We start from the raw sequence: 243,894 nt of genomic DNA, 5'->3' as shown, positions 1-243,894 counted from the left end.
CTGTGCTGGTCAGGCAATGCACTAGCACGATGACTTTCCAAGCCAGGCAACATTTCTGCCACCTGCGCACGGTAAGCGGATCGGAGGGAGCACCGTGTGTGTGCCCACGTGCCCTCTCTGCTCTGGGCTCTCCTCAGAGGCTTCCAAAGTGCTGGGGTCAGCTCTGCATTTGTTCGCTCTCCACGCAAGGTCAGTCTTTTCCCCCGATAGGGACCCCAGTTAACTTGCTAGCCCCAGCCAAGCCCTTTTTTTGGAGGCAGTGTGCAGCTAATTACGGTTCCAGTTAGCTCAGCTGCTGTGAAGATGGGTGCCCACAACAGATATGCTGTGGGGTTCTCTGGTTCTGGCAAGTGCAACAAGCCACATTTTGGCTTTGAACAAATACTCTCATCAGGAGCAAACTGAGGAATGGTAACTTTTGGAGAGAGATTTTGTAGTAGGTCAGAGAGATGTGGGACAGGCTGTAGAGCACTGGACCACAGGGTTTCAGGGACAAAGGAAGTGTTTGGACAACAGGCTGCAAGCAGGGAGAGCCAGAGATGAGGCTGGGACCTGTAAAACAAGCTGGTCACCCAGGGCCAGAAAGATTGTCCTCCTTGGAGTTCAATAACACTATTAGTCACCATGAAAATATTGGAAAATGTAAACTCTGGGTGAACTTCTCATGGACTAGAAAGCTAAGCTGACTCCCAGAGCATCCCCTCTGAACTGGAGATGGGAACAGTATGCAACCGCAGGCTCTGAAGTCAGCGAACCACGTTCAATGACATGGCCCGAGCTCCTGTGTCCTCAGGAAGAGCCGGGGGGTTAGAGTTAACTGTCTCTAACCAGCGTTGCTGTGTTTTCCTTCGTCTCACCATAGAAGTCAGTGCGGCCACCTGCTGTGACTCTTCCTGGGACATCCTGTACTGTTTTTCCTTGCGGCAGAGAGAAGCTGTGAGAAGCACAAGCCTTGGAGGATCACAGTCTCAGAAGGCAACAGAGGAAGAGACCAGTCCATTATAACAATAGTTTAAATCTCAGGGCATTTTTTGAAGTATGATTTTGTGAGCCTTGCAATGGCGGTAGACTCACTGGCCCTGTTGCTTGTTTCCACGGTGGACCTTTCTGTAGATGGACACGGATATTTACAAACAGCTTATTTTCTCATTTCCAAATGCCATGTGTATGCCCCGACAGTACGGCAATGGCATTTGGGAGGCTGGTGCTGAGGCAGTCTGGCCGCTCTTTGGCAGAGCATCGGGTGGCTGGTTACGTGCTAAGAGACAAACCTCGTAAGCAAGGGCAGCCAGGGAGCAACAACCCCCACGTTAGATATTTCCTCTCAACTATTACCGGGTAATATTCCAAAATGCTGCAGACTGCACAATGGACAATTCACCACCGCTTTGGACAGTTCCCTGCTGAGCTGTGTATAAACTTGTCCCCGGCGTTACGATCCTGACAATACCGCTGTGATTCATGTGATGGCTGGTTGCGTTCCTTAAACACCCCAGCTGCTGCAGCACATGACTCTGTTACTCTTGCTATTTGGTTTTGTTGCCTTTTTTTTTTAAGGGTGAGTTTCCCTTCATAATGGACCATTGCAAGATAAGGATGGGCGTGGAAGCGGGCAGAAATGTGACCTGGTGATGTTAGCATCAGCAGACCTGCTGACTCACTGCCTTCTACAGTGGGTGTTTCACATTATTTAAGAGCTTCCCAAACCAGAATAGCCACACCGCTAATCACAGGAGAGCCTGTAATGGCCTTTGAGCCTAGTATTGCCCCAGGGGCCACACACTGGCAAAAAGGTAAAAGCTCGCCGTCTCTGTTGGACATGACAGGATCAATGCAGAGAATTTCCTTCGTGTGCCACAAGAGGTTCACTTGCATTTTCCCTAACAGAAATGTGCTCCCAGTGAGTCCAGAGGGAATGTGACTTACCTCCAAAGGAGAGGGCTGCGTTTAAAGAGATCTGGAAGACGTTGAACCCCACAATGGCACAGCAAAGCCACTGTGCCCGTTACAGCCTGAGGAGGAAGCAGACGCGTGTTGGTGAACTCACCCGGGCTGGTGTGGCCTGCCGGTGCCCTTTAGCAGGAAAATCACAAACCGGCCTCATTCCACAGAACCTTTGAGGGTCTTCTACTCTTCTGTGGATTCATGGAAATGTGTAATACCTTTTTTTTTTTTAATAAATTTTCTTGTTTCAGATTGTGATGATGACAGTCCAGAAGTTTGAACCTCTGTCTGGCTCCCGTAGTCCCCACTAGCTTTACTTTGACAATAGGTGCTCATTGGCTTTGACAAAAAGAGATGACTCTTGCTGTGGCACTTCCTAGTGTTTTGAAACCGGAAGGTGCTTTTCCGAGCACTTTGCCAGACAGAAGTCCTGCACCTGCCAAGGGAGTTAGAAGGAAGTTGAGCAGGCAGCTGGCTCGGCGGGCAGGCAGAAATGGAGTCAGAACTGGTACATTTCCAGTTAACATTTCAATATTTTCAACAGAAATCACTTTCAGTATATTTGTATTTTCAGCGGAAAGAAAAAAAGTTTATCTAGAAAACCTTTAACTGGCTGTGGTGGCAGGGATGCTGCCACTCTCTGGGCCATAGGTACCATAGGAAATATCTCCCTTGTCCTGAATCAGCTCTGAAAGAAGCTCTTGTACATTATCAGGAGGAGGACACACGGTTCCTTATACAGTCACTAAATTGCCCCTTCCAGACTTACTACACGTTGCACCATTGGCAGTGGTTTGGTCTGAACAATCTAATCATTAAAATGAGGTGTCTGGTATTTCTGGTGACTAAGAACTGAAGAAGAAAAGAGCTTTTCATTACCACTGCTCACAATGCCTTCCCCAATTTTTATTCATCTTGATAATCTCAGCCATTCTCTGCTCCCGGGCGAAAAAGAGTTGAGCGGGTCTGGTTGAAACCACACTCTTTCTGCCCAGACAAAGAGCTGCACCACATCATTACAGTGACGAGAATATTCAGGCTGGGGATACATCAAGGGCTGTGAGCCCATTCTTTCATGTGAAATGGAAGAGAGGTATTTCATTTCTTTGTATTCCTTTGAAAATGCCCACTGAGATGACACAGACACAAAGCAGACTCAGCCTACGCAACCCTGACTGACAAGCCCCCATGTGGGATAGGTAGTGAAAACTTCCTGCTCAGTGAAACCCAGATTATTTGAGAAGCATCTCCGGAAAGAAAATTGAATGCTGTGCCAGGCAGGAAAATCAAGATGTATGATTTATCGGTGTCTGGCCTGCCTCTCCAGTGCTCTTACCCCACCTTAATTCTTCCTTGTATGCTTTCTGTCTTAGGCTTGTAAGCCCAAGGTGTTGAGGGAGAAGAAGTCTGACTGAATGTTCATTTCCTGCAAGGGTTTCCTGTATGATGTAAGAACGAAAGTGGGAGCAGCAAACAGCTCCTCAAACATTAACTGTGTTGGGATGTTTGAGATTGTGTGAAGTAAATGGTACTCAGAGGCTCGAAGGAAAGTTTTTTTTCATTGGTAAGTTTAATCATTAGGGAATTATTTTTTTTAAGTTTTCCTTCTCCCCAGCTCTCATAGGAATTAGGTTAAGAAGAGGCCCAACAAGCTAAAAGGAAATGTCCCCTCTCTTCAAGTTTATTATTGAAATTGGCCAGATGTCATTTGTTTGTGACTAGAAAAGGGAAGTTATATTACAGAATGTGACACTTCAAACCCCATGGTAAAAACAAAAGTGAAAATGGAAAAGCATTCAGCTGCACTCATTTACATTTGCGATCCACAGCCTGGGGCCCTTCGACATGGAGATAAGAACTGAATTTCATCACATTTAGGTACATTGTGAGCATTGCATATCCTTGTACATTCAGTTGGATGTTGGTCAGATGAATCTGAAGCCAGCTGGGAGGGTGGGTGGCGGAGAGCTAGTGGAGGAAATGCTCTACATGATCTGGTTTGAAGTAATCTAATGTTAATGCTTTTTTCTTTCCCAGACCCAGCTGGAATGCCCTCTTGTACTTGCAGTCAGAGCTGTGAATCAGTGCCTTGTATGGGATATGAGATCTGCTAAGAAAAGTGATATGAAGTTCTTTAGCTATGAACTAATTATTCTGGCACTTGATTCTGAGCAATAATCAGAGTGAGGGAGGCAGAAACGCCATAGCTTGTAGGTATCCTACTAACTTGAGTAAAGAAGAGGCACCAGGCAAAAACTCTGCTACCATTCATGGATTTGTATTAACATTGAGGACCTTCTGCCTTTGCCAAAGAATGAGATGGCTTATACTACCCTGTAGTGCTTACACCAGCAAGGCTTCAACACGCCCACTTGAAATTACTTAAGCTGTTTTTCTTTTTCAAGGCACGTGAAAGAGATAAATCCACCAGTGAACACATAGGCTACAGCAGAAATTATATAAGCAGTATGACATCAGATTCAGGCTCCCTAGACCAAACCTGTTGCTATGAACTTCTTTGGTGAAAGAACATTCTGGAATAAAAGAGACATTCATGCTACAAGTATGATTCACCCTACCTTCCCCATAAGTCTGCCAACAGTCAGTCACAATTTCTATGCTGTGAATAGCCAAGGAGTATGAACAAGAGACAAGACCAGCAATTCCTGTCCCATAGGCTTCCAAACATGAGCAGAATGTCACGACTTCCAGCTATATCACCAAGTGCTGGTTGTATCCTGAAAAACAAACAAAAATCTCTGTGCTGTCACTCAAATTCTCTGCAAATTCTTTCTCACATATGGTCACTTTCTGTGCGTGTGCATGAGACCAGGTGTTACTTAAACAAATGCCACAGAAGTGCTGTCCAGAAGTATTTTTTTACTAGCCAGGAATTACTGCCCTTGAGTAATTACATCTTGAATCTAGGAGTTCTTAGACTGGGAAGGAGGTAAAAAGTGCTCAAGTTTCTTTGAGTAATATAATGAAAAGAATAAAATGAGATCTATTCCAGACATGCTGGCTATTCCTGTGTTAGTAAATTAAAGAGTATCAAAGAGCATTCCCAGGCACCAAAACCTATTTATGTTGTTAAATTGTTGTTGGGGTCTCTGGCACAGTTCTGGTTAATGCCAAGCAGCATTCTTCTAAAATCTTCCCAGTGTGTGTCAGGAGGTGGCACAGGCCATGGGCCAGATCCATTAGGTCGAGCGAATGTGCCTACCCCATGCTTTGGTGGACAACAAAGTTCAAGAGTATGGATGTACCTAGAACATGCATCTGGGTCTCAGGGTTGGCAGAGTTTGAGGTACTAGTATAGATATAGCTACTGGTGACAGAAAATGTGAAATGATTTTTGCTAATTCCACTCCCACTTCATTAGTCATACAACCAACATGTTTTGGAAGACTACAGGAGACATACTAGAAAACTACTGGAGACAAACTCCACACTTTCTGGGGAAAAAAACACGGAAGGGGGACAAAGAGCACGCCCAAGCACTCAACAGAGAAAGCAGCCTGCCTGGGACAGGCAAAGATTGCTCTGAGCCTGAGGGTCCCCAAGTATGCTTTCTCAGGTGCCACCACAGAGCAGCTGCTAGCTGTGTGCCAGGCCATGTAGAGGCAGAAGCATTCAGCTGTTCAGGCTGTGTTTGCATACCACTTTGAAGAGGTTTGACTATTGCTAGTGTCACCTGTGCCACAGGATGGGGCTCTTCCTGCTCCAAGGTAACTCTCCATAAAGAGAAGCTACCTGAGAGAAGAAGAGAGGATGACTCAGAAGGCCACCTAATGGGTACCTTTCTGGTCATACTGTCATCAAGAAATGGGATTTTATTGGGATGTCTGTAAGATCATCTTGGGTAGCAAGAAGAGAAAGGGTTGATAAGCCATCAGCAAAGGGATATACAGCACCATTCACAACCTGATTAATGGGATGTGCTTTGAGAAAGAAACAATTGTACATTCTCAAGGAGATCTGCAAAGTAGCAGTGAAGGAGCTGGGTGCTCGCCTCAGTATCAGAGTGAACAATGCTGCCTGGGCTAAAGGAACAAGGCATGCTCCTTACCATATCCATGTGTGATTGTCCAGGCACTGCAACAGGGTTGAAGAGTAACTCAAAGAGCTGTACAAAGTAATCACCTGTGTAGTCAATACCTACCTACTCGCAGCAATCAGAGGACTACGGAGAGTCAATGTGGATGCAAACTAAACAGGTTTTCATTAGAATAAAACTAGGGTGGGATCATTCAAAACCTCTGGAACAACACGACACCTGTTAGTTACACTGAATGCTGTTACTGCCTCTGTGAGATACAACTATTGGCTCTGTCTCGTGTGTGTCAGCATTATCCATCCCAGCTGGTCGAAATATTCTGGATTGCTTCACAGATTTGGTACAGATAGGCTGTCTCTGAGTCAGTGAACTGCCAGGTCACAGTGAAAACATGCTTTTCCTCTGTGCTGTCTTTCTTCACTAGTAATAGCCTAATTGCCTTGGAATTTGACATATACAGGTTATGAGTGATTTTGTACATTTTAATCTGATCAATTGCTCACAGTAATTTATCATTTTTCAAAAGTGAAGAAATAAAGGTATTTCAAAATGGAAGTCCAATTCCTAAGTCTTCCGTTTAGGCTGCACAAACTATAGGAACTAAACCCTTGCCTTAAATGTGCAATCACAGAACAAATATGAGTGGTGGACCCGACACAAATCGGAGCAGACTTGATCTAGTTTGAGCATTGAAAGAATTTTTTTTTCATTTGCCATGCAGCCTAAGGTCAGACTGTCCCAACTGCAGACAATACAAAACCCTGCTATATACGAGGGGTAAAACTTTGATAGGCTCATTTGGCTTGTTTTGCTATAATAACAATACTAAACAAATGTCTGACACAGGACGCAGAGGGCATCATCCAGCAGGCAATCCGCAGGACCAGCTCCAATTGTGGTGCAGAGTTCAACTCCCCTCCCTTCCCAAGCGTGATTTACGCCTAGATGGAGCAAATCTTTGATATCCTTGTGTGGAGCAGTCATCAGTCTTAACTGGCCAGGACAATGACGAAAGGTAAACAAAGTGAGTGAGAAGAAGCCATTTCAGTTGGAAAGAGGATCTCAGAGATTTGTGTTCCTGGCATATTCCTATATTCAGTGGGGCTTTCCAGCATAAATTAGCAATGGACCAATTTATATGTGCTCAGTGGTTTGGGCTCACAGACCGAGATCAGCCAGAGGATTCCAAGAACATTCCTAGAGGAGCAGTATTTGCCCTGGAACTGGACGCCGTCGTCCAGAAATACACCAGATGAAGAAGCAGCTGCTAGAAAGGAGGCAGAAAGCTGGCTGCCATGAACCCTGTACGTACTGCTTTGTGTCTAATATCCATGAGGAAAGGGGGATTCTGTTCTGGCTCACGGATTTACTAAATAGCAAGGACAGATGATGAGTTTATGCTGCAAAATAAGGTACACTGACATAATACGGGTGAAATGTCAACCATGTGGAAAAAAATCAGTGACACAAAGGCGTGCTATGAGTACAAGGCTGGACATGGCAGAAGGAACATCATCAGTGTCTTCTAGCACAGGACATGAAAGGAAGGGGTCAAGCCTGGAAATGAGGATCAAGTCTATCAGTGAAGAGCCCTTGAGATTGAATGACAGAAGACAGGAAAGGCATATGGCTATACTGATCCAGGTCAAACATAACTAATGTTAAGATTATGAAACAGAGAGTCCAAACCTGGAGTAGCCTGTAGCCCATCTAACAAAGAGCGTGATGAGGGAGTATGGGCTCATTTGCGCAGCAGTTTTGAAAATGGGACAAAGTGGGCATCTGAGTTAGTGCAGTCAGCACCTGGCTATTTGTGTAACAAGGCTGTGGGAGAAGGAGCAGCACAAGGTGAGTTCAGAAATACTACTGCAGAGATGCTTCGGTGGGTGCATAGAGCCAGCCCAGCTCCTGTCCTGGTACAATATTGCCAGCTGGGTTGGGACCCTCTTGAGCCTCTGTGTAGGGGTATCCCTGCTGTTGTTCCCTTCAGTCTGGGGACATGATGTAGTGACACCTGGCCTAGCTCTAAAGGCAGCCAGCTCAGGCTCAGCAGGACGCATCTGTTCGCGCTCTATACTACACAAAAACAGCTAACCCATTTTCAGGCCCAGGCTCACTTTGGCCACCGCAGCGGCCTCCTGATATCACTAATGTAGGATTATCCACTGATGATGGAGAAGACCTGAGTGAAGTGGGTCTTATTACAGCTGGATAACTATGGGTAATGCAGTTGAATATATGTTTATGCCCCAAAAAGTGATTACACAAGAATTAAGCTGATTATTACTTGAAGACCTCTACATGCCCGTTGTAAAGCCAGTTGGGATTTAGAGCAAGTCTCGCTCATGTTTAATTTCCTAAACAGCACAAAGCTATTAGAGCCAAAATAGTGAAGGATCAGCCATGAATATGCATATAACTGAGGAAGTTGTGATGTACCTGCAACAAGGATGTATTCTGATGAACTTGGAACATGTGTCATGTAGCCGCTAATCACAGCTGTGTCAGAGAGGTGCTGACTGCTGGCAGTGGATGTTCAGGCTTGTCATGTTCCCTTTTCTGAAGCATAATACAAGCAGCCTCGTTGGGTGGCGGATTAGTCTTGAAGACTTACGTTACCTCTCAGCCAGGGTGTAGAACTCCATGAGTCCTTATTCTCCTTAGCACATCTATTAAGTTAAATATTTGGGATGATCATCTTTGTGAATTCATAGGAAACTGCTGCTAGTATATGAGCTTGTCATCATAGCTTGTCGTTGTCTAAATGTAAAACCACTTAGAGACAGCAATGGCCAGGAAGAAAGTTTTGTTTCACAGTGGTCACAATTGTCTAAGCATGAAAAGGTGCAAGAAGGGTTTGCTTAGATGGTTTCTAAACAAACATGCAAATGAGATAAGGTCTGGAAAATATAAGCCATGACGATAAATTTTTCAGAATTACATGCACAGGTTATAATGGAAAATGTGTGGCTCCTTTGGCTCAGAAACCTGGGTGCAATTTAGAGAAACACCAGAGTTTGTGTTGCTTCCTGCTGAATGAGGTGGGGGTCCCACTTCCCTGAAGCATTTTGGAAATCTCTACTCCTTCTCTTCATGATCTGTAATGCAACATGTCTGTGTGGGCTTGAAATACTTTCTAACAAGGCCATTCTTACAAGTAGCCTCACTGAAGAGATCTGACCACGTTGCTGAACATGTGTTTACCCAGGCTGGTTCAATAAGGCAAGACGCTGTTAAATTCTGACACTGTCAAACAACACATTGAATTTTCTTCAGTGGTCTTGAATCTCTGCGATTACATCTTTAACACATCAATAACTTAGCCCCTGGTTAGCAAGGATCACTGAAGCATGACTAATCAGCAGATGAAAGTGTCTTTGTGGGGATTAGCTTTAATGAAAAGAAAAGGGATAGTTATTTTGGTAGTTTGAAATCTTCCATAAATCAAAGCGAATACTGACAAAGCAGGTTCATACGGTAAGAATGAAGCTATTGTGAATAAAATTAAGGAACAGCTACTTTTATATAAATCACAGGCCAGGACAGCATTTGTAAGAGAGTTCATGGGAACAAGATCATTTAACTTCTTCAGGTGTAAATAAGTGATATTTAGCTAATGTTAAAACATTCCTAAAGAAAAACAGATGGATGAGGGTCCTTAGTAGGGAGTTTCTTTTTTTGGTTTTCATTTTCATTTCTTTTTTTGCATGCAAAGAATACCCAGCTAGTTTATCTTGGCCACTTTGTTCTGTGCAGGGACAAACAGCCAACATATAACTTGTTTTTTAACACTGCCAGAGAGGAGGTCATAGCCAGAGAAACTTTAGTCTGGATCACTGATAGCATCTGTTTCTGGCTGGTGTAAATTAGAAAGTTTCTTGGTCTTCTATAATGTGGCTTGGAGGATCTCACGGGGGCCATGGGGATAGTGGCAAATAGAAAGAAATGCAAACTCCACACCTTCTGGGGAGTATTCATGTTCAGCTCCTGAACTTTAGACCTCCTATATACTCCTGTGCGATTAATGTATAAGTAATCACCCCTTGAGCTCCTCCGGGCAGTGACTCAGAGCACCCACGCTGAAAGCTTAACCCTCTCTGATGACTGTATGGGAAGCCTAAAGTTAGATTGTATGTGTTGTTGCACCTAACAGCTCCCTTCCCTTTATGTTCTCCTGTTGGTTTATGCTGTGCCTTCTCCATTGCTCTATTGCAACTTTTAAATTTAATCCTTGTGGATGTGAGAATGAACCCCAAACTCATAACTGTAATGTCGGAGTGGGTGTGTCTGACTTAACTGAACACCCTTTCAGGTAGCTTCAGGCAAATGGAAAAACCACTCAGACCCAGGTTCCCCTGTTTTCAGCTATGCTTTCCTCAGGTACTGCTGTCATATGTAGATTTTGAAAAAAAGCTATTAAAACACTTGGTCTGCACATTGCAGGAACTCTTGCTAAATGGCTCGTTGGAAATCACAAATGCTTGCTCATCACTCTAAAGACATGTGGCATTAAAAGTAAGGCTCTACTTAGAAATATCAACTTACGGTACTGCTCAGTTACCATATTGGAGGGCTTCGCATGCTCTGGAGTCTTTCAGTTTGGGGCATTTTTTTTCTTGTATGCTCTCTTTTTCTTGTGCTCTCACAGCACAAGCTTTCAAGGGATTCCTAAGTGAGTGACAGAGCTCTGCTGAAGAGTTTGTGAATTAAGGTCTTACTCTGATCTTTTTCGAATGCAACTTGTTTTCATATTTTTAAGACAATTTCCACATTAACTGAGGCTAACAATTAAATATTTAATATGGATCACTATTCTAACCATTGCCAATTTTTCCTTCTTCCTATACAAATGTGCTTTCTATTCAAAGTCAGTCGGAATGTGTACATGTCTGTGTGTGTGCGCACATATGTATTTGGGTTTTAAAATCATAGTTCAGTTATTGCAAGTTTTCTAGGGAAATCGAAGCAAATGACTGTGTGGTTACATAGCGACAAGAGTAGGATTAAAAAATAATTTTCATGGAAGAATTTACCATACTGCCTGGTATAATTACTCTTCCACTACGTAGTTTTTAGGATCATGGTGAAAAAATAAAAACCCCCAGACCAACAAACCTCTGTAATTCATGATGTTTACATGATTCATAATTTACAATGGGAAGGAAAAAGAACGTTATGTGAAAAAATGCTATGCACATTTTTGCACAACATTCTACTGATATATGAATCATGCTTGTCTTTGGTTAACTCAAGGGAAATAATCCCAGTAATGTACGTAAGGCAGTCATGCCCACATGTCTGGGGTTTTTTATATCCAGATTTCAGTGGAAAGAGAGATACTTTTTAAACAGATGGCAAACAAGCCCCTTTCCCCCAACTACTTAGCGAATCTAATAACATAGCTAATTATAGGACTGTATATGTTAATCCATTCATGTGCTTGCTCCATATATTTAATGTCACAAGTCAAAGGGTTCTACGGAATTGCTGGGCAATGGCAGCTAAATTACATGCAGACAATATTGCCTCTTTAAGTATACTTTTGAGACCAAATCTCTTGGGACTTCTGTTGACAATTCAGTACAAAAGTTAATGTAAAATTCTGTAGCTGCAGTCTGACAGTGACGTTAGGAGAAGCTGAAATGCGCTCAGAAGCTGCATCTGCCTGGTCTAAGGTGATGTCCCATGTAATATTTATTCTCAAGGGTCAGAAGGAAGAAGGTGAGGACACTCATTCCCTGTGAATTTTGCCCTTGGCTGCTGGCGGTGTCATGGGGCTGTGGCACTCCCAGGGCTGTTGGCAGGAATGCCACAGCCATCTGCTGAGTTGGAAGTGCCATTCCCTTCCTCACTCAGAGCTACTGCATCTCTTTTAATCTTTCTGGTCCCTCCACTCCACTAAAGAGGACCTGGTCACAATTGATGAAATACTAGACAGGGTCAGCATTGATTCAAACATGTCAAGCATCTACATATTACTGAGATCTGCCTGTTGAGGGTCAGTGAGGACTAGGAGCCACCACTTAGACCTATGAAGCATCAGCCCTACCTTTTTAAGTAGGAGAGAGCGTGAGTGCTTCCTGGTGGTGCATCTAATGTTATTTTGCATGCGTTACAGCTGAAGTATGTGTGACGCCATTCATGCTGGAGGTCAGAAGCAACTTTGAAAACATGCCTCTATGAGGGGAGAGGCATTTTAATTATCTGTGAGAACAATAGCTCGTTTCGCTGTGACTGGCAGTCTGGAGTACCTTGTACCAATAAAAGCCTGATCACAAGTGTCAGATGCACTGAGTAAATATATATGGAGTTCGTACATCAAAAACTGTCTGTACAGTAAGGAAAATAAGCTCAGAAACCAGACCATCTCTTGCTTAGTTTTATATTTGTCATATGTAAAAGATTTGTCAGTCAGGAAGATCTGGCTTTTTACATCATCAGTTCTTTTTATGTAGAATTCAAAGCATATTAGTAATAAAGTATAAAAATTCAGGTTAAAAAATGTGAAACTTGTAAGAGAAAACAGTAATGCTGTCTGGAACAGGTTAAACACCAAAAAGGGCAGAGAAAATTCAGAGTATCCAAGTTCCATAATCTGTGGATCTGCCTACACGTATCTGTTTGCTTCAAGTGCTCTTTGTGATCTGTCAGAATTATTTAAAAACTTTTAAAAATGTATGGAAACGAATTTAGTCACGTATCACAGACTACCTCAGGAAAGAAAAGAGTCTCACAAATCACAGAGGGATTAAGCTGGGGGGGATTCAGAAAAGTGAGGGTTGGTGACGTCTGTTTCTGTGCAAGTGCCATCCTCACCCTCCAAGTGTAGGGGCGAGGTGTCTCTCGGTTCACTTAACTATTGTGGCACCCATTTGGTTCCCACAAAATGCTGAAAACAAAATATTCGTGCTGCAGAAAGTGGCTGAAAGCTAATCTCCCCTGCTAATTTCTGTCATTTTGTTACTTTCATAATTAAAATTATTTTCTCCCTGATTTGAACTCTTGGAGCTGTCAGAAAAGCAAAACTCCAGTGAAATTAGAGGCTCTTACACTACCCCCCACAAAGGCAGGGTTTTTCTCCAGCCACTTGGTCCATTCACACAGCCCTTGGTGGGGTGGAGGTGCTGATGCTCTGGTCTGCTGCTCGCCCCATTTCTGCTGCAGGCTTGTGCAGACCGACAGTCCCACATTTCTATGCAAAAGTATTCACGTGAAAAAAACCTCCCAGGAAAGATTTTCACTGAGACCAGGCAAGCGACTCAGCCCTCTCTGCTACCACTGGCTTCCTCTGGGGCCTCATCCCAACCTCATAGCTAGCCTGTGCCTTTACTCTGAAGGCAGCACCCCTTCCCCATGGATGGATCTCTGAAGTGCCTTGCAATCCTGGAACAACCTGCCCCCCAAATCCTATATTCTTCCTAAAGTCTGCTTTTAAAAACAGAGCATGCCCTGGCTGCGTCTCACTGGGCAGAGGGCCTACTGCCTGTCTTCCTTGATGTCTCTCTTACTACTTGTTTCAGCTGGTTGTTTTCTCAGTATTTAAAGGCTCTGTTGTGTTCCACACTTTCAATTAAGGAGGAAAAAATGCTCTCTGTGTTGTAAGAGTGAAACTGGCAGTTGTGTGCTTTGGTTTGTAGCATAAACAGTTGCACAAGGATTCATTGGCAACCTTCCCTTCACTAAGGAGGCTATCAGCTAAATGTCACAGATGTGTCTGGGTCTTGCCAAGAGCTGGAAATGTACTGGGAAACTTCTGAAAATGCCCTCAATTAAAAAACAAAAGCACTCAAGGATGTAGTGTACACGTGCTAGCTGCAGCAGAGGATGGAGACTCTGCGAGCATATGGTCAGCATCTCTTCTTGCGCATTCCTCCTTACCTCTGGAGTCCTCTTCTTCACGTAATGGGCTGTGCCTCTCCCCCCGCTTGAAGCAACTCTTCCTCCTCAGCAGCTCAGTTCTTCCGTGTGGCCTATAAAGCTGAGCTTTTCCTTCTTGGTAACAGGATCACAAATAACATAAAACATTAAAAACGCCCTAACCCCTTGACACCTTTGTTATAACCAAAGCAACAGCATGATCTTATTGCTGGAACACTTGCCCTCCCTTCCCTCATCACCCGTGATCACTTCATGGTTTAACTACAGCCTAATCCTGCAAACGCTTCCTACCCAGCAGAGCACTTACCAGTGCCTAAGTAGCCCACTGACATCAGTGGATTATTCCAGGTAGTACGTCCTAGGAAAGCTAAAGAGGTGTTTGTACCACTGGGCCATTTGGTTTGCAAGCTCTTGGGGGATATTATCTTTTGTCTATAAAGAATCATGCACACGCACAGTGCTGTATAAATAATTAATAATAACAGAACTCACATCAAACTAGCACATGTGGGAATTTGGACCACTGGCTTTCCTGGCTGCTAGAAGAAAAATCACAATTGTGGAGTTTTGAGAAAGCCTCCTGATAGCATATCTGTGTTTGTGGAGTCCACCTCACTTTGGGAAAGTGTTTTCTCTTCCTCTGCACCAGAGGAAACATTGAAGGACCTTCACCTGGCAAGAAATGCACAGGAAGCATATTTTAAGTTCATCCAAAATCTGAAGAATATCTCCCAAAGGTAAATTAAAGCTCTTATCACCCTGTCTAACCTTTAATTGCATAACACAGCAGGTCTGGATTTTATCAAACTATTGACTCTTTTTGTGTTAAGATTTCTTTGGATTTCAGCAATGTTGCTCAAATTGTTCCTTGGTGAAGGCCGTAAGCGATAAAATAAAACTGCTAGTTTTATTTCCAGTGCACTCACACTTCTTGTTCTCAAATTTTGCTGTAGTCTTTTCTCTCCGAAATATGACAGAATGAATCTGAATGGATCCAAGTTATCAAACAAAAACAAAATATTGAACCAGGGAATGCAAATATGCAAGCAAAAACAGACCTGAGAGGCCACAGAAGTTTGGAGCTCTATGCGATGCTATAATACAACTTCTAGATTAAAGAGAAAAGCAAAAGACTCCCCTTTTTAAATATGATTAAGAAGGAAAATAAACATAAGGTATTTGTTAGAAGATAGTTCCATCTTGACTTCAGATGCAATAGATGGTTTCTGAGTCCGAAAATCCATGAGAATGAGCCTTTCTGTAAAGATACTGAGTACGTCATGGTCATACATTTCTCAGGCTTACATCACATGTTGCTCAGAGGGAAGGTCATCACTCAAGTGCAGTAGTCATGAAGGAAGGTAGTTTCCTTCTCAGTAAGAAGACTTCTGTTTCCTTATGGGGAGGGTGGCATATGTACATCATATTCAACTGCTGTACTTTCCACATGCTTTTGCAGACCAGACTGAATTGTAAGATACACAGGGCGAGATTACTATGAATTTTTGTTGCACTGACAATGTCTTTGATTAGCAGGTAGAATATACTTTTCCACCTTCAAAGAATGCTTTAGCCACCAAAACATGGAAGTCACTGGGCTACTTTCCATCTCAATGGAAACCATTCAATTTTGTACAGATTAATTTAATATTGAGTGGTTCAGAGAGTACAAAAGTGAACATGAACAACTGCCTCTTGATTAGCTAATAGTGCTATTTCGCTATTTTAAGGAAAAAAGTCGGAACACCAGGCTCCTCCTATCCTTCTCTGCAAGTACCGTAAGCGCCAGGTAATGGGAATACTTTTCCTTTCTCACTCATTTAGTGAATGCTGAATAGATCTGTCCAAAGTGAAGAGGACCAGCTGGAGAGATGGATGACACCCTGCTTCAGCAGAGACTACAGCCTGGCAGCTCATGGCATTCTCCAAAGCAAGGTGGAGAGGAAGAAATTAATCTCCAGTCTTAGCTGCTGAGTAAAAAGCAGATTTTTGTGGGCAGGAATTCGTCCTTCACTTTTTGTATCTTGTATCTTGTATCTTGTATCTTGTATCTTGTATCTTGTATTCTTTGTATCTTGCCCAAACTGGTAAGAGTCCCTGAGCATCTGCAGGATAGGGTATCCTCTCCTTGGGAGAAAGGGAGCATCCAGCTTCGGAGTCCCAGAGTGTCTGGAGTAGGAAATAGTTCATGTGGCTAAGATCAAAGTGCTTGTGAACATGGCCAGAAATGGAGATTTACAGGGGCAATCTTCTGCTTTGAGAATTCGGCTGTCTGTGGACTTTAAGACATTTTGTGTTAAGATCTGGGGTGCACAGAGATTTTTCCATACCTAGTTTGTTCCCAAGTAAGGCACTTAAACATTTCTGTATCTAGAATGTAGGTGCTCCTTAAAATAGCATTCTGTTTTCAAATTGGCAGATAGATCATTTGTATACATATATTTAAATACACACAGACACACACACACACACAAATAGGTGTAGTTTGAATCTATTCACACACACAGAATCACTCAAGTATATATATATCATATTTAAGCATAGTATGCATATATAATGATACATAAAATTAAATTATTTATTTGGGAAGGGTTTCTTAGAGTTTTTTTGGTAAACCAAAATTTAGAAGAAAATAGCAAAAAGAAATCATGGAAGCTGTTAAGTCTCTGATTTCTCATAAACTTTTGTTTCATGAAAATGTCTTCACAATCTTTTTGAAATCTGTGTGGAAAATTTTGCATCAGCTCTTGTGCATATGCATCAGTTAGGAGTACAACTGATGCAGAGGGAAGGGACAGAAGTCTCCTGCACTTACCTTCAGATGTCTTCAAAATCTGTTGCAAAATTTTGTACATGAGGGTGTCAAGGCCTTGACAGTGTCCTTCCTCCTCAATAAGCCACTTACTTTTGTAGGTCTTCAGAACAGGCTGATAGATATGCTGGTATTTCAAAATCAGTTTCAAAATTACTCCAAAGGTGATATTGAAGATAATTGTGCCCAGGTGGGATGAGATTTTCAGAAGACATCAGAAAATCTCGTCCTTTCTGGTATATTTTAACTAGGTCAGTGCTATTAACATTCTGGCCCTGGGTTATTTTGTCTATGAGTTAGAAGAAACATTGAAATAGTAGCAACATCTTTCTCTGAACTGTGTTGATCACATGCAACAAATATTTCACAATAATAAGAGTAGCTTTGTTGAAGTGAGCTGCATAAATTGATTGCACAGCCTTAGGTCTAGTGACTTTTCTTTTGTAAGGAACTATTTCTTTTCTGTGTTTATTTAATATTTTACTCCTACGATGTATTGTACATGGGAGTTGTAGTCTCTGCTTACTAGATACCTACCTATAGTATTTCTAGTGCATCTGTAAACAATTCCCTACTTTACGAGTTATCATTGGAGTTGAACTTTCAATCACTGATAACCCTAGTGATATGACAACTGGGGATTTGATTAATAAGGCTGTGTGTAAAAGCTGGTTGGAGTATAGTTACTGTGCTGCACTCTGGACTGGTACACCTTCCTCGACAAGAAAAAATTTCTGCACCTCTCTTACTTCCTATTTTCTTTCCGTATAGGAGGAAGTCAAGTTTGGGGTGCAATAAATTGTCATTTTATGATAATAAAAGGCAAGAAAGTTTAGTTTAAGTACTTGGGTTATCACACTTATATTTGATCTACGTGGCTTGGGGGTACAATATTGGATTAAATTCAGGTTCTATTGAAGTCAATGGACAAACATCTACTGTCTTCAGCAAAGCCTGGATGGAGCTCAGTTGTTCAGTTTCAAAAAAATCACGTATATTTTAGGCAATAGGTGGTTCAATTTTTGCACCACAGACGGATGTCACATTTTGATTTCTTTTTCCCTACCATATTTAAATATGTCTTCTTTGCTTTGAACCACATATGAAGACCTCCTATCTTTAAACCTAAATAAATTAAAAAACCACAAATCTATTTCCAGCCCAGTTCAACTACAGTGAACTGGGGGCAGGGCAGGGGGTAGAAACGGGCCATTTTAAGGCAGGGAATTTGACTTTGTTATTATTGCCCTTGAACATTTTTAACAGGTACCAGTGGCTTATAAAAAAGAAAATCTATGCTGCACATATAATCACAAACAAAAATAAATAAGCAGGCTTAGGTGATCTGTTTTAATGCACAAAGATATTTTTAATATATTGTAGTGAGAGGCATAAACTGTTTTATCCAGGTTAATTTTCCTCTCATTTATTGTGTGCTGTCAGATAAAACTTCATGGGTACCCAGGCTCCCCTAGATCCTGATTATCATAAATAAAGGAAAGTTTGGTCCTTAAATAGGTTACATTTTCAGGTTAGCAACCACTCTGTTTTGTTTTCCCTCTTCTCATAAAACAATTATTGAGGTCTATTTAATTAAGAACAGATTAGAAACATTTTCATTGTTGTTTTTTAAATTTCCTTTGTACTGAAGTGCTACAGAGTTAAAACACCAAGCACAAAAGTGCACAGCCAACCATGACTAACTGCATAAAGCAAATAACAAGCTGTATGATCAAAAACGAAAGCCAGTGCCATTCATGTGGAATAATAGAAATCATACCACCAAAACACTTCGTACACGTCTCATTTACCGACCTACACACTTGCTCTGCTCATATCACGCCTCAGGAATGCAGTTACAAACAGAAAGGGATCTGCATGAGAGGTAAATACCCAGAGGGGAAGCCACATTTCCCTGTGCTTCATCCTGATGGTACCTAACCCCTTCAGCCTGAGGTTCATTGGCTGTGGGAAGGGAAAGGCAGAGCAAGCTGTTACTCAGAACATGCTTCTCTCCTTCCAGCTCTTCTGGAGATGTCCTCAGGGAGCTATGCCAAATATATGTGCCGAACACTGTTGCTCAATGCAAATAACTTGCCATGTTTGAGCCCAAAGTCTGGTGAAGGACAGTCACTATCCGTTCCCGCCAATCACAGAACGATGTCCCTCCAAAGCACAGAAAATCATCATGCAATGTTGTATTCAGGGCTCTGACGTTGTCCCTGTCTTCATCATCATTAAAAAGAACCTCCCACCCTCTGCTGATTTTTCTCAGAGGTTGCAAAGGCCATTCTTATTTGAGCAAAGAAAACCTTACCTGCTTATGGGTGCAACTGAGAGCGGGGAAATGCTGGATGTTTCTGGGAGAGGACAAAGAGATTTTACCAAGCGTATTTTTTTTACATAGTGTTTTGAAACAAACAAACAAACAAAAAACCAACCCTCTGCCTATTAACTGGAAAACAAACCCAGCTTAAAATTTCTGCTCAACTCTCGCTGCAGGAAATGGGAAACTTTCTGCTGTTTCATGGGGAATGGGAGCAGTCCAGGGAGATGAGAACAATAAGCAGCCACCCATCAATAAAATGCATGTAGTAAAGTACTGTCAGAGAGACCAAAGGCTTTGCATACACTTTAGGAAGGATTTGATTTCATTGTCACTTCAGGCCAAGGAGGAGGAGATTCTATATTCCTGCAGTCATTCATCCCAACTACTCCCCTACTGATTTTCAAAATCTGTTGTGGCTCAGCCCTTTCCTCATGCTTGTGACGGGAGAGATGGCAGAAGGAACAAGAACTCCTGAGGTTTCTCTCTACTTGTTATCCAAAGACCCTTTAAAAATGCTGCTGTCAAGCACTAAATCTTTTAAATCCTATGGCTATGACTTCCATCAGGGGAAATTATATGCCGACATAATTCTCTCTTGAATTTAGTGAGGACTCTAGCTGAGGGGTAAATTCAGCTCCACTGTAAATGGAAGGTGAATGCTGGGATGGCTGGGGACTGAAATCTGCACCCTCGTCTCCAGCTCTATGGCCCCGATGCTGCTGCGTTTTGCATATGTTGGAAGCAGCACATCTGTCCCTTTGGAAATCCGTGCTACATGCGTCAATGAGAGAACAAAAACTTACAGTGTGTTGAGTTGTTGACAGGCCAGTGTGCAACTGGAGATGATAATTCAGATACAAAATTAACCATGTGAATTCTCGTCCTTTGAGGAGTATCAGATACCCCCATTCACTCAGTGATGAGCCTTTTCCTGTGCAAATTCTTAGTTCACTGACCCTCAGAAGGTGTTGAGAAGATTTTCTGAGAGGATACCTGAGGGTCCTAATTTCTCTTTAGCATAATTCCTCCCGATTAATGTGTTATAGGTCCAGAATTGATGACAATTTGGGTTCTGAGTCTTTAAAGCGTTGAACACAGTGTTCACCACAGTGCCCTCAGTAGTCTACTAGACAGGCAGATTGCCTGTCCTAAGCCTTGTTACTTATTCCTGCCTTATTCCTGAGCACCTCAGATCCACCTCTGTAAAATATGGCATTTGCTCATCTTTGAAAATGCTCCAAGATCCAGGATGAGAGGTGTGGGATGTGTGCTAAACAAGGAACTAAACCGTTCTCGGTGCTTTGCAAACAGAAGTTTGACAAAGTCTCTGTCTCAGAGAAGGTATAATCTAAAAAATAAATTAAAAAAAAATATTAACTGCTGTCAGAAAAGTAAACCCAACCCTTTTAGAACTAATAATGACATTCAAACATAATAATATTCTTCCAGTGTCCATCATTAGCCAATTATTAAGCAAAACAAAATATAAAGTTTGCTCTGTTCCACATGCCCCTATTTACAAACTCTTATCTAATTTTAGAAAGCAAAATTAGAACAAAAATCAGGTTACTGAAGGAAAATAAAGTGGGTTTTAGATCATTTGACTTAAGCTCTCCTCAGCAGTTTTCAGATGCTGCCAGCTCAGCAGCTAAGAGGAACAGCTGTGAACCAACAAGACTGAAGATCAGAGACAAGTCAACTGGTGCTGCAACATCTCTGGTGCAAGAATTTTCCTTAGGCTCTCAGGAGGTTGCTAGTGATAATGCCAAACTACATTTAAAGTGCATTTCTGTGTGTGTCTGTGAATATTGCAGGATTTTCTTTGAGAAACTTCTCATGCTTGATATGCATGTGGACAGACTGAAACCTCTTCATTGAGACAGGAGCATTGGAGTGCCCTAGTGACACCAAAATGACATCACGGAGTTCAGGTGCAGTATCTTGATGAGCTCCATACTGAGGTCTCTCTGATCCTATCCGTACCTGTAGGGAGCAGGAACTCTTTCTTCAGATTTATGCCAGGAAAAGCTCTTGTCTTAGCCTTTACTAGAGCCTCTTCGGTGAGGCTTTTAACCTGTGGCTTGAGAGGTGCTTTAAAACTCCCATCTGTGTGCACTTTACCTCAGGCTGCACAGAACTTTCTCATCTGTGATTACAACAATTATTAGTCAACCCCGCATTTGCAAAATAGTTAGAAATCCTGCTACTATATGACACTCCTCCCACAATCTGCTCCATGTTTCTGTAGTTTTGAGAAAAAAGAGTGAGCCCTCCAACTCAGTTATTTGCCTTGGTTTTTGTCAGAGTCAGAATCAGCATACTTCTGACCAGCAAGACGACCTGAGATGATAACAGTTTCATAGAGATGATTTTTCTTTACTGTTGTCTTGATTGGAGGGGCTGAATGAGCCATGTTGGGCCTAGACAGCTGGTTGCATGCATTTGGTTGCAATTTGCTCATTTAAGAGCAGGGTGAGCATCACTTTGCTGTTCTCCACATGCACTGGAGCAAGCCTGGCACTCAAGGCAGAGGCCACCTGCAACCAAGTAACTAATCTGAAGTTTACTGGGCACATTTTTGTGGCTGTGCCTAGAGAATGGCACCAAGTATCAAGCTGTACCTTGAGCTTCTGAGCAACTCAGTACAAACGGTTTCTCTGTAGTGCCAAGACAGGGAACACACCATGAAGGTTCTGTTAATGCCAGGGAGACCATACTGCCAGTCTCCTTGTCACGTTCTCCCCAGCAAGATCAGCCTCTTGCCCTTTGGACAGAGTTGTCAAGGAATGGATTTGCCTCTTCCTTTTGTTCTTGTTCTCTTTGGGAGGGGACAGTAATGCCATTTGTATTCTGCATACTGGCAGGTACTGCTAAAGCACAGACTGAGCCTGTTTTTGAGCTCTCTGAACTGGCTGCTGAGGTGAAGGAGCAGTAGAATTTCTGCTCTGGTTGCCAATTAGGCAGGTAACATATCCCTGAGAAAGACGGTGTGCAAGACCTAATTATTTTTTTATGCTGCTGCCTGAATAACTTGAGTCTGCCAGGTGCCAAATGCCTCTGGAAATCTCCCAGTTCTATGGGAACTGAAAGGTTCAGCTTGTTCCTGACTCTTCTATGCACTCAGAGCCTAGAAAACGGCAAACTTTTAGCACAAAGGCTCCTCATCTGCTGGTGGGAGAGTGAATCCTACCCATGAGAAACACGAAGTAGAAAAAAGGACTCCACATTTTTAGTGACCACTGATTCTGTAAGAACATGATGCATGCTACCCTGAAAGCCTGTCCCAGAGGCAAATCAATACCACTGTACCTTGCACCATTTCCTTACATTGCCGTTCGTCTGCTTTCCTGCACGAGTCACTTGGGTTGTGATCCCTGGTTTACATGCTTCTAAAATCTTGTGCAATGTTGTCGTGACTGTTATGCAGTTGGTAGAAGCTTTACGTGTTCATTGCATTAAGTTTACATAAAATAAAATATCTGTATTTTGCATAAATAAATGACTTAAATGCCAGGATGACTGGTCTGACACAGTAGGTTTGTAGAAGGTGGTGGCATGGGGAAAGGTAGGTTGAACCCTGGCTTTGGCATGGTAGCCAGTTTTTCGTTAGTTTGTAATTTTTTTTTAACTTCATTCGCTTAGTTGTCTACCTGTGAATGATAAAGAAAGAGACGACACTGTCATTGTACACATGAACTGATGTGGTTTTACTGCATTTGGCCACACACTTGAAAGAAATATGCTGGTACAGAGCAGCCACAGATCTTATCTCTGCTGCCACTCCTTTCACAAAAGAATGATCCTTACATCAACATTTTTCCATCCTTGGCTTGATAACGTTACAGTCCTACCTTTTGCTCTTGGTCCAAATGCAGAGGTTAAAAACACTCAGTTGATGCAAACGGTGGGTTGATACAACACACAGAATGGGGTGTAGATGTGCTTCACACAACAGAGAGCAGAATTGAAGGGGAAAATGTTGCTTGGAGGCAAGACGCCTCTTTAATTGATTATGGCAAGGAAAATCAAATACCATATCTGTTTTTTTCCTGGAGTATATCGAGACTGATCATAACTAACATCTGTTCATGTTAAGCAAATACTTGTCATGATTTAAACTTCTGTTTGCATACAACTCTGAGTAGTGCATCTTAAAGTCATACATATTCATATAGAATGAAGAATGCATAATGTCTGCATAAAAAGATAAGCTGTATGACTATATATGAAGACAACAACTACAATTCTCACAGCACTGTCATTGGTTAATTTTAAAATATTCAAGCATTATTTAAAAAACCGTAAGCTGAACTTAAAACTACACTATGAAAAAGTTGTATAACTGAACCAATGCTGACTTGTTTTCCTCAATATTAATCAATTGTAAAGTTTCCCTTTTTTTTTTCTAACACTTTTTGTTAATTAGTTGTTATTTTAACCTCCAGTAACATGATCAGACTTCTTCTGCCTCTGGGCAATTGAGTTATGCTCTGATCTCGAGTTCTAAGGGAAATGTTCAATTTTATTTTTTTCCACAGTTGAATAAACAGTACCATGTATACTATCTCTTGTGTTAGAATAGTGTTGTCTTCACATAAGACTCAAATAATGGTATTAGTCATTCATTTCCTTGTACACATACACCCTATTGCGTGTTGACAGGTTTATAAGGATGCAGTGGCAGCCGTGGGTGCTGGGAAGCTCCTAGACGACAGCCTTTGAATCCTTGCAGTCCTGAGCAATGGTGCCTGAGTTAGTCTGTTTATTGTCTGCTTTTTCTCCCAGATGCTTGACTTGTCTGAAAGATTAATACATTAACAAGAGTGGTAAGGTCCAGGGTTGCACATCTTTAAGACATGTTTATTAGCAGATGGCACATGAAATTCAAAGGTCACTGTGGAAGGTAACATTTTAAAGTGAAACAACAATATTTATGTTCAAATACTATGCTGATGAGATCATATGGAAAAATGTTTCTGATTAAATTAGTTTATAAATAGCCACAATATATCTATTGAAAATTCCAAATGCCACTTTTAGTCTTCTTTCTTTTCTTCTATTACTTCCTAATTTATTTAGTAACACAAGACTACCTTCTTACGTAAACAGACTAACAGCTGGAAAAAAAAATCTATACTGGACAGACAATCCCACTTTCTTAAATAATTGAAAATCCAGTGTGAAACCTGGTTCTATTGGCTACTACTTCAAACTAATAGTCCATATAAGAGTTTTTTACAACCTGGAAGAAATTTTAACTTTTAAATTCTCCAGGGTAAAATTCATCTTGCAGACATACGGACTTATTGGCAGATAGCTATCCTTATTTACAGGCAATATCATGTGCTACAACACATTTGACAAAAATCATGTTATGCTACTTACACAGAATCCATACAATGAAAAGAAAATCCTTTTCTTCAGGATTTCCATAGGAAGACTGACTGTCTTATAGCTCATTAGTAAACATTATCAGTAACGCTAAACCTGAAATCTTGTTTATCCTCTCAAATTGTCATAAACTGTATGTAAATTCCAGAGGAAATAGTTTTGCACAGGTTTAAAAGGGCAACTAAGCTCCTAATTAACATTTCTTATCTACCATGCCACACAGGCATTAAAATGCAGAGGATTTAAATGGTACTTACTTTTCATGTGATCCGTTTTCAACTTTCATAGCCCCTTCCACTGGATCCAGTCCTTGTTCTGAAAACTGTTTCAAGGCACTTAACGCTGCCTAAAGAAAAAATGAGTTGTCAAAAAACCCACTGACACAACTGTATTAACACCAAAAGAAGGAAGGTGTGTATTTTGATATTCTAGATTTAAATAATTTCCTGTATATTGAAGACATTTAGGCTACAGAGCTAACAGAGTGGGTACATAACAGCTCCATGATAAACAGCTGGGCTTGTGCATGGGTTTGAGGATATCTTCTTCCTGGGTATACGAACGACTTCCATTTGTGTTAATGCAAGCTTCATCACCTACATGAAGAATGTGATATCCTTTTAAGATTCTTGTCTCTCTGGCCTGTAAATTCTCTCCAGCTTCCCCATGTGCTTTCCTAGAGCCCACGCTTTCCAGAGCTCCTATGGACAAACTCATCTTGTAGATGATTGCAGAAGGTGTGAGCAATGGGAAGAGGGTCAGCAGGACACTACCAACACTCCAAGGCTGGATCTCAAACAACGCAGCAGATTGATGTCTTATACATAGGTAGTGAAGTGTGCTAAACAGGGTGAGCCAATATGGGATTATTATGAAGAATCAGCAATAGAAGAACGATCAATTTTCAGCTGGCATTTTTCTGCGCAAGTGCATTCTTTATTGACCAGCTTCTCTTTCATCTTCATAAGTCCTGCTTTAGGACTCAAAATTGTTCTTCTCTCTCCCCTAACTGCTTTGGTAAAAGACAAATGATTTTTTGTAATTAATTTAGCAAAGGTCAGTTATGAAACTCTTAGACACCATGTGGCTGACTGTGAAAACACAGCCAGCGCAATAAAACAGTTGAGGTCAGTTCTATCTTGATGGTGAAATGTAGAGCAGAACTGAAAAACGCATTTTTCTCTTTAATCACTCCCATCTAAGATGCATTCAGAACTTATGACAGGGGAAAAAAAAGTAACTTTTCACAGACACTGCCACCTAAGGTAACATTTCAAACACTGGAACTGACTGCAGGCCCTATGGCACTGTTCTTCACAGTGAGGCAACAACTGCTGTTTAGAAAATTGGAAGTTGCTCTCTTCTTAATTGTTGGGACAGAAAGAATCCATGTCTCTATCTTCGTTTCCCATTCCTCTCAGAGAGCAGGGAACAGGAGCTGCCATAGTAATGAAGTACAAGATTTGCTTTTGTACTAATTCTTTGCCTGGATTCTCTCAACAGCTCCTTCCCTTGAAAGGTATGTTTATGTAAGTTAAATATTATTAGACAATGTGTATTTTGGTGAGATGAGTAACAGCACAAAAATTGCCAGGCTGCTCTAAAGTAAAAGACCATGTATCCCAGGTTTGTCTATAGTAATGACTAGCTGCTAAAGCTTCAGAAGGCTCTACAAGGTACTCCCACCCATAATGCATGAAGGTGGAATCTTTCTAGTCTGTGAAGTTATATGGTTTTTGCCCTAGCAAACAAATAAAAAGCTAAACATTTTATAAAGTGTCTTGGTAAACCTCAGATTGTCACCATTACTTACCCATTCACTTTTTACCTTTACCATGTGTTCTGAGCCCCATGTATCTGACAGCTAACCTGCTCTCTGCTTGCTCTTTCTTCTCATCCATTGACATAATTTTCCCCTTCATCTTAAAATCTCTGCTGCCTGTGTCTTTCTTTTTATCCTTTTTCCATGCTATGGCTAAGGCCTGAGCCTCAGCTTCACCTCAGTAACAACTTTTCCCATTACAGGATCTTTCACTTTTATCACCCATTGAGTTCCCCAGTGAATGAATTCTCTCTTTCCTCATTTCTTCTGGTTTTCTTGACATTTTGATATATTGACATTTTTTATTAGACAGCTCTTTCTCTACCACCTCATAGTGTCCCTTGTAGTTTTAGATGTGCATTCTAAACTCTATAAGCTCTAATCACCATCTGCCTTTCCATCCTCAGTCTTGACTGCACAGCAAAATCACTGTTTGTTCAACCCAAATAATTTCTCCCAGTGGCAACAAGGGTTTTCAGCTACTCTTCTCTGAACTTCTCTGTTCCAGTAACCCGACACATTTCTTCGTCCCAATTTCTCTCTTCTCCTCCTCTCCCTGGGGTCCTTTTCATCACAATGCAAGTACTACTCATGTGAGGAAAGTGATTTGGGCTTCTGTGCTTCCTTGCACAGGACTTCTCTGTTGTACTTTAATTGGTCGTGGGTTAGCGACTATGACAACCAAACAATTCAGTGGGTAGGGGCTGGCACACAAGAATCTCCTGTCTTCTCATATTCATTTTTCCTGATGCACATTAGCAAAACAATCAGGATCGCCTTTCTTCTTATGTATGGTAATCCAAAAACCATTACCAGGTAGCACTGCAAGGAGAGAAGGAAGCTGAGACATCTGCTCCTCCTATACAGTTTAACTGCTACCTCATCTGTTTTTGAACCCACCTTGTTTACTTTTTTATATCCATTCTTAGCTTCTGGGTCTGACGTGTGAGTTGTAAACTTGTGGAAGAACTATTTCTTCAGGTTATTTGTTTGCACAGTGGCTTGGGCAAAAAGGCCCCGATCATAGTTGGTAAGAAGAAGAGTCAAGTAATGTTTCATTCAAGATTAGATCACAGGTTGATCACATGATATACAGAACAGTCTGATATTGATCAGTGGTCACTGAAATCCCCAAATCATCAACAGATTAATTAGATCAACCCAAACTTCCTAATTCCTTTCTAGAATTGCTCTGAATATGAGTACATCTGTTACTTACTACTGTTTTACTGATAGAACTGGCTTTTGCAAGGCATACCACATACATTACAGAACATCTTTCAGGATTGCTTTCTAGAAAAACTGCTTTGGAATTTCCTGGAGGAATATTAGCCACTATCTCAATAGAAACAGACCTCGAGGGCATCTCTTCTCCTCTAACAGCAAGGGAGGAAGTCCTACAATATAAAATAATGAACTCTGCCTGTAAGCACAGATTGTTACTATATGGGTATCAAGGAAGTAAATATGGACCAGTTAGATGAAAAATATAAAATGAAGGTATGATTCAAGGTGTTTAACAGTAAGCATGTTTAATATCAACACAACATCCAAATCCTAATGCTTGTAACATGGTGCAGTTTCATTTCTCCATCTCACCCTTCTTCAAGCCGTGCCCTTCCCAAACTGAAATGTGATATAAAGGAGAAGATCTCAGATCTATTGTATTTCTGAAACCAAATATCAGAGGGAGGTAGCAGCAGGAAAGCAGTCCTGTACCTGTATCCTTGATCTTCCAAGTAGAGGTGTCAGGGTGTTTGTGTGAGCACTGTCGAAGAGCCAGCGCTTTGCGCTGTCTGTCCCTCATCACTAGGCTTCTCACCTTTGCTGCTCTGGAAGCCAAGGATCTCTTCAAAAGCTCGTGCTTCTCGCTACTGAGTCCCCACTCCCCACGTCTTCTGCCTCAGTCCCACATCTTTCCCAAGCCACTCCAGTGCCCCTGGTCTTCCCCTCCCTACTATCCACCCCAGAGCTCTGACTTCTTTTGCAGCAGGAGAGATCACCTCTGCTTCTTCACAAATCTCCCCCCACCCAGCCCCCTACTTTTTCCTGCTCCTAAATGCTCTCTCACTCAGGACCTCTCGCTGTTCTCAGCTCCCAGAGCTAAACTTTCCTTCCCCAAGTCCTGTCAACCTCCTACACCTCACAGTCCCTCTTTATCTTCCAGTTTCCTAACATGTTCCAGGTTTATATGAGATCCGATTTCTTTTTCATGGAACCATGTCTCTCTCTCCATAAGATACCTGTGGGGGAAGCCTAACTACTTATATCCCAACTTTTGCAACAACATTTGAATTTTGGTAAAGTTTCTTTCCTTTTTAAAATGTCCATTCATGGAATGTGAGTGAAGGGCAGTAGACGAATGGTAGAGACCGCCTTGCAGTGTCTTAAAAACTCCTCCTTTTCTTTCTCCCATAGCCTGCTTATATTTGGAAGGATCAGCAAAGCTGAGAGAAGCTGGTAAGTAAACAATACTTGGGACCTTAATAGATGTCCTTAATGTTTCTCCTCTCCCCTTTGCGCCCCTAGACAGACATGAAGATGCTGGATTCAGGAAGGAAGCTGGTAGCTGAGAGGCTGTGACCTGAATAGTCAGCAGAGTGGCATAGAGACCAAGTAATCTGCAGTGAAGAAGAGTTACAAGCAGACACCGGGCTAATTTAATCCATGATTCAATTCTATTAGTCCCAACAGATTTACACAACTTGGCTTAAATATAACTTGTGAATGGCAGATAACTTAGGTTAAATGAAAAGGAAAGAAAAGAATGGAACATTTGACAGTGAATCTGGTGAACAATTTCCTCTTTTAAAGGCTCAACACTTCCTTCCATTGATATTTTTCTTACAATAGAGCATCTGCACAGATATAGAGAAATTTTTCTCTCCCCCAGAAGATTTTACAACTGTTTTGTGAGTGAAGCCCCATAGGTTACAGAACAGATGTCCTTACACATTTCTTGTATCACTTGTTTTCTGTGTAGCTACAACAGTGCCAAAAATACGATGCCAACAGGATGCAGCGCACTGCTAACTGTTTGTCTTGGCTGCCATTTCCATTATTAGTATGTGTGTGTATCAGGATGGGGATGGATGTTTCCAGTCATTTTTTAGCTTTCCTCAAGTCAATTGGCAATTAGTAAATAGCATTGAAACTTGTGAATATTCTTCCTGTTTCTCACTCTGGGGATTATGCGTCTTATAATGACAATCTAGTAACATTAGATCATTCTTTTAGCAAGAACAGCAGACAGGCACTACACTAGCCCATGTGCATTTAAGACCACATCCTCACGATAAAATTTTCACATGTTTGTTTTAGCACAATATGTGGTTTGTGTTTTTCCTCTTAAATCTATATTACATTTCAGATTATTCCATGAAGCTGAAAATTGTAAAAGTTTGTTGTTCTCTGTGGCCCTTCCAGTTGACTTTACTGAGAAGGTCTGAGACAATTCTAATAAACACATTGCTTGATACTGTTAGTTTACTGGTGATATGTCTTCTAACATCAGTTTTCTAAGTACATAAAAAACATATTCAGCTTGGCCTTAAGCAGTGTTTTCAGAAGACATAAAATTATGGGCAGAAATAGTTATGCTGCAAAACTGAATTAAGTCAGCATCCAGAGTAGGTCATGAAGGACAAGATTTTACTGTCTCTAGTAGCTGGGTCTTAGTTCAAGGCTGAGTTTGCAAAGTCAAATGACTCATTGTGGTCATACCACCAGTAGCCACATGCCGTATATGTGAATAAGTCTCAGGCTGTGCCCAAGTTTAGGCTTGAGAAAATGCTTGCGTGCCAGGTTAAAATGATAGCCAGATATAACTCTAGTCCAATTTCACTTGCAAGCCAGAAGCCTAGACAACAGCAGAGTTAATGCATGAACAAAACTGGTAGCAAGTATATTTACAAACAATCAATGTTCATTGGTTTTCTAAGCCAAGAGAAAAAATGCCCCCCAAAACAGGGAGATTCTTCCCCTCTCCCTGACAACTGAGGCCTCAAAAGGCAATATCATCTGTGCAATAACATCACAGCAAAGCTGTCTGCATCAGTAATGAGATGCACTTCATGACTTTTTAATATGTGGATTTAAATTTCACTTTTAAAGGTTATTGAAAAAACCCCAACAATATCACAGCTGTAGAGGTGAGTTTGAGGACTTAGTGTCCCAAAGCTGAGCAAGAATTTAAATTTGTATGTATTCAAAATTATTGTTCTGGTGATTGTTTTTGCTTTCTCTTGATGAAGAAATTTTTGACCAAGCTTCCACCTGGCTTTAACTTGTCCACACCCAAAATTGCATGTATACAGAAATGCACAAAGGGAAGATATATTTGCTTGTGTCGATTTAGATACATACAACAAAGTAGCTAAAATTTGACTCCTTAACATATCCATTTAATTCTCTGGGATTTAACAGGTTGGCTACATACAAGCTAAACAAAAACTGGGTGATGGGTATTGCAAACAAATAAATCCCTTTTCCCCACAGCTTGTGTTGTAAATGAACTTACTGTATTGCAAGCAATAACTTCTGCGAGGCATTTTTGCCACTTTCCTCACAATGAGCCGTTCTCCCCAGTTGATTAGATTTCATGTGAACCAATGTTAACATCTGTTTAGAAATTAAATTCAGAAAGGCTCTTCACACTGCACAATGTAAACCTTAATTAAATGACTTCAAGCCCTTTCTTCACACAGTTTATGATATGCATGAAAAGCACAGGGTTATAATCTGATTAACTCATGTAGTTTACATGGAAACAGCATTTTCCAAACTGATTAATCTCTGCACAAAGGCATAGTCACCTGATAGGCACTATGATTAAGGCTACTGATTGCACCTGTCAAGAGAAGGAGCTTGGAGGATAGAAAGAGTCCACTATCTTCAAACAAAGAATGCTGATTCACAGATGTAGCTTAGACCAAGTCCTGTGTAGTAGTTAATGCTACCCCCAGGCAACTCATGCAGCCAGAATTTAAATGACACACAATCCACATACAGCCTGACCTTGCCAGCTTTCTGGGTGTAATCCTAACGTAAGGATTAACTGTTCTTGAACAATTTTTCCAATATATTAAGCAAAGCTTCTATCAACAACAGCATGCATGTCACCTTCTTCCACCTAGTTTTATCAGACACGTGTATTCATTCCTCCATGCCTCTCAATATTCCAAGAAGTGGATGGAGCGAAAGACACTATTCAACATGGAATTTTATTTCTGTAGGTTTTCATCTTCAACAACCTACTTAAGTAGACCACTTGAGTTAACAGTAGAGAGAGTCAATTAGGCATGGCTTATTTTTGCATGTGAAACACCACAGTAGAAATCTGACCACCATTCTTGGGACTATGCAATAATTCCAGGAGTAACAAATGGCAAAGTATTCTCTCAAAGTCCAAGAAAGAGCCACATGATCATCTGGGGTGAAACAGTTCTATTGCTTTAATGGTGATATACAAAATTTTCTAGTCACAAAGAGAAAAAACCATGCCGAAAAGCACCTAATTTTTAAAATAATTAAAGGGTATGCTTTTGTATGAAGAGTATTTGATAAATAATACTGAAAGTCAAACTTAATGAATTTAATACTAATGTAAGAGATTAATCCAGCACAGAGAGGCTAGTCTGGTTGCCAAGTTTAGGTTGGGTTCTTACTTGTGGATGGGAATAAGAGGGGAAAGGTTTGCTAAAAGATTTGTACAGGACTCAGACTGTACGGGACTCAGACTGTACGGGGCTGTTCTTAAATCTGTATCTTCTCAGACTTCTCCCTCTTCACATATTCTCAACCAAAAGGAGCAACGTTTTCAAGTGCTACCAAAATGCTAACTGTTGCCTCTGTGGCAATCTATGCTGGAAATCAGTAAGTTGGCACTTCTTCATAAGCATCTCAAAAGTGCTTTCAGGTTTGATACCAGTGTCTACTGAGGTGTGTCTGTGTCTTCTAATGGTGAAGTGAGGTGTGAAAGTTCGGCCTCAGTATCAGCAGTTAAAATAAATCCTAATCAAGCCTCTTTTGTCAGATAATTCCAGCACCTTTTCAGTGTATATTCTTCAGTCCTAGTCTAGAAATCTGGAAGTTCTTTTAAAGTAAATTTATTTCTAAATTCAAAACTTCATATTTCTCTTCAATTATTACAATTGAAAGAACAAAGACAGAAAGAATCATGCATCATCACAGCTTATTTATGAACATGAAAAAAAATGTTCTAAAATTAAATTTCCAAGTGTTTACACTACATATATACAACCAAATTTCACCAGACAACAATTAATCTTAAATTAATCTTGCTTATAATTTTGTATTCTCAGACAAAAGCTACTTAAACACTAACTTGCAGAAGAAAGCAAACATCCAAGTAATATAGGTGCTTTTAATAATTAGAGACTTCCAAATGAGAGCATTTAGATGGCCAATTATTATATGGGTAGGTAGAGGTTTAAATCATGCAATTGAGGCAACACTCAAGCATGGTTGAGAACCTGCAGACAAAAATTACAGCAGATTTTAAGAAACATGGCTTTAAACCTAAAACTGAAAACAGCAGAAATGTATATCCTCAGGCAAAATCCTGCACCAGCAGGGAAGAAAGGCCATGAATCACTGTCTCTTTCATCACTGATGGCTGGAAAGTATCCTTGTCAGCTGTGTTCTCAGAACAATTTGGTTTATTTAATTATTTATTTATAGGCATTTCTCCACATCACTGCCATAGATTTGTGAGTCCACCATCATTAACCCTATCTCTACTGCAGGAGATTTTGACTTCCTGATTTTAAATAAGTGGATTGAGGTTCTCAGCTGTGTAAGAGTTCACAGTGACTTTTAAAATATCCTGCAAGAGACAATCCTCTTCATCTGTCTGACCTCTGCAGTTCCATCTTGTTTTTAACATCCTTCACTACATAGCTAGTAGTACATAAATGAGGCAAAGACCATGTCATTCTCCACCAGGGAATGGGCCCTGACCCATATCAGCAGTGTAGATGTAGCCAGAACTGTTTTAACAAAATGAATGAGCTCTAAACTTTAAATAAGATATAGGCATGTATTCTGTTCTAAGTGGTTTTCTTAGGTAACTGCTTGTGCAGAGTGGGCAAAAAATTGGATAGTAAAAGATGTTTATGAATTCTCAAAGATCCACACCAAAATTAGTATACAACAAAGTACAAACTATCAAGAATTACTCAATGCTTACTTCAACGCGGTTACTCTTCCACTTAGTAAACTGAACTTGTAAAACACACTCACTAGTGTTTAAATACTTTTTACTTCTCCTTGCAAATATCCTCTTCTTCATGAGACAAAATGGCACTAAGGACCAGAGGTAGTTTTATTATTCCTGTTTTTAAAGAGAAGGAAACTGAAGTGAAGAGACAGTACATGAGCACTTAAAGCGCTGGCCCAAGGTCAGGCAATAAAAGTAAGAATCAGTTTTACTAGTTTACATGCATTTTATCATAGCCCAAGATAGACAGAAAGAGATTCTGAAAAAAAGGTATTTAATGACAGAAAATAAAAGAACAGTCTACACTGCAGCCACAATTTTAATTCAAATGCCTCATTCCTGTCACTATCACCCAGCAAGCTATAATCTTCCCATTAATGCTAAACTTTCCATGACAGTGGAGAAAAAAGCCCCCTTTTAGGAGTAGAGGACAGGTGAGAGCCTCTAATAAATTTGTTTTGCTGAAATACTCTGAAGAGTACTTTTTTCCCCCCAATTTTTACAAATTTTTTTTTCTTTAAAGCTTGACATGTGTCTCTTTCCAAAGACCATACACTTTGCTTTAGACATGGGAGTAATTTCCTAAATATCAGATTCCTCGGCTTTAGCAATTTTAAAATGAAAGAATGTTTGTTCTCTCATACCAAGACCATTACCTTAGATTTTAAGTGCATGTCAGTCTAAACATGACTAGAAACTTTGGTTTGAAGACAAAAGCAATAGATTACGCTTAATGCAAAGGACTGCCCATTGGCTTCTCCAAGCAGCACATTGTAGTTGGAACAATAGGGGAGTTTAGGGCTGTAGCTTCTTGCATTACAACATCTGTAATGAAGCCCAGGTACTAAACTGTATCGTATCTCTGCTTCTGTGTAACTCTACTCCTGTGGCCCCCATATTGGCATTTGGAGAAGGATACTTCCACCCTCAGAGCCCTAATGACCAATCCCCCTCTTCATTCTCCAAGTCTCATTTTACAAGCATGTATGTACATCCAACAAAGTACCAAATCTAGATTGACAGCTAAAAGCATTATATTTAGCATATATGGCATGTAATTAGAAATTTGAGTGTTTCCAAAAGGCAAAAGTTTTTGATTCTGATCTCAGAGTCTTTTTACACTGCATTAACTGGTATTTTTCTCCTAATTGAAGTTGATTTAAGTGAGATCGGAGTCAGGCCCAAGAGCTACAGGCCGAAGTTCTCAGTGAAGTAGTTTGTAATGTAATTTCGTCCTTGCTAACTGTTGATGGCTTGTCCTCATCCCATTTTAACCTACAACCATCAGCTCCTTTAATGGAAGTGTCTATAAAGATCTTCTCTAAAATATGCTTTTCCAGCACACTTAATGTCTTTTAATGTCTTTCCAATTAAATCCAGATGTGAAAAGCTTAAGGAACAGTTCTCAGGACTGAAAAAGATGACATAAATCTTGCAGCTGACAGAGATCCCACTGAGCTCAGTTGGGGAAACTCACAGAGGACTTCTTGTGGGCCAGAAAAGCTGCTGGGTATAAAGGCAGATGTGTATACTCCTATTAAAAAAATTTAAATAAAAACTGACTCCTACAATGAGGTATCCACAATTATCAGGGACATTACTAACTCAATCCCTCAATGTGCTGAGCACATCCTGTGCAGTACAGATTTCCCTCATCTTTTCGGGAAGTTTATCAGAGTTGAAGAGGGTCACATCTGTTTGGGAAAGAGCCCTTCACCTTTCAGGATTGCAGCTCTTAAACCAGTGTAGGGACTGATTCTGGAAAACACTGTCTGTCTTGGTCTCATACTGCTATCAACAAGCAGATAATGTACTCGGCAAAGCAAGACTCTGAATTTCTGCCCTCACTCCTTTACCTCCTCCATAATCAGGTTAGCAGATTAAATTGTGGTTTCATTACAGAAGAGTCCCCAAATGTGCTATTAATTATAAATTCTTACCAATCTGGTGGGAAACTGGGCATTCCTAGTAGCTGACTACCACTGCTGGGTAAATGCTGTTTGTGCAGCTGTCAATTTGGGGTTTGTTTTGCTGTAATCACTTGTACACTCTCAGGATTTTTTTTATTTTTTATTTTAACAACAGTAGGTCATCTTATTTTGCCCCTCCTGAACTATAAATATGGGGTCAGCTCAAGCCACATCTTTCAGAGGGACAGGAAATCCCCCCCCCCCCCCCCAGCTTGTATTAAAGAAAGTCTCTAGAAAACTGCCCAGTGCTAACAGCTTTAATACTTTCCTACCCTCCTGTTACTTACTTACTTATTTTTGAAATTGGTAAATTATCCAGACAGATCAGTGATTTTTAAAGAGCAACATCCTCATGAGGCACCAGAAAGAAAAAAAGGAAAAATGTTCCAGGATAGAAGAAAAACCCATTTCTAACTGAAGATTAAGTTTGAGTCCACGTTCATTACTGACAGGAACTTCAGCAGAGACATTTTGGATAATATTACTTAATTTCATCGCATTTTTCTAATGCCCATAGAAAGATTTTATTACAGTTTGGTGTCATGAGTGAGTGTATGGAAACATGAAACTAGATACCTGAATTAAAGGACAGTCTTACATACTCAAGTACAACAATAAGAGATCAAATATGGGATCTGGACAATAGCACAGACCTAACACTGAAAGGGGTAGGCTCCTAAACACATGCACAAGAGCTCTTCAAGATAAAATTCCTCCAGTTCTCAACTTGCTTTATTTTCCACAATGGCCAGCACTTTTCAGTCTATCACTCCTGCAAGGTCGAAGGCTGGATCTGACTCCCACCAAAATCAGTGCTTCATGACCATCACTCAGGAGACACAAGGAATGCCCTTCCCTTGGAATGAGCCGCTGCCTCCACGAGGATCCCACTCTTGGCTAGCTCAGGGAATGAGCTCAAATCTCCTGTGCTTTGCTGCCAGGGACCACCAGGCCAGCTCTGATTTATAGCTTTTTCTTTGCAGTTTTATGACACAAGAATGTTCACTTGTAATTACAACAGCATTTTGTTGGCTCCCTGCCTTTACTTGGGTATGCACAACACCATATCCTTCATTCCAGCCTTTTTATGTCAAGACTCAAAATTTGAGAAGGAAAGTTCATCAGAAGTATTATAAAGATGCTGCAGATCTTGCTACTCCTCAAAGAGAGGACTTGTACATATTTGCTAGGGGACACATGTGACCAGCTGGATGGGACACTGAACCTGGAGTCAGGAGGAGAGCTGGTCAAAATTCTTTCTCAGAAAAACACTAAATCAAGAAACAAACCTTTTTATGAGAATATGTCAGCTCTGAGAAAAGCTTTTCTAGGCCCAGGATAGACTCTCCAGTCAAAATATCACAGACAAGTGCCATATGTAACCACTGGGCTAATGACTATGCTTGGTGTGGCACATTCATATACTTGTTGGTTCTTCTGAGTGAAAAAATTTCAAGAGATCTCTAGTTCATTTCAAAGTGAATGAAAATACTTGAACTCTTGATGTGTTGTGTGGGATAAAAAAATCTGTTCCATTCAAAAGGCAGTGACTCTGCCACTAATCTGCTGCGTGACCTTGGAGAACCACTTTAGCTTGGTATTCTTCAGACATATACTTAGCTCCTGACTTTGAAATCATCAAGCAGTACATTTCCATCACCTGTGCTGTAAATTTGATTTTGTCATTTTCAGTAGAGGCATACACTTCTTTAGAGGAAATTCCAGGTATTTTAGATACCATTTAATAGTTAACTGTCAAACAATTTCCAGGTCTTTTAAACAAAGAATACTTCTGTGCTAGCTTAATTTATAGAGCCATATATGTCCCATTTAAAGTGGCTGTGATTAAGAAGTAACACTAAGCTTAGATTTTTCTACTAAATGAGAAAAATTTAAAGCCAATAAACTGTATCTAGGATTTTAGCTGGGAGATGAAATAAAGGGCACATTTGTTCCTGGTCACTGAATTTTTAACCTGGGTCTGTTGCTCCTGCTGTTAAGCTCCTGTACATTTCTTACTAGCCCGTAGCATCCAGCAATCCCAGCTCTCAGTGTCTGGAATTTGAGGTGAATTGCAAAATTAAACCACTTTTTGGGGAGAGGTAGTGTATGGCGCGTGCCACATATTCTGACAGAAGGTGGCAGCCGAAGAGGTTAATTTTTAAAAAGGGGACTTCTTCCACAGATTTTTTAAAATTTTAGATTAGATATATAAATTCCAACTTACCATTTGGATCTGAGAATTCTGACAATATCTGGAAAACCTGGAAGATGCTGCTGAATCTGGTGGATAAAATGCAAGCTGTACTTTGTTTAGCCCCTTAGTACAGGAGAGGAGAGGTTGAGCCTTATGCTTGGACTCAGCTTTCTATCTCAGGTATGAGAATAACTTCAAGTGCCCCAAAGCTTGCCTTTATTATACAGCAAGGAGGAAAGAAAAAAACCTAGTTTTCTAGCAACAAAACAAAGCTATACTATTTCTGTCCTCCCATCCCTTTTCAAGCTTATATTCATATTTTTAATAATATTGGTTTTAAGTAAAATATTTTAACCTGCCTTTTTGCAATACAGGAGCAGTATCATGACTTCATTGCTTCTACTTTTACCTCAAAATCCTGTGAGGGTATTTGGGTATTTCCTAAAGGTAAAACAAAAAACTACTCTGCCTCCAGTGACTCATCACTCCAGTGATCAAGTTAAATGACAGCATTGCAGAAAATTCTCGTAATACATATTTTTCCCCTGCCTAGTCCAGTGCTGCTATTTTACACACAAATTCACAAATTCAACCATTTCTTTACCAAATGCATCTTGAGGTGAAGGATTAGTCTTAAAATCAGTACCAGCTACCTTCTTCTTCACTTTTGTGAAGTGGCAGATGTACTATTTTTTGGATTATTTTATATTTTCTACTGCTTGCAACTCCCCTTTTTAATGGAAAGGCCAAATCTACCCTCAGATTCAGCTTCTACTGCTGTTTGTATGCTGATTTAAGTAGGAACCATCTGTGTGCACCTGGATTTGCTCTACAGTCATTAAAGTCATTACAGTCATGTTGCTACTGCAACACAGGTAGGAAGATAAAAGGGTACTAACGATGTGGGACAGATCAGGCACTTCCAGTCATCTCCATGAATGCTGTCCTACATGCTTTTCTGGTAAGAATGGTATACATCGGGTACTACGTCGCTCAAAAAGTGCTTCAAGAGAGACATTAACAAGCAGGAACCAGATTTCCTCAAGAACTCTGACTTCTTAAATTTAGGAACCTCTCCAACTGGCAGTTCAGCAATGCAGATTAGACACTCCTTGACTCTGATTAACTGAGCTCTGCAACTATGGACCTGCTTTTCTTCCATTTACAGTTACAGTCAAAAATATAGATATATGTCCAACAACTTTACTGAACAGCTGGCTTTTAGTCTGGAAGATCTGCTAACGGCTATTTTATCATTTCATCCTAGCATCTATTATTAAAATCCATTAACCATAGCTGTCAAAAAGAGCTTATTCAAAATCTTGCTAGTTACAAAATAACCTGTCAGGGTTAGATTCAATAAAGAATTCAGGTGCTTACAAATTAGGCACTGGAAGAGTGAAGTTTTAAATAGCATGTCCCTGGAATAAAATCAAAGGTCTGAAGTTAAGTACTCAGTTTCTTTATTCGGTGTTAAGAGGAGAGCCAGTTTTCTCTGAAGAACGACCCGAGAAAGCTACATGCTGAGTATGGAGCTACCTGCAGGCAATGAGGTACTCTAAGCCCAGAGGTGAACTACTGCTCCTCTCTGGAGATCAGCTGCAAAGCCAGGACCACACGCAGAGGGCCTGGCAGCTTGGTCAGCTAGTGTCTACAGATGCACAATCCCCTCCTTAAGACAGCTGGCTCTTCCAGCTCTTCAACAGGCCTGAGCAGAGCTCATTGTTTTCACTGAGAAGAGGACCACTAGGGAAGCGGGTGAGACTCCCCTTTTTGTCAATGGCAGAGATGTGAGAACACTTGTCCAGAGTACAAGAGAGAGATACAAATTTTAGATTTCTTAGCTTTAGGTCAACAAACCACACATCCCACCTCCTAGGTGACAATCTAGCCTCCAAGATCAGTGACAGGGAAGATTCAGCTGTTGCAGGAAAAGTAACTCAACATTCATGGGTCAAAGAAAAGATAGTGCAAGGAAGAACCTGACTCCATTGGCTAATGATCACAGCAGTTACTGAGCTATCCTGAGAATCACCCCATGCTCCCTAGAGAATTTGTGTTCTTTATCTAATTGATACTTTAACACCAAGTTCAGAAGTGATGAAAGCAGGAAATGCAATTCAGTACTTCTGCATTTCAGTGGCTTCTTTAACCAGTAGGATGCAATAATATTCCTTCTCATGCTTTCTCTCTGCAATCCTGACTATTTAAAATTTTTGTTATACAGTGTGTCTGGTTATCTAGGAAGGTAGATAAATAGCTGTACTTGCATTTAGACAGTCTCCTGTGATATGTCATTATGAATACCTTAAGGCTGTGGAAGGAACAGAGTCCGGGTTCACGTTTCCTAAGTCTATGTTACTGTGTAAAGCATAGAAATCACTAGCCACTGCTCCAACCACAGCTAAGAAAAGCCTTCAGGATGCTGTTTTATCTAAGATTTTTCCATGTGAGGCATGTTAACTAATATACAGCTCTATCTTAATAAAAGATTTTATTAAGATAAATAATAATACTCCTTCACTACTCAAGCTCTCTTTATGCAAATGACTCCAATAAAAGCCTGCTCATGTATGCAAACTCTATGAGAGGGTTTCCAGGATCAGGCCACAAGCAGTTTTACTCTGCCATGATAGAGTAAAATTAAGTTACTTAAAATCAACACACTCACAATATAAAAGTAGAAATACTAATGTAACTTAAATGGCAGTAGAGACTAAAACATTATGCCCAGTCTCAGTTAGCTCTAAGAATTTAATACTTTTAGCTGTCACATAAACAATACAGTCATAGCATGAAGGAAACACTAGCTTTTTAAGGCTGATACCAGAAGCAGGGAAAATAATACACTCATAACCATGCATATTATACAGTAATATTTTTCAAGCACAAATCAGACCTAACTGAAACCATGCTTGAGATAACTGTCATGCTATCAAGTTACAATAAAGAGAAGAGGAGATCAGACTTATTCTTTCCTTCACAATGAAATCAGTATAAACAAATCATACAATGTTTGGACACCAAACTCCTGAAACAAAGAAACCTAGAAAATTTCTTAAAACCACCCACAGACTCCGCATGCTGGTCTGTGATTATACAACTGGAGAAGATCATCCAAACTGCGATGTAAACCAATGTCAGTCTGCAAATGATAGTATTACAATGGTTCTAACAAAAAATAAAGCAAGTCCCTGGAAGAGCCATCAGTAAGGAATACTTTCATGTTTACCTAACCATTTTCCCCATAAATGAGGAATACTTTTTTTAAAACTTAGAGAAAGAAGACAACTTAATCTCCATGCTGAGGATAATAGCTCTCTTGCGTGTCTTTACTAAACTGCAACACACATCCAGCTAAACAAAAATGAGCCTGGGACCAACAGTAAAAGAGGTTTCCTAAAGCACCCCAGTGCCTACTGCATTTCAACCTGCTCCACTATGAAACTCATTTTGATCTCATTATTTGTTATGTGGGAATATTCACTCTCATTTTTAGAAATATATATCTCTTTCTCCTATGGACGACACACAAAAATAGAAGATCAAATGCTGAAAACCTTTCAGTTCTTTCAGGAAAATACAGTGTTTCTGTAGACCAGATTTCTACCTCAAAACTGTAGTTTTTCTCCTTGCCTGGCAGCCAGAAGCAAATTATTCTAGATCTGAAAAAACATGTGCCTGTCTAGAAGAGACGTGAAAGAGTATGGCCAGTTCTCTGTCTATAGATATCGCCTTGAAAGTGTAAACCTCCGTGTACTTCTTAGGTGAGGCTTCACGAGATGCAAGACACAAAATATTAAGGATGCTAAAGCAGTGGACTAACCCAATTGCCCTGAAGGTGGGGTCTATGATCTATCCATTTTTTGGCCTGTTTCTACTCAATTTAAGATCCTATAGGGCTGAAAAATGTTTTACTCAAATAAGAAGTTAATGATATGATACAAGCACATTCCCTTTTGCAAATGCTGTGAAAAGCAGTGGCATTTCTTTCCTTCTAGCTATGCCATAGAGGAATTTGATCATTCAAACATGTATTTACTAAAGAAACTTCATTAAAATCAACCACCCCTGCAAATCGGTTAATAATTTATACTTCCCTAACGTTAATCTCATTCTTGTCTTTAAGCCACAATTGACTGAACTGTAACTTGGTATCAACAATGAGTATTAGTCATACAAAAGAAAACAAAAGAAGCAGTAATGAACTGACAAAGCTTGTTAGTCTTCTCCAGTAAGGGTGCAACAATTAACAATACAGTGAATGAATATCAATCATTCAAATGCAGTAAAAAAATCTCTCTATATAAATAAAAGATATGAAGAATGGTAGCTGACAAAAACTCAACAATCTTGGAGAAAAAAAAATCTAATCATTATTACACTTAAGAGACTGTGAAAGAACACTTTATTAAGAAGATGGCAAAAAAAATTTGTACTAAAATGAATAAACTGTCATTTTTAAGAAAGTATCTTCTGCAGTATTTACACAATGCTTATTCCCTCATATAGTCATATATGCTTCTTATATTGCTATATTGCTAGCATTCAATCTTTTCTAGGTCTTACAATATCGTCCTTGGCTAAAAGCTGTGCTACAGGCATAAGTGTTACCAGCAGTCGCACGTTGAGTTAACAACACATTTGTACATGAACAGTCCTTTTCAGGAAACATGAAAAAAAACATTTCTAGCTGTTCTTTGTGATCACTAGCTCTCCTGTGTTTTAACTATTGCAGTGATTTCATCAAAGCTGGTCATATAAGAAGAGCTAAAGTAAAATAATTTTCCCCAATATTTTGATATGATTTTCAATATGTAATTTTAAATTATAATATTTATAATTGAATATAAATTATTATTAATTCTAAAGGCAAAACACAAAAGTTTAAAAAAAATGTATTTTTTAAGTTGCATGTTCAATCAAAATGTAATTCCCACCCTTCACTGGGGTAGGGGCAGGAAGGAGTTTTCAATAAATTGTCAGAATTGTATGCTGATATTTTTTGTATCGCAGTTATAAGTTCACAATGTACACTACATATTTTAATAATATTAGCTTACTTTGCTAATAATTTCTAAAAAGAGCTAACCCCTCCTTATAACAGCTGCAGTGGCCCAGAAGTCACAAAAGCAGAATGCCTTTGCTATGCAGGGGAGGGGCAGGCCTTCCCTTTGGGCAGGCATGTGGAGGTCCCAGCCAGCGCCAGCCTTTCGCAAGCAAAAACACATCGTGCCCGATGGGGCTTGGCCACGGGAGAGGGCAGGAGCATGTGCAGAACTGGTTTAATGAATAGAATATGAAATTAATTTATTTGTTGCTGTACAGATGGTAAAGGACTTTCAGACCTGGCTTGCTGAGTGGGAAACAGCAGCTCCAGCCCCATGCCTCAGTCTCCCTGTTGCATCACAGTGCAACTGCCCAGTTTTTCTGATTTGGCAACAGGATCAAGCTCTAGCCTTGAAGAAATTACTGCATAAAAAATACGGTGTGCACATGCCGAATAACAACTTACCAAGTTGTCAGAGTTGATTGTTTCTGATGAACAGCAAAGTTTGGCAGGCAGAGGAGCTGCCCGTGCTGTTTGGCTTGTGGGAAGATACCATTTTCTATTGTTGTCTCTACAAAGCTCTTAATACACTCTTAGACTGAAAAGAGCAAGCAACAAAAGCACTGACTTCTGGAAAACAGCAAAGCTTTTTCCTTGTAAAGCATTGTGGAAGGCCCTACCTGGTAGTGGTAGAAACTCCAGCCCTCCCCTTTCCCAGGGAAGCGGCAGCACAGAGCTCGTATCCTCCTCCCAAGATTATTATTCTCTCTGTCCTTCATTCATGTTTTTCACCAGTTCCTCTCACCAGTGAAAAATCAGTCATCATGCTCATTTCACTGTTATGCTGTTTCAATCTGCAGGTTGCATTGGCTGACAGGGTAGATGCTATCCCTGGGCATCCAAAGAGCTAAGCATGGGGTCTAATGGAAATGGAAGAAACAGGTTTTTGCCTCTAACATCCCGTAACAAGAAAAGGGTAAGCAGAGGGTGAGGTGAGGCTTGAGACCGGACAGAAACTGATCTGTGATCCTCATCATGCAAATGAAGGACTTAGTCATGCAGTTTTCTCTTTGGAGAACGCTACCAGGCGGGAGTAACTTGACAGCTGTGCTCTCATAATAGCCAGTTTAGATTCCTATATACTCTTCAGTCCTGTATATTGTTTTATTACTTTGCATTTAGATCTAGAAGACTCCATGCACCTGCACCACACAGCATTAAACCCTATATCTACTAAATCTGCCAACGCAGAAGCCAATTCAGCCGGTGGAATTATTTGATGTGGTCACACACTACAAAGTGGGTTGAAAGCACAAACTTCTCTCAAGCCCACCACTGCGGAAACAACTGTAGCATTTTACTGATGTGGGAAGGACCCAAGTGAGAAAGGGCAATTTGCAGCACGCTTGAAAAATAAGTTATTTTTGAAACAAAGAAACAAAGTTCCTTTGTTCAGTTTTAACATGTTTCTTGACTTGTATTACCCACTTCTCCCTTTCCCATTCCCAAGGAAGGTTCCATTAATCATCCCTCTAATGGAAACACTTGTGTCTGATCACTGAGCAGTGGACACAGGCATAGTCTTGGGCATGCACTGAACAAGAAGCCCAAGGGAAGCCTAGCTGAAAAGTTTGGGAAAGCAAGGATGCCTTTTTAAAATAAACTTTGGAGAGGTCAGCAGGACAGCAAGGGGTCAGCACCAGGCAGCCAGTGGGTGGATGGCACAGGAGAAAGACAACAACACTTGTCATTAATTATATCTGTTGGAATGCTACACATTTTCCCCCCCAAGTGGTAGTACTCCAGACATCCAAGCACAATCTCTCCCACGTCCTACTCGACCCCAGGCAGGGCACATGCCAAGAAGCTTTCATACACTAGAAGCCAAGAAGTAGCTAATACAAGTGGAGGTTAAAGAATTTAAATTGTCCCTCCACTTTGAAACATTTTTTTCTCTAGTTTAAAGCCATCCTCTCATAACTGTCTCTTCTACCAGTGAAATACAAATTCTCTTAGAGCTAAATATGGCTAGATTTCTGTGCCCAGCCTCAAGCTAACAGCACTCTGACTTTCTTTGCAAAGGAGTAACTACTGGGAACTGGACTGCTCGGAACAAGAACTCCACTTCTAAAATTGATCCTGCAAGATCCTAATACCATGTACCACTTACCCAGGTCTAGATGTATCTGATCTGCAAAGGTGTTTTCTCCTATAAACATTTTTTGCAAAAGGTCTGCAAACACTGGAGTGCATCACTACAGGTGATGCTCTTTCAAAACTTTGAACTATCCCTATTTATAAAGCTAATTTTTTTATAGCCAATAGTATCTTTTATTTTAATAAAATCCCCAATAAATCATTGATCGGATAAGAAATGGCAGGCTAATAATTCATGGATGGATCCATTCTCGCTTAACCCTGAGCACACCAAGGACATAGCCAAAGTTCATTGTCTATTGTGAGCAGGAGACAGGTATCTCTGGAGCATGATTTATCCTGTCCTAAATAAACAGGTGGGAGGAATCAATCTCTGGAAATGCTTCTCTCTGTACTTTCACTATAGAGAAACCCATAAAACTAGCCCAACCTAGAAGCGTTATAGGTGTCTGAAAGGTATGCAAGATGTTTTAGTGACTATATAGTTTATGAGGAAGCTTTGGGTAGTAGAACTGTACAGTAGTTATAAATTATAGTAGTTATAAATCAGGGAATGATATTACCTGTCCATGTTGTGAAAATTTCTGCCCATTTCTGCAGAGTGGCCTGAGATGTCTTAAAATCAGCTTGTGGGGTTCTTTAGTGTATATGGAACAAAAAAGCAGAATTCAGGGGGGGATCATGCCAGAGAAAAGCAGGGCGTCCCCTGTACACTGCAGAACCTTGTTTTTCACTAATGGAACTAGACAGAGATAACAACTTGAGCAAGATCAATCTGGATATGCTAAGCCTTGCTAATGGGTGCTGATTATTAAGTGGGGAAGAAAAGAAAAGCCTGCGCTGGGGCCGCTGAAAAACATTGCACTACTCTGTGGCTTAAGGAGAAATTCCCCTACAATGCAGGGAAACCCCCTACCCTAAATCCATCTCTTTAAGATTGCAGTACAAAATAATATATCTTTTTGTAGAGAACAAGGAGATCTTTAGAAAGAGAGAACTCCTCCAGTAGATAAAAAAACAGACCGTTGCTGTGTTTTCATTCGAATGATGCATCCAACAGGGAATACTCAGACTGAGTGTTTCTGTCTGCCAGTTCAAGATCCAAGATGGGCTTTGAACCCACAGCTTCAGAGCCCAAGTTAAGTCACCAAATGTTTTTGAGAGCTTTTATTTAACTTTTTTTCTGTAGTTTTCAACCTTTCATACACTCATTAAACATGGGCAAAAATAGGCTCACTCTGCAAACAGAAAAATATTGTGGAAGGAAACATGCGCTGTGGTAAGGCACAGTATCCACAGGAAAGTATTAATCATTTTTTTACTGAAAAAAAGGAAAAACTACCCAATGCTGAAAAAGTAGTAGCACTGTAAACTTTTAGATGGATAAAGAATTCCAGAGTGACCCACAGTGTTTGGCACTCAGAGGTCTGTTCTTCAATCCCCGCATTGAACAAGAGAGGTAAGAATAGAGACTAAGTTACACATAAGAATTGAAAAAGCAACCTTCCTGCCTTCCTCTCAGAAAAAAAACAGCAAACAAGCCAAATAATGAGCCTGGCTGTGTTGATTTAAGCCATTTGCAAAACTGCAGTTCCGAGTTGTGCTTGTATTAACCAGAGACCGGATGCCAGGCTTCCTTTCCTATTTTGAGAAATTCATCATAGCTAGAAATTGCTTCTACAGGAGATGGAGAGACAGGCCGAAGACACAACACGAACACAATGAATTCACTACTCAAAACCCCAAAGAGAAGTGAAAAAGAGACCTGATCAAATCATCAGTTTCAAAAAGAAGCACCCTCAGGTAGCAGAATTCATTCCTCAAATTTTATCCGAGACCTCATTATGAAAGCAACTTGGCACCACACCCCAGTACACTTCCTTTGATTTACCTCCTCTCCTTCTCTGAAGATGTGCATTGATTTTCCTGGTCTGTGCTACTTGGACTAGTGATGAAAGTTACAGATTAGTGAGATTTCTATTCCATAGTTATAAACCACATACAGGCATGAATTCATAAAGCCAGAAGGGAATCTGAGTTGGTCTAGTCTATCCTCCTGTATGTCCTACTACGATAGTGCTGTCCTTGCGTGTTGACCAGAGAAATCCTATCCTACTCCACAGAATGTCAGAGACATTTAGCAGCTTCTTTCCATGGGTAAGCGTTTTTCTTCTCAGAACTCATTCTTTGTCATCTGAATTTGCATACCTTCAGATTTTTGCTATTGGTTCTTATTATGTCCTTCTCAGCTAGATCAGAGTCACTTAGGAAGCAAATTGTTTTCTTCATAAGTACTTTGACAGAGTCAAGTCAGCTCCCAGTTTTTTCCTTTAGACATCACACCAAACAAGCTTTCAAGTTTCTTGCCAGAAGGCATCTCCCCCCACTTCCTCCAGCAAATACTTTTTTTGTGGCTGCTTTCAGAACTTACCTCAGTGTTTCCATATCCCTTTAAAAATGCTGACATGAGGAATAGATGAATTCTTCCAGCATCAGCTTGACCAATGACCAATGCCATATACAAGTATATACCTTGTAATTCATACTTACTATTATCTGTGACATTTGTGGTCAAGTACTGTAATGGGAACTCTTATTCAGTTGCCCATCTTATATGACCCCTGATCAGTTACTTACTTTCAAGCTAAAATTCTCCGTTCTGTCAGTATGGCTTTGATCTCTTGTTCCTTGATAAAAAATTTTGCATTTAGCTGTGTCAGGGTGGACTTTGTTGAATCAGCTAGGCTTACTGCATTGTATTCTACAACTTACCACTCTGCTCGTCTTTGTGCTATCAGCAAACATTATCGAGAGACAATTTTATGCTTATTTCCAGACCACTGATGAACATACTGCATATAACCCAAGACTGAAAATTAAAACTTAATTTTGAAGTGTTTATTTCTGTATAGTACAGAGAAAAAGCAATAGAGTCTTGTGTGCTGGAACAGGTTTCTCAGGATAACTCAGGAAATGCTGTATATATATTATAAAAATAAAAGGTCAGGTCATACTTTCTGCCCTAGTCTCCAGTTTTGTGTAAATTAATGATAGGATTAAAATGGGGATATTTATATGTGCCAAGAAGACACTGCAGGTCAAGCTATCTGATTTCTGTGCAGATTAGGTACGTGGACCCTCCTTTTTGAGCCTAGTACATGGCATGCTCAAAATCCATGGCCTTCTCACACTTCTTTGGCAGATTAGGCTTAAGGAATACATATGAGATCAAAGTCTTGAAGTCTATATATTAGCCTGCTGCATTCTCAACAGAGCTAACAAAGGAGAAAAGAAAAAAAAGGGATAGCTAGCCCACAACTCTCTTATAATATGAGAATAACGTTGAATATAGCCAGCAATGTAAACTATCAAACTTGAAGCTGGGAGCTTTCAGTACTATACACCTTGTTAACACAGAATACTATATTCTGCTGAAAGGAAATGTTTGAAAGTGTCCAAAGAGATCTTACCTAGTTCTGGTGGGCTGACTCTGGTTGGCAGCTAAGCCCCAATCCAGCCACTTGCTCACTCCCCCCCAGCAGGATGGGGGAGAGAATTGGAACGGCAAAAGTGAGAAAAACTTATGGGTTGATAAAGACAGTTTAATAAGTGAAGAAAAAGGAAATAAAACCAATTGACGCAAAGGCAATCACTCACCACCTCCCACCAGCAGACTGATGCTCAGCCACTCTCAAAGTGATGGTTACCTTGGAAAAACTCCCCCCCTGCTTTATTGCTGAACATGATGTTATACAACATGGAATACCTCCTTGGCCAGTTAGGGTCAGCTGTCCCAGCTGTGTCCCTCCCCAGCTTCTTGCCCACCCCAGCCTGCTTGCATTGGGACACAGTGAGAAACAGAGAAGGCCTTGACCTTGTGCAAGCACTATTCAGCAACAGCTAAGACAGTGGTGTGTTATCAACACTGTTTTTGTCACAAATCTAAACTGTAGCATCATACAGGCTGCTATGAAGAAAATTAACTCCCTCCCAGCCAGACCCAGTATACTACTGGGCAACAATGGAGCGATAACAGGTACTGAATGCGGATTATGAAAGCAAGTGGTCAGATTGCTAACAGCTCTGCTCTAGCCCAAGTGGGTGTTTATCTTACTTGGCTACAGAGTACATAAAGTCATAAACAGCTGTATATCCTGAATTCAACAGCCTGAAACTGTAGATTGTTATAACTAACAGAGCAATAAATGCCCACCTCTTCTAAACAATACTGTGTTTCTTTCAAGAAAATAAAAGATATCTGTATAATAAATGATAGGGCTCTTTCCACATGAGAAAAACAAAGGCTTTCTTAAAACATGAGTTGTGCTTCACTGAACTTGTACTGCTTTTTTTATAAGTAGGTTTTTATATGAAGCCGATTTGTCTTTATTGCCTTGCAGTCTTAAACTTTATGCTCTGCTTGCTTCAGTATTTGAAAACCAATTATTTCAAAGTATTAATGTTATGAAGAGTTAATTGCACAGATTACCCTGAAAAAGATTGTTCAAAACATTCAAACTGTTTGAAATTATTTAGGGTGGCCTTACTTAGATGTAAAAACAATGACTATCCTTACATCTTACTCTTTTATTAGCTTACCAGCTCATCTTAATTCTCAAAACTCACGCACTTATATACTACTCACTGTGTAGTTGCAGCCTGCACTGTTTCAATGACAGGATATTAAATACCCTGCACTCTGTTTCAATTTAACGTAGAAAGGAATCTAGGTCTGTTGCATCCAGAAATGGAATTAAGTTATCAGAGAATATTGATTGCAACATTGAGAAATGTTGTGGCTTTGATGAAAATTTTAATTGTGAAATAAAGTTAAAATAACTTTATTTATTATTTATTAATAATCTATTAATTTCAAATAGAGTATTAGAAATATGAGGCAAAGTTCTGAAAATTCAGGTTTCTGCATCATCCTCACTCAACTGTGATGTTATTGCTGGCCAAAACCACTTGGTTCTGTTCCCATAGCTTAGCTAAAAGTTTATTTGTTGATATATGATCCCAGAAAAATCATTCTCTGAGTTGGGATAGGAAAACAGCTTAGACATCCAGCCCTTCCTCTGGAAAGGTTTTCTAAAAGCTCCATTGCTTTGGTCAGACTTTTGTGTCTGGGCTCATAATCTTGGAAGAGCAAAGCCATGAATCCCCCAAAGTTATTATTTTATATAAAGTGACCTGTTCTCAGGCTGTTATTCCAACCAGAGAGGCTGGCAAGAGAGATGGGGGTTATACCTACCTATAGTATAATGGGCTCTTCCCACTAAGCTCCTGAAAGATGAAACACTGTGGATTTTCTATCTTATAAATATCCAATTTAAGAAGAAAAAAGGATCAGGTAATCCATGAATTTAAGTGATGCTGGGATCCCATTATAAGCAGAAACCTTTGGACCTTTCTAAATTTTACATTCCATCGCCTGAAGCATTTTCTTGAATTATTTCTTGCAGAGTTCAGTGTGTTGAACAATGGGATTTGAAGTTTGGAGGAGGAAGATTTGGATACACTGGAATTATCTGAGACGTGAACATCAGGTGGGAGAACAGCCATGGTCCATAGACTTCCAGCAGTCTTCAGGGCCAGACCCCAGCATATTTCATTCACCTTGGTGACTACCCCCAGGGTCTGCATTGAAGCAGTTCCCGTGGTGCATACACTGAACACTGCAGGAGCAGTTACCCACTGCCTGCTCCGGGAGCCTCGCTGCAATGCCTCCTCCAACTCATGCTCTTGGATTATGTCCGAGGAAAGTCAGGGTGGAGAGAAGGCAGGAAGGAGGGCTGCTGGGCACCTGCTTCTTGTCCCTGTATGGGCTGGGAGATAGCCAGAGTGTATATCAATCAGCCTCAGGAGCTCAAAAGTGATTTTCTAAATAGTGAGCTCAAATATTTTTGCCAGTAGTTGTATCAAATAGATCAGAAAGTTGGAGAAAGTAGGTGGTAGGTCATCTTATTAATCTAACCATACAGATATTGAAAATTACATTATTCTGAATTTTGCTCTTTTCTAGACCTGCCAGAAACAGGATGTCCTGAATCCAAGGTTTCCACACATGAAAAAACATCAAATCACATTACAAATATTCAGGCAAATGAGCTCTGTCTTATGACAAGTCATATTCAATTCTCATTATTATCTATCAACAGTTTCCATCCTCAATGAAAAATTTTTAATTCCTTGTTAAGTTTGAAGGAAGTACACAGGATGGTTTTGAAAAGTGACCTTGTGTTCTTCCATTTAATATTAAATCTGGTTTTCTTTTTTTTTTTCCATGAGGAAAGAAACACCGCTTCTTTACATTCCCTTGAAATATTTTTTTCTCACTAGTTCTGATGAAAGTTCGCTACTTCTGATGAAGGAGGAAGTGGAGATGCCAACATTTGATGCTGATTCAGAGGCACCCACCACATGTTGAAAAAGCTGCTGCCTAAAAGGGATTATGTGTTCCTTGAGCTATTATACGCTTAAGAAGAGATGAATAAACTTCCAAATTCCAAAATGATTAAAAAAATAGAAATACTCCCACAGAAAAGAAAAAAAAGAGAACCAAAAAGAAAGTTGATGAAATGGAACCAATTCATGCCAAATTTTGCCAACACATTTTATATGAATAAGATGTCAGATGTCCTGGAGTTATTTATACAACTAGTCTACAAACAAGAACTGTCAGTACCAGAAAAAATGGGTTTCATCTGCTTATTTTTCAGTTCCAGAACATTTGCAAACCTGTAGCAAAGAATAATCCAAAACGACTGTCATGTTCAGATTATACAACGAAGAATCAGAAGACTACTTTGTTCTGCCATAATTTAGAGCAGCATTGAGGCTGATTGAGTCATGCTAGAGGCTGTACAGACCATACATGATGTACAGTCTTCTTTGACCTCATCTTCTAGATCCTAGTTCAGAGGGTGAAAAACATCTGAAAGGAGACTAGCTTTTCAGAGCTTTCTTAGTCAGATATGGTCTATTACATAGACGTGATGGTCGCTTTTTGCTGAGGCTAATTTCGTTGCCACCATTCTCAATCACCTCTTTGAAATACATTTAATAGCTTCAGGTCACTATTCAGTTTTTGATAAGTGTAAATTATTATGTCCTCCTTGCTTTGAAAGGTTCAGACAAAGAGAAAATAAAAGTTAGGCCCTTAACTTCACTAGTCTTTGGCATTTATCAGAGGATTTTTTTTAATCAACAAAGAACCATAGTGGCTGAAAATCTGAATGTAACAATCCAGGAATTACTGAACCAAACTATTTCATAATATATTGCAGTTCAGTTTCAGTACAACCCTAAGCTTTATTGCATTCTTCTCTTTAGAAGCAAATCTGCCTTAGGCATACTATTTTTGACAGTCTAGAGTACATCCTCCATAAACCTAAATTCATATGGTAAGCTCTTATTCTTAAATCCAATTTTATCCTTATTTTGGGGGAAAAACTAAAGATAAGGATCAGTTTCTACACTTTCCCTTAGCTGCTTCAGAAAAAGGAATGCAAACTGACAAAGCTTCTTTTTTCTACTTATTATTCTAATTACTTATCTGCAGTTTGGATCATGATTGCTTCTATTTATACTGGGAGCCTACACATGGCACTATTTCTGCATGACTGCTTGTCGAACAGACACCTCAAACAACGATAAACAGCTCCCTTTTATAATTAGAAATTCAGAATTTTTCAGGGGAAACAAGTGAAACATTTTTTAGATAGAAGGTGACTGAGCTGCGAATTGGAGCTGTATACCTCAGATTTAGTAACACAGACAGCTAGAGGTAAAACGAAGTCCTAAAATAAAGATAAGGGCTCACAGTACATGAAGTAAACTTTTAGTAATAAAGCATATTTACACATATGAAATATTCAGAGGTTTTAACATGTTACGCAGTATGCAGCTATACTCCTTAGACATACTTTAAAAGTACCTCCAATGATCCTGTTCTGACTAAAAGGTTACCCACAAATAGCCTGAAACAAATGGGGTTTTTTACTAGGGAGAACAACAAAATTGTATATTGGTAGCTCTGCTTCTGTTTTGAAGCATCATAAGAAAGAGGATGAATGTGAAATACCAGCTTTCCTTTACAAACAAACCAACATTTTAGGTCTTGCTATAAAGCCTTTACACACGGTACAGTTAGGAAAACAAAACCTGCACATCATTGTATGTTAGGAAATGATGCAGTTAAGTTGAAGTGACAGTCAAGTTTGTATCTGAAAATTAGGGCAGCTAATGGGGAGCATTGACACAAACTGTTTTTAGCCTCCGTGTAAGAACTTGACGTGCCAGTGACATGCCCTACAGGTCTGACTCACAGGCTGCTCTGCGTGACAAACTTCCTCCTTCACACACTGTGGAGCAAAGTAGCACTAAGGAATTACTTGAGAGAAAGTTTGTCAACCCCTACAAATTTTGGCAGAAAGAAAGGCACAAACGATTTTAAGAGAGCACTACTTGATTTCCTTCCAAGGAAGCTAACGTAATGCAGTCCACTTGTTAAGAGCCTGCTGTGGCGAGGTGTTGAGAGCACTCCAGTTCAATGGGCTGCAGTCAGCGTGGGATGCTGAGCACATTTCAAGTTGCGCCCCAAATCATGCAAGCATCCAATATGCTCACAACAGTTCTAGCAGTCATCCCGAAGATTTGCACATAACCCACGGCCACACAAAAAGAAGGTTGGAGCATATGGCAAGATTTTTAATTGCTCCGAAAGACATCAGAGAACTTTATATGCAACTGCAAAATATTACAGATCCAAATGCCTCAAAGCTGTCTGTAAAATATCACTGTCATGCTGTGGGACTGATTCTGCTGTCATTCTCCTCTGCTTCAGTAACCCTCTGCTGAGAATCTGAGAGTGCATTGGCCCCACAACTCTTCATACAACAGCATTTATTGAAAAATACCAGCAGAGAAAACATGGAGCTGTAGTTAGAAGATGCTGATGTAAGTGTAACTCCTTCAGACACTAACGAAGGTATATGTATACAATTACAATATTGTGCAGGTTCGGATCTGTCCTGTCATCTACCCAGTCTATCTGCTCCAGCTTAGCAGTTTCAGTAAGGTGAGCATGCTCCTGAGCAGGTGACGTGACGTCTGTGAAATTCCCCTCTTGTCCCCAGCCCCTTCCTCCCCCATTCATCCTGCCTGAACAACCAGCCCTGAATATGCTTTCTAATCCTAGAAGCTCCTTCTAGGACTAACTTACTTCCAGTTTTGGTCAGACAACTGCTTTATCTTAGCCTATACTCAGGGCTCAGAGTCACACCCACTTTGACTGACAGCAAGAAGCAAATTGCATTACCCAGTTAATCTTTGAGATTGTCACAACGATTCATGGTGTGGCATGTTGGCAGTGTGGTTAAACTCAGCCCTTCTGCTCCAAAAGCAAATGTCCCTTACACTTTAGATAAAAGAAAGCTTTTGCTAAACCCTTACTACAGCAATGGTTATACAGATACTTCTTTTTGCCAATATCTGCTTAAGCAGTTCTTCTCTGCTTCTTTTCTCTTCACTCCCCCATCACCATTCCAGCCCTTGTGTTGCTTCATTAATTATGGTGCTACAACTGTCTATCAGGAGATCTCAGTGACCTGCCTACAATTAATTTGCCATGAAAAAAAGAAGTTATATTTAATGGCAGTCCATTTTGTCATCTCATTCATCCTACAGGCCTGAAGCGTTGCACCAAGACAAGGGGTGGCACGTCAGGTGTACACGTTAGTGTCACCACTAACAGATGGTCTGTGCAACCATGCCGAGATACATTCTATGGAAATTACATGTATAGGATTAATTCTGTTTAATCTCTATCCTGTGCAGGTTGTAATTTTTTATAGCCTTTTATCGATTCTTCGTAAAACGTTTCTGAAATGCAACTTCTCTCAGTTGGTGGTTTGACGATACACAGACTTTGGCAGTAATACCAACTATAGAGTAAGAAGGGCTGATTCAGCATCCCTCTTAGCCTGAGATTTCGCACTTCTTATAAGTGCCTATGCACTAAATGACAGAAGCTAGGATGTGCAGATGAAGAAAGTCTTGTAATAAAATATTATGGTGCTTGGAAGCATGCTCTTCTACTCTGAATACCTAGATCTAGTGGAAGGTATCCCTGCCCATGGCAGGGGGGTTGGAACTAGATGATCTTTAAGGTCCCTTCCAACCCAAACCATTCTATGATTCTATGATGATTCTATGAATATAGACACAGGAACAAAAACAACAAAAAAGAATTAGAGTAAATGGGGGGGGGGGGGGGGGAGGGGGGAAGATTTTATCCCCTCAGATTATTTCTCTCTGTCACCTTGTCCACATCACAGCCTCAGCTGGGGGTGTGCTCTTCCCCTCCCACTGAGACTGCAGCACTGTGCAGGCAACAGCTTAAGGTTCCCAGCAAGAGAAGAGACAGCTGCCTGACTCTGTAGGTGGTCATCCGGGAGAAGACAGACCTGGATTTCATTTTCTACTATTAAGATTGGTTGTCTATTTTATCTAAAGTTTTATTTTCTAAATATATGAACAGTTTTAGGTAATTTTAAGGTATAACAGTAAGGTGTATTTGGAATTAAGCTACCATTAATATGATAGGAGCCTAATTGTTTATAGGGTGAGGTACAGACCCATAGCTCTTGCATCTTACGGTTAATCAGAACATTGGAGGGTTTATTAGCACCTATTTTTAAGTAGTTAACTCTTTGACTGGCTATAACTCTAAAGACCTGTTAAAAGTCAAAAGATCCAATGAATTTAATCCCAGTCTTTGAGGACTCCACAGAATGTGTCAGGAACTTGGGCCATCCGTGGGTAACACTCTGCATAGCCAGTGCTACCTCTATGGACATCCAGCAATGAGCTTGATGGATATAACCTGAGAGGTCATCGAGGGCCTGAGCAGACCTAAGTGTGATAGGGGGAGCTATTTGTTTAGCTTTTGTAGCCTGCATCTAGGTTTAGCAATACACTGACCACCCCAGTTAGCAGCTTACAGCAGTGCCAGTGGACTTGAGGCTAAGTGCTTCTTCACTGGTGACATGTTTTCTCTTGAACAAGCTCCGTCAAGTCAGTTTTTCTTTTTAATTCTTCTAATCGAAGATTTGGGGCTAAACAACTGCCATTATAAATGGGATGAAACTGTAACTTCTCTGTTATAGAATCCAGACCCTCAAAGTTTAGATGGTAATTCCAGGTTGTTTTCTTATCCAGTATTGCTTATTCACCTGTTACCAGCCCCACAATGTTTTCATTCAACAGAGAAAAATTTGCTTGATTCCTACCTCTCAACAAACAGAAATTAACTGGCTTGCTTGCAACCATGCATGAAGACATTAGACCCAGCTGCTGTATATCTACAGAAGGCCTCAAGTTAAGATTAAAGCGGTGTACGGTGCCAAGTAAATTGACCTAACCAGCAGTTTTCTCTGGAAAGAATACTGAACAGAATTGTAATATACCTCCTCTAATTTTCTTGCGTCAGCACTAAGGATAACATTAGTTATTTGCTTCACATCATTTACAAGGGAAAAAAAAAGTGTGCATGGGAAAGTGTAGCAAGGAGCTGAAGTGGTAAGAGAAAAGACTGGTGAAAGGCAGGTTTGCAGGAAGGAATCTGGGACAGAAATAGTGAAGGGCATTAAACCCTTTCCTTTGGCATTCGCTTTCTCCAGGGCTACACCACACAGTAACACTCACGCTTAAAGAGAATAGCCTGCACAAAGCAGTTCAGAACAGGCTCCTGCTTCGCTTGCATGACCTTACCCTGGCAGAGGGCTTGCATGGGGTGTGGATTTCACGCCGCTGCCCCGTGCAAGCACAGCACTGCCAGCAGAAAGCCCCCATATCCCACCCATGTCCTCACCCGCCACCCTGAGGCCAGGTTTCCACGCGGTCCCTGCTCCGGCAGCTTGCATGGCACTGCCAGCAGAGATTACTAATTATGGCAGTGTGGGTCTGTAGTGCTGACACATGCCTACCCAGACTGAAACTTGCAGCTTCCTTCACAGGGGCCTCCTACAGACATCACATTTGAACAGCTGTCACTCACCCGTGCCCTGGGCCAGATTTATGCAGGTGACCTGCAAGTGAAATATTTTCCCCTACTAATCCCTAGTAGCCATCGAGGGCTCTCTTTAACAACATAAGATGTCACTATGTCAAACAAAAATGGTACTAATTTCTGGTTATGAGGCAAAAGTTAAATTTTGTTTCCTAATAATTATTTATATCAAAGAAGAAGAAGCCCAAATCAGTGACCCGTCCTTTACCTTCAGTTTTCTTTGAGCCCTCTGTTCCTTGGGACAGCAATAGCCATGGGAATCACAGCTCTTTAGGGCCCAGCAGCTCCACAGCCCAGCAAATCTGCTGTCTCACTTTGCCTGTGGTTATGCTCTAGTGAACAAAGAGCAGCAAGAAAGCTGAGCATTGAATGGCCAAGGGGACCGGGGACCAAAAAACATTTCACCTCCCTGCTTTGGAGGAGTGATAACAGGACAGGCAAAATCTGCCTGCTAAATATGGTCTGGATATGGCATCATCAGTGAGGACTTCTTAACGAATACTGAAGTCACTTGTAAGGCAGAAAATCAAACCAAAACATGAGCTTGGAAGTGAATTAACATTTAGATATTCATAGCCCAGTTGATATGTCAAAGCATGTACTTGCTCCCTCTGCCAATAAAATTGTAAGGATCTAGATACTTGGGATTACATACAAGAGAGAAATCTTAATTAATTCAATATGGCACCTTTATGTTGCTTATTTTATATGACTACTCAAATACAGGTATTTTAAAAATATAAATGTATTCCTTCTGTGGGGAGACAAAAATATGGCTATTGTCCCTCTGTTGAAAAAACAGCTTATGTGGCAATTTTTAGCTAGATTTGGTTTAAAAATGAACCATGCAGATAGAAAAAATACATCTTTTTCTAAAGAGAGGCTTTCAAGGAGCCTTATGAAAATTAACTATGCATTGGAGCCAAATATTTTACAAAAAGAACTTGGAAACAAAATACTAGTATTCTTTCTTGGATTACTCTCAAACAGGCTTCTGACTATCATAGTATGCAGCACGTGCATGATATGGACAATTGCCTTGGGACTGAGAAATCAGTTCTGCAAAGCACTAAAAACGTTGATGATCAGCACTTTGTGGGATACCGCCGATACTCTTTCTGGGACCAGTTAGCTGCTGAGACACCCAAACTGACTCAGTGCTACTGATACATTTCAAATGTTAAACATGATCTGCAGATCTGAATACTACTTTATTAAATGATGGTTCCTTCAAGCATCTACAGATAAATCCTTTTAAATCCCTCCCGCAACAGACCTATGTTTGTAAGTATACAAAAAATTCTTCAAGAAAAGCTGTGGATTAACTTTGTAGGTCAAGGTATACACGTCATGCAAAACTGTGTTTTGCTGGAGACGGTTAAATCTATTGTTTGGGAATGGATTAATTAATTTTATAGAGAAAATACTTAGGAAAAAATAACCAGGTAGATGTTTGTAGCTTAAGAAGATCTAATGGTAAACAAAGCATCTATTTCATAAGCCATATATGGACTACAGCCATTTTACAATGTCTTAGATTGTTTAATTATTCAGAACAACTTAATCACCAGTTTTTCCTATTCAGCTGCACTACTTCTGAAACAAACTAATACTTACAGATTAAAGCGGTGTTCCAGATGAGTAACTAGAGTCCAAAAACTTTATGGTGCAGATTTAGAAAAGGATTAGCAAGAGTAGCTGTGTCAGTGCTGGTTGACTTTCAAATACCTGCCTGTGGCTTGATTTTTCAGAAAACATTTGCTCGGCCCTGAAAAATCAGTTTCTCTGATGACTTGTTTTTAGACCAAAGCATCTCCAGTCACAGGTCACTTGAAAATCTATTCTTTCTTCCTACTAACACTTTTTGATAACTACACTTTTTACACTTCTAACCACCAGTAGTGAAACAGCGAAGAGAGAGTTTCTAAAACTGAATCTTGTCAGCAAATAAATCATTGGTATGCCACTTAAATAGCTTCACTCTTGGCATGCTAAATTTTCATGCTCTGATAAGATTTTGGCATGATCCTTTAATTATTCTTGCAAAGAACACAAATAATTAAATCATGAGGCATTCAGTTTTCTTGGTATTGTTCCCAATCAAAGGCAATATGACTATATGCAAAACATCACTACTGCTATGACAATGTAAATAAGGCCATAAAACCCTAATAGAGAGATAAAAAGTAAACCACCACAGTGTATGAACTCTGCAGAAACTAAGTGGTCAGCTTCGTCACCCCCTGAAAATATGGAAAAATAAAAACTGCTTTAAAATGCCTATATAAAGGCTGAAGAAGTAAGTGGCTTTCCTTACAGAGTTTCTCAAACTCTATTCCACAGCACAATTGGCTTTGTGTGTGTTTGGGGAAAAGGGGTCCAAAAGCTTCGTGAATTATTCAAGAAATCTAGAAGTATTACAGAGGACGTGTCCCAGAACACTTTGTCCCTGGCTCAGAGCCTCTGCTCAGCAGCACAGACTAAAGGAAAGCATATTCTGAGGCTTTATAGTTGGTGCCTACTGGTAACTATTTTCTTTGCACAGATCTCCAGCACCCGCTCACTTTCTTCCCCTAAGTGCCAGTGTAGGTGCAGAGGAGCGGTCTTCTTCGCACTCCTTCTCTTTCGCCATGCTCTCTCTTTCCAATCTGATCTCCCTGGCCACATGGATTAGGCAGAAAAGGCAAACGTGCCAGGCCACAAACTGCTTTGTTCCTGCCTGTAAGTGGAACGCACACATGGAAAATTCTGGGTTATGACTGAAAGTCACAACCTACCTGTCACTCTGATACCATTGTATAAATTCTGAACAGGGACTATGGTACATAAACAGATATAAATGCTTAGTGTGTCCTCAGAGCCAGCTGTGGGCAGCCCCTTTTTCAGCTACAAACTTATCTGAATTATGTGTCTGAGATAACTAACTCTATCTGCTGCCATGCTATCTATCTGTTGCCAAGACAGCCACAGCCTGTTGAAAGGAACTGAGAACTAGGGCTAACAACCTAATATACAAGTATAGCCTATTTCATAGAGATTCAAGCGCTTGATTAGACACAGTCCATATTACTGTAAAACTGAAGACTGAAAAATATCACAGAGGGATTGGCTATGAGACTGCCAATGCAACCTTGGTATGGTCCTTCATGTGTGTGCAGTATGGCACAATCTTTAAATACATGCTCATTCCATTCCTGTCCATTGTCACTCACAAGACAGGCATATTCAAAAGAGCAGCTCTTTTCCAAACTTGTCCCATCACAAACCCAAAGTTTCGTGATAAAGAAAGTGGCAAATTGAAAGGATGCTCTGGTATAAGGGAAAACAGCAGAGCCCACTAAGTAGAGCACTGTACCAGGGTTTGTAGTTCCAGGTTTGCCACCAGGTTTGCTGCTTTTTAGCAAGGTGCTGAGCATCCTCACGCCCCATTTCCCTATCTGTAACATAAGCAGAATGATATCAACTTTCTTGGTAAAGTATTTGAGATATGCCAGTGAAAAGTGCTATGCAATAAGCGGGTCTCTCTTTTGAGAGACAGGAGTTACGCACCTCATAGAGCCCTCCCTTGTCAGTGGAAAGACTGAAAAAACTTTTCAGTTTAAACAAATCTAAACATTCCTAGTCCTTGGATCGCACCTGGAACTATTTATTACCAAGATCTGATCCTGTGATGGGATTAGTTCAGCCTCAGTGTTACAGTAACTCCACTGTGGTTTCACTCTTGTAACAGGGAATAAAAATACATACTTCTGGAGTTATGTTTCATATTAGATGGTGAGCATATTTGTATGAGCCCTCATTTTCCCATTCAGCTTCAGAGGATCCCATTACAGAGTTTTGTATGGTTATTTTCTACTTCTGCATTGGGTCAAACTTTCCCCAGGGTACACTTCTAATTCATGGTCTTCTACATTATTATTACCCTTTTGACCTAAATGATTAGCCAAAGTTTGAGGCCCTGAGGGCTGTTTCTATTAGGAGGAGAAAATTATGAAGTCAAGCATCATTTAGGCATATCTAGTTAAAAAAACACCTCCAAAGTCACCCGCCCCCAACTTCACTCTTGTTTCCTTGAATGCAGGAGACAGATACACAACAACAAAAAAATCTCTGCCATCCCTTCTTGAAGCCTTTTCAGCCAGCACTCAGACCTTTGTAGGACTGTCATAGTTCTCATCTAATTCTTTTTTTCATCTTCTTTCCCCCCTTTGAGTCTTTTGCTACACTTTTTCTTCTGCTTTATCTGTTTTTCCTTCTTTTCCTTCTGTCATTCTCTTTCAGACATACCCAAATTCCATAGAGATTAATTTAATATCTAGTCATACTCTTCTTCCATGTAGTTCAAATGCCTGAGTGTCCCCCACATATGCTTTTGTTTCAGGAGGTGACATATGCCTGAGATTAGGGTGGAGGCTGCTATTTTTTGAACTGCTGCTAGCACGAACTTACCTGTTTCTTAAAGGAGGAATGTAACATTCACCAAGTTCTGCAGTATTTCACCCAAAGACACATGCCAAAAGTCTGCATTTTTGGAATGCTGTGCAGACTCTTCTCATTTGCCTACGTACCCCACTCAGCTGGCTCCAGAGTCTGCAGCCAAACCAACACTTCTGCTGGTTGTGCCAGTGGTGTGAGTGAAGGAAGCAGTCCTGTCCTCCCCCAGCCTCATCTCCCTCACTGCTTGCAGGATAAACAGCTGCAATAGCTCAAAGGAAAGCATGGTAGAGGGTCAGGAATGAGAAGCCAAGAGTGGGGGGAAGGCAGGACGACGCTTTTGGCATTGGTGTCAGCACACCTGGCTTGAAGTATTCATCAAACTAGCCTCATCCCTTGAAATCTCCCTGAGCACTGTGCAAGCAGAAATGCTTGTAGACGCCAGTAGCTGCCAGTTCTAATTTGAGAATTTGGATGGAAACTATCCACATTCTATATCACTATATGGAAAAGCGGTGAATTTTTAAATTATGACATTATGAGCATAAAGGGCCTCAATGCTTTCTACCCAATGTATTTAAACATCTATGCAAATGAATTAGAGAACATAACAGGAAACTTGCTCATGATGATCTCTACCTTGATCCTGCACCAACACAAGCAGGTTTTGGTATTTCATAGCCTTAGTAGCTGGAACCCTTAAAAATTTTAAGAATATGAGAATCTCCAAAAGACTGCTATGACAGAGGAGTACAATTTAAAGAGTGATTTGCCCTATGATAACGGTGGCATTTGTGGCAAAGCACCCTTGTGCCTACATCCCCATCTCCTAGCCCATCTGATCACAGTGCTTTCCTCACAATGGGAGTCCAACTATTATCTTCAAAGGGGAAAACCCTGTGTGAGTAAGCTGTAAAAATAGATAGAGAGAAGCACATCAGAGAATACCCTGCTATTACTTCCTCTTGCAGATGAATATTTTCAAATAAATCTCCAGCATCGGTTCTTGAGGCAATACATGCAGCATTCTCTAAACTACTTAAGCAGTTGTGCTATACCTATAACCCCAGTCTGTAACACAAATATTAAAGTGGAAAAAGTGTGCATAAAATCTATATTACCACATTAATCTTAAAAGGACATTTGGCTAATATAAAATTCAGCATCATCTTCATTGATGGTTCAGGGAAATAAAGTTGTAATAAATTGCTGCAAGGCAAAGTACTAATGATTGAATGAGGCTATGCAATTAAGATGTAACTTTTTAAATCACCTTTGAGGTTAAACGTGGAAGAATTATGAGCAAAAGGGCAATTAAATGCCAGACTTTTCAATCTAAGGTCTCCTCATCAAAGATTCAGTTACCTAAATTGTTTTTCACTATTTCAGAGGAAGAGCTGGGTGTAACAATATTTCATCCCCCACAAGAGGAAGTAAAGAATACTCTTTCAAACAAAAGCATTACCAGGCTATCAAAATCTGTACAAAGAAAAATAAACTAATCAAGATTGATCTACTAGGGCTCTCAAGTTCCCAAATTCCTAAATGTTAACATTAGGTTATAAAAGGGAAAAGAAGTGTAAAATGTAGCCATTATCATCTTCATATCACAACCTTGAGTAATATATATCTTACTGAAATGTGAGTTGCATGAGCAGTGCGCTTGATATTTCTGTAATCTGTAACTTTTTATATAAATTTGCATGCTGTGTTTAAAAATACTGTCCTTCTGAAATCTTGTAAAATTTGTTTTTGAGGAGAAACATGGATTCACTTATGCTCTGATCCTGCCGACCCTTACGTATCTGACTGACTTTAGTGTATATAACGACTCTATTGAGTAAAGCTATTCAAATATAAGTGTTTTCAAGATTGTGAAGCCAATTTAAGCTTTCTTCAGGGGACACATGAAAAATCTAATACTTGCTGACTGAAAAATTAAACTACTTGCAAGCTACAGTTGTGCATGAAAATTATAAAAATATGCTTCCCATAGTAGTTAAAATAGTAACCATTTTTCTACATTTCCTTTCTCTTTCCAAGTGACAATGTGCTAGTACATTGGTATAAATCGATGGCAGAATTTTGTATTGTCATATCATATTCCATCCAAAGTTTCCAAGGCATGTTAAGATGCAGCAATTTAATAGCCTCACTTGTTTTGCGCCCCTATTTCTAGCAGAAAAAAATGGGGAAAAAGAAATATAAGGAAAAAGGAATATAAGAAAACAGGTTACACGCCCAAGATCAGTAATATTTCAATGACTGACCTGTAAGATTAAGACTACTATATATCTGCATCATATAAACAAATAAAGGCCACATGCAATTGTCCCTTGGGCAGAATGAAGAAGGCAGAAAAGAAAGAAAGAAAGAAGCACATTTGACAGATGCTAGTCACATCACTTACTGCATGTCTCGAAAGACCTTAGAAGGCATATCTATTCCAAAATAACTAAATAAATTCAAAATTCACACCAGTTTGTTGCAAGAGCTCACAGTTTTTATTTTAAACTAGGAATGTGCTATTTTGTTTTAACTTAAAATAGCCATGCACAACCCTCCTTTGAAGAAATACCACACTGAAAAATGTTCCCTTAAGATACACAAGACAAAACTGATTCTCTTACTGATTGAAGTTAAACCAAAGTATCTCTAATTAAAAACTTTTAGTTCCAGAGTGGATAAAAGAAGAGTTTAGGAAGATGGGAGAAAAAGAAGTATATTAAAATGTGGTGCTTTTTACCTTGTGCAAAGTGTATATCTTTATCTGCTCTTCATTTATACCATTAACCCTGTAGCAACTGTTGCAACGGTACTGTATGACTTTAATTGTACATCAGTTTAAAACAAATAATGTTACTTACTGCTTCCATTTGCATCAGAATAAAAATTCAGTTCTCTTATTTTCAAAAAACTTACAAGCCTCCTCACAGAGCTGTTTGCAATGGCCTTTCCAACTTAACATTTCTGAGATACGTAGGCAGCTTTACTGACACATGGCAAAGAGTGAAAATTACTTGAGTATTCAGCATCATAAAACTCAGTCACTGATATAAAAGCTGAAAATGTGCATACCAGCTTTTTATTGTGCGTTTACAGCCCAATTGAAGTTTATGAATAAAGTTTCATTAAGAGTTGAATTATTACATATTGGGTACGCTGGCATTATATTAGCACTAAACTAAAAAACAGTCAACTGCATTTCTACTTGCTGTATGTATTTGAGCTTCTCTACGTACATCTGTATTTTTTAAAAATTCTTCCTGCTTCTGCAACAACCTTCTGCTAATTTTCTTCAATTTTCTGCTTCACTAACTTAAAAGTCATTTCCTTAAGAAAACAGATGACAGACAACCTGAGTGACTGATTATATTGTGCCATCACTTTGTTTTTTCTCTGAGGCCTTGGTTTAAGAGGATGGATGTTAGTGTAAATGACAGAAAGGGGAGCTTCGCATAGGATTTCACTTCTGTTCAAAGACAAGCTAATGCAACCTCGCTGAGGTGCAATCAACTTGACAAATGGATGCTGTGCAGCCCTGTGCCTCCCACTGAAACCCGAGAGTCTGATTTACACAATATTCCCCCTGTAAACGGAGGGAAGCCCAAATTCCAATCAGACTTAACGCTGCTCGGCTGTATAATGGGTTGATCTGATAATTCCTCCCATATAATGAAATCTGATAATAGTGGGAAAAAAAATACATCAGAGGGAATGGAATACATTAATGAACTTGTAAAAATACACTTAAGTCTTAACAGATTTAATAAACAGAGGAGGGATGGCTGAAACTGGGAGTCTTCATATGTGGTCAGCAGTTCTCGGTTTAACAATGAAGCTGACTGAAAATACAGAGTTTCTATTTACAATTGACTACATTCACCACACCTTTTTTCAGATGGCCAGGAAAAGAAAAAAAAAAGCATTTAAATATCAAAGTAAGCTTTGTAATATGTTTACATGTCTTGCCTTGTTCTGTTTCCCCTTCAAACTAAACTAATTCTATGATACAAGCTGTTTTCTCAGGGAAATGTGAGTCAGATAGAAATGTTTTCCTACCCGAGAAACAGCGTTTCACTTACTAACTGGAAAAAATAGGAAACATTTGCTTTTAGACTTTTAAGATTTTTTTGGAATTGAAAAACAAAGACAATTGCATTACAAAACGCTTTTCACACAAGTTCGACAGCTGGCACAAAAATTAACCAAATGTTTACACTGGAAAAATGTCACAGAAATGTCTATTAAAATCAGTATTTTTTGTGTATCATAATAAACTACTCCCATTGCCATTGTTCTCTACAAATAAACATTTTGCCTTAGCAGCTACAATTGCGACCAGAAGCTGTTCTCACACATATACGAGTTGAGTAGTGCAGGATTTTTAGGGTTTTATTTACTTTGCTGTTGTCACAAATAAAAGAAAAAAAAGAAAAAAACTTATGCAAACATTTCATGCTGAAGTGAATGGATTTCAACAGCTGCTGATTTGGTGACATCGAGAACCCCAGTGGAGACGTCCTGCTGAATTAACGTCTTGGAAATGTTAAAAAGAAACTTCAAACAGCCCTTGTTTAGCAGGCGGTCGAGGCTCGCTCTCGGTGGGGATCATGTGAAGACTAGCAGAGCAGTCACTCAGTCATGAATCAGACTTGTCAATAGTTGCCTATTTTCTCAACAGGTGTCTCAATCACATGCCATAATCCTTCCCCCCATAGGCTTCTGTTTAACAGAAATCGCTATCGCACAGGACGCTGGTTTTGCTTATATGAGACATATATCAATTTCTTAATAACCAGCTCCCTCCTACAGTCTCTACTGAACTTTATATTTGGTATAAACATGTCTCTCTCGCCTATGTGAGCTAGCAGGGAAAGTATGAGAACTGTAACACAGGAGCAAGGAAGCATTTAATCCTTTGTTATTGCTGCAGATAAGCACAGCAAACACCGAACGATCATCCGCTGTTTTGTCAGATAATTATGAAATGCTATTATATGAGGTACCTTTTGTGAATCACTATGCAGTAATCACTTGGTACTCAGACAGAAAAAGGTATCACTGACCTATAAGATGTTACTGTAAATAAAAATGTAGGGAAATATTTCATATTGACTAAATAAAATAAAAAGTTTAAATTAAAAACCCAGGAAGCCACTTTCAAAAAGATTTTTTTTTTATAACTACCTTTCAATCATGAGCTTTTACAGTATTTTTTGTAATGAAATTATTTTTGTTAAGTTTTGAAATCCTCATTTCTTTTGTATGACTCATACTTACATGTAACTACAAAAGTAAATTAAGTCCTATGGGTCACAGCTGTCAGAATCCTGAAGAAATACAAGTATTCACAGAAAATTTTAAATTACGTACTGTTTTTACCCTATAAAAAAGTGTTTATGCTTACAGCTATGCTCTTTGAGCCACATCAGTATTAAGCAATGCAACAAAAAGATTTTTTTTTCTTGGCTTTTCTGTCAAAAAGCAACAAAGCAGTAAATATTCTACAACTCTTACTGAACTTGCACAAATTATATCATTTATGATGTGAATTAGAACCAACTTTGTGTCACCAAACTACTCTGGGCTTCCTGTTGTTACCTTTGTTTTCCAATTTCACCTATTATATGTACACAAAATACTGATGATCTGAAGTAATCTTTTGTATTTTCAGGTCAGTCTCTTCCTGTATCAGTGGAAGAAGTAAGTTTGTAAAAAAATGTGGGCAGGTTAGTAGCAGTGTGCTTCGCTTTTATAGTAGCAGCTCCTGTAGAAACTATGGCTTCTGCCTGACTCACAAATTAAACATAAAAGGAGATTTACCAAAAAATACCAAACCTTTATGCAATGTTTTGAGATCATAAGCCCCCTCATATCAGACTTTATAAAAAAGTTCCTTAAGGAAGGTAAACTCTCCAAATGTAGCATACAATTTAATAATTTCCAAATACCTTTGAAATTCATGTCAAATGAAGTTAGACAGTAAAACTGGTGCAGTTTGATCATTCCAGCTGTATGTCAAAATTCTTCCATGTTGTTGGATAACATAAAAGTGCAGGACCAGTTCCTGTCACCCTCAATTTGAAAACTTTTGATATACTACCTCTGAGCATGGAGTTGTTTAAATACTATCTCTAACATCAGTAAACTGCATGTACCACCTGCACCATGACTTGAATTACTGAAACACAACACTACACAATTAAAGAGATCATCTCAGATTTCAGCAGAAAAAACATTGTACCGAAGAAATTTATATCAAAAGAAAATATTTTAAATATATTTCAAATGTGAAATATAATTTGATTGTGTATCTGATGTATACACAGATTATTAATGTATACAGGATACACCATAGTGACAAGTTGTTTTAAGTATGTTGATAGATGCATATAGTCTGGGCCAGAGCTTGAAAATGCTATGTAACTGAGTGACTTTACGTACAAGTAATCCCTGTGAATTAATTTTAACTACTTGCATAAGTGCTTTGTAATTTGACATATAAGTTTTTGTCATTTCTGTAAGAATGAACATAAAATATATACATTAATTCCTATGTTGTACAGACAGCATGTCAGTATATTTTTTTTTGCTCTGAGGCGATTTGTAAGAATTTTGTTCCTACTCATAGACTTAATTTTATTTTATTCAACATTGTATAACTGGATTAATCAATTGGTTTCAACAGGACTGCTCAGATGTACGCTGCTTCCTGTGCATTTGTAGACAGAAGACTTGCATTTTTTAAGGTTTATTTTCTCTGTAATTTCTGACACTATGTAAGGCTATTATGCAGAGAATACACCAGATGATTATTTAGAGAATACAAATACATCCTCAGCAAATGCAACCTTTAATGACATTTACTTACGAAACTTGCCGGGCACTGATTGATTGATTCTGAATGGGAGCCCAGCCTCATACAGACCACATTCATCAAAAGCATCCTAATCATACCAGCATATTCACATTTTGAACTTTACTCCCAGTATGCAAGGAGCGCAACTCATATGAAATAATAAAATTTAGGGGAAACTGAATCTTGTTTTCTATATGTAAAGATCTAGTTTCAACACAGATAATGCATTCTTACTGCATTCTCTGCTTTCTCTCCAGCAAAGAGCAAGAACTAATAAAAAACCAGCTATTTTGGAGCAAACCCCTAATGTTGACATGTAATCGTTGTAAAAATGGAACTTTCAACAGGTAATCTGCAATGATGCAAGTTCCATCTCATTCAGATGTAGCTCATTTATTCCAGAAAAAAGGACAAAATAGAACAAACTACACTAGCAAAAGTAATGCAAAGGCTACAACAGCAAACCCTTAGACACGTAGTCAGAATGATGTCAAGAAACAGGAAACTGTTGTTACCAGTAGAGATAGAATTGATATTCTAGAACTGGACCATGCTTAGCTCTAAGGTCCAAAGTTTAAAAGGTATATTGACAGATTAGATGGTTCTGAAAAAGAGTTAGAAGAATAAGGTGAGTATGCAAAATCTTCCCTGTATTTCAAGACTAAAGAAGCTCATGCTATTCTGCTTATGAGAACGTGGGTAACCTAACAGTGGACCTGCAGTACCTACAATGAGAGAGATTTGCAGGGAGATGTTTCAAAAAGTAACAGATAAAGACAAAAACAAGATCTTGTAAAAGGCAGAGGAAGATTAGACAAGAAGAAAGGCACACAGCATCTCTCAGACTACAATAAGACTGCTATTGAGCCTTTTCTTTCTTCTGCCAGACAAGGCATGTAATGAAAACTTCAGCTGTAAACGCTGAAACATTGTCTTTAGCAAGTTTCCAGTGCCAATGCTCTACACCGGTGTACTCGTACTGTCCATTTCAAGACCTGAAAGGACTTTTCTGACTTCTTCGTATAATAGAAACCAAAGCATGTCACCTGGTTATACCACTCTTAGGTGGCAACTTGGCTTGCTTACCTTCTAATTTCTACTTGAAATGGAGAACATGGTCAGGAACACAGAAGTACATAACATACACCCTAGAGTTTTGTTGCTTCTGATAAAGACCATCCCTGTCAAAATTGCACTCCTGCTCAAATAATCAGTCAAATACCAGTCTTTGATACTCTGGGCTGCTGCTCTCTCAATTATGAAATGATATGTGATCTGGAATGAGGTTTTAGAAGGGAGGTCTAGGAGAGACATAAGAGGCATTACCCAAAAGGAAATCTATGAGACACTGGCTCTTCAAGATACAATCCAGCACACGTATCTGTTCTCAGGACAAGGGCTGTGAATTGCTGTGATTCCAACAACGAGCCTTTATTTTTCTATACTTCCCTCCACCTCTTTTTCTAAAACCACAAACAAAATTTTCCCCTTCAGTCACTTTTGGTCAGCAGGAGGCAATGGGCATGCAAGTACCAGCTACAATCACTTGTAAAAGAAAACAGAAAGAGCAAAAGGGAGTTCAAAATACAAATTATTCATTCTACTTTAAAAATTGTGATATGGCTGGAAACTCCAGCTTTCATGCAGTTTGGATGTCAAAAACTAACTGTAGGAACATCAGTTCTCTAGTATGACTGTGTTCAGAGATGCCATGTTTTACTCTTACGCACTTAGACAAGATCTCAGCCAAAACAAAGATGGGATACTAAACTCAGGCAATGTAGCTACGTTTGGCATTTCAACTCATATCAACCTCCATTCACATCTGTTGAACTTGTGTTTCTGACTGTCTGTGCATTTGCACAGACCGATCATCAGGTAATCTAATGGGACGACTCATATGCAGACCTACATGAGTATGAAAATATTTATAGGATCAGGACATTTGGCCAGAATTTCTTAATGAACTAGCAGTATGGATACTCATAATGGGTAAAGCTCCTGTAAAAGATAAAGCATGCATCTGTTTAAAAGTTGTGGGTGCTCTTTGTTTCTGAATACTGTAGTTTAAGGTATCTCAAATCAGAAGTGCAGAATTAGAGGGTGTATTTGAAATGTAGCCTTTAATTTATATCTCGAGGCTTTAATTTGTACTTGAATCACAGTCCATATTATTTTTGAAGCTTCATGATTAACCTTTAACTGTACTAAAACTGTTCAGATATCATGAGTGCTACTATCCTGTTACACATGGCACTGTCCTTAGGCTGCTGATGGAACACATCTTTCCTAAATATCTCAGCAAGTGATAACCTTTGAAACCACTTCTGGCGGGCTGTTACATCAAACTGTTTCATACCTTTTCATGCTGTCTTTCATTAAAAATGTCTTTCAAGCAAATAAGAATATATTCCCTTTTTTTTAATCTTACACTTCACTTTAAAATGCTACACGTTTTTATTTAATCAAAACAGTCTTCAGTACCTTTTAATCATTTAGCTTTTTTGTCTAAAGTTAAAGGTTTATTGAAAATAGCCACTTCTTATCGCTTTTCTCACTGTTCAGTCATGATCAGAAACAAGATGTTCCTTAAGATATTTCATAATTTCATCAAATTCTATACTTCCTGTTTTTCCAACTGGTTTCAGTACTGTTCTCTTCATTCCACTGCTTATTTTGTCACATTTCCCAAGTCTTACTATAACTCAGTGCTTGTTATATGTATGTTCTAGAGGCTATTTAGATATGAAGCCCTCCTGGCTTGTTATCCTAAAAGGCCTATTTTGTATACAGAAAATAATCTGCTTCTGAAGTTAACACTTAGCTTGCTACTATTCCTTTCAGTGACATTCATTGATATAAAGTGTAACTGTGACAATTTTATTTGGTCATTGGCTTAATGCAAGTTATTTTGGTTTTTGACAGGTAAATAAAATCCTGCTGTTTTCTCATGACTTGCCAACACTGTTAAGATAGGAAGATGTATGGCTAAACATATTAAAACACAGATTCTTAAGGCAGATGCAGTATGACCTAAAAAGTGTATTAAAGCACTCATTTCTCTAGTTGAAGAACTAAGACATATTGCCCTTAAAAGGGGTGTGTTCAGGGGCAAGTGTGGAAACTCATTGCCATGCTGCTCAGCTGACTCTTCAAGAAGCTCCTTTGCTGCTAAAAATGTATTCATGAACTTCCCTCAACAGTAAAAGTTGCTTTCACAGAGCAGCTCCAGCTGTATTAAAGCCATCAGCTTTTGCTTTTATTTTTCACATTTCATTACGTCTGTTAAAATATTTGTTAAACAGCAAAACTGAGAATCGAAACTGCAAAGTTTCTTTAAAATCCCAAATAGTGTTCTTTACCGAATGTTGGTCTTGTATCACTTAACCCTCAGAAACACTCTGACCTGAAGAGAGACACAAAGCCATCAGAAATAAGAAGGATGCAGCCAAAATGTTTATTTTTCAGTACACTATACATACTTCTACTCCGATTGAAAGTCACAGCAAAACAGAGCCTTTGAGAAATGAGGATGAATTTTGACTCTTTCCATTTACATTTGTCTCAGGTGTTACCTTTTCTAAATGTAAAATTATTCATTTAAAAGTATAACTTTCCCTTTTAAATAAAAATATATATTGTCCCAAACACAATTTCCTTACACTCTACTAAACACAGACAGGGATGGCTAGAGGCTACAAATCTTTAGGTTCTCCACTGATGCATTAACTAAACAAAAAAGACAACCTTACTTGTTTCAGAAAGCTTTATTAGAATAGGAATCTTTGAAGACAAACACAAAAGATTCTAATATGTTTAGATTTTCTAATGTAAACAACTAATTTAATGCATCACTAGCAATATACAATAGTCGCCATCTTGCAACATGAATGCAAGTAAGAAACTGATGTAATCTGTGAGATATTTCAAAATAATTAATTTGAGAATAAAAAAAGAACTTTTATTGTGTAAACTCTCCCTGTTTGCCTTTTTTAAAAGGATCAGAAAACTGCAGCAGTTGAAACTTGCTAAATGAAGATAACAAGCAATCTTTTGAACTGGCCTCTAAATTAAGAACATGTAATTGCCTGAGAAAGGGTACTTGATCAAGAGGGTTTTAAGTGTTACTTATCAGGAGAGTTCCAAAAAAACGCCACAAGATCCAGTTTATTTAAATGAGGGTCAAAGAACTTTCAAATTTTTGCAAATTTTGCAAATGTCTAAATTGTGTATTTGCCAGCATGTCAGACTTCTTCTGTGCTAATATTTTTGTTCTGTAAGGGCAAACAGGGCTTTAAGCATTTTTGGGTCAAGCCAATGTTTGATTCCTCCATTTAATTTCTTTAACTCCCTCTCAAACCCATATCTCCTTGCTTAACCATTTTGCAGCTTAGAAAATTATATCTGATATTCCTTTCTGATTTTTTTCCTTTCTATTATTTTCCTCACAAGCACTGACAGACACATGAGGACAAAAAAAAGCTCTATACACTGATCTCTGTTTATTTTTTATTTAATTTGAAAGAACGATCCTGTTTTCTGGCACACTCCAAAATCAAGCCCCAGGTCCTGCAGTATTATCTGCATTGATGAACTGAGGCACCCTGGGAAGCCCCTCTCACATGAACAAAGCTTCGTGTACGTCCAGCTGTCCCCTAAATGACTGACAGGGTATTATTGTACCACTTTGCATAAATGACAATGGGGTGTTGAATCAAATATGACAACATAGAAATCTCCTCAATTCATAATTTCATACAGCATGCTGTGCTAGAAAAAATTATCCCAATTATTCAAAACAATGTTAAATTATGAAATATTTAAGGAGTAGCCAAATAGGACTGAGCTGTTGAACAGCCTGATGTTTTGAAGTAATGGCTAAACAGGCTTTTTTATGATCTCACAAACCAGCTAAAACCTTTAAGTTACTGGGATGAGCCTTGTAGCCAGTATCAGTAAAAGTGTGCTTTTCATGTAAATAGTTGTGGCATGATGTGTACAGGGACTGGGACTGCTCAGAGCCCCACTGCTATCAGCACACAGAGAATCCAGCCTTCAGCACTTGTCTTAATTTATCAAGCTGCCAATATAAGAGATTCAGCAACAGTAGAGGTATAAATGCATGCCAAGATGTCCTTTATGAACGCATGCCATGTAACCAAGTTTTAAAAATCCTGAAGCAAATGTAAAGCTTTTTTACAGAGATCTGGAGAGCTGAATGCTGAAGAAGCAAAGCTTTCATTTTCTCTGCAGGTTATGCTTAGAGGAACTACACAAGGGAGGAAGAAGGAGACTTTCCGGGTACTGCTGAGGAGCACAGTGACTCCAGCTGAACATGTCTTACTACCTTAAATTGCCTTTGTAGCCTGACCTAGCAGTCCCTGCTTGGGGTCCATGTGGCAACTTCCAACCATGAGGAGCACATGGCTGAGAGGTTTGAACAATGCCGCCACCAGCTGGATATGCACCGGTGGCAGGGATGGGCTTGGCCGTAGAGCAAGGTAAGCATATTCTTCCTGAAAAATATATAGACATTGGAAAAAGCAGTTTTGTATTGGCTAAATCTGCCCCCGGACTTGGGACAGGTATTCTTCAGTTTCAACTGCAAATAACTTCAGAAACTTTGAAGTTATCTGTTATAGGTTGCTTAGCTTAGGCCATTTGTAGTGAAAACCAAAGGGCAAGATTCACTTGATGGTCGATACTGGACTGTGGAAAATCCTCCTTGACTCCCAGGAGGATCTGAATCCTTCTTTTCACCTTTCAGAACAGCGCCCTAACTGCTGTCTTGTGAGGTATTACAAAATGAGAGTTCCCCCAAACTTTTCTGCTCAGGCAGCAATACTGAGCACGCTTTTTAAACAGTGAGTCAAAGAAGGTGACTACTCTGTGGTTCTCTCTTTGTGTCCCTGTGGCTACCCAGCCATGCTGCTCTGTAGCATGAGGAGGGTTCCTACAGAGGATTCACGCTCCTGCAGGAACAGGCAAAGAATAAAATTTACATCTTCTGCATCTTGCGTAAGTGCATGAACCGCTGAGCTTGTAGGTAAAACAATTCCCACCAGTTTTGTGAATCTCAGCCATTTTCCTAGTTTCACTACAAATGCCCAAGTACAGAATGAATTATTTTTTTTGGCTAGAAGCATTTTTTTCTTTATTTTGGACCAATTTGAACTGTTTTTTTGAGGGGATGAAGGATGAGAGAGGAGATTTTGGACTGTAAAATCAATTATTTGTACAGCCGTAAGGATCTGTGGAAAACTAGGTCTCACAGTCTCTCTAATGATGGGAAAGAGAAAGAATGAATATGAAGAAATACGTATAAAATTTAAAGTTTAACTTGAGTTCACTGTTTTGGTTTTGTTTGATACCTCCATTTTAGTGTTTATTATCTCAAGTCCTGAATCCCTGAGAGAGTGAATTACTTGGAAGCAGTCTTACATTTAGCCTATGTGAAGGATCTTGCTGGAATGAAGCATTAGTATTGGAACACAGACAGTCTGTAAGGGCTACGAAATGGAGGACACAAGTACATACGGAGCTTCTGGGAATGCAAGAACTCCTGTATCAAGTGAAGATATTGCACATTTGATGCCTTGAAGAGAAGGTTTGTTGGTGACTCTTTCCGGTCTCAAACAGTGGGATGTTCTGACTCGATGATCTGTGAAACCCAGCATGACTACAAAAACCTGGATGTGAAATGAATTTGGGAGACAAGAGAGGGACTCGGATGCTATGTTAAATGAGTTATAGGAAAAGAATATAAACATCTTTTTCCCTGGAGACGTCCAACACTTTCCATCAGGGCACCAATGGCAATCATATAAAAAAGGAAAGTGAAATCATTTTCTCAGGTAAACCATTAGTGATCAAGCTAGGGTAAGTCTTCAGTTCTTTCTTGATGGGGTATTTAAAAAACCGTCCAAGGAAGAAAGTGGGATGTTGTTGCACCATGGATGTGTAGGAACTGAGTTTAATCTTAGTGCTCCTAAACATAGCTCCACAACTTCCTAATGCTCAGCAGAGATCCAGACCTTTAATGTACCAATCTGTGTTACAGGTAGCATAGCTAAGAGGGTAACTGAACTTTAAATTGTACAGGAACTTGCCACAATCTGCATGCATGCATGACTACTTTTATACTCTTTCCATTACTTAACAAAACTATTCCTTTGTTTTCCCGGTAATCCTACCTCTGCCCAGAATAGAAACAAGTTGGCCTACAACAGACTGAGAAAAGTGCTTCAGCACTAAAAACATGGCCAAACTACATGCAGATGAGTGTGTAAGTTATGTAGACACAACAGATGACAGGAGTTTGCTGTGGGAATGTGGTGCTGGAGGAGAGTCCAAGTTTACAGAAGGGTTTAGACTAGCTCACCACCAGGGCTGGGTATGTTGTGTAGACCTATCTCAAAAAGAAGGGAAAGTTGTTTAAACTCTGAGCAGATAGTCAGAGGAAAATTGTACCAATTTGATGAAACTAAAGTGGTGACACAGAGGAGTGCTCAGTTTTGTTATCCCAATGTATTTCACAGTACATAAGCTTGGCTATTCCTCTGTAATTGCTTATAAACCCCAACTTCCTTCATTTTCCTTTAAGTCTATTGTCGGAACATTTATTATGAGATCCTGGCTTCTTGAAATGAATCCTTGAAGTGAAGGGGTATAGGATGTCAAATTTAGTTTCTACTTGCATTATGTAGATGCAGGGGTTGTATGATGATTATGTAAACAAAAAAACTATGAAACTTCATTTGTACTAGGTGAATCCATAATGCCAGCCATGTGATGTTATTTCAAGAGAAGTGGAAAAATTAGGTGGCAAACACAATTTCGGCAAAAGCACAGTTCTTCAGATGCAACATGTGCAAATCATTATTTTGTCTTGCAGAATGGTTAAGGAAATGTATTTTGAAATGGCAATTATAGAATTAGTGTGTTAAGCAACTTCATTGAATGACAAGTGATTAAACACATATCAACAAAGAGACATAGCATTATTTTGATTAGTGTGTGGAAAATGCCACAGAATAACTCTGGCAAGTACAGGGTGGGCAACAAAGTTGAGTGTATGTTTTGCTAATACCTTTCTCTGTCTAAAATGGAGGTGCCTACAAAATAGGGAACTGGGTTTTGGTTGATTGTTAGTTTTAATTCATAAAGTTTGAAAGGCTTTACCAGTCCTAGAAACTAAAATGAACATAGCTACTAAATTGAAAATCATCATCATCATCAGGGGTCAAGATGAAAAATGCAGATCCTTGTCAATCCCAACTGCAAGACAAGCTACTAGGCGGGGTCTCCTTCTACTTCATTTTTGCCTCCATCTCTGTCACCAACTTTTGTCTAGTAGGTGTATGTCTATCCATTTTTAACTGTTGAGTAGGAGAAGAACCTACCTCTGTTGTCTTCCCTCTGTTTTTTCCTGCCAGGGAAAAAGCTGTTAGATTTCTTGATACTGCAAGTGGGCTGAATCTCCTGCTGCAGTGTGACAAGGCAGAAAACTAACTGACACTTTTAGCTTTTCCAAAGTTCTCCAATACCTTTCCCTTTTAAGCTTCTTCCCCTCCCTAACAGCCACAGCAGCAAGAAAATTCAAGATTTTTACATTTCACGATTGGCCAGCTGAGCCTAAAGTAACACCAAAACAAACCAAACCAGAAACAGATTGCAAACTAAGGATAGCCAACAGCTGGCTCATGGTCCATGGAAGGCTGGCTCATTGCATGTTGTTAATGCCTGTCTTTTCAATTCCACATGCTACGCTACACCAAAAGCCTGCTAAGGTATTTTAATGCAAGCAACTACGAACAGTGCAGTTCCAAAGCAGCTATATTTCTCTAGGTCAGGGCTGCTATGATCCTGTTATTCCTCCGTCCTTCTGTATGCATTCCTGTTCTCTTCTTTCTGCCAGATCATGCTACTGCACAGTGAACAGGTTTAAGGGTACTAAACAAGACAAACATCTCTACAAGAAAACCACTTTTCTGTACAGTTAATTTTTGCCTCATCCTCTTCAAGTGACATTTTACAAGGTGAGTAAGCTGATCTAATAGCTTGCTGCTGTGGAAGGGGATGGCTCCCCCTCCTCTTCTCTTCGCTGGGCAGTCCTGATGTCTCCCTTGTTTCAGCTCTGGTACTCATCTAAGCCCCAGTGGGCCAGTTCAACTCACTTAGCTGGCTAAAAACTTGAGTTAGTTTCTGCCAGCTCAGTAGTTTAAGAAGCAGCCAGGATTGGAGATGAAGTCAATGGGAAGGAACAACCAAGTGTTGTGGTTTAGCCCCAGCCAGCAACTAAGCACCACACAGCCGCTTGCTCATCCCCTTCCCCCAGTGGGATGGGGGAGAGAATCCAAAGAGTAAAAGTGAGAACACTTGTGGGTTGAGATAACAACAGTTTAATAATTGAAATAAAATATAATAATAATAATAATGAATGAAAAGGAAAATAATAAAAAGAGAGAGAAATAAAACCCAAGAAAGACAAGTGATGCAAATGAAAAACAATTGCTCACCACCAACCGACTGATGCCCAGCCTGTCCCCAAGCAGCGGCTGCACCCTGACCAGCTTCCCCCCAGTTTATATACTGAGGATGACGTCATATGGTATGGAATAGTCCTTTGGTCAGTTTGGGTCAGCTGTCCTGGCTGTGCCCCCTCCCAGTTTCTTGTGCATCTCCAGCCTTCTCATTGGCAGGCCAGTATGAGAAGCTGGAAAGTCCTTGACTGCTTAGCAACAACTAAAACATTAGTGTGTTATCAACATTATTCTCATCCTAAATCCAAACCACAACATTATACCAGATACTAGAAAGAAAAGTAACTCTATCCCTGCCAAAACCAGGACACCAAGGTAGAGTCTCCCACCTTGAAGATATTCAAAAGCTGCCTGGACATAGTCCTGGGCAACAGGCTCTAGGTGGCCCTGCTTGAGCAGAGGCGTCGGACCAGATGACCTCCAGAGGTCCCTTCCCTCCTCAACCATTCTGTGATCCTGTGAACCTCACCAATCTTATGAAACCTCACCTATAGTTGTCACCAGGATATTTCACCTTTTTTTTTTTCCAACAGAGAAGGAAACAGTCCCCAAAACATACATGGTCTTTGTCATTATTTACATGCCAAGCATGTAAGATACCCAGAGACTGCAACAGTAGCATTTCATATCCTGCTGACATTACTGTGTAAACAAACATGCATACACAGAGCACTGAAAAATCCTATTCTGCATCTTCAGCAAGAGGCAGTCACATTGGGAAGCTACTTGGGAAGCCCTGAATGAGAGCACTGAAAGAGTCTGGCAGGGAGATAGCCGTGCCTTGGTTTACATTCTGTTCCCATTCCACAGTGAATTAGTAACTCACTTTTTGAAAATGAAAGATTACACATCCTGAACAAATACAAACGTTTGATCTCAGGCTCATCAAGGAAAACTTCAGCAGCTGCCAGGGAAAAGCAAATGTTCTGTCACGTACATCCAGATTGAGATAATGCGAAACAGAAGATGAAGACTACAGAGAGAATGTATTAATGCTTCCACACAGTCGTGGGGAGCACAGCAGATGAGGAAAAAGTACCAAACAGCAGAAAACAACCTAGTGAGCCTAACTAAAACCTGATGGGATGACTCCTGACTGCAATATCAACCTAAGCGGTGCAACTTTCCCCACACAACAAGAGCAGAGTGAAGCGTGGTGCTATATAGCAAAAGCAGTTTATATTTCTGTCCCATGTGAACTGTCTCTTTTGGAGCACAGAGCGTTCAGCTGTGACCATGCCTCACCCTGAAAGGTACAGAGTTGTCAAGGAGAAGGCAGCAGCCGGCCAGATCACCCTGGCAGGAGAAGGAGACCTAGTCGTGTGAGATGTTTTTACAAGACGAGGTAGGAGTCCTGATGCTGAAAGGGCTGTGAAGAAATCACCAAGCTTTGGGAAAACTGCTAGATTTTTATTCAGTCAAACTGACATTTTCTCACTTTATTGAAGAACCCACCCCAAAGAAATGAGACCTGCATTTTCAGTAAATCAAGTAGAAATAAGCTGACAAGTGAAGCACATAACACCAGCCAAAAAAAAAGGAATACATGTATTTTTTAAAGAAAATCCTAACATTTTCTCATTTTTTGGCTATGTCCAGGACACAAACACCCAATGTGAAGTAAATCTGAACATCTAGAAAATACTAATTTTGCCTTTGAACAAAATTAATTTTAAGCAGGAATTAATGTAGTGTCCAGTAAATATTTTTTTTTCTGATGTAGAAAGGTATCTTAACAAAAAACCCAATCTCATTCATGGTTTTTTGGTTACAGCATTGGGCAAATGCTCATCCTCTGCATACTCACTGACTGCACCATTAGTTTTTTGGGCTTTTGTTTTTCTTACAGAGTCCTCCCTGCTGGACTCTCTTATCAAGTCTATCTCATCAGCAGCTCTTCCACTTCTACAATTTCTTATTCTCTTTCCAGCTGTTTTTATACTTGAAAATAAAAGTGGTAATAGTGGTAGATTATATATAACATCATTACACAATTGTTATCTGTCTTAGAAAGGTATTCTATTTTATGCATTGTAAAGTGTAGAAGAGTTCTAAAAAACGTGGTCTAATATACAACACAAATATAATGGATGGGATTAAGAAAGCATGGACTAAAAATATAAGTGTAAAAGATTCATTGTCATCATTTTAAACACACACCTCATTGGGACTATTGGGTGAAGTAAACAGCAGAAGTGAGTAATGAACAAATGGGCAGTATTGCTGGCTCCAAAAAACACGCATATGTTAAAACCTCCAAAATCATCAAAAAGTATTAAAGTAATGAGACTTTAAGAAAATGCACTGGTCTTTGATCTGTCTCCTAAAATTTAAGTAGAGAATTGGTCAGCCCTCAATGAACATCAAATTACTGGAGGTTAAAAATTCAGTTGTACAAGCAGAGTACTCCATGGCAAGCATTCAAAAATCTCAAAATGGGCCCATTCTGTTCTTCCTCACCACCAAGACTGACTTGAAAATAATTTTATTAAAAAATGAATGTTCATACTTTCAATTTTCCTGCTGTTCAGCAAGCCTTAAGAATGCACCCAAGATGTTTTTTCCAGGTTTTTCTTCACAGGTATGACAACCACAGCGGTATGATACCCCTGAAGCAGAGCTCTACAGTCACTTAGAGCTGAAGCATTCAGAAAAACAGCAATTATTACAAAGCCACTAAAGATGTTTCCAAAATACACATGCAAACATGGAAGCTGAGTTTGACACTGGCTTGTTCAAGATGTAGCAGAAGTAGTCACTTCTTAGATCGAAACTATGTCACAGGCCATCTTATATGACACAGACTGTCAAGTTTAACCTCGCTACCATTATAGTGAGCTCAATAAGTTGTGTTAAGTGAAGTACATCTCTTAGCAACTCAATGGCATCGACTAGAAGTCTTTAGGGGAAACAGAAATCTCTATTTCCTTCAATAATTTGCTCCGATAGCATTACATCTTCTAACTAAATGTTCTTGGTATGTTTGTGCTCAAGAATTCAAAGAGCTCTTCATATAATCCCGTTTGCTAAAGCTGAAAGGTATTCATTTGCATCGGTAACAAGCAATTCAGTGTTCAATACTTTGAGAAGCTAAGCAGGCAGAACTTTCTAAGACTTTCAGACTAAGCAGTAGAGAAGATGTCTTTGTTCATTTTGGTGGGGTTTTTGAGCACCCTTTTCCACTTAGCTCTAACTTCCTCTCTTTATCCCATTTCCGTGGCCTTTAGACATTCACTGCCCCATTTCCCTGCACTTTCTTAGTTTTCTACTCCATTCCACCTATTTTTGCTTTTTTTCTCCACCTATTTTTTGCCTCCTATCTATCTTTAAATTTTTCCTTTTTCTGTCTCCCACCCCTCATACCTTGAATTTTCCTAGTGACACAAATAGAACGACTACCTGGACTTCCTTTCTGTTTCTTTATATTACCCACATTCAATTCCTTCCTGAGCTTCACCCTGTATGCCTAAAGTCATACTAAGTCCTGAAAATAGGTTGTCTCCAGTCCCACAGCAAGGTAGAAAATACCAGGATTCATTACCATTAAGGACAAACTCAGGTTTGCTTGAAAAAGCCACTCAGAAGTGGTGGCCATTTTAACTAAAAGCTGCTTGTAGCTGAATTCTACTGAAAAAAAACAAAGAATAGTGGCCATTAAGGAAAGAGAAATTTATAGTTATAGCCAGATACCGGGAAACAGAAAATTGAAAAAGAAATAATTCAGGAAAAAATATTCTAAAACCCATTAAATTTCTACTAAAGAGGTTGGCATACCTGAATGCAAAACCCAACAAAACATGTGGCAGGTTAGACTGCAGTGGTACTTTAGGAACATTTCCCTTTTTTACTGTTTGCCAAAAGAAAAATGAAAGACCAGCAATTGCTTCCACAATACTGCTTCATGACCAAATGAGATATGCCTTGTTAATCAGATATTTGAAATACACACTAATTAGTGTACCAGTATGAAATGTTTATTTTAATCTGAAATTGCTCAAATGAAGTATGCGGGGAAAAAATTTAAACTCATTAAAATCACAAGGTAAACCAATCTAAAGAATGAAAACTCCCTACAGAGTATAGGAAAAGAGCAAGTGACTTGAAAAACTGCTGTGTCAAGTCTTGGCATATTTGAAAAAGCAAGATAATATACTTATGTAGGATTGTAACCACACTGGTATCTGCTGGGTAACAAATCTCCCACTGGATATGAGTAGAGAGATACATTACAAAAGACAAGTCCAATCTAAAAGGTAGACTATACTGTTGGAGATGCCATTGGGAACCTATTTTTCTTTTTTTTTTTTTTTCATTTCTGTATCTTTTTTTGATCAAGGTATGTGGTCAGCTGTGGTTCTTCTGCCACAATACAGTGACAAATCTGGGATGCAGCTTTTTTATTAGATATTCTCACACAACAGATTCCACCACTTTCCCAGAAAGAAACCATTCCAGAGTCTCATTCAGACAGTTTCCCATGAAAAAAAAATAGGAATTATAAAATCTATATTTTAGAATGAACATGAGAAAAATTATCTTCATAAACACAGATGTAGACAGATCCTGAAGTCAAACTATGTCAGGCCTCATAACTGACACAAATCAACATGCCTCCATTGAAATCACAGGCTTTTGGGTGACTAGTCCATCCTAATTACCATACAATACAAAAGAAATGATTTAAAAGTAACAGATGACATAAGTTAAAGAAGAGTTTCTAGAATTTAAGTTTTATAGCATATGGGTATCTTGCACTTATTTCATTTGAAACTTTAAAATGTGGATAATTCAGCTTAACAAAGGTACAGTAGTTCTGTCTCCTATTTTTATAGGAAGAATAACAGTATCGAATATACCTGCTGTGAGGGAAATTGTAGAAAAACAAGCAAAATCATACTAATCACATAGGAACACGAAAGAAAAGGGGAATTTTTTTTTTAGTTAGTCCATTAAGAGTTCTAATTTTGTCATTAATTAATTAATTCCGGTGCCTGACAAACACTTGATGTGCTTTCTGTTTGTTTGCTAATGATTCAGTTTTCTCTATTTAGGTGATGGCAAATAATGCTTCAATCCAGCCCTGCCACCCCCTTATCAAACACAAGCAGTCAGTAGCATCTCTCTTCATCCAGAAAGTGGAAGTCCTTTGATATTTAGGAAGAGGATGAGCAGAAATTTGTGAATCCTGTCCAGTATGTGGATCTATTTTGTGACCCACTGGTTGGCACTTGGCTTTTAGATGATTATTTTCTTTTGCTTTGAGCTCAGATGAAATCTTTGCACAAGTGATGTGGGTTCAGTATGCAACAACCACTCCATCATGCAATGACAAAACATTTTTCTCTCCTTTTTAAGAACCCTGTGGAAAATTATGTAACTAAACCCAATGATGAACATTTTTTAAACTTCAAATCGAAGCAAGATTAGGAAATTCTAGCTACATAATGGCCCAAGCAAACTTAATTCTACCCATTTGTGCAATTGCTATGATACAATCTTTATCTATGTGATTTTATGCATTTTTTTTTCCTCCCAGAAGAATGTCCTGTTTGGAGCACTGAATGGGTACACTTGGGATCAAACTAATGCTGCACATAATCTGGAATTTCCGAATTTCTAGGTACTTGATTTTGCAGGCTCAATAACACTTTTTCATTTAGATGTCTTAAATATATAATTATTCAGATGGCTTAAATGTGCTTTTTGCTTACAAAGTCTTTTTTCTGTTTACATATCATACTCTAGCCTAAATAAATGCTAAGACAAAGGCCAAGCTGGCTGGTAGCCCAGAATGTAGCTGTTACCAAATTGACAGGGACCACCTTAAATTCATTGAAATGTCTAAATATTGTATTTGAGTTATAACTAAATTTTAAAAGGCGATCTTTACTGAAAGAAAAACGGACCGACTTTAGAACAGCATAAACAAGTTGCTGGATGAAATGAGAATTGAATGGATTACGTCTGTCGAAGTATGTTCTGACTTACCACAGCTCTCCATTACTGTAAAACACCAAACACTTCGGGACAGGAAGTATCCTCATGTTACCATGTAAATAACTAATGGGCTTAAGTTATGTTAACAACTAACTTAGAAACTTCCAATAAAAAAAACCACCAACCAAAAATATCACTAAGACTGCCTGAACCATTTTCCCAAAAGTAACTAATTCTGATAATTTTTAAGGTGACTTTTCCTTTTTCCTTAGAGACTCTTAAATAGAGTCTGATAAAATGTATGGTAAATGTGAACACAGTACAATTTAAAGGTGGCCTGCGAAGGCGAATAAAAATGGTACTTTTTCCAATCTACTGAAGATCTGCAAGGTGCAAGGTTTGGTTTAAAGTTTTCTTCTACTTGTTTCCTTTCTGCTTTTAAAACTTTTGGAGTATCCAAGTCTTGTCTTGCTTTTATACATGAGTGTTGGAGGACAAGAAGACTAGAATGGAAGTCCCCCTCAGTTCCCATCTGGAGCAGCAGGGTGATGAGTGATTAACATTGAGATTTCCGCCCCCTCCCCCCCCCCCCCCCCCCGGCTTGTTGCCAGAAGCTCCAATTAAACATTTTAAGAAATGTTAATGTTAAGAAAAATGGGAGTTTTACACAGCCTGATTAAAAATCCCTTTCCCCTCTCAAATGCCAGTTTCTTGTGACAGGTGATGGCTAGAGATGATGGCTTCATCTCTCTGCTCTTCCAGCTATCCATAATCTTCTAGTAAAAATAGGACAGACAAGACCTGATACGACAGGTTAACGGTTGGACTCAATGATCTTAAGGGTCTTTTCCAACCTTAACGATTCTATGATTCTATGATTCTATACATAAAATTAAACAAAACCTTTGCAGAAACCTTACATCTGACTTTAAAACCAAAGCAAGCTCTTCAAGCTTTCCTAATATGTCTTAAAAATACATAAAAGGCAACATAGTTTTGTCTCCTTTTTGGGTCACTCTTTAGATCTAATCAGGATTTTACTATGGCAAGATAGGCAAATCCCACTGACAAGAACATGCCATACGAAAATCGCAAGATGTGTCAAAATTTAAAATTTACTAATGCTGACATTCTAGCCTTACTAGATATTAATAAAATTACAAGAGTGTGGGGTGAAGGTATTATACCTGGTCATGGCTGGCTTCAATGGAGCTTCCGATACCTTGGAAAGTCATCTGCACAGGAGACAGTGTCAAACAGGTCATACATTCTTTGCCATTTTGTCTATCACTGTAGTGTACCTATAACAGAATAACATACGTAATCTGCTAAACACCAGGTTTGTACAAGGGAGTCATGCTAAAATATTGTCCCTTTTCAACAAGTTTGTAAGAAGAATTCCAAACATTTATATTGAATTCATCTTTAATATCAAACAAGGAGTGGGTAAAATATTCTAGGTAGTCACATACTGAACTGGGGCCAAGTTTTCTGTGATATGCCTGTTGGATAGTTTTTAAAGTGCTGTGTTCTTCCATTTCTGAGACATTTGAAACTGAATTCAAGATGTTGTATCTACACAATTATAAGAATTGAGTTTCAAATTATAGTTTCCAGCCTAGATGTCATTTTTAACAGCATTTTGTAGCTTAGTTATAAAACATCCATGTAAATCATTATACCTCCAAAAACTTGGCAATAATAATTTTAGGTTTTCAATTGTAATGCTAAAATCCACTAACTTTTTGACATGGCTACATAATGTTGCGTATTTGAATTTGATTTTGTAATTAAATCAAAATGACAGATAAAATGGAGAAGAATTCACAGTCTTCTTGAGATGTCTAGGCTATCCTTTTCTAAGAGTAACTCATTCCCTACTGATGTCAAGAAGGGCATGTTGAACCTGAATCTTGCATGAAATACAGAGGAAGATAGTGCTTCTACTTGAATTATTCTCCTTGTCTTCAAGTTCCCTTCAGATAGTTCTTAAATCCCCTAAAGAAAGGATAGAATTTAATACGTTGAGACAAAATTAAGTTAAATGTTGCCAGTGTTCCATTATTAAGAACAGGTTGCCACTCATGCTAAATTGTTGAAATATTACAGTTCTCTGCGTAGCTCCTGGCTTCTAAACAGGCAGATCAAGCACTTTGTTCTACAGGAGAGGTGGAATTTAGTTTATGGTGGTAATTTACATTGGCTATGTGACCCCTGTCAGAAATGGAAAGAGAGATCAGCTCTGCTGGAGACAGACCTTTTATGTTAGTATCTATTTACAGCTGTACAGCTCTCAGGCAAAAGTTACATGATAAAGCCTCATCTTGACATTTAGGCTACAAAATTAAACTTTATTATTTCTGAAGACAACTAGTAACCATATTAGAGTTATTCCTGTGGAAATGATTTAGTGACGTACATGATACTTAATTGTACACCATGCGTATTAAATCCCCTGTGCCTAACTCTTTTTTGCCACAGGTGCAAATTGGGAAAGCTTCAGCTGAAGCAAAACCAGTGCAAAACTGTCTGAGTGAGAGGAAAACCAAGTCAGTGCTATATTTCAGAATTACTTTACTGACAACACATCAAAACAGTTTTGCTGTGGCCAAAAGTAAGATACAGAAAGCAAAATTCTTGTACTGTGTATAGAAATATTGGTTTCACTCAGCCCTTCTTAAAGCTTTCTGGATTATGCCTGTCTCTCTTCCTCTCTCAACCCCCACAATATGTGCCTACTAAATTGCTCGTGGCTCTTTGCCAGAAAAGCCATACTACTTACTTAGAAACCACAAGAGGCCCCTTCACATATACAATGGTTTAACTTTGATTAATCGAAAGAGGTATGAAGGTATGAAATTTGGCTTGCAAATATAAACTGAAGTTCTTTAAATGTCAGGGACTACTGTTATGACAAGGACTTATCAAGCTTCCACAACTGTGGTATCTGGATGCAAGCTAAATATTCTGCTGAGTATGTGTTGTGGGAATGTGATGTGGAGAAATGGGGCAGAAAAGCTCAAGAGGATGATTCTGTAGTGCAAATATGACATAGCAAAAGGAGCAAAATCTGGTGACCAAGAAAAGTACGTGTCTTAGAGCACATATGGAGAAATGGAAAAATGGCACTTTCTGAACTGCATAGCATGTTTGTAGGCTTATTTTTAATGAGAATAATACGAATAACATTACACTTCACTAATGTCCACTGGAATAAAGCAAGGTTAACAAGCTGAAAGAACAGGAGATATCCAGAGGAAAAATTATGATTGGTATTACATGACACTATTATCTTCAATAGCAGATTTGATCCACACTCCCTTTAGAGTCTCACATTGAAATTGCAATAAATTCAGAATTTTGGTATCTTTCTAGGCTTCACTTTCCTGAAGGAATTTCATGATGCACTTTTGGCCTTATCTGAATGTATCAAGGCCATTATTTTGTAATTTCTTAGACAAGAGTCCTCTAATTATCTCTTGCCCTGTTGAAGCTCTTCAGTTGAAAGAAAATAAACACTTTCTATGTTAATTATATGAATAGTGATATAAAAAACAGAAGACTGGACTTTGAATGGAGACAGAATAAAACTTCGTCTTTTCATCAAATCTCTCTAGTCTATAGATTTGGGCAGGCAGCAGAAACATTCAGATTTCTTCTACATTTGGCACACGTATGTGCAGTTTCCCCGTAATCCTGTTTTGTTATTTATCAGTCCAGCTGCTACATTCTCAAACTCTCCTTTTTATTCCTTTCTTCTTCAGATTTGATCTATGATGCAAAGTTTGGGATTTTTGTCAACCAAGAGCGCTAGGTATTTACCTGTCTGAACAGAATGTCCAAAATAGGCACTCAGAAAGAAATGGTAGTAGTTGAATAGTTATCAAATAGTCTGAATAGCAGCAGATGCTTCTAGATTATCAGCCAGCAGTATGTTGCAAATATTTCAGTTTCCATGTCTGTGCTATTATGACGAAGCATGGGAGAAACACGTACGTCTATAACTGGTTTAAGAACATCATTATCATCTAAGGCAGGGGAACACGAAGGCATAGCAAATACTTGATTCAGTATCTGCGATGAAGGTGTGGCAACTGAAGGCTGGCCAAGTGCTCCAATGGTGATTACGTGGCCATTATTGAGATTCACGACAACAATAATACTTTTATAAGTTCCTCAGTGCCTTAAGAGTCAAGAGTGCTAAACTACAGCTCATCTTGGCAATAACTCTGTTAGGCAGGTAAGGACACTTTGTGGACAGACATTAAATGACTCATCCAAATGCACTGGCCACTGGCAGGAGTGAATGGGACTATAACCCATCATTAAGGCCTCTGGCCTAACCACAAATGGTCATTTTCCCTTTCCATATATTATGGAGGTAAAAATCAAAGAGTTATGAAAATAATTACTATCTATGTCCAGGACCTAATTTTCAGCCTTCAATTTTTTGTAATTAAGGGACACTTACAAATTAGCTCAGTGCATTTTAAGGATTAAACAGCAATGACATTTCACTCATTAAAATTCTGAATGTTTTATTTGGATAACATATAAGCAGAGATTTTATAGAACAGCATTAGGATCTGGTTAGAAAATAATGGCCAACATACAGGTGTCTGTAGTAAGGGTTGTGCAAGTTTCTGAGTAAAATGCAAGACTCCAGTCTCAGACTATTATAAGTGATATACACGTAATTCTCCTCCAAGGTATGTCTACACAGCACAAAGCAGTGCCACAACAACAAGATCCTGGCAATAACTCTAAATGAGCCTGCTCATTTATCAGAAAAAGCATACAGCACTGCTAGCTTTTCTCCTGGATAACTACATACGTGGAGTACCTGAGATAAATCGTGTATAACCAGCTCAGGAATCCCAAACACAGCACTCCGTTGTGCTGCGTGGGCAGGGCACAAAACCTCCATGTGTAAAACACAAAGTGCATCCCGGGCATCAAAATAACAAAACAAATTCTAGAAGTAATTTTTTCCACAAGCACATGCCATGGATTTACTCATACATGTATGCTTTCATGCTTGATATTCTCAGGGGATGCAACTGTATATCCTTTTCAGAGATTACTTCAGTCAGGAACAAGCTGCATGGTATGAGTATGTACAGAGGGGTACTACTAACTGGCATATGTATATAGAAATGTATGCGAAGGTCTGAAACCATTTGACAACTATGTTGAAATTTGGCCCTTGTTTTTAATATTTTAAATTACTGAAGAGATGCAAATATTTTGATGGACATTTATAGCTTCACATAAAGGAAGATATAAGATGAACGTTTACAATGTTACAACTGAATGTGGAATGGCATAGCCAAAATTCTCAACCTTATATGTTATTTTATAAAGGAAAAACTAAATTACGCTGCATAAAACTGCCTAAGAAAATACTTTTAAGGTTACTTCTGTCATAATGCTGCTCCAAAAGCATGAAATTTCCCATTTCGTTCATATTTATATAAAGATGTCTCTTGAATCTAGCTTTACTGTAATACCCTTCCCTATGTGCAAGTGTTCTGATAGAAACTGTAAAAATATTGCAGGATTTGTCTTGCAATAAGCCACTTTAACACACTGAATCAATACGCAATTTCAGATAATGGCTATAGTTAATCTGCATAAATTATTCTGTAAATACAATGTCCTAACTTCAAGCACAGGGTTGTCTGCTGGTCTTCAGTGGGCACTTCTGCATTTGAACATCCATCCTTTTGGATGAACAAGGGCTATGGTTTACTGACTTACAACTGAGGAAGGTGAAAGACCTGTTATATTACTGCATAGTAGTTAAGTTTAACTATAACAAACTAAACTACTGTTAAAAATGACCTAACTGTGCATTAACAAGAGACTGAGGGGAGCAAAAATAAAGGCTACCATTTTCACACACTGCTCCTTAGATGTTCACAGTTTGAAACACAACTTCTGTCTGGCCAAACACTTTCTATCTTGAACATTTATTAACTTAAAAAAATAATATGAATTACTGAAAGAAAGAAGTCATCTGTGACATTGGAGTTCATGTTTCCAAACAAAAACTACTCTGAGTCAAAGCATCAGCAGGAGTCTTAGAATGCTAGACAGAAATAAACTAGGTAATAAAATGCCATTATGTTCAGCAATGCACAAATCTTCTAGATTGACAAGCCTGGACTACTTTGTTAGAACAAAGGATGGTATTCCTTTAAATCTGCCCCTTAAAGGGAAAGCACCCAATTTAGTCCTGATTTACAGAATAATTTCCAAGATTTTACATAGGTTGCTCTGGATTTACAGCAACAAGCAAACCAGAATGGGCTCAAAAATCAGATGTTAAAATAGTAATTTGACTTGGACAAGAGTGTCATGAAATATTTTTCTTCCTTTAGCTTCCTGGTGAAATGCTTGTCTTTTCCATATTGGTCTTTTATTTTCCTCTTTCTGTTGCTCATCTACTGTTAGTCATGTCATCTAGAAAAAAAAATAAAACAATCCTGTTTGTTTGAGCTCAGACTCTGTTTCATGCATATTTATTGGTAAAGAAACAGTCCTGGCGCGAAAGTAAATTAAATATACTTGCTTATTTCAAGCGTTTCCTCAAAGCCAATATTAGGAGCTTTCACAGTAGTATTCTAGGACTTGAAAGTGTGAATCTTTGTATTAGCCACAGAGCTTTCCTAACAAATAATAGATTAGTCTCTTCAGACATGGAGCAGTATGAGCAAGATTCTGAATACCACTTTGCATTCTTACTACCTGCTTTACAATTCCATATATTTTATTTGTGAGAGTAGAACAGGAATACAGCAAAAAATAAACAAAAAAAAATTGGGGAAAAAATCCTGTTGTATGAACAAAGTCTTTTACGACAAGTTGAAGCATAGATACAAAAAACAAGATCGAGATGAAAACAATTGTCCCAGATGAAAAAACAAGACATACAATAAAAAAATTTCAAAAAATCAGAAAAAAAAGCGTTGAATCAAACTGTTTCCTGCAATGCTGGAGTTCCTTGATGTAGTGCGATTACTAAATATAGTATTTTACTAATCTCAGCAAGGAGCTGGCTAACTGCATGCCCGTCAGATGTGTTTAATGGTCACCCCCTGTGGAACAAATCTAAGGAGTGCATGAAAAACACCCACATTTAAAAAAGCCCCCTTGCTAGATCATTAAGGAAAGATAAAGGCCTGTACATTCGGATGTGATATATAACACAATCATTGTGTCAAGAAAACATATGTTTGATTAGCGCGCCTCAGGTTCATTAATCGCTGTGTCTGCTTCACAGCAGTGGGCAAAGTTTCTACCGTAGCTACTGCACGGAAGGGTAAAGACACTCGGTAGCTTAAAGACTGACAGTTCAGCAGTAAATCTTGAGCTAGTCCAACATGCTCCTCTCTTACAGAGTTTGAATAGCAGCTGTATTGTAGTCTTAAATCTTCATTAAAATACAGTCCTAGGGTTTAGACTAAGATATAAGCCATTACTGTACCATAAATAGGTAACAACAAGACGACTAAAGGCATTGTCACAGGTTACTGTGGTAGTATTGTACACTGCTGACTATAGTAAGGCAGACACTTGACATCTGTAAAAACATGTGGAATACAAATAATAGAAAAACTTACTTGATACAGTTCCCAAAGAGAATATATAAAATATCTGCTAAACGCAAAACAAGTTTATCATCTCAGCCAAAGAAACTTGTACATCCTTTTTTCATGCTATTTAGATATCCTCTGAATTCAGAGCTCCTGTTCCAGTGATGCAGGAGATCTGGAAAGTTTGGCCATATATTATGCTCAGTCAAGCAAGGGAGACCCAGCTCCATCCTACCTCTGGGATGTGATGTTTGGTTCTAATCAAGAAAAAATTAGCTAACACCACTGCTGTCACAGCAGCATACAGTAAGATGCTTACTGTTAACCTTCCATCTGTTAAACCTTAACCCAGGTACGTATTTATAAAGACAGTGTTCCTGTGGAGCACATGCAAAGCGAGCAACCATATTTTCAATGGCTGGCATTCAAGGGAGCAGAGAGACCTGTTTGTCTGATAAGGAAGCTGAAATCAGGAGATGGGACATGGCTTTCTATAAAAAATCAAACTTAAGTTGCAGGGTACCTTGCTGCCCTGTTCACTCCCTCTGTTCTATAACTATGTATTATTTTGTAGACATAGTAAAGAGTAGTTTACCTACAGTGATCTAAAACACTGAATACAATCTTCCCTCCAAAAAATGAATAAGAAAATCATGATAAAAATGATAAATTAATTATTCAGAAAGTAAAACACTGCAAAGCACTACAAAATAATGTAAGTTATACCTGACATGGTTTCTGCAGAAACAACTTGTCTGCCTCTGATCCATTCACCCATAATTATTCAGGTAAATACTGTATTTTCAGGGAGAGGAGTTGGAATTAATTTTATAATTCACAATCAAAGGAAATATGAAAAACTGGTAACCCTGGAATCTCCTGTTTTCATCACATGACCTAAAAAAGGGAGGGAGGTGAGGGAGCTTGTGTTCTGCTAATAAAGTACACAGAGGATGAGCATGGTACGGAGCATTCGTGGAGGAGCCTGTGTCTCAGGTGTCATCCTGAACAACTGACTAAAGGGAGAGAGGAACCTGGTTAATTAGCAGAGAGAAAATAGTTCGGGTTTAAAACCACTTTCTAGCAAAAGCATCAATGGAAATATGTTTTCATGTACACGCTTTTTCATTATGAAAGTTGTCACTGGAGTGAAGAGTGAAGCAAGTATTAACTATTTTCTGTTTGCAAACTGCCTGTGAAAGCCCCAGACGCTGCATTAATGAAGAGGGAACAGGATCACTGTGAAATCGCGAGTACAAAAGCGGCTGCCTGAGTTTGCTGAAAAGTCTGATGCTGATACAGACGCTGGCTTTGTGCACTAACCTAGATATAGGGCAGTGTGCGGAAAGAACCACCCTTCTTTAATTAAAACAAGAAACAATCATTTCACTTCTGAAAATTATCCTGCTTCATTGTGCTCCCAATTCTGAATGAGACTGAAGGAGATGACAGCCAAAAAAAACCTCTGAGAGCCTTGGCTTCAAGTCACAGTGAGAGGAATAAACTGTAACTCATCTCTTTTCTCCTTCTTCACCTTTTCTTGTCGCTTCTCTTTTTAAGGGTTTTTGCTTGAGAGCTGAGTTCTCTTATTACAATTAAAGCTAAACCCCAGTCTGCTATGAATTCACCATCTCACCTTCGCATTTTTGCCAGCTGAAACTTCCAGTCTTTCAAAGTTTTGGCTGTATTCCAAGCAAAGGTCCGTAGCTAAGTTATCAAGTCACGTTAGGATTTACTTAGAAAGATTTTGGCAGGGAACACGGCCCAGCGCATTTAGTGCTGGCTGCAGTATTTTGAGAGATCCTGACAGCTTTTAAACTTTCTCATACGTAAACCCCCTAAATTCTAAAATTGGTTATGAAAATATTATTCACATTTTTTCCATGGACCAAGTTACGTGCAGGGATATGTGGGAGGATTTTAATGGTTATTTGCAAGACGCCACGGAGAAAAGCTAAAATGTTACCAAGGTGACATCCACACCACACCTGGGGACCCACACAACGCCATTAGCCAGTTATTCTCCATTGACCTTCTTTCCCTTTAGAAACTAAAACAAAAAAGGAGCACCTGGCTATTTCTGGAGGCAAGAAGAGCAAAACTTCAGCAGCACTTGAATAAAGGGCTTTCTTCCTTGCAAGAGGGAGAGAGGTAACGACGGCCAGAATAGAAGAAAGCTAGTTTGGACAGTTTTTTGGCCAGAAGCCAGGTAGTTGGAGATCTCGTGTCAGAAAATTTACTGCCCCTTGTAGCTAGATTTGCATTTGTTTTCCTAATTCTGCATGCTCTTAAATTAATTCAGAAACATTCTTCCTGCAGCAAATATTACCTCCTGCGGTATGCTCTATGAATGAATATGCTAGGTTTCCAAACTTACATATCTTTCCTTATAGAAACTGATATGAGAGTGATTCATACGGTTACTTTTTTGCAGAATGACTACCACTATTTTGACTTCCTTTGAGGTCAAAAATAGGGTAATATGGACTAGATGGTCTATAGTCAGCAGAAACATTTCTGAAATAAAAGGAAACTAATAAAACCACTTCTTGTAGATCTACTCTGGGTCACTGCCATCAGCTGTGGTACTGCCTACCTTCTCTCTGAAGTTAGTTGATTAAAAAACCTTATAAACCAGAATGCAATGAAGTCCAGGTGCTTTGATTTTTACACGAAGCTTTCTCAAGAACAATTCTTGCTATCAGCTTGTTCTGTTTTCTCTCTCCCTCTATTTCACATTCCCAACCTGTTTTCTTACTTTTGGCTAGTCATGTATAAATTAGCGTTTAGAGACCCTGAAGCCCTTACCTACATTATATAGCCATTTGATTTCAAGTTGATTTTCAGTGTAGTAGGACACCTGCAAGTTTCTGAGAGCCAAGCAAGGACTCTCAGTTAACAGGTTGCCTGGTGTTGTGCATATCACAGATGCCACTAACATTATCAATAAAATCCTGACTGATCCGCTGCCTTGCTTGGAGGAAACTTCTTTCCCTCTTAATATGTGTTACCTTTACAACAAAAATAGCAGCTGTCAAATAAAAGGGGAAGTTTTGTAGCAAATAACCTGATACAAAAGTGTAAGTTTTCTTCAGAGCACAAAGGCAGTAAGTTCACACAGATAAAAGGAGTTCTCCTATTTCCTGACTTCTGCCCAGTGGTACACAACTGTAAAGATGCCAGTGAAGTGTAGAAAGCTGTACTGGTTTTAGCTGGAATGGAGCTAATTTTCTTCATAGCAGCTTGCACGGTGCTATGTTTTGGATTTTTGATCAAAACAGTGCTGTTAAGCAGTGCTCACACAGCATCAAGGCCTTTTTTGCTTCTCACACTGCCCCACCAAGCAAGAAGCTGGGAGAGGATACTGCTGGGACAGCTGACTCCAACTGACCAAAGGGATATCCCACACCATATGACATCATGCTCAGCAATAAAAGCTGGGGGAAGATGGAGGAAGGGGGAGGTTTGGAGTTACGGCTTTTGTCTTCCCAGGTAACCACTATGTGTGATGAAGCCCTGCTTTCCTGGAGATGGTTGCACACCTGCCTGCTGATGGGAAGGAGAGAACGAATTCCTTGTTTTGCTTTGCTTGCACATGCAGCTTTGTTTTACCTTTTAAACTGTCTTTATCTCAGCCCAAGAGTTTTCTCACTTTTACCCTTCCTCTTCTCTCCTCCATCCCACTGGGCAGGGGGAGTGAGCGGCTGGGTGGGGCTGAGATGCCTGCCAGGGATAACCCGTAACAGTCCTTTCTGGCACTCGATGTGGGATATGAGGGGTTCAAGATAACGACAGATTCGATCAGAGTATGCTAGACCAAATTCATAGCTGTTTAGCTACTAATTGGCAGGGTCCTGTGCTTGCCATGGGGCTTGCTTGCTTTGCTGTATATTAGAGTCTGGTACTTGTTAGTAGCTGCTTTTTGCTTCTGCTGTTTCCTGTACTCCTTATCATCCTGTTCTGCTCTGCCTGGGAACATACTGGTAACAGCAATGGGCTGGCAGATGGGCAGGGCATTGCTGCTGCTCCTGTGCTGCTGTACTGGGCTAGCTGGAACTCAAGTCTAGGGGACTGTGACCGTGGATAAGTCCACGCTGGAGCAGGCACATCCAGAAGCATATGCAGCTGTGGAGTAGTACAGGTACACCCCTGAAGGAACTGTGGCCCGTGGGTAAGGTCACACTGGAGCAGGTACAGCCCTAAGGCACAGTGGCCCGTGAATAAGCCCATGCTGGAGAAGGGGCAAGGGGAGGAGTTCATTGTCATGAATGGCCTAGTCCAAAGGGACAAGGAGAGGAGATTGTAATGGATATACCTCTTAATTCTTGTAACCCATGATTTGAGCTGCATTTTACAGGAAGTAATATAAGCGGGAACCACATAAACCAATGGAGGACAAGTCTCACAAGAAGTAATGAAAGTGCAGCAATGACCCAACATGAGCTGACTTTGGTGCCAAATAACTCCACAGAACATACCACCTCTCCTGTCCTGAGCAGCTACCATAACAGATGGAGCCCAAGTCATGGAATAAATTAACTCAAGGGACATTTGTGGACTTTTTAAAGGGGTGACCCACAGACTAAGGGAACGAGATCTGTGTATTGTATCAGAGGATGGGAAGGGGGGTGGTGGTTAATGAGGATCTATTGGATACTGTGGGACCTGAGCATGATGTAAATGTTATGGAATAAGGGGTGGAGAATATACTGGTTTTGGCTGGGATGGAGTTAATTTTCTTCAGAGCAGCTTGTATGGTGCTATGTTTTGGATTTGTGACCAAACCAGCATTGTTAGCACACCCATGTTTTAGCTATTGCTGAGCAGTGCTTACACAGAGTCAAGGCCTTTTCTGCTTCTCACACCGCCCCAACAGTGAGCAGGCTGGGAGTGGGCAAGAAGTTGGGAGGGGACACAGCCGGGACAGCTGACCCCAACTGACCAAAGGGCTATTCCATACCATATGATGTCATGCTCAGCATATAAAGCTGGGGGAAGAAGAAGGAAAGGAGGGATGTTCAGAGTTATGGTGTCTGTCTTCCCAAGTAACCACTATGCGTGATGAAGCCCTGCTTTCCTGGAGATGGCTGAACACCTGCCTGATGATGGGAAGCAGTGAATGAATCCCTTATTTTGCTTTGTTTGCACATGCAGCTTTTGTCTTTATCTCAACCCACAAGTTTTCTCACTCGTGCCCTTCTGATCCTTTCCCACATCCCACTAGGGGGAAGTGACTGAGCAGCTGTGTGGGGCTTAAGCTGCCCACCGGGGTTAACCCACAACAAAAGTCTGTAGTAATTTGAACATCAGGCAATAGTTTGGTAATTGGCAAAAGTGGAAACTTCACATTAAAAAAAAAAAGTATCCAGTAGAGACAGAAACTGAGATAATGAGGACGTTGTCAACCATTTCTACAGGTGTTTATACTCCCTGTGGGTAAGAGACAAACATTGCTGTTGACATTATTGTACTGGCCGCTGAGCATGGCATAGTACAAACACACGGGAAGATAATCCCTTTTGTTATAATTTCAAAAGCTTCCTTTAATTGTTGTTCATTTTTTCTAATTCAAATGCGTGATGAGACTTTTGTACTCCCCAGAACTAGCCCATTTGCTGGGATTCCAGTCCCAAGCTGACAGTGGCCACAAACTTTTCTGCAGCCGACATGTTCAAGGACAGAACAGTATCATCTGCGTTTACATTCTAGTTTTTAGCACTTGCTACACTCTCCCTCATTGGCTTTAGCTTGAGAGTTGCTAAAACATACCTTTTGATTCATTCATCTGCAGGGAACTTTGAAAATGCACTCTCTGACAACTAACACTATAATTGCAACCATATTCATTATAACAGATTCAGTACATAGAACCCGTCCCCCCCAACCACAGTAAAATTTTACTCTTTTTTTTTTTCCTCAAAAGTGATTTGGGGAATCTGAGGAAAATCACATCAGCCATTCATGACTCATGAGAGATGGTTTGGGTTTTGTCCAGTTTACTACAGCTCAGCTCCATTTCACCCCTAAATAAATGATCACTTGAACACAATCACCACAAAACGGTTCAACTTCTAACTACAACTTTTGTAGTGTAGGCTCAGTAGATAACTACTGAGGAAGAGTGGAGGTGAATGACGTAGTGGGGGGGCCACTTTACTCAAAGCAGTGAGCCACAAGAAAGGCTGAAAGAAGCAAAGAGAAGTTGCTGCTTTCTATCCTGAGAGAGGAATGGAAATGAAAACAACAACAAAATGCAGATCGTCTGTTTTAAAAACTGGAACAGGACATTTGGGATGGGAAGGTAGTCTACAGTCCATCAGAGACCCAGACACAGGAAATGCCCACTGATTTTCTGGGAAACCACGGACACTTCATTTCAACGTTCTGCTTCAAAGCCCTCTGTTGAAGCTTTCACCTCCATCACAGCATTCTTGTTAGTCTATTTTCATTTCTTCCCATCGGCCTCCTCAGCAGGGAGATTCTGCTGAGAATGAGATGCAATACTAAGCATTTCTCAGAATGCTTTCACCTTACTTCTACACACCAGAACAATACAAAAGTCTCATAAATCCCTTTACTGAAGTGATTTGAATCTGGAGTCAATGGGGAATGCGTGAGGTTTTCTTCCTGATGGTTTTTCTCCCTAACCTTCCAATCCATACCAATGAATTCTTGCAATTTTCAAAGCTAATTCAGAGATTTGTTTTCTGCAAGAGCTCAAGAGACTGGCAAATGTCTTGCTGTAGCCTTCTTCTCCTTCTTATTTATCATGGCTTTTTTTGTGAATGTGACAAGTTTATGGAAAATTTTGAAGTGCAGTCCTGTTGCCCAAATCCATAACTGGTAGGTCACTCTGTTGCCTTCAGAGATACAACAATTTGTACAAGTAAACGATCTGGCCTTAGTTTTCCAGTCCTAAGTCATACCGAAGATCATCAAAAGAAATATCCTGGTGTGCTGGCAAAGACCGATGAAACTTCAACTGAAAAAAGTCCTGTTTGCTGTGGGAAGAAAAAAAGATAGACTGAAAAGGGACAAGATGTTGTTTTACTGAGGTAAAAACCAGCTTCAGAGGTAAGGAAGAAGAAGGGAAATAGCTAATGTCAAGACTCCCAGGGAGCTCTTGCAAATTAAGTATGCATATTTCACTGGGTCATGTAATGAACAAGAACTAATGAAAGGAAAGCTGCTTCCATCTAGTGAAGTTCAATGAATTTTAATTTAACTAAGTAAGCAACATTTCTTAATTGTCACCTGCTTTGGAAAAGAACTTTTGAATTGAAATTGTTATTTCAGCCATCATGAATGAGTCAGCATACTTGGACACAAAATGTTAATAAAGGAAGATAAAGGCAATTGCATCAAATTTCAAGATGCGAAAGTTGTGATGATAATAGTTCATATTTCAATTATTTTCTTCAGGCTTAACCCTGAATCCTTCACTCATTCCTTCTGTATTAAAAATTTCCACTGAACTCAAATCCAATCTTCATAACTGTGTCTAGGAGATTTGCTGGAGAAAGGGTTTCAGGCCCAAACTCTTCATCGTTAAAAAGACCAAGAACTCTTTAACTATCACGAACACTGTCAACAAGTTCTGACAGTTAATTTAATATTGGTCAAAGAGAAAGAGATCTCAGATAGATAAAAGCAGGTTTGGGATTCACAAACCTTCACAAACTCAGGCAGGACAGATGTGAAGGTCACCCACTGTTCTTTACTTGGGAAGCCAGGCACCAGTTCTGTGGTGCTGCACTCGTTAGCAGCCACAGCTAAATCTGGGAGAAACCAGGGAATGGTCACAGCACGGCCTAAGCTATGACTGACGGCTGTTTCACATACTATGTTGAGTCTGAAGAAGCCAGACTTGCCCCTTTTTGCTCTTCCTGTCAGTGACTACATCCTTCAGCGAAAGCGGTGAGCAGACACCGACAAAAGTACCCTTATCAATCACACCAGAATGACAACCCACAGCACGTGAGGACATCTGCATCAGACAACACAGTACAGGGCAGAAGTCTCAAAGGTATGACTGACTTCAGGCAATGAGTTCACAGTGTGGGGCAACAGCCCAAATTTGCAAAACACTATGTGCCCAGGCTTACAAGTTAACTGGAAGACAGGTACCTAATCTGCACAGGTGTTTATGAAAACTCCAAGAAGCATCTACCTTTTTAGATGATTTTACACCTCTAAATGACTTGCTATTAGGATCCATAGTGCCTGTGATATTTTCAAAGTTGTATTTCGCTGCTTTTTAAAGTTTGACCTGATCCAAGAAATTTGCAATTACATACAGATCAGACCAAAACTATGGCTCTTTCCTTGAAATTCAGTGAGGGTTGAATTTCCCTGAAATTTTCCTCACATACGTATCTCAGTAGTGAGATCCAAGCACACCTAGACTGATTTCCAAATCCAACCTCCAACAAAGCAAAATAAGCGTTTGTTTTGTTTAAAGCCGCTGTAGGGAAAAGTTTGAGCGCAGCATCAACCCTCATACAAAGTGCAGAAATTTAGCTTAGGCCCACCTCTGCCGACAATTCAAAACCACGCGCTGAAACGTAGTGGCCATGAGTAAACCTGACTCTAGAGCATCCAGCAGGACTTCTCCCGTGTGTGCCATCTACTCAGAAACGTATGCCTTCGCTACTGGTTGGGGAAATGAGAAACATTTATAAATGCCCAACAATAAAACATTTAAATCTATCAATGTATAAAATGGAACAGTTAGCCATTAAACAAATGCAGAGGGGGGAAAAAAAAAGATATAAATTCCGTAACCATTGCAATCAAAGGAATACATAGAAACTATATCCTGTGTGAGGTTTTATTATGAGGCCGCTATGGAGAAAAAGTTAAGATCTCTAAGTCCTGCCAATGCAGCAAGCCAAGTACGGCTGCAGCCACACACTGGGACTGACTGTGGGCACTCAATCATGGCTTTTTAAATTTTACAATCTTTGCTTCATGGAAACTCCCAGGGGAATTTCCTGCTGGACTACCTGTAACTTGTGTTTTGTCTCAGTAAAAACTGGAGGCTCAAATTATTCATGTGTAAACAGCTTCTCTAAATGTTTCCATTTAAACAAACTCTGAATAATTTACTGCACTTAAACGGTCAGCAAAAATAACTGTGATTTTCCTAATCGAGTTACAAAACAATGGCCAAAATACCACATGGTCACTTAAAAATAACAATGTTACCAAAGCTGAATTTTCCCTTAAACAATCTCCAGGCAAAGTCTGCAAAACAATTAACTGGTAGATCGTATTCATAAATATGAAGCAAGCACTAAAAATGCTTTATTCAGAGTCTGTAAAGGCTTGCTTGAAGTATTTGTGTTTAATTATCACTGGTAATTTGAAGCCTCAGCCTTGAAAGTATCCAAGCTAAACACCTGTTTTTCAGTGACACTGAGCTGCTGCTTATCAATTACAAATATCTTTAGAATAATAAGCCATAAAACATAAAAATGTAATTTTTTAGTACTTTTCCATACATTGGTCCCAATAACTCTTAATATTAAGGGCTTACAATAGAACATGGCTGAGATCATATACAAACAGTTTAGAAGAATTTAAATTAAATAACCACATTTTAAAGACATGTCCCCTGCAGCTAAAGAAGTTCAAAAAAACCATTCAAATAAGCAAATAACATTTTTTTACATTTACAAATGAAACATCATATGAGTATTTATTGATTTTTTTAAAAATTCAAAAATACATTGTAACACAACAGAATGTATACGTTCTTCAATGAAAGACAAAACTATGGTTATCATCCGGACCAGAATACAAATACATGCTAACAATTTAAAAATCATTTTGGGTCATTCAGGAAACATGAAACAAGCTAGCTGTTTGCAAATGCAGTAGTTTTCTACTTAGTAAATATGCCTGAGAAAGTTAACCTGTAAAGAAATCGGCTTTTAAACACAAAGAGCTTTCTAGGCTGAAATGGTGAAGAGACCTGTGATATGCACCTGACAGGCCACTGAGCCATTTCCCACAGAGATTCTGTTCACTGCTCCACCTCGGCTCAGCCATCCAGCGGTGGCAGAGTTTCACGTCAATACCAGGCTTATTCAAGCGAGGTGTTAAAAAGCATGCTAAGATGATGTAAAACCATCAGTTACATACATAGCGGATAGATGTTAATAATTGAGATTCTCTACCAAACTCATTGGTTTGTATCAGGGCCAAGTAAAAAGTAGTAGTCTAGTTTATGGATGAAACGGATTATATTTTTTGGCTCAAGTTAAGACCCTTCAAAAACAATTTCTACACAAGCATCTAGAATCAAAGCATGAAAAAAAACAGGACAGACACAACTAATCATTTTACAGTAACCACATACTGTAGGCAAGTAGGAATCAAAACAGTAACATAAATTGTGCACCGGTTCTATGAAAATAAAGTGTTACTAGTAGACACAAGCAACCTGACAAGATGTGAAAGCAAGCAGTGAAAACTTCACGGATTGAATTTCTTTTCATCGGAATTCATCTGTTTCTACTGGAGGCAGGTGACAAATGGAACTCAGGAAAACTGAATTCCTGTTAGCAGCTTAACTCTACTACGGTGAGGCTTAGGCTTTTACCGTTTCTTGCATTAAGAGACATTCAAACTAATGAATCAAAAATGACATTTTAAAAATGAAGACCAAAAGAATGCTGAATGTACATTTTGGACAGAAACAGCGTTAGGTCAAATCCACAACTGGTGATATCTGATGTACGCAAATGTAATTTAACTATGCTGCTTATGCAACAGAGCATCTGACACTATTTCTCAAATTCTAGCAGCCTCTTTTAAATCGCTTCCAACAACGGCATACTTTGTAAATTTGATGAAAAAAATCATTATCAGGCATGCAAAAATTCTAACAGAAACCTCCCATTTCCAGAATTTAGTTACATGATCAACTTACATATGCTAGAACATATGAAACCAACTTTTCAAATGAAACAAATTCACAACTCTGAAAAGGTAAAAAAAAAAACCAAACAAACCAAAAACCTACATCAGGAAAAAGAATATTTCTACATAGCTAGTCCTATCCTCTGATGGTGCAACACAGTAAAATGAGCTACTATCCATACATGCATGTAATTTTGCATGTAATGGTGATCAGGAAGAGGCTTCCTTTTCCCATCTTCCACACTGCAGAAATGACTGGAGGTACTACAGAGGCTGTCACTGTCCTATGAAATGTAGGGTATTTGCCATTGCTGGATACAGGTCATCAGTGCTGAAGGACTCATGCACTGACCCAGCACAGTATGTCTTACATTCTCTAGTACTGACTGTGATGTCAAAAACATTCTGCGTTGCTCTGACACCAGGTCTGCTCCTAGGCTGCACCTTCTGACCAAAACGTTGTTCTACAGGTTACAACTAAGAGATGCAGGGTGGGAAGCAGAGTAACGGCTTTAACGACCTGGCCCAGAAGACAAACGCAAAGTTAAGGTGGTGCGTCAGTACCTTCTGGATCAGAGTCGAAGAGAGAAAACAATGCCAGAGCAGTATGTAACGCTTCTAATGCCAAGAGGTGAAGACTCTCAAAGAAGTGCACGTAAAATGCATAATTTAAGCCTGTAATTATTTAAGGAGAATAAACAAAGGAGAGAAAGATGGCCTGCAGTAAGGTGAATGAAAGGAAGGAACAAAAAGAGAAGGAGGGACATGTATATTGGTGCAGGGTTGTATCTCCTGGACCCAGAAAATGCCTTGGACACCAGCTAATTTTACAAGATAAGTTACATGCATGCCCGCATTCAAGAGGGCAAGAGTGAAACCTTGATGGCAATGCTATGATTCTGGCTGAAGAGCTTCATTTTCCCCCTCCCATACCTGAAAGCCTTGAATCCTTGCCAAATACTCCAGCTGTTTTGAAGGCTGCACTGCAGAACAGGGGGAAGCAGGAGATATTCCTTTTAGACCTATGGCTTCGGCAGTTGGAGACGTTCCATTCATGAGAAGTTCCCTGGCAATCGTAGCTGTGCTATTTGTTGTAGGAGATATGCTGAAGAAAGAGCTAGAAGTCTGGCTCATTTCTTTGGACGACAAATAGCTTACAGTGGTACCAGGGGCTGATTTGTTGCGGCTTGCTTCCATCTCTTGATAAACATCAGGAGAGAGATGGAGTATTCCCTTTGGTGCTGAAAGTAAAAGCAAAGATCATTCTCATTACTCCAGAATGGGTTTGACATGTAGACTATTTTCATTAACATACTGTGCAGTGGAAAACAAAGTAAGCATTCAAAAGCGGTATCTTTTTTTCCACAGTAACTGTAAATGAAATTGCATAATGTATTTAGAAACAAAGCAGATCTGAACTGCCCCTCTTCTTCCTCTTCCCCCACTCTTTTTAAGAAGGTACAAACCTGGACTTCAAAACCATGGCTAGCACAGAATACACAACATGAACAAATAAGGTTTGGAGATCTACAAACCACAAGGAACAGCTGCTACTTCAAAACAGTAGCACAATCGTTATTTCACTACAACCTTCTGCCTCCTACCTGATACAATAATTTAGGCTGTTATTTCACAAATAATTTAAACTAGCCTATGTTAGCACTGCTGCCACCAGAAGAAGTTCTTCTCTCTCCCACCTGCAGCTGCTGTTTGTACTCTCCAGCTGCTCTATTGCTTGTGCCAGCACCAGCACCTGTAGGACCATGCCGTGATGCTCAGGACAACGAGCTGTTGGAGGCAAAAGAAGGGCAGGACAGCTTCTTGAGGTAGCAGCACTGCCTCAAGTGCTGGCTTAAACTGTTTGCTGAATTAAAACGGCAGTCTGTGCTTAAATAACCTTAAACTGCCCTGCAGCCACATTGTTACTGTCCTAATGACTTACGTGACTGACGGCTCTTCAATGAAGAGGAATTTATTTATTTATTTATTTAGCTGCATATATGGCATCCTCTAGTTTGCAAATAGCTACTTGCCTTGCACAACATTTATACTGAACAAGGAAAGCATGTATGTGCCATCATTAATATCAACAGGAGTTAGGGTAAACATTAAAAAGATCTAAATTTATTTATGTGAATTACTTTTAAACATTTCCAGTGACATGTAAATTAGGGATAATTTGTCTACATTTCAAAATTTTTAATATATTTTTAGAAAACATCTCAACCCTAAACCTGCTTGAAAACAGGAGTACATACGTGACCAGTTTTGCTGATATTCCTGTGCATGGAAATGTGCAGAATTAAGGCTGAAGTTTGCTAGTTTTCATATACAATGAAGCATTTGTTGGAAACATGAGTACTCAGTTTGCTGATATAAGAGGAAAACCTCTTTCTTATTATTAATAAATTGAAAAATGAGCTTGAAATGTGTAATTTCATATTAATAGCACACTTTAATCTTCTAGCATATATTTGAAAATAACATGGCTGAACCTGAGCCATATGGCATTTCATTCAAGGGATGATAAACCTGTTTGTTAACTGATTTAGTAATCCCAAGAGAAATCAAAGGGTTCAATGCTTAATTCATTTGCAGAACATATTAAATTCATCTCAGAATGTAGAATATATTCAAAGAAGAGAAGAAAATTAATTTCCAGTTACCTAGAAAGGATTCCTCTAATCCTAGTAGTGCAAGTAGTATTTTTAAATAAAATGTCTACCACAAGGAGAAGACTCAAAAAATATTACCAGTAATTAACATCCTCATTTTCAACTACATGGTGAAAATTGAACTTCCTCACCGCTGACTCCGCAAACTGCTTACAGGTGAATCTTTTAATCGATTTACTCACACATTTGGCTTTTAAATTAATATTACTTTCAGAAAGCTGAAACATCAACTTATACCATTCACAAAGACGTATCTGTTATTCACCCAATTGCTCTCCCCACCTACCTTCGTGGTGCTGGGGAGCCTGGTTGGATCCTGAACTCTATCTTTAAAGGTGTTTTACTCAGTCTTACAACTGGCTCCAAAGCCAGTGGACTCTGTGCTGAACTTAAGAGCTAAGCACAAATTCAAGACAATGCTACAGGGAAAGATGGAGGACAGGGTCCCTGAAATTTCTTTTTTCTCCATTTGGGACAATTTAGCACATAACCTTATAGATGACAACAACTGTGTAAACACGCAGCATTATTTTAAAGCACTTAATCACTATATGATAGAGTGATTCTATACCCTTTTTCTGAGGCTATAATCTCCAAGGCCTATCACTGCTCATATTTTTAAATAGTCTTACACAAGAGATTACATGAATGAAAATTAAAATAGATAATACAGATATTGATAGTTGACGTTAGGTTACAATACCAAACAGCAACAATAATACTGAGTGGCAGGTGTTCACCACCTCCTAAGACCTGCCCACTGTAAATCTGATTTCCTACAAATATTTGAGAAACAGAAACGAAAATTGAACAAAAGGTAAAACAATATCCTTGTTTAGAAATAATATGACATTAGCCCCCCTCAAATCAATTTTAGAAAAACACAGCACCACGTTAACTTAAAAAAAGTTTAAAAAAGTTTAAAACCAAGTCCAGTGCTGCAGATGTCTGTTCCATTGATGTAATATTACTTAAAACAAACATTATACATGCTTTCTCAGCCATTTCACTGTTTTTACATGATCCACCCAAATATCTAACTGCTGTCTGGAACAATGGTTTGGAATACTTCCAGATTACTAAGCTCTCTAAATGTTAAAATAACTAATATGCAGCATATGATGAATAAAAAGATATTGAGCAGAGCATAGCAAATGCTCCTAAAGTACTGACTTTACTCTAATGGTGATGTTAAATTAATAATAGTACTTTTACACTTATGCAACACCTTTCTGCTAAAGACTTCAAAGTGCTTTATAAGCAATAATTAATTTAAATCATACATTGGCTCTGAGAGGCAGATATTATATTACCATCATTGATTATCTCTGGAAACAAAGTAATGTAATATTCCAGACATTACATTAATATAGTTGCAAGCTATTAACTTTTTATATTCAGGGCCTATGTTTCATGAAGCTTCTTAAAAACTTGTTTTAAAAAGCCAATAAAAACTTGGTCTCTTTGAAAACTTCTATCAAGCATATATTAAGTCTAATTCATTATCTATTTTTAATGTATTATTGAGGATTTTTTTAGTATCATTCCTCACTGTTGTCTGCTTACTTCAATTCTGTTGAATTGTAGAAGAGTGTATACATGTAACAGTTTAGTTACAGTAGTAAAGATGTTATCACAGGGAGTATGACATCAACAGAGGATTAAGTGTAAGAACAAAAGAACTCTTCAGAAATTGTCTTAATTAGTCTTCAAACAAGCACTTTAATAAAAAACATGGGAGAAAGAAATACTATCCTCTAACACCTTTTTGCATTGCAGGAGAACACCTCTAGGTGAATATTTTCATATTTTTGTTAGTTTTTCAGCTAAAAAAAAATTGGATTTTTGTGTCTGCTAAATATTTATCCCATACTAACTTCACCATACTCCAAAGGTAGCATCGTAATTGTTAGGAGTCACAGATCTATAATACTACCGTTTAGACCAACAAGATTGCACCTTCTGCTGGACACAACTTAGAGGTACATTCATGAAACATGTTAAAATAATTTCCGTCTATATTATTTAAACCTGTGGGCAAATGTGCTATGAAAATATGCAGGCAATGTAATCATTAACATTTGAAAAACACGTCTTATTCATCCTTGGCGGTAATTGTTAGCAGTCTCTCACAATCTTCTGAAGTCTCTGAAAACCCCACACCAAAGACCTTTCTTACCTAAGAATAAATTTCTTGATCTTCCATTGTCTGCTTTTGCTGTCAGGTACCAGACAATTGCAAAACAGTTTAGACTGCAAATGTACGGTTAAGATACAAAATGGCCCAGCTATCCTTCACAAGCCTTCCCTTTGAAGTGTAATCTCAGTGCTTTGATTCCACTTCTTTTCATACCAGCAGTAGCAGAGGCAGTCTCCAAAAATCTGTTGGAGTGGTGTTATTTTTATCCCTAACCCTTCCTCTATAGGGTCTCCTTGTCTGGGAAGACAGAAGGACCTTTCTACAAAAGGGTCCTCCACTGTCTGGACCTTCACTCCTTCCAGAGTTCACAGAAAACAAAACTAACCCTCGGACGTACTTTCTGCATGGGCAATGGGGCGAGGAAGGAGCCTGACAATATCACCAAATGAGCCTCAATGTAATAAGACTCCACAAAAATGGGATTTGCTGATACAAGGACAGTGACAAGTTACCCTACAGCAGTGGGCTACTAAGTTAAGAAAAGTTCAGAGTGATAACAGTGTTGCCTGCACACTTACAGGTATTAGTGTCTACTGGTACCACTGGTGTCCCATTTTCAATTTTTTACTTCTGTCAGCAAGACCAGAAAACATGAAAAGCTGAGATTTTGATTTTATCATTCAACTCCAAAAGATGACTTACAGAATCAGGCTTGTATTGTCAATGCACATATAGATCAGTGCTAATTTTCCCTCTTTTCTACATGACAAACAGTGTAGGGATACCCTTCCTCTGCCTTCACTCAATGACTTCTCTTGGTTCAAGGTCACTCATTGACTTCTTGTATTTCAAGGACACTTGGTATAAACCACAACTTTATTCTTTCTCAGAGAACCACAGTTTTCTCCCTGGGCTCTCACCTATCCTACAGGAAAGCTATACTTGTTGGTGTGTCAGAAGCAGTGTCAGCTGGTGTATGACTTCCCCTGACACCCCTGAAGAGCACATGCTCTTCCCTGCACTACAACCAGTGATATGGGGGACCAGCATGAAGGATTACTTTCATGTCTTGTGTAATGATGCGAAGTAAACCATGATGTAATTCTGTATATGACATGCTCATACATTAAGTTTAACACCCTGATACTTGAAATAATCCATCACTGGATGAAAAAAAGATTTTTCATAAAGAGATAATCGGTATTTTCGGAACTGAATAAAATACTTGATACGTAATAATCAAAAAGCTTTCTTTCAGATTATGCTACCTGTATTCACATTGAATAAAGCCTTCTTATATTGTGCTGCTTAAAATATGTGGTGAAATCTTGTAGTAAGGCATTAGGCAGGAAAAGCTAGACCCAGATCTAATCCTGACTTCACTATTATGTAAGTCAAAATGGACAAAACCTTAAGAGGCACGGAGGACTTTCATATGCAACAATTCCTCCATAGAACTGGCTGGTTTTCAACATGCCCTAGAATATGGTCCATTACAAATCCACTGAGAGCAAAAAAGAGAATTTAAAAAACCAAATAATTATTTCAATAACAAGACTGAAAAATGTAAATATTATCATAAAAAGAAATTATCATTTTATACTCCGCTCACTGTAAAAGCCTATTTGTACTAGACTACTTTCAAATTTTGTTTTATTACCTCAGTAGGAGCTCAGAAAACGTCAGTCAAACAATTGAATAGGCAAATAGTATGGCCATTATGTTCTCAGTAATAGTCTACACACAATCTTGGCTTGAAATACGAAGATGCAATCATTACCTACTTAACACAGCTATCTGTGGTATTTCTAAGTCACCAGCTACTGCAATATTCAGACATGAAAAAATGTTTTGTCATTACACAATGTCCTTCAATCAAAAGATCTTGTCTACATGACCTTAAACAAACCGATGTTATATAAAGTCACTCATTAAAATACTAGTTTATTTAACCTTAAAATAAGCATGACACTGAAGTAAATACTATTTAGTTCTTCATGAAGTCAGGTCTTGATATCCTTAATTTCACTGGAACATTTTCTGTACAGCCAAAAAGGAAATTACAGTATCGCAGGAGACTTAAATTGTATACATTTCTGTAACATTTGGTGTTTAACTCATGTGAGGGAAGTCCTTTGAAATCTCCCACAGCTTTACTCCTGCTTGGGAACATAAGATTTTGGTAAAAATAAGACTTAGTGTTTGCAGTGGGGAATTTCTTCAGGATATTCTATGAAATATTCCAATAGACAGATGAAACACCTACATCATTTTTTTTACATGACAATTTCTGCATCATAAGTTTCCATCAATATATCAGTGTACCAGATAGCCTAAGATTAAGATGAAGCAGGTTCTGAGAAGAACCAATCCAAATGCAGAAGAAAGGACAGTATTCTTATCAGTAAAGAGGATCAGCAAATTTGGAGCAGGACCAAATCAAGCTCGTGAGCTGACAGATTAAGGTGCTTGTAAAAGCTGCAAGAAAATGATTTTTGAGGGGGTAAAGCAATTAGGAGAGTGCCTAAGTGCAACCGGAGGTGACTCGTGCAGGCAAGACTATTCATTAACAGATTAAGAAGGGAATGAGAATTGTGATGATGAAAACAAAGGCATGACCCAGACACAGAAGAGATGAAAGAATGCCCAAGTCTACTAGATAAGGATAGAGAGGTTGCTGAAGCTAAGAAGGTCAAGGGGGACATCAACAAGCACAGCATAGGTATGAGTGAAGATGAAATCAGAGGAGGAGAAAGTGGTGGGGGAGTGGAAGTCATAGGGGTAAGATGTTTGATGTAAAGGAAAGAGGATGGAGAAGAGAATGGAGAATTAAGTCTTGGTTCTGGCAGCAATAAAGCCTCAGTTCAAGCGTTTCAATTCTTCAAGGACATTATTATCCTAGACGTACCTCACCAGGTACGTGGTGGGTTCCAGGTTGGGGGGAAGGGAGTAGGAAAAGGAGAAAAGACTTCAGAAAAGTGCAAGTATTTAGAGAAGCACAGTATTGAGGTTAATTGTGTGATACTGCTCCGTTTGCTTGGCTGAAGACAGAAATCCAGATGCAGATAATTTGCAGAGTTGCATTATTAATTCTGAATTTGAGAGCTAACATCAAAAAAAGAGCTCTGCGTTGCTATTTCACATGCAGTTTTTTTCAAAGGAATAGACTAGCACCCTTGAAGAAATGTAATTCATATAGGAATTTTAGGGGACCGGGAAAAGCAAAAGGAGAATTTCTCTGAAATTATCTCTACCCACAGAGCTCGCTATCTACTGTCATGGTGGCTGTTCCCTCTTTACCCATTCTATACATCAAGAGCTTAAGGGTTAAGCAGTCTCCTAGAAAGCTGGCTTTGGCTCCTTCTCAGCCTGAGGGCACCCAAACTACAAGCCTTACAGCCCAAGTGTATGTTTCATACATATGCACAATCCATACTACTCAAGCACCAGGCAGCAGGTTGCTTGCAACACTTTTTTTTTTTCACCTGTATCTAAAATATGCAGAATATAATATCTGTAAACCAGCCAGGAAACACCAGAATACATATCTGCACCTTCACTCACAAGTGCTTTAATCAACAGACAGACTACAAAGTCATGATTCCTTTAGATCACTCCTCTGTGGATTTTGACAGCATCTGATTTTTTATTTTCTGTCTGCAAATCATAATGATATTAGATACACATCTCCAAAAGGTGGCTGCCATTATCCAGATTACTTGGCACCCCATGAGTACTCTCCTTCTGGTGAAGAAGTAAACTGAATGTAAGTCTCTCAACTTTCTGGACAGGTGTTTAAAACACTAGGTACTTTAGAAATATACATTATACTCTAAACTCAGCGAAGAAAGCATCATATCTGAAGATGCAAAACTTGCAGTACTTTAAGCACCTAACCGAGCATGTCAAAAGGGGAAACGTGGGAAAAGGAGGAGGACCAACCGCAGTTATGGTCTTACACACCTGAGTTGTGCCCAGATCCCACTTACACACAAAAATGCTAATTTGGATCTTGCCACTAGTTCTCAAAACAGCACTGAAAAAAATAACCACACTCCCTTCCCTGTTTTGTTAATATTAGGTGTTTTTTAATACTAGGTGTTTTAGAAGTTTTTTCAAATTATTTCAAAAAAATATATGCAAGTTGTATTTGATTGGTATTATTCTGGATAAATTATTATCTCATTCTCATTGCTAGATGAAACTGAAACATAACACATTAATTATTAATAATGCCAAACACAGCATAGATTTCCTAGCTTCACTAACTCAGGGAAGAAACAAAATTGGACAAAATCTCCTCTCCTTCTAAATTTAATTTTCCTATGTCTTCAGTTAGAAAGAAAATCTAGTTATCTCCAACACTTGCTAGAAGATGGGACGAATCCTTTTTCTTTTCGAAAATGAGCACATCAACTCAGCAGCTACAGAGGCAACATGTTATTTAAACATAACCAACTGCTATAACAGACTCTAGCCAAGGTTGTGAGACACACAGAGTCTAGACAAAGTGGCTCAGCTGATGGAACTGCTTCCTGAAATGCACGGTGATGGTGCAATGTTCACCTGACAGTATATTTGCTAAAAAAACCCACAAAATAAAACAAAAAGCCCCAAACCAAACAGATGGAAAACTACTGTTCTGTGGCCTGTGCTTCATCAAATAAGTGGTGTTGTCAACCCTCTTACTGTGGTTTCTATTCAGAATGCCAAATAATTCAACAAATGTTTAGTGATGTAGCAAGAGTGTATTATAACTGGTGATGTTTAGTAAGTTTGGAAGCAAATTCAAAAGTGAAGTCCAATGAAACGGAAGTACTTAGTGAGCAAAAATGCATACAATCCACTGCAAATCACCTTTGAAATACACCCAAAAGAATTAACTATTTCAGCAAAATACAACAAATATCAATTCCAATGAAAAATGTGTGAAATACAAAACAAAAACTTGATTCCCAAACTGTAGACTTCAGTTACTGCTCATGGAAATACAGGGGTATTAAATTATCTACTGGAAGTCTTCACCAAAATGCCCAGCTGAAAAATAAACATGTAGAGGACTATAAAAAAAAGTCCTTATAAAACTAGTGAGGGCCAGAACTATAAAGTGCACAGAAATTTTGTTTCCTCCAAAGTGAAGATGTATCACTATGCAAAATTTCATAAATACATGGTTTATTTTGCATTTATTTTCTCCCCCAAAAATGATGAAGAAATATCTAAGTAAGAATTTGAATGTAACCATACAGTTAGGGCTTACAGCAACACCATATATTTTCATATTTTTTATATTTCTTATATTCTTAATCTCTTATTATTTAAGTCGATTTTAAAAAATACTAAAATACATGTTATTTATGGAAAAATGCTCAAATTTCCTCATCACATTAAGAAACTCTTCTGATTATCTATTTGCTTTTTTCTCATTGCTTTTTTTTTTTTTTAATGAGAACAATTGCATGAGATCAAGTATCTTTGTTCCTTAGGAGATCATGTGCTCCTGCTGCTCATTTGCCATCTGAAATCATAATCATCTGTTGGTGACAATCTAATCATCTTCACAGTAACTAATTGTGATGTCACAAACAAATGATTATGATTTCAGGTGGTGAACAAACAGCAGGAGCAGATGTACTCTGAAGAACAAAGACTGTAAAGTCATGAACAAATCCCTAGTAATAAAATGTTAGACAAGAAAAACAAAGAGCCTGTCCTTTACAGAGAGGTAGGATTGCTCTGAACGTATTTTTTTAATTATTAGTTTTTCAATACTTACTTTGTGACTCCCAAAATTGCTGGAAATGGATAAAGGAAAACTATACTATGGAAAATTGAGGGTGGGGAACATACAAAAACAGTTAGGGTGATTTTTTTCCTTGTTAGAATTATAATATATAAAAACACTGTTACTTTTTCCTTTTATTTTTATATATTTTTGTTCTTCACAGCTCATCTACAGCTTCTCCTAAAACACATACTATATGATCTTTGTGATTACCCCATCCAGAAATATAAAACCAAAATGTGTTGTCAAGAGAATGCACTTTGCATTAGGATTGGTTATTTGTTTCATGTTTTGTTTTTGTTGATAACTGCTTAAGTCAAATCCAGAGAGATAAATGAGCATTCTGCTGACAGTAAACATCTCCTATACGGGCTGCAAATGCTTGTGGTCTGCCCACAGTGTCTCAAAGTCTCTTCCACAAGCATCAGGGAAAAAACCTCACTCAACTTTCTTGTTATTTCACATGTGAAAAATGTCTAAGATATCCCAAACCAAGAAACAAATAGCTTCTTGTTTCATCTTTAAGATTGTGAAATGAAGAGGAAAGGTAAAGAAGTAAACCTGTGCGAAGAAGATTTGCCAGTGAGGAGGAGGAACAGAAGTGAAGTTTGGTACAAGGACAGCTGCAAAAGTAACATGATAGAGGGGAGCAGGAGAAGTTAATTTTCAAGGATATTTAACAGGGAAAACTAAAAATGCATTGAGCGAGTATGTAGGAGGATATAGACTGTAGGGTATTTCTCAGCAAAAACAAACTACGTAATAAGGGTACAACGAAATCTGTTCTTCAACTGTACTAAAATACATACCTGTTATGGTATTTGTTTTTGTTGTACTAAAGTAGACCACTTTACTATTCCAGTTTTATTTCACACAGTTTCAGATGGAAACAGTGCATTATGCACACAAAGAAAAAGTATCTGCCTGCAAAAGGAAACTGATGCACAATACGTTGTCCTAACAGGACACAATTGTTTTCCTGGAATAAAATTATTGGAAACCTGAATAAGACCTGCCAAATGGTAGATGTAGCAATCTCAGAGCCTCAGATTTTCAAGACCACTGAAAGTTAGGTTTCAGGTTAGCAAACTGTACATTTCTCTTATAAGCAAGGATATAGAAGGGCGGAAGCTTCTCCATTTGCCCTCTTTAAAACTTCCTACAATAATGATGACACTGCAAGAGCAGATTCACCTACCAACAACTGTTGTTCTTAAATATAAACTAGCATATTCATACCTGAAAGGATGTGACATTTTTGATCTCAAACAGTGGAACTCGTTTGGAACTGCCTAAAAAAACCCCTGCACTTCACAGGTGCGTGAGAGATCATGCATGCAAGTGATTTCTTCTGTTCAAAAGGAGAAGACACTTCAAATTTCCTCAGTTCTCCTTGACTACAAAGCCCTGAAGTTATCTTGGACTCTGGGGCTCAGGGGAAGATCAACAGGCGTGTGCAGGGAAAACTCTTAATAATACTAGTTCTTCTTCAGGATTTTTTATGCATTCCTTGTGCAGAAAACTAATAGATAATATTCTACCAGAAGCAGAGCAGGCAAAGCGCTCATAGGCAAACATGTACTTGCAGACCATCCCCCTACTAAATATTAGCACGGCATTTCAACAAGTAATCATGTCTATGGAAAACTGGTGAGAAATATCACGTGATACTGCGTAGATCTTCTCCCAATGTGGCAATCCCCTGACCTCAGTCATGTCCTGAAAAAGAGGCCTCTTCACAGAGCCATTCAGTAGGAAGGTATCAACTGAACTTACTGGTTACCTAAATAACATACAAAAATGTTCTATATATTTTCTATCCAGGAATCTGTGGTTCCTTCCTATACATTACAAATAAATGGTGTGATATTTGTACGTTGAAAGATCTACAGTATAGAAACTACTACAGAGGTTTTCTATATAAAAATATACTTTAATAGAGTGCCAATCAATACAGCAGATCCATAATTCTATCAGAAAGGCCATTTTAGTTTAGAAATACCAAGAGAGGTTTCAATGAGAAACTCAAAAAGAAGACCTACTAGCAATTCAGCCAGCCAGGGGTGATATCACATTAACACATTCAAGGAAGAAAAATGCATTTTTAGGTCTTCCATGAATCCTGGATGAGACTGTAAGATGAAGAAAGACTGCTCTGTCCTCTACATAACTGTAACAGATTCATTCTCCTCTTATGCTTTTACATGGAAATCACAGTTAAGCTGTAAATTTTAAAGAAAATACCCTGGAAGAGAAACGCCCCTTATGAGGTGAAGAGTTAAAAAAATCAGTACAAAAAATATATGCCTGTTGATAGCATTTTGGGTTCAAACCCTTCCTATTTTGCAAAAGGATAGCACAGTCCCTCTGAAATAAAAAATTATACACTTTAATCAGCTGATTGTTATCAATGTTGCCTTCAGATTGGAACCCTCAAAAAAGGAGTTAAGGGATTAAGCCCAGTGGACTCTGAACAGAAAGTCAGAAAATTATTCAACAGAAATTTATTTCTGTCAGAAATAAATGCTCTATGTCTATTGACATGACAGCTACATCTCCTTTGATTTCCAATTTACTTGGAGATCAGAAGAATGGAAATGAAGGCATCTAGAAATGTCTTTCGTGCATTAGAAAAGCATCCCAGAATGAAAACTTTTTTCTGTACCACGGCCTGTGGTGGCTGCAAAAAGGTCTGTGACCAGGTCAATCTGTGAAAAATAAGTTCTTTGGTCAGCACAGGTTTAAAATATAATTTTTGTTGATCTTGTCTCCTGTTGTGTGAATTTGCCTTTGTGTTCTCCTTCTAGATTTGGATTTACATGTATGACTGCCAAAGTTTTCTTGCCAGATGAAGCCTGGGAAAGGGATTGTTTTTTCTTGTTGGTGTAGTAGATGGTTGAGATGTCATCTATAAACATCTTTGCTACCGGACACTGCAAGGATAGGAGAGAAAATCTAGAGGTCTTAATTCTGCTGTCCCAAACTCCAATATGTTAACATTTGAAGATGTTAACATTTGAAGATGTTTCACAGGGCCATGTTCTTAGAGATTTTGACGATGCAAACATAAATTATTTAGAAGTATTGATGGGGATTGATGATAGGGCTGGAAGGAAGCAACTAATAATAAGTCTTAGATCCTGTAGAATCCTTCCTTTCAGGGAAACACAATGGCACGTGCTGACTCCAAGATCACTTTTAAATGCTAGCAAACTTTTGTGTAAGTACAAATTATTCCCCAGGTCTAGTGACTGGGAAGACTGCATATATACTGGAACACTACTGAACCCCCTTAAAACCTGCTTTTAGGACCGTATCCTTCAGACGTATATAGGCAAAAAACCAGAAGGTAGCTCATGTGTATGTCTGTCTCTAGTACAATCCTTGGTTGAGGGAGATAATGTTTGGGACTCTTAAGAAGTTCAAAACTCAACACAGTTCTAGAAAAGAATCCAGGGCTCATTGAAAAGTGAAGGAAGTACTATTTGTATCACCCTTACCACTCTAAACAGCAAAAAAACTAGTTATAAAGTCACAAAGGTCTGTCCTATCTCATTACCTATTGCAGAGCAACTGAAGTCGGTGTTCACCAACAAGGTCTCTCAGGCCTTTGTGTCTATAGACACGGTTCAAGGAAAAGAGAAACTACCAGTAGTGGAACCTGATCAGAGTCAGGGATCTCTTAAGAAATTTTCAGCCCATACAAGCCCATTGGACCAAATGGGATATATCTTAGCATGCTGAGCCAAATGGCTTATGCCACTGTGAGGCCACTCTCTATTATCTTCAAAAAGTCATGGAGATCAGGAGAGGTCTCCAATGCCTGGAGAAAGGCATCATCATCATCATCAAAAAAGGCAGGCTGGTCAGCCTCACTTCAGTCCCTGGGAAAATCATGTGGTAAGTCCTCTTAGAGCCATTTGTGGGCACACAGAGGAGAAAAAAAGCCACTGGGAACAATCAGCATAAATTTATCAAGGACAGAAACAGCCTCAACAACCTGATCGCCTTTTATGATAAAATGATGGGATTTATGAATGAAGGGAGAGCAGCAGGCATCCTTTAACTTGGCTTTAGCAAGGCTTTTGACACCATGTCTCCCACAGCATCCTTGTATCCAAGCTGTAATGTTAGAATCTAGGTAGATGAATTACTAGATGATGAAAATCTGTTTGGATGATCAGGCTTCGAGGACAGTGATAAGCATTGGGGGACCTAATAGCAGCCTTCCAATACCTAAGAAGAGGTTGCCAAAAAGATGGAGCCAGGCATGTTACTGAGGTATGTAGCAGAAAACCGGAGATGATAGTCACAAACAAGCAGGAGATGTTCTGACTGGGATAAAAGGAAAAAAATTCAACGTGAAGATAATTAAGCATTGGAACAGTCTACCCAGAGAAGCTACACAATCTCTGTCCTTGGAGAACTGGAAAAAAGACATATGCAACCTTGTCTGAACTCTGTACTGACGCTGCTTTGAGTAGGCAGTTTAGATTACCTCCTAAAATCCCTTACAACCTGAAGGATTCATGATTCAATGAATAAATAAAAATCTCTTTATTCCTGCACTCATTCATACCTATACTCACACAGAGGACACTCAAGAGTTAATTAATCTAATTGCAATAAAAACCCTAAAATATTTACAGAAAGCATTTCAATTGTCTCAAATAATCCAAATCCTACAGAGACAAAGAGAAGTAAGTATAAATATAAATACAAATTTAGAAAGCAATACTTACTGTTACTTGTTGGCTCAGGAAACCCAACATTCTGGCCGTTCCAACTCTTGTTTTCTCCAAGCTGAAACAGGTAGAAAAAGACAAATAAGTAAAAGGCAAATTACTCCTTAAACAGCACATTCATGTTTATAAATTTAGTTGAAAGATTCTAAAAAGGATGACTTGAGATTGCCACAGCTGCTCACAAAACTTTGCTAACAAATCTTAATTTTTGTCTAACATAGGTTATTTGAGGAATGTACCCATCATGAATAAACATTAACAACTATTGCCTAACACTGAAATATAAATGTTTTCCCAAGGATTAGGCTCAACTCAATATGTTACCAAATCAGACTTAAAATCAAATGTTTTAAGCAGCTCTCAACTGAAAACATATACAGACAACAGAAAAATTACATTCTAAAACACGAAGATCCTAATATCTGCCTATGAAAGAATGCATAAACACTACAAAGTACTTTGGGTGTAATTTAAAAATATTTACTTGCTAGGAATCCACTTAGTTACTGAAGTGGAAGCAAAAAAAGACTGCGATTTTCCATTATTTAAATATATAGACTTTTCTGAGGAAGCTGATTGTCTTCAAATTAATTTTATTATGTTTAACGCTTGGTATTACTCTGACACAGAAAAGAGGAGCAATTAACACAGAAGTTCAGAATAAGGCCATTCCTGAACTCTACACAGTAAATAAGATGGCAGTGTTCTAGATTTACATGTAAATGTGGATAAACAAGTCCAAGATTCCTCATGAACTAGGAGCTATTGACAACCAGCTCGATGAACATGAAAAAAATGATCCTTTTCAGATTTCACTGGGATTTTGTATGCAAACAGAAAACCTCGCAGCAAAGCAGTCTCTGTGCCATGACAAAGTTGTAATCATTTGCTCTGGAAGAGAGCGTTGATTGGAAAGCGAAGGAGGATCAGATGGCTAAAATCTGTCTTTGCGTCTCAGAGGTTGCGTTAAGGCTGTTTAGATTACTATCATGTTGTAATGCAGACTACTAGGTGATATGTTTTCCTTGGGAAAGAGGAGGGAAGAGCACACTATGCAAAGCAGCTATTCCAGTGACTGTTTCCCTGCCTTTCCTCATCATGTACATCCCAATGTGCTTACAGCCTAGGCAATGGGCAATAGAAATGGAAGATATTTAGTGGAAAGGGAGGATAGGTGTTAGAGCTAGCTCTCAAAGTGGTCACCCACTTCCATGCACTTTAATTTCACATAACTCCTTTTACTCGTATTATGAAGCAGATAATATGTGTATTGGAAAACATGGAAGAAGACATGTCTTCAAATGAATAAACAATATGAAATCTATAAATATGTTTGCATTTACTGCTGTCTGTTACAACAACATGGTTTTGTCATGAATTCATACTGTGCATCCGTAACATGATCTGAAAATCAGCACGAGCATGGTGCTACAATATGAGAAGAACATTTTCAACCGTCCTCATTCCTCTCTTTTTACTGTTTATTAACTTAATCATGATTGGAAATTTAACAAGAATTCATCTAACAGTAAGTTATCCTTAGTGCTGCTATCTCACATGAATGCAATCTACTCTGGTTTTCTTCTCTGTAAGAGAATAAAGGTGGCAAGAAGAAAAGAAAAGATGGAAACATTAAAAAATGAAGACATTATAACTCTCATTTTGATCCATAGAGCTAAAACTCTGATAGCTGCAAAAAATCTCCCAGGGCACTTTCAAATTGCTCTCCTCGGGGCTCTGCACATCCATCACTCATTTCTTCCAGGAATCGGATTACTTCAGAAAAGAGCAGAGCCTTTACTTTTTTACATTACCTCAATTACCTGTTTACCTGTGCTGCCATCAGCACCATGCTCTTGTAACACTCTTAGGTCTTCATTAAAACAATAAGTGCAGTCACATTTTATGCACCAGGGTTAAGGAAAAAACACTGAATTCGGTTTTGCTTTTTTTTTAAGGGAGGAGGAAGGGGATGAAAGGACTCAGGGAAAGGAGGGGCAGGGGAAAGAGAAGTTTCCTTTTTTAAAAGCATCAAAAACAACACAAAGTGAAAATTGTCCATTTAGATGCCAACCTGACACATCAGCTAATCTACATTGGGCCCCATTTTGGATTCAAAGAGAGAAAAAAGTACCTTCTAATGGTACATATTTATTGTGCAATTTGTATGGAAGGAATTTTGCAATGCTCGAATTGGTAGAGATTTAAGGGCTATTTTCTCTCTTCTCCAGCACAGTTTAGTTTGAGAATTAAAATGCTTTCATCTACAAAAACTAACTTGTGTATCTGCTTTAAATATGTTCAGTCTGTTATACACAGAAGATAAAGCCAGATGTTCTAGATATTTTATGTCCTTAACCTCAACAAAGCAATAAAAATTTGTTCTATGATCTTGAGTGCTCCCACTACATAAAATTTGAGTAGTTCACATTTTTTGGATACAGTATCATGTTTGCTCATTGTGTTCAGAATAATATTAGGCCATTGTATGCTATTCTATCAATTCTAAGATAGCTATGTCTGCAAGTATGCAATTAAACCTGTTTTTTTAAAGACAATGCACTTGTAAGCAATAGTTTATTAAACGTAGGGAAACGAAGCAGCAGCACCCCTTTTTAGCCACTCAGTTTTTTTCAAGGATTTCAATGTGACCACAAGTTTCCACTGTGTAGAGCTCTCCAAAGCAACTATGTTGTGGGCTGAATTTTTTCAGGCTTTATCTCTGAAAATTACTGAGTAAAAATAGTTCAGCCAATTTGAAATCCAAGAATGAAAACCTATGTTTTCCTATTAGGAAAAAAAAGTTGGTCTTTCTGTTTTGTTTTGTTTTTCAAAAAGCTCTTTGGCCAAATCAGCAGTGAAGAAAAAGTTGAAACTGGTAAAAAGTATCTTCTACAGCAGAAAAGTCTCAGCATTCTGGTGAAAAAGAATTATCATTTGACTCTATCAGACGGTCTCAAGCTGCGCCAGGGGAAGTTTAGTTTAGATATTAGGAAAAACTTCTTCACTGAAAGGGTGGTCAAGCATTGGAACAGGCTGCCCAGGGAAGTGGTCAAGTCTCCATCCCTGGAGGTATTTAAAGGACGGATAGACGTCATGCTCGAGGACATGGTATAGTGATGGACTTGGCAGTGCTAGGTTAACGGTTGGACTCGATGACCTTAAGGGTCTTTTCCAACCTTAACGATTCTATGATTCTATGATCATAAGCCTTCTTTGAATTGGCTATGACTGCACAGTGTGTTCTCACTAGGAACACCAGCTAGCCTCCAAGTACTCTGTTTAGAGTATTACACACTTGTATATGACTAAGATATATAGTGAAGAACATAGTGAAGGTGAGTGTGAATAGCATACATGGAGCTGCTCCTCTAAAAGGAGATGGAAACAGAAGGAGTTGGAGCCAAGTAACCATGGCATTTATCTTTTCCTGTCTAGGAGTACAGAATGCATAGAACAGAGTATCTTCCTATATATTTATTATTTTTTTTAAGTAAAAAAAGGGTGTTTCAGAAGATATATATTATATTATATTATATTATATTATATTATATTATATTATATTATATTATATTATATTATATTATATTATATTATATTATATTATATTATATTTATTATATTATAATATTATATTCAGATTTATAGATATATATTATATTCAGATTTATCATATGGTCCCCAGAAAAGCCCAGCAGAACATTCTGTTGACCTGAGCTAGCTGGTGCAGCCACAGAAAACATTTAAGCCACGATCAAAATATATACACACAGTGATTCTGCGTAAGACAGAAGCTGTTCAGAGTCCACAGCTTAGTCAAATACCTTACCAAATATCTTTTCAGGACACAGAAGGCAAAACCTTAACACCCAGTTTTAGTTACAAAACCTCCCATCGATAAACTCAAGACAGGAGAGGAGTACTAAGCTGCACACCACTAACATGGAAATACATACCTGCAACACATACAAATTTAAATGTAATTCCTCCTCCACAAAAAAAAAAATGACACACATTTTCTTTCTCAGTCATCAAACCTGAAGAGGCTATTATTTTTCTGGAATGCTTTTAGTGCATATGCAATGGGAAGACAAACATTGACTATGATGACTACTTCATGTATGAAAATTATTAACATCACTCCTCTCAGTCCTCTCATGGATGCCCAAAATGGAATAAAAGCAAGAGGCATGTTCATCCTGATTTGTAAGTAGAAATAGGTGCACACATCACATGTACACTTTTGCACACACTCTATCCTCTGGAATTACATTTCTGTTCTTAATAACTCTTATAGGAGGAGAGGCTGCACTTACTACTAACTGTAGCTATAGAGCTGTAGCTAAACGAAGGCTGATCTCTGACAAGCAACCTCCTAAAACAAGGGGTGCATGAGTTTAAGCTTCTGTTCTTACTAAGTCATTAGCTGATACAGCTAAGAAATCCAGACAATGGTAAAATGTGGGCATCATAACAACTGGTTCTCACCTTTTCTGGCTGGTCTTGAAGAGGAGTAGAGGCTTTGTAACCCAGCTGTAGCAACATTGCTTCTGCTGCATTTCTTTTAGCTATTTTCTTGTTTGGGCCTGTTCCAGTAGTAATCTCATTGCCTACTTTTACCTTAAAAAGAAAACATTGATCATAATCATGATAACTGCGAGACTCCTTAATATCACCATGTAATAATCTAGCCGATCTACCAACAACCGTCAGCTCTTTTGATGAAGATGCAATCTTGGAAAAGTAAGAATGGAGCACTACAATACCACTTCATACAGAGGAGCTTGTTTAGATTTTCAAGAACATCCGCAAACTCGTACCAAAGAGGTCCATTTTTCTGCATCTCAGTGCACACACAGTTGCCTCTTCCATCAGCCTCTGTGCCAACCCTATTCTCCCTGCTGAACATCTTCCCCACTCTTGCTCCCCACTCTTTCTTAACGCGGGAAGCACTAAAGGATCTGGACTTCCTCATCCTTGTAGGAGTGTTGCCTGCAGCAGCTCCACACCATCATCAGGATAGTATTCAGAAAAACAGAGACACAAACAATGACCTAGAGATTTAAATGAGAGTGGTTTCTAAAGAAAGATGAAAACCATGTTCACATTCCTCCCCCTTTGTCGCACTGCAAGGAACACGGGGGCTGGGGCTGCTTTCTTTTCCGCACTTACACCTGCCAAGCTTTTATCAAAATAGTCTTTGGAAAGAAGGCTCTTCATTGGACCTGTGGTCTGTACTGCACAAAGGGTTTCTGACAAACAAGATGCCTTCATAAAACTAGGAGAAATTAAAACCTCAAAATGAAGACAAATTATAGACAATGGAGATCCACAGAGTGAGGCTCTAACTTATTCCTTGGGTTTGGTACCATTCTTGAACTCCTGAAGCTGTATGTGTCTGGTTTGTGATATTAGCACTGTCATTGCTATTCCCTTATGCAATATTCATAGCTCCTTGATAGCTATCGTTCATGCTGTCCATTAAGCCATTTTATTTGACAGATTTTCTCTTAAAATAGCGTATGGTTTCAAAAGTGTGTTAACAAATGGAAATGAAAATAAAATAAAAATAATAAAATAGCCAAGGTGATCTGAATAAAAGAAACTGTAGAGGTCAAAGATCTGAAACAGTCTGGAAAGAGCTTTAAAAAAATTGTAAAAACAGACAAACAACTGTTAAATAAATACTAAATGTTATTTAGTAATTTATGTTATTCAATAATTATTCACTTTCCTCAAATTATCATGTATATATTTTCCTAAAAGTTTTAATTTTTCTTTACTCAAATACCTATTAATTCTATATACAAAGAAGAGGTTGTAAATAAATAATAATGATCATGAATATCCCTTCAAAGTACATATGTAATTAAAAAAAAGATTTGGCTACCTAAGACAGAAATATTAATAATCTTGAAATAAAAACCTCATCTTCTATGCAGTTCCGCAATCACAATTAGAAAATAGCCAATCTGCTACAAGTTTATATGCAATAAAATTGAGGGACTTTAATGGGAAAAGACAAAATGATAATTTATAACATGGCTCACAATAAATCAATGTGCTGCTATTTCTCAGACCTGTAAAACTGGTTTAGCTATTATTATAACCTCTATCAAGGATTAAAGGTCTGACTACAAAGAGAAAGAGCTTTCTGAAATTAACTTTGGGAACAGAACACCAACTAATGTCATCAGAGGTTTTCTTCTGTTTATCTAGTGGTCAGGACAAGTAATTGGATCCATTTCATCACATCTAAACTTGCTCTTTGTGTGACAGATAAAAATGAACATATTATCTCTGGATATTTTACTTCCACATTCAATTAAATTAAATGAAAACATTGCTTAAGTCGTTTATACAAAGGCTTTTTATTCTGATAAGGTTTTTTGCATGTCATAATGAATCCACTGAGACTTCCTGAAGGCAGGAGAAACAGCAGTATGATTTTAGTACGAAAATATCAGAAAAGGGTAAAAATGGGGCTACGGTGTTTAAAAATATAGATAATAAAGCAGCTGATCTATGGAATTTCTTTGACTCTTTCTTTCAGAAATCTTCCTAGACAAGGGAATCTTCTACATATTCACTGCTTTTAAGATTACTTTTTTATATTCAAACCAAAGATTTTGCCATTATTGAGACTCCTCCAACGGAAAAAAAAATTCTCAGCCCATCTTTCTCATACTGGACTGCATTACACAGTCCTCTTCTGACGCCTCACACAACCATCTCCAACTGTGGACATTCCCACGGGGGTCTGAGCAAGGGAAAAGACCATCATCTGTGATAGGATCACTCTTTTTCAAATACTTTCACGTAACACAAAAAGTTGGAAAACCAAGTTTATACTCATAAATCAGATTCTGCAACAAAAGGAACCCAATATCTTCTTTTGCTTCAGAGAGAAAAATAATAAATCATCAAGGAAGACCACTGAGGTCCAAGGAAATGAAGATTGCTAGCCTATCTTGATAGACATGAAGGAGGAACTTAAATCTTTAAGTGAAAACATAACTAATTTGCTGGAGAAGGAGGTGCTGGAATGTCATAAATTCTGCTTGTGATCGGAAGTGACATTTTGGTGTGGTTTGTAGACAACAAGTCAAAACATGTTCAGGTATGCTGTTCTGAATTGTTCCAGCACAAAATTACCGCTGAGTGAAAACACAAGAGAAAAGAATTCTTTCCTGTTCCTAATCTTTCTTAACCTGCTGTTGTGCTATCTAACAAAATATCACGGTTACATCAAATCTTTGTGAATGTTCTTAATTTAAAAATTAAAGAAGTATTAACGATCTACTGTTTCTGTATTAGGTCCAGAGCCTTTAACTGGACAGGCTAACACATGTGATGGAAAACTTTTTTTGTGGTATTTCAGATATGAACAAAGCCACAAAGAAACTGAATATCTGAAAGGAGTTCTTACAAGATTTACAACACTATTTCTTTAAACCAAAATGCTTGGCAATTTGGAGATATCAATATCCATATTTCAGAATACTTGTTTGTATTGCAATCCTCTGATCAACAATAGCAAAAAAATTTTTTTTTCAAGAAGACAGGTAAATAAATCATGAACCAACAGTAAAATCAGGGATAAAGACAGAAACCATCAGGTGAAATAAAAATAAGAACAGTATAGAAAAATGCAAAACCACTACAAGAATAGCGTCTAGAAGGCACATAACCTAATTGCTGTTTGTTTGACCAAGAGAAAGAAGAAAGTTTAAACTGGCTTTCTGATACTGCATTTCATAATCTTGTATAACTGACCATAAAGCAAAGAGCTAAACACAGAGGGATCCACTTCATATCATGCCACCATTTTGCTTGAGTTTGAATATAACAGCACAGGCATTATCTCTAACGTGACAGCAGATGATACCTGCATAACAAACTCTCGACGGCGAGGCATTCCTCTCTCTGAAAGAAGAACATACTCTGGCTCCTTCTCCTTTTTGGCCTGTTGGATCTGAGCCAGACGACTGATGGGATTCATTCCTTGACCATATTCTGGTCCAGTCTAAAACAGGTTTAAAAGAAAGAACCTTTATTTCACCATATATCCATACAACTATTATGCTGCTTCAATAAATCATTTACGAGGGTTACCTCTTCTTTAATACTCCCTTTGAGAGAAGTAAATCTCTTCCCATCTTCTGATCATGAGACAGAAGATAAGAATCCTCAAGCTCAAAACTGCTTCACATAACATGCACCTATTGTCTGCCACTGTTGCAGGCAGCGTACATACCTAGCATCTGTAAGCTGCGAAAACCCTCATCTATATATGGAGGTCCTATGGGGATGGATGAAAATTAGCAGATTCATCAATCAATTATATCTCAATGCCCTATTTCTATGACCCTTCCCCCTAACCCTTTAAAATAGATTGCTACAATGCTGGAACATGCAGTACGCTAAGAAGAAGTGGGATTTACATGGGGACAAAAAAGATTTGCCATATAACAAGGAAGCCGCCTCTCTCAGCCTTCCTTCCCAGCACTCCTGACTTCCATCCTACAATGTAACTAAAGGTGTGGAAGGTTTACTCTCTTTGCATGTCATAGGAATTCACCCTGAAAATACTTTTACGTAGTGAAGCCAGAGAGGAGTATCTCCAATAGCTAGAAGTGTTGTGAGCCACCCACAAAGTATTTCAAATGCTTAACAGACAATAATCCTCACAATAACATATCGAAATGTAGGGTTGGTGGGGGAATTGATCTGATGGGGTTTTCAAAAGGATGGAGAGACAGGTCTGTCCAAGGTTACAGAGACAGGTGAAAGCCTACAATCCTTACAAGCTATCTAGTTCTGAAACCCTTTTAATATGTTATTACTCACATGGCAAATGCTCTCTCAAAGCAAATAGCTATGAAAATATTTGTTTGTAGATCTTAAGGAGAAGAAATTAAGACCCAAAAATATTTATCTGAAGTCATATATAACTGATTTATATACCATAACACAAAGAATAAACTTGCAAATGTAAATGGCATGTGAATGTAGGATTGTTTTTATGTTATTAAGATATTCCTTTTTCATGAAGCCATCTGCAGGATAAGAAAAGATCAGCAGTCATGCTTGTCTGAGCTTCTCAAATAAGAACAAACAAGTGGTCCAGAACCCAAAGAGTTGATCAGCAACTGAATGCAAAGACCAGAGAGGGATATTATATTAAGAAAGCTGTGCAGCAGATCCTTCATAGAGTAACTGCTGGAAGATGTAGGTGAAAGAATTAAGACAATGTCATGCACAAGGGCAGCTGTGTGGGCAAGGAGCCAGGCAGAGACAAAATGCAGAGCAGGCTAAATAAAGTGCAGGCCATAAGACATAGACTCATAAATATATATACAAATAAAAAGAACTATTGTTGTCACTTTTTTTGATTCTCAAAACATGCGCAGGTTAAAAGAAACTGACACACTGAAAGCATTTCAGAAGTTTGGATATTAAAAAAATAAAAACTTTCTACATATCCAGGTTATTTTGGCTATTAACATCTCTTTCTAACATGGCCAACTTTGGATAATTCCATTTAAGATTGTAGTGTAAATGGTATATGGTAATACAAGAGATTTTTACATTATTATATCCTTAGCATCTTTCTTGAGAAAAACTTTCCAAAATGAGACAGCCAGAGCCAATAGCCTTTCTAGATCTTGCAGCTTTAAAGCTGCATTAATGCTGATGGTTTTCCATTCAATAATTTTTTAGGATCATTTTTCCTATAAGTTTTTGAGAATTAGATCCCCAGAATTTCAGTAGGAGCCAGGTATCTAATTAATCCAGGTTTTTTTTGAAAAATCACTCATTCTGTTTTGAAGGCAAATGAAAAGAGGAAGATGATGAAGTAAGTCCTTTGTACATTTTGCAATCCTAGTTTTGCACTCTCCAAAGTATTTGCTTATTTTAGATGGCTTTTCTGTTGGCTGCTCCTGCAGAACTCTGCACTCAGTGTACTCGGTATACAGATTTCTAATGGTCATATTTTTGTTAAAATAAGTACCGATTTACTTATTTTTATAGCCTATCAATGTAAAACTCAATGAGGACTGAGTTCAAGCCATACCGGTATAACGCTGTCCAGCCTAACATAATGCAAGCCGTGGACATAATAGAAGTCAGATAAATTGAAAATCTTTTTTTTTTTTTAACTAACAAGAGGCAAATACAGAAAAAGAGATGAAATTTAGGTCCTAAAACTATATTCTGAAGCACAGGTTTTGGACATGTCTTTTCCTGCAATTCTAGTCTCAAGGTTCCTGATCCGCATAATATGGGACAAAATTGACTCTAACACCAGAGAGAAAGCGCGCAACCCTCCACCATTATTTACACTGACCTAAAATGAGTATGAAAGGCTATTAATGTGTCCTTATGTACACCTAAATGACTATCCAACATACCAGACAATAGAAAATCATGTACAAAGAGTTTAACTACTTTCTCACAAAAGCATATTTCCTAAAATAAAATGAAGTGTAGTGGATCTTGGCCACTTTGAAAGCCTCGTCTTCTGCACTGAACAGACAACAAGCTAATCTGATTAGTTGTTCAGTGTTGAGACTAGGTGGTGATGCTTCATAAATATATGGACACTATGTGGCTGCTTTTGTTAGATCATTTGGAAGACTAATTACTTCAGGTGACCCTTTGGTTTTGTATGAGTTTAGGATGAGTAGACAAACCAGGGCTAGTCATCACAGACTGACTGAATTGTAGAAGTAGCAACATATCTACTGCCACCAAGAATAAAAGCACCATTTAAGAAACTTGAGATCACAAGAATCCAGAGCCTCTAAAGGAAGCCTCATCAGTGCAGCAAGAAGCATATTAATATCCTCTGAGACAGGGCATGTTTAATGGTGGGATGGTTCAAAGTCCACCAGTCCTCCATGTTTCCAGTCAATTTTCTATCTGTATTTGAGAGCTAAAGAGCATTACCAAACACAGGCACATGAAACAAAAAAAGTATTGTCCCTTGGCGCTTGACAAGTGACACACTAGGCTGAGATGTCAACATACTCTTGGCCTTCTTTCAAATCTTTCAAAAATCAAAACAAATTGAAGCTGAAGTGGCAAAACTCCCGAATCTAGCTCCACGAGGGGAGGAAGATGGACTGTGCACCATTTCCCCATATATCTACTATTTCATATATCTCTCCCCTTCTTCAAGCTGAGGAGGGGGGAAAACACCAGGGAGAGAACCGCCATATATGCTAGTAGGGCCTCTCAGAGGAGATGATGCTAAAAATTTACATGGCTGTACAGAGCTAGCTGCTTGAGGTTTTGATCCTCCATTAGAATTGAACCAAACCCCTGAAAACTTCAGTGATGTGAGCTCGGTTCTTAAGCCGCGGACCTTACAAGCCATTATGTTTGAGAATTTCACAGCGTTCTCAGAATTTAAAAAAATAGAGGCATATTAGCACAGGCAAACAAGTAACAGTATCAACAGAAAATGACAAATAAGCCTTTGCTGATTTAAAATCCGAGTAACTCTGTTACTTTCTGAGCAAACATTCTTAATTCTGTCAAAGGCGGACACGTACCTTCAATATTGTTTTTGGACGTTTTTTAAAGTAAAGTTTTGGTTTTTCAATCACAGGAAGCGGAGGAAGTTTCTTAAGTTCTTGTAGGACAGCCATTGCAGCACGTTTCTTTGAGAGTTTCTTACTGTTGCCTTCTCCTTCTGCAGTGAATTCTCCTACTGTAACTCGTGTAACAAAGCTCTTCATGTGAGGAGGTCCACTTTCTTTAATCACCTTTTAAGCGAAAGTAACATTGAGTCAAATCACCCTACAAGAATATAACTTAATGTTTGGATCTCTGCAATGTACTTACTACTAATGCAGTTTTCCTGCTAATTGAAAGCATCAGATGGGTTTTCATAAAATCTGGACAAGTATTAATGACAGTACTGGGTTTGAGGACAGAAAATTAAGGCTAACTATATAAAGCAAATCTAACCATCATATTCAGTGTTTCACACAAAACACAGTAGACCTATATTTTCAAAAAGATCTATACAATAACACAATACACAACAATAATGCATATTTAAACCAAGGCTGCTGTTTTTTTCCTTGCAAGGTGCTTCATGTACTAAAGAAATTCAATTCATGAAGGTCTACCAGGCTTTGACTATTTCTTTACATAAAACATACTCAAAGCTTTATTTATATGGCATTGCTTCAACCCGTTCGTAATTTTTTTCTATTATCATTAAAACATAGGATGTTCACATATGGTCCCAAACTCCAGTCTTAAAGGTCCATATTTTTATGCCATCCTAGCTGCAGGCAGCACGCCTGCTCTCAACTCTTACCTTGCCAGAGTACACAATCAGGGTGATACCCCATACATTAAAAAGGCTGCCACAGTCTTGCCTCCACGACTCTCAGCTGTCCCTCCCAACAGTACCAAAAGGAACTATCAAAAGAGCCACCATAACTCACACAAAAGCCAATCAGTTCTGAAAAGTTTCATTTATTCATTCCCTTCCAAACATATTCAGGACGACAATGAGAAAACCCATTTGAAGTACTTCTCCACTATTAAAAGTTACAATAATTTGGGAAAAAATGAAGTTCTGAATGCTGTACCTTCCTTTAGGTTTTTTTCTGTCTTCATTTTTAAACACACACACACACACACACACACACACATCTCCTTGTAGGAGGCTATACTGTTGGGATGCACTCACCAACAACTCCCAGCACTGCAAGTGCTAAGATAGCCATCTCTTCCTGTATGCACCGTTTACTGGTCTGGATAATGTCTATGAGGAATTAGAGACCTCATTTGGGAAAAGGTTCAGTTATTTTGTTTGATGGGCGGAAGCAGCTACCTAATTTAATCTTTGTTACATGTAATGTGTATAAGGAGACATTAGAGCATCTGACAGGCACCTCTTTGTATTATCTTCAAAATCAATACAAATACATATTTTTTCAGTAGGTGCAATTATATCAAACCATTTGTTGAAGAAGTATAATGCCTGAGTGCAAAGGAATTGAGGTAAAGGTGCTAGGGACTTCTTGATGTAATAGTTATATTTTTAATGGGCTGAAACCTTCACCCTTAATATTATTACAACATGTTTTATATTAAAGTTCTTTTTATCAAGGTCATGTCCCTTGCATTATTTAGTTTTGCTGTTACACTGTAATGAGGTCTCCTTAGGCTTGTATTTCTTTTTTAAGCTCTCTTTTTGTGGCAACTTCACCCAGCAAATACAATTATCACAGCATATATCAATAAAAAGACACAAAATGAAAATTAACAGACAACTTTGTCCGCATTTTCCCAGAATAAGACGACATCTGCGCCAGCGTGGGATTGTTCTGTTGTAGTCCAGGAGTGTTCCCACTCTAAGATTCCAGGTAATAATTTCAGAAGCGTTTTCAAGATTGCCTCACTTGAAAGTTGCCCACTAGTGCTTCACCGGGTGAGAAGGCAGCAGCGCTTTCGAGGCACTGACCCACGCTGAGCCATGGGAAGCTGCACTGCCTGCACCACAGCTGGGATGAGCCCAGCACCAGGATCTCCGGCTCTCAGGCACAGTTGGGCTTCGTATCAGTGCTGAACACCTTCATCGCACTGCCGTGTTTCCCACTGTGTTTTAAAGGTGTATCTTAATCCATCCCTGTACATTGCTATCCAAGTATTACAACACATTGGCTGTAAAACATGGCTAAATTAACCTTACTAAGGTCCTTAATTTTTATGTGGTCTTACTAATACCATTATATAGGTGTTTCTACTTACATGCAATATAATGTATTAATAAAATATACAAGAATTTCTATACTGACCAGATGAAAAAGGACAAAATAACTTGCTTAAGAAATACAATTTCTGAGTTCCTAAAATATGAGTTTTATATAAGTTTTCTCATATATATATATAAATGCACACAAATATATATATGAAAAAGAATGTTAATACAAAACCAGATTATGTTTTCATGTACATGAAAATATATTTCCTAATATAAAACTAATGTATTCCGGTGTGTTTTTTATCTTTTAAACTTTTAAGTATGTGACACAAGGTAAAGAATTGCCTGGAAAACATTCAAAACTGTTTCTTTGTTAGTGTGCAAATGAAAAAAAGTCTGTGTTGTCAATGCAATGAACCCCATAGGATTCACATGGGATCCGAATCAAGCTAAACATCCAAATTTGGTAAATTAGCAAAAAAAATATTTACCTAACAACATTTTTGGTTAACCCTAGATTTTAGATCTTTTTACTCCACATGATTTCAAACACTTGTGCTATAAGCCTAGGGCCAGAAAACACTACAAAGAAATTCAGTCTTTGCTATCCAAGAACACTATATGCATTAGTACATTAAACTATTTCCTCAGTTGAAAGATACAACCCGTGGACCAAATCACGGCTAATTTAAAGCTGAGAATTTGATTAACGATGACAGTTCAATACACTTTTCTTTTTCTGTTCCACTGATTTAAAGAATAACTCCAGCAAGAGAAAACACATGGGGCCAAAACACATCTAAGGTCAAGTTACATCTAGAGTGAATTTGGCTCAACTTAATGAATCATGCTGACAAATGAAAAACAGCAGTACGATTACAATGAAAGAGCAAAGCTGCTTCAATTATTAATGAGACTCCAGGTAGAAAATTCAAAAGATTATGACAAGATTAAACGGACATAAAAAAATAATAGAGGAGACAAAAAGCAGGTCAAGAAAAACATGTCACCTACATCCATGATTATTTAGAAATGTTAAAACACCAATATATTTCCATGTGCTTGTGCGGGCAGACATACCAGATTTTCCCAGTTAAAAAAAAAAAAAAAAAAAGAAGTCTGGATGTTTTATTAAAACTGGAGTGAAGAAGGGTGACCATCACGCAAAACCCGAGTGAGAGCTACTCAGTATGTCAACCATCCAATCTGAAAGCCTTAACCCCCAGGAGAGCAGGAGCTAGACGGGTGTGAAACTTCCTGCTGAGAACTTGCTCAGTCTCCCAGAGTCAGCAATTTGGTCTGTTCCTGGTTCAAAATACAGAATATCTCTGCCTCACTGTGATAAGACTGGGACACAAGAAACTGCAATTCTTTTTCCCAGCAGAACACTAGAAGGGGATGGAGGGGCAGAAAATTTGCCTGTTGTATTGAGAATATTATTGCATTTGCTACCGTAAAGAAAGAACACTCCAATCTAGAGAAAAATGCTGAAAATAAAACAACAATCTGAAACACCCCAACATGTTCTAATACCTGAAGCCGTTGACCTCAGTTACATCTTCTAGGCTCACCCAACTCCTTACTGCCAAAAAGAAGTCGGAAATAAAAAACATATATGTTTCAAGAGAACAAAATAAAGTAAGATTTTAGCCTACTGCAAAGGAGGGAGTAAGAAGCAAAATGACCATTTTACAGCTATTCTAACAATTCCTACAGCAATTGGTTTTGTATCCCTCCTTAAAAATTGTTCCTCGAGAGTCCCACGAATACCTTAGAGGAGTTGCATTTTGACTTAAAAGTTGATGAATAAAGGCTAGTTAAGGATGCACCAGTGAGAAGTATGGAGTAAAGCTTGTTCTTTGTTAGAATTGAATGCTTTTATTTTAGTTAATGATTTAATAGATAGTAATTCCTTATAACTCGTCCTGAAGTTCCTAGGCAATTAAAACTAGCCATATTACACGAAGCAGGATAGACAGAAGAAACCCACAGGGTTCTGCACGCTCTCCCTATTTTCCATCCCTTGTGCAATTCTGAGGACATGTTTACATAGAACTTTACATATCTTTATCACCATTACTTAGTTGCATAACACAGCACTGTTGGAACATTGGCTAAAGCTTCATCAGATGAAGAAAAGGCAGATCATTTTATAGCTATTGCACAAAAAAAAAAAAGGATAGCTTTGATGCCTGCCTGGAATAACACAAAATCATTTGTAAATAAAATCTTATTAGAAACATCAGATCCTGGGGATTACCCATAATTGCTTAGCAGTTTTATTGAAATATAAGCCAGTACTAAGTTCAATCAAAACTCTATTTAAGAATGTCACCTTTACTTAGATGTAAAGGCAGGAAATAACACAAAACCTGTCAGGAGAGCAAGAAACTGTCTTTTTTCAATGTTGTTAACATTCTTTGGCAAGTGACACGTTACACTTTTCCTGTACTAAGTATCTCTGCCTTCATTCTCTCCTTACTAAATGCTCTCCCTTAAATAAGCTGAAACACAGGAATGAAGTTAAGAAGACATTCAAAGCACTATCCCTCTTTTCTCTCCAAGCTATTCTGTGACCCATGACCATTCATGTCCTTGTATTTTAGTGTATTGATTTGTATGGAACTATTCCAAATACTTTCAAATACTTAAGGTAGAAAATGACATGTGAAAACCGAAACATCAATTATGAGCTTCCTTTTTGAAACACAGGCATGTGTTTCCATTATGTCTGATCTTATATAATGAGTTATGTTCTTTCCACGTAGTTGCAAATTGATACACCAATACCCCCAGACACCCCAGTTTTATCCTCAAGATTTTACATTCTCTTAACTTTCTAATTAGTCTATATTACATAGACCATATAGACGAAGCACATACGTGTTTGTTATACTGAGGGATTCCTTAGTCAAAAACAATATTCTTGGTCTTTGGCTCTCTTTTACCTACCTTCTGAGAGATTTCTCAGATTTCTAAGAACATCCAAATAGCTCATTTAACATTGGCCAATTCATGGATATGGGCCAAACACGTGAGTAAACTGCATACAGCACACTCTAAGGCATGCCACAGCATAATTTATTTTTTTGGCATGTAAATATGTGCCTATACTTCAAAAGGAGAAAGCGCTGGAGAAAATGGCCATCACCAGTATAGGCACTACCCACATCCTTCATATATACTCAGTTTAAATGTAAAACAAAAAGTAAAAAAATAAAACTTTAAAGACCTACTTACATTAGCATTTTCTGCATTAAAAAAAAAAAGAAAAAAAAAAAACAGCTTGAAAGTCTGGTGGTTCCTACCACAACAACGTTAGATTTTTACAACCAGTTTGTGTAAGAACTTTCTCATCGGAAAAATTTTCCTGTTACTGTCACTCATTCTCCTGTAGTTAGTTCATTGATAGCATTGGAGCTATTCTAAATATTCTTTATTACTTAAGGTAAACAAAGGTGTCAGAAGCAGGTTCATAGATAATATCATATGAAATGAGAAAAAAAAATCATGAAAGCTTAAGTAGAGATAGGTAAGGAGTCAAACAGCTTGGAAGATGCTCATGACTTTCTGAAAAGATCACATCAGATTTTGTAGTTCATGAATGCCTGCAGTTAAAGCAAAGAATTTGGCTGACTGTTTTGAAGTTTATTGCAAATCAGATGGAGTGTGGCTACTGATTCTAATCCCATAGCACTATACAGAAGATGCTTGAACTGTCTTTCCACCATCCACTTGTTTGCAAACAAATATTAGGTCTCTCATACTTCTGAATAAGCATCTAGTTTAATAGCAAAAATTCAGTGTCTTAGACTCTGATACACTGCCAATTTTTTTTATTTATAATTTGCATGAATTTAAATGTCATATTCATAATGTATTAATACTAGTAACTGTGTTGTGTTTTAGTGGCACTTTTTTTTTAATACTTTCTTAGCAAACAGATATGTAACACATACCTCAAAACTGACAGGTATATTGCGCTTCAAAGCAATTTCAAACACTACACTGATCTCAGACTTGTTTGCATCTTTATCTTCTTCTGATTCTTTTCCTGTTTCTCCATTCTGAAAATGAAGAATACATAATCATATTACAATTTTTAGAAGATGAAAAAATATAATATGCTTCTCCCCCAATTTCTCAAAGACTGTTTTCTCCTGTCATGCTGTAAATCAGCGTTTGTACATCCATCTCAGCACCCCATTATCAGACACCCGCTGACCGTGAAGCCATATATAATGCATTTATACTTCATATTAAAGGAACACATACACATTAATTTATAAATTAAAGACAGATGGCAAAATAACTTCTATGGATTTTAGTCTTATTAATGACATGGATAATAATAATCTGAATAAACACTTCTTGTATCGAACATGAGGACCAAACAGATCCTTTGACCTGTTTCTCAGTCTCTCTGTGGGTACCCCTTCCAAGCAAGGAAGAAGTGTTCTGTACTTCTTGAAAAGTACAGAAGACTGTACTTCTCTCAGAAGAAATTCAGTGAATCACCCCCACGCTTTGACTGGGTCACCAGGTTGCAGGTGTCCTCAGCAGGTCCAGCTGGTTAATGGCCCCTCCATCGACTTCCCTCTGGGAGTTATGACCAGTGTGAAAAGGTAGTGACAGAGAACAGTTTGCACAACACAGAACATTATTTATTTATCCATAGGAACATAACAAACAGAGAGGCTAAGAGATAAAACAACAAAAGGCACATGCAAACATTATCCTGCCTAAAATTCAGCTTTGCTTTGCACTTTAGGTAAGTCATATTTTTCTCAGACAACCACCAGCATGGGCATCAGTCAAAGAGTTACCGCCTTCTGCAACTGCTACCTTTTGGTGTTTGTCCCCCAGGCCACATCTTCCTTAGTTCTCAGAGGTTTCACTTTCAGCTACTTTCAAACCGCAAAGCCCTGAATGTTTCAAACTGGGATCTCTCAACAACTATGTAACCTTGGCCAGGCTCCTAATTTTTTATTAGTGGAGGTAAACATCAAAGAAACTTGGGCTGAATTAGGTGGATTCCCACAGAGCTCCCATCTTACATAACAAAGTCTGATCTAAATCTTCAGCCACCAGCATAGCTAAAAAATCCAGATACCAGAGTGATAAAATAACATTAAAAAAGCATTACGTTCTTCACATTAACAATGACATTTATCAATCTTTTCTCTACCATTTGTTAATTCTTATTATATTAATCTTTAAGATAACACAGAAACAAAAATGCAGCAGTCGGCTACAGCACACAAACGTGAAGCACTTTTTGTCTCATTAAATGGTTGCAAAATTTTGAGTCTGAAAAAGCAATTTGCATCCCTGACATTGATCTAGAGCTAAATACAAAACAAAAATTTATGAAGTTTATAGAATCTCCTGAAAATAAAGGGTGCAGTGCAAAGCAGTAACAAGGGTAGTTAGAATGAAATTATGTAGGAACTCTAGCTCATGTCATATAATGAAAAGTACCACTGAAATCAAGAATGTAGGTCATTATTTATAGGACAGTCAAAGCATTGATTCAGTGAAGGACTTAGGTTCTACTGAGAAAGATCAACTGAACAGAGTTTAAAGGACAATATTTAAAAGTAAATTATATTTTGGGGATATAAAGAATATAAAAAATAAAGAGTGGGGTACGACTATTCTGTAAAAACCTTAGTGAGAATCTTACTCAGTATTGTATTCAATTAAGTTTGTGTTTTATAAAGGACACTGATAATCTGAAAAGCTGACAAAAAAATCCACAAGGATGAACTACTGATTAGAAAAAACAACTTTACACTGAGACACTATGGAAACAATCAGTCCTGTAAAAAGATTCACAATTACTTAAGCATAATCTGTAAATGTATATGGGGGAGAGATTTTTGGCATGTGTTTGTTACATTTAGCAAAGATACGAAAATACCAATTAGAAAGAAAATGAAGCTAAGCGAATTTAGAAGAAATACCTTGCAAATTATCTTTTAAATGGGGAATAATCAATCACTGGCATAATTTACATAAAATAATATAAAGCCCACTGGACTGTCACTAAGCCTTTAAGTTAAGAATTTTTAGGTTTTCTAGCTATACTCTAGCTTAACCAGATACGTAGTCTAACGTAGAAATTACTGTTTAAAATTTCATTATTAATACAAGCGCATCGGTCCAGAAAATCCCCGATTGTCCCTTCTGCCCTTACAACTTCAATCCTTGCATATTTTCCACCACACACAGCAGAGAGCTTAACCATGAGTGGAGACTAGGGAGGATCATAGACTTTAAGGCTTAGACCTTAGTACTGAGCAATAAAGTTTCAAGCCTTAGTCATATGACTTCCCTAAGGAAGATAAAATATGTTCAGGAGTGTCTCAAGTACTTTGGATTTAAATTTGATCCTCATTCCACAACTGACACTTTAATTGTAAGGCCTTTCTTAGCCTCGCATCTATGAGACAGCAGAGGTGCTTTGGCAGACACACAATAGCTCTTTTATGAAAGCGGGTTCACATGCACCTGTAACCCTGCCCTGTTTGCTGATTGCTTCTTGTGTCTGGTCACCTTATGCTCTTCTACACATTTGTGCAATGAAGTATTAAGATGGCAATATTCCTCTTCAACAGTTTAATATGGATAAAAAAAATGTACCCTTAACTAAGTTTAGAAAAAAAGGGAAAAAAAGGTTCTCTTGAATGAAAGAAGAATATACAGAAGCCTGCATTAAGCAAACACGGTTACGAAGGCCAAAAGGTAAAGCCATGTATTTACTGCACTACATTCCATGGATCTCATTCCAGTGAATTTCACTGAGTCACTAATGGGATGCAGGGCTAGATCGGTACCAGCACCTCTGTCCTCACCCCCCTCCCTGCTCTCATTGGAAGCACAGTGGCAGTGACTGGGGGAGAAAGAAGCTCAATCAGTCATGTAATTGAGGCCAGCCAGACTCTAATGCGTACTGGCTCTGATGCACGCATGATGTCTGAGGAATGGTGAATCAATCATCTTCCATGGTGGACCCAAACAGGTCAGTTCTGCTGAAGAAAGCAGAGTTTTACTGAGCTGGACCATGTCCTGTGCTAAGGACACATCCCACCACTGCATAGCAGCCCTGCGTTCACTTCACACGACCAGCAGCAGGGAGGAGCCTGAACCTTGGCACCATGAAGCCCTTAAACTCTACTTCAACCAACCTCTAGTTCTCTGGAGAGCTAGACTTAGCTCCACACGATGCAGCTCTTTGTACTCCATCATGACTTAGGCATAGTGTCACCTCCAGCCTTCTCCAGTCACCCACAACTCTAACCCATGAAGTGACAGAGATGTTTCTTCATGACTAGCCCGCAACCAGCTCCCTTTACCCTCAGCATGACCAAGCCACAGAGGTTTTCCTGACTGAGGACTCGATGCGGTCTCCTGTTCACAGACACCTGCTCTGGAGATCCCACAGTATCCCAAGTGGTCTTCGACTGCTGCACCAGAAACTCACAGTGCTCCCACAGGTCTGGTGAGTACTATATGAATGTCTCAGCTAATCTACAGTATTGTCTCCTGAGAAGTCTTCCCTATTATTCTCATAGCTAACTGTGGATTTGATTCAGTTTACATATATAACTTATGGTCGTGAAGAGAAGAATGAAGTTACTTCATTAGCTCATGAGAAAGACAACACTACAGCATGCTACAAGAATTTAGGAAACTCAATTTGCCATGACTACATCTTCTAAAAGCCTACACATCCTAACAGACACTGATGTAAATAGACGCTAAATAGAGCCAATTAAGCAAGAATGTTAATTAAAGATTTTATTACTTTTGGTAGGTAAATTACATATGTACATGGGCTATGAAAACTCGGTATATAAACCAGATACATATCCATGTTACATATATATGAGTTACTTCCATCTACTACTTATTATCCTATGCACTTAGTGGTTTAATCTCCATTCTGGTTAATGGATATCTTGAATTCAAAGATTCTTTTGATAAAATATAATGTTAAACATATGATTTTCAAAAACTAAGAATATGCTGAGCTAAAAATGTGTTTCAATAATATGAAACTCCCACTCAGGTTTGTGCTAAGGATTCATTATCAACCAATACATTTGTCTGGAAACCAAAGGAGAAAGGAAGAGAATTAACAATGAGAAAGGAAACAGGGATTCTTCCTAAGACTTTATATATTCTTTTTTAATAGTTTTCCTGTTTAAAAGAAAAATCAATATTAATTATAGTAAGTGATTTTGAAGTGAATTTCCTGATCCAGAAAAATAATATAGCAAAACAAAAGGGTGAGTAAAACTCTCTTTGAATCAAAAGAAGGACATAAACACAGGGTGAGGCAGAAAGAACAAAGATTTTTTTTAATACGGAAAATTATTTCCATTCTTAAAAAGCAGCTCAAAACTACCACACAAGACACTGAAGGTACTATTAGTAATGTTTTGTACTGTGCACAGGGGTTCAACAGGCATCGTCAGAAAAAAATGTACAAAATAAAAAGATTGTCTCCTTACGCATTTATTTTGGCTTATTTGACAGGGCAATTTTATTATATTTGTCCTTTCAATTTTCAAAGATTATTCTGAGAATAATTTTTCCGTTAAATATTTTTTAAAATACAACACAATGTTTTCATTTTCAAGTAGCAATATACACCACTTACAAACACAGCAGTGAGAAAGCTAGCTGTTTAAAAAGGTACTAAGTGGCTAAAAGCCTAAAATCATCAGATAGGTGACCAGTAGCTGTCAGTGAGCTCCGTCAGGTTCTTAGGTACACTGAGGACAAGTCATTTCAACTGTAAAGATCACATTCATGGCACAACACACATTCAAGATTAATAATTCATTCTCCGTGAAGCTACTGATTAAATGGACATTTTCTCCACTTTTGGTATAATCTTAAATATTTTTTTTATTTTTTATTTTTTACTTCATCATTGTTGACAATCCCATCTTTAAAATGCCTATTTTTTTTGGTTATTTAAGTCTAGTTTCACGTCAGGTTTGCTATTATAAAGAAATAAGACTAACAATTTGTATTGCTTCTCTAATTACTGAGGCTAATATGCAAAAAACACTAAAAATTAAATATTGAAAAAACAGCAATTAAATTGTTCGATTTGGTATCTTAACGTGAAGGTTAGGAACAGCTTTCTGAAACACAAACCTGAGGTAATTTTTCTGGAATAGGTTCATTCTGGAGAGCTTGAAGGGCCTTCATTGCAGCATTATGTCTAGCAGCTTGACGAGTCTTTCCTTCACCAAAAAACTCACTGTTGCCAACAGTTAACTGGACATAGAAAATTTTAGGCACTGGGCAGTGATACCTGGAAAGAAGTCATGAAAAGAAAACAGCAATATAAGTTATGAATTTTAACCATCAATTTTATGTAATATAGAGCAGTAGTTAGGGATACATTATCTTTTCTCACAGAGCAAGAACTAACGCTCAAACACATGACCATTCCTCAGCAAAACCATCAGTAACTCTGATGGCAGCTCCTACGTGCAAAACAGCTCTTCAATGAGCTCTACTATACTTCAGCCCAACAGCCCAGCTCTGCTCCTTTCTTGGGTTGAGTCTTGAGATTAAACCTAAGGAGAACTGAAAGCTCCAGTGGAAGCCATGCCTGGGAGACAACTCCTGTCCCACAGGAAAGTGGCATGGAGGAAGAAGGATTGTGAGGTCTCTCAACTGAAACGTGTCGGCATAGCTCAGCTCTTAGGGACAACAAAAAGCCAGACAGCAGAGAGTGAGGGACCTGGACAATGTACTTCTAGCCTCTTTTTAAAGGTCAAGTATTGAAATTATTGTAGAGGATAAGGAGTTCTCTTCCAAAGCGTGACAGAAGGTAGCGAGAAGCTCTCCTCCAACACTGTAATAGCCAAAAATTTTCCGGGCACTGAAAGAAAAGCAGCAATCACCACCACATTGTTTTCCTTTTTTTTTCTTCTTACAGAAAAATTTCCAAATATAATAGCAGGGTTTGTTCTTCTAAATATGTCTGAAAGGCAGCAAAAGAAAGATAAAGCAAAAAATGGAACATTTTTCTATGAACTGGCACAGCTATTATTCCTCAAAGAATATCTTTATTCATATCATCAACTCCACATCTTTATTTTCCGTAATAAAAATAGCTAATCCAACCCATACTCCCTACCGTGAAACCTGTCTCTCGCTAGTAGTGAATGAAGAAAGAGACGTAATGCCATTCTTGGGTTTGGGTGGTCCTGTCACAGCACTGTGACAACTAAACATAAGAGCTTGTCCACATAGGCAATTTCTACAGAAAAGTATTTCCCCCCCAGACTCAGAAAAAGCAATTCAGCACAGACAACTAGTTCTGGTCACTGTTAAAATTATAATCTTTTAAGAGAACATTTCTGGAAAATCCTCTAATTATATTCTACATAGGTGAGGGACTTTGCTTCATACTCTTTGCTCTCTGGTCTAGTCTGCCTGTCCTCCTTCCTCAAATAAAGGCTTTTCAACACACTGAAGATTTAGTCCTTGGAAAAATATATACCTATCAGAAATGGTTTCTCATTTACGACAAATAACTTGCACATATTTTACAGCAATGTAAAAAAGCCCACGATTCCAAAAGCGTGGCCAAAAGCTAGGTCCGTCACAACAAAATGAGAATCACTCAAAAATACAGCATTTTCCTTCTTCCTCTTAGAGGACCCTTACTAAAGCATGCTCTCTCTATTTTCATCTGTTGACATGGATGGTGATTTTTTTTGTAGGAAGACTTTCTGACTTTCCATTAATAAGTGCAACAGATTTGTTTCAACTATAAAACAAAATAAGAAGTTTTTCAGATAGCAGCACACTTCAAACCCAAACAAGTGTGAATAAGCATTCCAGTCTCAGTGTCCCTGAACTTTGTGCCTAATTCTAAAAATACATTTATATGGAAAAAGCAAAACCATAATACTGGCTCCAACAAGCCTCTGGCTATAGGGCCTTGGAGGGGTGAGCTAAGTTGCCTTTACGACATGCAAAAAGTGGGTATTTACTTTGCTTTCCTGTTTACAGTTTAACACAGTTATAGGGAATTATTAAGGCCTGGAAATGCATTTGCTTATGTAGCATTTTCATAAAATTATAGAATAACTCAGGTTGGAAAGGCTCCTGGAGGTTATCTGGTCCAACGCAGTGCCCAAAGCACCGTCAAGCTCTGAAGTTACACTGTCTTATTCAAGCATTGTCAAGGGTATTGTTGGTATCTCCAAGGATGAAGATTCCACAACATCTCTGGGCAACCCATTCCAGTGTTTTGACCACTCTTTCTGGAAGAACATTACAAAGCTCCTACATGCATAATGAAACTCAAACACCATGGTGCCATTCATTAACAAAGCAGCTGTTAAACCAAAAAAGCAGATAGTTCGAGAATGTTAATTTCTATCCCGCCCCACTGTGTCCTTCCATTGCTTCCGACATACAGCATTCACCTTCTGCCTCCTTCTGCTTCTAAAAGGTACAAACACAATACCAAGACACTACCGATGTGACAAAATCTACAATAAAAAAGTAGAGTGGTTTCAGACTGAGATTTGCCTCAAAAAGAATGGTAGTTTTTCAAGTGAAAGGGAGAATTTCACCCTTTCCCTTCACTTAATGAGTTTACATAAAATGCTTCCTATATCAACATTTTCCTTAGATTTATTAGTTTTATTTGGTTTGCAATATTGGTTTAGGGAATATTAAAAATAAATTTAGGGAATATGCAGGCAATAGATGTAAATAATACCTTGAAAAAATTTAAATCTAAGGAACAAGAACAGGCCTTTAACACCAAACACAGGTCAAACTATATTTCCAAAGTGAAAAATATTACACTTATTTAAAATCAAGGGAAAAATAATTAAAAGCTTCATCAGTATAGTCACCATCAACTCCACTTCTTCTACAGCTGGCTTAGAGCTGTCTGTCCCTGACTCCTCTACACTGCAAATGAGATTCCTCTGAAAGTCTTTCCTTAGTTTACCGCAGAAACAGAATAGTCGAGGTGGGAAGTGACATCTGGAGATCCCCTAGTCCAACCCCCCTGCTCAAAGGAGGTCAGTTACAGCAGACTGCTCAGGGCCCCTTCCCGTTGGGTTTTGAGTATCTCCAAGGGTGGTTGATTCAACAACCTGTCTGGCAATCTGCTCTGGTGTTTGACCACCTGCATAGTAAAAAAGTATTTTCTTTTCTTATGATTAAATGGAATTCCTTGTATTTCAGTTTGTGCCTCTTTTTCACTGGATACCACTAAAAAGAGCCTGGCTCCACCTTCCTTACTCATCCTCTTCATGTATATACATTGATAAGATCCCCCAGAGACTTCTTTTCTCCTGGCTAACCAGTCCCAGCTCTCTCACTCTCTCCTCAGATGAGAGATGCTCCAGTCCCTTAATCACCTTAGTAGCCCTTCACTGAATTTGCGCTGGTATGTCCGTGTCTCTGTTGTACCGGGGAGCCCAAAACTGGACCCAGCACTCCAGATGTAGCCCCTCACCAGGGCTGAGTAGAGGGGAAGGATGACCTCCCTCAACCTATTGATAACACTCTTCTAAACGCAGCCCAGGATGCTGTTGGCTGCCTTTGTTGCAAGGACACATTACTAGCTCATGTTTAACTTGGTGTCCACCAGGACCCCCGCGTCCTTTTCTGCAAGGCTGCTTTCCAGTCAGTTGGCCTCCACTGTGTAGTGATGTATGGGGTTAATCCTGCTAAGATACAGGGATTTGCATTTCCCTTTGTTGAACTTCAGAAGTTACTCTCTGCCCACTTCTCCTGCCTGTCGAGGATGGCAGAGGAACCCTCTGGTGCAGCAGCCACTCATCCCAGGTTTGTATCATCCACATCATCCAGATCATTAATGAAGATATTAAAGAGTACTGGTCCCAGTATTGACCACTGGTGTACACCACTAGTGACTGCTCTCCAGCTACACTTTGTGCCACTGATCACAACTCTTTGAGCCTGGCAGTTCAGCCAGTTTTCAAACTGCCTCACTATCCATTTATCTAGGCCATACTTCACAAATTTGTCAATGAGGACATTATAAGAGACAGTGTCAGAAGCCTTGATAAAGTCAAGATAAACAACATCGCTCCTCTCCTCTCATCCACCAAGCTAGTTATCTCACTATATAAGGCTATCAGATTGGTCAGGCACAATCTTACCTTCTTAAATCCATGCTGACTACTTAGTCACCTATCATTCTTAATATGTTCAGAAACTGTTTTCAAGATCATTTTCCTCATCATCTTCTCAGGGATTGAAGTGAGGCTGACTGACTTACTATTTTCCCAGATCCTTCTTCTTGCCCTTCATGAAAATGAGTGAAATTTGCTTTCTTCCAGTCCTCAGAAACCTCCCCAATCACAGCAGTCTTTCAAAGATGATGTAGAGTGTCATCACTATGGCATCATTCAGCTCCCTCAGCACTCGTGGGTGCATCCCATGGACCTGTCCTGTCTGTTTAAATGTTCCCCAACCTGATCCTCCTCCATTGAGGGTATGTCTTGCCTGCTCCAGACTTTCCCATTGATCTCAGTGACCTGAGACTCCTGAAGACCAGTCTTATCAGTAAAGACTGAGATGAAAGCATTTTGAGTACCTCCATCTTTTCCATGTCCTTTGTCATCAGGTCCCCTACCCCACTCAACAGTGGGTCCTTTGTCTTCCCCTTGCTGCTGTAGAAGCCCACCTTGTTGCCCTTCACATCCCTTTCCAGATTCAACTCCAGATGGACTTCAGTTTTCCTAACCGCATACCTGCACACTTGTACAGTATCTCTGTATTTATCCCGGGTCACCTCACCTGGGTCACAAACCCTGCTTGAGTTTAGTCAGAAGTTCCTTGTTCATCCGTGCAGGCTTCCTGCTGCCTTTTCTTGGCTACCTGCACATCAGGATGGACGGTTAAACTGTTCTTGAGCTTGGAGGAGGTGAACCTTGACAAGCACTCCTGGTTTCCTCCTCTGTTCAGGACTGTATCCCCTGGGATTCTTCCAAGCAGGTCTCTGAAGAGACCCAAGTCTGCTATCCTGAAGTCCAGTTTGTATTTTATGATATATGCCTTGTTCTCTCAAGATCATGTCACTATCTCATGGCCACTGCGCTGATCCCAACCTTCACATCCCTGACCAGTTCTTCTTTGTTTGAAAGTGTGAGCTCGGGCAGGAGTGCCCCTCCTCACTGATTCCTCAGTTGCCTGTGTCAGAAAGTTGTCATTGATGCACTCCAGAAACCTCCTGGATTGCTTGTGCCCTGCTGTGATGTCCCTCCAACACATACTGGAGTGGTTAAAGTCCCCCATGAGGACCAGGGCCTGTGGCCATGAACCTTCTTCCAGTTACCTGAAAAAGAAAAGACCTCATCTACTATTTCTTTATCATTCAGTCTGTAGGAGACACCCACCGCAATATTGCCCGCATTGGTATGCCCTCCAGTCCTGACCTATAAACATTCAGCTGTCTCATCACTCATCCCCAGACAGAGCTCCATGCATTCCCACCGCTCTCTCACATAAAGGACAACACTCCATCCTTGCCATCCTGGCCTATCCTTCCTAAAGACTCTGTATGCATCGACTGCAGCACTTCATTTGTGTGAGCTATACCACCATGCCTCTGTGATTCCAGTGAGGTTGTATCCCTGCAGCAGCTGCACACAGATCTCTCATTCTTCCTGTTCATTCTTCATGCTAAGCGTGTTAATGTACTGGCACTTCAGAACCCAAGTGTACTGATTTCCCAGAAAGGGTGTAAGGATTTCCTCCATCATGCTGTCCTGTGGGCTCTTCCTTACTTGTGTGCATACACTTGGGGTGGGACCCCTTCAGCCTTGTTTTGTTGGTTTTAGGGTCTCTCCTGTCAACATCACTCTTAAGTCTTTGTTTACTAAATTGGCCCATCACTTCCTCACTTGATTATAGGTCAACTCCACTCTCCATCATTTTAAAGCTCTCATGACCAGATTGGCCAATCTGTTGATAAAGATGCTTGCCCTACTTGGCCAGGTGGATCCTGCCTCTTTCAAGCATTGATCCTCAAGGAGCGTGCCACAGTTGTAAAAATAAAATCTCTGTAGTCATGCTTGTTATGCTCCACGTGTCCCCTTGCAGTATCATTGGCACCCACAATGAAGAGCAGCAGTAGGTAGTAGTCTGAGGAAGAGATGACCCTTGGCAGTCTCTCCACAATGTCCCAATCCAAGCCCTCAGTGAGAAGCAAACTTCCCTGCACAGCAGGTCAGGTTCACAGATGGTGGTCTCCATCCCCTGCAGTAGGAAGTCGCCCAATATTATTAGTTGCTGCTTCCTTCTGGTGCTGCTGCAGGACTTGGGCTTGGCTGGATTGGATGCTTCAAGAGCTCCCAGGCCCTCATCTGATGCCATGGCACTGAACCTGTAGTTGCAGATCTGCAGGTGGAGCAGAAACCTTCCTCCTGGTGCCAAAAGTTACAAGCTTCCAGCCTTTGCCATCACAGAACTCCCTATTTCCCAGCCCAATAAGCACTGATTCTTCCTGATCCTCCTTTGGTATGGTTGGGGGCTCAGGCTCCTGTATCTGCAGGGTCTCAGAGAAGATCAAATTGATCTCTTACTCATCAGCTCTAGGGATGTCAGCACAGTTGGCTGACATCTTCCTGCATCTCCTTTACTTGGTAATACAGATCCTCTGACAGTGCACACCTCCTGCAGACAAGACCACTGTCTCCCCATCCCAGCTTCCAGCACTCCCTGCAGCTGAAGGTCTGGAGAACTGTATCTTCCCGCTGGAGCTAGATCTGACTCGAGGTCTCTGATGTACCTGATGTGCTAGGAACTGCACCATGTGGTGCATTACCACCACTCCTGAGAACACACACACTCTCCTCAGCAGAGTTTCTGTCTCCCTTCTGTGTGAATTGCTGTGCAAACTGTTGCATCTGCCGGCTGTCTCTGGGAGAAGTGCTCTAGGCCCTGCACTGGGCTTCTCCCTAGTACCTGCGGAAAGGGAGCTTGACTCTCTCTAATCAGGAGACAGCTGAAAGAAAAGCTCAATGCAGCTTTTGATCAGGGGTAGCTGACAGAGCTTGTTGGCAGCTGCTAGAGCTTGCTAGAAGCCACAGCCTCCTGTAGCTGTCCTTTCCCTGCAGCAACAGGCAGCCTCAAGTTCCTCAAAGAGTTCCCAGGAATCCTCCACCCAGAAGTTGTTCTCAGATCTAGAACTAGAGCCTGGAAACCGCTGCATCTGTTGGCTGTCTCTGTTAACTGCAGCTTAGCACAGGATAAGCTCTGTCATGCAAAAGCAGTAGGCACCTTGATAGCGCATCCCACCTCATTACTTCACAATCCTCTTTAAATAACAAGAAATGTGGTAGTGGTGTTAGCAGCTACCTAGATTTAGGGAAAATACAACATCCCTCAGAAGTTCCTGTTTCTTGTTGAGTTACTAGCCCTACCTTTCTCCCCGTTACATGCAAAGGAGGAAAGCACATGAACCTTAATCCACTTTATAAACTCAGATCCTACAACTGGCCCTCTCTTTTCCCTAACCCCTCCCAACCTTTTCTTTTAAAGAGTGTTTAGGGAGCTATTTATGTGATAATATGGAAAAATGATATTCAGCCTGTGGCTCTAGAGCCTCATGCAGCTCTTTGGCATTAGCAGAATGATTAGGCTTTTACATGGTTTTGATTAAACTTTTCTTGCTCTGCTTGGCCTCAAGCAGAGTTAACAGAGCACTGATAATATGAACATTGCCAGGAAAGTACAAAGGAGCACCTGAAATCCTCAGAAAATGGACTAAATCTGTGAGGATACTGGCTTCTCTACAACATGGAGCGTGTCAAATAGAAACAAATCATCCTCCTTTTTTCGGTGGTGAGGACAGAGACTGTATTAACAAAAGCCTTAAAACTAATCATAATATTACAATCCAAAAGTTCAGTGCAATGATTAAACTGAGTTTTAATATGGAATGATTCTGCATCCTGAAGATGCACACTCATGTAAGGAACAACCCCATGCAAAGATAAGATATCACATCTGCCACTGATCATTAACAAACCTTCCCAATATATTACATTTGAGTCACTAAAAAGGACTGAAAACATTAACAATCTTGGGAATATTTATACAGAATTTGCTGATTATTATGCAATAACATACCAGCACAATATTTTCCATCACATGAATACCTAAACATCAATTCTACACTCCTTAGCCCTCTGTTGCTCTGTTCAGCTACACAACTGAAACAATCAGGATTTCCAATAGCAAAGTTTCACATCCAGACTTGTTAGGTTTCTGAAAGTTTTAAAACTACCTACATTTAAAGAATATGCATCTCCCTGCATTCTACATGGTGGCTACAACAGTTAGGATTTTCCTTTAGAGAAAATTCTTATGTATAAAAGATTCGCAGGTGATACTGGCGATACTGGCACACTTCTCAGAACATAAGCTGACAGACACAGCCAAATGACAAAAGATTACAAGACTAGAAGACAACAAAAGGATGTGTGAAATGATACATTCAATTGGAAGAAAAAAAAATACAAACAAAACATTATAAAGGATAATACTTTAGCAACTTGTTTTAATAGGTTATATGTGACTGGTTAGTTTTCATCTGGCTCTTCTGGACATTTGAGATTCTTAAGATCATCCCTCAAATAAGAGATCTGGAAAGCAGGTTCTCTTTATTCCCTCTAAGTTTCATAGCATCAGAAATCTACTTTTTAGCTAATGCCATTGGTATCACTTTAGAATAGTCAACCTGAAAAAGGATATTTGCTCTATGACTGTGACCTTGAATGCCAAGTTTCAGCAACGAGCAAATATTTACAACTAGTTATAAACCCCTAAAAATAGGGGTTCATAACAGAAATGCTGACAGACCTTAACTAAGTTGGTGTGAGCGGGCGCCACTATAATTAAATAAATCACCAAGGTCTGTTGACAATTAGAAAACTCATTTTGGTTTGCCACAGAGACAAACAAAAATTCTGTTCATTATAATTTTACTGGAATATGATGTCATAACATGTAAGCATACTGAAACAATCTGCTGTTTTTCTAGCCAAAATATTAATTGCATACTAAGGAGCCCTTGGGGCCTCTTCCTTTTTGGCCATCAAATCCACACACACAAAGACAAATAAAGCATTAGTACATACATTATGTGCTCAAACTGCATTTCCTGCATTTCTCTGGATTCCTCAATGGCATAAACGTTTCTGATAAATACTGTTACTTTATTCTTAGAAGGGGGAAAAAAACAAGTGCGAGCTGCAACTCAAGGAAACCAGGAAGTTTGTTTAGATTTAGCCTCCTTTTCACTCTTAAAAACTCCAGTGAGGTTTTGTCTAAATTCTAATGGCCAATGTATTCTTCACCTATGTAAAAAAGAATAAATAAACCTAATTACTTCCCCACTACACAAGTGTTATAGGAAGTATTACCCTATTCCCATTTCATATTGCAAAGTGAAGAGGAACATGGACCATTTTGGCCAAGATGAGGGCCACTAAAATACGAGATACAGCATGGTACAGGAAAGTCATTCTTCACATGCCAGCTCCATGCTGAAAGAGTCATTCTCTGCACTTTTTCCCTCTGGCTCCTTTTTCATGCCAACTCAATCAGCCTGGCAGCCCTGCTGACACTGCTTAACCAGGCAAATGCTGTGTACTTTGCGAGGGAAGGATAGAGAGCCACGGACTGTGCAGGGGAGTAGAAAACAGCGTTCGCTGTGAACAATTTTTTCTCCGTAACATTTGAAATTTCTCTAGGGGAGCAAGTTGCTTAGTGCAGCTGTTCCCTGGCCATGCCCTGTTTTTCTAAGCAGTCCATTAGCCACGTGCATTTCTTACAGATGTGAGTTCTATGTTTTGAAGAAGGAAACATGCAGTATAGCCACGTTTGTCTTCATACAGTCCACCTTCTGGTTCTTTCAGCAGGTCCACAACAACACCTGAGAACAAAGAGGCTCTCTTTTCCAAGTACTCCTTTGGAGAACTACAGTCCATTATCCCTGAATCAGTCTGGCTGTCCTCTTTAGATTACCTCCACATCCTCCAAAAACATTCTTAATTTGAAGCGAGTAGGACAAGGCACTATGTATCACTTTAACCAAACACATCCCTTATTAGATGGAAAGTTACTTTTCTGAAATTTCTATTCAGCTGATTTATTTATATAGCCTATTACTGTTCTCCCTTTTCCTAATGTTGACCTCCCCTCAGCTACACAGACAAGATTTAAAAAACCAAATAAGCATGTATACTTGCCCCAGATTATCTTTCATTCGAAAGATGGTTTTAAACTATAATCCGAATCTTTAAGACTTTAAAACACATGTAATTAATTCTGGATGATTCATTATTCTTTCTATATATAATATTTGTTGTGATAAGTTTATGAAACCAATTTTGACCTAGTTTTAGAAACCCGCTCCGCAACAGAATGTTTAATAGACTGTGTAAGAATTGTAAAGAATAATCATGTGATGGAAACATATTAACAGAAAGAGATTCAAAAGCAACTGTTAATTTTCTTAAAAATAATGAGAAAACCTAATAAAGATGTTTGCCATTTTAAGACATAGAAACCCCAAACCTTCTCTATTTCAAACGTAAGAATGTAAGCAAAGCCTGCATTAAACAGTCAAGATCCACGAGTTGCAGGCAACTGCATGGTGTACTCCTCTTTATCTGTTAAGGTCTATTAGAAAACCAATTAGATTATTTGCTTCCAGTTCTGCTGGGAGGATGATCTAGAAGCTGAGTTGATACTTAGCAATCTCCTGATGTTCAGCTTAGCTACACTTTTATATTTTTTTTTGTGTCAGTACTATCCTTTAGTTTATATAGCTCATTTACTTTTTTGCTATGTTTACCCTCCACGGAGAGCTTTCCCATTCCCTCTCAGCCTTTGTTTTGCAAGGGAACAAGTCAAGGTATTTCAGAAGTCTTCTGTATAAAAGGCTACCCACTATCCTGATAATCCTTCACAGCCCTTCCCTATACTTGCTCCTGTTCTTAAATATAAGAGTCAAGAATGGTAGACAATATACCATATGAAAGGCTAACAGTGTTCTGTATAACAGCAATATTTATATATCTTTGCCAGATATATCTTGCTCAACACGTCTTAAAAATCACATTTGCCTCTCCTCTGGTTCAATCACATCAGTTTATCTTAGTTTACCTTGCAAATAATTAATAATATTAGACTACAATCCTGTTCTGTGATTTCCAACTGAATAACACGCAGGTGACAATAGAGTTAGTACTACTAGTGCCTGTGGTCTTAATCTTACATTTTATACTGGAAAGTCTAGTCTCATCCCATTTCTAATGTGTCAGTCCTCATGATCATCCAACTCTTCCTGCATATCTTGATCTTCCCGTGTAGCGATGATGCCTTCTACATCCCATGAACATTTTCCTACTTTTTGTGCAAACACCTTTAACAAAAATCGTTAGAAAGGTTGATTCTAGAACTGGAAGAACTACACTTAATAATCTTCCTCCAATACGGCTGATTATTTTTCTTCTCCTTTCCCACCTTGCATTTCTTATACAAATCCCCATCTCCTTCACTTCAATGAAAAGTATCCTTATCTAATGCTAGAAAATGCTTAACTGAATCCCACAAACATAAGGCTTACTTTACTCTCTTTAGCTAAAAAATGAGTTAACACATAACATACAAGCTTAACACATTAGTCAGACACAATCTACCTTTAGTATACAGTAACTTTGTGTTGAGTTTTATCCTTTTTTACTTCCATGTCTTTATTTATACTTTCTTTTAAACTTTGTGCTGAGTCTGTGAATATTTCATGAAGTTAATGATGAGTCCCTTTTTTTTTTCTTCTTCTTCTTCTTCTTTTCCTGGGCTAGAGACTATGCCGTTCCTTCAAGCAGCATGACTAACTTAATGAAAAAAATTGACTCATGTTTTCACAATCACAGTATCGAAACATTCCTGAGTAAAAAACAAAAGGGAGGGGGATTCAGTTTAACATAACATTATCTAATGTGGAATATTCCCAGGAGAATTTGTGATGACAAGATGATAATATTGCCATATCACTGTATCTCTGAATTACAAGTTGCTCAATACAGACATTTGACTGAAATAAATATTTCAATATTTACTCTGCACATTCCACTACTTTGTTTACCATTTGCAGTAAATATGTACATTGACAAGTAAAAACCACTTGCTCATCAAAAGTAATTAGAAGAAACCAACAGAAAGCTACAGACTTTGTAAGTTAAATACTTTAACAGTCACAGATTAAGCTAACAAGTAATACAGCAAACATACTGAGCCAGCTATGTAGCACTAGTTATAGAGAGATGCTTCCATGCACAGTAAGTTCAGATCTCTGCTTCCACTTTTATTGCTCTCTAGAAGAAGCACTTTTCAATGTGCCAGAAGGGTCTCAAAACCAGACCAAATACCGTTTTTTAAAACAAAGAAAAACTAGTGCAAGACATATGAGAGGAAAAAAAGAAAAAGGCTAAGAAGTAGTAAAAGGAAAAAAACTAGGGAAAAAAAGGATCATGAGATGAACCTTCCAAAGTACTGTACACTGGAGACTGAAGTAGAAAAAACAAGTGAAAAATAACAACCAAAATAAGAAGAGAGCACAGAACAAAATGCTATGTGCTTCTGAAGAAGTATTTTTATCTATCAACCGAATAACTAAGTAATGAAAATGGTCAACACAACTTCCAAGTTATCCTTGACAGCAAAAATAGCATAAATAATGTAAGAACATAACAAGAATACTGCCTCCAGAGTTTACGGCATTGGAAAATGTCAAGTGAACAATGCTGAAATGAAGATGGGGGCTGGGGGGAGGAAAAGATAAATACAGAGAAAAAGAAAATGTTCTTTTCCGTGACATAAAAACAAGTACAATAAGAATAAAAGGGAAAACATAATGAAGCTGTGATGTACACTGTATACTTAGAGGTTAAAGCAGATATCCAGAAGACAAACATCTCAAACTCTTATCTACTTCAGCTCATAAAATTTCCCATGAACTGTATTACTCACTAATCTTTACAAGCATGCAGAGTGGTTACTGAGAATGCTGTCCAAATACCCATTACAGTAAAAGAACATAAACAATGTTGCATATCTGACTACAATATTTTCTTTCTACATAAGAAACTCATGTCAAAAAAAATCATGTCACTTGCCAGTCTAGAGACTAAGCAAATGAGAAAATGAAGTACCTCGCTCATTTAATTTTATCATATGTTTATACTGGTAATATAATGCTAATAAAAATGTTACTAACAATATCATCTCAGGCCTAGGACTTCATAGAAATTAATTAACCTAAAAGTCCACACAGGAAGAAGGCCCAAGAAAGCTCACAGAGTGATTCTCACCATCCAAATCAACTTAAATTGAAATAACTAGTGTATATTGGGCTACAATCTGTTCCCACTTGGAGGAATGTAATCATACAGACATAAATTGCATTATCCTGAGTAAAAAATTTAACCCATCATTTTAAACTTAACAATTAAAGGATTGAAGGTAAGAACAAACTGAAAAACCACACTTAATTCTGGCTTAACAAGTCTCCTCTGAGCAGCTGAGTGCAGTTAACTGAGGATGCACACTCTCCTACCTCGCTAGTTATCGTCTCTGCATCCTCTGAAAATGTACTATCATGGCCAGCTACAGCTTCTGTCCAGAAATCTTCCCACCTGTGCCATCAGACTTGCAAAGAAATGAAATGTGAGATAGAGAGAGCTTGGTCAGTTGGAAAGGGCGGGAATCTGTGTTGCCCGGCACTGATCCTACCAGCATGCTGAAAACAACGTGGATGGCCTACGAAGGAAGCTTTGTCTACACCTGGGAGGGGAAGGGAAGAGGTCTGTTAATCAATCACAGTGAAGTTTGGAAGAGGCAAAAAGGTAGGAAAACAAAGAGATGAGTGGTGGAAGTCTTTCAGTGCTTTGATTTCTACTTAAAAGCATAAAAAGAGCAGTATTTCCTAGGGAAGCTTATTCATGAATAGCAGACATAATACTCTTTCAATTCTCAAACTTTAATGGGCATAATGAATTTATACCAACGACTGACAAGTAAATATAAATTCATTGCTGATAAAAACGTATAAGTGATGCAATGAGGGTGCAGTAGTAGCCATCACCTACGCACAGTGACTTGCCTCAGTTGGTCCACCGAATGCAATTTAGTACTGAATATTCATACGGAAAAAAAGTTAGATCATGTTTGGTCAATATACTAAAACATAAGGTTGCAGACTTGCTAAAAGGTAGGAAACATAGGAAATGTTTATAAAATGGTGTGGAATTGTATTCTAGAAAGCAGGGACTCCAAAAAAGACTTGGAGGATAGAGATACCAAGGACTGTTGGTCATATGTGTATCCAAAATGGTTATTATGACCTTTGACTTAGTAAACAAGGTCAGTATAGAGATCACCTTAACTGAACTAAGGCTCAGCTGCTGATGGTCACCCCCTGAAGAATTCCATTTCTGTTTTGCTGACACTAATGCCAGACTTGAATCTAAATCAGTAAGGTGGTTAGACTCCACTTTCTCCTCTTTTGTTATGGAAAAGAGTTTCAAAGCTGAGAGTTGTTTGTTGTTGTTGGTTTTTTTCCCAGAGATGATTTCCCTTTTGATCACAACACTGGGGGATTCAGCCCTATTTCAGTGAAACAAATCATCCAAACAAATCATGGTGCCGAAGTACCTGATGCTGTGAGTGCAGCTATCCTTTCTGTGACAATAACCAATTTAAACTGGCATTTCTCTTTAAAAAGTTCCTAAAAAGACAAGCAGATCTTCCAAAGATCCTGATAGTTAGCATTTCAGAAGGGATGTTAACTGTACTTTCTTTCACAGAACACAAGCAACCACCAAAATCACTACTGTAGACAAGACCTGAAGATAAACTACAACACAGTGGTTGCTGGCAAGAAGTTCTGCATTCAGACTCCAAATATCGTATCATAAAAGAATCTTGAAAACCTTTCTTGAGAAGATTTAAAACTTCCTTAACCTGTGGCAGAACTTTCAGTTCAAAAGGGACAAAGACCTTGGACTAGGAGAGAGTACAATTCCAGTCAGACCTTACTGAGTTATAATCTGTCATAAATTAACCTTCTTTTTGCTTGCTTCCCTCAGGAAAATTATGACAGCCTCTAAAACTAACATTTGAGCTGTAACAACAGTTCACCTGTGTCATTACAAAAAAAGCAATCAGACAACGTATTTACTGGTAACCAATGTTCAGGTTCTGGACACAGCAGAAAGGCCATAACATGAAGGGAGACCAACTAGCCTTGGTTCCATTGAACCCAGTATCTCACAGGTATCTCAACTGAAATAACCACAGTTCAGCAGAAGTACAGGAAAAAGATAAGGGTGAATAAAAAGCCAACTGTGGAAAAAAGAAACACACCCAAAATGTTCCTGCTCCTGGAACAGTGTTCTGAATCAGTGCTTATTTTTATACATACCAACAACGTTACTCTTCTGTCTGTATTCTGAAAGTAAAGCTACCTTAAAACAATCAGGTCTAGAGGAAGGGATGGGGGACACCCAGCAAGTTGCAAAGCCAACAGAATGAAGAGATTCACAAGGTGTTGGGGCAATGTCGACAGACATTAGGCAACCAAAGATGACGAGGATGTGTATTTCACCTCTTTATGCTTTTCAGCCTACGTGAGAACAAGAACAGTCATGGCTGAAACTTGGAGACTCAGATCTGGGGCCAAATGTACCTTCTCTAGAGCAGAGAAAGACCTGAGGAAGTTGAAAACCCAAAGAAAAGAATCTACCAAAACCTTGTCCCATAGATGGAAGCTTCGGGAGAAACACCAAAATGTGAGCCCAGGACCACAAAAGGACAGGGGCAGTCCTCTTACCAGACAGAGTAGGAAAGCAAGTGGTTTGAGGACCTCACTATTGTCCTGAATGGAAACAACGAAAAATATTAATTAAGAGAAGAACAGGGCATTGGGATTCAGGAGCTCCTCTGTAAATAGGGCCAAGAGGTCATTGACAAAACTACTTAATCTTGAGTGAAGATAGTTTAGAAGAATGCAATGGTGCAAAATGTCATGTCTTATGTCCCACATTTTAGCCATGAAGAGTGATGAAGCATCTAAAGTTCTACAGCTAAGGCTAAAAAGATTTTAGTGATACCAGGTGAGTGCATAGATTTGGAGAACGAAGAGACACTGTACTGGGAATACTACCCACAAAGTTTGCTTCATATTCTGTCAGCTTGATTTTTAGTCTACATAACATTATTTTAACAGCTGACAATGTAATATTGTAAATATACTTGAGAGTATATATTTTATTGATCCCTGACAGGTTGAACGCACCCATTAAGGCAGTGGATGGTAGCAATAGGATGCATTTGCCAGAAGGATTACATGCATGCTCTGCCAGGACACATCACATAACACCATTTTGTGAGCACTGTGGAACTTCACCATAACAGGGTGAGTGGACTGCAGAAAAATCGCTTTCGAACAGAATTTAATGGAGTCTGTAGATTCCGCAGCAGGATCTGGGCTCTCTGATCCCAGATACTCCATGTATTTTTGTGATTTAAAACACCGTAGAAATTAAACATTAGCTGTCAAAAATTTCATTGCAGGAATAAATATCCTCTGTCGTTTTAGGAATTTTTTTATTTTTTTAAGCCAACCATACTAATCACTATTGTCTAAACTGATAGCTACTGGCAATGGCAAAGCTCATCACCTGCAAGCTCCCTTGCCACTGTTCTTTTGGGAAAACTATCTTAAGACAAACAGATGTTTCTGCTGTTTTAAACCAACAGGAAATGGACTGACTTTCTCCCTTTTCCTTTCCTAGAAACAAATACTAGCAAAGAAAAATCCTAGCACAGCTGTACTCAACACTTTCCTTATAACAATATGTCTGTGTGGGAGGCAGGCAATGAGTGGGAAAAAACAGGCCAGGGGAAGTGAAATGTAGCATGCAGAAGATGAACACAAAGAATTCATTTAAAAGTCTGTGAGTGGATTATTACCCTGTAATGTTGATACACTAGCAGGGTAATAGCAGTGTGATGTACAAGACTTTGCTTTAAGATACGATCTGAATCTCATCTCAACTGGTAATGTACAAAACTGAATCAGTTATCAGCTGGCAATCTCAATGCCTTCCAAGTGAACAGACGTTCAAATCACCAGAAAGCTTCATTAGTATGAACAGACTGCAGGTTTGGTGGCCGAGTTGCAGCCTTATCTTTAAGGAACTGTCTTTAGGTTAAGCCTGAGAATGAAATAATATGGTGAAATGCAGAATTCTTGCTGTCTTTGTGTGGACAAACCATACACTTCAATTTTCACTGCTGACAAACTGGCACCTTTTACTCACACTAGATTTACATAAAAAAGGGAAAATGACACTGAAGTTATTCCATTACAGCCTCAATCATTATAGGAGAAAAAAACTTGAAGCAAAGAAAACTTTGCTACACATTGTAGCAAACCTGGTTTTAATTGTTTTATGCTGGAATTACGACATTTTAAAGTCATGAAAAGCTTCAGAATGGAGAAAGGCAACTTTTGAAAGAGTGCTTCTGCTGTGAAATTCTTGCACCAAAACACAAATTCATGCTGCCATCTAATGGTCTACATCAGCCATTTCCAGCTGAACAATTAAACTGCTAATCTGAACAACCACTTGCATTACTCTTAGGACTATTCTTTCTTTCCCTAAATTTTAACTCTCTGAAACCCGTATGTGTTGTTCAGAATGAAATTACAATGTTTTTAAGGAAATACAACCTATTCTAACCAAACTCTTAATTTCTATTTCCAAGTAGTTTTTAAAATTTCTTCCAAAAGAGTGTTTGTCCATTTGTCCAAAAGGTTGGGAGGAGGGCCAGGAATGCAGAAAAGAGTTTTTGCAAAGTCAGTCAGTAAACATCTTTATCATCACACCTCTTAATCCATAACATGCAAATTTGATGGACAAAACTTTGCAACGGTGACTGGAAATGCAGCCAAAACATCTCCAACTCCTTCTCGCCTTTTCAGGAGACGAGTGTTATACCCGATGGCTGTAGTCTGAAGCCAACAACTCTAGCAAGGTAAAAATCCCAGTGTCACCCCACACTTCTCCTGACCACAGGGTTTATTCTCCTGTGGCTAACTCAGCTTAATGCAACAGGCTTCAGAACTGAGGGTCCACTTCACCTGGGGAGCCAGGGCACTGGTGTCCACAGCCTAACAGCTCTTCGCAGCAAAATACTACTTTGTTCACTCAAAAGCATTTCAGTATTTGCATGCCTGCCTCTCCTTAGAACAGTTATTACCCAGATATGTCCCTAAAGCATTTTTTCTTCTGATACTTTTCTAGAATCATAGAATCGTTAAGGTTGGAAAAGACCCTTAAGATCATCAAGTCCAGCCGTTAACCTAGCACTGCCAAGTCCACCACTAAACCAGGTCCTCAAGCACCACGTATACCCATCTTTGAAATACCTCCAGGGATGGAAACTCAACCACTTTCCTGGGCAGCCTGTTCCAATGCTTGACTACCCTTTCAGTGAAGAAGTTTTTCCTAATATCCAACCTAAACTTCCCCTGGCGCAGTTTGAGGCTGTTTCCTCTTGTCCTGTTGCTTGTTACTAGGGAGAAGAGATCGACCCCCACCTCACTACAAACTCCTTTCAGGTAGTTGTAGAGAGCAATAAGGTCTCCCCTGAGCCTCCTCTTCTCCAGGCTAAACAACCCCAGTTCCTTCAGCCGCTCCTCAGAAGACTTGTGCTCTAGACCCTTCACCAACTTTGTTGCCCTCCTCTGGACACACCCCAGCACCTCAATGCCCTTCTTGTAGTGAGGGGCCCAAAACTGAACACAGTACTCAAGGTGCAGCCTCACCAGAGCCGAGTACAGGGGCACTATCACCTCCCTGGTCATGCTGGCCACACTATTCCTGATACAAGCCAGGATGCCATTGGCCCTCTTGGCCACCTGAGCACACTGCTGGCTCACGTTCAGGCAGCTGTCAACCAACACCCCCGGGTCCTTTTCCACCAGGCAGCTCTCCAGCCACTCTTGCCCAAGCCTGTAGCGTTGCATGGGGTTGTTGTGACCCAAGTGCAGGATCTGGCACTTAGCCTTGTTGAATCTCATACAGCTGGCCCTGGCGCAATGATCCAGCCTGTCCAGGTTCCTCTCTGTAGGGCCTTCCTACCCTCCAGCAGATCAACACTTCCACCCAGCTTGGTGTCATCTGCAAACTTACTGAGGGTGCACTTGATCCCCTCATCCAGATCATTGATAAAGATATGAAACAGAACTGGCCCCAACACTGAGCCCTGGGGAACAGCACTCGTGACCAGCCACCAACTGAATTTGACTCCATTCACCACCACTCTCTGGGCTCGGCCATCCAGCCAGTTTTTAACCCAGCACAGAGTGCACTTATCCAAGCTGCAAGCAGCCAGCTTTTCCAGGAGAATGATGTGGGAAACAGTGTCCAAGTCCTCACTAAAGTCCAATTAGACAACATCCACAGCCTTCCCCTCATCCACTAAGCGGGTCACCTTATCATAGAAGGAGACCAGGTTAGTGAAACAGGACTTCCCTTTCATCAACCCATGCTGGCTGAGCCTGATCCCCCGGTTGTCCTGCACATGCCGTGTGATGGCATTCAAGATGATCTGTTCCATGACCTTCCCTGGCACCGAGGTCAGGCTGACAGGCCTGTAGTTCCCCGGATCCTCCTTCCAACCCTCCTTGTAGATGGGTGTTACATTTGCTAACCTCCAGTCATCTGGGACCTCCCCGGTTGACCAGGACTGTTCATAAATGATGGAAAGTGGCTTGGCAAGCTCCTCTGCCAGCTCTCTCAGTATCCTCGGGTGGATCCCGTCTGGCCCCATAGACTTGTGAGCATCCAGGTGGAGGAGCAGGTTGGTGACTGCCACCTCTTCAACAACTGGGGCTTCATTCTGCATCCTATCTCCATCTCCCAGCTCAGGGGCCTGAAAACCCCGAGGATGACCAGTCTGACTATTAAAGACTGAGGCAAAGAAGGCTTTAATTACCTCAGCCTTCTCCTCATCCTTTGTGGCAATGTTTCCCTCTGCATCCAACAAAGGAGGGAGATTCTCCCTGGCCCTCTTTTTGTCGCTGATATATTTGTAAAGACAGTTTTTGTTATCTTTAACGGCGATGGCCAGTTTATGTTCCAGCTGGGCCTTTGCCTTTCTGATCTTCTCCCTGCATAACCTCACAACATCCTTGTAGTCCTCCTGAGTCACCTGCCCCTTCTTCCAAAGGCGGTAGGCTCTCCTTTTTTTTTCCTGAGTTCTAGCCAAAGCTCCCTCTTCAGCCAGGCCGGTCTTCTCCCCCGCCTGCTCGACTTACGGCACATGGGGACATCCCGCACTTGCGCCTTTAAGATTTCCTCCTTCAATAACGTCCAGCCTTCCTGGACTCCTTTGCCCTTCAGGACTGCCTCCCAAGGGACTCTGTTAACCAGACTCCTAAACAATCCAAAGTCTGCCCTTCTAAAGTTCAGGGTAGTGGTTTTGCTGACCCCCTTCCTTACTTCTCCAAGAACTGAAAACTATCATTTCATGGTCACAGTCACAGACCACCACATCACCCACCAGGCCTTCTCTGTTTGTAAACAGCAGTTTTCTCTCCCTGTTCTCTCTGGGGAGAGATTTTTATCTTTTTCCAATCCTTCCACTTCAACAGTCAGCTAACTCCCACTATAGCACTCATAAAATTATTACAAATCAACATTCTTAAGATTATTTCTCAGAGTAGGGTTCAGCTCTAGGTTCAGATGCCTAAATTCAGGTATTTAGTTAATGTGTAGAAACTAAGTTGCTATTACAGTGAAGTTCTGGAGAGATTCATACAAAATGTAGACACCCTAGTTTATGGCACGACAAACAGCATTCTAGACTAGTGACTGCTCTGACTAGACCTTCCACTGGTTATAATGGGAGACTGTGTTTCTAGTGTGCAGGCAGAGACTATTTGAGAGGCATTGAGCTTGGATCTGAATCCCACCAGCACTCTAAAGAACAGCATCTAGCTGCCTAAACACAAGCACACAGTACCATTTGAGATACAGTCGTGTACCTAAGACATCTGCATGATGTGACACAGCACTGATCCATGAAAAGCACAAGTTTCCCACAAATAGCGGGAGTCCTGCTGGATTATATGAAATGGTATGATGACTGAACCCCGCTTTTAGGGATTCCTTCAATTGCCTAAACTTAGCTATGCAGGGCCATTTGAAATGCTCTAGAGTGTCTTGCCTGGCCTTCAGCTGCCACTCTAGTAAAGGTCTCCTCTAGGTCTTCTGCCAAATCCACCATGTGGATGTCTCAAAGACCCTACAATGTCTCAAGTGGCACTAGAGGCCTATGTTTAGGCAAACTTAGTGTCCTCACATCTGCCACAATACATATGCTTGGGAAAAAAAATCTGCTTTCTACACAGCTGTACATAAAATCCTCCTCTGTTGCAGCAAGCCTCAACAGAAAGCCTCAGTAACTGGAATTCAGCAACAGATAATAGGCTAATCACGTGCCTGGAGTCATGAAAAGACTCCATGGAATAATCCGCACTTTACCTTTTCCAGGCTACTGGCTGATCTAATCAATACTAGATCAATGTCTTTCAGTTCCAACAGCCCTTTACATTATGCACTGGACTATTCGTGCCTCAAATGGATGAGGCCCTCCATGCAGAGAGAGGTCTCCTGCTAGAAGGTAAACAGGGTGCTCAGGCAGTGTAGGACTTCTAAAAGTCAGGAGAATTTCAGACTTCATTCTCTTTCTGTAAATTAGGTAACTGGATTGTATAACTGTAGGTGTACTTCTGGAAATAGTCTGAACAGATTTTACATTGTCTCCTGCAGTGCAACCCACTCACTTCAAAATTTGGCTTCTACAGCTGTTCTGGCTAGATTTTCCTTTTTTGTCCCCATAGGACTATGTAACTTTTGTGAAACAAGTGAAGTTGGGTGAGGATCTAGATTGCATTGCTAAGCACTCATGTCAAATAACACTAGCCTCAAATCTGTTCCCTTTGATGCACATGTTTAATCTTTAACTCAGCATTCATAGAAGAAACAAACTTTTCATTTTATTCCATTCTTTCACCATACAATCTTTTATTAATCTGATCTGACAATTTTAGTAATTTATCCAATAATCACAACAGTCTATTCTCTTTTCAGTCATTAGATTAGAGAACATGTTAGTCTGCTATGAAGCTAGCAGTTGCAGATGTAGTTGGCCAAAGACCGGTCCTCAAACTTCCTTTTACTATACCTCATTTTTAAAGTGCTGATTCAGTATTTAGGGCACTCGTCCATGGGGCCAATATACATAATTTCAGGGACAACTAAGCCTAAGCAAATAGTCCCATTCAGCAACTCAGTACCCAGCAGAGGAGCTACCTTTCCGGTAGGTAGGAACTACCTGCCCACGGAGGGTGATGCCCTGTGCTTTGTGGTCAGGCAGCTTGGCTCGCTCCAGAAGAGGCAAGAATATGCTGCTTCTTTATTTCTCTCAGTTTGGTCTTGCAAACAGCACTGTAAAGAAGCATTCACTAACATCAAAGAAATATGCACTCAGAATGACTGGGCTGTGAAGAAAAAGAAAAGGGGGAATGGTCTGTCCACTTTTCCCCATGCACTAAGGAGAAAGGTGATAAGTCTTTTCCTTAGTCTGTAATATACAATACATATGCAGGAAGAAGTAACCATATAGAAAATTAACATGAAGGCTCAGTACAGCAGAAGCTGTCAAAGTGCACAGAAGCTGTAGTTTATCCCAGGGATGCTACCACTTTGCGTGACATGCTTATAGAACTATCACACCATCCAAATTCCTCAAAACCAAGCAAGAAACTGCTCTAATTACTTTGTTTCCATTCTTTAGCTTGTCATTTTTTTGTATTTTCATTGTTCCTATACTTCACAAGTGTTTTTAATTTTGAAAGCTTTTTTTTTTTTTTTTTTAATAAAGGTGTTTCAAGCTCTCTAGATTGTGGTGAGACACATTTTAAGGAATTTTATATAATAAGCAAATAACTTCTGAATTCTTCCAAAAAACAAGGGTTGAGTTTTGTGTTCTCTTTAACACTACTTCCATACTAAAACATCAAAAGCTGCTGTTCAGTTTCTAGTAGTTTTATTTCTTGGCTGAAAACATTTAGTTTAGGTAAGTCTGTAAGATATCGTTTCTGTTTTGTCACTTACAGACATTCTATAATTGAAAATACTGCAGGACAATTAAACTTCAGGAATGACTCTCTTCAATTCTAATTGAAGAAAAAGTAACTTATAATAAAACAAACCAGCATTCAATGGTGACAAGGCAAGCTGGGTGACCCTGTAGTCAGAACCGGTATCTTGTTTCATTGTTTAATTGCTCTAATTTTAATATCTATGGTTTTAATTTTTTTTTTACATAGTTTAAGCCAACTGCATACTCAGGGACGCGAGGGAGTACGGGTTCTAGCATTGGCTACAGATATGAGTAGTATGCATATGTTTCATCCTCAGCTCTGCCAATATTTCTCAAACCTGACGCGCCGTTTCAAGGCTTGGCCTCTTCTGAGTAGCGTGCCAGTTCTACTGAATGGTGCCAAATGGTGTGCTGACAATCGCGCAACCTAAATCAGTTGGCGAACAGTCCCTGAAAGCATCAGCACCTCCTTTCCCAGAGTCAGTTTGCAAGGCTCTTAGATAAAAGAAGGCATACAAAATGCAACATTCACCATTTTTAGCTTCTCTGTAATGTATATTGTTTGAACTGAAAGGTCCTCACGTGCCTTCGTTGCAAAATCGCTCGATACTCCAACTTGTGAAGCTTTAAACAGGTAGTATACAACTGATAAATTTTGAGTGCCAAAACAGTTTTTTTCCTTTATTACAATTTCTGTTAGTAATATAGAAACCTTTGTGAAATAAAAAGTTGCCTAACATGGCTGAATTCAGGGTTGACAGCTTTTTTAAAAGCTCTGCCTTATCAAAGGGCATCAAGCTTCCTAGTATCAAACTTGCGTGGATTTTACTTGAATAAAGAAAATCCAGAAAGGACTCCCAAGCTGTCTCATCAGAATGAGATGAAAAAAGTTTGAAGTTCTTATCTCTGTTGTGAAATGAACTGCAGTATACAGATACCCAACCTTCCAGAGCCCTAAGCTGATAACTTCACATGATTCAGCTCAGCATCACGCAGACTTTATCAGCTCAGGTCGAGATGCAGTGTAATGGCAATGACCCAATGCTGTTAACAATCTAGCGAGTATTGCATTCACTAGCTTGACTGAAGAGCCAGGTTAATACATCCATACCTCATCCACTCCCAAGCTGGACTGTATTTTATCTACTTAACTACCCCTAAGAGGGGAGCAGATTTGCCCCGCACTTCCTAACTTAGCACAGGAAGAGACTGAAAAGGCTAACACCTTACCCCGGTGTTAGACACTGCCTTAAATGCCTTACCCTCTGCCTTGCTAAGAGTTTTGCATTTGCAATTCTGTAGCCTGCCTTCCACTTGCAGCTCTGTAACTCTTCACCTAAGTCGCCTGGCCAGCATTTTCCAGTTTCTCTAGCTGTATTCTTCCCTTGCTGTTATTATCAAGGCCCTTCACCTGCAAATACCAATACGTTGACAGTGTTGTATCTATAGTGTACCGTAGCCCTTCTCTCCTCTGCGCTTTTCCTATCCATTGGCAGTAACTTTTGGTATACATTACAGAGCCCAATAACATGCATGCACAAAGCTCAATAAGCAGCCAGTGTTCAACACCTGCCCTGATGCAGCACTGTCAGCATCATAAGCTAGAACAAGCAGCAGGGAGCTTGAGCAGGTCCTGATGAAAACCACAGAATTACTATGGGAAAGTGTTATGGGGAACCCTTGCTGCATAGGAAAGGACACCCAGAGGAAGATGCTCATCTGGGAGACCCCCACCACTTCCCTTCCAAGCTGGCCACTAGGAAAACTTTCCCCTTTCTCTTTTTTTCCTCTCACTCATCCTCTTTCCTTTTTTCCATGAAAGTAACTTTCACCTTCAGTATCAATTTACGCCATCAGCCACAGACCTTGCAAATGGATCTTTGCATCTTGCATGTAAACCTGTTTCAACATGCTCTGTGCTACTGACTGCCCATATAAATATGCCATGCTGCATGCGAAAGTGTAGTTCTTCACATGCTTAAATCAACCTGAGCTGCCCTTAACTTCCAAACACACATTCCTGCTCCCTCTCCGGTGAGGGCACAAGCTCCTGTGTGACTAGGCGAGGAGGTGTTTAAGGACAGTTTTAAGTCTAGGAGTAACTTCTCCCTTTCCCTCCCCTGACAAACTGATTCACTTCTGAGCAGCTCAACTCCCAGTGCTGGAGCCAGGAAACTCACAGGGACACAAAGTCTGGGGACAAAGGAAGGAGGAGGAATCACTGCCACCTCAGCATAAATCATCTTAGCCTGACATGGAAGCTAGCCCTCAACTTTGCATACAAATAGCAGCTCTTAGACCACATTTCCATGAGTTACTGAAAAGGATCTTTTGTGCCACTTGAAACACTAGACTTAACTGGTCTAAAGTTATGCCCTGGGATGAACCTGATACTTTTTTCTTCAAGTCACTCATCTTGCCAAAATCCAAGTTCCCTAACACAATCTCCTAATCTTAATCTGTATCTTAACCTATTCAAAAAGTACATTTTTTTAAACAGAGATCAGTAAAGGGAATTTAGTCACAGTATAAAAGACAAAAACAGCTTCCAACTTACTTAGCATATTTTGTATCTGTTTTAATAACAGATAATAATCTACAGTCAAAAAGTGATTAAAATGAAAAATACTGATTACAGCATATTACCTACATTATTTTTCAGATCTTATTTTTTAAAAGTCTATATGGTCTGCATTTACTTGGAACTCCAACAACTCTTCTATTCTACTACCCAACTGCTAACAACGAGCAAGCGAATGCTAAATACAGCATGGCAGTAGGAGATAATAAATGTAACTTAACATACCATGGGAACACAATACAGTACCACAGCATGTGCTTCGTATTTGAGACTTTGCTCGCTGTTATAACAGATCCAGAATCTGTCTCCAGACTTGCCCCGGTGAGGGTGGGTAGGAGATGCACGGCGATCCCGACAGGCAGGGCGCAGCACATCAAGGAGCCAGCGACCCACGCTGTAGCCAGCCCGCGTTGGTGCGGTGCTGCAGGGCCACTGCCCAGCGTGGCTTGCAGGATGGGGCTGTGCTGCACAAATCCCTCGCCGCAGGACAGACTCGCTGCAAGAGAGGGGCCCAGGGGCAGCTCCCCCTTGGTACCACCTATGTGGCCTTGCCTTTATCTAACAGCGCAGCAAGAAGTTCTCGTGTCAACATCATTCCTGCTTCGACTACAGCAATGAGAGTTGTTTCCTTGACAGAAAATCCTGTAAGAGCGTGAATGACTGAGAAGGGGAGGATCTCTGCTGCGGCCGAGGTCTGCGTGGCATGCTGCGCATGGGTCGCCATCCTGTTCGATGCTACACTGCTTGGGGCTCCCAGCATCTAAAGGTGTGGAAGATTACCTGCGCTATTCTCTTCTTATACCGTCAGCTCTAATAAATAGCATTTTAAATGATACCTTACAGAGTCTAAGTGCCTTTCTTACTGGGATCATAATGGACCAGCACCTCCCAATGCAAAACAAGGTGATGAACAATTATTTCCAACTCAGGAGTAGTCCCAAAACAGTACTATATGGCATCATTGTGCTGTTTGCTCTTTACTTTGGTATTTGTGTGTGAGCTGGTATATGAACTGGGGGTATATGTTTATGCAGATAGACAGGCAGATCTAGTTATTTACTACTTAGTTTTAGTTATTTATCAGTTTACTAGCCACAGTATTATTAGCCACGCTGTGTGGGCAGCTGCACTCAAAAAAGCACAGTGAAGCAGGTAAGCAGAGATTCTGGCCTTCTGTCCCACCCTGCCTGTTTGCTCTGTGATCAGAAAAATCAAATGCCCTTGGCTACCTAATGCGCCCAGCGAAACAAAGCTCATGTACCATTTTACCCTAACATGGGAACACGGTTCCCATGAAAGATAGTGCCCAAAGAAGCAAACTTAAAGATTGCACTAGACATACCAATCATTTTCTATGAAAATAAATAAAACCTTAAAAGTTAGCAACTGGTATGTGTTTCAGGGTTCTGCTTCCACAAATATATTTCAGTAACTAAGTTCAGATTCCAGAATTCCCCATTTTATGTTTTTTACTAGCTTGCATCTTTTTCAGCCTAGCTTTTCTATCTGTTAGTCAAACTAATCTCATTGTAAAAGCAATTCAAATAAATGTAGGATTTCTAAATATTAACAAAACTCATTTCAGGCACCATAGTTAGCTTTTTAAACCATGACATATGTAAGCAGTGACTGACAGGTCAGCAGTGAGTAGAAATACAACACAAGTAATACAATAATCAGGCACTGTTCTGTAGAGTAATAAAAGAGTTTTCTTCCAGGTTATTTTTGTTTGTTTGTCTTTTATAGTTCTAGGTATTGTTTCTATTAAAAAAAAATCAGAATGAAATGTTAAAACCCAAAATTTATCATGATTTAAAAATCTGGGAAAAAGTAAAATAAGATTAAGTCAACTGAAATATTTTCCTTAGACAATTCTGAAATGCTGCATTTTCATTTCAAACTCCTTAATTTTTAAACATTGCTGTAAATTCAATTTCTAATAAGAGAGTAATTTTGAACCAAAATAATTCTTCAGAGTTCATAACCTCGTTCTTTTTGATGATTATGAGATGCATAAAAATTAATAGGAAATCCATTAAGCAAACCTTTATAAGAAAGACAACATTTTTCAGTGATAAAACATGCCACTAGAAATTCCTGACCTGTTTTGTTTTTGTCTTATTTTACAGACTACACTTGGCATCACTTTTGGAGCTCCAAAAGACCTGATCTAACATAGTTCCTCTGCAGAAAAATAAGGGAAAATGGGAAGAAAACCTATCTCAGAGAAAGAAGTTTGGGGGATTGCAAATACATATATTACCTTAAGTTTCTCTCAGATTGTTGCATTAGATACAAATTACATTTAATTCAGGGTGAGCCAGGGCAGTTTTTCCTATCTGTACTAAAACTGTACAAATACCAAAGATGAAGATGTTTCAAAAATTTAGAACATATTGAAGAATAAAGTATTTGCACGGTCAGTTAAGAAAACTGCTCCACCCACTTAAATTTTAAAATTTTCTAATCTTTAAGAATTTGATAGTTTAAAAACAAAATTTTGAATACCTTCTTCTCAACGATTACTCCAACTTACTACAGTAAGGACAGCATTGATGGAGGGCTCTGAATATAGGTTTCTAAACTGTGAAATAAAGGATTTTTCTTAACCAAACACTTAACCAAACACAAACCATTCCTTTTCTTAACCAAGGAATAAGGAACTGAGATAGCTGACCAGGCCAAATGATTAAAAAAATAGAAACCTGAGAATGGTTTCAGGCCAATTTTCAAAATGCAGCCCTCTTAGTTTTATATCCAATTTCTAAGAAAAGAGTGCTTCATTTTTAATGAGACAGATTCTAATCACATGACACAAAATAAGAGCAAAGAAAAGCAAAACCTCTCTCTGAAGTTAATGCTCTGCCTCCTCATTGCCATGGCTGTAGACTGTAACTCCAGTATGCATATTAAAAATATAGAAACAGTTGGGTTACATGTCTTTATTCCTTTTGACATGCTTAGGGCACCTGTCTTCTTTCAGAAGGAGATTATGTGTGTTTCTAAATAAGGCTGCATAGACTTTCCTTAGTAAAAATCTGAGTTTTATTTTATTCTGAAATAACCTACGAAGTTCATAAAGATTTAGAACACATTGATAAGCAAAGGATAAAAACCATCAAATAATAGAAAAAGTACAAACCTCTGATTGTACATGCCCCGGAAATTATAATTTGCTCTATAATTGGGAATTGGCTTTGGATCTAATGGCCTGTAGATGGCAGGCTCTCCTCTTTTCATAGCCAGACCATTCAGTTCCACTGTTGGAGTTATACTGCCTGCAAAAAACAAATACATGTCAGGCACTTAAATCACAAATACTGCAAAACACACAAGCAGGACTGAGATAAGCAGCAAAGAGAGATCTGCATGATATTTTTTTTGCTCTTAAATTAAAAAAGAAGCAACTACAATGACATTTCAGTTTCTCTAAAAGACGGTAATATAGATGCATTCTCTATGCAGTTACAACAGATTAATCTTCACATATGAATGAGAAAGTCAGTGCCATAATCAAGCTGGTTATTCATCTTTCCAAAGTGCTTAGAATACATTATGACACTTTCTGAAACTACAAAGATAAAAGAATAATGTCGCTTCCCACTGAATGCCATTAAATAAAACCACAAGTAGAGCAAAGAGGATTGAAATAAGCAAGCAGTAATAAGCATTACTGCAGTCATTTGCTAATCTTACAAGTTAGAAAAAATGTATTATTTGCAAGACTTGAAAACTTCAGACTATGACTAAAAATTAATGATCTAACAAACTGAAAACTACTGGAAATCAATGTCACTACAGCCATCTACTGGTGACAGAATACAAAAATAGAAAGCAGCCAGCACTTGCCCACTTGCATGGTCTCCAAAATGCCAAATAAAAAACTACATTGTGACTTCTTTTTTTTTTTTTTTTTTTTTAAATAAAATGTTCGGCTACAGTATTCCTCACTTGCGCTGTTTTAAGAAAATCCTAAATGACCTAAATGTAAATTCATTCCAATCATTCCAATAAAAATGAGTTAATATTTTCTCAAAATATTTTCTTAAGAGGTTCAAATGAATCTAACCTTAAAACAGCTATGATGAATTTGCCAGTCTGTCATTGAGGCTTTATATGCCAAATGATTTTTATGCAATACTTATTCAAAAACTTCAATCAACAACAATTTTGATATTTTCCAGAGCAAGAAATGACTATGAATTCAACTATATAATAAAAATGCAAAATGTCATTTTGATGAGAAGATACCTGTGCATATACAATTCACCCTTCTTAGGGAAAAATTACAGTGTTAAGTGATAAAATTTTTTAATGAGTTCTCTTAAAGCCTATTTCTTTTGTTATCAGCTTTTCCCTTTAAGAATATGCTCAAAGCCAAAAAAAAAAAATCTAGAAGCTGAGTGATGATCTGCAATGTTAAGAATTAAACCCAGGATCTCTTTTTATAGAGGTGTGAGCCTCCTGCTTTCTAAACAGTCACAGTGACTGCAGAGGACACAGGGCAAAACCAGTGCCCTGGGTCTAGAGAAGCAATGTATTGATCTCCAAAGGAGCAAGAGAATACTATTGCATCACTCTCAACCAATCCTTAATGGCTAATGCTCAGGATAATACTCACAAGCTCTACAGGAAACTTACTCCTGCTTTTCTTCCAACATAGAGAAGATTAACTGCAAAATTACCCCATTTTAAGAAACTGGCTGAAGAAGGTTTTTTTTAAAAGGGCAAGGGGCAGCAGAGGGAAATAAAAAGGGAAGAAAAGGGGAAAAAGGCAGGGGGAAAAGGAATGTAAAAAAAGAAAAAAAAAGGAAAAGATTACTTTTTCACCATTTGCTCTCTTTTATATTAATGTGAAATAAAGTTAGGAACATTTTATTTATTTTATCGAACAAGACAGAATGGATCACTGAGCATGTGGCTGAGATATGTACCTCAAAAGGTGTTGCATGCATAGAAGGCAACTCACAGGTAACGCCTCAAAATGAAGGATTCAAGACACCAATATACATTCTTTCTATTGTCCAAACAACAGTTTCTAAAGCCATGTGAAAGCTTTTTGAAAGCACAGGTTGCTATGAAGGAAAACCTACTATGCAGGGATTATCTGTCAAAGTTCTCATGCCAAAGCCTGACCTTTTATTTACACCACAGATGCAATTTCACAGGATTGGACTAAGTAAAATTTGGCTCTTTCATCAGAAAATTAGCTAAAATAACTCTTCAGAAAAAATGTTTTACGATGGTAATAATGGTCAGTTCAATGTGGTTTTGTCCCATCTGTCTACTGTTGATCGTGTACAACCACTTTGTGTACATCTGAGCCTTATCTAAACAATCATATTCACTTACAGCTCAACCATTTTAGGTATGGGCATTGAAAATTCTCCTGTGCAAACTCCTTACAGGTTCTTCATTATACTAGTGTACCTATAAGACAGCTATGTTGATTCTCATCATCCAACTTAACTGATATCTCGGTTAACTTAATTAGTGGCATAATATTCCAACAATTCAACAAGATTTATTTCACAGAGGAAAATGTCATACCTGGATTATTGTTAACATTATTTTTGGGTGGTCTAGGCGTTGGTTTGGGAAGGGTAGTTTCATTCAACGCTTTGCTAGCCGCAGCGTGTTGGGCCTTTTTAATACTGCTTCCTTCAGCTTCCCAGGTCTGTTCTCCGAGAGTCAGCTGCACTGTGAACATCTTCAAAGACAAAGAAGAGGTAAACACTGGCAAGATTATCACTGTGGATTAGACCAATCTGTATAAAAACTTCCAGGGCTGAAGAGAAACCATGCTCTCTTTTCATTATATTCAACTCCCAGATAACACATCTGGTTCTTAGAGAGATCAGTGAGTCCGTATCAGTGGGCAACATTTGGCCTTTCAAATGACAAAGTAAAGTAGTGTAATGTTAATGTCAACTATAAAAGAACAGAATAATATTTAAACCAAGTAATAACAACTGCAAACTGATCCTCTGCTCTTGGAAGACTATATACAGGTCAGTTAAGACCACATTTCTTCACACATTTGAACACGTTTAGTCACTTTACCTGTAGAAAACAGGTAAAGAATGCTACTAGGAAAAAAAAGTAAGTTTGTAATAATTCTGAATGGATATAAACGACTGCACACTCTTTGAGGCAGCGGAGAATTTGGCCCAAATAGTTTTACCCAGTGAAAGAATTTCCCACACAACCTGATTTCTGAAAATAATGTATATTTTAGGGCAGAGTCACAACTCAAATACGTTCAAAAATATAAAGTAAGAAAGAAAAGAAGTATTATCTTGTTGAATGAAACTGAAGTTCTTTAATGCGGACTCTATAGTGAAGACAGGAACTGTAAAAATTCAGAGTTCAGAAATGGACTACTGATAAAAACCATATATATTTTAAAATCTGCAATAAAGGATTATTTCAAGCAGTATCTACGCTGTGCAAGTCGTGAAGATAAAACTCAATGCATATTTAAGATATTAGATAGACTCTATCTTCTGTATAATACGTACATGTTTTGTTTACATTTAAGCATCTAAGAACGAGAGGAGAAAGGGTAAGAACTCAATGTCTTTTCCATATCAATTCCATACATATAAGGCAGGATTTAAGAGTCAGATACACACAGTAAACTAAGATATACCTGCCTCAGAAAACAGACTGACTTGCTTGAGGCAACATAAAGAAATCTACATATTAGTGTGAGCAGTATATAAAGTAAAATTTTCATTTTGATAGTTATTTGCTCTACAATTTTTAAAATCATTTAAACGTGCTAGATCCAGGACCAGGTATCTAGAGATGGGCATGATGGGCAACCTTTAAATTTGCCTTTACATATATTTTCATTTAGCATGTACTTGCAAACAAGCATTCGAACACAAGTATGTATGTGCCTCCCAACTCAGCCCTACACACATGCACACAGTGCATATGAACTGAATGCTATAAATTCATACTTGTGTCTTAATTACAGGCTTCAGTTTTGGCCTACTGTAATTTTCAGCAGCACAGTGCAAGTCCCCGTATCACAGTGCCTATCACCATTTTTTCCACAGCACTTGTGACAATTTCCTCACAGACAATGGGGGAGAGAAATAGTCTCTTAATTTTGCACTCTGTCAAACCCTACCCCTATCTGAAAGCTAAGCTGGGTATTAGAGCTAAATACCCATAATTATATAAATTATCTACAAACATACATCCTTATTACTAAAAGAACTGAAATTTGATTTCTGGATCTGGACTTTATATATTTTATATTTTGCAAGAAAGTATCAGTGTAGTATTTTTATAGGAGGAGAACAGTCTTGAATTTCAAGAAAAATATGATGAGTAATGGCTACTTATCTACCTATAACTCTCCTCTTAGTGCTTACAGCAATAAACAGGAATTTAAAATAAGAAAGGGCTTGGTCAGTAAACTTCTATAGCCAGAGCTCTAACCTTCTCACTTAGCCCATCTGACAAAAAAACTCCTGCAAAAAACCACACACAGTAGTAGGTGGGAATTTAATTAAAGGAATCAAACTTCCTAAAACCAAAATCTGGAGCAGCCAATGAAGAACTGAAGTTCTGCAAGACCAGAGCTGACAGTTCTGCTATGGACTGAGAGGCATTTCTCACCATCTTTCTGAGAAGTTTGTATTCCTTACATCCAACCTAATTTACCTGATGGCTAGAGAGTGGAAATGCAAAGGCCACTGCGCTTTGTGCTTGTTTTCACTCCGCTGTGTTCGTAAGGTCAGTCTCCCTTAGCTCTGGCAGTTCTTTCCTCCTTACTTTTTCTGCATGTAGAACTTTCTTGCCTCCTTCCCGGCCTTTTGAAGTGCTATGTCCCTTACCCCTTTCCTTCTTCTCTGTACCACTATCCACTTTCTTTTGCCTCTGTTTCTTTTAAATTTGTCTCCTGAGATGTCATTGACATAGAAGCACGGAAGAAATGATCGATCTGACTAATGTACTCAAAAATGTTGTTTATGATAACAAAGGCTTCCTGATTTTTCTTACGATGAAGAATCCACCTGGAGGGAAGACTCCTAGAAACCCTAACCGCACTGTCAGTAACCACCACTTCTCTCCCAGCTCCACTGTTTCTGGTTTCCCGTTTTACCCCAATTGTCAAAACTTACTTTCCAGTGACAACTAGAAAAAAGGATATAAAAATTTACTAGCATTTGTGGTCACGACACAGACAGCTGTCTTGTAGAGCATGTCTCTGAAAATCATGAAAACCACTAGTGGACAGGAACAGAATATGTGTAGGAGGAAAGCAGCGTGAGACGCTCCTTAAATGGCAAACAGCAGCAGCAGCATTACATTCTTCAGGTCATGCTTTGTAGGACAAACTCAGCTCTGTTTCACATATTCTATCAGGTATATCATCATATTACTAGCAAGACAGTATATTAAACTACTATCACAGTCATAATAATTCCTATGTCTCTGCTTTTCATAGGTCAAAGGTACACAAGTCTGCATAATCTTATTAATATCACCCTTGTTCTTCATCCCCTTCCCTCCTTTGTTTTTCTCATTTGCTGCACAGGTCAAAATAAGACAATATTCTTCAGAGTCTACAGAGCACATATCTTCTGGTTTTTTGACTACTATGAATGTAATTAAAAATAATAAGAGATAAATTGAAAAACTAAAAAATTAAGAAATCCATTGAAAGTCTGGCTTTCAAAAGTGCAGCTAATGCAGGCTCAAATCATTCAATGATATTCGTTCCTTTAAAAGTAGTAACAAATATATGTGAACTATTTCTTATCCTGCTAAAATTTAAAGTATAGTATGAACGTAATGTAATGTAACTCAAATCTCTCTACTGCTGAGGAATACGAACAGCCAAAACCACACCTTTGGTTCAACCAAAGCACTTCTTATTTCACAATAATGGAAAAAAGGTAACAAAATAAATATACAGCACAACAGTGAAAAGTTACAGAAAGCGCAACAGATTTAACACGCCACAACTTAAACCAACCAGTGTATCCTGTGGTGCCAAACGCCTCCAGGAAGGGGAAGAGCACTCAAACTTCCATTCACAATGAGGGATCCTAAAAGCTTGTTGATTCTCAGCACCCCTGCCCCGGCTGACACCATTTCCACCAGCATAAAGGATGCATGAACACCAGCCAAACCAGAAGGTCGGTGATTTGCATCAACTCTGCACCAGCTGACAACATAATGTGCAACCGAGAAACAAGGGGCAATGGCAGAGAGACAGCCCACAACTAGATGAAACTGTTACTAATCCGCAGTGTGACCTCACTGTCTTACACAGTTTTGCCACTCGAGAAATACTGAGTACAAAACAGCTATTAATTATATCATTGTCTCTCAGAGTTTTTCAGGCTTTTTTCTCCTCCCCCAGATTGCTCCTAACTCGGGAGGAAATTCAAAATTACGTCTGAAAATTATTATCATGAGAATATCCCTCTGTGCTCCCCATCATCCAAAAGCATCCTAATTTGTACCTGTGAAATGAAGTTGGATATCCAAATTGATATGAGAACTGACCAGAATTAACTGTCAGTTCACTAGCAACTTTAATGCTATAATCATATTAGGAGTCTTAATATCACTGTAAATCTTAAAGCTGCACAGAATTTAAAGGAAAGAACAGTAATAAAGTTTGTGCCCTATAATGCAAGATCCAAAGATATGGTATCAATGCAACCAACTTTATGGACACAGAATCATATCAATACGCACTTTAAAAAAATGACACAAACTAGCTTTGTCATCATCTGCACTACCATGAAACAAATGCATAGGTTGTCAGCAGAGGCACGCCGACTGGGGAGAAGGATTCATGCAGTTTAAAAAGCAAACACTCCATAATGATTAAGAAAGGGTGGTGATATCCTGGAAAGACCTGCACAAGGTCTTTATAGAGACCAACAAATATAAACTCAAAGGTGGAAGTCAACATAAGGTACAAAATGATCTACAGGGCTTCAACAGACATACAGACATACTTTCTGAAAGAGGAAAAAAAAAAGAAAGCAAAATAAAGAACAGTAAGAAATCCCTTACACTAGAAATGTGGCTGTGTTTGACAAGCGCACTCGTCCAGACCATGACATTATCTGTTCAGCATTTAAGGTACGGCTCATCACCTGGAACTGTGACCTTACCTTGGCATGAGCAGGCCCTCTTTCATTCAGAAGCTTATACTGGGGTTGAATTCTATTGAAACGGGCTAACTCATTTACCAGACACATTGGAGTTTTCTCTTTGGGGTTTGCCATGTTATCTTGGAGAGGAGCTGTAAATAAAGAGTCTGTAAAGTTTTTGTGGAGAAATGTATTCTTCACAACTTCGCAAAGCTTTGCAAAAGCAGCAGCATGCTTAGAAAAGAAAATACTTTCGCTAAAAATAATTTTTGCACATACACTAAATACAACATTTCAATACCATTTACTTATTAATCATATGAGAATATGCATTTTACAGTAACTATTTTGATCGCATGCAATTTGAAAAAACACAACTATTTCTTTCCAAAATGTCTCTATGAAAGATGACAGTGTAGGAGGACATATATATATGCTACGTTTTCTACGTCACCAAAGTTTACTGTCAGGAGTATACTGGTTCCAGAAATTGACTGCTCTTTCAGAATGGTTTCTCGACACTTTGAAACAGAAGTGGATAGCATAAGAGTTGCAAGACAAATATAGCAGATGAAACTCTGTGGTCCCCACTTGCTTTTCCCTGCTTCTTCCCAGTGTTTTAGACTTTTCTCACAATAATGAAGTCACTCTCGGAGGACTCCCAAAGAACACCTTTCCTCGCCCTTTAAGAATTTTGTTCTGCTTTTCTTAGACTACTTACTTCATGTATACTGCCTTATTATTTTTTAACTTTCTGCTATTTCTTTTTCAACTTATTTGTATTTATCCCTAACATACACTGTCATTTCTTGCTTAATTTTTAGGATAACATTTCTGTATTTTATACCCAGTTCAGCATAGGAATTGCAGCATTTATTAGGCTACAAAGGAAACACCGAATACTGCCAAGCAGTCTGAAGACATTCTGTTCTAGGGAAGAGGAACACACTTGGAGACCTTCCTGCACCACTAAAACTCCTCTATAAAAGATACGCTCAGAATCTGACAATATAGACATGTGCTTTTCTGAGCTTTTATATCATTGATCAACACTTCACTGTAAGTCTGAGCTCAGTTAAAGAAACTTAACTTAGTAAACAGCCTATTTAGCCAAAATATTTTTTCTACGGAATTTTTTTTCTTTAATTTAATCCTCTTTAAGACCTAACTTTTTTTTTTTTTTAATTAACAAGTCATCAAAAAGATTCATCTAAACACCAAAGAATATATACCTGGACCAGCTTACCTGGTGAGTTGCTAGAAGGCGCGGGATCCACAAGGCCGGCAGTAGGACTGCTACAGCTGGCAGCCGATTCCGAAATGGATCCGTTCATTGAGGACGGCAGACCCAGTGTATTTGTAGTTGTAACTGGTAGGGGTAGCACCATAGGGGACATGGTAGGTCCAGACAGGTTTGCTGTAGTCTGCATCTTAACTTGTGCCATTGCCTATCACTGCAATAAACAAATTATTATAAGCAGGGCACTTTGCATTTTGAATGTCAAATGACAGTAGTGATATTAACAACACTTCTTTTTTGCTCCTGGATCTGGGTCACAAAACTATTCACAAAAGTCATGCCTCTGCACACATTACTTCCAAACTGATGCACAGAGAAACAGAGCTCACAGCCAATGAAAATCACTGGAGCAGAACCCACAAGCCCTGACTCCAGGTTCTCTTGCTCAACTGTGGGGTCCCCCTGCCTGAAATACAGCAGGAAGAATGATTATTCTAGAATAAAATTCCATATAATTATTCTGCAGATGAAACAAACACCTGCCATTTTCTTCAAGAGAGGATGTCTTTGCAACAAGCTGCCATAGCAATCTTTTGCCATAGTTTTTCCAGTAAAATGCACACAAAATATCAAATAAGGCCACAGGAGAAAAATCCCTATTTTTTCTGCCTGTTACCAAACTAGAAAAGAGAAAAAATATGAAGAGAAAATAAACAAACAAAAAAACCACCAAAGAAGCAAGTTCTGAAAAATCACTGCTTATCCAGTCAACAGGTAGAGCACTTCAGTCCTTGTATAAATTAATTACTAGCACAGGTAACAGGATTTCCTAAACTAGCCTTTAACCCAGTGCCTAAAGCATTTACCGGGAATATGCCAGGTACTAATTATCTCTCTCCATCTGCCCAAATGAGTTTCTTTATTACCAATACCTGTTCTCTGGCTAAGTCTACGTTCCTAAACAAACCAGGGTCAGGGCACAGCTCCTTCATACTGTTCACTGAAAGAATGCTCCTTGGCAAAATTTTGGCTACTGACAAAAAACTCTTGCAAAAACCACATGGGAGCAGTTCAGAGGCTGGCAGGCACCCCAGGCAATTCACCCAAATAAGTGAGGAGGCAGTCATTCTCAGTCCTCTGGGGAAAAGTCTTGGGCTTCTCCTTTTGGCATCAGGAGCAAACAAGATGATGTATTTTATTCAGCAGCAAGGACATAGACTGTATTTTTTAAGGTTCATACACATGATGTGATCTGTACAGAGCGGATAGAGAGAGGAACCTTCTAACAGCCAAAAAATAGCCTGGGGACCTGGGACCTTTCCTGGCAGCAGCTCTGGTTGCTCTGGCTAAGGCAGAGGAGGACAAGAGCCCACTCCTCCTCCATCACGGGCAGCACCCTTACCACTAAGCTCTACTTCTGCTGGGATAATTCTCTCTTCCTAAGCAAAAATCCTATCCAACACCTGAAAAACTTTCTAACCAAGGTATTCTTGAAATGAGTACAACTATATAAAAATTTTTTTATTACATCAGTATTATTGCCGCCCCCCCAATCCGTTAAAAAATATCCAAGTATCTCTACTCAGAGGGACAGTATTGTTGGATTAAGATCCCAAATCACTTGATACACCACAGAGTGCAACTACTTTAGCACAGTTGCACTAGTATAATGAACATAATAAATCCTATTACTGTGACTCTGTGCTTTGGAGAAGAGTTTCAGACTGGAATGCCATTTTTATTACTGAGGAAAGACAGATGACTGATTTAAATCTCTGGAAAGGCAAAAGTAAAAAAAATTAAAAATGAAGCTGAGATGCAATCACTTGCCCTTTTCATAAATATTGTAAGATGCTAATAGTGACAGATTTGAAAAATACATATGCAGTCAGCTGAGACATATTCAAATACTTCACGTGTTCAAAAATATAGACTAAATTCAGACTGTAAAAATCCTACTGTCACTTAGCAGCAAATGTACAATACAGCAGTATTGTTGGAAGGGCCTAAACTTAAAGACTGAGAAGGTGTATAACTATAGAATTCTTTGGCATACTATGTGTTTAATTCTGATTTTAAATATATTAGTATAGATCAGAATGAATTCAAAAAGTTTCTTAACTGTAAACATCAAAGTCAATGGTGGCAGAATCAGGCCATATTTACTAAACATCTTTAAAATGAAACCAACATAATATGAAATATCATCACAACAATTAAAGTTTAAGAAACTCCTTAGAGCATTTATAGCATTTTAGCTTATAAACATGAGTACAAGAAAGCCACCACACACATAGTACTGTATCAGATACTACTGAACATCTATTCTCAAGCTCTGCCAGTTGTGAATTATCCTTTCAGCTTCCAGTATTTTGAAAGTTTATTCTTTTTTCAAGAAAGCAGAACTTACTAATAACCAAATAAAATCATGTGTTTTAAAGTATATTTATAGCTCCTATAGTCTTTCTGGGATATTCTGTAGGATTGATCCTTTTCTGTTAAGGATGAAAAATCAATTTGATAATAGTATCAAGGAACTGTAAAAATGAACAAGATAAAGTTTAGGAGAAAAAAGACATTCTTTATCCTACAGTAAATTAAGTAGGAAATTAAACTGTGAAATCAAAATAAAATCTTATTACTTGTTGGGGTTTGCTTACTAGTTTTCTTGTATATCTAAAGCTGAAGAACTCCTACAACAAACTATAACTATTTTGTAAATTAATCTGCATAAACAAAAATGCCCAGGAGGTAAATATAATTGTAGGGACTAACTCTTAAGTAAATGAGATATTATGCTGGTTTTGGCTGAGACAGAGTTAATTTTCTTTGTAGTAGCTAGTATGGGGCTATGTTTTGGATTTGTGCTGAAAACAGTGTTGATAATACAGGGATGATTTTGTTATTGCTGAGCAGTGCTTACACAGACTCAAGGCCTTCTTCTCACACCACCCCACCAGTGAGCAGGCTGGGGGTGCTCAAGAAGCTGGGAGGGGACACAGCTGGGACAGCTGACCCCAACTGACCAAAGGGACATCCCATACCGTATAACATCATGTTCAGCATATAAAGCTGGGGGAAGAAGGAGGAAGGGGGGGACGTTTGGAGTGATGGCATTTGTCTTCCCAAGTAACCACTACACATGATGGAGCCCTGCTTTCCTGGAGATGGCTGAACACCTGCCTGCCGATGGGAAGCAGGGAATTAATTCCTTGTTTTGCTTTGCTTGTGTGCGTGGCTTTTGCTTTACCTATTAAACTGTCTTTATCTCAACCCACGAGTTTTCTCACTTTCACCCTTCTGATTCTCTCCCCTGTCCCACCAGGGGGGAGTGAGCGAGCAGCTGTGTGGGGCTTATTTGCCAGCTGGGGTTAAACCAGGACAGATATAGAGATAATCAATTTGTAATCAGCTATAAAAATCCACTAATAGAGAGACAACAGAGAGAATATAGTTGATATAGCGCTGTCATGTCATTTTCACATTACAAAACAATCTTTGATGTCACCACAAAAAGGGGACAAAACATATATGCTCCATTTTTTCTTTACATATTTTACATTTATACCAGTGACATCCTATTTTATAAACAGTGAAGCTAAAACATTTTGAGGCCTTCCAGCCACAAGCACAGACCAGTCTGCTACTACACAACAAGATGTAGGACTTAAGGAAGACAGATTTCACTAAGTTGGTCAGAGATGATATGCAGTTATATAATCAAAATAATTTTAAATCTTCTACATAGATATTTCTGAAAAATCTGTCATATACAAAAAGGACAATTTCTTAGGATATTAAGGATACGATCAGAAAGCCCACACACCTCATTTCAGGTGGCTAACCCAACTCACATCTAGGAAACCGCTACACCCAAGTGTCTCCAGAGGAGTTTCCCTCGATGCTAGGCAGTGGTTACAGACGCCTGGATCTCTGTCAGAAAGCTGGACTGCGCAGCTGTGACTGCCAGCTTGTGTCTTTATCGAGCCGCCAGCTGCCATGCCGAGACGTCACAGCAATGATATTTCTTGCAGTCTCAATCACATACACGTCTACCCAGTTGAAGTCCGCCAGTCGCAGTGCTGCAATTTTGGTAAAGTTATGTTCCAGAGCTTATGGTGCCTTCTGAAGTGCTGCAATGCTTTTTCCTCTTACTCTAACCTCCACAGCTGTATTAGAAATGTGACAGCAGACATTTAAAGGGATGTAAATATACTATAACTGCATTTTCCTTCATTTCCTCTTTTGAAAGCACTTTGTACGCAGGCCATTACACAGGTTTCAATAAACAGTTGGTAAAAACTGAGGGCCATACGCTGCTGAGTAAGAAAAATTACTTGACATATCTTGTATCTCATATACCCGATACTTATACATTCTAATTGGGGCCTATTTTTCACAACAGTATCACATTAACGATGCCAGGTCTTTTTCTGCAGAACTGCTACCCAGCAAGTTCTAGCCTGTGCTCTGTTTGTGAATCTGACAGTTCTGCAGTTAATGAGACTTTGTACTTGTCTTCCTTGAATTCCATTATTAAAAAAAAGGAAAGAAAACAAAAAGAAAAAACTATTGTTTCAATTTTTCAAGATCACATTGAATTCTAATTCTAGTTCTACCTTTGTAGTCTCCTCCAAGCCTGCTCTGTAGCATCTACAAATTTAATAAGTGTACTGTTTCATCCACATCATCAATGAAAACACTGAAAGGTACAGGAACAGCATTACAGTAGACTGAGGGCAGCGTCTAAGCAGGCAGCATCTCAATGTTTTTTTCCAGACCAACCCCTGCTTTGGTTAGCACCTTGTTAATGCGATTCTTCTGTAAAAGTGCCAAGCCATAGTACCCTAATAGACATAACAGCTTCCTAACTAAGGAGGGTTTGGTTTTAGCCTTAAAATTTCATTAAACTCTCCATTTTCCTTCTATTCTCCTGATATAACTTCACTCAGTTACACAAAAGCATACAAAACTGCCAAAAGCTAAAATGTATTTCTTGCATGCCGTTTCTCACATTTACGGTAAATATTTTTACGTATACGTACATCAATATAAAAAGTACTACAGAAGTCCTAAGCTTTATGTAATTTCTTTTTACTGTGTTATATCTAGCAGCTTATTTGGGGATGACAGAAAACACACAGCTCTGCATTACCTTCAGAGCAGCTGTTAATGCAATCTTTTTTGTTCTATAAAATCAAATAACGAGATAGCCACACAGTAGCAGTTTAGCAACAGCATGACTTAACAGTCAGCAGATGGTTATCTAGAATTACTAACAAAATTTATCTTATTTATCCATTTTAAACAGGCAAAATTGACAAACTACGCATGAAATTGCACAGGGTCTATATATATATAATATATCATATATCATATATTACATATTTCTGCTGGTCCCCACTGTTTCTCCTCCCCATTTGCTCCTCCATCAATTTGTTGCTTTTTGCCTTACTAGGGGTGGTTTGCCAACAGCCAGGCTTATCTAATGACTTGCTGCCATAGCAGGGGACAATCCCGTGTCCTCTCTCCCCTACAGCAAAAAGCTAATACTTTTCTGTCTACTTACCTCACTGAACCAGCTCATGCACGGGTGAGGAGGAAGATCAGAGGAGCATCCCTCTCTATACAGGGAGGGCCACAAACTCCTGACCTGGAGTGGGTGCAAGGAATTAGCCCTTTCAGCTCCTGCTAATCAGCTTAGCTTCACTCACAAACAGTACACTGAAGTTCAGGTCCTTCACACTGTTCCACACAAAACCCGTGATCTCATCCCTGACAATTCCATCTTCAGAAACCTGTGGCCTGTATTTTTTTTTTTTTACAGTGCCTTACACTGGAGAATCTTAATTTCCGTGGAAATTAGCCAGCAGCTATGTCCAGATTAACAACTAAGTAGTACATGACAGCAAATGAAGTTAGGCTTTAAAAGCATTTTACTTTCCTGAAGTATAAGGCGGGGGGCAGGGGCAGAATCACTAACTCTTTTATTTTGGTTATTTTGTTAAAATAATTTACAACCAAAGACAAAAATGTACACAAAAAGGAAGGTGGATTGACACAGAATATTAGGGACTGATACTCAAAATCCAAGGAGATGCAAGGCTTACAAAAAGGGTCCCCTACTTGCTCAGAGCTAAACCCAGCCCCTGAGGACTAAGTGCTACACTTTCTTACAAGCAGCCTCCTTTGCTCTTGGACTGGAGCAGAAGAGCATTGCAGATAAACCCCCGGGGAAGGCAAGGCAGGGCCAGGCAGCTGCAGCGAATGCCAGGTCAGAACATAAAATCCCATCACACTTTCAGAAAACACAGAAGTTGTTTTTGTAAGGATATTATCATCCACAGAGGAATATCCTTTGCAAACTCCCATATACGATCAGTAAGCAGCTTTCTGAGGAGAGGCAGGAAGGTATTTTTGGAAAAAAAAAAAAATAAGTAGGAAATTGACTAGATTAAAAATCTGCACTCATAACCATTTTTAGCCAGTTCTTCAAACACCAGTCAGCTCAACTTCTCTTTTGAATTACTACACAGGACAAGCAGATTAAAACAAAACAAAACAGAAAAAGGACTTAAGACTCAGAATACGGAGTAGAAATTGCTTCATCTCCCAGACTTCTTTCATCATGAAACTATATCGGTTCCCTAATCTCCAATACTATATTGATCCGAGATGCTACATGAAGCACAGGTCTCTAAATCAATAACCAGATTACTGTTACTTGGGAATACATATTATTTACATTTGTCACTGATTCAATCCTTCTCTAATGACTCTCTTTACAATAGCTTTGTGTAATTTTGAAAAGAAAGGAAAATTTCCAAACAAAACCAGACCAGACAAATAATGTAACTAATTACGGAATCAAAGACTAAAAACTAAGATTTTTCTCATTCAACAAAATGGGCAAAGGGGGAGATTTTTGTTGCCATTTAATTATCATGTGTTAGCAGGGGGGCTAGAACAGAAAAGGCTTATCCTGCAATCGAGGTAAGATTCACACAACTTGAAATACATAGTATATGTCACAGAGCAAACAAATATAATAAGCAACTATTTTGGATGTAGTAAATTACTTAAGCCACTACAGCAAAAGACAAGTAACTAATATGAAAAACCTGTGATCTATAAGGCCATCTACATGCACAGTGTATCTCACTCCACAACAGTTACCCATACCGCATGGCGCTGCTGTACAGTGAGATAGGAGGATTCAGGTAAGTATTAAAGACATCTATAATTTAGGTTTCCCAATATAAGCAAGGTGCCTAAGGACAATATAAGCAAGGATTCAAAGGAAATACAGTATGGAACTCAGTAGTCCACCCATGGTTCACCAGTGCCATTTGAGATGTCCTAAGATACCACATCTGGATACCTGCATATTCCATCAGCTCTGCCTTCAACAAGCACAAGCCCTCTCCCAGAAGACCCATGCCACAGCTGACACTGCACGTGGCAGATGGTTCAGATAAACCCCGACATGAAAAGGCAATGAAACGGCAATGATGTATGTGTTTAAACAAATGTGTTACACCACTAGTCAATACAGCCAGCGGATCCAGGAAGTTATTCAAGGTGATCAAAAGGCAGGCTTCTAATTTAGGATTAGCTAAACCACTCAGCTGAGTGGCAGCTGAAGAGTAGACAGGATAACTTAGTGTCTCAAACTGCACTAGATGTCAAAATACAGGCAACTGAAGCCTACTCAAAGTTTACTGCCAAACCTGTCTCTGACAAATAAGCGATCATGGACCTTATTAAAACTAACAGACACAATTACAGAAGCAAATAAACTCCCTTGCAGAGAGGTTCCCCACCTAGTATATTTGCCTAAGACAGGTCTTTTTGTAAGGGATGATGGAAAACGCAGAGGTTAGGGCACTGACTGTAATTGTGAACATTTGCATGTGCAAGAGCCTAAAAATTTGTACCAAGAGAAACTTAACAGAAAGTGGAGCATATTGACAGGCAGGAATGCAACTCTTCCCTTGCCTCCCTGGCAACAGCAAGGCTGACATGAAAAAGCTGAGAAAGGAGCAACTCAGGCCACAGTGTATCTTACTGCATACAGCAAAACTGAACAACCCCAACCTGTACACATGGCTAATTTTCTCTTCTAACAGAGAAATGATAGTCAGGTCCTGTGTATACTGGACAGCCACTTGAATTCTCAAGTGGAGGCTTCACAGGCGGACATGAAACAGATCCTGAGTAGAGAAACTTTATTAATATTAATCTTGAACCATGACGGAAAAAAGGATTGTTGTTCTCACTAAACCACCTCACTGATACCAAAGATCACTGAAGCAAAGGCTGAAACCATACAAAAAACCCAAGCTTTCGGAAATCCCTTGGAGAAGGCAGTCTGCAACCAGAGCAAACATTTCATGGGGACAGCTGCTTGGCATCAGGGAAGTTCAGGAAGCTTAATTACAAAACTCCCATTTGAAATGACAAGGGAGATCAATCAGATTATCAACTCGAAGATTTCAATGCCAGAAGAAAACTAAAAGGTAAGGAAAGTCAATCTGTTGCATCAGAAACTGAGCCAGGCGGGCATCTCAATGCTTTTCAACCTGTTTATAACCCAAAGCCCAAGGGGGAAAGATTAGGCTGTTTCCTATAAATGTCCACTACTTTACAAAGATAAACTCATCACAAAGTTTATTTGTCTCATTTTATTGTTGCTGTCCAGAAAACAGAGAAGATGATCAAAAAGCCATGGAAATTTCCAACAGCCAATATGAGCTGACCCAATTCTCACGCTGCCACAAAATTTATGCCCAGAAAAGACACTGAATCAACAGAATATTGCTTCAGACACAGCCATCAGTTTGACCCAGCCAGGATACCCTGAATTATTACAGAGAAGAAAATGTGAAACTCCTCCATGAAACAGCAAGGTGATCATCAGGGTTTTTTTTGTGGAAGGCCTTCCATATCCAAAATCCATCATGGTTTGAAGTATATCCAAAAAACTAGCCTATACAGTCTTGCAGATCAGAGGCAGGACATCACACACAGTCCCCGACACTAGAGGGTAATATCCTTCTTTGTATTTATCTACTGCAACTGGGAGCAACCACTAATCCAAAGGACAAAAGCTGGCTGTCCAGTATTGTAATTCCTTAAAGCTCTTCCTTACCATGATTGTAAACTACCTATGACTTCTTGAAAACTGAAAACTTGTATCTCCACAGACACTCTGCGACAGACAGTCACATCCGAAAAGATGACCTCACCTGGTTCCACAATCCTTGGAGAAGGGAGAGTAGAACAATCAAGAGAGACTCTAGGCAACACTGACACAAATTAAGCTGAATTTTCAGGGATACCTCAAAATTTACCCACACAAAACCTATCAGAAAGGTTCAAGGAGACAACTAATCAATTTAGTGATTCCAGAAATTGTGAACACAGAAGCTGAGATTAGAAAAATGTGGAATGAATTACTGAATTTTTTTTTTTTTTTTACTTTCTGGGATAAGTCATTCAAGTGCAACCATTTAAATATGCCCTGAGACTCAAACGGTTACACAGAAATGGTTATTGGCTACCATCATATACAGAGGTCATCACACCATCTTACTGCAGATGATGGGCAGGTAAACCACATTCGCCTTAGGTTAAACAAAAATGAGTTACTAAGCTTTTTCATGAAGAAAAATAGCTGAAAAGAAGGGAAGCCTAAGCCACTAGTTTAACAATCAATCATCAGCTTAAAAGTGCAGAAGAGGATTAAGTAAATGAAAAAAACATGACTCAGACTTGACACACTGCCACTACAGACTCGTTTGCATCAAAGCTGTAGTTGGTTTATTTGTGATATTGGAGTCTTATCAGAGCTCCTTCCGAGAGTCCAGTTTCTTATTTAGTTAATATTTTTAAATTTCTCTCGTATATATTTCTAAAAGCTGTATTTTTTTCAAGTTGTGCTAGCAACTAGTAGTTATATTCCTAACATCTCAAATAAGCTTTGACTGACTGTAAATTACAAAATATTCTTATTCTAAGTAAAACATCCCTCCAACTGTTATTTTGCTCTGAAGCAGGCAAAAGTTGCTTCTTGACTAAAAGTTTATTCCTTAACTAGAAATGGCATATTATTAATGGAATTCAGAAAATTATCTTGGTTTTCTTTGACTGCCTGTGACAAACTACTTCTCAAGATCATCTCAAGTAACAAAACTTAGTGAAGTAGCAGAAACACACCTTTTTCTTTGCAAAAAGTTACAGCTCTTGCTACCAGCCCTCCTCACACCGTAATCATTCCCCCATCATTAACAGCTACAAGATCCTCAGAGAAGGAGGTTTCAGTGGACAAAGCGGTGGGTGTTGTGCTCTACTGTTAAAAGCAGATAAAATTCTGTTTTGTGTGCCTTTTTTTGTTCTTCACAAGTGTATTTAAACAAAAACAGTATTTCACAGCTAGAGTGATTAATGCCCACCTTGAAGTCTCATACAGCTTCCAAGAAGTTGCAGCTCCTAGACACAGCTGGGGTCAAATTGCCATCTCCTGTTCATGAATCACTCCTGGAGCTCCCTCTTATCTCAGGTCTCCTGTAGACACGTTTTGCGATGCTTGGATATAAGATAATTTCAACATACAGCTCATGAGAGCTCACTGAGGGACAGAATGGGACCTCTGCTCATAGGCGCAGAGTACCTTGTCAGGTCAGGAGTTCAGCAATGCGTTCAAAGAGCCTCCTGCCTATTTTAAGTGCAGCTATCCTCAGTCGATGATTAAAGGTAAAATAATTACCGAGTATTGGATTGGGTGTACCAAGTTCTCTGACTGAAGAAAAGCACAAAAGTATAAGTTTTCAACTGGAGAAAATTAACAGTTTATAGATGCTATGCTTGGGGGCAAGGTCATAAATTGTTGCAAAATTGATGACACAAGCCCAGCTTGACAAGAATGAAAACAAAGAGTCCAAAAATTAAGGAAGCGGACAGATCATATGTACCCAGTGGTGACCTGACGCCACTAACATTGGACTCCAGCAAACAAGATGGGAAGAGATGCGCCCGGAAGAGTGTAAGAAAAAGCCAAAGGGAACAGAGCTAACCGATCCAGCCACATGCAGCAAGCAGCTATCGATGCAGACTCCTCAAGCATCCTGAGAATGAAAAGAATCATCAACAATTCAGCAAAGTACACAAGGACAGCAGTCGCTTATTGATTCCTTGTAGCAAAGCCATGCTTTGGACAGAAATTATGAAGTTGTGCGATGAAACATAGTCAAATAAATTCTTTATCTTTGGAAGATACTACAGATTATAGATTTTGACAATCTGGGGAGAGGGAAAAATCCTAGTGGCATACTTACAGAACCTTTCAGAGTTAGCAAAGGCAGAAAACACTGAAGAAAAACTGTTGGATATATGATCAGTGCTAATCAGCTAAACATTATAAACTTGCTGCACATTGAGCACACATTCTGCTGCAGCACAGAGACTACACGCATCTGGCAGGATGGCAAAAGGTTCATCTCTGGAGTTGAATCAGCGAGGAGGATACTAAACTAACAACCAACAACAGAAAGGAAGAGTGCTGGTAAAGAGATTTGGTTCAAATTGAGCACACTGTGAGTGCACAGAACCAGCATGACAAAACCAGACTTTTTGCTCCAACTCCTTACGTACTTGGTATTGAGGAGTACCAAGTAAGATATATCATAAGATAGCAAATAAGAGATCTCCATCCATATGGCTGATGATTCCGAATAACTTGTTTCCCCAGACCAAAGGAAGTTATAAGCATAACTACTACAGGAAAAAATGTAAACAAACTGTGAATTAAAATTTGGAATTCTTTCAAGTATTTTTACACAAATAAAGAGTTGAAAATAAAACAATGGACAACTCTGGCTAAATGTGTAACCTGATTCAGTGGTAACATTAAATGATTCAAAATAAAAGGAAACAGCACCTAGAAATGAGTGAAAGTGAAAAAGAAGTTTGCATATATGAGAAATTACAACACTGTTTGCAAGAGCATAGGCTCACAACTACCTGGAGACAGAACGGATGGACGGATGATGCTCTGAGCTGCCCTTTAAAGGAATGTCTTTCTCTCCACTTGCTGTACTTTCAGGACTCCAGGGCCATTAGCTTCAGCAGGGTAAAGTTAGCTTTTGTGACTCTGGAATCATCCTAAACCAGAGTGAAAGAACAAACTTGCTTTTGAATTTGCAGGGAGCTAACGATTCTGTTCACTACTGAGTTAAGACTCCTGTTCCTTACCTTCAAAATCAAAATCAAATAAACAAAAAGCACTTCCAAAGGGAAGAAGGACCCCGTTTTCTAGGATCTCCAACAGAACATGCATTATTTGGCTACATATATACGCTTAACACAGTCTCATCTGCAAAAAAGGATGCTCCTCGCTGACAAAGGGAAGGAGTGCTCTCAGCCCAAAGGCCATTCAACATCTAGGCTGTGATGACACGCAGCAGAAGTTTAGGTAGAAGTGCAGACCTCAGGGCTGTGGAGCAGAGGTTTGCAATCCAGCGCAACAGCAAAGACACACACATTTGAAAGGCAGTCAGGCCTGGGACTACAACTGCCTCGGCTAACCCTGTTCAACTGCAGTGCTCTGTCCTGCCCTATCTTGGGGATATATTAGGTATATTAGTTTGATAGCAACTATGTCTCCCTTGCTCCTGTCAGCTATGAGGTGCCTGAGCAAAGGTAAACAGTACCAGGCAGTATTTGCAATGATAGCAAATAAAACTGCTGCTTTTTTGGTGCTAATGTCAAAATTCCTAGTAAGCACAGAGTTGGCTTAAAAGCCTTGAAAAGGTTCAAAGTACTACCATGACCAAAAAAAAAAAAAAAAAAAAAATTCAGATCCAGAATGGGTAAGGTGCTGCTTGCATCTCTTTTAAAATACTTGAAGTATGGTATTAAAGCTATGGTATTAAAAGATCTGTTTCACCAGCTACAGCAGCAGTTTGCTCTCATGCCCACCTGTAATGAAGGTGAATGTTGCAAAGTATCAAGGGGCTCTGACTGCCATAGGCTTTGAAGAGAACCCGAAAAAGAGAGACAAAGTTTTATGTATAGTTTAATGGTCACATGAAAAAGGGCCTCCAAAGCCACCTCCTCTTGTGAGCTGCCACTGACAGTAATTTGTGGAATAGCCAGTTTCAGAAAAGCCCTGCAATATAACAGCTAAAGAAAAGTGCTATATTAATTCTTCTCCTGGGACCTAGCAAATACCTATGGTTGCCTGCAAGTCCACATCCAGAATGTCCTCATGAATGACAACTCCGTCATGGAAATGGGATCCAGTCCTGGCACCTTCAGTGACTCTTCATGTGTTTAAGGCTCTAAGTGATAAACACCAGCCAGCAGAAGAGGGGTGCAGAAAAGATGATGCGGATCATTATCCCTTCTGAAGAGGTCAAATCCCATATCTAACCCTGTGGACTCAGCTAAAAGAGAATGTTGAGAAACATCTCTGAGAAACCAGAATGAGCTTTACCTGCCTCCTGATCCAGGACAAGCTTCTCATCCCTTTTCATGAAGGGCCGACAGCCTTAGCTGCTGTGCAGAAGCTGAGAAGACCCCTTTTTCATACAAGACTAGTAAGTGTGTTGCACTGAATTATAAGAGGGCCAGAAGGGTTTTCAAGAAAATCCCTCTGGAGTCATTCATTAAGATTCCCAGGCCTTAAACAGGTACAAAAGGAATGTCGCTCAGGTGTATACTCTTAGGCAAAATACCCACGGGCAACGTCCACTTGAGGGACACTGCCACCACAGATGGAACACAGTTTGAAGCAGGCAGGTTTAAGCACTCTCAGACACATAAGACTGGACCAAAAGGCAGAGAGAAAACATTTTCCACAGTCTGGAAAGAAAAAAGCCCAGCAACCTAGTATCCAGGACTGAAGAAGGATCAGAAGGGGGGGTGGAATTAAAACAAAACAAACCAAAAAAACCCACATGACTTTTTAACAGGAAATTTTAGATTATTTCTTGTTCTTATCTTGATAACAAAGCCAAAGCTCCTACAGACTTTGTTATTTCATTTCTTTATTTGTATCAGTACAACTGGATATGCTACAAATTGACCCAGCATTGCTCTGTATCAGCTCTGCACTTTCACCTTGGGAACAGTGTATCTTGATTTCTTCCCGTCAAAATGTATCAGTTGTATGGATGTGTCCTCTGGGTGACACCAAAGAAGTTCTCTGTCACTTACAGCCAGCTACTTATCCAGACAACTTCAGTTACTGAGATCAATCTGCATGTTTAGTATACTGAAATTTCCTTATATTTGTATAACACTACTTTTTTAACTGGGTTTATTGTACAAGAAACTGGGAACTATACATACGTAACAGCTGCCAAAAAAAAAGAAACTAAGAATAGCAATAGCAATAAAAATTAGGTTCCTTGTCTCTTAAAGAACTCTTCTTGTTCCAACAGGTGACCATTCCCATTGCAAGAAACTTCTGGTCTCCTATGCTCAAAAACGTTTCCTTCAGCCTGGAGGCAAACAGCCTCCTCAAAGCTGGCAAGCAGCAAAACTGGAAGTGTGACCACTGGTGGTACGATCCTTTGGTAGTTTTCAGAAGATGAGACTGTAAACATACCCTTCCAGCATGTGGTATTATGGTAAACATCTTAGTAAGCTGTCTTTTCCCAGAAACTAAGGATAGCAGGTTAACCCATACTCACCATAATACTTAGCCGCTGGCTATCACCAGGGTCGTCCACAAACACCAACGGCAATCTATGCTCAAACACTGATTTTTCATTAGTCTAAAAAGAGCCCCCCCCCATCATTTTAATGGTGACTAAATTAGAAGATTATGGGGATACAGAAATATACTGATGTCACAAAATTAAATAATTCAATATGCAAAAAAGTGTTATTTACCATAAAAAAAATAAATTTCATAGTTTGATTTTATTTGGTTAAGTATCAATAAATTTGTAACATACTAGTGACGTACTATACAGAAGTGTACTTGACTAAAGCAAAAAAAAAAGATGTGGTACGACACAGGTGAGCACACTGTGACCCTGGAGTACAGATTTCACTACTGGGAAACTTTCCAAATACTACCAGCTTAAAAAAAAAACAAACAACACAAAACAGTTGCTGTTGAGATGAAGTACGAACAAACTAGCAGCTAGAGACACACATGTGACTTTAGTATTACACTACCACAGATGGTTTTTCAGAATTCATTTTTAGATTAGGAGTTGTGACAAGCAATTTTTTTTATTCTAAATAGTTTCCAGAACAACGCCTGACAAGACATCTCTCAGATTTTTACTGAACTCTTGATCTTTTAATGCAAACATACTTTGGATAATGCTGATCACAGCTAGTCGCTGACAATGAGCAGACCCCCTAAACGCAGAGCCCTAGACTTTTTATTTTTATATATGTATATTTATATATATATATATTATACATATATTTATATATTATATTTATATATATATATAAATGTTATACATGGATTCCATTTCCTCTCTTCCAGGAGTCTGTCATGTGCTCCCACCAACTCTATCCCCCCCTTGCACCATACGTCCTCTCCTCCCTGAGCAAACCTGCCAGCCCCATTCCCTGGCCTGCCTTCGCAGCACTCCAGCCTCGTGCTCCATATGCCCCTCAACAAACGGAAACCCCTGCCTTATCCTTCTGACCTGCTGGTTTCAGAGACCACATATATGGTATCCGTCAGCAAAGAGCAAGCAGGTGAAAGAGGGCTGGCGGGGTGAGAGCCCCAGGCAGGGCCTCCGGCAGCTTGACTCTTACATGGGTGTATTCACAAGCATTCACGCGGTGAAACCAGCAACAGGAACAGCCGAGAAGCGTGAAGACAGAAAGGGGTAGCAGAGATTCCTGGTTTCCCATGTGGATTTTGACATCAGTACCCATAGCAGCTATAAGAGAGCCATTCTCTGCCTTTGTTTCTCTTCCTCTTTTTGGAAGAGAGAGAAAATTCAAGAACTATTGTGAAAAATAGTCTATGTGTGACCCAAAGATTAGAAATGCAAAATAATTGGTTCTGGCAAAAGACAGGCCTAACTCTTATCTTACAGATCTTGCTGTTGCTGATAGGAAATCAACGTGAGAAGGAAAAGTGAAGCTTTGGTGGCTTATTAACAGGAGTTACATTGTTACAGTTATCCCGAAAAGATGCAGGGTTAGGTCCTTCCCCACCACATCTGTGCGACCCGTGTGAGGAAGCAGATACTTGACTCTCCAATGGGAGAAAATCTGTGCACGTGTATACAAGTATTTATGAAGTATACACCAAAAAAACTGGCACTAAAAACTGCACACTTTATAAGGCCTGCTCTCCAATGGTATGACATTACAAGAAGATGTATTTTGGGCTGAAGGACTGGACATAATTGATGAGGGTTTTTTCCATCTTTTTGAAGACTGACAAATCAATAGCCACGTATTTCGGGCAGGTCAAAACAAACTGCCTAGACAGAGCATGACAGGTGCAGCTTTCCTAATAGTTGGAGAAGCAGTCTTGGAATCAGAGGATCTGCTTCACTACAGCCTGTTGCTTAACCTTCCCAAGGTCACTTTTCACGACACTTTACAAATAAAACACATAGTATTTGATTCACTTCCCACATTCACACCAGCGTAAACCAGGATTTCAGTGGAGTTATGTTTATAAACCTGTGTAGGAAAATCAAGCCTGGTATTTGCACCCAAAGAAGGGGCTGATTGTGTTAAGTGCTTTTTTAAACTTGGTCAAGTCAAAGATGGGGATAAAGATTTTAGTAGGGTCTGTTGCGATAGGACAAGGAGTAATGGTTTTAAACTAAAAGAGGGTATATTTAGACCAGATATAAGGAAGAAACTTTCTGCAATGAGGGTGGTGAAACATTGGAACAGGTTACCCAGAGAGGTGGTAGATGCCCCAAGGTCAGGCTGGACGGGGATCTGAGCAACCTGATCTAGTTGAAGATGTCTCTGCTCATTGCAGAAGGGTTGGACTAGATGACCTTTAGAGGTCCCTTCCAACCCAAACTATTCTATGATTAAAACACCTCTGATCAGGTTTTCCTGCAAGTAGAATTAGAAAGTTCCTTTACAAACTACTTTCACAATTCAGGATGTAAGATTGTTCAAATTTATTATGATTTTGACATAATTCTTGGGGGACAAGGTAGCTTAAGCTGGCAACAAGATATATAAAGATTTTGGCCTCCAGACTACAGCCTGAACTGAACCCAAGCTGGACGACTTCTGCTAAAGCTGAGCAACGTCGCTGAAAAGTTCCCTGCAAAGCTAAGAAAATCTGAACTGCCCTTTCCCCTCAAAAACTATGAACAAGCAGGCAGTCTCAATCCTGTTCTTAGTTGTCAGCAATAGGAATCTTAGCAAAGACAGGCAAGAGCAGAAATCTCTCTCTCCAGGAGTTTTTCTAGGGCAAAGCTAAGATCAGTGGCTGGAAATCAGTACTGGAAATCTTACACTGCTGCTGGCTTTCTAGAAAAAAGATTTCATTCAGAAACCTGTCAGCCTGGCACTGTTTATAGGCAGCAATGTCACAACAAAACCTGTACAGAACCTCCCTATATTTAGTAAATGGCTTAGATACATTAATATTATTACACTGGTGTAGACTGCTAACCTGGAATTACCACACAGCTCAGGAAGACCTTATTCCTGCACAGCTTGATGCCACTAGTAACGTAAGCAAGATACAGCAATATACACTCACTTACAGAAGCGCAATGCAACTACACCTAGTTACACCGGAGCATAGTCTTACTTGTGCCTTGCAACGCCATGGTTATTCACACACATTCTCCAGTACTGTTCAAGACAGTGTTTCACGCAAAGAGAGGGGCTACAACAGCAACACTTCATCTACTCTTTTGTATAACAAACTTTTTTTTAGTACCATGGCAGTTGCACGGGGAGCATTCCAAGCACAGCCCGAGAAGCTTACATCTTGGTATCCACAGAAACAGCTTGCTGGCTGTAAGGCAACACCAGGCAGATGCACTGTGGGGAAATTTTTTGCTTGGGTATCACTGGCTTGGCGAGTGGGACCCTGAGCGCTACAAGGCAAACAGCTCCACTGCGGGGTTCGCCCTCCCAGCGCGCCCCAAGCAGCCCACGCTGTCCCAGGAGGGCATGGCTGTGGCTTCCAGGCCTGGCTGCGATCGAGACGAACTTTCTCCCACCAGAGAGACCTGAACACCGGGAAAATGCCGCCCGCCACCCCAGCGGCCTGGGCTAGGCCGTTTAACGGCAGTGCCCCCCTGGGTCCCAGCCCCACCTCCATGACAGCCCCGCAGCCCTCTGGAGCCCTCCTGCCGGGCGAAGGCCAGCAAACCGCCCCACTGCCCACCGCTTCGTGGAGGAGACGCCGACATCCATTTTGGGAGCGGGAAAGCCCAGTCCTGCTGGCAAAGTTTCGGGCCCTGTCCGAAGTTTGGGGGCAGCACAAGACCGGCAAAGCGGGGGCGATTTACACGACGTGGAAAAAGGCGGCGGCCGAGCCGCGGGGTCGGCGCCGCTGAGCGGGCGAGGAATGCCCGACGCCCCTCGCCCGGCCCGCGGCGAGCTGCCACCCAGCGCCCCCGAGGCCGCGCACCTCAACCCGGTGAGGGCACGCCGGGCCGGGGCGGGCCGGGCCGGGCCGAAGAACGGGGGGCAAGTTCGGGTCGCGCCCAACTACTTCCCGAGGTCTGAGGCAGGGCAGGCCCGGCGCGGTCCCCGCCGAGCCCAGCGCCGCCGCACGGCCCGGCCCGGCCCCGCCGGCCGCGGCCCGGCCTTGGCGCAACGGCCGCCGCCAGCAGCCGGACTCGGTGTGGGGGGGAGCAGCGGCGGGGGCTCCTGCGCGGCCCGCGGAGGCGGCGGCGCCGGAGCGGCCCACCTGTGCCCCCGTCCGCCCCCAGCCACCCGCTGAGGGGCGGAGGAGGCGGGCGGGGGCCGCGGGGCGGATGGCGGGGTTGGTGCCTCCTCCACCGCCGCCCCCGGCCGGAGCGGAGCGCAGCGGGCCGGCAGCGCCGTGGCGCAGAAGTGCCTGCCCGGCCCCGGGGAGGTGGGGGGCACCGTGGGGCCGGCGGAGCCCTCGCCTCGGCGGCAGGAAGGGGGAGACGGGACGGGGACTCGGACATCATGGCTGAAGCGGCCCTCCCCCCCCCCCCCCGCCTCCGGCTTGGCCCGGCGCGGCTTCCCCCCGTCCCACGGCCTCCCCGCCCGGCGGCGGGGCGCGGGGCCGCCCCCGCGGGCCCGGTTACCTGCTTCCCGGGGACACACTTTGGAGACGCCTCCAACATCGGCAAACACTAAAGAGAACTGACCCCGCCGCCGCGGCGGCCGCCGCCGGCCCCAACCACTCCACCCCCCCTCCCCCTCCCCGGGCCCTCTCACCGCCGCCGCCCCGCCTCGCCTCCTCAGCGCCGCCCGCCACCCCCCGCGCCCCCCTCCCCCGCCGCCCCCCGCCTCGCTCCGCCGCCCGCGAAGGCCTCCCGGCGCCGCGCCCGGGCCTCGCGTTCCCCCCCCGTTCCCGCGGCGCGAATGGCCCCGTCCGCCTCCCTTTCCCGGCCCGGCGACGCGGCCCTCAGCGCCTCTAGCGGCGGCTCGGGGCTTCGCTCCCCGGCGGGGCCCGCGGCTCCCCGCGCTCCCGTTCCCCCGCGGGAGAAGCGGCCTCGGCGGTGGCGAGGCGGAGCGGCCTCGCCGCCGCCGGCGGGTGGAAGCCCCGACCCGGCCCCGCTCCCCGGCAACAGCGAAGGAGTTTTTTCATGTTGTAAAGAGCCTGGCCAGATTTTTACCTCTCGTCTCTCATCTTTCCCGACCCCTACCGGCTCGCTTCCTGAAAGCCGCTTGTCTGCACTGCTGGCAGATGCTTCTAAAAGTGATTCAGCTGCAAGGAGCAAAAGAGCGAGGTTTAATGGAAGTAAAAAAGAAAATAAGGGCTTGCAGGCGTGGAGGTTCAGCCTGCACATCACTCAAACCCTCTCCTTCCCCAGGCGACCAGGGCAGCAGTAGCCCAGCTTGGCTGCAAAAAACCTGCCTCCTTACGCATTGCCAGGGCTCAGCCAGATAAAGCCGTGGCTCGCTTGGTGCATTTTTTGGATGGCTCTGTTTCCGTGCCCTTCCAACTAACACCAGTGCCGTGCTTCTGCCATCAAGTAACATTTCCCTTGTTGCCGCCTTTCATGTTTTGCATGTCCCCTGCAGAAGGCAGAGATGGGCAGAGAAATAAAATAATTTTAAAAGAAAAGAAAAAAAAAAAAGCAAAAAAGCAAAGCACTCAGCAGTTAGATTTGGGGATATGCAAAATTGAGATTGAAGGCTAAATGGTTTATTAGGAGATAAAGTGTTCCTTTTAATTGGAAATTAACAGAAGAATAAAAAAGGGGGGGATCAAAGACATTAATTTCTGGCCATCTTTAGCACTAAAAAGATAATGTTCAAATTCTTTATCTCAAAGTAATCAAAAGTTTATTGTTCATTAAAAAAGGCGGCTTCCAAGTTTAATACACAATCCCACCTGATTTAGTTTGTAAAAATCCGCTTTCTTGATTGGCTCAAGTAATTATTTGCCAAGTAAGACAAACCAGGAATTTTTAAATCCACAACAAAGCCAGGTAGAAGCATCAGAACTTGAAGCAATGGATTTCCTATCTGATTAGCAAGACTGCAGTAACAAAACTCTTCAGACTTAGGAAAAAAAAAAAAAAAAACAAAAAAACCCCAAAAGAGGTGGAAAGATGCCTGTATCTTTTTACTAGGCAACTGGATTGTAATAATAGCTGGGAGAGTTAGAACATTAGAGATGGCAAATGTAATCTAAAAAATCCCAGATATTTAAGTCAGGCTCAGAATGAATCCAGAGTTCATATTTCCTCCAGTATCTGTTATGCCATGAGATTTTTTTTTTTTAATTATGACTTGAAACCAAGTGGTGAATCAGTATGACAACTGAGCAAAAAAGAAAAAGATGTACCCTGACAAGATTCCCGAGTGCTCATGGTATAAACACGCTCTAATAGCACATAGCACAGGTGAATTTTGGTAGTAAGCTTGTATATGATAGACAATAATTTACACACCAAGTACATGAAATGACACTTAGCGGCAGGGCTGTACTATGAGTATCTGAGTGATAGCAAGGTTTTATTCATACTAACAGAACACTAATATGACATTTATAACCTGTTTAAACACACTTCGGGACCTTCAGCATTTGCCAAGACAGTTTTATACATACCCTGTATTCAGCTGTGGTGGCTTGTCATCCTCCCCTTCTTATTCCTCCGTTGTTTAGTTTTCTGTTTCTGAGATTCCTTACCCCTTATTTCATCTCAAAACTGAGCACAGAAGTACACAGTATAATACAATTTCTTATGTATTCTTCTGATATAATTTAGCAATGGGTAATAATGTAAGGACTTTTCATAAGGCTACTATGAGTTTTTGCATAAGTAAAGTTCATTCAGATGCTGAATCATGACGATGTCGATAAGTTTGTGGGTTTTTTTAGTTTGTTGTTTTGTTTTGGTTTTTTTACATGAAATTTTACTTTTTACTTTACTCACTATTACTAGTTTGAAGAACAACCCTACAGCATAGCATATACTTAGTATCGGTGTACCCAACAGAAAAATGCATTCAGTGAATGTCAGCATCAGGTGACAAGGGAAGTTTTCTGAGCTTTCTGCAATAGATAGATATAACCCCAACAAGCCTCTAAAAAACTCCAGTCTGCGCTATTATTTCAATACCTAACATTTCTATAATATTGCTATGACTACAAGGCTAAAAGCTTAGTTTAAAAACATATCTTGAACTGTATGTATCAACTCAGAAGAGTCTCATATCTTACACATTCTGTGCTGCAAACGGCATATAGCTGAAAGAAAACCGGAGAGCAAATTTTATCCAAAAACTTACCATATATATATATATATATATTAAATACAGTGATGACTTCTGGAACTAATTTTGTCCAGGTTTAAAACAAAGGATCAAATATTTTATCATCATTTTAAGTCCATGATAGCGTTTTGCTTTTCAGTAAGTTTCCTATATGATTGGAGCTTTACATATATGAACAACTAACTGGCCATTCTTTAGATTTACTGTACCTTTATGGTTTTTTTTTTCTCCTACTGTTGAAATACGGGGTAAAGGCTAGTCAATACCTCCAATAAGAGCAGCTTAATAGAACCTAAAAACATCTCAATTTTTGAAAATAGGGGATGCATAGTTTGTATGTACTCATCCACTCTACTCCATTAGTACACAATGGGAGTGTCACGACTTGCCCAACAATCTAGTTTCAGTAGGTAAGTTGTTAATAGTAGTAATTAATTCAGTATGCAGTTTGAAAACAACAACAAGAAAAAAAAAAAGCCACGCTAATGTCTAAAGGCCTGCACAAATGCCTAAGTGGGGGAGAGGGCACAGAGTAATTTGGTCCATATACACGAGTGCGGGACACTTGAAGACACTTGGCCTTGTCATTTTTAACCTCAGATTCTGAAAAAATAAATCAGCACTTTCAAGCTGACTTGCAAAAATAAAAATATTTTAATTTTTACTGATGTTTTATTATTAGAATTATATATTTTTTTTAAAAGTCATTAAGAAATGAGTTTCCACCCCTCAATACACACTGGTGCAACAAAACAAAACAAACAAAAATCCCCAAAGAAAATGCAGTGATGTATTTAACAAGGAGGAGATTGACAGAACCACAGAAGCAGCAGCCTGTTTTTAATCAATACATTAGAAACAGAAAAATTGGTTGGAAAAGACAGCTGAAGGTCATCTGCTCCACCACCCTCCCTGCCCCCTCAAAGCAGGACCAACTTTAAAGCTGGATCTGACTTTGGAGTTAGCAGGTTGCTCAGTTTAGTTCTGAAAATCTCAAAAGGATGGAGACTTTACAACCTCTTCCAGCAATCTGTTCCCAGGTTTGATAAAGTTTCTTTTTAGCTGTACTTTTAAAATGTATATTAAAGAACTTAGATAATACTTCGATACTAAAGTTGAAAGAGTAATTAAGCTATTACAGAGAGCTCATAATATACCAATTGGAAGTAGGTAACGCGTTGTTTATATTAGTCATAGTCATTCAACTAAATGAAAGCCTCTAATAGTTTAATACCAGAAGAATGGGTCACTTGATTTTTTTAATAATATTTTTCCGGTAACTAAAAGCTATTAGAATAGCAAAAGACAGGAGTTTGGGATTATATTTGAGCAAAGACCAGTATGATTAATACACCTAAGTCTAATCAGGCAGCTGCTCTCCCCAATTACAGGTGCAGAACTGCAACTATGAAAGTAGATTTTTGACTACAACGCCTGTCATACAAGTGACTAAAACAACTTATCACCTTATGTAGTACATAGAATGAGACACATGAACAAACGAAGACACAATAAAAACTTATGAGTAAATACTACACAGTTTTCTCAGGTAGCGGAAACCATTTATTCTTTATGGTTCAGTGAAGACTCACAAGCACCAAACTTGAGCAACTCACATAACACATTATCTTTCATGATTCATGTCTAAAATGAGAGTTCCCTAAATCAGATGAATCACACAATCACTTCAAGAATCTAAACGAAGTGAACTAGAACTTACGCTTGTCAGCATATATTCAACTTTTTCCATCACTTCCAATTACTGTTAGTACTATGGACATTGTGCAACCTCTAGGTCCTCACCTCCTTTATCAAGTATTGTTTTTTCAGAACACATCAAAGTGAATCCAACCAAAACAATGTGCTGATTTTGCAAGTACAAGCTTACATCTAGGTCTCTTGTCATCAAGGTATCAAAGCCAGTTCTTCATTTGTTGGCCCACTGACCCAAATTCAGATCACTTTGCAGGTAGAATTGTATTTCCCTGTAATTATTTGCTCCCATTGCTCTCATACATCAGTCCTAGAAATAGTAAAGCCTTGTCTAAATAAAAGCTTTACCCTTTTAATAATGCTAGTGAAATTTAAAAATCATACTGGTAAATTATTTTATAGTATATAGCAGGAGTTGTATTACACATTCAGAAAACTTGACATTATTCATTATCCTAGTTCATGTATTCAAAACTGCACGAAAGCTAAGTCTCTAGTTTTCATTTGTACATTTAATTTGTTTTGGGGTATAATGACATGACTGGTTGTGTGTCAGCTATTTCCATCATTTTCCATTTATTTTCACCACAAGGAACTGTAAGAACTTTCTGTACAGTCATCTGCTTCCTACAACTACAGAAAACATTATGCATATTTATGCCTACCTAGTTAGTATGCATAGTAACTGTATAAACTTGTGTGTGTATATGCACAGTTAGTTAATACACACAAGCTCTTAATCTATGCCGAACGCAGGGAACTTCTCATATTTCCTATGTGTTTTCCAGATTTAGAAAAACCTAGGTTTGGATTACTCCTGTAAAACACAGATCACAGAATTTGAGAAGAAAACCCAGATAATTCACATTAATCAGGGCTTCAAATGGCTCCAGGCAATGAAGACAAATGTAACTAGAGTTCAACGAATTAGCGAGAACAATACCAAAACTACCAACCTGAAGATCATGGCATATCGGTTTTCCATTACAAAACACACAGTCAGACATTTCGGAATCGCCCACTTCTGCATTACTGGGCTTTGCTACTTCATGAGAATACACTGGCTTCGCTCAGGAGAGAAGTATGGGAAAGCTGAAGTGTAATTACAGGCCAAAGCAGCAATAGATTCTATAGGATTAAATTCCTGTTTACAAGTCTGGGTTGTTTTGTGGGGGTTTTTTTGTTGTTGTTTTTTGGGGTTTTGCTTTACTGATGGCATTCTGACTACATAAAAAGGCCTTCAAACAAGTCCAAACTGCTATTTTCATTGACAGTGTTGTATGAGAGCATCACGTCCACCTTGAAGTGCTCTGGATTCTCACTGCTGCCTCTCACTGCAAGCACACATCACAGCAGCACACTTCAAACACAACCGAAGCTGCACCAGTAACAGCACCCATCTGTCTGTACATCAGTGTCAATACTAGGTACGTTTACTGGCATAGTCGAGCTGGTGAGAGATTGTATCTAATCATACCTATTGACACCTTTACAAGTAGCAGACTGTAGTGGACACTAGGTCACAGAGAAAGCAAGGAACAGGCCTTTTAAATCTGGAAGAAAGTTGAGGTCAGTGTTGGACATGAAAACTAAATATTTCACTCATCGCCAAACACAATTCTTGTACTGGCATTAAATTTACCTGATATAGTTAAGTAGATATAAAAGGGCACAACTAGCCTGGAGAGAATTGAACCAGGAGAAAGGTGCTTTCTGTTCTGCATAGCTCGTTTGCTTTTCTACCTGTCTACGTAAATTACACTGCTACAAAATGTGTTGTGTACTTCACTGACAATCTTATATTCCATACCACACCAGGACAATTAAGACAAACGAAGCCTAACCCTCCTAAAATACTCCTTTTATTGCAGGACAGTGGAAACACTCTGCAACAAGTTGAAAAGGACTTGAATTTCTACCGTTTCGTAGAAGTAAACAAATTACTTAAGGCAACTGCGCAAGATTATAAAATTATACAGTAAGTTAAACCTATATTAAATTAAGTTTTAAAATTATTATTCTCTTGAAACAAGGACTATCTTAGTCATACATGGAGTCAAACAGTAAGCAGAAAAGAGACAGAAATTCTCTGTACACAGCATTATGCAGGCTCTTCATACAGGAAAAGGCTGTTTTTCCCCCGCTCAGAAAAAAAGCAAGCTTCAGAAGTTGCTAGTATTGTAAACACGAATCGGTAATGACATAAAGGGTTTATCATAGTTAATGGGAACAACACTAAAGCATTGCCTGCATGTGCTTATAAGCATAGAATCTCATGAATGGAAACACTAAAAGCAAGGACAACCAGCAGCACTGTCACTCAGACGATGTTTGTTTTTAGAGGATTACTGATGCCTTCAACTTCCATTAATACTCTTTCCTGCCAGCATACACTAGCTTCAGACTCAGTTTGCCCAATTTTTTAAGTGACAGCTCTCAGAACTAGGTGCATGCTACTTTTAGGCATGGCAGCAACATACAGCTTCAAAACATGTGAAGTATTACCGAGTAAACAGGAGGTATCACATCAGCTGAAAATACAGAATCTACACATCTACGCTTACACCAAACGCAATTTAACCACTCAGTTTAACCTAGGAAGTAGCCATTTCTAGGTAAGCTTACCATGCAAGAAGATTGCTGTATATTATGTATGTTGTAGCCACTAAGTTTGTAAGTTTTCCACAGGACAACAGTGAATTATCAGTAAAACAATGTATTTTGAAAGAGACACGAATCGTATTTATGTTAGATTAAGTTGATTAAAGCTGTTTGGCTTCAGAGCATTTGACAATCCTGTCAAAGTTAAGCCTCCAACCCTTAGTAGAAGTTTCGGGGGGACTGCTAATAAAACTATAAATTCCTGGCAGTAATGAAGCACAAATTGTCATGTATGGAATCTGACAAAAATAGCTGGACTAAATTCTATTGCTATATAAAGGAGTAATACAATTGACAGTAAATTTTGCAGCAGTTCAAACTTTACAATTTTTTTTAAAATGAGCAGTCAGCACAACAGCTCCCATTAATAATAATTAAAAAAAAAAAAATCTTACCTTACATTGTCATCAGATCATCAGTTTACAATTATGTGCTAGCTGTGCCAGGGCAACAGGAGTTTGGGGGTTATAGGAGTTCTAGAATATTTTGAGAATTGACACAAATGCATTAATTGGATGTTTCTGCTAAAATGCTGCTGTATAGCGCTTAACTGAGCCAGACCTTTCCCACCCATCCAATAATTTACCAAAAGCATTAGTTTTGTGATGACTGAACGTTGCTGAATTTGACAATTTAAGCGAGAAGCAAACCCCCACATAATTTGAGAAGTTCAGTGTTCGTTTAATGAGAGAATGGCACCAATCTACTACTGAACAGCAATTAAAAATGCTCAAAAAGGGAACATCTATGACAGATATGTACATTTTTCAATTTCTCTGAAATTTTAAAAAAGTGCAGTGCCCACATGCCTTCACAGAAGTTAGCGAAACATCCCCATGTCTGAAAATGTTTTGATCCTTCAAAGCCATATTAAGACAAAACATAAGCAATCTACAAGGCACTGCATCTTTACAGATAGATGAAAACCATCCCAAGATTTTCAAATCAGTTCCTCACTACACCTACAGTTCACTATGGAACTCAATATATTATTATTTTATATATACTTTTGACAAAAGAAAAAAAATAAACAGAAAAACCACCCTAGATAATAAAATCCAAATTTGGAGGGAGGCAGCCTGTAAGTTTCTACTTCAAGATACAAGCTAGGAAATTCTCACTGCCTTTTCTCCAGATTATTTTTAAAGCATTATCTTTACTTTTAAGAAAACAAAGAATGAAAATGGATAAGTTGATGGTAACCTGCACTTTTAAATGAAAAGCTATAAATAAGGTCCTTGTACCAAGGAAGGTAAAATACAAGATACATATCAAGATGGATATACACTAAAATCAACCCAGGTTAATGCATGGCCTATGCAAGATTTATTAACCATCTTTAGTATATTAAACTAAACATAAAACTACTGTGGAGACCAAAACCAAGAAATAGAGCTCTATGACAGAAAGAAGCAGTGTTCTGGTGCAGACCATGCAGCAGGACTCCTTTCCAGAGGCCAAATCCTGCAATAATACTTTGCAAATACAAGAAAGAAAGAATTAAATAAATGCTTTACCTTGTGACAGACTCAGTGACAAACAGTGACAGGACCCTTTACTCAAAATCAAGCAAGGTACACAATAGCTGCCTTGAAATACATAGAAAACCATCTCACCACAAAACAGTATGGAATCTCCTTACACAAAGTTCACCACAAATTTTCCAGTTAGATCTTTGGTTTACTCCAAAGAGAAGACCGAGACATCGAATGTGAGGTGCAGGGATGCTCCAGACTGGGCTGGCTGGCAGCAGACAACTCGGCATACTTACCCAGGTACATCCAATACTGGAGAAAAAGTTTAGATGGATTTACATTTCAGAAATCATTCAGGAAGATCTAAGCCTTACTATGTTGCATGCTACAGTCACTAATGTAAGGAAACTTGCCTTCTGGATGAAATGACAATTCATATCAACATCCAAATGGTAAGCCTTCATAATCTTCACTTGCAAGTGTTGCACAGAAATGAGTTAAAAAAAACCCACAAACAAACCAGCATTACAAAGTAGCTGATGGGGAAAGTATAGAAGTAGATGACATATTTAGATGAGCATAAGAACTGTTCAGAGAAGTTTTTATGGAACAGAATCACAGGCTTTTCTACATAGCATTCCCAAGTACTACCTGAGATACCAGGAAGACATGAGTAATGTCCAGATATGATTTAGTCTATTCCTACAGACTAAAGAAAGGAAGGAAGCTGACAGAAGGAACTTTCAGAATTACAAAAACACATAGCAAAGTGCCATACCAGGTCTATTTTTCACCTGCAAGACTTCAGAATCTTTCGTCAGGCATAGAATGAAGTCTACTTGGCTCAGTTTACTAGGATTTCTGGAAAAATTATTGCAAAGGCAGAAAGAAACCTATTACCTCAGTTCATGGAAAGGGCTATCTGTCCTCCGAGTTGGAAAGTTTGATTGGACCAGTGCTTTTTCTTAGTATAGCATATGCCAACAAACTCTGATATTGGTTTTCATACAGGACTTTGATCCTTCAGTTGCATCATGACCATAGTTGCATTGCACTTGCCCTCTCCCACTTTTGAAGAGCTTTGTAACATAAGAATTACAGCTTGCTGCAATTACTGATGTCCTCTTAAACAAACAAACAAACAAAAAAAAACCCCCACACCACCAGCCACCAGTTCTCTGAGAATCTTCAGAAATCTATTGAACTTAAGCTTCAAGAACTGGTTGTTCCCCCTCTCATTGCTCCCTGCCACCCCACTTTGTGAGCATAGCTTATCTCCATATAGCATCCTCATTGTGTTAGTTAACACAATTTGCAGCAGCATTTGGAAGATCATTCTCAACACAGGGTTGTCTGGACTATTACTTTTTTAAGGAAGGTGAAGTCACCTGTTACTCCAGCATGATGCTGAAGACAGAAATTACTGCTTGGGGCATATGATAATGCACAGATACATGAGAGAGAAAAAAAGAGTCAGTCCAAAACTCAGTGTGATACAAAACACATTGGTGCAAGGTGATGCCCCCAATTTCTTTTTTCCCCATAAACTCAAATCCTTATGCAAATCAAGACTTCAGGCTCAATAGACTCTAAATCATCTGGAGATTGGGTGTTTTATCAGTCTTTGTGACTTGTTTACTTAGTGATGTATACTTCCTATACTGCTACTTTCAGAGTACTAACTTCAAGAAATTGTCTACACCTAATAAAGGTGTACTTTATTTTGTGCATGTGAAATGTAGCTACCAATGTTTTCTGTAGACATATGGACAGTTTAGAGAATGACAGAGATAGTGAAGAGCTATTCACCCTTAATCACCAGTCAGAATGACAGCTGTCACACGCTCTTTACTGATCCAGTAACAAATAATAAACTGAGATTAAAACCATCAGATTTCAACCATCTTTTGAACAAGACCTTCAGAGGAAAGGGTGAGACAAGGAACAGTGTGGTTTTTGTCCTGAAAACCTCCTACCACAGTGCAAGAGTCCTGTTCTTCAAGCATACAATAGGCTAATGAGATCTGTACCCAAGACTTCTGTCTCAAGTGTTTTCTGTATTAGAAGATGACTGTACCACATTTGGCTTTCTATCTAATCTCAAGAACATTTGATTTGTAACATGATTGCCTTCCTTTTGGAAAATAACTGGGCATTTTCTGAGCAGCTTCACTGAATCTGTAACTCTATATTTGATTAAGGTTTGACAATGTTGGTCTGATAAAAACTTAACCAAAAATATCCACACAGAGCAGTGCTAGCAGCCTTGATATTTTGAAAAAACAAAACCCAAAAAGCCAACGAAAAAAATCCTGGGCACAGAAACTCAAGGCATCTAAATGGAGAGGTAATAGATCGCTCAAAGGCTTTGGAACAACTTCAGAATTTTTACTAGAAAAGAGAGTTACAACAGATAGGAGAATCCCCTGCCATAGATTGTCATGGGCACTCCAGATCTCCAGCTCTCAGGCTTCTCATAGGACGTAACTCAGCTTCTGCATAAAACAAGGTTTCTAGTACTTTACATTATGCAGAAAAGTCTGAAGATATGAATCAGGTTTCAGCCATCACCTCCCAAACCCCGGCTGCACAATCTTTTCCATTTCTTGCACTAGCTCTGAAACTCTTGATTATGCAGCAAGCTGATTCAATTTCCTAATTGAGAAGAAAGATTTTCACTTTTTCTTCTCAAGTCAGTTTCCTCCTGGTTTAACACGCTGAATCATCTCAGTGCACACTCAGACAATAAAGCTAGATGCAAGGTACCAATATGAATCATGAGGCTGGAACAGAAGGAGGAGGCATACAAATTCCTCCTTTTCAGTGGCAGTAAACTAAGAGAAGACACTGAATAGCAGGAACCCGGCTTGACTTTTTCTCTAAGGATAAAATGCCCTGGAGAACTGCATTAGCACCATCCAGATAGTACTGTAGTCCTGGGAAGACAAAGGGCCCTGAATGTTCATCTGGAAAGATTTAACCCTGACCTACTTGGCAGAAAGCACTCCGAGGGGCTCCAAGAGAATAGGTTCCCACCTGCTGAAGACAAGGCAGAAGTTTTAAGGTCTCCGTTATAAAACGGAGATTTTAAATACCAAAAGACAGACCAGCATGAAGGAAGCAACTGTGGTCAGTGTTGCAGGATTCCAGATTGCAACATCTTTCTTTGAAGTTCTTTCATTATGGTTTTCAGTTCTTCATCAAATTCCTGTTCCAGAAAAGTAGAGTCTCTTGTAAGCAGCTCTTTCACAAGCAGAAGTCAAAAGGAAAATGACACTTCAAAAAACGAAATTACACTTGCAGATAGCATGTACATAAACTGAAGGGGGTTAAATACGATCTAATCTACTATCACTGACACACACCTTAAGAACTCCTATGGAGTATTATACTAAAAAGACTGTGGACAGAGGCTTATAAATCTGATGTCTACACTGATATCATACACTGCATGATCAATTGATTTTGCATTTAGCTTTTGTTTTTTAAATACAAAATAATTATCTGAATGAAACTCACACAGGTTTCTAAGGAAGCCACTTCAAGACAGCAATTACTTTGGAACCACAAAGTTCGTGAAAATGCTCTTGCTTTGTAATTTAAAAAAACCTTCACTTTAAGTAGCTCCACAGAGTATTTCTTAAGTTGAATCAACTGCTCAAAACCCCTCAAACACTACTTCAAAAAGTACTTAGGGTCTGGAGGAAAAAAAATACGGCAAGTGAGCAGAACATCCTGTATTGCTATTATCAGTAAAATGAAATAAAAATTATTTCTGAATTATATTTTAATACAGTAAAAGAAGGCTCATGATATTTCTACTCTTCCAATGTTATTAAGGTATTTTAAAGCCTGATGGTTTGGAAAGTTCGTAGAAGTCCTTTCGAGGACTTTTGTGTTCCTATTGTTTCCACATTAGGCCAACAAGTATCTGCACAAAGCAAATCCCAAGTCTCTCTTCCCACCCTGCTGTGTAGCTGCAGCTGAAGATGGAATATCACTAACGCAGCTTAATTCCCCTTATCCAGTTCAACACTCAACTGTTCAGGTACCACTGTTTATGAGAGCAAATCCAAACTGGACTGAGTGATTTAGATTAGAAGTAACTGGTTTTAAAAGCGAGTTCGCTCAAACCTCTTTTTTTAGAATGATCAGGACTTGTGAGTGTGCAAGCTGAATTGCTCTACCAGAGGAGAGAAAAACTACATCAGCCTCCCCCCAACAAAGCTTAAAATTATACTGCTGCACTACCACAACACTTTTAATATCAACAGGACAACATCTAAGAAACATGAGTGCCACAGGTGGTTTTTTCCACCTCCATTTTTAAAACATCATTCATTTTAATAAATATTTACATATACAAAAAAAGCACCGAGAACAGGACTGGAAAGTCTTATTATCATTTATATTTAAAACCTTTCCTGAAAGACATTTCTGTAATCTGTTCTTTAAAATTTAATTATTGACATTGGAATTTTATGGTCTCCTTAGACTGTACCTTAGATGTGAACTATATTTTGTCAGACTTTCAAATAAAGTAATAACTAAAAATCAAACATCCAGAACAGTATTCATAACATATGATATATTAATTAAAAAACTTAATTTTTCACAAAAATATTTTTTTTTTTAGGTATCAAGAAAGTGCCTGACATTTTCCCAAAACAGAAGCCATCATCTCTTGAATAAAAAATTGTACAAAGTGAAAGCAATTACTGATATGAGGCATCAGAAGTTTCATTTAACAGTCCTGACATATGCTAACAAAGTAACAGAAACTCTCGTCCCACAACCGCAAGCAAACAAAAATCCTGGACCTGAAACTCCTCATTCAATATTTGAAGTGTTTGTCAAACAGCAAAGAACGACGATAAGGAACTATTTGATCATCTATGAGAAATGAAAGCACTACATCTTAGTGATTTTTTTTTTTTTTTAAAGAAACTATTTCCTTCAACTGTTACAACAGATACCCTCTGGAGAAAAGAGGAAACACCTCAATATTATCCAAATTCCTCTCTTGATATCCATCACAGCATTTTGGAATTCCTGACAGCTTTGTCTCAAGAGTAGCTAACTGCAAGGAACAGTGCTTCTGCACTCCACCATGAAAAGGTCCACACGTTATTTCCATTCAAGGGTAGTAATCTATTTTAAAACAAGAATTTATTGTGTTGTAGTATAAAGACACTAAACACAAAACAAAGTGTTTAACAACATGAACATTGACACAAAATAAAAGCAAGATCGTTTCAAGCCAATTCCGTAACCATTTCATGTGAGAAATTCCAAGTGAAAGTTACATACACAGGCTCACCCTATGGGAAGGATGGCACCACCTTCATCTAATTCAAGCCCTATTTCAGGACATCATAGCATTATCAGAATAGTTGCATTATTTTGAGGGCTTGAGTGGTATATAGACTTTGTCTTGGCCCTCTGTATATAGGTGATCTTACCCACAGATCTACAAAAGAACCAATGGAGGCATTTCTACTGTAAACTAAAAGACCTGAGGTACATTCTCTTCTAATCTACCTTGCACCTTTTTGATCTAAGTATATTATAGGGGGGGGTATTAAAGAGCAGCATAAATTTGGTTATTTAACTTCATTGTAGTCCATGTGATAGCACAGGTCAATAAAAACACATAATGCTTTGTACTACAATGCACATCTTCAACAAAATACACACAGTATGTCATAAAGCTTCTCTGAAACCATGTATTGTAGTATGGCAAGCCACCATATGAAAAGATACATGAATCTGAGAAGATGCACTCGAACCATTTCTTCAGAGACATTACCTTGTGTCACAATAAGGTCTCTTTCCGGTGGACTATTTGATAGGATCCATTATGTGAACCATTCATACATGAATTTCTCAAAGATGCGTCAATGCTTTCAATCAATAGAGCAGTTAACATGAATATACAGATTAAATATCAGATTACTGCTCTTTCATATGAACCATTTCAAAAAATAACCAGTTTGATCAACTCACAACAATAAAATTTCGCTAAACAAAAAGTTAGGAACAGAACTATTTCATTTGCTTTAAATGATTATTTTTGGCTCTTAAAAGAAATTGAATTCTACGTTTTAAAGGCTCATTGTGAAAATATATACACACATCAAATTTATATCCAAAGCTAGATTTTACCATTGAGTTTTAAAGGCCAAGAGATATTTTCAATACAGTAGAAAAAATAGCAGTTCCTGAAGTATATTGTAGCCTCACTTCACTGGCAATATCCTAATTCAGCTGCTGTACAAAACACTTCTCTGAAGCAAATCCATCTGAACTCTAGCCACCCTGAGTTAAGCATCTATACTTTTTAAAAATGTTTTAAACATTAGGTAACAGAGAAGTATGTACAAGGCTATAAAACTTGTCAGTTATCATACAGCAGTAGGGAAAAAAAAAAAAAAAATTCAGTATTTTCAGCCAATTTTCCGTTTGTTGTTTTAGTTATTCATCCTGGGTTGGGGTTTGGGGTTTTTTTTTTCTTTTGTTTGTTTGTTTGTTTTTAAATCAAGTGGTTACCTGATTTAGACATTCATGCATTAATCACTGGATTTTTTTTTTTTTTGAGTGCAACAATAAGGCAACAGTAAAAAAAAGTTATAGAAATTTTGCATATGTGTAAAGGTATTAAGTTTATAAAAGTGCTTCCTAAAAAGACAACCTAATTGCAGTATCAAAATATTACAGAGTGGTGAGAACAACTATCTATTATTTCAATAAATGTTGCTCCATAGAAAAATGTCAATCTGATTTTAGGCTTTTTCCCCTTTTTTGGTGAAGTAAAAGCCTGGAAAAAAATTGGTATGGCTGCGTGGGACAAGCAAGTTAAGAAAATATACTTTAGTCTAAACTTAAATAAGAAGGTCCACACTTTTTTGTCAAAACATTAAGCCTCTGTCAAAAATGTATTTTTTTTCTTTTTATAGTACAGGATTAAAAGACAAGATGATGCTTACAAGATAAAGAAATAATTTACATGAAAATATCTTCTGACAAAGCTTTTCAATCAAAATATTGTTTTGTAACATTCAAACATGACATACAACAACAAAAGAAACAGTGAATGCAAACAAAAAATGTTATATGGATTGCTTTCAAACACATAAATAAATGAAATATTGGTGTAGGCAGTAGGGCTCATGCTGATGGCTAGCAGGAAATAACAGTGTGCAATCTATTTGGAAAAAGCTCTAAAGTAGAAATTACAAGCCCAATTACGGACTGCAGCAAGTTCAGTTATATCACTGCCATCCTCTCCTATCTCCAAAATAAATTCTTGATTAAATCACTCATACCCTAAATTACTCATACCTTTGCTTCAGAGATATGAATAACTATATACAAAAAGTAGTTTTATTTCACCATAGGGATAACATTGTACCTCTCTGCCAATGTCACTTGAAAAACCTTCCATGTCAAAACAATTTGACAGCAGATAAACAATTTAATAAATATGCAATGATCTTATTACAGTCCTTCAGCTAAGCATGTTAACTCATGCTGCTAGTTTTGTGATCACAGTGCATAGAATCCAAATATAAAAGAATGGGGTGGCTTTTAAGGTAATGGTCGATCCCTTGCTTATAATCCAAATATATCCGAAACTTTCGTAAGCTCTGTCATGCATCAATCTTTTTTGTGGCAGGAGCAAAACCCTTCCCTGGTACAATGTCCATTGCCGGCAATGGATGCACCAAAACCGCCAAGGAGCTCAGTGTTATTGCACAATATATGAAGACCTGGAATTCTTCCAAAAGCTTAAAATAAAAATAATGGAATTATTCTGACATTTCTGGACACCTGCATTAATACTGTATGACTAATAAAAGCATGTCAGTTGCATGGACTGAACCAGCGATCAACATGCGCCCAGAATGCACACTAGTAAAAATGCAGTCAAAGGAAGTAGTCTTCATTGCCTATAGGTCACTTCCAGTCAAAGGTTAAAGTTCAAAGACTGAATGATCAAAGTGCTCATTTTCTCAGTAGGACTATCTTCTGCTACGAGGATCACAAAATGGTGGCATCAACATGTGTCATCTTTAAAATAAAAGAAGAGTATTTATGGAAAACATATAAACATTCTAAGTCCAAATTAGCAAGGTGCTGTACGCAGAAACAATTCCTAGCATAGACAGTAGCATGCAGTGGAACTACACCGATTGAGTAATTCTGCTGTTTTGTTCAATAACGACTCAGGAAAAAAAAGAAGAGAATATCAAACATAAAACTTCCAAAATACACATACACCTCCCCAGCATATTACTATTAGCAAATATTCCATTAAAAGGACAGTAATTTCCACATTTGATATTTAGAAAGCCACTCATTAGGAAAATGAAAAACCAAATATGCTTCACACTTTGCCCCCCTAAAATTCCATCAGGTCCACATCAGTTATCGCATTAAGAAACCCTTTTGTAAGGAATACATAGCAATAAGAGCTGGCAGAATGGGCTTCTCTTGATGGGCATTCTCAACCCTTTATACATACATATATATATTCATTTATTTCTCAAGAATCAACACGAACTATAGATAACAGAATTATGCAAAAGTCATAGGCTACAACTGTAATCCTAAAAATCTTAAACATTAAAATAACTTATTTTCACTAAACGTTATATACCGTAACTGGACAGAACATACTACAAAAAAGTGTTCTATGCCAGTCTTTTCTGTATTATGCTCAATATTAAAGTAAATATTTGTCTGTGAAAGCTCTCCCTTTTAAACTTTCTCTTCCACACATCGACCTGTAGTGTATTTGCATCTGGTAACAGTAAATATTAAGCTTGTTAACAGAAAGCAAACTTACTGGCTCGTTATTTTTAGTGCACTTACTTGTAACCTTGTACACCTAGAAAAGGTAGCCTCATAAACAGTATTTCCACTGTTTACAGATTTAGTATGTACAAAGTAGCAATGAACAATTCTACATTCTCACTGGAAAACATTATGTCATCAATGCTATTAGATGTAAAAAAAACTCTTAGTTTTCGTGGGGGGTAAAGAACAAAAAATGGTACATGTAAAAAAGACTGGACAAGGATGCAAGAGAGATATAAGGGGTATTTAAACTGTATACTAAAAGTTTAGGCCAAACACCAGAGAAAACACTTTGTAATTAAAAAAAAAACAAAAAACACCACAAAACAAAACACAACAAAAAACAAAAGCAGTAAGAAGGTGCTGGTTGAAAACAAACACCATTGCCCTCTTTTTTCACAAAAATCTACCTCCTGACAACACCAAAACCAGGCAACAGCTTTATGAAACCCATTTCAGCCTGGATGCCCAGGAAAACTGTATCTGGAAGATCCTCCTGTCTTTAACACAGTATGATCAACCCTCAGATTGAAATTCAGCATGAAATTCAATGTACAGTTGAAGCAGGCATTGGGTAGGGCAGACAATCTAGAAATATTTTTAGTTATCAAAGATCAGGAGTTGTGAAACAGGGCTTGCGAGGACATCAGTCTGTAGCAAACAAGGCTCCATAACTCTGTTTATGGACTAAGTTGCTTGGTTGGGGCAGGGATGAAATGAGAGATTAAAAACTGTAATAAACTAAATGCACAGAGACACACATGTCAGAATATATCTCAAAGTGCCGCTTTACCCCTCTGTGTCCATATTGGCTTGCTTTACATCAACTCCTAATCACGCACTACTTGCTCCCAGCTAAATAAATTCCAGGCACCTACTGGAAAAAAAATTTCCTTCAAAGGCCTATGTTTGAAGTGATGACAGTCTCCCTCCCTTCTCCTCAAAACACAGGGATTCAATTTCACATTAAAGCTAAGCCAGTCCAACGGCTAGCTGACAACAGAAGGGGCAGAACCACTCTGCATCTTCTTCCACATGTTCTTGTATTAGCACTGGCATTTATTTCACCCAGTGGTTACCCTTGGACAGCTGGTTTTCTTTCTTGGTTGGGATTATTTTTTCTCCCCTCATCTACCCAGCCCAAAGTGGTTCATCCACAAGATTAGACACGTAACACTTTAGCTGAAGCAGGAGCGGAAAATGAAGATGACAGAATCACCTTTTCTTCCAAGGGCTTGTAAATCTTTTCAGGTGTACATAAGGTTGAAGACAGGTCTTTTCCAAAGAGAGGTGGTTAAAATTAGCAGGCAAGCTACGCTTCCCATTTTAGTGTAATCCACCATTTCTTCAAACCCATTAAGAAAACACTGAAAATTTATAGATCATGCCTTGCCAGTCTTGTTATATGTCCAAAGAAGAGAAACAAAATTACTTGTAATTGAGAGAAGGAGCAAGTGACATGCAAAACTTGAAGGAAAAACCCTCTAAGCATTTAAGAAATTTTTTGTCCAATGGACATCGGGCATGTTTTTATATTTTAATGTAAGAATTTAATGGGGGGGGGGGGTCATGATGGGGGTCAATGAACTTTTAATCATGACCTCCTTCGTAATTAGTACTTAGAAAGGAAGTTAAAAACCAAATTAAAATATAATGAAGCAAACCAGAATGAGTTATTTACATGAACCGACTTGCTTTCTCTTGCCTCAGGTTTGTTTTTAGGTTGCTCTGAATTTGGGGAGGGTAAGGTTTTCTGACTTTCAGAAAACAGCCATTGTGTAGTTACTTTGAAGTAATTAAATGACTTGTTCAGTGGACTATAAGCAGCTTGATGGTTTTGAGCCACAATTATATAGCAACTTTCAGAGTCAGGTAACCCACATTTCTTTTCATCCTCATTTGGTGTTTTGCGTAACTCAAATTGAATTTTATGAATAAGAAATCAAAGTAATATCTGCAGACTGTTCTCCTTGACAGACTTCAATCCTGAATCAAAACGAGACTCTAGTACAAATTCAAAGTAGACAGAACATATTTTAATCACAAGATAAAGCCAATAAATGAAACTTTACTTCTTTCTCTTTAAAAATAACTATCAAGTGAAAATACAAATACTTAATAAAAACTCCCTAAAAATTGCCAATAAAGAGAAAGCAAAACTAGAAATGGGGAAGCATCAAACACATTACAAGAGTATGAAAACAGAAAGGGAAGAGAAAGTGACTACTGAATAATCTGGTGAAGATGAAAAACTCAGCCTTGTGGGCAACAGGATTATTGTTCTTGGAGTCAATTTTAAAAACAACATAATGTAAAACCACATGATAAACAGTCCTGAGTTTCTTAAATACCTCTTAATCCCATGACATACAGCACTCCTCTTACTGTAATTGAAGTCATCTTGGTTTAGAGATACTATTAGAGTATTATGAGAAACAGAGTTTCATTCTGTTACATTACCATATATCAAAGACCCATGGGTCTCTGCAAGTATTATGAAACTCAAGTTTTTATTGTTAAAGGCATCCATGGGCTTTTAAGAATCTAGGGGTGAAGGCTTTGGCATTTGCCTCTCCAGTCATTAACTCCCACTGTCTCAAAATACCTGGTCTCATTTCACCTACAGAACAGAACACAGAACATGTCCTGGGGTGGGGAGGCAGTGAAAAACAGATGATGTCTTACGATGGAGCCTTCAGTGAAACCTAGTGATGGGATCAACTCCTCCTGCACCACCCCAGCATACTGTACTACCTGCTCTAACACATCCCTTCCCAAAATACATGGGCTTCTGATAACCACCATTTCTACAGTATTTTCCTAGGGAAAGCAAAGAAAGTATTGGCCAACAAGAGAGGAGAGAAGGAAAGCATAGCTCGTCTCTACCCCCCTCCTTCTTTCTTCCCTCACCAATGGAGTGGATAAGAAAAGCACATACAGCCAACCCCAGCTCTGGGAAGAGGATGACAAATGTTGAGGCAGAAGAAAGAAACCACACAGTAAAAAGTCAGATAGAGAGGACATGGAAAGAAAATTAAAAAAAAAACAAAAACAAACAAAAAAAACCCAAAACAACACAACACTATCACTGCAGACACTGTAGTACTATATGTAGCAATTTTAGGACGGAATTTTTTATCATGTAGAATCTTATTACTATATTATTGACTATTAGTTCTTAAGAGCCTTTAAGTCAGCCAACTGTCCCACATTGGAAATTCTGATTAACAGTGGAAATCTATTAAAACACGTAGCTGTTCACAAATATATAGGCATCTTTTAATCACCATAAAAGCTCTTAAAGCATTACCACCACCAACAAAAACCCCCGGGTTTCAAGCTAAACGTAATTTCATTACGGACCTTACCCAACCCCAAACTTAAGACTTGTCATGGACTAATATGATTTACAAGAACTTTCATTCAAATTCAATCCTATAATTTACAACATATAAATCTGTGCTGTTTAAATTTCCATCAGGGATTATTAAAATGTGATATAAAAAAATCACAGCAGAGCATCTCAGAAACAGGATTTTAATAACTTTTTAAAATTTAAATAAAGAGTTAAAGGCTTTGAATGCATTTATCCTACTTTCCTACTTTTTAATTGCCTTCAACCTGAAAAAAAACTTCAAAATTCCTCGTCTTAGTTCAATACTTACCGTGATACCACCATTTTGTTTTCTTTGGATTCTTGTTACACGTTCTTACATAAAATGAGTTATCTGGAGGTCGCCTCTGCAACAAAAGAAAAGACCTACAAATAATCAAACAATCCTCATATTGTAATACATGAGCTATTTAATAAGCTTATGAAAGGCTACCACATGAATGCAGTGAAAATGAGGTAACAGGCAGGGCTAGATCTTTGTCAAGAAAAATCTCTTAAGGATCCAGGTAACAGTTCTTACTGGAGATACTACAAACAAAACACTAATGAAAAATACCAAGTGATTTGGAGATAGATAGGGGGAGAAATAAATAAAAAGAAAGAAAACAACCCACGAGAAAGGAACAGCTCTTGTTCAAAAACAGCAACCAAATGAAATTCCTTTGCAGTTTGGAATCTAATTCTGATTTTATTAGACCCAATTCACATCTGTAAGTCTCAGCTTGAAGTGGGTGAAAAAATGAACTTAAACAAACATCCATATCTGATCAATACTTCATATTCTTCAACTTTCTTCTTAAGCGTCATCATTATGCAAAATCAAAGTCATAGGATACAATACAAAGCCATTTTGGGGGTGTCTTTCACATACAGATGACTAGGACTGACTAGGATGTGACATAAATAGGCATGTTTGGATAGCACAGCTATACAAGCTCTGACCACATCTAACTTCCACAGATATTCCACTGCAAAAGAAATGGTCAAGACTACAAGGGTAGTCTCTTTACAAAAAAGATCCAAGTTATCAGTGCCAGTCATCTATGACCGAAAAAGCAGCTTAGCACCATTGACTTTCCTCAAATGAAAATGATCAAGATCATATAAATAGTACAGCTGCAAAGCCTTACAAACACCTGCACTAAAGACATTACAATAGTCATTTTTCACTGCCTTTAGAGACAGAATCAATTTACAAAGAGTTGTCCTAAAACATGACTGAACTTCACAATTAGTACAACTAGAAGGGTTCCATCCACTCCTCTTTTCCAGTAATGATATATTAGCAGGTTACCAAAACAGTTACAAAGTACTTACTGCACTGTTTATTGTGCAGTTCTAGCTTAGTACTTTTTCAGTAGTAGAAATGTAGATATAGTGGTTTTGCCGAGTTTAGAATTTGAGAAATGAAAATCTCACTTTGCAAAATAGAAAACTATTAACTTCTTCTTATTCTACTCCAACAGTGCTAAAAAACCCCATACCTTTTCTTTGCAGCTGGAAAGCATGCTAATAATGCTAAGACAGACAGATTGCACTGACAGCGCTGGAGACCAGTCTTCCGTTAGAATGGATAAACAGATATGACCATTGCTATAAACATGAGGATGAACAGGAATATTGTCTCCAGTAAACATGACCTAAAAAAAAGAACAAACATAACTGTAATTTATTGTCCACATTTTAAATAAGACTGTATTGCTTTTGGGAAAACAATAATATCTTATTTAAGAAGTGGTTCTGCCATGTTCACTTACACTAAATATTACACTTTACTATGTTAGGTTCATTCATTTTTGGAAGCAATTAATTGAAATGTAAAATAAAACAATGGAAGCCTAAATAGCTAGTGAAGATGAAGTTAAATAAATGGTTAAACGTAGGGTTTTTTCTATGAATAGCTATACAGCATAGAAAAATGCAAAGGTAACAGTGTAAAGACATCAAACTAAACTTTCTGTATCTTGCAGCCTCAGTCTTTTATGTCCTAAGGAACACAGTTGCTTAGCCAAAACACTGGATTTTAAGGATTTCATAAGCCACAACATTATACACCAGGAAACACAACAAGATTCACAAATGAGTATTTCTATAACCTTGGACACAACAGAAATTAAGTTCTGGACAACTCATCCAGGTTCCAGAATAAAGCGTAAAATGCATCAATCCTATTAACTATAAAGGACTTGTACAACGAAAGTATGTTACCATATAGGAAATATTTTTATATTATTATGTCAGATGGAATATGTTTTTATTTGACATAGACGAATATGGAAGAACAGCATTTAGAACCTTAACTCCTCTCTATTAAAAGATAATATTACAGTCAAAAAAAGGTTGGAAAAGCAATTTTGACAACTATTGCTCTTACATCAAGTTTTTGTCAAATACACAGTTGGCTCAGGACCAATGGAAATGGAGTAAAAGTGAAACATTTGTAGCAGCATTATCCTCCTGAGCTCCTTATCCAACATAAGCACTGCCATCTTTTATGCAATGACATAATAAATCTCTACCACTCATAACCATAATACCCAGAAGCCTCTTAAGTGTTTCCAAGTTATAAAGATACATGTGTAGAAATATGCGTACATGTACACAACACACCCACCTCATCACTGACTACCAAGAAAAAAGCAACATCTTCATCATATAGGAAACTGAAATTAGAGAGCTTAACCTATCTGCCAAATAGGTTTCTAAGGCAGCAGAAAAACTGGATGGAGAATGATCTTTCAGAGGTCTTTAAACTGATGTCTTAAGCATCGAAGAGCTTACCTTCATAACCCAGTAATGTATTTCACTTCTAACTAATGTCTTCCTTTTATAGGAAAACCAGAACTAGGCATACTAGGTAAGTAGAAGCATGCACACTGTGACAGACAACATACATTTAAAGGCAGAAAACAACCAAGTGATTAAGCAGCAGAAGTGTTAACTGTCAATTCCCAATAAGTAGATTTACAGGAGAGAGAATTATGACCCAGAGGTTTGTAATACAGAATGAACTTACTGCACAACAGCATTTTTATAACAGAAATTCTAGCCATCTACAACAATCAAGTATCCAGTACTTAAAATCTTAATTGTTTTCTGTGCTAAAAATCAGTGTACGTTTATGCATCTAATTTGCTCGTTTACAATAAATTGCACAGAGCCACACACACAGGTTGGGTAATGAGTATGAGCAGTACCCACTTGGAACCAAATGAAAGTGGCTACTCTCCTGTGGGTCACCTATGAGTAGTTCACTGCAAACCTGATGGGGTGCAGAAGTACAGGTGGCCAGTTTGTTCCTTAAAACCTAAGACTGAAAAGTCAGCATTCCAATTTTTATCATGGTACCTAAACATATGTAATGTTTATGGTTTAAGTGCCTCTCTCAGCTCTGTGCTTCAGTTTCAACACCAATGAGAAAAGTGTCAGATATGACTCTTGGAACTTTGAGCTGAAACAAATAGGACAAGAAGTAAGGCACTCTTGCTTTTCTTCTTCCTTTTTCAGAAGAGCAGAGGTAATAGTTTTTAACATTCCCCTCAAGTAACGGAGGGATGGATGTACAGAGCTCATTCTGCAGCCTAGTAGTATTGCTGCCCCTTCAGTTCTTTACCTTGCTGTGAAAGCAATACAGTATCTCACACCTCAATTATAACAACTGGATTTGCAAGCCTCTCAAAGATATCACGTATCTATGAGAATCCCGATCACAAGCGCAGTATCTCCCCAGCTGTATTAACAATGGCAGCAGAGAAGATGCAAGAGGCTTAAAAACAAACCAGAAAAAAAAGCATGTGGAAGCAAAAAGAGAGGGGACGAAGAAGCAGTTTGTTGTTTACTCCTACACTGCAGTGAAGGGGACCTTCCTACTTTACCCTGTGTTGCTCTTTCATATGATATGAGTATCAACCTCAAAGAAGCCTCTAGTTGATACTGCTCTTTCATCTCCCACTAAATCAAGTAGACTGTCACAGCACTATACCTCACTGTAGGGTCATTTATAAAAGAAAAGGCATCTGCACAATGTCTTTAATACAAATTAAAGTAACTAAACTTCACATTAGGATATGCGGATGATACTAATATTCAGCATGTGTCATGCAGCTATAACCTAAAGGTAGCATTAAGCAAGAAGTAATAAAGCAGTTACCTGAGGCGAATCAAAAGGATATCGACTACTGAACTTAAATAGAAGCTGAAATTTCTCCCCTTCATATAGCGTTCCTGGAGCACCTTCCATGTCTACAATCCACCTAAGGAATGGGGAAAAAATTGTTAGTATTGTGGACTGACAAATTATAATTTTACTCCTGGAGCACAGGACTAATCAAATCAATTACCAATCACAGCCAAATCTTCTGAACTCTCCGTTAGTATCATAATTATCACAAAAGGGAATAACACATCAAGCCTACATTTGAAAGAAAGAAGCCTGGTATTTCACATGCAGGTACCGATATAGTGCTGCAAATTATACAAGTAATTATGGCTTGAACTCAACACAGACCCATCAGTTCCCAATAAAATGACTGTTAATGTGAGACAACAAAGCTGAAAAAAAAGACATATTTTAAAAAAAAAACAGGTCTTTTTAAAAAAACAGGTCTTTTTAAAAAAAAGACCTTCTTTTCCCTCTGCTTCTGCTCCTTCCATCATAATAACACAGAAGTAACTGACAGGTGGAGCGGGGGGGGGGGGGTAGGGGGTGTTGGGTGTAGGTTTTTTGTTGTTGTTGGTTTTGGGTTGGGTTGTTGGGGTTTTTTTAATCCAGTCAAAAATAGATGCTTTGCATATTGTTTAACACATACAGGAACACTCTGCTATCTAACTTCTGTCATTTTGGAGTTCTGTTGTTGATCACTTAACACCATTCTTTGCAGCATCACTTCCCCATTTTTGTCTTTCACCCCTGATTGAGTTTTACGCATTTGAGCAATATGGTAAGGTAAAGATTCAGCAAGAGACTACAAAAACGCTCAGATAAGATTTACATTACAGCCAAGCAAGGCAGCTGAGATTTTTCAGAACAGCAATGTGTGCAGAAAAGTCAACATCTCCTCCAGCTGGTAGTCTGATGATCCTGTTCCCAACCTCTCCATCGTCCTGTCATATACACCCTCCCTGCCTATTTAAGCTGTGCTGACTTTTTTATCATCCCCTCTATATTTTTTTTTTTTTTTTTTTTTTGAGAAAAATTGCTTTACTACTGAACTCCTAGCTGTCACACTCTTCAGGAGGAATGCATCTCCAGCGGTAGCATGATGATGGCTGTACTAGCATTCCATATTTTAATTTTGTGAAGACTCCTTCATTTAATCTATCTGCACTCCAGACCACTTATCTCTTCTTAGGTTTATTGCTACACAAATCTTTACTGCACCAGTTCAAACTCTAACTTGATTAATGAACTCAGAACATGCTATTTTGCATCAAAAACCCTCAAAGAGAAAAAAATACGACGTTACTTGTGAGAAAGCTTCTTAAACAGTGACAACTCCAGAATCTAGCATGACAGTAAACAGGAAGTTTTTATTTGTAAGGTATTGAAAAGTATAAAAATTGTACATTGCAGAAAAAAATAATAAGGTAGTACTCTGGGAACAGAGATATCCTAAGAAAAATGGAAATCAACAAACAGAAAGAAAAACCAACAGATTTTTTTTTCCTTTTCCATCTCTTCATCTGCTGGAAACATTCACTTAATAGCTGGGTTTTTTTTTAAATGAATAAAAAACACTTGCAATATTAATTTGAGTCCTTTTTTCAGAAAATTTAAGTATTTTGCTTCCCAAAGAAAACCCAAAGTAAAGAAAGAAACACAAGCTGTAATTCAGCAGTTGTACAGCAGTTTATTATTATTTGTACCAAATTCTGGAAAGTGCCATTTCAATCTGTTTTAGTCATATTCATCTGTATGAATTATCACAAAAAACAGCATCATTTAAAAAGCAATAGCAGTGTTGAACTCAGCATATAAAAGGCTTAGAAAAGCCTCATATAACATGGTCTGAGCACCACCACCAAAACTGCAGATATGAAGCAATGTCAGAAGTCAGCTGTATGTTATGTTTTTAAATTGAGCAATCAATCAATAATATAGTCCAGAACATATAGCTTGAGATTCATACTTATAAATGTTTACATCTGCTAAGATTTTTTTAACATTTCTCTAAAATTAAACTAAGAAAATTATCTAAAAGAAATGTCAACACAGTCTAAATCTTTTGAATTTCAGTCAATTAAAAAAAATAGTTTAAATACCAAGAACAACACCTGACCAATTTCAATGGACAGAACACAGAATATTTAACCACTTTTCTCTTTCCGTTATGCTAATCACAGAAAAAACTACAGCAGGGACGAAAGTGCAAAGAATGTATTTAGATAACTTTGCTCTTTAAGAAGCTTCCTCCACTTGCTTTAGAGAAAGGAGGTAATGGAAATTAACAGCTACAAAATACACTCAACACAAATAATGCAGAAACTCTAAACCAGCTACTCCATTATTTCAATAAATTTACAGGGGTTTTAGAGGCTAGTAGCTATGAGAGATTGTTAAATTATTTTATTCTAAAATATGCAGAAGCTTTTACCAATTGACATTTTGTTAGACATTAAAATGCCCAATAAAAATTTAATGAATTCACTATCCAGCTCCTGAGAGCGTCCAGCACGTTACTGCAATACACTCATTAAGGAGAACAATGTTTCATTTCCTAGACTGAAAACAAAAATTCAGAATGTTACTCGGAATAAGTGGTGGAAGTGGCATTCAGAGGACTTTTCATTACTTACATTTTTCAGCTTGATAGCAAAAATAAAACAGAATATATACTTACTGAGTAATTGAATTTTGTACACTCTTTTCATTTAGAGTCATTCCTGGAGGTGGATCATTTTGCAGTGCCAATAGTTCTTTTTGTAATCGTTTCTATAAAGAAATTGTAGAGAATATTTGAAATATTAAGTTCAACAATAAACACACACGCTAAATTACATTTCATCAATTATTGAGAGGTAAAAGGAGTTCTATTTGAAAATTTAAATATGAAGTGAAACTGAAAGGTGAGAAAGGGAAGACTCCTCTCCTAGAAATTAAACTGAGAAGTCACAGGCCTTAAACCTACATTTTTGATAAAAGGCAACAGCACCTACATTTGCAACACTGCTAACTGAAGAACTGTTGCGTTACAAAATACACAGAGGTATCCAGGATTTTGTCACATTACAAAGATGTCGATCGGAGCTCTACACCTAGCAGTGAACATTTCATATTCCCCTGATAGCATCAGATTTACAACTAATTCTCCAAGATTTTAACAGCACAACTCTTCCTCCTCTAAGTAATTTAAGACACTTCTGTCTGGCATCTGTGCAAGCCTTTGCCTTTTTCTAAGTCATCCCAGAAGACAGAACACAAAAGTAAAACAAGACTATGTGACTTGCAGAACACAAACTATTTTATAACTTTATAGTAACTGCATCTTAGAACTTACGGAGTCATAATATTTAGCAAAGTGTTACACCAGTACCTCAGGTAATTCTCACTGATTTTGACAGGGATAAATCGGTAACTGCAACCAGCCGCTTCAGTAACAACTACCAGAACTGTTTCCTACAATCTATGGAGCAAGGGAAATGCAACCTCTGTGAAGTGCTATCACTGGCACTGGTTTCAGAGTGTATTTTCCCCATATAAACAGTTATGCAATATGTTTTGTCATTTCCAAGCCATCTAGATAACGGAAAGTTCAAGGCTTTCTCATTTCTTACTCTCCTTTCTCCTGCCAACAATTTTAATGTTTACCACCTACCAGTCCGCTTCCATCATCCTACTAGTCAAAATGATCTTACATAAGATTTAAGCCTGACCTAGCACTCAAGAGGAATAAATACATATGGTTGGGGGTTTAGTATCTAATTTTGATTCAACAAACTTTTTCTTAAATGTAGGTTTATCACACATTTGTAGCTGTTTCTTACTAATTTTCCAAACAACTTTTCTGATGCTTTAGTAGCACTTAAAAAAATATCCACAGGGGAAAATAAAAAGTGTTCCTTTGTCAACACAAAAGTGATTCAGTATCTCATTAATACCTTTGAAATAGGACTACAATAAATTGAGACACACAACTCCTAAAGAAAACGCCCTCATACATTCACAATTTACATTCTGAAATAACTTTGTCTCTGTCAAGCAGCTCTGAAAACTTGCTTTGGGCTTCTATTTTGAAAGTTCCTACCTTGAACATAAATACACACTTTAAAAGTCTTTTATTTGCAAGCAATTAAATAAATACGTTTTGAAGTGAAATGTTATGTCATAAAAGAATTTTAAAGGCTGTTATAATTGCTGTACAGATATAAACAAACTGAAAAAAACAATGCTAGCGTTCTCATAAGAAAGCTATATACATTGCTAACACAGTGAAAAACACATTAGAGTCCTAGTGTTCATCTTTTGCTTTCTGCATAGTTTAAGAAAATTAAGAAAGATTATGAACACCAACAGTGTTTAACACCACTATTATGAATTAAACTGCAAAAGAACAAAGGTCCAAAACCATTTTACAAATCCTTAATTTGAGTGGCAGAGATGTTTTGAAGTCAATTCCCTTTCTGACACTTTCCAAGATCATCATCAAATAAACCTCAATGGTAGTCAACCTGCGTATGCCTTGTCACATAGATCATCATACAGAGAAATATTTTAAAAGTTCAGAGATGAGAACCTTTTGTGATAAGGGAAAATTCAAACTCTTTCCCTTAAAGAGGAGGTTTGGAAACATTAGGTAAGAAATAGTAAAGAACAAATTATGTAAGAACAGCAAATAATTCAGTAGATCCATTTACTTACACATGTAGACCAACTATACAACTCTCTCTTTATAAAAAGGAGCCTAAAATCCATTTTAAAATTAAATTAAAAACAGCCACATTAAGGTATCAGTAACAAATCAAACACAGCAATTTGAAAAGAGGAAATTTTGTTTGCTCTGTATCCTACCAAAAATTCCAAGTTATCAACACTTAAAATAGTGCCTCATTTAAAGTTTGGACCTTTGGCTCTTTTCTCCAGCAACCATCTCTTCAGTCCAATACAGTCTCAGTCACACTTCTATCCATCTCACCAGTGCAAAAATATTCTGACTCCTTCACAGCTTTTCAGTTCTCACATATAATATTTATGGTTCTTTCTAAAAAAACAGTAACCCAAGGGGGAAAAAAAAAAATTAAAATGTGTACTTGATCAGCAGAGTACCACTGAAGTGCTCTGTTCCTCTGATCTGAAACATTTGCTGACACTGTCATGGGGGGCCTGTCCATTAAATGCAAATAATACATACAGACAACACATTGCTTCTCATCAGTTGCAATACAAAATATATTAAGACCCAAAAACGCATCCCAGAGAAATAACAGGAGATACTATTTACACATCGGGTCAAAAGTATCACAATAAACAAAATCATATTTTTAAAGATGAAAAAGAAATTATCATTTGCAAGTTAGCCAGTTCAAACAAGTATCAACGTAAGTTCAGTCTGACTTGTATCTGCAGCTCTCGGTGAGAATATCAATAAAAAAACACATCCATGTCATTCCCATATAAAGCTGAAAAGAGCACATTCAGTAGAAAACGGGTATGTTATCTGACTATTAAGCCAAACAAACTCAGTAACCCAAGTCCCCCAGAAAAGCAAGCCTATAACATTGCTAGTGTTGTAATGAAATGAAAACAAGCTTTAGCAAATAAATTTATCATTTTGAAATAAGGGAACCCACAAAGAAAACCTATGATTAGCTATTATGCATAGAAAACTCCAGTGCAATTCTGATTAACACTAAGTTCCTAGGCACAGCTCCACACTGGAAAGGTAGGGAGGGGATGCAGAGGTCAAGAAACCCACAGCTCTTCTGAACTTGTTCGCCATTCAGAGGAATGTCCCAAACAGAACTAAGTATCAGCAAAAGCCGTTATTCCCTTCAGCCTTACTGTAACCACTCTAATCCTATGCCTATCTGAAGTATCCGCTGTGTTCTCCATTATACTACACCCTGATAGATTTCATGTATCTTAAGATTGCTCCTCGTCAGGGTAAGACTGGGGGAAAAAGAAAAAAAACCAAAAAAACCCAAAAAAAACCCAACGAACCAACCCCACCACCACCACCAAATGAAGAGGATATCACTGCAGAATTGCAGGCAATCAGGACTGAAGACCAACAACTGCTATTAGAGATGGCACAGAATCCTTTTCACTTTTATTCTCTCCAGCTATACCGACTATCTTGGATAACTGCCCATGAAATTAAAGGATAAAAATACCATTTTATAATAAATTTCTAGATTTCTCCAGTCCCCATAATGACAGGAACTCAGTGCTAGACAGCTTAAGGGGAAAAAAAATGCTTTTAAAGATTTCGTAAGTATTACTCTAGCCACTACAGTCTGAAGATAGAAGCAAGGCAAAGTCCTTACAGAAAGCAAATTACTTTTATTGAACCAACTGATACACATTTAAGATGTGATACCTTTGGGAATCAAGCCCTCATTTGGGGTTTTTTCCCAACTGGAATAATGAAATATACTGTCTATTTCACAGCTCTCTACTATTCCATTAACCATGCCATACAAGTTAATCATACCTTATCTGACGAACATAGCTGGGTATTTTTAATAGGCTTTCACCAGACATTTTCAAAATTTGGTTTGTTCTATCAAGCATCAACTCAATTATGTCTGTACAAACTAATGAATAGCTGCCTATAGACCTTTTCCAGAAGATGCTCCAGAGTACTCTACAGCAACTGTAACAGAATTGTAGAGGGCATCACGGCCTACCAACCAGAATTCATTCAAATACTCAAAGACTGTTTTACAAGAGGGGCTAAATAATATTTAGAAAATTGTCTTTTAGTCAAGCTCTCTGGTCAATGCATTCCAGTGTTCGACTACCCTCGTGGTATAAAATGTTTCTTTTCTATCTTGTTGGAATATCTCATGTTCCAATTTGTGTCTGTTGCCCCTTGTCTTCCCACTGTGGCTCTGTTTTCCCTATCACCCTCCCATTTGGTTTTTGCAGGCAGCAGCAAGATCTTCTCTTTGCCTTCTCTTCTTAAGGCTGAAGAAATCCAGTAAGCTCCTCCTTGTACATCATGTAGTTCAGCCCCTAACCATCTTGGTGGCCATTTGTTGGGCTCACTCCAGTACATCTACGTCTTTCTTGTACTGGGACTCCCTGAAGACCATACTCCAGATGTGGCCTCAAGTGCCAGAGAGAGGGAAAGAATCAGTTTCCTCAAGCTGCTGGCTACATGCTTGCACACACAGCCCAATATGCAGCTCAGGACATTCAGAAAATTTGGAAGGTACTCTCCAAAGATATTACAAAAGACTATTTTTTTATTTCCTCTCTCCCTTGCCACAACTTAAAATAATTTGTCTTATGTTATGTCTCCTTAATACACAAAAGTGGATTATCAGGAGCCAGATCTAGTTTAAAAAAAAAAAAAATAGATCTCTTAAATGAAGCCCTTGAAGGCCAGATTCATACAGTTTAATTAGGAAATTGAGCTCCTGGTTACCATAGTAATTCAGAAAACATCTAAAGTTTAAATGCAACAACTTGAAATAAATTCCTCTTCGGTGTTTAACAATATTAGTACTAGCTGACCAAAGAGGTTACGAGGAACATTAATTTTCTCAGAGTAACACTAAGTCTAAAGACTACTGTAATATCACGCACAAATCCAGAACACGCATTCTTAGCTTCAAGATTAATTTAAACAATACATTCAGTTAAGTACTTTTAAGAAACCACGACTCTGATATACCAAGCCTGCACGTTACGTACAAAAGGCACGCTGCAACTCTAAGTTTCTGGAATTAAGCATTTGAAAAGGAACAGTTTCAGAGGGAGAAAAGCCTTCCTTGTATTTGACAGCCATGAATACAGAAAACTTTCTGGCACTAAATTCTTGAGAATAAGCAGCGACATACACAGCAGGACAAAGTATAACGGATTAGCACTTTTCAGACAATTTCAACCATCTCATTTGTAGAATCTTACATACTTAGGACTTGAAGATACCTCAGGGAAGTCACCTCTCCATCTTCTTAACATAAGGATGGATCAAAGATTCTTAAAATAGCCTTGTAGTTCGAAGACTTTAACATTTTCCACATCACCCCCTCTCTTGCTTTTGTAATTGGAAGAATTTTCTTCACAGTAAGAGATTTAGGTGAGTTGAATAAATTATGTCAAATTACTTCTCTTACTCTTCATTGATACAGAAGGGAGTTCTTTTATTTATTTCAACTTACTTCTCTCCAAATAAAATAAATAATTCTTTCAACTCCCCCTCTCCAATTCTCATTTTCTAAGCATTTAATTTTTGCTGGTCTCCAGCTGGCTCCTTAAATTTGTATTTTTTTTAATATATATATATATATATGTATTTCTATAAATATATACATATTTATATACATAAATGAAAGAAGAATGCTTCATCATGACACTTATGTGAATATATCCCAGAGATTTGGTTTTTCTTTGTAGCAGCACAATACTTTTGACTTACATTCAGTCCGCACTCATAACCCTAAGTCTCTTCCACACCAGCACTGGTCAGCCTGCTACTCATTCATATTTGCAAACCAGACTCCTTTTTCCCCTCTCCTACCCCTATTAAATGCTTTGTACTTTTCTCAACCAGATTGCATGTTTTTTATTTTAAACCTGTCCACTTGTTGTCACATACGTATTTTGTAAGAACACCTATATCCCAATCATTCAAGCTGCTTTCAGAAAGCATGAAAGCCAATGCAGACTGCCCTCAAAATACGCTTTGGTAGGTCCACTCAGCTGGCAGAACCAAATGCCCTCTCTCAATCAGACACCCAGTTGAAACAAAGAGTGATTTTACTACAACCAAACTACTACAACTGTGATACCTTGAGAAGTGGTCTTTGCGATTAATAAGGGAAAAAAAAAATCCACTGATTTATACCGCATTTTTCTTGTGTGCCTATTCAAATGTCACACTAATGCAAGTCAAAAATATTTGTACGGTCAGAATACAGCTACCTCTCCTCCTCTTTCACAATAATTACCATACAGTAAGAGGAGGAAATCATGTTAGTTCTATGTGATTCTTCTTCTGAAATCCATTTTGGCTACTTTTTATCTAGCTACTCGTATGTTAATTGTTGATTATATACTATACCTATAGGTATCAAAGACTATTCAGCCCAGTGATTTTCAGAAGCCACCCTTTCACACGACAGTAGAAGAATAAAAATAGTATTTATCAACTGGAAACTCACTCAAAATAATTGTCAAAGAACTCTGATTCAGTTGCTTAAACACTTAAAACAATCCAAAACCAACAGTTGAATCCTAGTGACTGACATAATATCCAGTGCCTAAGAGGTATTGAAGCTGTCCTTTTTGTCTGGCGTGATTTACTGCCTCGTTGTTAATTTAAGTATCTGTGTCATCTATTCTTTGTTTCCTTTTCTAGGCACAGGCTCATCCCTTTCTTCATCTTTCTAGTGATTTAGAAAAACCTTTCTTAATGCTCTTCAAGTCTGCTAATTTAAAACAATGCACCATGGGTAGATTTCACTCTTATATGCTTGTCCCTTTCTTTCCTATTGAGCTTTAGCAGTAAATACTTACTTTCACTTTTCTGTTTTGTACAAAGCCTTTTCAATCTTCAAGTCACAAAATAGCTCCTCATGTAGCCATGCTGACTTTTCCTATATTTTTCCATATTGACACAGCTTGCCATAGTAAATTCGTATTTTCTTCTAGAAACTTGTAGCCCTTCAACACTCTTAATTGTCAGAAGTCCTTCTTTATTTACAGATCTCTAGCTGTGTTAAGATACGCATCTCTAAAGTCAATACCATTATTACTTTTGCTTTTTTTCTTACCATGAATCAAGAATACCATTTTTTTTATCACATACTCAAGTTGCTTTCAGCCTCTCAATCAGATCCTTTACGTCAAAATACAAGCTAGTGCAGCTACTCACTTCCACAATAACCTCCAAAGAGATGTTTTCTATACATTGATATGCTCTTGGGAGCTGCGCTTGCTGTATTTTTCTTTTCATATCACAAGACCATCTTTCTAATGTTTCTGCTAACCCATCATAAGATTTCATATAGAAGCTCCCTTCTTGCTTGTCCACTTTCTATTTAAAGAGACTGTGAAAGAAAATACGGACTGCAATCATGGAGTTATTTACACAAAGGGGGAATAAATGAAGGATGCACAGGCAATCTTAATTTGATATTTTCCTTATTTTGAGAGAGGATTTTATGCTTAAACATTCTTTTAATATAACTTGCAAGTAAACCAAAACTGGAAAGTATCAAATTGGTAAAAACATTCACTATCTAGAGGGAAACAGAACAGCAAATTAGGAAGATCAGAAACCCAAGACTGGGTAACATCACAGTCCTTCAATTAAAGGAATAACCAGCTGCAAAAGGCAAAGAGTAGTGACATAACTAGTAATTTACACAAGTATTTTCAAAAAGGTGGAAGTCTTTGAAATCAAGATTGCTCAATTCACCTACTTCTATAGGAAAGGATGATTCAAGGATGAAACTAAAGAACACAGCTTAACACTGATCCAAACATCAGTTCCAAAAGAAAGTTTATTCAAGCAGTTGAGACATGACTGACATAGCAATAGCTTGTATTTTGTTGTTAATTCTGTCAAATAGGATTTGTGCAACCCCTTCAGTTATCCTCCACAGATTTTCGAAAGTGTCAAGCTCACAAGACTTCTCAAAGCATATGGAGGAAAGAACACAAAATGAACTGGGTGTCAGTGGAGTAAAATTCCTGCTGGCTCCCCAGGCAGCTCACAACAACCTGTATCATTTCAGTCCTGATAGATGGCACTCACTGTCTGTCATGGTTCAAGTTAAATACATTTCCAAAGCCAATAGCATCTAGCACCTTTACTAAGCAAAAATACACACTCTTCTTTCTCCAAAATGGCACACGCCTTACTTGGCCACCTCTGGAACTGCTGTGGTAACATCTCAAATGCCACAGCTGAATTCTCACTCGTGTTGATACCTTGTGAATCATATAAGGAAGCAGAAGGCAGGGCAAAGGCACATAAAAAGATGCAATATGTGCAAAGGGGGAGAGGGTAGCAATTTAGGACAGGAGAAGATTTGGAGGTTGGCAACATGAGTACTTCAGAATGCATCTCCTAGAATCAGACAGTTTGGTTACTGTGCACCATTGAGCTAGATGTTATATATCACATAAATATTTACTAACAGATACAAAATTATTTCACTGGTCTCTGTGTCCCTGTCAGCTACCCCAAAAGGCAATAACCTATATTCCTAAAGCATATATGATGATATCACCATCACGTTCCCCAAAACCAGGGATCTTTTGTCTGATTCTACCACAAACAAGGATTGTACCCATAGACAGACAGGTAGACAAACTTTAACCACAATCCCCCACAAAGAAACAGTGCAGTCAAAGGTATTTTCCTCCCCCACCATGAAAACTTATCTAGCTCTTGTAGGTGTGTGAAAATTACCTTTCTCAATGCCTTTAAAAAGGAGTATCACAATATCATGTGTCTATTTCCAGTTCTAAGCCCATTGTCCGAACTCTTACAACAGCTTTGCCCCTCCCTTGGAAAACTGGAGCCTAGAGAGTTCAAGTTTACAAAGCTATATGCAAACACAAACGTGTACAGTGAAAAAGTAAGGCAACCTTATTTATAGGGGTCACTACCAAGTACGAATTATGTACATATAGCTGAGAGCAACTAAGATAGCCAATGAACATTGTTTCAGTTAAGGCATTATACTTCATAATTGGAGGGGGCAAAGCATACATACACTCTTACATTGTCTCTGCTGATTAGCAGTAAAATATTAACACCATAATCCAATCAAGTTCAATTGTGTGCCCATACTCCTGGCTTATTATCCATCTCCTCAGAGCTGAAAATACAAACTTTATAAAGGTAAACAATACAAAGAAAATAAAATTGAAAAAAGATCAATGCATATATTCAACTGCCTTATCTTTGCAATTCTTGAATAATCCACTTTTGGTGTTTCAAGAAATGCTGCATGAGATGTGCTATGTCTTAAATGGGTAATATCTTAAATGGGTAAACTAAATGATGAGCTATCTTAGTCAAATACCTTACCAATGAACAACCCTTAATGTACACTTGAAAGTCTATTTTAGAGACTTTCCTTTTTTTTAGAGAAAGAAAGGAAGAGAGAGAAAAGCTGAGCTGATTAAACCAAAAGTAAACCAAAAGGAGATTCAGTACAAGACCAGATATATTACGAGCAGTGGTAAGAGTCTGGTAGAAGACAGATGGGGGAAAAGAATTTTTCTCTACCAGTAGAGCAGCAGAAACCTACCAGTAGAGCAAGAAGTTTGCTCACAAACAGCTTCCTTTCATTTCTGCTGGAGGAAATGTTCCATCACCACGTCTTCTTTTACCACTAACACAAGCGGTGATGGGCAATTAAGCTGGAATGTGGCAGCGACTCTACTAGCCATGCTCAGTTAGGCAGTATCATGAGGATACGAAGAAACGGAAAGATGGAACAGCGACTTCACAGACTAGGAAGCATAGGTGTCCAAAACATCTGCACTTGAATTTTCTTAGAAATCTTCTTTTCTGTGCACTCGAATTCCCTTTTCGTTGTTGTGACAACATAAGAAAGGAGTAGCCTTCCAAGGCCAAGACTTCCTAGACATTGTAAACTCAAATCTTAATCTGGCTTGGAGATCAAAGAGGAAGAAACATTAACTCATAGTTAAAAGTTAAAAATCAATCCCACAGGGGCTCCACTCTTCTATTTTATGCTGGTAAAGCTGCTGCACCCTAGGGAGACCTAACAATATTTCTTCAATAACTACTAACGATTCTCTTCCACACCTAAAGACTGAAATGTACCCAGCAAACTGTGTTAGCACAAAAGTACTGTCAGTCCTATGATCAAGTCCTGGCAAAGAATTTACATTTCACTTAGGAGCTACAGGCTGTCACCTCCTCCCCCACTCAAGTTACAAAACGTTTCACAAAAAACATCCTTTCTGTTCTGAAGAAGTTTTTGCATGCAGGAGACAGATTTTTTTTTTTTTTTTTCAAGCACTGCCTCACTGAATGGAGGCAAACAGTAACCTTGTACCAGAACAGGAGTTGCTGTTAACAGGCTCCAACAACAGTGTTGTTACACCACCACCATGTTGTTTCATAATGCAAAGCTGTTACTAGTCTGCTAGTGCAAACTACAGGCCTGAGAGAATAAGATCAGTAACAACTCTATTTTCAGTATTTTGGTTCTTCCATTCACACATTTCTTACTGAAAAGCCTCTCAAATCCAGAACATGAAGTTCTAAACACTGGGTAGATAGTCCTGCTTTTCAAACAAAACTCCTCTACAGAAAAAACATTTTTAACAGTGTAAGCCATGCTGGAACTGATTGCATGTTACTCTCTAATTAGAAACCTAACTTTAAATACCAAAAAGCTCTCAAACAGAAGAGAAACAAGGTAAAGATTAAAACCGGTGACATTTAATAAAAAATTAACTGCTACAGTCCATCTTGCGACTTAAGAAATCTAAAGAAAAGATGAAAGAGACAGTTCCTACAAATTAAAAAAATCCTTTGCTTCCTAATCAATCAGGACATTCAAGAAAGCCCCTGCAGAATATATCCCATTATTCAGGTGAAATCATTTGGCCCAGACTCCCAAACTCATAAGCCATCCATATACTTGATTATCACAACCATTGGCGAATTTTTCCTAATCAAAGTTCTTATGGTAAGATTTAATCAAGGCCCAGAGGGGGAAAGAAAGATAATTGACTGGATGTGCCCAATTAACGCTTCAGCAGGACACATAATAAAACAGCTTCACAAAATACTCTGTCCATACAAAATAATACCAGGATTTGAATTTGAAGAACTGTTTTTCAGTTTTATCTATTTTTGGCTGAATATTAGGTTTTCAATCTGTACTGAGAATGCAGAAGCAGATTAGTCTCCTCCTTCTCATTTCTAATAAAACATGTTAACATCTGGCAACCCAGTTCTAATGTTATTTTCCCAGACCAATCCATACTTCAAGTCCTGAATATCAGGCATTTCATACATTTCTCTCTTTTTAAAGGAACAAAAAGGCAATGCATGAATCTTTTAAAGAGCCACTTACAAATAAGTTTCCACCACTAATCTTTTGTTCTTCTGAGCATTTAAAAATTTCATTAGGTTATGCATTGGGGGGGGGGGGGGGGGGGGGGGGGAGGAAGGACTGTTGATTTCTCAATTCAATAACAAAATATTACCTTCACATGCTCCAAGATATTCTAAAATATTTGACAAGAAGGTCAAAGCAACACAGTCCTCTTCTAAAGGGAATAATATGCTTGACTTAAACTCACTAAGAGACAAGATCAACCTGAAATCAGAACTACAGTATAATTAAAGATAAACCAGTAACTACAAACACCACACTCTGTACTCCGCAGTCTGAAAAGCTTTTTGCCAGATAATCAAATTTTTTTACAACGAAGCTGTCATTTTAAAGCAAATTAGACGAAATCCAGTAATGAGAAATAAAATGAAACTGACAGCTAGTCATCTGCTTTATAAATGGAGTCTTCAAATGTACCAACACCCAGCACAAGCCTCACACAGTACTAAAAAGTCAAACACAAATAATTTTATCTTTTAAGGACAAGAGTCTGGCATTATTTGAACTGCTTCAGTTAAAGGAATGGATTTAAGATAATAGCAAGGGCTGGCACAAGGAGGGCAACCATACATGTACCAGGGAATTTCTTATCCTTATAAAAACCATTCCAAAGATTGATAACTGAGAGAAAATGCTGTATTCTGACAAAAGCCTTTCAGAAAGAAAGGGGCAAAATGTTGGAAGCTGCAAACTGTAACAAGATTTAAATACTCATCAAATCCATATCCCTAAATATGACAGGGAGAGAATTTCTAACTTAGGAAACCTCAATCCATTCACTTTCCTTGTCCCTTCTCATTATGGGCCACCAATTTCTAATCAAGAAGAAATACATAAATCTGTGTGAACAAGTAGCATCAAATCCCATAAAGCATTTTATTCCAACAGACTTTTAGAGACAGTATTTGCTATACTCTAGTAAACTATTATCAACATTTATTGGCATATATATACGATTTTTTTCTTGAGGCTGATCAAGCAGTGTTTTTAGCTAAGTTGAATAAAAAAGATGACAAACAACTTTGTTTGTAATCACCCAAGGAGAAACAGTTATTTTTTAATACTGTGTATGAAGGAATGAATAGTGAGCATGCTCAATTAGAGCACTAATTATCAAAAATACGGTGTCTCGCAATTCCTGCTCTACCACCGTTAACTTCTGTCCTTTCTTTTCTAACACATTAATGCCCAGGGAGGCAAATGTTGGGGTTCCCTCCCTTCTTCCCCTGCCACCCCAGACTGATACCTGGTTTTCATTCCAGTGATTCAGGTTGCCTCAGAGGAAAAATAAACAAAACCAAAGGGAAAAAAAACAAACCTGCAAAGGCTGGCACAGATTCCAGAATACCTTTTCAAAGCCCTCAACTATCAAAAGCAGGCAGAAGACAGGTTACCTGATCTTCATTCTATCACAAAATATTGCTTACTGGCTCTTCTTATTTTAAAGCATTTAATCTTTATTTTCATTTGTTTTTAAACAAATGAAGTTATGACAGGTTTAAATGAATGTGTAATATTGTCTCTTCCTCCCTTCGAAAGGCGAAAATGCAACCCACAGTTGACAGTTCTGTCACAGTCCGCTACTTCAAAACCATGCAAGGTGAACAAAATTTTTCGCTCCAAGTACTGAGTAAAAATCCTTCATCGCCCTCTTCCCCAGTGAGAACTTTAGTCTGCAAACCACTTGAAAGCTCATCTCTTGGTTGTAAACCAAGGCTACATGAGAGACATGATCATTATACCAAACACATTTGTAAATGTTGAACACAGCCATAACTATGGGTAAGTTCAAAGGAAGTTGTGCCTTCCCTCTTTCATATTAATATGGGTAATTTAATCACATAACCTCTGGGAGTATTCACCAGTGCAGCCTATACCTGTATAATATATAGTGAAGATCCTTTACTCAGAAAGTCTTAGCTTGGTAGAATTTGAGCAAACAATTAAAGAAAGTGCTTGATCACCGAGTTTCGCACATTGTTTGAGCTAATCTGCTTTGGCTTGCTTAATTACAAACTCACAGAGCTTTCCAAGGGAGCAGTTTAACAAGACAACATTCCCTGGCTTTTGCAAATCTATTGTTTTCTCTTTTCCCCTTCTCAGAGCTTGAATAGCTAGGCCTAAAAGCAAGTAGAAGACATTACCAAACTCTGAGCAAAAAATATTTACAATCAACTGGAATAACTATTCTTTACAACAAATATCTCCCTGCTCTTATTTTCCTGATTTAAATCATGCACATATTCATGAGATATCAATGTTCAATGTGACAAGTTGAAAGCATTCATGTTTTTCTATATTTTAGCTACATAGTTGGTCTATTTGGAAAAAAGATTTACTGAAACCAGTGTCCCTGAGTGTTACCAGTAGATTTGTCTACTACTGCTTTCTCTTTCGGAAGTGAATCCTTCCATTGTAGCTCAAAAACTGTGCAGTTGCTGCACAGCAAAGTGTTTTCCAAAACTCTATTTATGCAAGCAGATACAAAAACAAGGAAGAGAGACTCCTTAGGGCCTAAAGCCATAACTTTGATTTTATTTATCTTTAATGAGTTAAGTCTTTAAAGACTAGAAATCTTAAACTTCACTTGATATTTAACTCACTTTAAAAGTTTCTTAAAAAAGCCCCAAGACTAAATCATCTTGGTAACATAACCATACATTTTGCATTTATCTTATTTTACAGTAGCATGGCTATGTGCCAAAACTAATATACCACATATCAGTACAGACTGATAACTGAAGGTTACATAAAGGACTAACAACCTCTTAGTGGACAGGAGAAACGCTTTTTACTCTCCACTCATTCTGGTCTCAATTATGGTACTTGCATTTTTCAGTTTAAAAAAAAATGATTGAAATTTTAATCTTCAACAGTATTTCACCAATGGCACCACTAAATACTTCAAGTTGTTACTAACTACCAATAATTTCATTGTGCTTATATCCCAGAATCGGTTATATAATTCCAGTAAATACTCATTTTCTTTTTATTTTTTAAATAGTTTATTTGAAATAACACAAATAGCATCCTGTACTGTGACATGTAACATTAAGGAACACATGCACATCATTGTTGAAGTTCCAGCTGACTGACTGAAAACTTTTCTCCCTTGAGGTTGGGTTTGTTGGGGTTTTTTTTGAAGATGTATTAAAAAGAGTTTAGAACGTTTCCCTGGACAAAGCTGTCAAATAAGTAAAGAGAAAATTATTTCCAAATTATTAAATAAAAATGCTGCCAATATTGAAGAAAGATTAAGCAATAAGGAATTGTTCTGAGAACAGCTGGAAACACAGAACTTGCACTGAGACTAGAAGAGCAGGTAAAGAATAGAACCAAGGAAGTTTAACCAAAAGTTGGCATATCCAGAACATACTATTTTCTTATAATGTAATTACAAGGCAATTTTTCTTGATATTTCGGTGGCTTGTATACATTTTCTCCCATCCTCTACCCCACTGGCTGAAAACACTGGGGCGAAACTTATGGGAAGCTTCTGTATTACAACTGGTTTGTGTTTTGTGACAGAAGTTCCTGGTGAGCTCAAGCTAACACGAATTCTGCATTGACATCTAGCACAATTATTTTATTAAATGCCTGTTTAGACATACATTTTGAAAAAAATATTCTACTGCTGTAACAAGACTTTTCAAGCAGCACTTTTTACTTTGATGTGAGCATGTATTTTGATGGCAGCCCACCAACATGGAGTTTTCAAGGGCAAAAAAAAATAATCCTGATAACACAAACACATGGTGAAAGCTAACATTCTACACTCTTTACTGAAGCTGTTTGTGTCATTAATTACATTAGCTCTGTATTTAATCAGGATTAAATATCTACATGTACAAATTTCACGTGTCTAACTTTAAAGGAAAGACCAGAGGTTATTTTGGTGATAAAACACAAACCTAAAACTGTTCCCATAAATGTGTTTGTGAAAGCTGTTTAAATATGTCCAGTCATAAGTCAGGGTTTGAAGTAACCTGGTATTAAAAATGAAAGGAGGGGAAAGGTAAAATGGTAGTAACTAAAATGTCAGCATTATAGATAAAGCCAATCTTTCGAGTTTAAAATGCAAATAATTCATATCTGTGCATTGAGGGAAAGGCCTTAATTATCTAACACTTTGTACAGCAATGATATATTTTCCATGCATTTTCAGCTGAACTTCCTTGGTTCTATTTTTTACCTGCTCTTCTATTCTTAATGCAAGTTCTGTTTACCAGCTGTTCTGAGAACAACTGTTTATCGCTTATTATTCCTTCAGTATTTACCATATTTTTATTTTATCTGTAGCTTTAAGACTTCAGATTACTAAAGATGCTATACCAAATTTTCTAAAGCAAATCCATTCTATTCACTTGTTCTACGCTACTTACAACTTTTCAGAATATTTCTCTTTTTTTTTTTTTTTTTTTTCTCCAGGAAAAGTTGCACAAGCTTGGGCTTTTTCTGGGAAAAAAAATGCTCTTCCTTCAAGGTTTGTTTGGGGTTTTTGTTTGTTTGTTTTTTAAGAAAAGAATTATCATTTGCTTAAAGTTATGCAAACCAGGTTTAAACTAATCTAGCAGTGTCAAATTAGCCACCACTTTAAACAATACAATGGTTAGAAAACAAAACACAGGATCTTGTCAACATTGGCTTCTATTTTTCTAGAAGAAAAGCATTACAGAAAACTACCATTAAAGAATGTCCACACAGACAAAGATCACAATAAATTTAAACTATACACGTAAAGGTTCAAACTCCCAAATTTTACAAGTTACTATGCATCAATTGAACCGCAGTAGCTCTTCAGGTTGATGTTCATTGCCAGTGGCAAAAAGAGGTGATTTGTTACAGTTTCAAAGCTTGCCTTGTAGGCTGACTTAAGAACAGACTGATAAGATAACTCTAGCTTTAAGTTAATCAGAGAAATTTTGGTGGATCTGTAAAAATAAGATGTAATTAACTTAGGGCATCATACATTGCTGTATAAAGTTACGGCAGTTTAAGAAGTGACTAAAACTTATTTAATGTACTAATATATCATTCTTATCAGAAATATAAATAATACTGCCATAATGGTACAGTGATAGACTACTGGTATAGGTAGAGATGGCAATGAGTTGCACAAACATTTCAGTTAAACATTAGGTATTTAAAAACACCGTACGTAACAAAAAGGAGACATCCTTTTTCTGATTAGGCAACTTACACATTAAATGTTAGCAGTCATATAATAAATTAAATGATCCTGAACCGAAAAGCACCTAAAATTATATACAACAGCTTCCTTTGTAAAATGTTTTTCACATTGAAGATTTAAATTTTAATTAATAGAAGAATTCAGAGCCTTGAAATCTTGCTCACCTGGGAAGGTGTCTACTATTGAGAAACTCACTAATTTTACAGTTCATTTACTAATTTTTCATTTATGCTTCCTGTTTATTTAAAAAAAAAAACAGACAATTCCTTTTGCAATTTGCTAAACTACATTACTAAATTATTAATTTACTAAACTCAGGAAAAAGTCATCGGAACACTATACAACTAGCAACATGTAGACAAAAAAACTCCATAAATTTCCTTGAATCTCTCATCAAAAGACACCAGATCACCATTAAAAAAAAGTGTAATCTTACAGCTGGTGTTTTTAAAATGAAAGCAATTACTACACTAGACTTACAATAGCCATATTTTCAGGAAGTGAGCACTACCTCCACACATAACATATCTTACTTTTAGGCAACATTTGTCACATGTATCCTAAAAAAAACTCATTTCATTTGTAATCCTTATTTCCCCTTTACAGAGTGAGCAACAGGAATGAGGGTGAGGCAAGCTGTAGAAGGTCATTTACTAGGCCAGAGACAGCAACACAGTACAGGTTTGCAAAGTCCCACGGAGTGCCTCCTTCAAGTTTCGCAACTGTCATTTCCCTATAGTTTTCACAGAGTTTTGTAAGAGATACTACTAAATAAATTATTGCCTCTATTTTGCAGTTATGCTTGTGGAAGTCTGAACATTAAAAGAGCAGCACTACAAAAATGCATTTGCCAGATAGAGCTGAGAAAACGAAGGCAGATTAGACTATCTGTCTAAACTACTGCTACATGAAGAACATTCTGTACAGTACGTTCAAGTTCTTGATCCCATTTCATTTCAATAACGCAGAAAGACACACCATGAGGTTTTTGTGCTTCTAAACTTCATGAGCAGAATTTTGACCCCATAAAGTTCAATGCTTTGACATTTTAACTCTTTTTAGCTATGCTAAATCCAGGCTATCAGGACAATTAAACTAATTTCATTCAGTTTGTACACTCTTTCTTGGCTGTTCCATTACTAGTGACAAAAAATATAAGTTATACTCCACCAAAATTAAAACAAGAAAGAGAAAGCAGCAGTTTGAGAAAGAAAACAGAAGTGCTAGATCATCCAGATCTAAAGCCAAAATGGAAAGCTGCAAAAATTCAAGGAAAAGCAGAGCAGTTACAGGTGAAATAAGGAAAGACAGGGGCCACTGCCACAAAACCCAGCGATCTTTTCTCCTGACCCAGTCACAATAAATCACCACCCACTTGGAGCAGCACACAGGGAAAGCGATCCATTCTTCCAGGGCAATTTCTGCAGCTACTATTTAAGAACTCCTTCGGAGAAGGTATGAATAAATAATTCAGCTGGAAATACCTGTCAAGCAGCAGGATGTTTCATGCTACTGTACCTACGGCAACCCCATCCAACCAAGTAAAACCAGGCATTGTCTCTCGACGGACTAATACCACTAACACCATTTTAGGGAGAAGGAGGACCCCACGGGCACACGGCTTTGGACAAAACTTGCCTGTCCCAGCCCCCCCGTGCCCAAGAATTACAGTGCCGTAATCCCAGAAAGGCCCGGGAAGATGGAGTAGTTGGTCACATCCTTCGACACCGTCCTCACGGTGTCACCGGGGGGGTCTCCCCGACCCCCCCCCCCCCCCGCTACGCTGCGGCCACACCGCCGGGGGAGGAGGACGAGCCCGCCACCTCCCACGGCGGCCAGCGAAGCCTTGGCCCCCTCAAACCCTGCCGGGGAGGGGAAGAGGGATCCCTTCGCCCTCCCCTCGCCTCCCCGAGAAGAGGGGACACCTCTCCCCGAGGCAACTCGCCCCCCCGGCGCCCGGTGCCTCCCGACGCCCTCCCGCCTCCTCCTCCCCCGCCCGCCATCCTGCCCCGCCCGCCCTCACTTGCGGCTCCCTCCTCCCCCCCCCCGCCGCAGCCGGGCCCGGCCTCCCCCCTCACGGCCTGACCCTGCGGGTCTCAGCTCCATCCCGGCGCCGGGCCAGCAGTACTCTGCCTCCCCCTGCCCGCCCCGGCCCCTCCGGGCGGCCGCCGGTCCCCCTACCCCCACAGCCGCGCCAGAGCCGCCGCGCAACCGGACCCCTCAGCCGCTGCCCCAGCAGCTGCTCCGCCCGCACGGCTCTCCGGAGCGCACCATCACGCACACGCCCGGGGGAACGGCTCCTCCCGGCTCCGGGCCGGCGCCCCGGCGCTGCCCCGGCTCCGCCGCAGGCTCCTCACCTGCATAGACGCCATGATGGATCCTCCCCCTCCCCTCTGCGCCGCCGGCCCGGGCCCACAGAGACGCAGCGCCGCGCGCCCGTCCCCTCCCCGCCCTCCCCGGTCACGTGCCCGCGCCGCCGGCTGGGGCGGCCGCGCATGCGCGGGGAGAGGGCGGCGCGGCGGGGGCGGCTGGCGGCTGGGCCGGCCTCGTCCGTGGGCTCCCGCCGCCGTCCCTCCCGCCCTTGCCGGCCGCGGGGGAGGCGCCTCGCCGGCTCGCCGCGCCCGTCGGGGGGCCGCCCCGGTGCTGCCCTGCCCCTGCTCGCCCGTCGGCGGCGAGGGGACCGCGCCGGGCTGCCCTTGGGGCGGGGAGGGAGCCCCGTCGTCCCCCGCGGTGGGAGCGGGCCTCAGGGCCGGCCGTCACCGCCGCCGGCGGGCGGGAGGGGGCTGACCCCCCGCCCGCCTCCCTGTTTGTAAAGGTTTTTTAGATCTGCACGTCCGGAGTTTTTAAGGGATTTAGTTAATGCGGGCTTCCCGCACGTCTGGCGCGTCC

At 39.0% G+C, this 243,894-nt stretch overlaps 2 protein-coding genes across 9 annotated transcripts; both read right to left on the bottom strand.

The window, feature by feature from the left end:
* Positions 1–22,698: 22,698 nt before the first annotated feature.
* STAU2 (staufen double-stranded RNA binding protein 2) lies at positions 22,699–196,901 on the bottom strand. 7 transcript variants are annotated; one of them, XM_087751491.1, is made up of 16 exons: positions 183,100–183,164; positions 181,385–181,699; positions 177,537–177,744; positions 176,312–176,442; positions 171,708–171,867; positions 169,300–169,435; positions 140,471–140,630; positions 135,256–135,363; positions 129,126–129,338; positions 125,453–125,590; positions 122,053–122,184; positions 117,562–117,622; positions 103,153–103,460; positions 84,883–84,996; positions 24,669–24,757; positions 22,699–23,818 (listed from the first exon to the last, which is right to left on the bottom strand). In XM_087751491.1, exons 3-16 carry the CDS (start codon positions 177,733–177,735, stop codon positions 23,725–23,727), a joined length of 2,043 nt encoding a protein of 680 aa, XP_087607617.1. In that variant the 5' UTR covers positions 177,736–177,744; positions 181,385–181,699; positions 183,100–183,164; the 3' UTR covers positions 22,699–23,724. The 7 variants fall into 7 exon arrangements, with proteins under 7 accessions (XP_087607617.1, XP_087607599.1, XP_087607626.1 ...); XM_087751473.1 differs by lacking the exons at positions 181,385–181,699; positions 183,100–183,164 and adding an exon at positions 196,787–196,900; XM_087751500.1 differs by lacking the exons at positions 181,385–181,699; positions 183,100–183,164 and adding an exon at positions 195,892–195,911.
* Positions 196,902–202,988: 6,087 nt separating this feature from the next.
* Positions 202,989–243,463, bottom strand: UBE2W (ubiquitin conjugating enzyme E2 W). 2 transcript variants are annotated; one of them, XM_087751459.1, is made up of 6 exons: positions 243,363–243,463; positions 224,372–224,463; positions 221,683–221,785; positions 219,017–219,172; positions 217,804–217,879; positions 202,989–213,349 (listed from the first exon to the last, which is right to left on the bottom strand). In XM_087751459.1, the coding sequence occupies exons 1-6, from the start codon at positions 243,375–243,377 to the stop codon at positions 213,336–213,338; spliced, it is 456 nt and encodes a 151-aa protein (XP_087607585.1). In that variant the 5' UTR covers positions 243,378–243,463; the 3' UTR covers positions 202,989–213,335. The 2 variants fall into 2 exon arrangements, 1 of the variants encoding a protein (XP_087607585.1); XR_015703411.1 differs by having other exon boundaries at positions 213,308–213,349; positions 217,804–217,898.
* Positions 243,464–243,894: the final 431 nt, after the last annotated feature.

Source organism: Nipponia nippon, unplaced genomic scaffold, assembly GCF_047370975.1.
Source record: "Nipponia nippon isolate SJK-2023a ecotype South Korea unplaced genomic scaffold, ASM4737097v1 scaffold_1, whole genome shotgun sequence".
Taxonomy (NCBI): Eukaryota; Metazoa; Chordata; class Aves; order Pelecaniformes; family Threskiornithidae; genus Nipponia; species Nipponia nippon.
The sequence above is the reverse complement of the archived record's forward strand: the minus strand, read 5'-3'. Positions and strand labels throughout refer to the sequence as shown.

What these genes read in the sequence shown, in the direction of transcription:
- UBE2W (XM_087751459.1), bottom strand. An exon ending in GTACAAAATTCAATTACTCA is followed by an intron (nt 221,786 to 224,371) that starts GTAAGTATATAT and finishes CCCATTCCTTAG; the next exon opens with GTGGATTGTAGACATGGAAG. An exon ending in ATCCTTTTGATTCGCCTCAG is followed by an intron (nt 219,173 to 221,682) that starts GTAACTGCTTTA and finishes TCTTTTTTTTAG; the next exon opens with GTCATGTTTACTGGAGACAA.
- STAU2 (XM_087751473.1), bottom strand. Translation starts at nt 177,735, where the DNA reads ATGGCACAAGTTAAGATGCAGACTACAGCAAACCTGTCTGGACCTACC. An exon ending in GCCTTCTAGCAACTCACCAG is followed by an intron (nt 176,443 to 177,536) that starts GTAAGCTGGTCC and finishes CTTTATTTACAG; the next exon opens with CTCCTCTCCAAGATAACATG. An exon ending in TTCCAGAAAAATTACCTCAG is followed by an intron (nt 135,364 to 140,470) that starts GTTTGTGTTTCA and finishes CTTCATTTTCAG; the next exon opens with AATGGAGAAACAGGAAAAGA.